At 40.4% G+C, this 288358-nt stretch overlaps 6 protein-coding genes and 2 long non-coding RNA genes across 11 annotated transcripts; 5 read left to right on the top strand and 3 right to left on the bottom strand.

Moving 5' to 3' along the window:
- Window positions 1-13510: 13510 nt before the first annotated feature.
- On the bottom strand, window positions 13511-70539 carry ppox (protoporphyrinogen oxidase). Its single transcript, XM_078287367.1, has 13 exons — window positions 70440-70539; window positions 68721-68809; window positions 64078-64212; window positions 58360-58475; window positions 57206-57338; window positions 42019-42163; window positions 34603-34796; window positions 34422-34482; window positions 33853-33971; window positions 23650-23763; window positions 23126-23275; window positions 14558-14600; window positions 13511-14429 (listed from the first exon to the last, which is right to left on the bottom strand). The coding sequence occupies exons 2-13, from the start codon at window positions 68802-68804 to the stop codon at window positions 14293-14295; spliced, it is 1431 nt and encodes a 476-aa protein (XP_078143493.1). The 5' UTR covers window positions 68805-68809; window positions 70440-70539; the 3' UTR covers window positions 13511-14292.
- Window positions 70540-78821: 8282 nt separating this feature from the next.
- Window positions 78822-127318, top strand: adnp2a (ADNP homeobox 2a). The gene is made up of 18 exons (XM_071897213.2): window positions 78822-78973; window positions 80220-80329; window positions 82935-83027; window positions 89023-89277; window positions 89837-90047; window positions 93954-94028; window positions 102210-102361; window positions 103732-104007; window positions 106172-106336; window positions 108037-108126; window positions 108772-108957; window positions 109980-110066; window positions 113220-113453; window positions 115891-116220; window positions 116397-116734; window positions 119202-119379; window positions 123418-123592; window positions 125309-127318. The coding sequence occupies exons 2-18, from the start codon at window positions 80222-80224 to the stop codon at window positions 125473-125475; spliced, it is 3120 nt and encodes a 1039-aa protein (XP_071753314.1). The 5' UTR covers window positions 78822-78973; window positions 80220-80221; the 3' UTR covers window positions 125476-127318.
- Window positions 127319-139187: 11869 nt separating this feature from the next.
- On the top strand, window positions 139188-141689 carry LOC139910023 (zinc finger BED domain-containing protein 5-like). The gene is made up of 2 exons (XM_071897214.2): window positions 139188-139336; window positions 140306-141689. The coding sequence occupies exons 1-2, from the start codon at window positions 139188-139190 to the stop codon at window positions 141687-141689; spliced, it is 1533 nt and encodes a 510-aa protein (XP_071753315.2).
- An 8212-nt stretch (window positions 141690-149901) lies between these two features.
- On the bottom strand, window positions 149902-226878 carry phf20l1 (PHD finger protein 20 like 1). 4 transcript variants are annotated; one of them, XM_071897210.2, is made up of 22 exons: window positions 226808-226878; window positions 223963-224083; window positions 223385-223556; window positions 218743-218827; window positions 213887-213975; window positions 210204-210410; window positions 207638-207809; window positions 205571-205687; window positions 193024-193182; window positions 191135-191197; window positions 185443-185733; window positions 184658-184876; window positions 180190-180243; window positions 179926-180015; window positions 178235-178393; window positions 170773-170942; window positions 167730-167829; window positions 164529-164724; window positions 156741-157089; window positions 155390-155517; window positions 151907-152010; window positions 149902-151042 (listed from the first exon to the last, which is right to left on the bottom strand). In XM_071897210.2, exons 2-22 carry the CDS (start codon window positions 224043-224045, stop codon window positions 150900-150902), a joined length of 3150 nt encoding a protein of 1049 aa, XP_071753311.1. In that variant the 5' UTR covers window positions 224046-224083; window positions 226808-226878; the 3' UTR covers window positions 149902-150899. The 4 variants fall into 4 exon arrangements, with proteins under 4 accessions (XP_071753311.1, XP_071753312.1, XP_071753313.1 ...); XM_071897211.2 differs by having other exon boundaries at window positions 155390-155511; XM_071897212.2 differs by having other exon boundaries at window positions 207638-207758.
- A 6931-nt stretch (window positions 226879-233809) lies between these two features.
- Window positions 233810-267895, top strand: LOC139924539 (aldehyde dehydrogenase, mitochondrial-like). Its single transcript, XM_078287091.1, has 13 exons — window positions 233810-234011; window positions 240243-240347; window positions 240626-240766; window positions 241270-241349; window positions 257083-257194; window positions 258969-259097; window positions 259959-260072; window positions 261297-261399; window positions 262127-262311; window positions 262832-262996; window positions 263778-263935; window positions 265313-265427; window positions 267430-267895. The coding sequence occupies exons 1-13, from the start codon at window positions 233895-233897 to the stop codon at window positions 267460-267462; spliced, it is 1557 nt and encodes a 518-aa protein (XP_078143217.1). The 5' UTR covers window positions 233810-233894; the 3' UTR covers window positions 267463-267895.
- On the top strand, window positions 237896-238989 carry LOC144541957 (E3 SUMO-protein ligase ZBED1-like). Its single transcript, XM_078287429.1, has 2 exons — window positions 237896-238431; window positions 238545-238989. The coding sequence occupies exons 1-2, from the start codon at window positions 237925-237927 to the stop codon at window positions 238776-238778; spliced, it is 741 nt and encodes a 246-aa protein (XP_078143555.1). The 5' UTR covers window positions 237896-237924; the 3' UTR covers window positions 238779-238989.
- Window positions 267896-274483: 6588 nt separating the features above from the next.
- LOC144541951 (uncharacterized) lies at window positions 274484-277428 on the top strand. Its single transcript, XR_013506940.1, has 5 exons — window positions 274484-274656; window positions 274996-275135; window positions 275771-275984; window positions 276822-276892; window positions 277008-277428. It is a non-coding gene; the product is annotated as an uncharacterized LOC144541951 (long non-coding RNA).
- A 395-nt stretch (window positions 277429-277823) lies between these two features.
- LOC144541908 (uncharacterized) lies at window positions 277824-278546 on the bottom strand. Its single transcript, XR_013506889.1, has 4 exons — window positions 278419-278546; window positions 278197-278318; window positions 278040-278088; window positions 277824-277939 (listed from the first exon to the last, which is right to left on the bottom strand). It is a non-coding gene; the product is annotated as an uncharacterized LOC144541908 (long non-coding RNA).
- Between the last annotated feature and the right edge of the window lie 9812 nt (window positions 278547-288358).

The raw sequence follows: 288358 nt of genomic DNA, 5'->3' as shown, positions 1-288358 counted from the left end.
TTAAAAGCTTTGGATTCTGTTTATCATGCAGCACTCAGATTTGTAACAAATGCAAAACCATTAAAGCATCACTGCGATCTCTACAGTGCTGTTAACTGGACATCTTTATCCTCTCGCAAGCTGAAACATTGGCACATCCTTATATACAAGGCCATTATTGGTAAAATGCCTGTTTATTTGGCTTCACTTTTAACATACCAAGAAAGCAGATATAATCTCCGTTCTCAGTCCATTCTACTTTTCTCACTACCAAAGGTCCGGACCGAACAAGCAAAAAAGGTCATTTAGCTATCATGCTCCCTGGTTGTGGAATTTTCTTCAAGAGAGTCTGAAACTGCAGGTTCCTGTCACTCTCTCAGATTTTAAATCCATGATAGCTGATTACATTCCAAATCAATGTGTCTGCTTTGCAAACAAAACATAAATTGTGTCGCTATGTGACAATCCTCTGGCTGGAAAACCTTTTAGGGCAGTTTCATGGGTGGGGGTCTGGTCAAGTGGTGGACTAAAATTCCACTCTGAATGGAGTTCTCTGTTTGGGGTGTGGTTTTTGATCCAGGCCTGGGCTTGATCCCTGCCCTGATTCCGTTATATTTTAATGTGATTATGTATATTTGTATATAATTTTGTATGTATTATATTGTGGCATGTAACATTGCTGCTAGCACTGCCATTTCTTGGACCAGGTCTCTCTTGAAAAAGAGACTGCATCTCAGTGAGACAACCTGGTAAAATAAAGGTAAAATAAAAATAAAATAAACTGCAAGGTGGATGTTTTGAGAGCCCAAGTCCACAGAGGGCAGCTGTAATATGTAAGTACATTTAAGTAAGATTCAGCAAAAGCAAGGGGAACAAAATCTATGGTAGGTGTAACAGAAGAGTATCATCAAAAAGATCACAAACAACAAAAAGTGAAAATAAGCAAAAAACATGCATATAAAACTTGATGGGCCAAAAGTAAGATAAAAAAAGATGGGGATGCTTATATATACAGTATATGAGCATAGTTTGAATAATATGGCAAAATATGGCCTATACAGCCCCTTATAGAATTCACAAAAAACGTCTAGTTCACTACACGCACACACACACACACACACACAGAAGAAACCATGTCAAAATCAGTGGGGTAGAGTCATACTAGAAGACAGTAGAGTGTCAGAGTGTCAAAACTGAAAACTATATGATAATTTTCAACAAACTACATTGGAACTGAGGCCAAAAGAGAGATAACGGTCCCGCCGACCTGCCTGGGAGAACCCACCGGATCATTAAGACGGACTGAAACACACATCAATCACTCGAGAGTGATTCTCAAGTAAGAGGCTTTGGTTCTGGGCAGAGACTAGAATAGGTGTGTTAAATAAGCTTGACTGATCAGAAGCTATAATTGTGCTTATTGGGAAGCGCATCGGACCGCTGCCTCCATATTATGCTGTGTGAAAATACCTCAATCATTATGCTTGCTGCTTGATTTGATTGTGTTAACGTAAAGCTGATTGTGTTCAATTGAATGCCGCTGAGCTTGCATCTGTGTTAATAGCCACCGTATAGAGCCAATATACTGCATTTTACCAGTTCAAAGACCAGTAACCCGGTGTACTATTTTCAAGTCGTACCCCGAGTTTCTGCGTGGTAAAAAGCTATTGTTGTGTCTCTAGACGGTGAGTAGAATCTCTAGGTTTACCCTGAGTGCTTCCCCCCTATTCTCCCTCTCTCCCTCTTACTAACCCACACACATACACACACCCACATCTCTTTACACATTCATTGCTACCTAAGAATTAGATGGTGTTGGTTTAGCTGCCTAACTCCAACCCCATCTTGGTTCCAAAGCCCTGTGTACGAATTCACCCTTCACTGTTCACTCATAAATGTACAGTGGTACTTAAACACTGTCATTTGGGGGTGAACAGCCATTATGAGACTACATTAAAGGTTCGGTTATTGGTCCCTGATTCCAGGGTGGTGCCCCGTTAATATTGACTCCCGTCAATAATTTTATGAATATTAATAATTTCACGATGATTCATTATTGATTGCTAATAACCAAACCTGCCCCTATCAAAGCCCAACACCACACAGGCAGGCCAGCTATATTGCTGTTTTCACCTCTTTTCTAAATCTAGTAGCTTCCCAATTTTTTTCATCTAGCTTGGCACCTCCTTCGCTGTTTATTTTATTTATATAGTTTATTTGATAGGGACAATGCAAATTAATAGTGCCACTTCAACTGATTACAAATAAGTTGATGCAACTGATGTTCTGCATACAAAGATTATAGCTATTGCTAGTTTCCAGCTCCTGTCCCTTGTTAGGCCTTTCTTAAGAGAAAAAAGGAAAAAGGAAGAAAATATCAAGGTTACATACAATTATGAAGCATAATTTAAAGAAGGAACAATCAAGTCTTTATTGATGAGATGATTAAAAATGCATACAGCTCTGATTTTGCTTCAGGTTTTTTATTAAAAACCTTATGTGCTGGGTTAATTTTATTTAAGTTGGTAGTGTATTCCACATTCGAGAGCCCTTTATAGAAAAAGCTGAATGCCCAAAGGAGGTCTTACGGCATGCGATTTTACAGAGCACCCCTGGTGATCCCACTACTGTTTTGCCTGCTGATAAACTTGCATAGAATATCTGGTGCTAAGTTTTGTGAACATTTAAAAACCAGTCTGAGGTATGAAAACTGAATGAAACTATCAAAACTGAGAACATTATACTGCTGCAATATGTGAAAATGATGCCATCTCATTGGTTTTTTATCCATTATTTTTAAAGCTTGGTTATACAAGGATGCAATAGGCTTAATTGTAGACAGGGATACACAATAAGACAAATGTGAAAAAAACATTGTGTGCATGTGTAGTTGGACTGCTTTGATTGGTAAATGGTGTCTAATTAGTTTAAAGCAATTGAAATTATTTTTTACTGTCTTTGAAATCTTTTTGACATGTTTGTCAAATTTGAGTTTGGAGTCTAACACTATACCTAAAAATTTAAATTAATTTACCATCTCAATTTCTTCTCCCTGTATTGTACTCTGAGTTTTTCTGATTGTAATGTGTTTTTTTGATGGAAAAGCACATACAGACTTGAACAGACTGTTCAAAGTGAGCTTATTTTGGCGAAGCCACTGACATGATAATATCCCAGCTGCCTCACGTGACGTCTTAGCAGATGCGTATATGACTGTGTTGTCTGCAAAGAGCAGACAACCAGCCCCTGGACATCTTTCAGGCACGTCATTAATATAAAGACTGAAGATCAACGGGCCCAGGATTGAGCCTTGAGGAATGCCCATTTTGTTTTGTCGAAGGGCAGACTTTTTTAAGTCGATCTTCACATGTTGCTCTTGATTGTAGGTATGAAGTCAACCAACTGGAAACTTGCTTGGAGAAATAAAATTTAGACAAGTTAGAAGGATGTCATGGTTGACAGTGTCAAATGCCTTCTTCAGGTCAAGAAACACTGCCCCTACAACATTACCCTGGTCCATAGAACACTTAACATTTTTAATGAAAAAGCAATTTGCTGTTTCTGTGGAGTGTTTCGTTCTAAAGCCAAACTGCTGAGAGTGTAAAAATTGGTTTCGTTCGAAAAGATCAACCAATTGTTCTGCCACAACTTTTTCCTTTTAAAAGCAGCCCTCACTCCCTCCCATTCCTGAAAATGTTCTTATAGTGGCGGAATTGATGAAGCGAGGGAGTAAACTTCCTACCTACCTCTTCACTTGTCATTGTGGGACACATAACCTTCAGTGGGAGAAAGGCCTGACAAAGCGAGACCGGCAACTGGCGAGACTTCTCTGCAGGTACGTTTAGCTTAGCTATTAGCATTTATGCTTTGCAATGTTTGTCCTTGGTAGGCCACCGTAGTGCGGTAGCTTTGTTATGTGTTAGGAAGCACTGGTGGTTCCTACCGTGAAGCATGGGGGAGGAGGTGTGACGGTGTGGGGATGCTTTCATCTCTTCTTTCATCTCTTCAGGTTACACCTGGACCCCACTTGAAGTAACCTATCTATCATGTGCCGTTTGTCTTCCTCTTCTGCTGTTCAATACGGAACCCTAAACATCGTTTTAACATGGGGAATAGTGACCCACTATCTACATTAAAGAAAATTAAAGAATAAAGATCCCTGGCAGGGTAGTTTTTAGCCCAGTGGCAGCTTTTAATTAGGGAAACACAGTTATCAATTTCTCTAAAGACTACCTCATTGACTTTTGAATTTCTGTTTATTTGTTTCTCACCAGTGGTTCTGCTGAAGGCTGATGAACTGAGTGTTAAATGCATCTGGTTTTAAATGTATGTAAAAATATGTTTTTTTTTCTCATATAACTCAATCTGGTTTTAAATGCATGTAAAAAGGTAATTGACTTCAAAGGTCCTACTACAAGGAGATTTATTTGGCATCCACTTTGGATATAAAATGAATTGATAGTTATGACCTACAACTCATTAGCACAGCAGAAAGTTCCCCAATTATAGAAAGAATCTATTGTGGTACCAGTGGCTAAAGTTAAGTCACCTAGGGCACTTAACGACTATTGCCCTGTGGCCCTCACTTCCCTTGTCATGAAAACCTTTGAAAGGATTGTCAAACATGAGATTATTGCACTGACACAGGATATGTTAGACCCTCTCCAGTTTGCCTATCGGACGGGGAGGGGGGTGGAAGACGCTATGGCTAACCTGCTAAATCTTGTTCTGGGGCATTTAGAGGGTAATATGAATCATGCACATTTGCTTTTTATTGATTTTTCTTCAGCATTTAACTGTATCCAGCCCCACATCCTTGCACATAGACTCTTATCTAATTTAAAATTAGATTTTAGCATTGTCTGCTGGCTCGTTGATTTTTTTAACAAATAGGCCACAAAGAGTCCGTGTGAACAGCTCACTGTCCAATGAACTCATGTGTTCCACTGGATCCCCCCAGGGTTGTGTTTTGTCCCCGCTTATGTTTGTCCTCTACACAAATGACTGTCAGAGGAATCATAACTCTAGGCATGTGCTTAAATTTGCTGATGACTCTGTCATTGTGAGTCTCCTGCATGAGGATGAACTTAACCATGGCCCAGTCGTAGATGAGTTTGTCAGCTGGTGCGATCAGTCCTTCCTACAACTTAAAGGATAACGCTGGTGTTTTTTAATGCATTTCTTACCGTCAACAAATCCTATGAAAATAACTAAATCAGCAATGAATTTGTTTTGCTGTCTCGTCCATGTAGCCAATGCCCAATAAAGCCATGTCTCAGTAGCCATAGAACTCCATTATATTAAAAAAACTATTAAAAACACATCAAAGAGCCATGCCGTTGCTCTGGGCAACATATTTCATCATTGCGAAGCACCGGGCCAGCCGACTTTTTCCTTAAACAACTTAATAAGCAGACCGTAAACACGTTTTCGATCTCAGGAAAGTAGTTCCGTAGCACCGAAAATAGTCCTAATAGTAATAATTTGTTCCCATTTGAATTTGATTTGGTAATAACTACAATAGCCTGGCTTTTCATGGTAACAGTTAGCGACTTTTAAAATCGAAACTGTCTTTGTGAGCTGTATTTAAAGGTTTTTAGTAGAGCTGCAACGATTAATCGATTAGTTGTCAACTATTAAATTAATCGCCAACTATTTTGATAATCGATTAATCGGTTTGAGTAATTTTTTAAGAAAAATAAGTCAAAATTCTCTGATTCCAGCTTCTTAAATGTGAATATTTTCTGGTTTCTTTACTCCTCTATGACAGTAAACTGAATATCTTTGGGTTGTGGACAAAACAAGACATTTGAGGACGTCATCTTGGGCTTTGGGAAACACTGATCGACATTTTTCACCATTTTCTGACATTTTATAGACCAAACAACTAATCGATTAATCGAGAAAATAATAAGACAGATTAATCGACAATGAAAATAATCGTTAGTTGCAGCCCTAGATTTTAGCTTACAATTGGAGTCAATGACTTCTGGTTTGAAGGCTAAAAAGGGAACGTGGGAAGTCGGAAAGTAATGAGAGTAGAGCAAACGGATTGTTGATTTTGTTATTTTCATAGGATTTGTTGACGGTAAGAAATGCATTAAAAAACACCAGCGTTATCCCTTAACGTGTCCAAGACAAAGGAGATGTTTATTGACTTTCATAGGAATCCCCCATCCCCTTTGCCAACCATAATTAAAGGTGAGCCAGTGGAGGCAGTACAGCAGTACAAGTACTTGGGGACCGTCATTGATGACAAATTCACTTTTAATGCCAACACTGATTTTATCTGTAAAAAGGCAAATCAAAGGCTGGTCTTCTTAAGGAAGCTGAGAAGTTTTAATGTTGATAAGTCGCTTCTTAAAATGTTTTATTCTTCTTATATCGAATCAGTTTTAACCATTGCAATGATCTGTTGGTTTGGCAACCTCAGCATGGCGAACAAATGTAGACTGGGGAGAATTATAAAATCTTGTCAGAAGATTACTGGTGTCAATCTGAACGACCTTGGTCATCTTTTTCAAGTCAGAGCCACTCAGAAGGCTAAGGCTATCTCACTGGACCCCCAGCATCCTCTGTATAGGGAGTTTCAGCTTCTTCCAGCGGAGGTTCAGTTTCCCCAGAGGGGCCAACACCAACAGATATACTAGATCCTTTGTTCCATCAGCCATTGTTTTTTTAAATAAGCTTTAGCTGAATATTTCTTTTTATTGCTGCTTACTTACTTAGACTTATTTATTTCATTTCTCTATTTATTTTGTCTCATTATGTCCTAATGGTATGATGACATTATCATTGCTGCTATGGTGCTGTTTCTTTCTTATGCCATGTGTGACTGTGATTGTATGGCTTTTATGTGACCACTGTTCTGCAAAACGAATTGCCTCTCGGGGACAATAAAGACTTACTTACTTACAAATGTTTTGGGCTGTGGTTTGATGGGAAAGATAAGGATGAAACTTGGTTTGTGATGTTTGGCTTGGTGGACAGAAAGAAACTAGTTGCTGTCATTGCATGAACGTGTACATTTTTTATTTGTGTATATCTGCATTGCAGGGGTCTGTGATGGAGTTCCCTCACATCCCTCACATCATGTGGTGTGTTGTGTGTTTTATTAATGGTTTAGTCCATTAATGGTTTAGTCCACTGATTAAGGCACCTAGGTAGTAGGGTCTATAAGGGGTGTCTGTGGCCCAATTCCAAACCAGCCCGTACATTCCAATTTTATGAGAGGCAAGGATAACAGGTTGCAACTGTCACTGTAAACACAACATCCAAAACCATGAGAATGACATGTGAAGTAAATTTGACTTTTTTTATGTATGCATGCATATAGGCATTTATGGGTTTGCTACAAGTCAAGCAACCTTAGGGACAAAGTGATATTCTCCTTTTTTATTTTTAATCTTCACCACACACCCCATGATTTTGTTTTAGAGGCTGTAAAGTCAGCGTGAGAAAAACAAAGGTGTGTGTGCATGATCAAAAATACTACAAAGTAGAAAGATGGAACTTAACATTTGTATGGTGTTTCCTCCATTCTCCTGTTGCAGGTGCGCTTCCTGCCAGCAGACGATCGTAAATCTGCATCGATGCAGACTCGCTGTCGGAGGGTTTTACAGTCCACTTACACTCCCTGCTAATTGGTTTGGGATGGCCCTTAATATGGCGAACCCTCCACGTGAACATGCAAATGGAGGGGGAGTGGATAGGGCTAGAGGTTAGGGGCTGGTTTGGGATTGGGCCTCTGTGTGGGGATTGTAAGGCTGCTTGGGAATGCTGCTTGGCTGGTAGTAGCACCTGTAAAACGTTCGGTGCACAGTCTGAATAAAAGTGCCCCACCACGGGCTTAAAATGAGCTTTGACCTGCCTCCTCACTGAATCTCCAGTTTAGGCCAAATTTACAGGGTCTCATGAAAAGTAACTTATTTTTGTACTGGTGGTGTGTTATGCATGGGTCACCTTATTCTACGTCCACAGTTGTAGGTGCACTATTCCAAGTCTTCTCTTACCTGCCATCTTACCTCTCCTTACCCATTCATTACTATGACATTCATCATTCTTACAATGGTTATGCAGGTTATGCTACAGTTGTAACTGCAGTGTTCAGTTATTGTGCTATTTATTATTGTCAGTCTTGTGTATTTATTGTGTAATTTCTGTGCTATTTATGTTTTACATGTTTATATGCTGTTCTCATTGCCTTGTGAAGTTGCTGCTGCCTCTTAACCAGGACCTCTTTAAAAGGAGATTTCTATCTCCATTGGACTCACCTGATGAATGATACAAAATGTCTATCACTTATTGTTTAACATGTTTGTAATTCCTGCTACATTTTCCCAATAACCATATTGCATATTCTGTTTTGTGATGATAAAACCGTCCTGCACCAATAAGAACCAATTTTGTAATTGACATGGTTGTGAACGTGGTAGATTAAAAAATATTTTTAATCAAGGGCAGAGGTTGAAACCTGTATAGGGTCTCCTATACTCAAGGACCCACATCCTGCCTGATGTGGGTCACAGCACACGGCGGGTTGAGCACCATGAGGTGAGGGCCCAAGTAAGTAAAGTTTATTTATATAGCACCTTTCACAGAACAAAGTCACAAAGTGCTTCACAGGAGTAAAATAGTTAAAATAAGACCATCAAATAGTAAGAAACACACAGAAATACAGACACAAGAGGCTAGACAAAGGCCAGTCTGAACAGATGAGTCTTCAGCTGCTTTTTAAAAGTGTCAACAGAGACCGCAGATCTTAAGTCCAGTGGAAGAGCGTTCCATAGTTTAGGTGCTACAATTTCAAAGGCTCGATCACCTTTTGTTTTGAGTCTGGAGCGAGGGACGACCAGTAAGCCCTGGTCAGAAGACCTAAGTGACCTGCTGGTAATGTAGGGATGGAGTAGGTCGCAGATGTACACAGGTGCCTGACCATGCAGGGCTCTATATGTGATTACAAGAACCTTAAATTGAATCCTAAACTTGATGGGAAGCCAATGTAGGGAAGCTAAGATGGGAGTGATGCGAGACGTCCTGCTGGACCTGGTCAACAGCCTTGCAGCAGCGTTCTGGACCATTTGTAGACGATCCAGGGATGACTTGCTGAGGCAGGTGAAAAGGGAATTACAGTAGTCCAAGCGGGATGATATAAAGGCATGAATAATCATCTCCAACTCAGCTTGTGACACAACAGACTTGAGTTTGGCAATGTTTCTAAGATGGAAAAAACATGTACGGGACAATGACTTAATATGTTGATCAAAGTACATAGCCTGATCAAAAATAACACCAAGATTTCTAAGGTTAGACCGTACAGTTGAGGAAAGGGACCCAATACACTGAGCAACCTTGGAAACGATACTGTCTGAAGCAATAATAAGAACCTCAGTCTTGTCTGCGTTAAGCTGTAGAAAGTTGTTGGCCATCCAGTCCTTAATGGCACTCAGACAATCGTGCAAAACAGACAGTTTGTCAGTCTTATCTGGCTTAAAAGAGATGTATAGCTGAATATCATCAGCGTAGCAGTGATAGGAAACACCTTTAAATTTGCTAATAATCAGTCCTAGGGGAAGCATATATAAAGCAAATAAGATAGGACCCAAAACAGAACCCTGGGGCACACCGCAGGACAGGGCAGCAGTTGCAGACATGTAGGGACCAACCGACACAGAAAAACTCCTATCCAAGAGATAGGAGGAGAACCAGTCCAGGGCGCTCCCAGAGACACCCACCCACTGCCTAAGCCTTTCGATTAGAATGCAGTGATCTACAGTATCGAAAGCTGCGCTAAGATCCAGCAGCACCAAAACGGAGCATTCACCCACATCAGAAGACATCATGATGTCACTGGAGACTCTGAGAAGAGCTGTTTCAGTGGAATGCTTCTGACGGAAACCAGACTGGAACTTGTCAAGAATGTTGTGTGCATTCAGAACAGCAGCGAGCTGTTTGGCAACAACTTTTTCTAAAATTTTTGAAATAAAAGGCAACTTGGATATAGGCCTATAGTTTTTGGGCAGGGATGGATCAAGGTTAGTTTTTTTTTAGGAGAGGCTGAACAACTGCATGTTTAAAATAAGATGGGACACAACCAGATTGCAGGGAGCTATTAATAATAGATACCAGGCACGGACCAATAGACCTAAGTACATTTTTAAACATAGACGTTGGTAAGATATCTAAGGGGCTTGAAGACGTTTTCATACTGCCCACCAGATCAATGAGGTCTTGCAGGGAAATGGGAGAGAAGCAGTTCAAAATTGACGGCCGAGTTGGGCAGATGGAAAGGGGAGTGGAAGAGGGGATGATGCTTGCCCTAACATCTCTAACCTTATCCACAAAGAAGGAGAGAAAGTTACTGCAATCCTCATTTGAAAATACAGGCACATCAGGGGGTGCAGGAGTGACAATGTTGTTGATGGTGTCAAATAGGACTTTAGGATTTCGTTTACTGGAGGATATTAGGTTAGCAAAGTAAGAAGCCCTCGCATCCTTAACCATATTGTTAAATTCAGTTAAAAGGTCTTTACAATAGATACGGTGAACTTGGAGCTTGGTGGATTTCCACAGTCGCTCCACCCTCCGACATTTACGCCTGAAACAACGAATAGTGTCGTTTAACCAGGGGGATGAACTGACGGAGGGAACAAGTCGAGTTTTACGAGGAGCCACTTCATCCAAAATGGAAGAGCAATGCACATTAAAGGAGTGGACCAGACAATCAACGTCAGCGTGAGAAGATCGCACTGCGCTTGGGTCAAAAGCTGCAGAAAATTTCTCTGCTGAGAGGCGATTTAAGATGCGAGAGCAATTTACTCGTTTACAGGGCAGATAATCTAAATTAAAAGACAGGTTGAACAAAACACATTCATGATCAGTAACATGCAGCTCCTCAGAGGAAATAGAATCAATATTTAAACCAAGCGTAAAAACAAGGTCCAAGGTATGACCCCTAATGTGCGTGGGACCAGACACATGTTGAATAAAATTTAAAGACTCAGTGACATTAAGAAAATCAGCAGCAAAACTGCTTGTATTGTCATCAACGTGAATATTAAAATCACCAACCATAATAACTCTGTCCAGCCTAATAAAAAAAAAAAATCACTGAATTCAGACATAAAAGAACTATTTGAGCCAGGGGGGCGGTAAATTAAAATACAATAAAACGGATTTGAACGACCAACTTTGGTCATCTGCAGTTCAAACGAGGAGAAAGACCCAGTGCTCACCGTCCGACTTGCAAAGCAGCTCCTAAACACCACAGCGAGTCCTCCACCCCGGCCCGAGGTCCTGGGAGTGCTGATAAAAGTACAATCCGGCGGGCACAGTTCGAATAGGGGGCCGTAATTCTCGCTCCTCTGCCAAGTCTCTGTCAGAAACAGGAAATCCAAGTCTTTTGAGATGAATAAATCGTTCAGTATGAAAGATTTATTCGCGATGGAGCGGGCATTTACCAGCGCCATCCTGAAAGGCACAGATCCACCACCAGCAGCAGTAGAGGCCCGAGCCAAGGGGCGCAAGCACCAAGAGTCCCTGCACCGTGCTCCAAGGAACGTCTCACCGGGGGGAAAGCAGTCAGCCGACAGGGAGTGTCCGGAAACACAGGTCGGAGGCAGGAGAATCTGACGCCAAGATCCACTGATGGAGCAGAACAAGCCGAGGGCAGGCCCATATACAGCAATCGGCCTGGATTAACAGCAACTCCTTGCTTCCAGAGCCTCCGCAGCTTCACCTGTACTCTGGCCCTTTTCCCCCGCTTCCTCCGGCGTCTGCGGGAGCTTCGGTGTGGAAGGCCTCCATACGGCTGACAAGGGAGTGGCAGGAAGGACGGAGACAACGGGGGTTGGAAGACACCATCCCACGGAAACGTGCCATAGAAATCCACCATAGATGATCGAATATCAAGAAGGGTCTGGCGGTCATACACCCAAGCAGCGGACACATCAGGAACAAACAGGTGCGCTAGCAACACAACGACACATAGGACAGGTAGGACCACACTGGATGGGCGGGCAGCGGCAAAGCCAAACACAGGCGCCATCATGCCGGAAGCCAGCATGATGGCAGTATCCCCAGCACCACCGCACAAAGTTTTGGTAGGCAAGGTGTCCGTAGCAACTGTGAAGGACAGTTAAGTTCATGATCAGCCTTTTTTTAATCAGTGCTTTGGCCAAAATGTGATTACATTTCTGTACTCCAAAACAAGGCTCATTTTCAGGATGGAAAGAATGATGGCTTATGTGAAATGTGCTTTTTCATTTAATACTTGCTGACATTAGTGATACTAAATGTTACATAATGCATTAAAAACACTATAAATACTATTCAGTGTATAAACTGACTTTGATTTCCTAAAACTGACCTATTGGCCACTGATCTTCCATCTCCCCAGAGCTGCAAGTATGTCCCATAAACAGCCTGCAGCACATCCCCCAATCTGTTCACACCTATGCATCACCTGCATGCTTATTATTTTAGTGCTGGTGTGCTTTTGTGGTGGTGTCATGCATGGATAAATGATCACAAGAGGTGGAAGTACGGGGAAAACAGTAACGCTAATTACTTCCCGATATTTCACGTTTATGAATGAGAAAACAGCACCTGTTAAAACATTCAAACATTGATATAGAAGATATTGATAGCTTCTTGGTGTACTGTTACATTCGCCACCACCTTACAACACACATTCTCTTTAGGAGAGAGCTTATTCCAGTGACCACATATTACATGGCACATGGCTACCATGTAATATGTGTATGGTAAAGTGCAAAATCAGGGCTGTGTTTATAGTACTGACTGAAAGGTCAAATCTCAAGAAGGAAGAAAAAAAATTAATTTGTTCTGTTACACCAATAATCACAACTACAAACTAAAACAGAAACGAGTGGGAGTTGTGTGGGTCCACAAATGAATCAGAAATGCACCAGAAATGAATCAGAAATGCACCATGTGGCACAGTTTATATTTGTAGTGACAGTTTAACACAACTTAACTTTTGCATAGCTTATCCATATTCACAGTTATTTCACCAAAAACATGCAGGTCAGGTGAATTGGAGACACTAAATTGCCCATAGGCATGAAGGTGTTTGATATAGTATGGTATATGATGTAGTATATGTATATGATGTATATGTTTTATGTATATGGTATATGCCATGGTATATGGTATGTAAAGCCCTTCGAGACATCATTGTGATAAATATATATATATACATGAATATACGTATATATATATATACATACGTATATATGTGTGTGTGTGTGTGTGTGTGTATAGATATATATATATATATATATACATATATATATATATATATATATACAAATAAAAAAATAAAACTATTCTGCTGCACAATATAATATGTGCAGCCTTTAGTTAAAAAAAATGGTGTAGATTATATTCAGGTAATTTTCAACATTATTATGACATCAAATCAATCTGAGCTTTCTCTTGAGTTTTTTTCATGAATACAAAAATGAAATTAAGATTAATCTTTTATTTTATATTTTATTTTTAAGGCTGATCACCCAAAGCTGAAGTGTTGATGCATCAAGCATTTGTGGATTTCTTGGCGATTTACAGAAACCTCATTGAGGAGCTGGAGGAAATTCCTGGGGAGGTGTGGCCTGCTCTGCTGCCCTGTTGCTACTGTGACTCTGACCTGGATAAGTGGTAAATTAAAAAATAAAATTTGGTAAATTACTCTGTTTGGCAGAGGTTGATGTAGTGTTAAAAGGCAGATACCACAGTAGGTGGCTGATGGGTACTGCAGTCACTAGCACTGTGCCAACATAGGCAACAGGATCTCAAGGTGACACACAAGCCATATCTTGAGGCAATAAAGAATTGATTTATAAACAGCAGTATTTTTTGTGACACTGTTATTTATTATAGCACACTGTATTATCAACATTGATTTTGTCCAACTTTCCAGTTCTTCTTTTTTTCACGGCAATGCAACATTTCACATTTACACAAACTTAAGAAATTGCAGCCTGTCCAGGACACCTACGCCTGAAATGTTCTCATCTTTCTAACAGGCAACAGTAACAAAAGCAGCCAAGGATGGACTGCTGAACCAAGGCTGATCAGAGTTGAGCCAGGCTGAGTTGGATATATCAGGGGTGTAGTCATTTTATATAGCCATTGAGTCTATACACAAAATGACCACAGCAAAATGGCAACACAGAGCCACATCAACAGATTCACATGGTTTAGTTTTGTTTTGCTCCGAGTCACTGCTGTGCTGAGGTAGGCCACATCGTTTGTCAGTCACAAGCTCAGCTCTCTGATTGGTCAGCTCCATCACACTCCATTTCCCAGCAGCCCCTTTACAGCAGTACGTCCACTAAAGATGACATCATTCACAGATACACCGTCATAGGAGGAGCCAACCAGAGACAGGGGGAGGAGATTCTTTCTTACGTAGCTGCATATGGACTCTAGACACACACACACACATGTTAAAACAATATTTAACTTGAGCATTTAATAAAACATAGGCATATTACAAGAAACTATCATAACTTTATGACTGTAAGTTGTAGTGTAAATGTTAAAACTAACTCACCTAGTCTTTGCCAGTGTCCCAGATGGTACTGAGGTATACAGTCCTGGCAAAAGAAAAGAGGATTCACTTCTCTGATCCAACACATTTACATATAGACTTAGAATATTAGTTTGCAGCCTTTGGACAAAAAAAAAAAAATGATATGATAAATTTTTTTACGTTTTACTCCACCTGGATCTCAGTGTAGCTTTTGACACTGTCGACCACATTTTACTACTTAAGCGTCTGCAAGACTGGGTGGTAGGGCTGCACGATTAATCGTATTAATATTGTGATCTCTTGATTTATACCTCTATGCAATCTCATTCCTAAATGACAACAATTCTGCAGCATGTTCATTAGGGATATCCCTTGCATCAAACCAAGCACTCCTAATTTCTCCCCAAGTTGCATCAACAAATGACAACAGTGCGTTACACCACGTGACGAAATGTGCGCATGCAGAATGGGCAGAAAGGAAAACAAATCCAGGGAGAGACATAACGGAGAACAGCAGACACACAAGGGAAAACTGTTGTTCAAAGGTTGTGTTCTAAATAAGAGAAGACGAGACGTAAGTTGAGCTTCCATTTCAAGTAAAATTTCTGTCACCTTTGTATTTACACAAAACAAATCTAGTTAACATGACACATTTTAATCCAGTTGATTACAAAACACTAGATGAAGTTGTGTTGCATCTAAAGTCTTCTACCTGCTGCCTTGATAGTCTACCGACAAGCCTTTTTAAGAATGTTTTTGACTGTATTGCATCAGATTTACTGCAGATAGTCAACAGTTCTCTCTTATCAGGTGATTTCCCTAAGGCCTTGAACACTGCAGTTATTAAGCCTCTTCTGAAAAAGAATAATCTTATCCAATCCAATATCGAACCTACCGTTTTTAAGTAAAATAATTGAAAACGTTGTCTTCTTACAACTTAACAGTCTCCTGACCTCTAATAATACTCTCAATATTTCAATCCCACCACAGCACTGAGACTGTTCTAGTAGAGGTTTTAAATGACATTTGTTTTAGTACTGACTGTGGAAAAATCTCAGTTCTAGTTTTATTGGACCTTAGTGCTGCATTTGATACAGTAGACCATGACATACTGGCAGGCAGACTGGAAAAATGGGTAGGGTTGTCTGATACAGTCCTACACTGGCTTAAATCTTACTTACAAGACAGAGACTACTTTGTGTCTATTGGTAACGTGGTATTGTGCATCTGAGCGAACAAAAATGACGTGGAGTTCCCCAGGGGTCGATTCTTGGGCCTCTTCTGTTCAATCTTTATATGCTCCCAGTAGCTCAAATTATGCAAAACAGTATTTCCTATCATAATTACGTGGACGACACTCAAATCTACATAGCTTTATAAACAGATGTCTAATGGTCCAATCGATTCACTAAACAGGTGAATTTTGGATGTGCCACAATTTTCTGCAACTAAATAAAGATTAAACTGAAATAATTGTTTTTGGTGACAAAGAGGAAAGACTTAAAGTCAGTGCTCACCTTGAATCCCTCTCACTGAAGACTAAAAACAATTTAGTTGCATGTTTTGTCCTAAATGGTTTAGGACCAAAATCCGTCAGTGTTACGAACGCGCCAGACCCCTCAGGTCTTCAGGTACTGGTCTGCTTACTGTTCCCAGGGTCAGAACAAAGCATGTAGAAGCAGCTTTTAGTTTTTATGCTCCTCATGCCTGGAACAAACTTCCAGAAAATCTGAGGTCTTCCTCCACTTTAGAATCTTTTAAAGTACATCTGAAATTTTGCACACTTCATGTTTGCACAACGGCCCACCATTTCCTGACAGGATGTAGTCATACTCCAAGAACCATGGTCACCATCAGCCAATCAGCTTTCAGCATCAATTAGACAAGGTTAGCAATGGCACAACATTTGATGGGTATGTGCAACTACTGACCTTGAATGTGGACTTTGCATATTCTCCCTGTGTTTGCAGTAGACAGATGCAAATGAGTGAGCAGAAAATTACAATTGCAGGCTAGTTTTTTGACTGCCTCATTTGTTAAGGCAGATTCCATGATAACAGCAGCAAAAGATATTCTTGGACATTAAGACCATCACAGATCTCTAAAATGCATCAGATTGAGAAACGCAACAGTGGTGTCACTCTGTTGTGAGTTCAAATCCCAGGTGGTGCAACAAAAATACTGATGTTGTTCACTTCCATTGTACCTTGAGGTGCAATGGAGAGTCACTTTGTGAACATGCAATGCTTGAGATCTTACATCCAAATTAGTTCTAATGTATGTCATTATAGTGCTAATGAGCATGAAAAGGTGCCTATATTCCCATAAAATGAACTTCTGCCTTATTGCCAAGGATAGGAGACCTAACAAGTCTCAAGACATTTGGTCACATGAGGGCACTATTCTCTGCAAGCTCACAATAATATCATTAATAGTATGTTCAACTAATCATAATGTCTTTGATTTCTCATCTTTGGAAAAATTAGCATATTGTGCTTGGACCCCGTTAATTGCTGCATGCGGCTATATTTAGGGGTCCAATCACCACAGGTGCTGGAGCCCTATTGTTTTTGTTTGGATTATTATTATGCTGCTTCTTCTTCTTCTTCACTAAAAGTATCTGGATCTCAGAAACCGTAAGAGCTACAGCAACCAAAATTGGCAGATAGGTCCAAAGTCTCAGCCACTACTCAGGCAACAAAAACCATGTCAATTGCCCACCCATTTCAGTCTACAAGATTTTCCGCCATTTCAAATTTTTTCCAAAACTGTTTTTTCGCTACTCCTACAGATTTTGTCCAATCTTCACCAATTTTGGCACACAGCATATCTGTAATGGCCTACACAAACGTTATCAAGCAGTATTTTTGATGTTCAAAATTTGAATGAAACTTCATTAAAATTTCAAAATGCTCATTATGCCACAGGGATCACACTTGCACATTGGTCCACATCACATATTTACCCCAGAGGTCATCAGGTGCTTGGACCCGGCAAATTGCTGCTTGCAGCTATATTTACTATTACTACTATGACCACTACTATTACTGCTGCTGCCTTTACAACTACTATTACTACCATTGCTACTTCTACTCTTACAACTTTTAAATAAGTAAGTAAGTAAGTAAAAATGTATTTATATAGCACATTTCATACACAGGGAAATTCTATGTGCTTCACATAAAAGCAGAAATTTTACATGGAAAACAGAAATAACATATATACATATGTACAGTCACACATTGGAAGAAGGAAGGACAACAACAACTACTCATACGCTTTAGAGAACAGGAAGGTTTTGAGTCGCCTTTTAAAAATGTGTATGGTGGGGGCACATCTCAGGTCATCTGGGAGTCTGTTCCAGCAACTGGGAGCAAAATGACCAAAAGCAGCTTCACCAGATTTTGATTTTGTCCTTGGAACAGCTAGGAGATTTGTGCCAGATGACCTGAGAGGCCTAGATGGCTCATAACCAATAAGTAACTCAGAAATATATTTTGTGAAATGCAGGGCCATTTAGTCCTTTATATACCAGAGGCAGAATTTTAAATTAAATCCTATAGCATACAGGAAGCCAATGCAATGACCTAAGAATGGGTGTGATGTGTTCCATTTTCCTGGTCCTGGTCAAAACTCTAGCTGCAGCATTTTGAATAAGCTGCAGTCGCCCCACATTCTTTTTAGAAAGACCGGAGAAGAGGGCGTTACAATAATCTAGCCTACTTGTTATAAAGGCATGTACAAGTTTTTCGGAGTCTGACTGCGATAAAAAGCCTCTTACGTTGGAAATGTTTTTTAGGTGGTAAAAAGCAGTTCTAGTGATATTGTTGATATGGCATTGGAAGTTCAGATCTGCATCCATAATGACACCAAGATTTCTGACATGGTCACTTTAATGAGAGAGAGTCTAGATAAGCAGTGATTTCCTGTCCATGTGCTTTTGCACCCAACACAAGTATCTCTGTCTTATGTTTGTTTAATTGAAGAAACTTTTGGGACATCCAGTGGTTAATGTCCTCTATGCATTTGATTAGTGATTATTGGGGGACAAGGAGATGTAGAGTTGTGTATCATCTGCATAATTGTGATAACATATATTATGGTGTTGAATTACAGATCCAAGAGGGAGCACGTACAGATTAAATAACAGTGGTCCAAGAACTGACCCTTGAGGGACTCCACACACTATGTCTACTTTTTTAGACTTAAAATTTCCAAGGGAGACAGAGAAATTTTGATCTCTCAGATAAGAGGCAAACCAATTTAGAACTGGGCCAGATAGGCCGACCCAGCTTTCCAGTCTTTGGATTAATATATTGTGATCCACCGTATCAAAAGCCGCACTCAGGTCCAACAGTACTAGAACTGAGAGCCTGTTAGCATCTGCATTGACGCTAAGGTCATTAACCACCTTTAGAAGCACAGTTTTAGTACTGTGGTTAGCACGGAACCGGACTGGAATATGTCATGGAGATTATTTTGAGTTAGAGAGTCATGTAATTGTTTATAGACAACCTTTTTGATAATTTTACTGAGCAGAGGAAGATTGGATATTGGCCTGTAATTGCTAACTATGGAGTGATCTAGACTGCTCTTCTTAAGGAGTGGTTTGATTATAGCAGTATTGAGAGAACCAGGAAAAATGCCAGTTTGCAATGAGGTGTTAACAATTGACAGAACAACATCAGATAGGCAGTAAAAAACACATTTAAAAAAGCTAGTTGGGAGTGGGTCAAGGGAGCACATGGAGGGCTTTAGCTGCCATACAATCTCTTCAAGATCTCTACAGTTAATGATGGAGAAATGTGACATACTGCTCTCAGGGGTACACTTTTGTGGTGCTAAGGAAGGATCGATTTTTTTATCAGGGCATGATTTAACTATATTATACCTGATGTGTGCTATTTTGTTGTTAAAAAAGGTAGCAAATTCGTCACACTTTGCGGCTGAGAGAAGGTCATTTGGGATTGAGAGTGGAGGGTTTAACAGGTAGTCAATTGTGGAGAAAAGAATATGAGCATTGTTCTTGTTGTCATCTATAATTTTTGAGAAACAGTAAAATACAACAATTTCCTTGTTGTATTTGTGGAGTCTGTCCTTATATATGTCACAGTGAATTTGAAGATTGGTCTTTCGCCATTTGCGCTTAGCCGACACTCCCTTCTTAGTTTCCTCACAAGTTCTTCATTTCTCCATGGGGCTTTTTGTTTTCCAGATACTACTTTGGTTTTTATAGGAGCAATGAAGTCCATAATAGTCATTACACTACTGTTAAAATTGTTTACAAGGTCATCACAGGATGTGACTGTAGGCCATAGCCTGGGGAAGTGATGAGCAAACATATCAGCTGCATTGGGATGGAGATAGCGTCTCTTAACGGTTCTTATGTTATTGATGCATTCCGGAAACAATATTGCATCAAAAAACACACAGAAGTGGTCTGAGATTGCAGCATCAAGAATGGCGGTTACTGTGAGTAGTCAAGGCCTCTAGAAATGACAAGATCTAAAGTATGACCCCGTTTTGTGAGTAGGCCCAGAGACATGCTGCGAGAGATCAAAGGAGTCTAATAAACTGATGAACTGTTTTGTTTTGGAATTAGTAGAATTGTCAATGTGAATATTGAAGTCACCAGAGATTATAACATGGTCAAATTCTATAGTGGCAAATTCATCCAAGAAACCGCCCTTATGCTTAGGTGGGTGATAAACAGTCATAAGTAGCACATGAGATTGACATTTTAAAATGACAGCTAAATATTCAAAAGATGAAAAGTCCCTAAAAGAGATTGTCTTACAGGCAAAAATGTTTGAGCAAAGAACAGCTACCCCCCCTCCTTTCTTATTATGCCTAGTCGTGTGGAAGAAGTTAAAATTAGGGGGTGAGGTTTCAGTAAGTTCTTTATTACCTGTTTGGTCTAACCAGGTTTCTGTAAGCAGCATGCAGTCCAATTTCTGTTTGCATATGACATCGCTGACCATAAAAGTCTTGTTGGCTAAGGATCTGACATTGAGCAGTGCTAGCTTTAATGACTGAGAGGCAGTATTAGTGTGAATGGACGTCACTGTTGGCTTCATAAGAATAAGATTATTTCTGTTCACTGCATCACCATCTCTGAACCTTACACACTTCCTGTCACTCATCCTGACAGGGATGAAACTAGGCAGAAGACTTGTTTTAATTGTGTCATCTGTGTTAACTGGGCACTGATTTGACAGTTATGTGGGTCTGTTGCATGTTCTAACTGAGATGAACGCCTGAGTTCCAGACCAGTGGAGGGAGCCGGTGAAAGTGACGGTGGGTGGGCGTTGCAGTGAAGAAGAAGAATTTTATACGTTGACTGGTATTCTGTCCAGACTTGTGGAGGGAGAAGATAGTCACTTGCGTGGGGCTGAATTAACTGTATGAAAAATGTTTGCTTTTCTCCATTTACATGCTACCTCTTGGCGAAATTTTCCACAGCCATGGTATTAAATTTCACTGTTACGTGGACGACACTCAAATTTACATACCCATTAGACCTAATGACCGTTCACAACTTGCAAACCTAGAATTATGCCTATTCTCTGTCAAAAATTGGCACATAACTTCTTGCGACTAAATCCCAACAAAACTGAGATGCTAGTTGTTGGCTACCTCTTGTTGCAGACGTTACTTTAAATGGGGACTGCTTAATTACCCAGAGTCCCACAATTAAAAATCTTGGCGTTACTTTCGACCCAACTCTCTCATTTGACTCTCACATGAAGGATATCACAAAGATAGCATTTTTCCACCTTCACAACATCTCAAAAATTTGCTCCCTGCTAAATATGGCGGATGCCGAAACCCTAATAGACGCTTTTGTTTAATCAAAACTCAATTACTGTAACGTCTTATTTTCTGGCCTACCTAACTGTAGTATTCAAAACCTGCAACTTGTGCAAAATGCTGCCTCCAGAATATTAACCAGAACTAGAAAATTTGATGACATTACTGCCATCCTGACTCCAGCCTTCATTGGCTCCCAATTCAGGCCAGGTCTTTAAGGTGCTTCTGTTAGCATATAAATCGTTACATGGGCTTGCACCGTCATATTTATCCGACCTCATCATTCCTCATGTTCCCCCTCGTGCCCTCCGATCGCAGGACGCTGGTTACCTTACTGTCCCTAGAATCAAGAAAAAATCAGCAGGCAGTAGAGTGTTCTCTTACCGAGCTCCCTATCTCTGAAGCCAGCTACCTCTTACAATCAGGATAGCTAATTCTGTTGAAATCTTCAAATCCAAACTCAAAACCTATTTATTCTCACAATCATACAACTTACCATAGCACTGTTTAGCTTGGGATCGACACAGTCCATTCTATTACCTTAGCTCAGACAGTATTTACATAGGAATCTGCCATTGGGAACATAGCATAGGGCTGCCTCTTGGTTACAGCATGTCTACTCACTTTCTATTTGCTGTTTGTATGAGTCTGTCTGTGGCCGAATATGTCTGAGTATATGTGTTGTGTTTGCACAGCTGTGAGTATGTGTATACGGCTGCTTTTCTCTCCTCTCTCTCAGGCTCCGGTGCCGTGTTTCTACCTGGCAGTGGACGGGTGCTGCCCTGGCTCTTACGGTTGTCGGACATGAATTACGACTGCTGCCCTTGTTTTTGTGGATTCAGCGCTTGTCTTGGCCCCTTCATCGCCGCATGCTGCCTCTCTCTGTCCTTTCTGTTTTTTTTCTGTTTTCTCTTGTCATTGTTATTGCCCATGATCCATTGTTAATGCCCATGGTCACTGTTTTGCCCAGCTGGGATCCCCCAGCTGTCCTGGTGGGGTATCCCTCCTTGCCTCGGCCCGCCCAAGGTTTCTTCCATTTTTTCTCCTACCAAGATTTTTTCTTGGGAGTTTTCCTTGTGTGCAATGAGGGTCTAAGGCTGGTGGTGCCAGGAAGTTTGGCTATGCAGAATAGGTAGGCTGTTTGTCTAGCTAAAATCTGCTCTTCGCTGTCCTTTAGCATTTTGTTCACAACTGATTTTTGATCAGTTAGATCTAGTTAGGCTCATTCTCTGTCCTCTGACCTCAGTCTTCTGAGACATGCTTGTGATAAAGGACTATATAAATAAACAAACTTGAACTTCTATGGTTGATTGTTGATCAGTTAGATCTAGTTAGGCCCATTCTCTGTAAAATCCTTTGAGACATTCATGTGAACTTAAGCTCTAAAACATCTAATTGTTAAGACACTTAAACTCTTTGTAATGAATTCAACTTCAAGTGAGGAGAGAGAGAATAGCAGTAAACTTTGAAAAGAACAGAGCTGTGTGGAGCAACTGTAAGAAAATATAATAAAATGTCTCTGTAAAGGGGTGGAAAATGTAATAAAAACTGTTAATGTTAAAATTTGCTAGATGATGTAATAACATCTTCCAAATTAAATTTTAAAAAGTTACACCTCCTTGTAATGTACCAGTTGCTTACAGGTGCATTTACATTAATCTATATGGACTGGCAAAAATAACTCCAAAAGTAATATTTTTGTCAAGACTTTGCAAATAGAGTTAAACTTGGTAGTTACACACACACACACACACACACACACACAAAATCATATCATACCATTTGCAGAGCCACCCTGCTCCAGCTCGGTGCCATGGTAACTCCCAGGTGGCAGCGGACCGCCTCAGTAGCTGTTGCTAAGAGACATTCCTCAGTTATTTCCTCTGGGGCCCCAAACACTTCCTGGAACCAGGCTCCACCCATCATCACCTAGGAGACAAGAGTGAGGTTGGACTACTACATTTCACATTTTGAGTTAAATCATAAAGAAATTGGAAAAAAAAAAAGCATGTGCTAGAGAAATGGTATCAAAATCTCTCCTTTCAGTCCAACTTAAAGATCTTGACTTGGTCATCACAGACAAAGCCTCTAAATGGGAGTGATGTTCGTAACTCATCTTAAGACTTTTGCTTTAAAATAGTTATGCTTTTGACAATAAAATTAATTTCATGCAACAACATTTTTTTCCAAAATGGATGCATAGCATTTTGGAATGAAACGCTTCATATACCATAGTCTAGTGGTCTGGTCATTAGGAAATTTAGTGTCATTTCAGGGAAGTGTGTGTGTGTGTTTGTGTGTACCGTCAGTCTAGTAGACTCTCCATTAGGACTGTTGTGTTGAGGGAAGGGGACAGAGTCATAGACCACCCCTAGTAAACCTCGATCCTCTGATGATGGGACCAGGTGACCAAAACCCTAGGAACACCAACATACGAACACACACAGATGCACGCGCACACACACACGCACACACACACATTGTAATAACATTATTATTGTAACTTTAACAGAAAAGATACAAGGTCACAATATTATCAGGATAGTCACTATTGTCACATCATTCTAAAATACTTCAAAGTGTATTCTAAGTAAATTACATGATCCTATACAATATATGTGCAGTCATAAAACCAGAACACTACACAGTTCAGACCAAGCAGTGACCCTGCTGAGTGCCCCTAGTTAACAGCCACTAGGTGCAGATAGGCTAAAAGTGATTGGGTGAATTAATGACTGAGTGAATTAATGATGAGAGTGAGTTGCTTTTTGAATCCATGATGTGCTTCTCATCTAATAAAAAAACAAAGCTGCCTAAATTGAACAAATGTAGGATAGGTCAGTTGTTTCTTCCTTGATATGAGAGTAAATGGGTAAGGACAATGTCTTGTTACTGTAGTATGGAATGATGATAGTGATCGATGAATTTTGTTACATTGTCATATCTGATTATTGATATCTCATCACACAATACATTTTCAGCTCCACAATGATACAAACTGTGACTTCCGTGTTATCAGGGCAGTTGTCGTACAAAGATTTAAGGATCAGTTCAATTGGAGGTTAACACCTTTTGTGTCAACATATTCATCCCGCTGGAGGCTTTATTTTTTGGATTGACGACTTATTCACTTTTAATTTTGGTATCTGAAAGTTGTGAAGGGATTACTGTCCATCAGTAAGCACTGCCCTTCAGGAAACTAAATGCTTATATCCACTCATAATTGGAGATTCAATTAGGGCAATCAGGCCTTGACTCAGGCCCTGTCCACACGTATACGGATATTTTTGAAAACTTAGTATTTTCTCTGCGTTTTAGCCTCCTGTCCACACGAAAACGGTGTTTTAGGTCACTGAAAACTGAGCTTGTGGAAAACGTCTTCCAGGGTGGAGATTTTTCAAAACTCTGTTTTCGTGTATTCATGTGGACCAGTGAAACGGAGCTTTTGTAAAACGCTGACGTACTGACCTCAACTTGTTTTATTTGTATTAAGCAGCGTCAGGAATGTACGAGCGATGGCGGACCACAAGTTTTTTTACGTGTAGTCAGTACTGTTAGGTTTGATTACGTGTTTACAAGTCAACCTTGCTGTACTTCTCTTACTTTACTCGTCTGCTTGAAATCTGATCCGCGATCCGCCTCGCTTTTGAAAAAAGTGGCAGAAACAAAGCGGAGCACTCAGTTTGTTGCCAGGCAACCAAAGTAGTGCTGAGTTGTCCTCTTGTGAGAAGAGAGCACGGGTCTTATCCGCTCAAGTTGAACTATTTTCCACTCTTTGTGCGACCAACTGCAGCGAAAAAATCTGCAATGCGCAGCCGTCGGCGAGTGCAGAATCCGCACTCCCTTCCATAGGAAATAATGGCAGCGGAAACCGCTCCGCAACGTGAACACTGCGGAGGCGTTTTAAATCGTTGTTGCATTCGTGTGGATGGAGAGATTTTCTAAAACATCGATGATGTGGACAGGATTTTTTTGAAAATGGAGGAAAAAATGCGTTTTCAGAAATATCCATATACGTGTGGAAACGGCCTCAGACACAGTAACACAAACTTCTTAAAGTGAGAGTGGTAACACTTTATATTAAGTGTTTATTAGCTAGTGTTAACTAGTGCATTTACTAACATGAATTAAGCATGAACAGTGACATTAAAATATCAAAGACATATCAAAGATGAGTTCATATTAAATGCACAATAAACAACTGCATTAAGTAATGTTGTCATACATGTTTGTTTATGCCAATGTATTGTCTAAATGGAAACCCTAACTCTTCATGTATTACTTAAACATATGCGTATGAGCATAACGTATGAGTTTACACTTTACAACAGGTATACCAAATTACATGAATAACACACTATTCATGTTAGGTCATGCTTGTTGTGACTTAATCACTTTAGTTAATGCCAGAATATGTTTAAGTAATACATGAAGAGTTTACACTTTACAATAGGTATACCAAATTACATGAATAGCACACTATTCACATTAGGTAATGCTTGTTGTCACATAATCACTTTAGTTAATTTTTTTTTTAAATTATTTTATTTAACCTTTATTTATCCAGGTTAGCCTCATTGAGATTAAGAATCTCTTTTTCAAGAGGGACCTGGCCAAGGAAAGCAGCACAAAGTTACAGACGCTACAACAAACATTACAATTACATAACATTACAGCATTACACATGATTAACAAACATTCAGTGTTTCATTATAAAAGCAATTTAAACTATGGGAAAAAACAATTACAATTTTCACTTTCCTCCCTACCTTTAACCATTGCTTTAAAATCATTCAATGAGACAAGCTCCTGTAATTTCAGGTCCTTCTGGAGCTTGTTCCACGCCACAGGGGCTGAGAACTGAAACGCCTTTTTACCAAACTCTGTACGAGCCATTTTTACATTCAGTAAAAGCAAGTTTTGTGAGTGTAGTTGGTCATTTTTGCTTGTCTGCTGGACAATATGTACATAAATAAAATGGGAGTTGTGTAAGTATAGCTTTATAAATAAAAATATACCAGTGACCTACGTAATGCCAGGGATGGCCAACCCATTTTCCAATAGAGAATACAGTGATGAGTTAAAGATTTACAGTTTGTAATGAACCTCAGGGCCCCACGGTACACAGTGTCCAGCAGACTATTTTGAAAATATTTTTCACATGGCATGTCACGGCATGTCTTACCATGGCGGCCTGCCACAGTAGAATATATATAGGGGAAACACTAGGTTTACGTGACAAGCTCAACAAAGCCAAAAAACGAGCTGCAAAAACCAAGGCGAGTGAAGCCGCAGGGGGAGAGGAGAGCTACAGCTGCCGAAGTTGTAGGTGGAGCTGCTTGTTTGACGGACCGCATGCAAGCAGCTTGAGCATCTCCTACATATCGTAATGTTCCAAAAAAAACATGAAGTTTCAGGGTTTTCAGAACTTAATTTTGGGCGGTTGTCAGAAGCACTTCCGATGAAGCATATCCAAGCCTTTACACCTAGCCTGATACAGATGCAAACAGGAAGTAAATAACCGCACCAAACGAGCTGATTCAGCCCCACGAATGGGAGACACACTGCTGAGAAGAAACGCTGGAATACTTCTACTTTGTTTGGACTAGATTACAGACATTTTGGTAAGCTTTTATAAAATGTAAAGTAATGTATGTAAAGTAATGGTGCTATAATACTCCTGTTTCTGCTTTACTGACGTTGGCTTACGTTGCACTTAAAGCCCATCTCTTGATACCGCTACTTTGTTGATTGTAAGTGACAGTTTTATATTTAATCCCCTACCAGCTTTATGTTTACGTCTCATGCGAATGTGAGGCTGCATTCAAGAGCACAGAATCGCAGACGGAGATTCTGCAGCTTCTAAAATTCTTGCGGTAAGAAAGCCGTGGCATTTTAAAGTGCGGCTAATAGTGACATTGGTTAAACACTGCATCCCTACTCTCGCACCGGTGCCCCCCTTTTTTTTTATTTTTATTTTTTATTTTTTTTTATTGGGTGAGTAAGGGTCTGAATACAATACATTCAATCTTCAACATGTTACATAATCTCTTTTTTCTTCAAAAAAAAAAAAAAAAAGGAAGACAAATTTCATGATTTGACCCTGTTTAAGTTGCTCATCCACAAATATCATACAGTCACCTATGGTTGTCATCACAGGTAATATAGCATCCCCACCCGCACATACATATACACACTTATCACACATACACACACACACGCAAACACACACGTACATACACACACACACATACACCCACGCAAACACACACACACACACAGCTACACACACACACACAACATGCAACAAAACAAAACAAAATAAAAACGAAAACAGGGTTCCTTAAATTTTATGGATGCTGGGTGATTGTGATTTTGCGGCTCTACTATCTACAGAGCTTCATAAATTGAGCTCCATATCTTGTGAAATTGTTTCTCTTTGTTGCTGTCCTCCGACATTGTCCTTTCAATACTCAAGTAATATTTCATTAATGTTTTCCATTTCTGAAGTGTAGGTGCTTCTTTATTTTTCCAATTTTGCAATATTAGCTTCTTAAACTAATGACGAAAGAAGAATTTGCCATCCAGTTGGGTATCTTATTTTCCCAACATTTTGAAAGAGACAAATCATTGGTGAAAATGCTACTTTACAATTACAAGTTCTTGAAATCCATCTTTCAATGTTCTCCCAAGTCTTTCTAATTTTCTCACAATACCAAAAGGCATGTATGAGGGAGTCACTCTGCGTGCCACATTTTAAACATCTATCAGAGGAGCTGGGGTCAAACTTATGAATTTTGTCTCTACTATAGTATATTCTTGTCATTAATTTATACTGTATTAGACGTAAATTTTCATTAGTGGTAATTTCATATGTAAGTTGTAAACATTCCTTCCATTTCTTTTTTGCATCTACCATACCAAGGTCTTTATTCCATTTGTTATATATATTCTGTAGCAGTTCTTCATTGCCCTCAGCTTTGATAAGAATATTGTATACAGCACCTACTAATCGTCTCTTTTTATCCCTTTTATTTAGAATTTCCCCTATCTCAGTTGAAATTCTATTTCTGAGGTCAAAGTTATCTGTTATCCAGTTTTTCAATTGCAAATACTTAAAAAATTCTATGTCTTTTAGTTTATATTTCTTCTTTAGTTCCTGAGATGAGAGTATGGAGTTATGGTTTATAATATCCGATAATTTCTGAATTCCACAGTTTATCCACGTCTCCCAGTGTAGTTGGACGTTTTGAATAGTTATTGATGGGTTATTCCAAATTTGTATATGTTTGGGGATTTCTATTTCTTGACCTAGTGTTTTTTTTATTTTTTTCCAAGCATTTAATGTACTATTAATTAAAAAAATTACTGTTTGGATTTTTTGCTTGGAGAAAAGAGCTAGAAGAAAACTATTAGGCTGTAACTGATGATTTTCAATATCTATCCACGGTTCCTCATTTGTATTGTTAATTATATGGTCGATATAAAACATTTGAGCTGCGTTATGATAAAGCTCCAAATTAGGAAGGTTTAGGCCTCCCTCCTCTCGAGGATAATGCAATAATTTTCTCCTTAATCTGTGAGCTTTATTAGACCAAATAAACGAAGAAATAAGTGAGTTCACTTCTTTAAAAAAAGATTTTGGTGGGGTAATAGAAATAGTCTGAAATATGTATAAAAATCTTGGCAGCCAAATCATCTTGAACAGGTTTATTCTACCTATTAAATTAATCTTCAAATCAGACCACTTTTCAATGTCTTGCTTAAGGTCTTTAATTAATGGGAGAAAATTGTCTTTATACAGCTGTAACTTATCTGCACTAATATAGCAACCGAGGTATTTAATATTCTTTGTTTGCACTTTAAATTGTTTTAAATTTTCCAAATTATTTATACTTTTGTCAATTACCATTAATTCTGTTTTTCCTTCATTAATTTTATAACCTGATAGCTGCGAAAATTCTGTCATAATTTCAATTGCATATGGAATGGAAGTGTTTACATTACTTAAATAGGGTAATAAGTCATCAGCAAATAAACTAAGTTTGTATTCCTTCTTACCAATTGTAATGCCACTTATTTTTTCTGTCTGTCTAATTTTTTGAGCCAATGGTTCGATTGCTAATGCAAACAGGGAGGGCGATAAAGGGCATCCTTGAGCTGTGCCTCTACTTAAGGGAAAGGGTTCAGAAAGAATTCCATTTGTATATACTTGTGCCTTTGGTGATTTGTAGATTGTTTTTACCATATTAATAAATTTCACTGGAAAGTCATAAACCTCTAGCACTTTATACAGATAAGACCATTCAACTCGGTCGAAAGCTTTTTCTGCATCAACCGCCATTAATGTTAAATCCTTCTTATACTTCTTTGCATACTGTATTAAAGATAGACATGTTCTAGTATTGGTTTTTAAATCTCTGTTTTGTATAAATCCGGTTTGATTATGATGAATAATATTTGGTAAGATTTGTGCTAGTCTGTTATTTATGACTTTAGTAATAATTTTTTTAATCACAGTTGATTAAACTAATAGGTCTGAAATCAGAGGGCCTATCACAATCTCTGCCTGGTTTCGGTATTACAGAAATAGTTGCGAGGTACATTGTTTGTGGGAGCGTGTGATTTTTTTGAGCAGAGTTTACTACTTCTATAAAAAGAGGATTTATGCTTGACCAAAATTGTGAATAAAATTCTATTGGGAGGCCATCCATTCCTGGAGCTTTTTTTAAAGGAAAATTATTAATAGCAGATTTAATTTCTGTACAGGTAAGGTCCTTATTAAGTTCTTCTTTTTGCTCCACTGATAAGCGTTTCAAATTAAGTGATTTAAGAAAGGGAAGAGGGTCATGTTCTTTTATTTCTGATGTATATAGGTTCTCATAAAACGATTTAAATTCTTCATTAATGATCTGATTATTTCTATAGACCAAATCTAATGTTTTATTTTTTAGAAATATGGGTTGTCTCTTTGAAATCTTTTTGACTAATGAGGTTAGATGTTTACCCGATTTATTAGCAGAAATATAATTAAGTTTGTTGGAGTTATGTCTGAAGTCATTAGCTTTTTTGAGTAATAAGCTGTCCAGTTTTAATTTCAATTCCTGTAATTCGGTTAACGTTCTACTATTGACTTGTATCTTATGTTTTTTCTGTAAGATATTTATGTGTTCCCTCAGTTTATTTATTTCATTATCCAGGTCTGCTTTCCTTTTTGCTGCAAACCCTAACATTATTCCTCTTATGTATGCTTTGAATGCATCCCAAATTATACCAATTTCTGGTCTGTCTTGAGGGTCCCCCCCATCTACATTGGTTTGGATAAATAAATCAATATGTCTTTTAATATGCTTCAAAAATTCAGTATCCATTAAATATTTCCTATTCATTCTCCATATCCTATGAGACAATGTATTTTGTTTCGGGGACATAATGCATGTGACTGGCATGATCCGATATTATAATGTCGTTAATTTTACTCGATAGTACCCTGTCCAGGCCTGTCTTAGATATAAATAAATAATCTATTCGACTATAACTATTTTGAGGGTGAGAAAAATATGTGTGGTTTAATTTTCCTGTTTTTGGTTGAGCTATCATAAGAACTAAATATATTGTTCAGATCTCCCCCTATTATGATCACTCCTGTTGGTGAACTGTCTAACACAGTTTGAATTTTACTTAAAAAAGACATATCTGAGGTGGGAGGATTGTAGACATTAATAAGAGTGTAAAGTTCTCCAAACATTTCACATTTAACTATTAGGAATCTACCATAGATATCTGCATGTTGGGAGACCAACTTAAATGGTATCCTCTTGTTAATTAATATTCCCACACCTCTACTCCTAGAAGTGAATGCAGCTTCAAAGGCCTCCCCCACCCATTGCCTCTTAAGGTATTCTATTTGCCCTGCTTTGAAGTGAAGTTCCTGTACAAAAACAATGTCAGAGGACAGTTTCCCCAAATGATATAAGACTTTATGTTTTTTTATGCCTTGCTGTAATCCGTTCACATTCCAGGTTGTGACTTGGAAAGTAATCGGAAGAGTTTGTACAGGATTTTTATAAGCCATATTCTATATCAGAGTCAAGAGTAATAGCTTTAGAGATAGAGCTGCAAAGATCACACCAGCTGGAAACAAGGGAACCTACCACAAACTCATAAGGAAACACCTTAGAACTTAAAAACACCCACATATACACAAACATGTAGACACATATTACAAACACAAAACACCACAACCCCAAACATATCCCCCCCCATATCTATCTTTTAGGAACATGCTTTATTAGAGCTATAACCCCTACTCTATCTTGGCGTGCAAAGCAATGGTCTAGATACATGCTCACACCCACACACACACACCCACACAATCCAAACTACAGGTACACACATACATACGTACAAGCACACCTGTCTCTCCTCATTCTCCTCATTCATACAGAATAAACTTAAATTGTAGCCCTACATATTACAGAATTAACCGAAAATTTACCATGACTAATTTAAGACACTACTGGTCTGATACTACTGGTCTTATAGGGACAATCAAGACATTAATACAAAAATAAAAATAAAAAAAAAAACACAGAGAGAAAAAAAAAACAAAAAACAAAAACGGAGGTCCCTCTAAAGGGGTTACGTCTGTTTATCTTAAGACAATAAAAAAGGAAATCTATTTACTTCTCAACTATTCTTGTTTGACATTTGAGAGATTTAATTTAGTAGCCCACTCTTCCAGCAGAAGCAGGACAAAAAAAAAATTAAAAAGTAAATGACTAAGTAAATAAATAAACAAACTACAATTTCAATGTAGGCTAATGTTCTGAGTCAATGTATTTATTAAGCATTCAACAAATCCTTGTTTCTAGTTATCCATTTCACCTATAAATGGATAAATGGATAACTAGTGAGAATATAGATTTCTTAGTGGGGTCTAAAAGCAAAAATGAGAAAGTGGGAGAACAAGAGAGACAGAGAAAGAGAGAAGGGAGAGAGGGAGAGAGAGAAAGAAGAGACAGAGAACGGGATGACGAGAGGAGGAAGCCCCAACCCGTCTATTCCCGTCAGATTGACCACCCTCCAATACCATACGAATCCTCCTGCCCCTAAATTCAACCTCTCATTTGCATTTTTTAAAAAGAAGGAGCAAATGCGAGCATTTTGCTCACACTGTAGAACCCTGATGTTCCACAATCCACTCAGCCTTTTCAGGTCATGTTGTTACCCGGAGGCAGAAGATGCCTGATGGGACCTGGGTCAGAAGAAACATCCTCTCTCCCAACCCAATCACAGAATACAACAAACACATGGGGGTGTCGACCTTTTGGATCAGTATCTGCAGAGCTTCAAAACAAGCGGAAAACATAGAAGTGGTACAAAACCTTCTTCTTTCATTTCATTGACATGTCCGTGGTCAACAGCTTCATCCTTTACAAGGAATACTGTAAAAGAATGGGACTGATTCCAAAGTCTCATTTTGACTTCAGAAAGCAGCTGGTGAAGGAGCTTGTGGGCACACTTGAGCAGCCCCGTCCAGGAGTGCACATTAGTGCACATTTGCAAGTCACCATCAAAGTGGTAGACAATGTGACTTTGAAGGCAACAGAAGGGACGAAAAGATGCAAGCTGTGCATTGTGGCTGGGAAGGAGTAGAGACCTCCATGGGAGTGTAAGGCATGCCATGTGGCACTTGTCATTGTAGACAAGTTTGTTTTGAGATGTGGCACCAGTAGTGGCCCTTATAGTCAGATGGACAGAGTCAGATGGGGAAAACAAACATGTGGGGTAAAATAACTTCTTTTTTTTTCATAATTTTGTCCTGTTGGACATTAACATTTTTATTGCACTTTTTTGTGTTGGACAATGAGATTGTTATGCCATTTTTTGTGTTGGACAATAAATATGTTGTTCAAACTCATATCTGTTTATGTTTCCTATCTTTAAAGTCTGTATATATCTAATATCCCTGTAACTTTGAAGGTGTGAGCAGCATACTGAATTCCTGGTTGACCCATGTGAACTCAGAAAGGTCAGAGACAGGCTTTGACTTGGCTAAAAGTGAATGGGTGATAACACTGTGGTTATTACAGTTTATCTTATCAATTTTCACCTGCTATATAGTGGATACATAACTGTTGAGTCATATAATTGTTGTAAATTACATCATCAACTTCACATGCCTCACTGACTGCATTCTGTAATAAGCTATCATACTTGACGTATATAGAATACTCATAAATGCATTTTCTAACAGGTTGTTGCAAGGCTGTACTAAAATTTAACAGTGATTTTACCCATAGTAAATCTTAAACGCAACTATTTACAGCAAATGTCAAACTTCATTTTTAGGGAGCCCTGGTCCTGTCCTGAAAAATAAGAGGTGCACCACATCCACATTGGAGAATGATAAGGGAATTTTAAAATCAGCTGGGACTCAACCCCATACAGAATTCAAACACAGACAGCGTTTTTTGTTTTGTGTGTCCTACTGTAGTTCTCACCGTTACAGGCAGGATGGAACCCTCATACTCCAGGTTGACCACAGCAACCGTTACCGTGGAAATGTCCTGTAGCTGTTGGATGAGGGGCTGAAAGGACGAGGGCAGGGCTGAGGAGAGTGCTGGGGGGTAGACACACAGAATGTATTTCATATAATACACCTCTGTTTTCATTTGGCAGAGATCGATCTTCAATGGCCAGAAAAAGTATTCACCCCCCCTTCAACTTTTCCTTGTACACGTTCTTGTGCTACAAATTACATTTATTTGGTATTTTTGGTGTATGATGTACACAAATTACTTTTAACTAATTCTGTAGCACAAAGTGTATAAAAGGTCAAGGGGCAGAAAACATTTTATTTTACTGTAAGTTCAGATGAAAGATAGGAGGTTTATCTTTCCAGCATTACCAAATACATACATATTGGAGGATTGTAAGGATCCTGTGCAGCTCAAATCAATTCAGGTGCTGCTGCCTATTACTGCACACATAACTGACCTGGGGGCTGGATTTAAGTGATACACTAGGGGTGGATGTGGTCCTAGTTATTTAGCTTCAGTCCAGTATTTACCTTTAGCTGGCAGGGCAGAGATGATGTGGTCGGCTGATATGACTCCATCCTCCAAGTGGATCTACAAACACAGAACCACACACACACACACACACACACACACACATCAGGAGTCGCGCTCAAATTCTCCAGGCCAGATAAGAAAAAAAGTGTAGTGTGTGTTTAGTGTCTACTCACTAACCTCCCAGCCTGAGGCACAGGGACGGAGCTGTCTGACGGTGGCATGTCTATGAAGTTGCACCCTCCCACTCTGTGCTAGGCAATCAGTGATGGCCTCCGGGAGGGACTCCAGTCCCCTGCGTAGAGACCACTGAGCCCAGGACTCTGTACTGGATCTCTGGGCCAGACGACTGGGGAGGACCACAGGACTAGGACCTGCAGGATTTCACACATACAACTATGGACCCATAACAGCAGTAACACACAATGATAAAGTCCGTACATGTTCCTAGTAGCAGGTGTGTAAAGAGTACCAAAATATCCTTCTCAAGTAGAGGTATTGTAGTGAGTGTCTCTCTGTCTCTGTGCATATGTATGGATTGCTTTCTTATCTTCCCCCCCCGCCCCCCAAACGCTAATGGCTAAAATAAACGTACCTACGGAGAAATATCGCCGTTACCAGTCTCGCTTTGCCAGATTTTTCTCCCGCTGAAGGTTACATGTCCCACAATGACAAGTGAACCCTCATTTGAACCCTCATAGAAATGTGTGTGTGAAATATCTCTGAATACAATATAATGATAATTTCAGTCAGACAACTCACATAAATTTATTATTGATTATTGAGAAGGCAAATATAGATACAGAGTTAAGTATGGCGTCTAGGCTCTGATCTTGTCACTCCCTGTGAGCATACACCTAAGCTAGCCAAATGAGAGAGCAGGGAGTGATGAATTGACCTACCAAAGCCGCATCAGATACAGAGCTGGACACCAGCTATTGTAATTTCCGGTGGAGCACTCACCATGTGGCCTCGCTGATATCCCAAATGCAAGCCATGCATCTTAGGATCAAACAAGGTCATTCTAACATTATATGGAACCTTCTATGTGAGGGCCAGGCACTAGCCGCCGTGTGGCCATTCCCCTACTAGACATCTCGGACCATCGAGAGGAATATACTAACTAGTACATACCCAAAAATACATGATACAAAGAACATTTAGGCCTAGCTTTATTTTGAAACATTTTTACTGATCCTTAGTTAACATTTTACTGACCTGACAGGATATGAGGGGTACAATATTTATTTATGTCTCTCAGGATGAGAGCTAGGCTCAGTCAATCATAATGAGAGGCTGATGTAGCTGTTTGAAATTTTCAACCAGCAGGTCTATTCTGGGCTCAGTTTTTGAAAGTGGAACCCTGAGGTCATGCTCAGCATTTTGGCTGTTCCTGTATTTGTTTTTCCAAGTATGCCAGAGTAGATAACCAGATTCACATAGGTATGTAGTACCAAACCGAATCAACACATCTACAGCTTTCCCAGCCAAGCAGGAAAACTTGGTCTGCTGCAGATGTGCAACCCAAAACTTTGAGTGTGGTTGTCTCAAAAAGCATCTTACTGCCATTGCTGACTTGCAGTGTAACCAATGCCTCCCATTCTGTCTGACTTAGACCCAGCTCTGATGATGGCACAGCTCGAAAGGGATACCTCATCCACTGAAGGTTTTGAGATCCCTCTGAGTCAGGGAAGTACCGCTGAAAGTTCTCCTGTAGGCCAGCCATATGCTCAGCTATGTTCTGCTTCACTGAGTCAGACAGGGGAATATCTATCTTCTCCTGGTAGGCAGAGAGGACAGGAAACATGGCCAGTGCTCTTGCATCCAACTGGGACTGCCACAGACCCAGGCGTGCTGGGAATCGTCAAACTCCATCTTCTAGCTCCAGAATGTTGTTCTCCTTCCCTTGAAGGCTTGTGTTCAGTGTGTTGAGCTTAGTGAATATGTCCCCAAGGTAGGCAAGTCACTCTTGCCAGTCACTGCTCGTCTTGGAAATGCTTGGCAAGGTCAGGGTCATCATTCTGGAGATAGGCCAGGACCTCCTCTCTCAGCTCCCACATCCTCTCCAGAACTTTCCCCCTGGACAGCCACCTAACCTCACAGTGAAAGAGCAGGTGCTCATGCTCTGCCCCCATCTCCCTGCACAGCTCTCTGAAGAGCCTTGTTTGTAGAGGTCCCTTTTTAAATCAGATTCACTACTCTGACAACTATATCAAAAACCTCTCCTAGGTCATGTTGCAATGGTTTGCTGGCCAAAGCATTGCGTATGTGTATATGTAACAGAAAACGGCTACAGAGTGTCGTGAACACGAACTCAAAAATTATTGGGCACCCCCTGAGATCTCTGTCTTCTGTCTGTGGTCAGCAAATCATGCAGACAGCGAATCGGATTATACATGACCCCACCCACACTCTGTCCGCAGCATTCAAGTGGCTGCCATCAGGCCGGCGCCTACGCTGCCCTGGATGCAGGACTCAGAGGAGGAGGGCAACCTTTGTACCAGAGGCTATCCGCCTTCTGAACTCTGACTCCTCCTTAGCCCGTCCCCACTTTTACTTGAGGTTTGATTCACAAAACTTCTCTCATGAGTGTGACAATATGTTGCAGTCTCTGCCAGACACTGATGCCACCTGCTGGCTGGAAGTGGACCCACCTAGTGTTCAGCGTCTTTTCAGTAGGGTGTGCACTAATAAGTCCACAGGCCCAGACGGACTGCCAGCTTTCAAATGTCAATTTTCCTATAAGCATGAGCGCAGCACTGAAGACGCCATCCTCAGCATTTCGCACTTTATTTCCAAGCACCTTGAGAACACAAAAGCCTACGCTCGAATTTTATTTATTAATTTTAGTTCAGCATTTAATACTGTGCAACCCTATGGAGCTTTTTTCCTATCTTTATTCAAGAGCCTGGTCTTTCAATTTGAGAGCATGACTTATTGATTTCACGTTCAGATTTTGTAATGCTTTCCCTCAAACCCTGCCCTCGCACTCAAATAGCTCCTGCTTGCGCTTAGATTTGCTCTGCTTCTGCTCAAACTGTATGCTTGCACTCAGATATAATGTTGCTTGCACAGATTTCCTGCGCTCCAGCTTCAGCCCTTCTCCTGGCACCGCTGCTTCTGTGCACTTGTGAAACGTCTGCTCTCAGATTTCTGCTCTGCTCGCGGATTTTTTGTGCAACAACCCTGTCAAAATTCCCCAACCAATAGAATGCCAGGTGTAGTGTTGACCAATGAAATGATCCCTGCCTCGTTGCGGGCGCGTTCGCTTTACTTCTTAGAGCGTCCCGTACGGGCGGTTACTGTTTAACCGGGTTCATCCACTCCCGCCCTCCGGGGCTTTATTAAATACGACTTTTGGAATGAAAGGACAGTTAATGTATATACCAGCACCTGTACTTTTTCTTTTACTATAATAGCTACATAAAATAGTAGCCGTATAGCACACCAGCCTCCCGTCGGTGTGCTAGAAGAGAAAACGACGTCACCTTCATGACTCAGGAGCGGGACCGCCAAAGTCAAGGACCTCAAGTAAGTTTTTTATTTTAATGGTGCTATTACTTCCTTCAAATTGAATTGGCTAAGATATCCTTCTCTTCAAATGATGTCAAAGTCTGCTCTATCAGTAAACACGTCCCCACTTGCAGGTATCATATCTGTAACATTTCTACAATTAAATCAGTTACATTGCCTATTAATGACTTCTAAATGATTTTCAAAGCATTAGTAAATGATTTATTAACAATTAATGAAGCCATTAATTAATGCTTATAAACCCAGTCAAACCCAGAGAAATTATGAGTAGCTAAATGTGTATCTCAATCTCCAGTAATCACGCTGTAGCATTAACTGAGATTGGAATGAATTGGAATAATATCTGTGACACAACTTAAGGATTTCCTCAGCTTTAACAGTAACGGACCCCTCGTTGTTCAACTGGAAAGCTAGTGCTTAATGTCTGCAATGTAACTGATCTAATTGCCACACGCAGTTAGAGTGAAATTATTAGCGTCTTCAGAGAGTTGGTGGTAATTGAAGCGCATTTATAAGGGGTGTCACGCCCAGATTTTCCAGTGATGATGGCAGCAGTGATTGTAGCCAGGCGAAGGCATCGTAATGCCAGGCGTGCTTGTGAGCGGATATTTCGAAGGAGAATATGATCACTTGTTGATTTAACTGAGAATTGAATTGACCTTGCAAATGTCTTTGCAACAAGTCCACCTTTGTGTGACCTAAAAAATAAAATTGTCTGTAAATACAGTCTGTAAATAATATTTTGACATCATCATTATTATTATTATTACTATAGAATTTTAACACAAATTGCTTCACAAACAAAAGCAAATAAATCAGTACAACCAAACAATCAATACAACTCAATTTCTCACTCTGAAAATATTTTCACTTATCTCACTAGTCAGCACAGTGGGCCTTATTTTGGCCTAAAGATCCAGCACCATGGACAGCCCCGCTCAAACTCATTTATTAGACTACCTCCGCCAAGGAGGTTATGTTTTCGGTGCCGTTTGTTTGTGTGTTTGTTTGTCTGTCTGTCAGCAGGATTACGGAAAAACTACTGGCCCGATTTTCATGAAACTTCGTGGAAGGGTGTAGCATGGGCCAAGGAAGAACCCATTAAATTTTGGAGCGGATCCATATATTGGTTGCACTTGCACATTTGCATATCATAGAAGACTGGATTGGCCATGGCGGAGGTCTGCGCTCTCCGAGTGCCCTTCTAGTTTATTTTGGGATGCAGTGAAATGCAATGACAAACAAAGGATGCAGTGACAGGATGCAATTGTGTCATGAAAAATAAATGAATAAAGCTCCCTTACATTCTCCTTTGTTCTCCGCTTCAAATCACGCCATCTTCTTTTGCAGTCTGAAGGTGTGCGTTTGGAAACACCAACAGCACTGACAGACTGGGATATTAAATCCCAAATATGGTTTCTCGCAGTCCCGGTTAAATTTCTTGCCTGAAGTTTTGAGGAATGCCTCTGCACCTCGTCTGTCAGGACTTGCAGCTCGCGGTCTAAAAATTTCATTTTTTTCTTTCTCTCTGCCATTGTCCTGCCTACTGTGTTCTTGGCGCAAAGGCAACATTTATACTTTGCCACATTGATAATTGCAAACGCAAAACAGGGGCAAATTGCCCTCAGGTCAGGTCCTCGTTGATGTTCACTCCGAGGAACCTGAAGCTGCGGACTCTCTCCACTGCAGCCCCATCAATGTGGATAGGGGCGTGTCCTCCCCCCAGCTGCTTCCTGTAGTCCACTATCAGCTCCTTAGTCTTGCTGACGTAGAGGTGGAGGTTGTTTTCCTGACACCATGCTGTCAGGGCTCCCGCCTCGTCTCTGTAGGCTGTCTCGTTGTTATCAGAGATCAGGCCTATGATGGCGGTGTCGTCAGCAAACTTGACTATGATGTTGGAGCTGTGTGTGGCCACGCAGTCGTGCGTGAACAGGGAGTACAGGAGAGGGCTGAGCACGCAGCCTTGAGGGGCTCCAATGCTGAGAGTCAGAGTGGAGCAGGTGGTGGCGTCCATCCGCACCACCTGGGGTCTGCTAGTCAGGAAGTCCAGTATCCAGCTGCACAGTGTGGAGTTGAGACCTAGATCCCTGAGCTTTGTGACCAGTTTGGAGGGCACAATGGTATTGAATGCTGAACTGAAGTCGATGAACAGCAGTCTCACATATGTGTTCCTCTGGTGCAGGTGGGAGAGGGCAGTGTGGAGGGTGAGGGCAATGGCGTCATCAGTAGATCTGTTTGGCCTGTAGGCAAACTGCAGTTGGTCCAGGGTGTCGAGCAGGGATGAGGTGATGGAGGCTTTGACTAGCTGCTCGAAGCACTTCATGATGATCGGTGTAAGTGCTACAGGGCAGTAGTCATGTAGGCAGGTTACTTGGGATCTCTTGGGGACGATGGTGGTCTTTTTAAAACGTGGGGACTGTGGTCTGACGCAGGGAGAGATTGAAAATGTCTGTGAAAACATTAGCTAGCTGGTCTGCACATACATTGAGGGCACAGCCGGCCTGGTTCTTGTTACATCTCACACCTGTGACAAATACTCTTATTAAACTCTTATGAAAGAGTAACTAAACCCCCAACCCAAGTTTGTGGTGAAGCCTGTTGTACTCTATAGAAGGTGACATCACCTGGCACCAAAGACCAGCCAATAGCAGAAGGCCAGTTCAGTACCCTACTTTTCACCATTAGGGGCCCTATTTAAACGATCCATGGCGCATGGTCTAAAGCGCATGGCGCAAGTGCATTTGCTAGTTAAACGACGCACAATGCGGGCGCAAAGTAAGGCGCAAGGCTTAGGGGTTGTACTAAGTCCCTTAATTAATCATAGGTGTGTTTTGGGCGTAACATGAACTCAACCAATCAGAGTGTCATCTCCCATTAAGAGCCAGGTGCGCTTGCACCTTGGCGCATTGCTATTTAAATGGCGGATTCGGCAAGTTGGAGAAACAAACGGTTTTCTCCCGAGGAAACGGATCTGCTCGTGCACGATGGCGATGTGTGTGTGCGTTGGGTAGGCCTATGTTGTGCATTGGGTGAAGGTAAGATGCCTTTGCAGTTTATGATTTTCATGACTTTTTGTTGGGCTGTGCTTTTTACATATTTACTGTGTTGTTTTTCTTGGTTGTAGGTTGCGTATTTAGCAATTCGCAATGTGTGATGATGGTTAACAGGACATGTACGTTGCGCATTTGGCACTGCGTTATGGTGAAAGCATATGGCAATTTGGCAACAAAATACATGTCAGTAACGAAGTAAAGTGCAAATTTTCAGAGTAGATGATCCTATTTTTCTATTTTGCATGGTAACGTTGTGTGTGTGTGTGTGTGTGTTTGAGAGAGAGAGCGAGAGAGAGAGAGAGAGAGAGAGAGAGAGAGAGAGAGAGACGCATCTTACTATCTGAATAATGCGGCCTTTAAATAGCAGGAAAATACTGCGCCAGACTTTAGACCAGGTTTTTGTTTGCCTAGCGCATTGCTATCTTGTTGCCTCAAGATAGCAATGTGCCAACAATGCGCCTGACCACACTTCATTTTAAGACCAACACGCCCATGGGCGCAAAGATGGGCGCAAGTACATTTGCTATTTAAACAACGTGGGAGCTGGGCGTGAAAATGACAACTGTGTCGGTCGGAAACTAGCAATGACACTTGCGCAGCGCTTTGTGCCGGGTGTAAGATAGGGCCCTAGATGTCAGGCTTCACCACATATTTGGGTTGGGGGTTTAGTTACTCTTTAAGAAATCTTGTAAGCCATTGTTTTACTGCTTAATTTTTTCTTGAACATAAGAAAATAGAGATGAGTAGCCAACCAGTTTAAAAGAACATCACGCGGTGGGTGGTTTTCCTCTTGTCCTCCCCAATTTTTTGAGTCACCAGCCGCCACAGGTATACATTTGTTTTCATAAAACATTGACCGAGGCGGCGGGTGTGCCGTTTTGAATTTAATGGAAATAATGGTAGCAGTAGTAGCTGTGTCCAGCAGCATGACCAGCACCAGGGAACCTTTAGATTTGATCAGTTCCTTCAGTATTTATTAAGAACAGTAGCAGTAATAGCTGGTGTTTACCTGAGCCCAGCAGCATGCCCAGCACCAGGGAACCTCTGTGCTGCTCTGCGTTGTAGAGAGGAGGAAAACAAGAGCGCACGCTCAACTTCCTGCAGTCCCCCGCAAACACACCACGACACAAACTGTCTATGGCTATGTCTGCTAGCTAGACAGAGAGAGAGAGAGAGAGAGAGAGAGAGAGAAATAAATAAATAAAACACACCAAACAATATATTTATGGTGAATGAAACAAAAGCCCAAGGCACTCTTCTTTGAGAAATTTAAAAAGCCTTTATTTCATGAGCTCATCTAGGGACATCAAAAATACTTACAAAACTCCAAAGCGTTTCAGCATTGGCCTTCATCAGGGAGCTCCAAACTATTCATGTTCAAAATGCCTGCCGTCAACCACAGAGTGGAATATAAAGGTATGGTCAAACAATCATTGGTTGAATACACCACTTCCTGTCACCTGGCTCACAGTACCAACAACAATGTATTGCAATAAAGCCATATGCAATACATATGGCTTTAAAATACCAACTATATCAGCAAAAATGAAAAAATTAAGTCCAAATCTTCATTTAAACCTGGATACCTGCAAGCTCCGAGTTTGAAGATCCAGTAGCTTTCTCTGGTTCGCTACTGAATCATCAGTTTTTTTCATCTGTGTATTGACCTTGACTTGATTGATTTATAATACATGCTGGTGACCACCATTTTTGGTATTGCAATTCTGTTTGCTTGTTGCATCCCAGCTGATGTATTTTTGCTGATATAGTTGGTATTTTTTCATATGTTTTCATATGTATTGCATATGGCTTTATATACAGTATATTGTTGGTACTGTGAGCCAGGTGACAGAAAGTGGTGTATTCAACCAATGATTGTTTGACCACACCTTTATATTCCACTCTGTGGTTGACAGCAGCCATTATGAACATGAATTGGAGTTTGGAGCTCCCTGATGAAGGCCAATGCCGAAACGCGTTGGAGTTTTGTAAGTGTTTTTAAAGAGTAACTAAACCCCCAACCCAAATTTGTGGTGAAGCCTGACATCTAATGGTGAAAAGTAGGGTACTGAACTGGCCTTCTGCTATTGGCTGGTCTTTGGTGCCAGCTGATGTCACCTTCTATAGAGTACAACAGGTGGTGACATCACCTGGCACCAAAGACCAGCCAATAAAAGAAGGCCAGTTTAGTAAGACTTGGACAATGACAAAAGTACGGCAATATTATTAACAAGACCAGAGGCCTGTCTCATAAAGCGAGATTAGTGGGTTAGCGAGCTAACTTTGGGTTTAACACTGGCTTTTCGGTCTCACGAAGGTGTCTCACTTTTAACCGGAGTAGATCACCATGGTAACCTATGCTTCACAGCTAACTTGCTCCGGAGCAGGTTAAGTGCAGGCTATCAGATCAAAACGTATGAAAGGCCCGCCTCCTGACCAATCAGCTCTCTGGAAACAGGGAGTCAGCATTCCTATAGGAGCCCGATATGGACAAAAATACTGCATTCAAATGAAAATGACAAGTAAAGAAGAAAACTGTTAGGCTAGTATTGAATTAACAGACAGTAAGAGGGGCTGTTCGCAGGGCGACGTGTTTACAGACCACTATAATCACTTTGCTTTCCATGATAACTTATTATATCGGAGATATAGCGGTTGCTTAATTGGCCATATTATCCATGAATGAAAGTTACTGTTTTATATTAATAGCGCTGATTTTTTTTATTGGATTCCCAACAATGTTTGGTTCAATGTAGGCTATTGCATTCATATTCCATTACCACAACCCTGAAGAACATATGAGGCCGACTTTATGAATAGACACTCTTTTTACAGCCTGAATGTGTCCACAAAATATTTTATCAATGGAAAATATGCCCACTGTGTCCTAATGACGGGGCAGTTTCTAAGAGTTTGTTCTTCTTGAGAGAGTAATCCATTTCTTTCCAATTCCCACTTTTATAGTCTAGGCTACTTAAAGTGTTGAAAATGTCAGCATAGGGTTTATATAATCCTATAATCAGGCCTATTTATTGTCTATGGCCTTTATTTTTTGATTATTTTATTATTTTCTACTATTTCTATTGCTTCTTGTTATATTCTAGTTGTGTGTTTAGACCTATATTCTATATCCTTTCCGCCGTTGAATCACACTCTGCTTTTCCCACTGCAACGACGTAATTTCCCCATGGGGATCAATACATTTCATTTTATCTTATCATAAATCATCTGATCTGGATTCTTTCATGTGAACGCGCTCATAGCTGGATAGGTAAATCCTGGGTTGACAGAGCCAGTTGAAAACCAGCTACGTGAGACCGGTTATCCAGGATTAGCCAGCTAAGGCAAAGATAGCCTATGTTGAACTCGCTTCGTGAGACAGGCCTCAGATGGAGTGTTCCTAAAGGAGGTAAAAGCAGGGCTGTCGCAATAACCGCAATATTGCAATACCGTGCTATAGACAAGCCAACTGCGGTGGATGGCAAGCAACCGTGCTATGTTCACGTTTTTTCTTTTTTTCATGAGGCTAGGCACTTCTTGTTTTACACTTCAATGCATGTGTATTGAATGTTAAATAAATTCATAATGAAAACACTAAGAGTGTATTCTTTCCCGCCAACAGTGTTGCCAACTTGGCGACTTTGTCACTAGATTTAGCGACTTTTCAGAACCCCCTGGCGACTTTATTTCTGAAAAGCGACTAGCGACAAATCTGGCGACTTTTTCTGACCATGGGGAACAATGTTAAAGTGTTGAATCCCAAAGCATTTGCCAATAAATTGGTACGGCTGATGCCGCTTTGCTCTACTTGCTCGTCATCCAGAGAGGTCTAATGATCACAGCGCTTCCCACACACAGCGTAGCCCCCCTTCCTCCGCTGCGAGCTCAAGAATGTCGACTACTTCTCTGCCACAACTGATATGTTGTCAAGTGTCAATATGACTCCTTATATGAGTCTAACGGTGCATTATCTGACCATGGACTGGGCTCTTAAATCACGTTGCCTCGAAACAGTGTTTATGCCCCAGAACCACACGTCCGACAATATTTCGGAAGCTCTCCGCCACGCATTTGATGAGTGGTGTCTGTATCACGATGAGTGACTGTATCACTACGGACAACGAGGCAAACATCATAGCAGCAGTAAACAAGTTGAACTGGCCGTGGCTGAACTGCTTTGGTCACAATTTACATTTGGCAGTGACAAACGCAATGGCAAGTGTTAAGGACTGCACAGCCCGAGCAATGGGCCTGTGCCACACCTTGGCCAGTACGTTCTCTCAGAGCTGGTTGAAGAGAAGAGATCTGGCGAAAGCACAAGTGGAGCTCCAAATCCCCCAGCATGGCCTCATACTGGTAAGCTACGAAAATTAGACTATTAGGTTTATTACAGGCAAGTTTATTAATGACCAAATTGCATAGAGTTCACACTCAATAAAATACTTGTCATTTAGGCTACATTAAAATTCATCAACATAGTCCTGCTAAAACATTTAATGACAGTTAAATTATTATTCGTTTCAATATATTTTTATTAAATGAAAAAATACATTTAAATCATCCCAGCAAGCCAGCAACAGAATATAGGCATATAGCTTACAGGCTGCAATGCAATATGGCTCCCCGCAGCAGGCTCAGCACCTCGGACAGCGCCGCGGCGCACTGTCCTGACCGTTATCGCATACACTGCATACCGTGCTGTTGAGCCACCCTAAATCACCGCAGGGGAAATTCCTTCACCGTGACGGCCCTAGGTAAAAGACTGTGCGTATGAGGCATATTCTCATTTTGATTGCATATTGGACTATATTATTGACTTTGAACAGAGATATAATCGGTTGAAAAACACAACTGAACCAAGGATATGTAGGCTAGCAGGAGGGACCCTAAAATTTTGAGATACCCCTACCGGAGGTAGAACAAAACACAACAATGTTTTCAGGTCTCCCCTAAATGAAACGGATTATTGTATAAAAATATTTTACTGCAAAAATGGTTAAATTGGTCCAGATTTTGATACACCCCACCAACAAAAAAAGTTGCAAAATAAAGCAAATCCGTATGGGACTGCTTCCACATAAACTCATGTAGATTCATATCAGAAGGTCAGAGATCTCTCAAACTTGCCATAATTGTAGTCGTAGATGTGTCTCCACAGACAAAATAAAGTAGATGTGAATAGCTTCATGTATGTTGGATATATAGATTCATAAACACAGAGTTAGTAGGCAAAGACAGAAAAAATGTGGTTTTATGACAAATGTATTCACACTTTTTAACATCTCTTCCATAATTTGTCAAAGAAAGACGACGGCTTGTGTGGATAGGTGTGATTGTACTGAATCTGGCAATACCACTTGTAGCATGCATCGTCAGTGAAAATCATCAAAAAATGCATGAGGTGTCCTAATCGGCTGTAGTCTGTGCCATTCATTATATGGGTTGGCAAGAAAAAAATGCAACATATTTAGAGGCATTGCTGCTGAAAATAAATATGAACACATTTATGGTATGGAATACATAGGCCTAATGCAATCATGGATCTGCAATTGAAGTAGTTTGAAACATCAGTGAGTACCTTTATTAAAATAATGATATCCACTTTTTTTTATTTTCGCCAAATGATAATCAAGGCAGAGAACAATGGAACAATTGTTCAGAGGCTCAGAGGCTTTACATGAGTAATACAAACTATGATCCCAGTAATTTTTTGCATTTATAGCTGTTGACTCACCATTATCATTGTGGCCTGCAGTAAGATGTCAAACATCACCATCACTTATCATTACTACAGTCTTCAGTGTCAATACAAGAAACATTTGGACAGTCAGAGAAATGACTGAGCAAAACTCAGTGCAAGTCAAGCCCACTGCAGCTCTCATCTTTGCAGTACAGGTGACTGATGTCTTGAACCTCCTTTGGTGCAGATTCTTTCTTGGACATTACAGGCTCCATAGACCCACCCTCTTGTACCCTAGCCTGCCTAGCCAAAAATCAGGAAAAAACGCCTAAAATGGCATACCCAAAATGAATCAGGAATAGCTCCTCCACTATAAGGCCTATATGCATGGTTCTGCATATAGAACCATGCATTTGATAGGTAAGAAGCTAGGGAATATGAATCCATTGTAAGTAAACCTATATCTATTACCATTCCAGAGTAAATGGAGGTGGAATAAAGGAAAAAAATATTTCCATCCTCGCCTAGTATATAATCTAAATTTCAAAGGCAATATCACCATTATAACCAAGATCCCATGGCTAATGGTGCAACTGAATGTGTTCTCCTACTCCTTGACTACAACTGTAACTGTAAATTTGATGAAAACACCATACAACAATTTATGATACAATTTATAAAGATATACTCAGGCACTCTCCATGCTTTAGCCATTTGGATATCCACCCAAAGTGTGCCAAATGGGGTTTCTGCCTGTTTACTGGGAATTTTACTTCAAAATACTATTTATTTCCATTACTGGAGGCTATCTGAACACAATACAACATATAAATTGCGCATTTTTGCCTCCAAATGGAGAATTTTAAATAGAAAAGCTAAAAAGAACTTTTAGCCATGTTACAAATAACAAGGAATATTGATCGAGTCTGTGCGTCATGTGCACTCGTGCGTAATGACGTTGAATCAGGAGATAGAGAATGGAAGGGTCTATCGTGACATGTGACACATAGGGCAAAAACATCGATTTTTGTCAGTGTGACTGTAAAACATAAGGTTTGACTGCTAAGTTTCCCTGGGGCTAGCGGGAGTTGTGTTGCTCGCATTGTGATGTGTTTGGTGGTGTTGGAAAGATGGGAATCTCTAGTTTCGTTTGATACGTTGTTGTAGAGTGAAGAGAAAATTATCCCAGCGTCTTTGAACGCAACTGGCCCTTGTATTTACACATCTTGTATTTTCACAACACTATCATTCAAACTCTTTCTAATCAGACACAGTTTGGACAAAATACATTTGGTTTACAGATTCTGAAAGCCCAAGTCCCCCTGTTTTCAAAACCGTATAACACTCATGTAATCAATAAAAAAAATAATCTACTTTTCTCAGCAACTTGTGTAAAGCATGAGAACATACTTTCTTGCCACGGGTAAGGCTTCCTCAATGCAACCTGATAATCCAAAAGTGGACATTTCCTTGAGGTCATCAAAATGGGTCCTCAGCTTTGAGAAAGCAGTGGCCAACTCTGTGTAGGCTGATGGTGGTGTCACAGCATGTGAGTGCATGGCATGCAGGTAAGCACTCACAAAAAGTTGCTCAGAGCTTTTTTGCAATGACGCATATAGGGATAAATCTGTCTTTCAGGCCATGGCCAGCGTGCATCAACACTGTTAAGGATACAAAAATTCCTTTGCTTGTATAGTGCACAAGCAAAACCAGCACATCAGTGTGAGTATGACCCTGAGAGGTGTATTGCATGCAACACCAATCTTGTGTCAGGCTCCTCCTGGTCACTATAAAAGGTCCATCATACTGCTCACCCTCGATTTGCTGACCATATTGACCTCCTCACCATCAGAGATGGGCAGTATTTAAATTACATGTATTTGAAATACGTATTTTAATTACTTTTGAGTATTTTGTAATTTGTATCTGACCCAGGTGAAAAAAACAAAATGTCATTTGTAGCACAACATTTTGGCATAGAATTTTTGTATTTAAAATACTTAAATTACTTTTTTAGAATATGTAAGACTAAATGAAATGGGGAGTTCCAATAGATTTCCATAAGTTTTGAGATGCAGCCCTGTTTTGACTGTTCCTGTGGACATGTATTACATGACCTGCTTAATACATGTGCCAGCTGGGAGTGACCACATGAGTCAAAATTAGTTGTACTCAAAAGCAACTAAAAAGAAATGGAAAGAGAGTAAACAGTAATTTGCTAACTGTTGATATCTAAGGAAAAGTAGTTGTACAACCTAAATTAGACAGCAAATAACACTATAACCACCTATATTAATAATAACATGATAGCAATGATCCAATGCACAGAGATGCCACTAAATCCATTCAGCAATTCCTTGACTACAACTGCACCAAAGTAGATAGCAATACAAGAAAGCACATAAATTCTACAAAGGTTTTAGTGAGGATAGGTCCAGGCAGCCTCTCCATTTTGGCCACACAAAGCGTGCCAAACAGGGTTTTTTTTTAACCTCTTGGAAGGGAATCTGGCTACAAAATACTACTGATTTCCACTACAATGCAGCCTTTGGCCATGATATTTACCTGTGCATCATCAGATTCCACCTTTGTGCACAGTATAAAATGAAAATCAATAAAAACTTAATTGCATCATTTTGTCTCCAAATGGAGTAGTTTTATCAGAATAATCCATACATCCATACATGAAAAGTAAAAATTAGATATATAAAATAAAAAAAAGATAAAAATGTATAATTGCCAATAAGAAAACACAAATAATATTGTAATAATAGTAGTATAGTATGATATATAGGCCTACTACACAATCAGCTGACTCAGGCTATTTACATGGTCAACCATTGCATGTTGTGGGGGGGTTTGGCAACTGAGAGGCCTTGTAAACAAAGGTTATGTTGAGCTGGTGAAACTTACAAATATGAAATGAAAATGAAATCGGTTTGGTAATCAAATTGCAACAAACAAACACAATTTACTTATTTGACCAAAACCAATGCTATGGCATTGTGGGCCAGCCCCATGTATGCAATGTAAACAATAGGTTTCGGCTTTGCCATGTGAGCAGTGAAGAAAATAACAAAATAAAATCTGAAATCTCACGTTGAGCTATAATCAAATGTGTGTGCATATATATGGGGAGGTGCACGTCTAGGCTACGCCATGCAGCCAAAGTTTTCAGGCTACGCCATAAAAGTAATAGAACCACTAACATAAAATAACGAAAAAGAAGTAAAGAAGTAAAATATCACATTCGGTAATGAAATGCCAACAAAACATACCCAGAACTACAAACAAACAATGTGCATGCGTCAGCTAGCTTGTCCTTTTACACAAACAGATGATAGGGTGGGGGGGCAGTCGACTTAAACAATAAGCGTTGTTGTAGCTTAGCTTTGCCATGTTGGTCAAACTAACAAAAATGTACTACAGGGTTGTTCAAAATACAAAAAAACAGAAGTACTTACTCATAAACTAGACGTATATTCATCAAAACAATATTCCTAGTCAGATTAATCATCTGTACTGGTAGAATCCTCGACATCCATCTCCTCCAATGACCTTTGTTTTCTGCCGTTTCTTCGACACTGTAAATGTGAAAAACACGCGAAACAATACAAAAGTCGAAAAAGGCAGCGTGTAATGGTAAAATCAAAAAACAGAGTGAGAATTCCTTGTGTTTACGCATAGGTCTAACTCTTCAATGCTGAGGTCTATGGTGATGCATGACATCTCGTTGGAAAGATCGCGAGGAGTGCAAAAAGATGGGACTGAGATTGAAATCTGTAGTACTACTAAACAGCCACTGGTTCATGATCTTTTTCCAGACACACTCACCAAGGTCATTAAATGTCTTAAAGGTTGAGTCATGAAGTCCCTGCCAGAAGAGCCATCACATCAATGATATATGCTGTTATTCCAGTTATGTTGGACATTTGTTGCGTCTCCTCAACTACAGATTCCCGTTTCTTGGCGAGGTTAGCTTTTGTTGTCTTCCTCATGCTCCCATCATCATAAACCAAAGATGGAGGGACGGCTGCAAGCTCATGAGACACAGTAAGTGGCAAGTGGTCAAGTTGCATCTGAAAAGGTTGCAAAAGCTTCCTTCAAGATGGTGCAAAACAAAATGCTGTGTTTATTGTGCAGCGCATGGCAAAATCTAGCGGAACAAAGAGCTTCGGGAGCCTGAAAACAGAAAACATTGTGCAACATTCACACACATGAAAACTTCCATTGGTGCACATGGATTCAGATGTGATCTTTCGAAGATTACTTGCTGTATCTAAGCAAAGACGGGTATCTGTGGAGACTGTGGCTGCAGTCGAATAGTCAAAAAAATACGTCCTAACTCCTATTCCTAACCACTTTTCCTTTACCTCATTGGAAAACGTCATGAGGCCAAGGAAAGCTGTGAAGGAGAATTCATAAAGGCTTAGGAAAAGACAACCGCGGTGCTAAAATAATCCGACTGCACTTTACACTAGGCTACGTAATTATGCGACAGCGGATGTTATTGACGTGGGTCTGCCGTGGTGACACAACAATGTTCCGATGATGGACTACTAAAAGCACATCTTAGATACTTCGCCCCGTGCGTTGTTATCATGTTGTTTCATGCAGGCTATATAAACGTGGACAACCCGGTGAAAAATATTGCTTCATCACCAAGCTTGGAATTTAAATAAAAAAGGAATATAGGCTACCAGTCACAAAAGTGAAACGAAATGGTTGTCACATTGAGAATGGTTGCTCACGCTCACCCTCCTGTCCACTCATATTTATCGACATGAATCCCAATTAGTATGATTGTATGAAAATAATTGTTAAATTCATGCAAGATAGGCATAACATGTTAGGCCTACAAATCTACTACTGTACATATCATCATTCTTAAGTTTCAAACGTTGAATTAAAAACATCATCTGGCTAAAAACGTCTCATATCCCTTTTTCTTGAAAGACAGACTTCTGTGTTATGGTTAATATGCTGATCATGATCTGATTATAAGCCTATGCATATAATAGCTTAAGAACCACCACACAACTCAGTAAACACCTTGAAATGTGATTGTCAAGTCAAAGTCGAGTCAAATTTATTTATAAAGCACATTTAAAAACAACTCACGTTGACCAAAGTGCTGTACAAACCAGAGCAGGCAGTAAAATCACAAAAAAGACTAAAAACAAAAACACCCACATAAGCGTCAATACACACAGCGCATGGGTACAAATCGACAAATCGATTTATTGGCATAGGCACATATCAAACCACATCAGGAGGATCCAAACGCTAAAGAATAAAAGTATGTTTTGAGCCTGGACTTGAAGGAATCAATGGAGGGGGCAGATCTGATAGAGAGGGGGATGCTATTCCACAGTCTAGGGGCTGCAACAGCAAAGGCGCGGTCACCCCTGAGCTTAAGTTTAGAACGCGGGACAGCCAGGAGCCCCAAGTCAGACGATCTGAGGGACCTGGAGGTGGAATAAGGGGTTAAGAGGTCTGTGATATAAGATGGAGCCTGCCCATTCAGGGCTTTAAAGACAAACAGGAGAACCTTGAAATCAATTCTGAACCGCACTGGAAGCCAGTGGAGAGAGGCCAGAATAGGGCTAATATGGTCTCTCTTCCGGGTACCCGTCAGGAGCCTGGCAGCGGCGTTCTGGACCAGTTGCAGGCGGGACAGGGACGACTGACTAATCCCAGTATACAGGGAATTGCAATAGTCTAAGCGGGAGGATACAAAGGCATGGATGACCTTTGAATGAGAGAAAAGACTTGATTTTGGCAATAGTGCGAAGCTGGAAGAAACTGGCTTTTACTACTGCATTGACCTGCTTGTCAAACTTAAAGGCGGAGTCAAATATCACACCAAGGTTTTTGACATAGGGTTTAACAAGAGTGGACAGGTTGCCTAGGCTGTTGACGATCAATTTGATGGAGTCAGGGGGGCCGAACAGGACAACTTCAGACTGTCCATGAGACTGTTTAGATTGCACCGGTCATTTGGTTTCAGGGGGAGATAGAGCTGTGTGTCATCTGCATAGCAATGGAAGGAAATGTTGTACTTTTGAATGATTTGACCAAGGGGAAGTATGTAAATAGAGAACAGAATGGGACCTAGGATGGAACCCTGTGGGACCCCGCAGGAGAGACTAGCTGGGGGAGAGGAAAAATTGCCTATGTTGACGGAGAAACTTCTATTGCTGAGGTAGGATGTGATCCAGGTCAAGGCAGTGCCACCAACACCAACCCCGTACTGGAGACAGTCAATTAAAATGTCATGATCCACTGTATCGAACGCTGCGCTGAGGTCAAGAAGAATCAGGACAGCACAGTCACCGGAGTTGATAGAGAGGAGCAGGTCATTGGACACTTTCAACAAGGTAGACTCTGTGCTATGGTAAGCCCTAAAACCTGAAATCTTTCCAAGATGTTGTTTTGGTGTAAGTAGGGCAGCAATTCACAGATAATGACCTTTTCAAGAACCTTTGACAGGAATGGAAGTTTAGAGATTGGTCTGAAGTTACTAGGCAAAGTGGGGTCTAAGTTGGGTTTTTTCAGGAGGGGCTGGACCACTGCGTGCTTGAAGCAGGTTGGAATGGTACCAGTGGCTGATACAGGCCTTTATTAAGGCAAGGGTTTCAGCATCTGTGACTGAAGTAAAATTAATTAATGATATTCCTAAAGGCTGGCAATACAACAACGCTCAGAATGAAGAAATAACTAATGCAAACTGAGCATAGGTTACGCTACAACATTAACTTCACTTTGATCATTTTACAACAGCAGCGTAACATTCATAGTTCGCCTATGGGTTTAACATATTGTTGAAAGTTCAAAACATATAAGCATATTAGCAAGTTATGGCATAAGATGGAAAATGCTTAATAAGCAACGGTAACTTGCATGATGATCTGCGTCCCTTGTCGGTCATGATCGTTTGTTTTCGTGAACGGCCGAATGGTGCTTCGCTTTAAATGTTGCTGCCGCAAGGAATTGTGGGACGGCATTATCTCCTTTCCTTTCGTAAAGGATGGTCCAGTCTATCCTATGCTAAAGGAGCTAAGTAAGGAAGCACTGAAGCACCTTTCCTTAGCATTTAGATAATTCGAACAGCTCTTATCATGGCTGCCACTTAGGTACTTTCGGGTCATTTCACTCAGTTAGGAACCTTCCTAAGCAAAGAAGACTATTCGACCGCAGCCTCTGATGTCTCATGAGCTTGCAGCAATCCCTCCATTTTGTTTTATGATGAAAGAGAAAGGGGTGGAGCAATTCCAAAGCAACAGGGTGTAAATGTAGAGAGTGACCGTTTGTGGCCAATTAGGGTGCTGGGCTAGGAATTGCCCCCATAGCGATTAAAAGCCTGTCCCTACTGCTCATTTCACTGTGAATAGCCCCTTTCAGAAGAGAAGAACAATAGAGGAGCCAGCAGGTATATCAATAGAGAAGTGCAATGAATGTGTTTTGCATTTTACAGGATTTAAGGAGGAACCAACACTAAACTTGGATGTTGATGGTAATTCTGTTCTGTTTTTTTAGTGGATACAGGAGCAACACTTTCATCTGTAAGTCCTACAGATGTGCCCTTACAGTCTTCAGATCAAGATGTGCTACCTGTAGGAATATCTGGAGTGCCACAGCACACTCCACTATCTGCTTCTGCAACAATAGCATCAACAATACATCCATTTACCACTAAGTATTCTTTGCTATTAACTTCAACATCTCCAATTAATTTGTTGGGTAGAGACTTACTACTTACTACTTACTTACTAAAATAAAATAAAGTATGCTATAAAGAAAAGACAAAAGGCCTATAACAAATGGGGAAAAACAGCAAAATGGAGGAAAATTAGGAACTCAGTCCAGAGACTCATACATGATGCAAAGAAAAAGTACTACAAAAATGGAATACAGGATCTAAAGAAAAAAAAAAAAAACAATGGTGGGATTTCATTAATAAGGGCCTGAGACAAGCTAAATCATCGGATGGGAAAATACGCATTGAAGGAGTTGAGGACAATAAAGTTGCCAGTACCCTGAACAGTTTATTTGCAGAAGCATGGACTAAAACTACACCCCTCTCTACTTTTCCTTTACCTCAACCCGCTGTACAGAACGATCTCTGCAACATAGGCCAAGTGAAACTGCCTCTGATTAGTCTCAGTACCTGAAAAGCAAGTGGGCCTGATGACATTTCAACCTGGGTGCTTAAACAGCATGCAGATATTAATGTTTGATGTCCATTTTAGTCTCTGTTCTGTATGTATTCTGCACAGTGTAATACATGCAGCGTTTATAGTTAAAAATGGCACATTTTATGGCATTTTTCATTATTATTATGACATCAAACATTAATATGGGTGCTCACTTATTGAATTTGACAATTAAATAGAAAATAATTGGTTTAAAACGAGATTTTAAAATAGGTAGAAATACTCTACCTATTTTAAAATCTCGCACTTTTATTTTGAAGGCTAAACAGCCAAACCGGAAGTCGTTTCTGGTAATTCAACCCATTGAGGCCGGTTGCGCGCAAATGTGACGTTTTTTGCAATCAACAGCTAGAGTGGTGATTTCAGCTAAATAATGGTGTAAATGTCGGTCTTTTCAAGTCACTTTGGGATCTTTTGTCTTATGCTGTAAGAGCTGCATGGAGCCATTTTATGGTTATTTTATGTTTTTTTTTTTTTTAACTCTGAAGACAGGTCTCCAGCAGCTTCAGTTGTTTTGGAGAACGCTGCAATGTACTTCTTCCGGGGATCTCCAGGACTGTTGTATGGACTAACAAACTTTACCCGATTTTCTACTGGCATGGGGGTGAGTAAATAATGACTGAATTTTCATTTTTGGGTGAACTATTCCTTTAACAAAGACCCAAGACAAGAATCCAAATATGGAGGACATCGCAATAACTTCTATCTCAATCATGGTTAACAAGACCAACTGCTACGTCTGTGGACTGATCCTTCACTCCACCACAGGTCTCCCTATGATGGCTTTACCGATCACTCCCTGTCATTTACTATCTATAGCTCACACCACCACCATCCCAATGGTCTCACTGAAAAACAAAATGGATTATTGTTTGTAAAAAAATTTCTCTGCCACCTCGTAGTCAGTATGATAAGAGGCCCCTTCCTATTGCTATCTCTCAGAGTTAGGTTAGTATACCTTGGTGCATTTCAGGAGGTGGTGCAAGTCCTTTTGTTGGAGAAATAGCTAATTGTACAGTTATTTGGAACAAAGACACTGATTATGAACATTATTACTGTGCCTACGACCGTATGCCAATGTATCAATATCACCCAGTTATCTATGGAGTCATGTCTGCTATGGACCAGATTACTGATCTATCTGTCCTAGTTGAAGAATTGGCCAATACTACCTCTGAAGAGATATCTGTAATAAACGTTGAATTAGCCTCCATTAGAATGATGACTCTTCAGAATAAAGCTGCGTTAGATTATTTATTGGCTAGTCAAGGTGGAACATGTGCTGTAATTAGTTCAGAGTGTTGTACATATATTCCAGACTACAGTAATGTCACAATACCTCATATCATTGATCATCTTAATGACATTTCCAAAAAAACTCCACTCACCAAAACCCTACTCAATTTTTGATTGGTTTTCAGATAAGTTTGGTGCTTTTGGTACAGAGTTATTTCATTATATTCTCTATGCTGTACTGATGTTTTTAGTAATGATTTACTGTTTGAAAACTGTAATCTTTTTTTGTTGCACTCAGACCTCTGCAACCCTCATGGTAAATATATATGGCCAATCTATTATCAAAGAGAATGACTCCACCCTTTTCACTTTTTATTGTCTCATTTTACTTTTATGAAAACTATACTTCCACATATTAGAATGAAAGTTTTAAGCTACAGGGAGGATGGTATCTTACTCTGTATAAATATGAATGTATTAAGTTGATCTATATGACCAAAAAGGGGGGAATGTGGAGGAATTGTAAATATAAGCTGTGCGCTGCTAGGCCTGCAGGTGTCACTACAGGCTGGTTGTATGTACGTTTCCACTACTTCCTCCGTTAGCTCCTCCCAGAGCAAAGTACATATACCAACTGGTACCAAGTGTCTGGGGAGGACCATTTCACTGCTAGAGTGATGACTTTCTTCCCGTGCACATAAATAAAAGAACAATCAACAGCAGTCAACTGAGCTTGCTAATTGAAGAAATTACACGACATAATGCAGCATCATGTCTATTCTGACCCATGTAACAGTGGTACTGCAAGTACTACAGCTGATGAGCAAAAACAATGTATTATGATTTACTCTATCTAGTTGGTGTTAATCTACTAAAATTGACTATTAAAATGAATGGTGTCATTGTTTATCAGTCTATTACAGGGATGTAACAATACAACGGTTTGTTTCGATACATGATACTGGGTTCACAGTTTGATATCACGATAATTTGAGAAAAATCTGAATGAAGACAATTATGACTCAGAAAATGTTATGAGACAATATTTACTCTCCTCCTCTCACCTCCTTCCCCAGCCTCCTGGAGATGAACGAGTGGACTGACTCGTCCTCCTTATCACCTTTCTTCACCAGCATCTCCATGGCAACACTCAGCAGGAGGGGACGAGAGAAGGGAGGGAGTGTCCGGAAAAGTCCACTGGAGAAAAAGAGAGAGAATAAGAGAGGGACAGACAGAGAGCGTGACTCTCAGAGATTACTATTAGCCAAATACTAAGGCTGGGGATCACACAGGAGAATTATTGGGCTGATAAACACCATATTTGGACATCCCAACAATCAGAAGGGAAAAAAACATTAGGGGGAAAAATTGGCCTTTTAGGCTAACTACCATTTCCTTTTTTTAATGGTGAAGCCTATTCTCCTCCAGGTCTATTGAAAAGTGTACAGAGAACGTTGACAGGGTATCTCAAGATAAGGCTTCGTTAAAATGATTTTTTTTGTTTTTTCTTTGCTTTTTTCAGTGCATATTAACTCACATTGTATAGGGCAAATTCAAGAGATTAGAGGTCCTGATGCCAGTGACATTTCAGGAGTCAGCAGGATAATCTCAGTTTTATTGTTAAGTGTAATTTACCCTGTCTTGTCTAAACATAGTCTAGTGTCCGCAGCCTAACGAGTGATTCAAGTAGAGTTGGTTATTTAGCTTTCGGCATCCTGTCCATCAACACAGAAGCATATTAGTTTACTGGTTATTTTCCACCAGCACTTAGGGTAACTTGTGTACAACAAATCACTGTTATACTTAGATTAGACTTGTTAGTTACAAAAACTACCAACAAGCCATCCTATGAAGAGAACCACTATATAATTGGATGACTACATAAAAATACAATCCATTTGACCACCACAATTTTCGGGTATAGTCCTATATGTTCCTATAGAGTTTGATTTGAAGAAGGAAGGAGAAGCTTTTTGGAACTTTCTGAAGCCATCACGAATGCACAGCACTTATATTTACAAACTTTTTATAGCCTCAAAATCCATATAACTAATGTAAAGTCATGTTTAGTCACATACTGGCAATCCTACTATTTTCCAAGTCAAACTAAAAAAAATTGTTCACTGTGTCCAAAATTTAGATGTCAAACATATTTAAGGTTGTGTCTTCGGCTTATATTTGGCCAGCTATTACTCAGTGTTGTCCAGTATCGTCTTACCTTATTCCTGAAGGCATCTTGTGAAGTTGTCCATTAACATACAAATATCTGTTCTTGGAAGCTACATGACTGTAGGTGATTGGTAGAACTTCACTCTCAAGACCCAGGTCATACACCTGGACAGAGACAGTCAAACAGAGATATTAGAGGATAGACAGCCAAGTTTTGAGTGGTAGGGACTGGTGGAGCAAGGAGGGCCGAATAGAAGGATCTTGGATTTGGAATCATTGGGCCTCATTCACAAAACTTTAACATTTTTCTTACTTTTGTTCTTAAGAAACATGTCTATGAAAAACCAATGTGGGATTCATGAAACATGCTCAGTCTCGATTTTTGCATATCCCAGGTGTATCTGATGATAAATGCCAATTGTTCCTACATTGTATGGCCGTGCCTGTTGATGCTGATTAGCATAGGTAGACGCCCTGGCTACCCCATAAAAGGCCTGCTGACTGAAGGGCCGTGCACAAATGGAAAGCACTATTGGAACGGTGGTGAATGGCAAAGAGACCCAAGAAGAAAAACTCAAACTCTGAAACAGAAATGTTGTCAGGAGTGAGAGAAAAAAAACTTTTTAAAAGTGTAAGCAGTGGAGTGACAGCAACCGAGAAAAAAAACATGGCAAGAAATTGCTGATGCTGTCAATGCTGCAGAAACACACACCTTGAATGAAATTAAAAAGAAACGGTTTAACTAACAGAATCTAAAAAGCTTAGGCCATTGTCTAACTCGAAATAGATGCAGTTTATTAGTTCCAGGTGGAGGGCAGGGTGCTGTCAAAAGGATTGGGGGAATAATATGGAGAGACTTTTGGCTATATAATAATACTGTTGGTTTTGACTGTAGCTGTTGACAGGAGCTTTCTTCCCGCAGTGTCCAAGCACCTCCATCCGCCTTCCAGCACAGTATGGTGTGCTCTGTGGCGGAGCGAGTGCGCATATAATTATATGATCGGTGCAGAGGGGTCTGAAGGTTTATCAGATGTGTCATTAGCCACGTGGTAAAGGCATAACCTCTATCAAGTAGAGACAAACTAGTTAGTCTTACGACTCTGGTTAATTTAAAGCTACACAAAGCGATTTTTTTCTGACCACTAGAGGGTGACAGAAACCGCAACACATTTGTAAACACACAGCAACGCTACTAGGCGACAGAAGCCCTTCAGGACAAACTGTGCATAAAGGCTAATGGCTAAAATAAACATACCTGAGAAGTGTCGCCGGGTAACAGTCTTGCTTTGCCATATTTTTCTCCCGGTGAAGGTTACATGTCCCACAATGACAAGTGAAGAGGTATGTAGCAAGTTTACTAGTTTAACAAGGTCACTCGCTTCATCGATTCCGCCATGACGAGAATTTTTTTTAAGGATTTGGAGGGGATAGAGCACTGCTTTCAAACAGCGAGGGAGGAGACGATCTACTGAATGGGCCGGGAGGAGCGTGTGTGGCTATTTGTTTACATTATAACGTCTCACGAAAATCTCCACATAGCACATGGTAGTTTCAGTATTAGTTATAGGGTCTGAAATCGCTTATTGCAGGTTTAATTGAATGTTTACGGAGTGGTACGGTTTGCAATTTAAATAGGGGAAATGCGTTTGGAGCGGGGTTTTTTTTTATATTCAACAATAACAACATATACAACATAACATTCAAAATAAAGAACATAAAACATACAACATACCATAAACAAACACCATAAAACAGGAACAAAAAATAATAATAAAATAAACTGATAATAATAATAATAATAAGACCCGCTACATTACAATAGAATAATAATAATAATAAGACCCGCTACATTACAATAGAAAAAGAAAAAATAATCATCATTCTGATAAACTTGGACTTAAACTAATCCATTTTCTATCATATTCTTTAACTGTTCCCTGCCTATTTGCAATGATACCTTCTAATATAAAGTAATGCTTTAAAAAAGAAAGAAAACTAGGCAGTGTCAAACTTTCTTTTCCTTTCAATTCAAAAATATTTCTTTTACCCAGTAATATAACAGTGTTTAAAATACCAGGACATACATTTCTTAAGTCACCAAGTATTATTGTTTGAGGGCACATGGTTAATACAACTGAATGTACCACTAACCATCCTTTTCTATATCCCAAATAAAAAGCATTTTTCTTGTTGGGAGTATTTTGTATAGAATTTTTAATTGAAAATATTGTGTCTTAGTATCTATAATAGAGTTATAAATCAAACTATACACCTGTCTCCAGGGTAACAGTAAAATTTGCCTGCCTTACATTTATATCATAAGCCTTCAAGAAAAAATTATACATATAAAAATGTATCTTTTTTCTTTTAAGCCAGAGATAATTTTTCACTGATGGTCTATACCAACAGTTTTCTTCCAGCATTTTTCACGTCTTTATTCCAGGCCAAAAGCTGAACAAATGGAAAAAGCTTATACTTAAATAGTGAATGAGTGTCACAGAGGGATCTTGAAGAGCTCCAATCTGAATTCCAATATGTTTTCTGTGACCACGATGCTTTTAAAGACAGATTTAGCGCCTCAAGATTGATTAACTTCACTCCTCCTTCATCCCAACAGTTATATAAATATTTCCTCTTAATTTTTTCAGGTTTGTTATTCCATATAAAATTAAAGACCACTTGATTATATTTTTTAAAGAATATTTTTGATGAGAGAGACATTAACAAATATGTAAACTGAGAGGCCATCATTGAGTCTGAGTCAAATTCAAATTCAACCGAATATGGCAAGCAAAACCACTTTTTTTTCCTTTTCCATTTTCCTTGAGGAATACTTGAGGAATTCTATGACTTCCTTAAAGCAGGGAGATTAAAGGGCCATGGTATGACAATATTCAAGTAGGCCTGTGGTAGAACAGGGACAGCTGTCCCAGCCATTACTTATAGATTAAATATTCCTTGCTAAGGTCTATACCACATGACATACATGGGTGATAGTAGATCTAGGTGTTGTCCCTAAGTTGGCATTGATTTGTCATAACATGTAACACTTTATCCTATAAGCCTAGACTGGGTATGTAAATTTTGTGGCACCTTACCAGCAGACTCGCACGTAGTACCACTAAGTCTATTATGTCCACAATTGAAAAAGACCAACTTTTTACACGGGCCAAATAATAGAAACATTCCAACGTAATGTCTATGAAATTGTCCTTGTTGATAATCTAACTGGAATCAAACAGCCATGGAGTGATCTCCTTATCCTTGAAGATTCTGCCGTTTATGCATAGTTTATCTACAACAAGTCTTACCATATCTTTCTTTTCACGATGCTGTTTCATTATAGGGATCAGCAGGGCCGGGCTGGGAAAATCATTCAGGCTGGGAAATATAGCGCGAAATATAGCCCCAGTCAGGCCACTTTTTAAGCGGGGGTCTGGGGGTCCCCCACCAGGAACATTTTAGTTACAAAGACTTCATTTCCTGCATTCTGGTGAATTTTAGTGCATGTGAATCACAAACTAATGAGCCAACAACTGCTTAGTACAATGTACTGTTATGAACCTCAAATAAAACCAAAAGGTACATATAAATTATGAGCTCACTGACTGAAATTTTCAACAAAACGCATGAATTGTCAAATAATATTGATCACATTAACTAGACTAGATATGCCAATTATGCCACCAATGTTTTTGAGGAAATTAGAAAGGGGAACAACCACTTTTATTATTGATTGTCCAGTTTCTTGGCAGCTTTAACACTGGGCTTTTGACAGGGGACGATGATGATGCATCGGTAACGTTAGCTACGTTAGCTAGCTAGCATGTTTATTTTTATCACTGACTAACCTGGTGGTCCCGTGCATGAAAACATTTTGTCGATTTTGCCGCATTTAGCGGCATCTCCTGCAAGGGCCTTTCTTCTTTTCTCTCTCTCCCTCTCTGCTCCACCCTTCCTCTTTTTTCCACCGTCCACCTTCAAGCACCAGTTATGCTTGAGTAGAGCTTGAGTAGAGCCAAAACAGAACAGCTTTTAGCCTTCCGTGCCTGGCTGGCTGCCTCGTTTCTATTGGCCACGTGGGCATTCGTCACAGCGCGCAGCGTTCACAACACTTCCAAACGAGGTGGGGGGGGAGAGGCAACCGCGCCCACTTAGGAGACAGGAAGTGTATTTCATACCATTGGCGCAGCTTGTGTATAGAGCATCTTTGCTATCGCGCCGCCGCAACTAGAAACACTGGCCTGGACAAAAAAAAATGTATTTATTTTTTTTAATCTGCGGGCCATTTAGCAGGCCAGGCCACCGGGAAAACTCCCGGTGCTCCCGATGGCCAGTCCGGGCCTGGGGATCAGTTTTCTCCTTGTTGCTACAATTTCTGTGGGGAATTGGTCATTCAATCCATATGACTTTCCTGCCAGGCGATTGCTGAAACTTTTAACGAGAGCTTTATCCTTAAAATGCTCAAACTTCGCCACCAGCAAACAGGGCTTTCCTTGACTTTCACGGCTGTGTTGAATTCTGTGCGCGCGGTCAAACTGGAATTTTCACAATCTCTGCATCCATCTGTAACTCCTTGCTGAAAAACTGCCTCAGTATTGTCTCCACATCCTCACCTGGAATTTCTGCTATTCCTGAGAAGACCAAATTCTCCCACATGGCGCTAGAGGTAAGCTCCTTCATCTGGCCGTTAACGGCTTTCATCTCCTTCACCATTGCCTCTAGAGCGGTGACCATGGTTTCCAGGGTATCAGTCTTCTTTTTGTAGTCATCTAGTGATGCCCATATGAACTCAGATTAGATAGTTTTAGTTCTTGCACATCTTGCCGCAACTCATCTAATATGTCCAGCTTTTGGAGCCTTGCTTCAATAGACGCCAGCAGGTGGTTTTTAACTTCTATAGGCGGATAACTGTCAGGCGAGCTTGGGTTAGCTAACCCTAACCCTAACCCGTTTATCGGAGGTAGTTTGACAGAGATTGGGCCTGCTGGACGTCTCAGTCGCCAGATCAGGATCAGCCATCGTAGGCGATCTGGTCTCCCGATCAGCCAATGTGGGCGATATTTGTTCCAGCTTAGTAATAAGTTGAAGTCGTAGTGTCCCACTTTAGTTTTCAAATCAAAATCATGAAAACATTTGAACTTTATATCAAGTTATTTGACGATGCATGCCAAACATTAAACGCCTCCACACCCCAGTGTTGTGTTACTCGCGCATGCTCAGACGCCCCCAGGAGACGGTGCTTTGATGCGCACAGGCTATTGCTCCTGTGATGTTTGGCAGGCCAGCAATAGCACAGAAGCCTCTTTTTATTTGAGTCTGCTATACCGCAGAATATTGGAATTTAACATACAGTTTTATGGTCCTCAAGGCCGCTCCAGTAACAGCAAATGCACGATAATGGGTCTTTTTTATCATAATTAATCACTTTAATCAATCAGCTAAACACATTTCCAATTGAATAGAATTCCCTATGAATTTGTTCATACAGGCCTAGCTTTGTTAATATGGTTATTATCAATAGGCTTACAAATGGACTGAAACACACTTTGTTGTTAATATGAGGTCTGTAATTACTTAAAATGACTTTGCATAAAGAATAAAACTTTGTAAGTAGAAACCTCCTCGGCATATCTTTCCTCACACATTTCCAAACACACATAGATTTTGATCACCATGACTCTGCTATAACCCACGGTTACTCTGGTATAACCCATCATTACTCCGCTGTTCTGGTATTATTCACCATGACTCTGGTATAACCCACCATATTCAGTGTGTTGCATCCTACTGCCCCAGCAGGTCGGATTGCTCGGGGTCCATGTTCAAACACTGCCCCATCTGACCTCCTGGTGGACCACAACCAACCTCCATACCGACCACTGGACTCCAATAGAATAACCTAGAGAGAAAAGGAGGGGGGGCAGACTCTAGCATTTCAATTAAGAATATATATACATGCATACATACATACATACATACACACAATATGTACAATATATACAATATTCTGTAGATGTATATATTTTATTTTAAATGTAATAATTTTTCTTCATTTTTATTTTCATATGTTGTATATTTCTCTTTACTCGTTTTGTTAGGGGCTGGGTAGCTCTCTGTTTTTGTACTTAAAAAAATAATATTTATTATTATTATTATTATTATTATTATTATTATTATTATTATTATTATTATTATTAATAATAATAATAATAATAATGATATTGTTCTATTTATAATCAATGCTAATCATATAATGACAGCATAATAAAATACATTTTTGTATTATTATTATTATTATTATTATTATTATTATTATTATTATTATTATTGCTTTTATTATTGTAATTGCTATTATTATTGTTATTATTGTTATAATAATTATGATACTCATAGGCCAGGCAACCTATTGTTTTCAACATTTCCCATACATAGGCTTATTTATATTAGCACACGCTGCCACAAAATCAAAACTTGGTCAATATGTAGAAACTGATCTAAAGCGATCTCTAGCGCTGCGCATTCCGTTATGTTCTCCACCACCAGAGAGTAATCTTGCTAATCATGCTACTCACCACACACACGCCATTCTTCCCCACCCGCTTCTGTGAGAAAGACCAGTAGACCTGTAGCTGTACTGTCTAAAATGGAGTGAACATGCACAGGCTAGCATAGCAGCCAGACCCTGGACAGAACCAGAGCCCTACACCAGAAAGCCTATTCTCTCTTCCGTGCAGCGCAAACAGCAGATGTGAAAGTTCAAAGTTCAAAGCTTTTTTTGTTCAACCTTTTTCTACGTGCGCAACGTTTATACATGAAGCCAGTGTCTTTCCTGTAGAGACTGAAGAATATGAGCCCGGACACGACACAAACCCATGTGGGTATTATGGCTGTCCACCGGGAGCTATCTCCGTACTGCTGATGAGTCGGACGTGAGGTCCAATGAGGTTAAGGTAGGGGTGGGAGATACCAAGTTTAGTGAGTCCTGTCACCATACAGCGGTAAAACACGTATTTTGAAAAGAAAAAACGTATTTAAAATAAATACAAAATACAACCATTTAAAGTTGTATGTCCCTCCCTTAAAGCCAAAATAAAAAGCATAAGTCCCTCCCCAGTGCTTAAAAAATTATTTGACGTGCCTCCCCCGTTTTGCACCACCCCCTCCCCTCTCATAAATAACGAACAGTCCCTAAGGCTGTAACAATTGAGCATACAGAATAGCAACAGCATTAGAAAAATAACATATGTTCAATTAAGTGAACATATATACGAAGCTGATGCTGGCCTCACGGCTGAACTCAGTAAGCTCACGGACAATGACCCTGAATCAATCAGGGGATGAGTCCATTACCCTTGGTTCTGAAGAGGACAAGGATGATGACGTCAAAACTTTTTTTCTGCCATCACAAGCTGCAAAGATTCTGGGGGTGAATGCAGCGGTGCCATCAAACCCAACCACTAGCGTGGACATGCATGATGTCTCCCAAAGAGCCACTGAAAAGCTTGGACTGGCCTAACATCCTCAAGGAGACCAACACATCTCGCTACGAGGGCCTAATGCTTGGCCAGACAGCTACTGCCGTGTTTCCCGAATGCCTGGAGGAGGATACCCGGTCATGGAGCAATCCATTCTCCGCTAAGAACCCCATCCAGGGAGGGTCTGCTTTGGGCTGGGCCAACATGGAAAGCAGTGGATTCTCTCAACTGCCACCTTTGGAACCCCTCCTGGAATCCCACCTCCACCCTATGCAGAAATCGACCATGACTTTGGTGGGCCCCATTCTGCCCCTCCAAAGCAGACTGCTTTCAGTCTTCTATGACTGAAAAAGGCTGTAAAGTGGTGGCCATGTCTGTTAGGGCCCTGAATGCATCCTCACTGCTTTTGGCCTACCAGGTTGAACTGGAGGAAGGCATGGCGACCTCACCCACACCAGTACTGTGGGAAGAACTGTGTGTGGTCACGGACCTCTGCTTGCGTGTCCCTAAAAAGGAGAAGACCCAGATCCTGGACGTGCCTGTGGTGGCTACTAAAACAAGCACAGATCCTGTACAGACCCACGGCATGTGTGTTCAGTTCAATTCAATTCAATTCAATGCACTGAAGCACTGCGACACATAATTCCACTGACGTTAGTTAAATACCACAAGGTGGGCTATTCATAGTATTCCTATGTCACATGGATTTCCTACCAAGATGGCGCTTTACAACACACACAGCTAATTGGCTGTGTTTGTCATTTGACTGTAATCATCTGTTAATTTATTACAATCACCTAACCCTCCTACCAAGATGGCTGTGTGGTGATGTAACAGAATACTATGAATATGTTACCTACCGTTAATGTTTGAAGGGCAGCAGAAGACGTGTTATCGGGTTATCGTTTACAAATACCGTTACTAACATAGGCGAGTTCAGCAAATGGTGGAATGTTAAGTTTCACTGTTGTTTTCACACCGGCAGACTCTGTGGATTGAGTTCAATGCTGCTGGTCTGCTGTCTGTGTATCTCCAAATGACAAACATGATGTGATGTGACATCAGGCGCATTAGAGATTGATTTAGATCAATTTCTCTACATTGACCAACTTTTGATTTTGCTTCTGTATGGGAAACACTGCATCTCTTCGCCACAGACGCCCTCTAGAGGCCATCTCACGAAGCGACATCTCACTAAAGCGTTACCTGACTGACTGACCACCTGACCTGAATTTGCCTCGCGATGCCCTCGGCTGCGCCGTGGGAAAAAGAGGGAAGGTGAATCACTTCAGTTGCATCTCCCCAGGAAAGTGCAACCCCCCGCCCCTCCAACACCATGACCGACGCACAGGCCATAGCCCCAACCACCAGTCTACCAGATCCCCAAACGTCAGCCCCAGCCCCAGGCCGCCGACCAGGGTCAGAGAAAACCACCGAAGCTCAAGGATGCGAGAGATAAGAAGCCATTTGTGCTCCATGCAGTGCAGTGAGGTCAACCTACACCTCCTCGCACGCAGGTGGTAAAGAAAAAGGCGCGCTACCTAGTGTGCTGTGCCAGGGCTGGAGAGGTTCTGTTCACAAGGGCATGTTCCTGGCCCTACAGGAGGCATGCAGAGGCCACGTTGGTGATCGTAGTTCACAGCCCCATGAAAAGGGGGAGAGTCAGACACACGGACAGCTTTGTGGAGCTCCAGTTGCGTCACACAAGCACACCCCAGTGTTCAAGCAAACACCAGTGTTCAAGCACACACTAGTGCCCCCCTCTCAATAGAAACATGAATAAAAAAATATTAAAAATAATATGAATAGCTGTCTTGTACAGCTGAATGTAAGGAATATGAAGAAAGAACAATTTTAAAGCTAGGACAAATGGTTCAAGAGTTATTGACGGATATGTTAAGATATCCATAGTGCCACCATCTGGCCAACATGGGTGGCTGACATTGCCTGAGTAGTGGGTCACCATAGGTGTCATGTTACACTTAATTTTCTAGGGTTGTGCACCACCTATTGGCCATTTTCTAGTACAGCAAAGAAGGTTAATTGTCATTAAGTAAGGTCACTTTAAGAGATAGCCTCTTCCTTGTTTCTCATTGCTTGAGTTTCAACCTTGACTCAGGTCATAGTTTGTTTCGCCATTTTATCAGTATCATACATGGTGTAAACCGCTGTAAAGCATTGTTTATATCTGTCTGCTAAATCTACCATCTGCTCATGTAAACCCTAACCCTTTGCTTATGAGTTGTATTATTCATATTATTTAGCTACGTATGTATGTATATTTAGTGACATTTTGTAATGCTGTGTAACATAAGCAGCTCATCATTGTTTCTTCATGTCATTTTGCTAGCTCAGTTGTTAGCACTGTTGTGTAGCCTGCAGTTCATGTATAGCATAAAAGCAAGTCATGTTCATAGCAGTCTATTTACATCATTTACAATATTTACATTTTATATAGTCTTTAAGCAGCACTATACTGTAACCTTGTCCTGTATAGTGTATTATTTATTTACATGCATAAGTCTAAAGTCTTATTTGTGTTTTGTCATTTTATACTGAACAAAAATATAAACGCGACACTTTTGTTTTTGCTCCCATTTTTCATGAGTTGAAATAAAAGATCTAAGACATTTTCTATGCACACAAAAGGCTTATTTCTGTCAAATTTTGTTCACAAATTTGTTCAAATCCGTGTTAGTGAGCACTTCTCCTTTGCCAAGATAATCCATCCACCTGACAGGTGTGGCATATCAAGATGCTGATTAAACAGCATGATTATTGCACAGGTGTGCCTTGGGCTGGTCACAATAAAAGGCCACTCTAATGAGAAGAATAATCCAAATAAAAACAATAGGGTTCCAACACCTGCAGTACCTGGACTAACAAGTGGTGTGTGTGTATGTGTGTGTGTGTGTGTGTGTGTGTGTGTTACCTTGGTAACCTGGGAGCTCTTTGAGAGGTAATAAGATGCTGCCAGACCCCCAATCCCTCCTCCTAGAACCGCTACTGTCTTCATTCACTCTGTGCATACAAACACAGACACACACACACACATACAGACACACAAAGCAAATACTGCTTTAATAGAGCATAATGAAAGATAAGAATATAGTAGAGGATAGAATATGTAGCTGCTGTGATGTGTCAGGGTGGGTCTGCTGTGTGAGGCCTGCTGATAATGATAAGGGACAACAGTTTGTTTATCACACTGTCTCGTTGTAGCAACCTGCAGCAGAGAAAGCCAACTCTCTGCTTTCAGTGGGCTTCTGCACTTTGCTTTCATCCAGCCCCATTAATTTCTTGTTTTCATTTTCACTCGTATTTGCTTATTAGACGCCTGACCAACCAAATTAAAGTGGTGAATATGATTGACTGACATATAATGTTGGACCAGGCAGTACTGGCCCCGTCAACCGTTCCACTGAAAGGCTTTAGTTTTGTCAACAAACTAGAGCTGCATAATAACCACACAAAAAACATTTTTTTGCAATTTATTTATTGCAATGATGTTTCTTAATACTCTTTGTAATATGAATTGTATTGCATGCCATTCACATTGCTTTTTCTAAGCAATTTCTTCTCTAGAGTTTAAAAACGTTTTAAAAATTGTTGGTGGGTTGGCAGGTGGGGGATGTGATGCCAATGCTTAGGATTTGCTCATTTTGAATAAAATTCATGTTGTATTCTACTTGTAATTTCATTTCTTGGCCGGGGATTCTGCACGTCAACGACGTCAAAGCATAATCGCTCCCCACCTCTTCCTCCTTAACCTTCGGGCGCGCCCCGCTCCCCTTCATCTTGTCCAACTCACGGCAGCTAGGCAACCCCAACTCGACAAGCCAGCTAGCCGCCAAACTCAAGCTAATGGCTAACGCAGGGTGACGAATAGCCCGTCAAGTTTTTCTTCTGACACCAAATGTAGCGTCCCGTCAAGGCCCAATACGTTGAATAATCAGGAGAAATGATTATCTTGCAATTCAGTGCATTTATTTGGCTATACTTTGGTTACTGTCGGCCGCAACCACGCCGTACAAAAGCTCTCCCAGACAACCTAGCTTTTTCCAGCTGCAGAGAGACGGAACAACAACAAGACCCCAAAACCTACTTCCTTGACCCGCCTCCCCCTGCCTCTAACCAACAACAGGTATACTCAACACCCTAACACAGGTGATTGGCAGACAGCAGGTGAGAGGTACAAACTCGCTAATAAACATCTCCCATAACTGGCATAACTGACAGTAAACATAATCACATATTTAAACAGGGTTGCTACAGTACGTTATGTGTTCACCTGTATTGCAAGGAAGGCACATAACCAGTTATGCACATTTAGGCTACTGATTAGCAACATTACATTTTTGAATGGTGTATGGCTTAACATTCTCTCCGTACAGGAGAGAACGGGTAGACTGTAGTTTTAAGGCAGAGATGCTCTGATAAAGTGTCAGCGGTTCGGCAATCTTCACAGCCAGCTGAAGAGACCTACCTACTATACAGGCTACTTTCAGTTTAGGCTACATATAAAATCGTCATAGTCTGTGTTCCGACAGACTATGAAGATAAATAACATGGGGAACGTTACGCACATCGATACCAAAATAGCCTTTAACAGTTTTAAACGGGAAGGAATGCAGAAACTGTCAGCTGTTACCTTTCTAGATGAATCAACTCTGGAGACTGGACGACCACCTTCTTCGAGCGCCTGTGTAGTTTGTTGTACAACTTCCTCTCTCTCTCTTCTTGCGGCATCTTCTTCTTCTTCTTCTTCTTCTTCTTCTTCTTCTTGTTTTTTAAGGGCAGCTGGCAACCAGCATCATAAGTGCATTACCGCCACCTTCTGCTTCGGAGTGTGGACTAAAGACTTTGACAAATAAAATCAAAGAAAATTCTGCAACACGTGCGACTTGATAAATTCATTATTGTTTTCATTGTAAAATCCTGAATTATATTTCTGAATCCTTATTTGTTCTCTTTCCTGTTCATATTCTCCACACTGCATAATTACATGTTCGGACAGGATGATAAAAAACTCCAGCATCCTCAGTCTCAAAAAATATAGATTATTTGGTAATTCTTTCCTCGGCCAAGCAAACTATTCAATGAAAAAAAGAAACCCATATATTTGATAGTTCTTTAAAAAGTTGTTTCCTTTCTTCCTGGTATTTTTCCACACAAAGTAAAACATGAGAGACTGTCTCTGGACTACCACATTCACACAGACCATCAGGGTGTTTACCCATAAACTTAAAAAAACAACAACTATTAAACCCGCAATGACCTAAACTTAATCTAGTGATTTTAACTGCATGTGTGGCGGACTCTATAGACATTATTCACCATAATCTGTGGTTTGGGTATGTTTAACACACACAGTTATATTGTGTGCTTCTCAGGGTTAAGGAGACACGGTCCCTTTAAGAAAGTCTGGTTTTCTGAGTCTGACGTCTGCTCGACATATGTTGTGTTTTGAGCGCGAAGTAAATTGTCTTGCTCTGTGGTTAAAATAAATGACACACGAGTTGGTGTAGTCAACTAGAGAAGTTGTCCGTCTCAACTTTCCTGCCACTTCTACACATGTCTCTTATATTCCTCCATGAATATACTTCTTCTTTTAACTGATTTTTGGATTTTTAAATAATGCCTTCCTGTTTTACCCCATACCCATTGCTCCTGACATTTCTTTTCAAGCTCTTCTACTCTGACCTTCCCAGGGGAAATTAATTCCTCTGCCTCTCTTTTTGATGTAGACTTTTTATCCGCTTTGTCATTTCCTTCCACTCCAGCATGACCAGGGACCCAGACAAATCTTACCTCACAACCCAAGCTTATAAGTAAACAGAAAAGTAGGCTATTTCATGAATTAAATCAGGATGATTATCTGAACACCTGTTTAAAGCCATCAAGGCAGCTGCAGAGTCTGAGCAGATGACGACATACTTCGGAGTTACTGTCTCTATCCATCATAAAGTCAAAATTATTGCCAACAGTTCTGACACATTATTTATTGCTTGCAAACCTTGGCTGATTTCAAAATTGTCTACATAAAAACCTAGGCCAGTTTTCTTGCTCTCTTGATCCCTTGAGCCATCTGTATGGAAGCCCATTCCCACCACTCAATAAAATAAAAAACGACTCAATTCTGACTTTATATCTCAGAATTCTAACTTTTTTTTCTCAGAATTCTGACTTTATATCTCACAATTCTTATTTTATTGAGTGGCGGGAATGGGCTTGCATACATCTGTATAAACCTTTAGGTATGACCCCCAAATGTGTTCTAATAACGTTTTACATACAGATCAGACACTGCAACATCTTTATCACTGAGTTTTAAAAGGAGGGTTAAATCCACACCTGGCTCTGGCAAAAGCCACAAAGACACAGTTAGCCAAAGCACCATTTACCTTAAATTCTACTAGTATTTTAGTTTTCCAGCCTGTTCTTCAATACTATGCAATAAGTTAACTCTCTTTCCCTTTTGCAGAAGACTCCATGACTGATTAAGGAGACATTTGGCAGAGAAACTGTGATCATAGCCTCTCAACTTAATCAAATATTGAAGCCCCAACTTCAAGCGCCTTATGTGTAGTGGACTGTCTCCCATCTCAACCTGCAAAGCTGATAGGGGAGATGATCTAATAGCACCACAACAGATTCTTAATGCTTCACACCACACTGAATTACATCCAGTTTTTGCAGGATAGGCGAAGCAGCAGAACCACACCAGTACTGATCTGATCAACTTTTAGCCAGCACCATACCTCCTGCATCACATCGCTAGCTTGTCTGAGAAGCTAAGCAGGTCTGGCTGTGGTTAGCCCTTGGATGGGAGACCACCTGGTGCTGGAAGTGGTGTTGGAGAACCAGTAGGAGGTGCTCCCTCTGGTCTCATGAATAATATCCCTAATGCCCCAGGGCAGAGACAGGGACTCTGTCCTTTGAGTGAGCACCGTCCTTCGGATGAGATGTTAAACTGAGGTCCTGACTCTGTGGTCAGTAAAGATCCCATCGGCACTCATCGCAAGAGTAGGGGTGCAATCTCGGAACCTGTCGTCTATCGGTCTGACGACGATTAGACTCTGGGGGCGACGGCCAATATATCGGGGTTTCCGGTGTAGCCAGCGGACGTTGGAGTTGAGAGACGACGTCTCATATGCAGATATCTGTTTATAGATATTAGCTGAAATGTCAAGTTGCTAATCGGACTGTAAACAATGACCGGCGCATGGAGAGGAAGTCTTGGACCGGATGTCCGCTGGCTACACTGGAAACCCCGAAATATTGGCCGTCGCCCCCAGAGTCATCCAGTCATCAGACCGATAGACGATGGGTTCCAAGATTGGTAGGGGTGTAACCCCAGTGCCCTGGCAAAATTCCCAAAACAGGCCTTCCTTCCATCATGGCCACCTAATCATCCCTCATTACCTAATTGGCTCTTTCAGTACTCTACTTTCCACTGACATAGCTGATGTGTGGTGAGCGTTCTGGCGCAAACTGGCTGCCATGCACCACCCAGGTGGGTGCTACACACCGGTGGTGGATGAGTTGGGTCAGCTCTACCCCAGACAGATTTCTCCTTAAACCAAAAATCATCAACTTTGTCCTAGAGGATGAGATTTTAAACCCCCATCTGCCCACTACTCAACTTGGAGAAGAGTCTTCTGTACCTGCCTAATTAGATATTCTACATTCCCCCTTGTTGTACAACTTGTGTTCTTCTATTCTTCTTCTTCTTCTTCTTCTTCTTCTTCTTCTTCTAGATTTTGGAGCTTGGACATTTCCATGCATTTTACTGCCATCCACCGGTCAAAATAAATTATTATTATTGCTCAGTAGCTTGTGTTCCACCTTGGTTGTGTTCCACCAGCCAGAACAAAAATAAGACTTTTATTTTCCAGAATAAAAGCGTTATTTCCACAAATCCGCAACACTCAAATATTGGCTAAAAAAATATATATATTTTTGCACCAAAAAAAATGAACAAAAACCAAACAAATATTTAAGCAACAAAATGCAACTATACAATCTGTACAATGTTTTTCTATAATAATAATTGTTCTAATCATGTAGTTGAAAGATCCCCAATTATAAACAGAGATTTGTCATTTCTGGACTACATAGTCTGCACAGATTAAATATTACACAGGTCACCTTTCATTGTGGTAAAAATACGCATGAACATTTAAGACCAGCGGTTTAAAAAGAAATCATGGCAGGATGTCAAAATCAGCCACAGGGGTTGGTTGGCACACAGCTATTTTCTGGAAGGTTACAGACACAAAAATGTAACATCAAAATGTTTGCTTTCTTGACCTGCACTCATCTATTATGGTAAAGCATCTGAAAAGTCACTCACTTTTTATTGAGGGCAACATTTCAGTTTTGTAGTAGGCCTATCAGAAGTAAAAAAATTTAAAAAAAAGGTCCCCACACTAAACGTATTATAAAACTGTGTTAGATAGAGATATTGGATTATTAAAGGCATACTGAGCAGGATTTTCCCCCTTGAAATAACATAAATTCATCCAAAGATTATTTTACTCAATCATTACTTAAGGCCCATTGGTAGTGTATGATAGTGTGTGTGTCTGCAGAGAACCTGCATTCTGCTTCTACATTATCCAGTCTACTGTAAACAGGAAATGAATGAAAAAGAGCATTTGAAATTCAAGTAAAGATTTCAGAAAAACTTTATAGCGTAGCTTTAACGTTACTTATTCACAGAGATGGGCAAAAATAGTACAGTAAAATGTATCTAGATAAAAAATACAAATACATGACCATTAAATGTATCAAAATTAATTACAAGTTACTGGTGTGAGCAAATGTATTTAATTAAAATGCATGTAATTTGTGTTTTCAAATACAAAAATACATACACTGAAACATGAACATCTGATCCATACGTTATCATTGGCATTTCCCTTTAGGTGTCCATTTGACAACAAGTAATAAATGAAGCATGAAGTCCCAAACAGGTGCCTTGCATAAAAGAAAAAGGAGAAAAATTAACATGTTTAATGAACATATTTTTTAACAAGTCACCCTTTACTGTTTTGTTTGGGGGGTTTTTTGTTTCTTTTTTGCTGATTTTAAGTACAAGTTGTACAGCTACTTTTCCTTAGATTTCAACAGTTACAAAATTACTGTTTACTCTCTTTCTGTTTCTTTTTAGTTGCTTTTGAGTACAACAAATTTTGACTCATGTAGTCACTCCCAGCTGGCACATGTATCAAGCAAGTCATGTGACACATGTCCATAGGAACAGTCAAAACAGGGCTGCATTGCAAAACTTATGGAAATCTAACTATTGGAACTTCCCATTTCATATAGTCTTACATATTCTAAAAAAGTAATTTAAGTATTTTAAATACAAAAAATCTATGCCCAAAAGTATCTTGTTACAATTTTTTTTTTCCCCCACAAATTACAAAATATTCAATTTAAATATGTATTTCAGATACATGTAATTTAAATACTGGCCATCTCTGCTTATTCAAAGCTATGGGCTGACAGGTTTAATTGCTCGTCTCTGCCACGCTCTATTTGGGCTAGTAAAAAAGATTTGAATCACCATTTAACAACATTCTAAAAGCAAAAAGGAAAAATGCAAATCGCTCTTTACTTTCTATGGTGTCAAATCAAATGTAAAAAGCAAAAGGCAGCAAAATGGCTTTTTTATTTCTATATTAATGTCATTGTTAATGTGTGAATATGTGTGTGTGTTTACCAGAGGCCATCCCTTGCTATCTCTCTCCCTAACGTCATCGTTCAGTACGGAGGATAGTAGCCAATGCCCTCACTGTGCTGGCTGGAGCTCCACCCCCTGATGAGGTCACAGCCTGAATTTCTGACCCAGCCACCAATCAGCCACTGCAATGACTGTACCTTACTGTACTGAACACACACACAAACTAATACCATCCAACTGCAACGGCGCAACACCGCACAATTGAGACCACAGGCTGTAAAAAAAAGATGTGTGACGTCACCCATAGGTTTCTGAAGAGCCTTTTTGAAGCCAAAAGATTGGGTTTACAATCACCGCCATGTTGACATTTTTTGGAGCCAGTGCAGCCAGAGCGAGGCTGAGGGTCGTCCACAGAGCTGCAGCTCCGCCTGCTATTGGCTTGTAATTGCCGATCTGTCGATCACTGGACAGACGACCTGTCAATCACTAGGAAAACAACCCTGTTATATCCCGTTAATGACACAAATATTTTGAAAATCGCACATAAGGACACACATTAGAGGAAGTGAAATTAGCTACTGAGACCATAAGCTCTTGTCGAAAAAATGTATCGACTTTATATTTTGAGTGAGAAGTTGGGTTGTGGTCCCATTGACTTGCATAGAGTTGGGCCGGGTTTTTGGAGCCAGTGCCTGCGGACATTAGAGGAATTGCCACCTGCCACCACTTCATTATTGGCTTCAAAATTCACCTGTGTTTTTGGCAAGGAGGTTCTATATTAAGGTTTTTGGCCGCTTGATTGAGACGAGCGCCCAGTTTCAGAGCACGCATGCGCCAGGCATCTTGGCGCGACGTCGCCATCTAGTGACTAAAAAAAGTCATGACCATCATCGTTTTAGGGAAGGAGTACAATTTTGTACGTGTATTAAAGGATAACGCTGGTGTTTTTTAATGCATTTCTTACCGTCAACAAATCCTATGAAAATAACAAAATCAGCAATGATTTTGTTTTGCCAACAAGTCTCGTCCATGTAGCTGGTGGCCAATGAAGCCATGTCCCAGCAGCCATAGAACTCCATTGCATTAAAAAAAAATATTAAAAACACGTCAAAGAGCCATGCTGCTGCTCTGGCAGCATATTTCATCATCGCGATGCACCGGGCTGGCTGACTTTTTCCTCAAACAACTTAATAAGCCGACTGTAAACACGTTTGCGATCTCAGGAAAGTAGTTCCATAGCACTGAAAATAGTCCCCGGCGTAATGAAGAATTTGTTCCCATTTGAATTTGATTTGGTAATAACTACAACAGCCTGAATTTTCATGGTAACAGCGATTTTTAAAACCAATTACTTCCGGGTTGAAGGCTAAAAAGGGAACATGGGAAGTCGGAAAGTAATGGGAGTAGAGCAAACGCATTGTTGATTTTGTTATTTTCATAGGATTTGTTGATGATAAGAAATGCATTAAAAAAACACCAGCGTTATCCTTTAAACTAGGAGTTTGACCAATTCCAGTCCTTTTCCACATTGGAATTGGCAATGCATTCTGATATGCACAAGGATAGTCACTAATGTGAATAGCCAAGTTATTCAACACCATAAAACTGAGAACAATTGGTGTTTATTACAAACTGTTTATGTGTGAACAACACTTATAACCAGTTTCTCAATTCATTGCCAGAACTGTGGGAAAGCTGTAAATATACAAATTGTTGTGCTCAAATCTATTGGTGAATTATATTTTTACATTATGTTTCTTGTATTAGCCTGCTATACAAAGTTATTAGGCTGTTTAGAATACCCTGTTACCATACATAGTTGGTTTCATTTGAGTGCTGTGTTAAATTCTATTCATCTGAACATCAGAGTGTCAGCAATTATGTGCATGTCAGTTCAGCATAAAAGAGAAAAGAAAATATTTGAGAATACATTTATTTGGGAAGATATTTCATAGAACATTATACACAGACCCTTCAAAGATTATTTTTATTGCGGATCTACACTGATCTCAAAAATGACCTCTTGAATGCATCTGATGGAAATCTGACATAAAACTTTGACCCCTGTGCTCTCCTCTACACATATTTCTCATTATTCATCTAATATAGTTTGGTTGCAAACTATGTAGGCAATGCAATATTCTCCTATTATATTGCTCTTCTTGCCTTTATATGTATGAATTTTCACCAAAGCAATATTTTGCGTGGAAATTGTGTGGGCTATGTAGAAGCCCATGTAAAGCCCATGGAAGCCCATTCCCACCACTCAATAAAATAAAAAACGACTAAATTCTGACTTTATTTCTCAGAATTCTAACTTTTTTTCTCAGAATTCTGAATTTATATCTCGGAATTCTGACTTTTTTTTAATGATTCTGAGTTTATATCTTGGAATTCTGAAAAAAAGAATAAAGTCAGAATTGTGAGAAACAAAGTCAGAAGTGAAAGAAATAAAGTCAGAATTCAGAGAAATAAAGTCAGAATTGTGAGAAATAAAGTCAGAATTGTGAGAAATAAAGTCAGAATTGTGAGATAAAAAGTCAGAATTGAGTCGTATTTTATTTTAATGAATGGATGGATGGATGAAGAATGAGACAGATGAAGAATGAATGAAGGAATGATGCATAGATAGATAGATAGATAGATAGATAGAATAGGAATAGATTGGAGTGAAAGGTCAACCTCTTCCTCCACCTCCTCCTGTTCCACCTCCTCCACACCTCCTGTCTCACTCCTCTCTTTGCTTGTTCTCTCCACTCTCCTCTTCCTCTCCTCCTTTTACGTCTCCCGTCATCTTCTCACTTTCACCTGTTTCTTCACCTCCCTCTCCTCCTCTTCTTTCTTCTCTCTCTTACAGCCATATATCTTTCCACTTTTCATCTCCCCCTCCTTCCTCCCATCATTTTCTCTCTGTCACTGTCACACCATTTATCCTCCATCTCTTAATTCCTCTCCATCCCTTTCCTCTCAACATTATGCCATCACCCCCTGTCCTTCATTTCTCTTTCTTTCTAATCTCTCTTTCTCACCCACCCTCTTCTCCATATGTGTGTGTTCATTCAACAGGTGAGCTGCCTCCATCCCACCTGGTGATTCCAAATTACCCTCACATCAGCCATGTCAATCTTCCTCTGTAACCACAGCAACTGGCCTCTGATTGGCCAGTCCTAACCATGCCTTATGTTCATGATTCTGACGTCACTTCCCCACTTCCTGTCCGCCATGTTGGCCTGAAAGAGAGAGTTGTGTTAATGCTGTGAACAAACCAAATCAACAGACAAAGTGTGTGTGTGTTTGTTTGTTTGTGTGTGTGTGTGTGTGTGTAGGTCAATAGGTCGTCAGTAACTGCCCACCGGACTCGCGATCTAACTGGAACATTTTTCATGCGCGCGCCTCGGTGACGCGGGAGTCGTTCTGCTCGCACCGGATTGGTGAAAGAGGACGCACGAGCACGCAGACAGAACGCTGCTCTCTCTACACACAAACACAGCCAGGTGGGAGAGCGTACACACACACACACACACACACACACACACACACACACACACACACACACACACACACACACACACACACACACACACACACACACACAGAGGGCAGTACTGCCAAATGTGACAATAGTAGCTTAGCGAGCTGGTTGACTATATTGCTACGCCGCTAGCTGTAAGGCTAGCTAAGCTTATAGCAACTAGTTAGCCAGTGTGCTCACCTATATCTAACCATTAGTACAGTATTCTATTGTTAAATGTCTGGCGGCCAGTTAGCTAGTTATAGCCTAGCCGCGTCACAGTGGTAGCTGAGACTGTCACCGTGCAGCTGTAATGGTAACGTTAACCGTTACCTGTTACATGGACAACTTTCAGGCAGGCAGTAATTTCCTCAGCAGGGATTGGGGTGTAATCAGTGATACTGTAGTAAATAAAAAGGAGGGTAGCCTATACTATGACTTCCAGTCAGTGACCAGCAAACAACAGACAACTGACATTTACGTGAGGGACATAATGTCAGTGTGAGTGTCTGTTAATCTGTGTTGTGACCTGATGTGTGTGTAGCCCTGTAGTTGTGACCCTGTCCATGGTGTCTCAGTGCATGCTAGGATACGCTCTAGCCCCCCACCACCCTGAAAAGGAATAAGTGGGTAAAGACAGTGAATGAATGAATGAGTGTTCTGCTACCACTGGTGGGAATGGTGAAGAAAGAACTTGACTGAGTGGATCGACTTGGTGTCATCAGCAGAGTTTGTGTTCCTGAAAGAACACAAACTATGAAGTCCACCTCTGTGTGGATCTGACCCTCTATCAATAAGTCTCTCAATGAGCCTCTGTCAAAGGAGTTAGTATTATACAATACATTCATTATACCATTTAGATGCTATTATTTCAATCACATACCATCTCTGAGAGACAGTGTGGATGGAATCGTTGGCCATACGGACAATGTTCTATCTGGGATTCAGTGCTTGGAGTAACATGATGCAAGAGTGCACACGGTCTTGTAGAGCTATAAGCCAACAGGACAAATATGATATTAGGAGATAACTTGATCCTGCTGGTATTCTGGATTGTATGTTGCTTTGACAGTACATGGTGATGACATCTGACCCTGTTGACCTTTATCCCTGTAAATATGCCAGGTTGATCTCTTACCTATGTCCCTGTAGAGATTTTGATCTTTGACCTCTGACCTTGTAGAGAAGGGACCAGTTTGACCTCTAATTTTTAACTTTTAACCCTGTAGATATGTACCAGGTTCCGGTCCAGAAGCTGGAGAGGATCAGAACCTCCAGGAAGAGAGTCAAAGAGATTTTGACTGACATAGGACTCGACTCCTGCCGGGACCTACTGAAGGTAATATTACTATAGTTAATTAAAGTTAACTATAGTAGTTAATGTCAGCAGTGTTTGGGTTAGTTGTAGGGGTAGTAGTTGGTTTATGGTAAGAATCAGAACTGCCAGGAATAGCATGAAAGAAATGCTGATATAGGAATGGACTCTTATCAGGATTTATTGAAGTTACTGGTACTAATTTTAATAATATTAATGCTGTCAATGTTAAGGGCTAATATTAGGTTGTACGGTAGGGTTAGTGAACTGACAGTCCAAGGGCTTAATCTGGCCCTTTAATTGGGCCTTAGATTGATTTTGAGCAATTACAAAAAACAGCCAACATTTCATATTTTAGCCAGAATGAGCTTTGAGAAAATTTCCAGTTTGAACACTATCAGCCAATCAGGGTAAAGCCTTGTTTATGCTTCGTCAGAAGTGCTTCTGACAACTGCCTGAAACAAACTTCTAAAAAGCCCTGAACCTTCATGGTTTTCAGAACATTATGATATGTAGGTGTAGCTCTCCTCCTGTGGCGCCACTCTTCTTGTCTTTTGCAGCTTGTTTTTTTTTTGGCTTTGTTGAGCTTGTCACCCAGCGTTTCCCCTATATACTGTGTATCTACTGTGGGGGGCCACCACAGTAAGATCACGACATGCCATGCTAAAAATATTTTCTAAATAGTAATTTTATTTTGGCCGAAATGGTCTCACTTGGTAGGCTACGCTGCTGTTAGAACCAGTGTTTCTAGGCGGTACTGCTGAAAATGCGCACATTTTTTTAATCAAACATAGCCTATTTCTGCCGAGACACACCTTCATGACCAAAGTCACAAATAGCAACGTGTGGTCGTGGACAGAGTGAGAGAAGTACACAGACACACCTGTAGTGTTTCTATAATCATTCAGTCAATTCTTATAGTAACTGCTGCCTGTATCTATAATCATTCAGTCATTTCAACTTCTGAAAGCCCTGAACCTCCATGGTTTTTCAGAACATTAAGATATGTAGGAGGTGCTTAAGCGGCTTGCAGGCTGTCCATCAAACAAGCAGCTCCACCTACAACTTTCAGCAGCTGTAGCTCTCCTCTCCCCCTGCGGCTTCTCTCGCCTTGGCTTTTGCAGCTCGTTGTTTTGCCTTTGTTGAGCTTGTCACGTAGCATAAACCCAGTGTTTTCTCATATATATTCTACTGTGGCCGGCTGCTACGGTAAGATCATGACATGCCGTGCTAAAAATATTTTCAAAACAATTTTATTTTTGGCCAAAATTGTCTCATTTGGTAGGCTAAACTGCTAGGCTAGGACTGTTTGAACCAGTGTTTCTAGGCGCCACTGTTGAAAATGTGCCAAAATAAAAAATAAAAAAAATCAAATGTAGCCTATTTTTGCTGAGAGAACCTTCATGATCAAAGTGACAAATAGCAATGTGTGGTTGCGGACAGAGCGGGAGAAGCACAACTGCTTCTGCTGCCTATAGTGTTTCTATAATCATTCAGTCATTTCCTATATTAACTGCTGCGTATGGTGTTTCAGTAGTCATTCAGTCATTTCTATGGTAACTGCTGCCTATAGTGTTTCTATAATCACTCAGTCATTTCCTATAGTAACTGCTGTGTACAGTGTTTCTCCCCTGGACCATGCTGCCACTGTAAGAAAGAATTCTAGGGGAAACACTGGATAAACGCTGCACCCCAGCCTCTGCTATCTCCCTCCAGGTCTACACAGTATCTTACCGGATGTTGTTCTGAAGAGAAGGTACCGGGAGAAATTTGTGGCTCCGTCCGATTCCCAGCCCCCTTCATACCCCATAACATCTGGCCAGTCGCTGCGACATTGTGTCTATGTGGATGTCATTGTGACGGTGTTTTAATTGGAAGATCTCTGCAGATAGAGACTATAACATTCTGTAACAGATAATCAAGAGTAAAAGAAAATCTACCTAGGCGTATACATTACTGTTTAAACAACTTGGTATTTCGTGGTTTCTCCTATTGACCTTGGCTTGCTAAGTTGTGGTTTCCACTCAGTTACTTGCCATGTCATCCTCATGTCATCCTCCAGAAAAGTGAAAATTAAAATGGATACTATTCACATTAGGCAATGCTTGTTGTGACTCACTTTAGTTAATGTCAGGATATGTTTAAGTAATACATGAAGAATTAGGGTTTCAATTTAGACAATACATTGGCATTAACAACATGTATAACAACATTACTTAATGCAGTTTATTGTGCATTTAATATGAACTCATATGTTTGTCACTGTTCGTGCTTAATACATGTTAGTAAGCACATTAGTTAACATTATTTACAAACATGTATAACAACATTAATTAATGCAGTTATTCATGTGCATTTAACATTTATCTTTGTTAATGTTGTTATTCATGTTTACTTCATGTTAGTAAATGCATTAACATTAGTTAATGAACACTTAATGTGAAGTGTTACCAAAGTGCTCACAGAGAAGCAGGTCTTGGGCCAGTCACAATAGTTAAAACCAGGCAATAGAGAGCCTTCCCAACACTGAGTAATCTCCAGCAAACGTTTTTTCATCCAAAACAATCAGTCCATCTAATTCTCTGTCCATCCCTCCTTCTCTCTCTCTGTCTATCTCTCTGTCTGTTAGGAGCTGAAGGGGTTTGATGCTGGTCAGCACTGGTTTGACAGCACAGACTGGGAAGACTTAACAGACTGTAACAAGTCCAAGAGGAGGAAGAAGGTAACTACACTGTAGGGTTGGGGATTGGGAGGATCTTATCATTTCTGTGTGTACTAGTGATGTGCGAGTCAATCCGAAACCCGCGGGGTCCTACAGGTTTATCCGCGGGTGGGGTGGGTTAGGGTTGACTAAAGATGATATTGAGAATGGGTCAGACGGGTGCGGGTCAAATGGGCTACACACACACTACACACACAATGTAATTATAGACTAAATTTCAATGAAATTTAGATTTAATTAATGGAATAAACTTCTCCAATCTCCAGCTGGTTTATCCCGCCATCCATACATTATATTCTGCGCACACTGCACAGTGCAGCATTAAGTATAGCCTTAGTTACGAGTCTTTGGAAAATAACCTGGCTTCCTGAATATTTCTTTTTTTCAGGTTGCCGATCAGTTTCAGCTTGTTTTATGTGTATGAAAATGGGTTGGGCTGGTGCGGATATGTGTATGTGTCGGATTGGGCACTAAGGGTGCTCCGATCAGGATTTTTGGGGCCAATCACCGATCACCGATCGCTGGAAGCAGTATCGGCCGATACCGATCACTGATCACGGGGCTATTTGAAGCCTTCTTTTCATCGTGTAGCATTATTTATTTATTTAACTATTCTTAACAACATTGTATATTAAGTATTAAAATTAAGAGATGAGAAAGTATCATGAATTGACAACTGTTTATTGGCAGGCAACATGTGCAACATACTCCACTCTCTCTCTTAGAGACACAACTTAAACCATAGCAGCCTACGCTTGGTTATTGGGAGCAGCTTAGAGCTTAACAAATATAGCTTTCCTGTGGAATAAAATAAATAAAATTTTATAAAATAAAAATTAGAATAAAAGCTAAATGTGCACAACACACCAAGTTAGAACAATAAATTATATATAGGCCTACTGAGGCAACAAAAATCAATTCCAATAGACGGAAAACACAGGGCCTTTATCAATTTACTCCAACTTTAGAGACTATAAAAACTGCAACATAACAAAATATTTTTCAATATTAATCTGGATTGAGGGAGCAAACATTCAGATTCAGAGTTAAAAAGTAAATATTAACGTTTTCAGTCCACTCAGTGGATACTGACTAGCACCTACAGTAGCCTATATACCAGTCCCTCCAGGAACTTGCGATTTTGCGATCGCAATAATTAACGCAAATTCAAGAAATCTCCGCAATATTTGCGAGAGCTTGCACTTTTGCAAAATTGCCGCAACTTTTCCGCATGAAATGGCCAAATCAACAGACCGCTTGTGATTTGGACCAATTGTCGCATTCGGTGTCGTGGTAACTTACGTCATCGCAGTGCGCATTCAGGTGGAAGATGAACAAAGCTGACCTGCCAACAAAAATTACTGCCATAGACTGTGCAAAACAAAACAAAAGCAGCAAGAATCGAGGTGAGTGCAAAATTCAAGCTCTTGGAAGAGTTAATAGCTTAAACAGAGAGTGGGAGAGAATAGGGGGAGGCTGTGTGTGTGTGTGTGTGTGTGTGTGAGTGAGAGAGAGAGAGAGAGAGAGAGAAATTATTTTTTTTTCCTTTGCTTGCAATTTGTCCCAATTCCCGCAATTTTACCGCAAAAAGAGCACATAACACCTCGCAAATTGTATCGCAATTTTTGAGAAAAGCCGCAGCAAAATCAAGCATTTTTAGCCGCAATAATCACAAAAAAACTCCACAAAATTCTGGTGGGACTGATATACAGCTAATCTGCTAGTCTCGGAAACCCAGCTGTATTCCAAATAACGTTAATAACCCTTAGTTCTTCTTTTTGGGAATTCAGCTGGTCGTCTTCTTGGCATGGAAAAAAAAATATCCCTCACGTCCGCATGTGCAATGGGAGGCAAACAGACAGGTCCGGCGAGAGAGAGAGTGAGACAGAGAGCGAGACAGAGAGCGAGAGAGAAAGAGTGAGCGAGCGAGACAGAGCGAGAGAGAGAGAGCGAGAGAGAGAGAGTGAGAGAGAGCGTGACACACACACACACACACACACACACAGAGAGAGAGAGAGAGAGAGAGAGCGACAGACCGCACAAAGAGACTACTTCTGTTTGGATCTCTTCCCAACTTGTCTCTCCCTAACATTTTTGCAAATTTATTGTCTTTTTCAGACACCTGGTAGAACTGCCAGACCGGTGAAGCCATTTTAGCGGTGCGTAGAGAAATTGTCTCGCGTGTTTTGCGTCATCTGATCGGTGGTCTGGTTATATGGTCTGGTTGTTTAGATTGCCAAAAAGGAAATAGGTGTGAGGAACAGGTCTTGCAGCGTAATAAAAAGTGTTTTGTAACCAAATGATTGCACTGTACCTAAATTAGGTAGAGGAAACAATAAATTATTTTTTATTGTGGAAACCGAAACACGGAAATGGACTTACTATGTTTACAATTCGCCAGCCTATAGAGAGCTTGTTATGCTAGCACACTCCACACACAACCACATCTATTGGCCTATTGGCTCTCTGTTAGAAATGTAACCTATGCTGACGTTACCACCCAAATGGAACTGGAAGACAGTATGGAACAACTTCAAAATGTCAGGCAGACAAAGCACTTCACTTTCAGTACTTGGTACATACACTTTGACATGTGACAGAACAAAAGCTGACCCGACCTCTTCATGGTACAAAGTTGGCATGTCTAATGCAAGAATAATATTACTGGCTTGAATTCTGCTAAAATATGATTACTAATGCCCAGAAAAGTTGATTGACTCATTGTGGCTTCAATTAGTCAGGTGAAGACAATTCCAGGGTTTCATAATCTGTCAGACTGCAATTGGTGTTCTGTCTGGTTTCAACAACCAAGGCTGTAGAAAAACTAATGGAATAGTGGAGGTCAAGGCAAGATGTGGAAGACCAAGAAAAATCTCTCATAGACTTTGACGAAAACTGTCCAGATCTGCACGACAGAACCCACGGATCACTGCAGGGGCCAGCAGAGCAGTGTACCTGGGATACTGCGTACCTTACACATTAATGATCTGCATAGCAGAATTGTCAGAAGGAAACCTTTTCTATGACCTCATCACAAAAGTCAGTGTCTAAAGTATGCAAAAGGAAATCTTGATAAGCCTGAATCTTGTTTGAAACAATGTGCTTTGGACTGATCAAACAAAAATGTAACTGTTTGGCCACAACCAAAGAAGCATTTGAAGAAAAGAACAAGTCTGTGGGGAGATCTCAAATGTGCTGTGCATGCAAGGAGACCTAAGAATATGTTGGAGCTAGGGGAATCTTGCATTGAAAAGTGAGGAAAAATTCCAGATTCAAGAATACAAAGACTCTTAGCTGACTATAGAAAATATCAGGAAGCTGTCATATCTGCCAAAGGAGGTGTTAAAGGGTGCCCGAACTTTTGCACTTGCCATGCTCACTTTTGTTTATTATTCTGAATCTGTAGTAAATGCAAATAGTAATCATGCATTATAATTTGCAGAAAGTTATCATGTTTAACTTATCATCTTACCATGTAGAGGTCGGGTCAGCTTCTGTTCACTTAATAATTTTTTGTAACAGGGCCCAAACATTTGCATACAGCTGTAACTATGAGTTAATTTCAATATACCTTGGCCTATAGGGCTGTACGATCATAGTAAAAATGATCATTCCGATTATGTTTTACTGAATATCGTCATCATCATTATTAATCACAATTATTTGTGATTCTGGTTCTTATTTACAAAATTCTAATAATAAATCAAACTAAATAACAAATGTAACTGAAAATATACAATACAATCAGCCCAACGTGGAGCACTAAATACTATGCATAGTATTTAGTGCTCCACGTTGGGCTGATCCAGTCTTTTCCACTTTACTCATTGCTCGTCGTTTTCCCAAAGATGGGCTATGTAAGGTTTATCTGCCTGCTTCTCCATCTTTGAAAGAGCTTAATATACCACACCAGGACATTCAGGGGAATTAAAGATGTAACAAACACTTCGATATCCCCGATTTAGATGATTATTAATTGTGGAAACATAAAACCATGATACAGGATCATTTACAATTAATTGTGCAGCCTGTCATGGGTTATCAGTGATAACCCATGACAGGAATGGGTTATCATTCCTTATAGTTATATGGTGATAACTTATCACCAATTGTCACTACAGTGTGTTGCAATATGTGAGTCCTTGTGGCATTGCACTCATGTTCACCTGACATCCAAGCATTGGGCAATTTTACACATCTGATAACTGAGTAGTACACACCATTACACAAATAGAATCAGAAGTTTCACTGGTGTGGAGATATGTTGGTCTGTCTCATAGCATTACTATGGCGATTAGATTCAGGGGATTTGCCTGCGTTGTTAAAATGACCATTAAAAAAGTAGCAGGTTGTAAGGGATTCAGTAACATGACACTTTCAGCAAATGTGGGGTCTTTTGCGGGTTTTGGATTTATTTAAGGTACATTTTCAAATAGGTCATGGAAAAGAATTTTACAGTGGGAACCCTGACTCCAGAGCACTATGGCAGAGAAAAATCAACACAAAATGGCTTCCAAATATCTCATGTTTGTCATGATTGTGTCTGAAAAGTTTCTGAGCAGTAGCCTGAGAGTAACTTCCATCTAGGTAAGAATGGCACACGACCCACTTGTCAAAAACACTGCTATGCTCCAAGGTACTCAAGAGTCACTAATGTCAGTGTTGTTAAAGGGTGATGAAACAGTCAGAAAATGCCTGTCTCCTCCCACTCCCCAGTTTTGAAAAATACATAGTTGTGGCTGGCGAGTTAGTGGAGAACTGTTTCACAGTTTTACAATTATTATACAGTAATTTACTTTTACAGTACTAAGGGTGAGGCAAAAATAACACAAGCAACCAATAATAAGTAACCAATAGTAAGCAACAGTAAGCAGTGCACAGGTCAGGGCCACAGTGCCCTGATATTATTCCTGTGACCATAGAATGATCATGTTGGGAAGAATAGCTGGGGAAAATAGCGAAAGGAGAAAAGAGCTAAGGAGCGAAATGGACGTTTTTTTTAGAGCAATTACAATTACATGGCCTGGAGGTATGGGTGAGTAATTGTCATGATGTCAAAAACTAGGAAAATGAGGCCCAGGATGAAAATAACCGAAATTATTTGTTAAGGATGAGAGGAATCATAAATGCTCACACTGCCTTAGATACCTATTCCGTAGCTGTGGCAACACTTCGACGCAGAACCATAAATCAGCCTTTAGTATTTGTTGGAGAAATTATATATATATCACTTTTTAATCAATTATATACATATATGTATTATTTTTATTATAACCTCAGGTTGAATCCTAGTCTAATAGTATTTTTTTCAAGTAACCAAATGATTGCCTCACTACCCTGGCACACACTGACACAGGCTGGTACTGGAAACTGAAGCTACACTTACCTAGCCAGTATTTTTCCAGAACCTGGCCGCCGCCTTATACCTCATGTGATATATGATTTGTTACATATTCTAAAAGTTTTTGCACTTCTTTGTCTCCCTGGAGAATACAGGGGGGTCACACTCGATGAACCGCATTCCCCTCGTGCACGAATAAAGCAACTCAACTACAAGAGACTGGAACTCAGCCTGTTTATTGATAACCCTGGGTGATTTCCTTGATCCAAATCTACAACAGAATATTTTTCTGCAACACTAGTCAATAGTGATGGAGAGGTGTTGTTGACAGGAGGATTTTCCATCGAAAAAGAAGAGTTTGAGGTGGTGGGCAGGCATGCAACTGGAGGTCACCATCTGGAGACACAAAAAAATCTCACTGGTTAAGAGTATGCTTTTTGACAGACAGGACATGCAGGATATTGTACAGCAGGCGCTCCAAAAGGGAGAGTATTTTTATGAAAATCCATATTTTCTTGAACCTGAGGATTGTAAGGCCAAGAGGGAAGACCTTGTGGGACCTGACGGTTTACCACTACCTCCTCACACTGCTGATATGCTTGTACTGATAGTAATGTAACTTTATCATATTGTTATCCCCCTCTCTTGCGGTAGTGGTGCTACCGTAGCCAGAGCCTCTGCTGCTCCCTCTGCTGGTTCTCCACTCGCTCCTGGTTCACATTCAGGAGCCATGTCCAGCGCTGCCATGAGGAGGAGCAGGACCTGGCCTCCCTGTCTCCCTGCTCCCGCTGCTCCTACATCTCCAGACCTGCCCTCCTACATAGACACACCAAGCTGTTCCACTCCCAGACACAGGGGGGCGCTAACAACAACATCAGCCACAGCAAAACTCCAGTGTCCTCCTCCCAGGTTGGTTGATTAGTTAAATAGTTAGCCAGGCTCCTAGATAGCCATATGGCTGTGTATTTGGTCAGTTAGTTATTTCTTTCTTGCAAATAGGTTGGTTATTTAGATAGTTGGTTAGTTAGTCATGCAGTCAGTGAGATGGCGAGCTAGGCAGTCTGTTAATTAGTTTGTTGCTTACATATTTAGTTGATAAAATGACATCTGTTGTGTTGATGAAATTAATTGAATTAACATCAGTGATGCATTTTGTTTTGCTTTTAAATTTGTCACCAAACAGATGGCATGATAATCACATAGTCACAAGTGTATGCCCTTTGCCTGTTCCATTGCCATTATGTCTGTAAAATGTCTGATTACTTAAAAAGCACATTGAAAAAAAAGTCACTTGTGTTCACTTCACTTGTATTCACTTCTCATTCAGCTGTGTTATATGCCTCATATTCAAAGAGACAATGACAAAATAATTCATATTGCCTGCGGATTAATATTCTCTACTGTAGGTACCATGGATTGAACCTCAGTTTAAGCTTGTATACTAATGGGGATTTGTTTCTTCTCTCAGGTGGGAGTTCGTGTGTCCAAGCCAGGAGTCGGTGGAGACAAGTTCTCATGTGCTCGCTGTGGTTTCCATGACAGCCTGCTTTATGTGATAAGGAAACATGTTCTGGTCAGCCACTGTGAGACGCTGCTGCAGCGTTACTATGGGCGACGCTCAGCATCCAGCCACCAGATGCCTGACAACACTATAGCGTCTAACAGTATCCATAACCCAGGTAATTACAATGAGACTGACACTGACATTGGTTGTTCTGTGTCTCATAAACAGTCCCCCAGGATTTGTGGAGGTTTTGTTGATTATGCTTGATTTTGCCAGAGCTTCACAGCTTGTCAAGGTATGACACGATTTACAGACTTTTAGGGGTTTATTTTGCAGAAAATTGGTAAAAATTGCAAGTCAAGGAAATATGGTAATAAAGTGGCACTAAAGAGATACCAAAAATGGGATTTTTATAACTACCTCCCTTTGTGAAACATATAATCACTTCCTGTGATAATAAGCATACTGTGCATTACAGAAACTCCTGGAAATATTTTATGGCTCATTGGGCCTCATTCACAAAACTTTTCTTAATTTTTTCTTACATTTGTTCTTAAGAAACATGCTTACAAAAACACAAATGTAGGATTTATGAAACATACAGACTCTCGATTTTTGCGTATACCAGGTGTATCTGATGCTGAATTGCTGCTTGTTCGTAAATTGGATGCAAAAGTGTAAGAAGTGGAGTGACGGCAACCAAGAAAAAAAAACATGGCAAGAAATTATTGATGTTGTCAATGCTGCAACTTGACAGACACACACCTTGGATGAAATGAAAAACAAATGTTTTGACTCAAACTTGGAATCTAAAAAGTGTAGGCTATAGCCTAACTCAAAATTGGCGCAGTTCATTAGCTACAGGTGAAGTAGAACACTGGTTTAATTCAAGCAGCATCTCCATCAGATGTTAAGCTCAGACCTATGGGCTATATAATAATGTTACAATGCGCATTGTGGTTACATTTTTTTCTTCAATCTCGGAAAAAATAAATACAGAGCAGTACCGGTAGTTGTGCAATGTTTTTGGGCGTGCAAACAACTGGTTTGGTTCATTTTTAGCCCCACGGCAGCAGGGGCTCTATGGATCGCGGTCAGTTGCACTGTCGGTCGCTCTGTTTACCACTTTATGGGTCACACGGGTGAAAGTGTGCCGCGGGGAGTTAGACTGCAGACTCACCATCGGGAGACTGATTGACCGAGTTCGATTCCTGGCAGGAACGAAAATTCAACGTCGTGGGGCTGTTAGACCCCTCATCTTGTTTACACCAAACTTTGCTAGCTTGGTGGTATTTGGACCTTCAGGCCAATCATAGTACTTAACAACAAACTCCACCGAACTGGGAAGCCGGGCCACATTAAACAAACACACAGTCAAATGACAAGTGCAGACAGTTTAATCTGAGCCGCGGAGTTGCCAAGTGGTGTTGTGAAAATGTTGGGAAAGAAGAAACTAGAAAGAGTAGTAGTAGTAGTAGATGCAAAAGTACTATTTATTCAGCTAAGCTTTCGTTTAATGGCCCTTCATCAGAGCATGGAAAAGAAGTAAGTAGCCTACATTCTGTCTTCTTTTTCAACCAATTTAACTTGTAGACAGACAGACATGTCATTGCCATTTTCACATTATCCGTTATCCATTATCCGCACCACTCCAGACAGTCAGAATCAAGTATTCATCCAGGCTATTGTATAATAAATATTTTTGGATGATATTATGAGAGCTGACTTGTCATCTCATGTTTCCTCTAGCACGAGGAAGTTGAGCCAGGTTTGAGGGAAATGGCTGAAAATGGTGATACTCAGGTACGATGGCCTTACGATCACCAATAGGGAAATGCTAGTAAAATATGAAACGAGTGAATTGTATTTTTTAAAGGTAATGTTGTCCATTCTATCAATATCATAGGAAAGACAGCATGAGATTCGGGGAGTCAGGTCAAGAAGACAGTAGAGAGCAGCCAAACCCCAAATCCATAATGGTGCAGAAGCTGTCAGACAGGACACTGCATGACCGATGGCTTCGCTATAACCTTTTTTGTGTTTATTTTATTTATGCAGCTGTTTGTACTCAAGTGTTCCATCAAATTATAATAATTGTGTAAAAGAATTCCATTCAAATAGTAGTAATAGTACAGAGGTATGTTATAAGATCTTTGATTTGATCAATTTAAGATTCAAGTTAAGAGTATAATGATATGTGCAGTGTTTCTGTGAAAAGCCCTGTTTAGGGGTAATAAAGTCAACTCTCAAATAATCACAATACCTGCCAAGCTATCACAGTACTTGTCAAGTTCAAGTTAAAGTCCATTTATTTATATAGCCCTTTATCACAAGCATGTCTCAAAGGACTTTACAGAGAATGAGCCTACCTACGTACATCCAACTGATCAACAATCAGTCGTAGAACAGAATGATGTAACACAAACACAAGGCAGAACAAAGTACAAGACACATAATAGCAAATTTTAGCCTACCTATTCTACATAGCCTAACTTACTTGGCAACACCACCCTTAGACCCTGGAAGCATAGAAGGAAGAACTCCCAGGAAAACCTTACTAGGAAAGAAATGGAAGGAACCTTGGGCGGGCCAAGTCAAAGAGGGCTCCCCCACCAGAGTGTGGGGGAGCCAGAGTGTGGGGGAGTGCGGACTATTTGAGTCCGCACTACTGCGGAATATGGAAACTTTACATATTATGGTCCTCAAGGCCGCTCCAGTAACAGCAAATGTGCCATTGACGGGGGTTGGCTGCGAGCTTGTGGGTCTTTATATCATAATTAATGACATGTTTCCAATTGAATATAATTCCCTATGAATTTGTTCATATAGGCCCAGCTTTGTTAATATGTTTATTATTATTATTATTATTATTAGGCTTACAAATGGATTGAAACACATTTTGTTGTTAATATGAGGTCTGTAATTACTTAAAGTGAGATTGCATAAAGAACTTTCTAAGGAGAAACCTCTTAAGCTTGTCTCCCTCGAAGACAAGCTGAAAGGTCTTCGAAATTAAGGTAAGGAAAAAAAAAAAAAAAAAATGTTCATGGAAATGTTTCTAAGTACACTTTAAGATCAAATCTGATTGTACGCACGTTTTCTGAATGAGGCCCATTCTTTTTATGTTACGAGCAGAAAATGCATGGGCTCAAAGTTATGAAAATATATAATATCAAAGCAATATACTGTGCTTGGATTCCAGTCTTATTAAAATAAACCTTTAACTTAACCTTCAACTTAACATCAGCACTGTAAAGACCAAACAAAGCCAGTCCATTTGAATGTTTCATGATTATAAAACTGTATTGCCTCATTTAGAAACTGCCCATTTATTTTTGAGGTACACTTTGTGTTCTTCTGACTAACTATATGAAAACCAAACACTCAGGATAAATGCCCCTCCACTGACTATAATAATACAGGTTAAATTAATTCCTCCACCTTTAGGGTGAATAAAAGTACAAGTCATAATATTTACTATTATTATTATTATTATTATGCCACCTGTAGGGTGAATAAACCTCCAACTCATTGTGGTCCGAATCATTCTCCATTTCTTCCCTCTGTACAGAGTTTGTTGAGTAGATTGGAACATGTTATGCAAAAAGTGTGATAATTGGCCACAATTATAACAGTGCTGTTATTTTGCAAAATTCTGGCAAATATTAAAGGGGTTGGTTGAATTTGCATTAATTATTACGATCACAAAATCACTAATTCCTGGAGGGACTGTCATGATACTGAATTTAATGCTGAAGGTGTCCTCTACATTGGATTATAATCACAGTCAGAATGAATAGTTACTGAGCCTGACAGGTTCAAATTCTAAATCTAAATCTGTGCTAAATATTGGCTAGGTGAGGGTCAAATAGTTGAACTATTTCATGACTGTTCAGTTAGCTGAGCTGCTTTAAAAATTCTACCGCCATGTTGACTTGATTTCTCAACTACTTGCATGCATTTCCAGTGGTCACTTCCCAGATCAGATGGTCCTACTGGTCTCATGAATTTGCTTTGAAATAACACCTGAAATCATTTGTTCTTGTGACACTGCGTGACCCCTTCTATTTTCTGCTCCTAGATGCTAACCCACCAGCTAACGGTGTTTCTCTCATGAAAACACCTGATACTGCTACTGTGGCTGCTACCAACCAAGGTAATTAGATGTATGACAATAGCTATGTATTCCATAATTTATTTGGTGATGCTCTTTGACCCCTCCTAATAATTGCCATTGCTGTTTTCAGTGGCAGTCATGTTAGGTCCACCATCATGCTCTGTTATCATTTCTATCTCACTGGTAATATTATGGAAGGCGTTGACACCACATCACACTGCAAGCAACACAATCAACTAGTCAAGTCCATTCTTTTTCTATAGAGCTGAGCGTCCAGGGAAACTTGGCATTTGTGGACATTCAACAAGCTTGTCGGCCGAGATAATTTGGCCATGGCTGAACCTTTCGTGGTTGTCGCCTGTCAACAGCCAATCAGATTTCTGCATTTCCTTATTTCACCCATTTCTTTTCATTTCATGAACAACAGCCTGGCAAGTGCAAAATTGATGAGAAGTTGATAACAGCCATTCAAATATTCCCAGTTTGAAAGACTAACAATCACAGATGCTGTACAGGCCCATGGCACGTTCCTTTCAATTCCATTCAATTCAATGCATTGCAAAATGGTTAAATTACCTAATTCCACTAATGTTACTTAAATACCTATTGAGCCAGAAGTATTGTATTAGTATTAGTATTTGGCATTAAAAACAGGACATTGGCATTGAAAAAAAAAAAAAGAACTGAAAAAAAAAAACATTGGCATTAAAAACTTTCATTGAAAATAATATTTATTGGGATTGAAAAAAGAAAAATCTTGGCATTGAAAAAAAATGTATTGAAAAATAAAACATTGGACTTCCGGCTACGACATGGCCAAGGCAGCCGCGTGAATACCCAGCTCCGCCAGACCCGTAACTAAAATAGCCTAAAACAGAGATAAAACCGACGAATGAACACTAGATTGCACAGCAAACTTTCTACTACAATGAGTGGGACTCAGAAAACGAACAAGAAGGACGCTAAAACAGGAAAACACGACGAAATAAAGACAGGCCAGAAGCAGCTAACGCTAGCAGCAATGACGCCACTTATGGCTAGCAGTGAATCAAGCGGTGAATCGGAGATGCTAGCGGAGTTGAGGCCCTCGCCCCGAAACCGAAGGAGGCGACAGCACCACCGAGATCCGTAATTGTACGATTTCTGGATTTCAGTGTGAAACAAACAGTACTGCAGCAGGCATGGAAACAGCAAGAAATCCAGTTCCAGGGCCAGAGGGTGTACTTCGACCAGGACTACTCACCCGACGTGCAAAGAAAAAGGAAGCGAGTACGGGAGGTGATAAAAAAACTGAAGGAGAAGAACATCAAAGCCCAATCACCATAACCGGCCCAACTTAAGCTTTTCTTGGAAACGGAAGTAAGAGTGTTCCCCTCGCTGCTGGAGGCTCAGCCAACACTGAAAGAGTTTGGGATTGATGCAGAAATGGAGGATCGGGACATACTGGAGAGAGAGAGTTGATACAAGACAAGTGGACAACCCGGGAGAATCGGAGATGGAACTGGCAGCTGAATCCCGCGGATGTCAGAGCCATCATTCACAGGGACAACGGAGCAGCATAAGTTAACTGAAGGGATGTGAGTAAAGTTATAACTCTCGATTACAAGGACTGCAAGGTGTCGACCGAGTGGACAATTGCGCTATATGATAATCATTTGTCGGACAATGTGAAATTTATATGCAGACTGTGAAGACTGGCTAGGACTATATTATAAGCGATTTAGTTTATATTTTTGGGTCTTAGTGGGGAAGGGGATGCATATGAATGCCGCATACTCTGGTGAGAGTATTGCAGACAAGGCGACGAGATTTCCAACCTAGGGCAACCTGGTGGGCCGTTGCATTTGCACTTTGTGTGTTTCTCCCGGAGAGTCTCAGCTCTCTGCCCAATTTAGATCGGGGGTGGAATGCTCTTGGAATTTTAATTTGTAAGGAAAAGATTGATCTTTCTTTGTTTTTGAGGCAATCTACCGGACAATTGGAAGTTCAGTATTGTTTACTGCAATGTTTAATAATGTTCTATCATTTATTTGTTCTTAATGTTCGGCGTTTTTCGGCAAACATGTTTATACAGAGGAAAAACACTTGGATTTTAATTTATGCTTGGCAAAACTGTAAGGCATGGTACAAACCAAAACATAAGAAATATTGCAGGATTGATTTCTAATTTAATTTAACGGTATCAAACTATGAATACATTGAACTTGATTAGTTATAATAATAACTAATAATAACTAATTATAATTAGTTATAATAGTCAATCATCCCATAAAGAGGAAGAAAATTATTAATCAGTTGAAAAGACTGAACTGCTCAGTAGCATTACTGCAGGAGACCCATTTGAATGACAAGGAACACAAGAAGTTGAGTAGGGGATGGGTGGGGCAGGTTTTTAGTGCGACATGTGAAAATGGAAAGAAAAGAGGGGTAGCAATTTTGTGTCATAGATCATTATGTCTTGTTCCAGAAAAAGTACATGAAGACAAAAAGGGACGCCATGTCATGGTTGTAGGTACAATTGGGAACATAAATATAACTATTTTGAATTTATATGTGCCAAATGAAGAAGATCCAGGCTTCTTTAAAGAAATTGCAGCACTTTTAGCAGAACATGCAAAGGGAATAATTATAGTGGGAGGGGATTTCAATTGCGTTGTGAATCAAAAAATAGACAAATGCCCATTTGAACAAGGACCTCAAACGCAAAAAGGTAAAGCACTATACAGTATGATAGAGGAGCTTGGGCTCGCAGACATATGGCGCTTAAAACATCCTAGGGGGAGGGACTTCACATTTTTTTCAAAAGTGCATAATAGCTACTCCCGAATTGACCTTTTCTGTGTTTCAAAACAAGATGCCCACAAAGTCACTGATTGTCACATTGAACCCATGACCATTCAATGTGGTATTACCAGTGGTAATGTCAATTAATTTGGAAAAAGAAAAGCATTTTCAACACTGGAGGTTGAATATTTCGCTATTAAATGATCCCAATGTGGTACAAAACATAAGAGAGGAATTGAATAGTTATTTGGAACAGAATGAGAATGGAGAAGTTTCATTATCTACTTTATGGGAAGCAGCAAAAGCAGTGCTTAGGGGGAAAATAATAGCACTCTCCTCTAGATTGAAAAAAGAACGTGAGAAGAAACAATTAGATTTACTGCATACAGAAATTGGAACAAGAACACAAAAGGACGAATAATGAAACCACTCTGAAATCCCTTGGCCAATACAGACGGGAATTAAATGACCTACTGACATACAAAGCTGAAGGCGCGCTACGATTTTCTAATCAGCGGTATTATGAATCAGGAAACAGAGCCAGCCGGCTACTGGCATTTCAGTTACGAAAAGCACAAGCAAGCCGGGTGGTTCTGAAAATTGTGAGTCCCTCCTCCAAAAAAACAGTGTCTCACCCTAAAGACATAGCGAAGCCTTCTCTGTTTATTAGAAGGCACTCTATAATTCGCCAGTGACAGATGATAAAGCAGGAAAAATTAGAACTTTACTTGGAAGAGTTAATCTATCTAAATTAAATGAAAAAGAATCGAAAGCAATGACAGAGCCAATCACAAAGGGGGAAATTGAAGAAGTTATAAAAAATTGGAAAAATAACAAATCACCGGGGATAGACGGGTATTCTATAAATGTTTTAAGGAGGAGGTCACACCCCTTCTGCAAAGAGTATTTAATTATGCTCTCAATGAGAAACATCCTCCTAAAACGTGGTCAGAAGCAATAATCTCCGTGATTCACAAGGAAGGGAAGGACCCTACAAATTGTGCTTCATACAGACCCGTAAGTTTGCTCTGCAGTGATGTAAAGATACTGAGTACAATAATAGCTAAAAGAATCCAGACATGTATTAATAAAATAATCAAGCCAGATCAGACAGGTTTCATACCTGGAAGACAGGGAACGAATAACATTAGACGAACCCTGAATATAATCTCAGTGGCACGTAAAATTAAACGACCTTCAATGCTTCTCAGCTTAGATGCTGAGAAAGCATTTGATAGGATAGATTGGCTATATTTGGAACATACACCTGAAAAAATGGGATTTCATTCAGATTTTATTAATTGGGTTAAAGTACTGTATTCCGGACCACTGTCAAGGGTTCGAGTCAATGGGTATACGTCTGAACAATTTAAATTGAAAAGGGGGACCAGACAAGGGTGCCCCCTGTCCCCATTATTGTTTGCGATTAGTATAGAGCCGCTAGCAGAAATGATAAGGGAGGATCCTAGAATATATGGAATATCAGATGGAGGAGGATCACATAAAATATCGCTATACGCGGATGATGTCATTCTGTATATTACTGACCCTCTAACCTCTATCCCAACACTTTGGAAATGTTTGAAGGATTTTGGGACAGTGTCAGGTTATAAAGTTAATGAATCCAAATCAGAGGCTATGATGTTGGTGGATAAATGGCCGTCTCAGTTGGATAAGGAGGTTTCATTTAATTGGTCAGCACAAGGATTTAGGTATCTAGGCATTATGATCACTCCAGAAACATCACAGTTGTACAAAGCAAATTATGGTAGATTAATTGCTCAAATAAAATCAGATTTGGCACGATGGGAGATTCTCCCACTCTCATTATTTGGTAGAATTGAAACGGTTAGGATGAATATACTCCCTAGGCTATTATATCTTTTTCAGTCATTACCCATCTGGATACCGGTATCGGTCTTTAAAATGCTAGACAAGTTGATTTCCACATTTATATGGCAGAAGAGGAAACCTAGGATTAAACTGAAACTTAAAAAGCTTACCCAAAAAATCAAGGAGGCCTTAATCTTCCCGATTTGAAATTATATTACTGGGCAGCTTTGTGGAATGGCTGAGTGGTTAATGCAAGATGAGGAGACGAATTGGCTGGGATTAGAAAAAAATTCATGTCCACTAGTGCCTCTTGAGCCGCTGCCATTTCTGGAGCAAAAAAGCTGGAGAAAACTTCAGATAAAAATTGAATGGATTAACTGCACCCAGAAAGTCTGGTCACTGGTTAGAAAAAAGGTGGAAGCACCTTTAACGATATCAAGAGCAATGAGGATTGCAAAGAATGTGGATTTTCTGCCAGGTAAATTAGATGCTGGGTTTAGGGAGTGGACGGAGAAAGGACTTATTACAATAGACCAAATGTTTGAAGGGGAAATTTTAAAATCATTTAAACAATTACAAGATAAATTTGGTTTATGCTCCAAAGATTTTTATAGATACCTACAACTGAGAAGCTATTTCATGTCACATAGGGAATGGAACACCCTTAACATGGGAAGACGTGTGTGAAGAGGGACATAAAATAACTAGTAGCCCACTATGGAAAGAATTCAACTGGAAATTAAAAATGAGGTATTTTAGAACTCCTTTCATTGTAGCAAAATATGATAGAAGTAAAACAAATTTGTGCTGGAGGGATTGTAAACAGGTTGGAGATCACACACACATTTTTTGGGACTGTCCAAAATTGAAGTCATACTGGGAAGGGATTCATACAGAAATACTTGCCATTTTGAACATTGATTTACCATTAGACCCATTGTATTATATTATAGGAGCAATCCCTGATGGAGCTATGGAAAAGAGAAAGGCTTACTTGCTGCATATCCTTTTATTGGTGGCAAAAAAAAAGGATAACTTTATCTTGGCTCAAACCACTGCCACCCAACTTACATCAATGGCAAGATAGGTTAATGAAAGTGTACTCAATGGAAAAAATAACAGCAAAACTCCATGTAAAGACAGGCATGTTTTCAAACTGATGGGCTCCTGTAATTGCGTATTTTAGATTACCAATGTGATAAGGAGCTGTACTGATTTAAATGTGAATTTGGCCAAGATTAACATCTGTTTCTTTTAAGGTACTTTTCTTTCATTTATTTATATATTTACTTATTTTATTTTTTTTATTTGGAGACTCCTCTCTATGTGGATGCACATGATGCCATGATTTATAATTTTTATGTATGTTTGCCGAACTGTGAATAGTTCCCCTTAAAAATGTTTTGTATTTCATGTTGTTTTTGTTTAAATTTCCTGACAAAGCAGCTGTGTACAATTCAAATGTGCATAAGTAGAAATAAACACTTTGTTCAAAAAAAAAAGCATTGGCATAAAAAAATAAAAACTTGGCATAAAAAATGAACTGAAAATGAACTGACTTTGGCGTCAAGGGGAGGGGTTTACAGTAGAGAGGAGGAGGGGCGTGATTTGCATCTAATCTGCATATTTTGAGAAGAATGCTGGCTACCGGAAACTGATGAGAAGAAGAAGAATGCTGCCGTTCATGTTTGGAGAAGTTGACCGAGAAACAAGATTGCCCCGTGACTGTTGACGACCTTGAGCCTAACGAGAGAGCGGAGAGAGCGGGCTGCTCTCACTTCTCCACAGGTGGAGAGAGGCTTCAGGGAGACAGCTAGCCAACTGCTAATGTTTGCTAGGTGACTAGCAAACAGATGGTAAACTGAGAAACAAGCCTGGCCAGCGGTTACTTGTCAGCGAGCTCCGCTCTTAGCTGGGCCGGTTGGCAGATACATCGGAGTTTGAGCCCGTCCCGGTGGGGGGCAGTAACAGATGTTGGTTGGTCACCAACTACTAGTGTTAATATGAGTGTTCTTCAGGACTGTAAGCACGTACAGCACATACGTACGTACAGTTCCAATAGCCTACCTAACAGTGTTATATAGTTTAAAATAATAGGAAATAAACAGTATTAATAACATTTGCGAAATGTCAAGTATTTATACATATACAATGAGCTCTGTCCATTAAATCCATTTGGGAACATGCTTTTACGCAGGCACTCGTCTCTCTCCTCCTCTTATTCCTCCGACTGAGAGTCAACACTCAGTCACTGGATTTCTCTTTAAAGGCCTGCATTTGCCTGCATTTGCTGAATTCTAAAAAACGAAGATTGTAAATACATTTTGTGCAGTTTTCACCCTGCAACATACCCCCAGCTAACTCCAGTACAACGGGCTGCAGGCCGTTGTTAGACAGGTGTGAGAGTCACTCCCTCTACTTCTCCTTCTTTTTTCCATTGACCATTTTTCATTCAAACCATGACAAGAAACCGATTCAGAACAAGACTAATGGTGCATTCAGACTACGCACTACAAAGCAACAGGAAGTCATTCGTTTTCAATGGAAGCCGGCAACACAAAGCTACAAACGCCACAGCGTAAAATGTAGCAGCGTGTCGGGCGAGCACAGCTTCAAACTGAAGTTCAGCTGGCTTCAACTTTTTTCCACGCTCTGATGACGCGGTGAAGCGCGAACAAATCAAGGTAGTGGAGGGTAGTTATATTTATGTTATTGTTGTTTACTTAATGAATTACAAGAATGAGTATTTGCCAAATAAAATAAAAACGAGACAAATGCAACGCTATGACAGTGTGACATTATCAGTTGGTGCACCCAGCGTGACGACGACATGAACCGTCAGTGAACGAGTGCGTGCGTAAAAGCACATTCCCAAAGTGGCTGCTCCGTGGGAAAAATAAACATAATAAATGCCTCAAAAATTATGCTTGGAAAACAGTTTTATTGATTTTCTTTTTTCTGTTCATTTTCAATTATTGTGAACTAAATAGCGGTTGCTGGATAGCTATCAAAGCAATGTAACGCTATGAAAGCCAATACCAAAGCAGCAAAAATACATGATTTGCTTGTTCAACACTTTGCAGCTGCAGACTACCACATAGATGCAATCAGAGCCTCTCGCACTGCCCACAATCATCACGATAGAGCAACCCATTCACGTTCACGTCAAAGTTGTTCGCAGTGTGATTATGGGGTTTGTCTTCCAGCCAGTGCTTCATAGTTGTAGAAAAGAGGCGCCAGCATGATGTCCATTGTACAACCTGACCAGGGATGTAACGGAATATAAATCCACCTTGGTGGATTACATGGTAACAATTCATGTATGCAACATTAAAATAATGTCTTCTGAAGAAAATGCTATTGTATTTTGAATTTTTGTTTGTATTTGGGTTGTTTGCCTTGTGGGGACCAATAACTGGAGTTGATAGTTTCTCACCTGTCTGAGGTTTGGTCCTTGTTTTCTGATCCTAGAGGTCTGACCTCTCTTTGTTCATTGCTCCTCTTTGTTTTTTGCTCCTAGATGTCTGACTCATCATTGTGTTTTTGCTCGTAGAGGTCTAACCCCTTCTTGTGTTTTGCTCCTGGGGCTCTGACCCCAATCAGGGTTCTATTGTTGTGTGTGCGGGATGCCAGCGGAGACATCAGAGCACCTGCTGTACCACCTGCTGAGTTCAGACAAACATCGTGAACTCAACTGTCACATTAACCCTCTACTGGTGGAGCATTGTAACAGCAACACCAAAAACAACACCACGGTAAATAGTCACCTAAAAACAAAAATGAGTTTGAATACATATCAAGATATTTCTAAACTTTTATTTATAAATACATTATGAAATAATATAGTGTAACCTAATTGTCTGTATTTTATTGTTTTTCATTGTATTGCTTTCATTTTATTTTCTTGCACCAACTCTTGTGATACAAGCCTTTTAATCACTTACTAACAGCACACTATGCTTTGCCTACTTAGAATTTTAGCAAATAAAATGTGTCACAAAGTTTAACACCCAAAAAAAACAGCACTGTAAGTTTACTTTTTAAAATCAGGCTATGATTAAAAAGAAAATCTCTAGTTTCATCACCTTTTAAATTACCTAGTGATTTAAAAATGTTAATGTATTTTTATATATAGCCCTCCCTTTAGCCTTTAATAAATGTAATAAATTAATTTCATTGTTTAATAATATTGCTTTTATTAACCTATGTTAGGCTTTAGCAGTGATAGCTTTCTTAATACCATGGTATGGCAGTAGTGTGGTTAGTGCTATATTGAAACAAACCTTTTGTAGGTTTTAGTGTGTTTACAGTATATTCAAATATTCAAAACCTTCAAAAACAATGGTTAGTGGAGTTAATTATTTATGCCAAATTATTTTGCATTTGTCAATGGAAAAATAATGGTGTTATCAAAAATTAGGCCTACTTTTCTTTTCAGAATGTCTCTGGTGGCCTGCAGTGATTCCATCTGAAGCCTCCTTTAGTCAATAATCAATCTCTCTCTAGTTACTGCAAGAAAGATGCTAAAACTAATAATGAATGATGTAATTAACAGCAATGGCACAACATATATTGTAGGAATAATAATAATAATAATATCTGATTCCAACTGAGCTTAGAAGATTTCATAATAACTTGCTGTTATTAAAATCTCCTTATCTGTATCATAATTTTGGCAGCTAGAGACATGGGCTGAGAATGAGCGTGTCTTGAACCAATGATGATGATATTGATGATGATTATGATTATTATTGTTATTATTAATATCATCATTACCCCCATTTGGGACATTGCTAAGTGTCCCAGCTCATGAGGTTGCCATAGGAACAGCATGGCACTTCTTGGTGAAGGGTGATGTTATCAAGCTGGAAACTAGATTTGTTGAAAAGTGAATTAAGCAATATAAATATTCTATTTTAATTGTAGGATATGAAAATCTATATCATTTTCTGATGATCTTGGTCTGTTTTGACTACAGATTTCCATTATTTTTGTGATTTTTTTTTCTTTTTCCTTCTGTTGCCATCTCATTGGGCTCCCCTATGCTTAACAAAGTAAAAAGTGATTGTTGAGTCATGGGATGTTTTCTAGCTCTAGTATTAATGATTAAAACATCTCTTTCCAGAGTGCTCAGCTGCCCCAGCTGGCCCCTCGCACCCTACAGCAGGTGGTGTCTCTGGTTTCTAAAGCAAAGGTCAGTAGAAAGCCTCTGCCCTCTCAGGGGGCAGTCCTGTTAGCGCGCCCGCCTCAGACTACAGCCCTGGTCTGTTCTGCTACTGGAGGAAGGCAGATCCTCTTGGCCAATCAGAACGCAGCTGCTGTGGCAACACGGCCCATCACTTCACCTTCCCCGGCCACGCCGATCAGCCTGCTGCTGCCGTCTGGAGTGCAGAGCAAACAGGTGAGCACACACATACACACTCTCTCTCACAAACACACACACACACAGACATACACACACACACACACACCTCTGACTAGATTATTTGTTTTATTGGGCACAGCACCCCACTCCCTACAGACTCCCTACAGAATCTGAGTCACTTGGCTGTCATTTGTTATAGAGAACAGGCAGAGTAGGATTCAGGTCAGCTGAATGAGCCAAATGGACAAAACCTACTTTGAGTTTGGTATAATCATCTGTGTTAGTCATGTTGACTTCTATATCTTCCAAAAATCACCCTTTGTGCTTTTCAGGCAGGACAGTATATAAGTATAGTTTACTGAAATAACACCATGAACAAAATCATGGTTGATTAGGGGTCAAATAGCAAGAATTGTGCTGGCTAATAGGCCGGCCACAAACAGCAAGTTACTTCTGTACAACAGTGATGTGCAGAAAGGAAACCACAACTCAGGCATTGGTATGAACAGGTTATGGCAGCAGACGACTGAGTCAGCATACATATTGATGGGAGGTTTATCATGACGTTAGGGGCAGATACTGTCACGGTAGGGTGTTTTCTTATTCATAAACGTGAAATACCGGGACGTCATTAGCGTTACCATTTTCCCCGTACTTCCATCCCTTTTGATCATTTACATATTGTTAGTGATTCATAAAAGCACACCATCCCGCAAAAAGTACCACCTGCTCTAGTTAGACGGTACATTGTAGAAATTTATGAAAACAAATTTTAATTATTAAAAAATAAATAGAGTTCCAGGGCATTAATTATCATTGGACACATGAAAATGTTAAATGGATATGACTCACATACTGGCTTTGCAATTCTTAATTACCACTATAATTGTGGTTATAATACGGTAAAACTTCAATTAATAGCCCGGGCTTTTATTTGCTTCAAACACTGAACTCAACCGGCCTATATTTGGGACAGGCGTCTATATGGGACAGGCCTTTAATTCCTAAAACTCTTGCTCAGCAAAGATGGGAAATACTATCAAATTGTTTATTTACTGGTAAACCAGTATGAATATTACTTGTATAAAAATTAGGCTATCGAATAACATATCAATTACGAATCATTCATTTGATCTCGCTCCGAGAGACAGCACATCTAGGCCAACCTCATGCACTGAGAGAGAGAGAGAGAGAGAGAGAGACGTATCAAAATACCGGTAGCCTACCTTAGAAAGCCCTTTTACCGTCTTCCTCGGACAGACGTTGAAGTTCAACTTTATTTTTTCGCCATTCTCTCACTCTCTTGGGATCAACGGAGAAATGTCTTGCTGGTGCATCTCCTGAGTTTTCTTCAGCAAATTTGACAACTGACAGCTTGAATTTCAGGTCGTACTTTTTTCTCTGTGCCGCCATGGCGATCAGCAAATGTGACTGACGTTTGAATGGAAGTAAAAAAAAAAATAAACTGGCAACCGGCTTCTAATTGAGACCGGCCTTTATTTGTCAAAACGTGTAACCACACCCGGCCAGTAAAAGGGACCGGCGTCTAATTGGGACTCGGCTTTTAATTGAAGTTTTACGGTATATTTCAGTTTATCATGACACAAAAGTGAAGATGACCATACGCACATCCCATAAACTTTTTAGCAGCTGCTCCAGTGTAGTAGAGCTAGTAGGCCTATTTAAGAAAGAAAACGTTGCACTCTGCTGCCAATGCTCCCATATATTTATTTATCTGCCGACGCATCAGTGCTGGCCGTTGCACTGACACACAGGTGTGGACAAGTTGTTAAATATGTAAAGCTTAATTAACATGTTGGTTTTGATTGGCTGTCACCTGGGCTACAGCTGAGGATAACACAGCGGTAACGTGGCTTCGTCACCGTATTAACGGCTGTGGTAAATTTATGAATCAGGTAAAATCACCGGGTCACAGATTTTGTGCGCTGCTATTCTGTTACCGCATAGTTTTATGAATGAGCCCCAATATGTATTACAGTGCACACTATCATCAGCATACCCATCACATTTTCACAATTTGAAAAGGGGTTATTTTATTTTAGGGTTGGGGCTTACGGTAAGAGTTAGGGATAAGCATTTATTGCTGAATAATAAGGTTACCATTAGTGGTTAGGGAATTAATGTACAGTAAGTTGATGGAATGTCCTAAAAGGTATAGTACTACAAACATGTCCTGTAGCTCCCTCTAACAGTGACGGTACCAGGCCCTGGTCAGCCCCAGCCTCAGCAGGTCCTCCTGCCCCCCGGAGTCACCCTCAATCTGGCAGGGAAAATAGGAGCGATGGGGAGGTCTGGACAACCTCTGTTCCTGACACAGGGACAGGGAGGCAAGATAGGAGTAAAGGTGAGTAAAGTTCTTTTCTTTTTTAAATGGCGGGGCCCATAGGTCAGGTAGCCTATTGTTTTTGTATGTGTTCTTTATATCTTTGTCTCTCTTTTTTCTGTTTTTTTCTTTCTTTCTTTTGACAAAAATTGCCTTCCCATGAACTGAATTGCACAAAACTTTGCAGAGTAGTTCGGTCCCGTCCAAAACGTCACATACTGTAATATGGGGCCAATTCTCTCGATGGTGGCACTATAGTAACTGTCCAAAGTTGAAAACCTTAAAAACTTAAAATCAGCCATATGAGCTACAGGTGTGCAATTTTCTGAGGATCTAGGCCCATGTGAGACAAATCTTTTGTACACTGCTACCTAGTGGAAATTATGAAGTTCATCAATTATTTTTTTTAATAAACTGGAAAACGAATTAAGTTGAACTGGTCCCACACTGTAAGTCAAATGACACTAAACAAGCCTCCAAATAATCTGCAGACCCACTGTAAAAGTCACATAAGGTTTTAAATAAGTTTTTTGAATAAGGTTTTTAAAAAGTTTTCCAAATTGAGTCAGTGACTATAATTGTCTGACTATAAATTGTACTGTACACAGGCATTTTAACTTTTTGTCCAATATTTGACAAATCTCAATGAAAATAAACCACAAAATTGTTATCACCACCTGGGTGAGGTGTGAATGTTTCAGAATTTTATCTGCAAAAATTTTGGTCAAGTCTCAAAATAATTTACAAATCATGCCAAAACCTAAGGCTCTTGAAAGACTGAACAGATTTTATTTATCTACACCAATATCTGATCTCCAAGGCCTTTTCGATCAATTCATCATTCAGAGTAAAAAAAAAAAAAAGAATTCAGCAATAAAATCATACATCCAACCAAATTATCATTAAGAACATGATCCAGGTTATCTATGATAAATTTGCAGAAGTTTTTGATGAAACTATACAGAAGATATATGCAAGTGAATGTGCTGAGACTTATGTACCAGGATACCATTTTGCCAAAATAAGTTCAGTCAACTTAAAGTCACACTGTGAAAAAACACGTGGAATCACTTCCGAGCTGGCTCAATAAATTTGTGACCTGCCTGTAGTGAGAAAAGTTGTTCTTAGTTCAGATTATCTAGTCCCACAGTGCTGTATAGATCTAATTAATGATCAGTGTATTAATTCATGGTCAGTTTATTAATTCATGATTAGTTTATTTGAATGTGATCTCCGTTCATTGGGTCCCTATTTGATCATCTGCCTACCTATCATCACTGATGTGAAAGGTTTCAAGGGAAATGTTAAAATTTGACATTATTCAAACAATGGTTTTCTTACCCTCAAATTAGCTAGTTGACCTATTTTGTCATGATGCAGTGAGGGTGCATGGTTGTTGGTAGCCATAGCAGATTCCAAAGTTTCCAGTTAAAATTTGTTTTACACATGAATTGAGTGTACTGAGTTTTTTTTAGTTATATTACTATTATTACAAGGCAATTTTCTACCTTTTCCTAAAGAATAGGGATCTTATTTCGAGGAATATTAGCAGAAAGGATCAGTTGGCTTATTAAAGGAATAGTTCAACTAAAAATGAAAACTATCTGACTTGCCCTGGGTTAAAGTTAAGAGTTGGCCCATTGTAGAATGCTGCAGTGTAAAACAGAGTAAACCAATAGTTATCCCAGGCGTAAGAAGGTATGCTTGGTGTCGGTTAGCAGGTGAGCCCCAGCCAGCCGGTGGTGCTAACCCAGGGTCAGGGGGGCAGCAGTGCTGGCCACCCAAACCACACCCTGATAGTAGGAGGAAAGGTGAGATCTTTTGTTTAAATCCATTTTGTTAAATTTGAATATTTAATATAATTTTGAATAGGATTTAAGGCAAGGTACCACAGGTGAATAGGGAAAAAAAATCCTTTCATCCTATAACAATGTTCATAAAACATAAACACCTTTTGGTATAATGACTTTTCCTTATTTTGCCGTTAACATATTCAAATTACTTAGTATTTCATTCATTTCATTAATTTGTATATCAGATCACTTCTTTCTCAGTGTATAAAGTCAGAGTGCTTTTTCCCGTTTCATTCTGAATAATAGCTAAATAGTAATTTACAGTGGGATTTGTGAACTTGTCATGTTTTCATTAATTATTTATAAAATATGTATATGATGATATTATGTATATGGTTTTTCACAAATTTTGTGCTTGGTGTACTTGACGCAGCTGTGTTAAAAACATAAAGTAACAGTTGTTTTTGCTGACTGTTTTGTATATTTTATGAAACTACAGCAGTTACAGAAGCAAAATATTATATCTCAAAACTGCAGCCAAAAATTGCATTTTTGTTGTGCCTCACTTTGACATTTTACTTTAAAAACATGCTGTATAGTATATTTTTATATTTTGATTATAAAAGCCATCAGGTTTCTATTAAACGGTGACTGTTATAACAGGTAAACCCCAGCCAGCCTGTAGTCCTAACCCAGGGACAGAGTGGGGGGAGTACACTGACGGGCCCAGCTCAGACCCTGCTGGTTGGGGGAAAGCTTGGGGGGAGCCAGCCTGTGGTCCTGACCCAGGGAAAGACTCCCTCTGTAGGGGCAGTGGGGCCTAGCCAGCCTTTGGTTGTTGGGACAAAGGTGAGTGAAAAATCCAATGCTGTTTTAGTTTTATTTAGCCATATTGGATGATTGTGTGTTTCAAAGAGCCATAAGCCAAGTGAAATTTTCATTTTGCTTGTATATATTAATGGACAGTCACGTTTAGAATTTTCAGTACAAAATAAATTTGGAAATATGTAGGTATCCCTTTAACTTCCAGTTTCTTATATGTACTACCACTTAGTTGTGGCTGTTGTCAATAAGAATATGGTAGCGTGTGCACAATACTTCTGAGTGCTGCGGTCAAATTCAGGAAAACACTTTCCCCCAAAAAGTAGGTTGTTCGAACACTTAGTCACTTGTAGATCTATTTTTTATGTATTCTTTTGTTTAGAAGTGCCTTCTAGTGTTAAAACATGACTGACTGTATTACTACTGTGTTAAACCTGCAATAAGCGATATCAGACCTTATAACCAATCCTGAAACTAACGTGTGCTATGTGGAGATTTCACTGAGACATATTGATACAAACCAATATCCACACACGCGGGCTAGCTGTGTTGCTGTTTTCACCTCTTTACTAAAGCTTGCTGTCAAATAATGCTCTGGGATGAAGCACCTCCTGGGCCATTCAGTAGCTTTTCATTTTTTTAAAACTAGCGTGGCACCTCCCTTGCTGTTTAAAAGCAGCGCTCACCCCCTCCCATGCCTGATTTTTTTTTTTTTTTAATGGTGCAATGGATGAAGCGTAAAGCGAGTAAACTTGTTAAACTAGTAAACTTGCTACCTACCTCTTCACTTGTCATTGTGGGACATGTAACCTTCAGCGGGAGAAAGATATGTCAAAGCAAGACTGGCAACCGGTGACATACACAGTGCTTTGCTAGGTTTGTCCTTAGTAGGCCTCCATTATGCAGTAGCTTTGCTGTGCTTTATTTACAAATGTGTTGCTGTTTCTGTCACCCTCTAGTGGTCAGAAAATGTCACTATTCGCAGCTTTAAGTTACTCTAGTTGCATCCTTACTTCTATTAAAAGATAGTATTACTTTTCTGTTTGCAGGTCAGCTCCAGTCAGACTATGATAATGAATCAAGGATTGCCTCTGCAGTCTCAGTCTACTGTAAGGCTGGTACCTACTGGGAACAAGGTAAAACTAAAGCCCAAACTAAACTGAACCTCTGCATTGTCAGACATGACAACCATTGTTGTCTTCTCAGTCTGCTGTAAGGCTGCTCTTTATTGGGAATAAGGTACTAAACTATACTGTTACCAAAACTCAACGCAGGAATTAGTGGTTCAACCCCCTGAAACCCTTTTATTTTTGTGCTGGTTTATTTATTTTTATAACAATTATTTATTTATCAAATAACAATGAAATCTGCCAATATAGGTTAGGGGTTACATTGGGAAAAACACTGGTGGGACAAATAAGCAACAGAAAAAATAACTGATTCGATAAATAATACACAACATAATGCGTAGCAAAAACAAACATATAAGTGAATAATATAGAACATAACATTAACACACACTTGCACCCTCAGCCGTCTACACATACACACACACACACACGTACGCTAAGAACCAAGTGTGTACCTACTGTACTTTCCCATATCTACAAACTTACATATAAGTACATGTACATAAATACCCATATCGGTCTAGATGCATATAGATACACATGTATGCCTATGGACCCACAATAACCCATGCAAGCAAATACTGTACATGTGTATATACATGCATGCAACATACATACATGTAGGCCTGTATATATGCAGGTAATAAGTATACCCATAAAATGAAATATTTTAATAATAATAATAATATATAAACCTGCATGGCAGCGATGCGCCGGGACAAAACAGAAAGGTTAGACTTATATGGGTTTCTGAGGGACTATACCAACACAGTCCCAACAATTCCATGAAATGAGCACAAACTCTGAAAAACAGATGTGTTTTTCACATGAATGTTGTGTAGATTACGTTCCTGATTTTGAGTGGATAGACTTGAACATTGGCGAATTATTTTGTTGTCTAAAAGTTATATCTGAAACAGTTTACCACAATTTAAAATGAAAAAAGCAGGACCCTATAGTTCTGTCCAACATGTAAAAATCCAGCTGTCTGTAACAAAGAAGAATTCTGGTGTCGGGTTTAGGCAGCCGATATCAACGTCATCCCCACATAATAATTAAGACAAAAAGTGATATATTATTCCTTGGCCTGATTTCGGTGAAATTCAATCAATAGAACTTATGATGAAAAGTATTAACGTTTACCACACCCAGCATCCTTTAGATAGCAATGCTCAACTTCCTAGTGTGGAATGTTCCAAATAACTAGCAGGGAACTTTACATGCAAAGCTAACATGTAGTAGCCTGGTTTCAGACTCCTGAATCGCATCCCGCCCACTCTTCAGATTTTGTCGAGCGATTCAGAGAGTCTGGTGTTGCCCTAGTCAACGGCTTGCTCTCGCACAGAGAAACAGTTATGGTCTGTTTTTCATGTAAGATATCTTCTAGGTGAGATTGAGAAGTGCAGGTGTTGCATATTTCCATCGATAAGCAGTCTGTTTGCTTGGGCAGAGATCCATAGCATTTGTACTCATGCAAACAATGGTGAAACAGAAGTGCAGTGTGAGATGTTAACAGGGGTCTTTGATTTAACACAAGAATTTATATGAAACCTGCCTTGAACCTGGGATCTCTGGCGTGGCAAACCTATGCTTTACCAACCAAGCTAAACCCAAAGTGATGCAGCACTGAGGCTCATACAGTCTTTATAGCTGTGTCCTGCAGTGGCACATGTGCAGTATTTTTTGATTTTTTGTTTTGACAGACCGGCCGACTGACCGAGTAACTTGTACTAGCTGCTGGTTGCAACTAAAGAATTTAAAGCCAAATTGGAGGCCCCACTTTATGAGATGTTTCAAGAATTATATGAAAATTGTTCTCTCCCTACCTCGCCCCCAAACTCAGACACAAAGTCTTCCTGGCATAGTGAGGAGGGATCAAATGGGTGTATACAGGGAAGGAAAGGTTTCTATAATGTCAGAAGGGTATTACAAAATTATTGAGATTTTCAGAAATAGATTGCTGTATTGGGTGGGGACATCCTTGTTAGGTCCGTATATATTTATCCAATTTAATTTTTCAGACAGAAGGAAACCGTGAACAATTATGTATCTGCCAGCTGGGACTTGAAACACATCCTGCATCCACATTGGAATAGATTTGTGAATCGATGTCATTACTCCTCTAGCATTGGAAGAATAAGATACTGACATATACACACTTTCATGTTAACGGTAAAATGCAATTTTGTCGATTATGTTGACTGATCATTGCAGCCTTAAAGTAGCATATAAAAATCGTAAGTAGTGTACAAAAATAGAAATAGAAATTTAGAAAATACGTCTCTTTTCTGTACAGTATTCATATGGTTCTCTGTTGGAGCCTGACTGATTACACTGGTGGCTTCAAGCCAGTAATAAGAAAAAAGATACAAAAAAAAATATATAAACCAAAGATATGCAGATCTAGAGAATATTGCACTTGGTTCTGAGTGGTTTCAACAGCACAACTGTAGTATATCTCATGTTCTATCTAGGTCTGAATATTACAGTGTGTGTCAAATTATTATTCAACACTGTTTTTAGATATTTTGCAATAATGACACAAGCACTGGAATTCTGTTGACCCCAAAGTATTGTGTAATATTAATATTTGTTATGAGATGGACTTTTTTGAGATGCTGACTTCCACAAATGTTAAAAGTTATACAAGTTTTTGTAGTTTGCCACTTCATTACATGGGCGTAGGAAGCAGTTGCCCATTGGGGGGAACATTTTTCAAAGAACAGCTCATTTCTAGTAAATAATAACCTCCCATAGATGAACATTTTGTCATACAAAGCAAGATGCCACGTCAAACAGTCGCTTTTTACAGCCACCAATATCATCTTTTATCATATCATTTTTTAATCCTATAGGATGTTTTACGACTCAGGTGCTAAACAAATGAGAGATCTGATCTGAGATAGTGTGGCAGATAGCGTGAGGGTGCACTACACTGGAAATAGCACGAATGTTAGGCCATATTTGTGCTATTTCCAGTGTAGTGCACCCTTCACTAAGGTAGTTTCAGGGTGTAAGGCTGGCAATCATCTGCCCTCTGTTGGAAGCCAAGCCAATCATATGTCGCTTTGTGTTTTTATTACCAGGCCCACGTACATTCTGGCTTTTTCTACCACATTACATCTAAACTAAACTATCTTACATGGTTTTTTTTGGCAGGTAAACGGTGTACCAACCTACACTCTGGCCACTGTACAGCTGGCTGTTCCAGTTCAACCTGACGTTGCCATGACCACCCTGAACAAACCATCAATCCTGGTCGCTGTTCCACAACAAACAAGCCAAACACAGTCTGTTGCCGGACAGAACAAAGCAGCATTGACCAAACAAAACTCGGGTTCAGTCTCAGGGACAGGGCATGCTAAGGAATTGGTGACCAAGAGCCAGTACCTGGTGAGCATCTAGAAACATTAATGTCAAAGAGGGTACAAAAGGCAGAGAATTTACAGGAATTAGGAGCAATTCTCGGACAATCTCTGACTCAAGAATTTGAAATTCTTGAATTCACAAATAATCGTTGGATTTTATTCACTAATAGAATACTCAGTTCAGAAGATAAACTTGCTTCTCCCACATTATTGTCTTCTTGAAAATATATGTAGTGTCCCTTCTTGGTTATCAAGTGTGCTTTCCAAGTTTTGCCAGCTGATTAAAAGACTCCAGCAGGATTTTTCAGAGATTTGGTAGTAGTTCCTTGCTTGCATCACACAGGTTTTCAGTGCATGCGAAGGATTATACAGGCTCAAAACACTGATAATGGACTGTGATGTTTGAGAGTGAATGAAGCCGGAAGCGCTGTGTAACGCAGTTACCACTGAGTTTTATAAATACAAGCCATAATGCTGTGACTAGATGGTGAAAACCAGAAAAGAAAGCAATAAGATGTTTCCATGTCACAGTAACCTGTTTAACATGGATTTAAGCCAGGTATCATAACCAGGTTTCTCATAATTGGAATATGAGCTTACTGGGTTATTCTAACCCAGTTATGACATAAACTATTTGCCATGCATGTAGGAAACGTAGCCCCATGAAAGTTAAAGATGAAAATGGGACAATTCTCAGGGGAGAATTCACAAAGAATGGATTGCGGCCGCTAATAGCACCATGAATTGCGTATCATTTGCAACCGCTATTTGCTCCGTCTCAAGGACCGATTTGCAAAAGATATTACGCTAATGATATGCCAGCGCAAACACGCCCATAACCTGTTGCAACTGAGTGCAATTTGCCCCTGTTTTGCGTCTGATTGCAATTATCAATGTGGCAAAGTATAAATGTTGCCTTTGCGCCAAGAACACAGTAGGCAGGACAATGGCAGAGAGAAAGAGAAAAATGAAATTTTTAGACCGCGAGCTGCAAGTCCTGACGGACGAGATGCAGAGGCATTCCTCAAAACTTCAGGCAAGAAATCTAACCGGGACTGCGAGAAACCATATTTGGGATTTAATATCCCAGTCTGTCAGTGCTGTTGGTGTTTCCAAACGCACACCTTCAGACTGCAAAAGAAGATGGCATGATTTGAAGCGGAGAACAAAGGAGAATGTAAGGGAGCTTTATTCATTTATTTTTCATGACACAATTGCATCCTGTCACTGCATCCTTTGTTTGTCATTGCATCTCACTGCATCCCAAAATAAACTAGAAGGGCACTCGGAGAGCGCAGACCTCTGCCAAGGCCAATCCAGTCTTCTATGATATGCAAATGTGCAAGCGCAACCAATATACGGATCCGCTCCAAAATTTAATGGGTTCTTCCTTGGCCCATGCTACACCCTTCCACGAAGTTTCATGAAAATCGGGCCAGTAGTTTTTCTGTAATCCTGCTGACAGACAGACAAACAAACACAAACGGCACCGAAAACATAACCTCCTAAGAGGAGGTAACAAATGAGTTTGAGCGGGGCTGTCCATGGTGCTGAATCTTTAGGCCAAAATAAGGCCCACTGTGCTGACTAGTGAGATAAGTGAAAATATTTTCAGAGTGAGAAATTGAGTTGTATTGATTGTTTGGTTGTACTGATTTATTTGCTTTTGTTTGTGAAGCAATCTATGTTAAAGTTCTATAGTAATAATAATAATAATAATGTCAAAATATTATTTACAGACTGTATTTACAGACAATTTTATTTTTTAGGTCACACAAAGGTGGAATTGTTGCAGAGACATTTGCAAGGTCAATTCAATTCAATTCTCACTTAAATCAACAAGTGATATTCTCCTTCGAAATATCCGCTCACGAGCACGCCTGGCATTACGACGCCTTCGCCTGGCTACAATCACTGCTGCCATGATCACTGGAAAGTCTGGGCGTGACACCCCTTATAAATGCGCTTCAATTACCACCAACTCTCTGAAGACGCTAATAATTTCACTCTAACTGCGTGTGGCAATTAGCGCCGATGAATGTGTGTGATGTGAATTGGACTGTTTTTGCAATGCGGCTCATTTGCATAGAAAGGGGCCAATTTTGCGCCAAATGTATGCATATTACCTAATTTAAATACGTGCAAATAGCACAGGAGCACCGAGACGCTATTTGCGTGGCAGCGCAGTTAGCGGTGCATTTCACCCTTTGCGAGTGCTTTGTGAATTACACGGTTTCTTTTTGTCTTATTTGCACAGGTTTAGCGTCAGCAAAAGCCGCGCAATCCTTTTGTGAATTCGCCCCTCAGTCTCTCTTTGTTCTTAGTTAACCTTGCTCATCTTTCTTTTGAGGCAGGCTTTGGCCTATTTGTTTTCTATTAAGTAAATTAAATATAAAGTACTAACCCTTGGAACACAACTATATTGTAAAAGATATTGAGCATTAATTGGTTTGTGCTCCTAGGTGAGGACCACTTCAGGAACAGTCCGCTGCTCATGCTGTAAGGTCCTGCTGTCAGACAAAGGGATTTTCCAACATTTGCTCCACGGGCTGCAGTGTCTCTTCTGTCCTCTGATATTCTATTCCCTTAAACAACTGTTGGCTCACAATGAAGCTGAACACAGCCTGGCGGAGGCTGGCAACAGAGAGCGAGCCAAGACAGAACACCAATTGGCCACAACAGAAGATGGAAGAATAGTGGTACCAGCATTCAACATGAAAACTACAGTTCCCAGAGATCTGTTGGGCTGTAAAGAGCTACAACTGGCTGTTGTCACTGGCAGAGGGAAGGAGGTGAGTGGAGGGGTAAGGTGTCTAGGTGTGTTTGTGTAGGTGTGTGTGTGTGTGTATATGCATGTCAAAAAATGTTGCGTACATGGCAATGCTGCATACCCTAATGATTCTTTCCTCTCCTCTCTCCTGTCTTATCTCTTCTCTCATTCTGTTTTTCTTCTCATCCCTTTCCTCAGGTCCTCTACCTCCATCTTAGTGAGGAGCCCAGTAAGGCTCCAACGCCATCCATCCCTTCCTCTGGTTGTCCCTTTTGCCCCGAGCAACCCGTAAACCCAGCAATGTATGAACAGCACCTTCGACAACATCATCACATCCTGCCCACAATCCATGCCATTCTGAAGACGCCAGCATTTAAGTGTGTGTACTGTCTGGGAGTTTATACAGACAGATCAACAGCCAAGACCATTTCTATCCATGTTCAGAGATGTCGCTGTGCCCCAAGAAGTGCTAAAGAGGCAGAGAGGCTATTGAATCCCGATACACACTGTCTGAATGGAGAGGCAGGTGGAGCAAGGTTACTTTCACTATTATTATTATTATTAGTAGTAGTAGTAGTAGTAGTTGTTGTTGTAGAATTAAGGGTTGAGAGGGGTCATTTCTTATGTTACTTGTTATATGGCTTTTTGTTAGTCTCCAAAACTCTGCAATTGCATCCTTTCTTATTTTCAAAAGTCAGGTGAGCTGGGTGTCCTTGTGGCACGTACCATGTAAACGTGTCCTGGGTGTGTCCTGGGTTCAAACCATAGACTGAAAAAAAAGATCAACGTAATGAGTGTGACATCACCCATACGTTTCTGAAGGGCCGTTTTGAAGCCAAAAGGTTGGGTTTACAATCCCGGTCATGCTGACATTTTTTGGAGCCAGTGCAGCCAGACCGAAGCCAGGGGTTGTCCGCAAAGCTGCAGCTCCGCCTGCTATTGGCCTATAAACAGCGACCTGTCGATCACTGGACAGACGACCTGTCAATCACTAGGAAAACAACCCTGTTATATCCCGTTAATGACACAATTATTTAAAAAATCGCCATATGGACACACATTAGAAAAAGTGAAATTAGCTAAGCTCTTGTCGAAAAAATGTATCGACTTTATATTTTGAGTGAGAAGTTGAGTTGTGGTCCCATTGACTTGCATGGAGTTGGGCCAGGTTTGAAGTCTTTTTGGAGCTAGCGCCTGCAGACGTTAGAGGAATTGCCGCTTTCCGCCACTTACGCTCTATTGGAGGGATTCTTCAGACTGGCTTTGTATTTATTGCCAATTACCTTGTACTCTAAAGGGTTCAGTGGACCTAAAACATGCCAGGAAAATGCAGCCCTTACCATAGCAGACCTTCCAGACCCTTCAACGTGGGAAACAAGCTCCGGGGCCTGTTGACTGTTTTTTGGTGGTCACCACATGTATTAGTCCACTTGTTGAGAACATTGTGAATGATCACTCATCTGACCATCTCTCTCTTTTTTTCTACTGCTCACTAGAACACTGCCTGTGGTCCCACTTCCCTTGCAAAAGTGCATTATCCTACTATAAATGAGGAAATCACTGTCCGTCCGCATCCATTTTGCTCCTCAACGGGTTGGCCAATCAATCTGAAACTGCACATGGCCATTGAGCATTGGCATAGGCAGGGACTGACGGAGCTCATTTTTCCATTTTCACAAATTTATGCTGTTTATGCGCCTTTTTGGCAAGTCTGCACGGAGTTGTGGCGCGCGCATCCCCGGAAGTCTGCACGTAGTTGTGGCGCGCGCATCCCCGGGTAGGGACTAGTTAGGTGTAATAAGGGGTTTATGTAGCGAAACCCCACCATAGTACAGTATCCCTCTGTGTGAAGTTTTTGATGGACTGCTCTTGATGAAACTGTCTGTTCAGGTCTTATATTGATATTTTGAGTCACCTGATTCAGTCTTGCTTGCCTGTTTTTTTCTTGCGTCTTGAACAGACATTATGGTTGAGGAGGATGCACGTCATCCACACTTCTAGTTGCTGCTAGTTGGTGAAGTCTTTCTCACAGACATCCATGCCACCATGACCTTAGTTCCTTATGAAACATCAGCAAGTTGAGCAGTCTTCATCACTGAAGCTCCAACAGCCAGCCCTCTCTCAAAGTCACTGACATCTCTTTTCAAAATGGATCGCATTGTCAGTCGTTCAGTCGGTCGCTCTGTTCATCTTCTTGTCTTGTTCAGACGTGGCAGCCAAGATAAATGGCAACTGGATCTGCACATTTTTCTACATGACCCTAAGCTCGATTTTTATACATAATCTTAAGCGTGATGGAATGTTAACTGCTTAATTAACTTAGGGTCCACACCTGTGTGGACTTAAGTGTTTCCTTTCTTTCTTCAGTTACCTGTATATATTAATAAATTCCTTAATATTATCCACCAGATGCGCAAAATCAGAAAAAAAAGCTGTTTTCATTCTTTTCTGATTGTGGCTCTGTTATAAATTGCCTTACATGTCTCAAAAGCTTAGAATCCTTTTTATTTGGTATATAGTATGTAACTGTAGGATTCATATTTAATGTGTGAAACATGAAATATAGTCGTCAGAAAATGTTTTAACAAGATGTGACATTCATTTTCTTTGCCCCTGAGCTACAGGGCGCCCAACAAATGAAACAACATTTTTTTCTGCTTGCAAATTTATTTAGAAATTTCTGTGATGTTTTATACATGTAAATACTTGGAAAAACTATGATTTAGGTAGTGGGAATTTCTCTGAAAGTTTCCGGAAGTGTGTAAAGGTGTTACGCATAGATCTTAGAATGTTTTAATGCTCAATTTTGACCATGAGGAGGTAGCCCCATTTATCAGCGAGGGAGGGATATGATTTGAACAATTTGACATGTAGCATAATGAAATGCCACACATAGCTAGTAGTGACGATTGTTCCTGGAAAATGTGTTTAGAAGTAGATGACCTATTGATGTTAGTTTGTATAACATGAAAGAAATAATTCACATAAACCTTTTCCCACTAGGGAAGGAGGGGCTTTATCCAGTTGGGGGAAGGGTCGCCCTGGGACCTCTCGTGACCCATGTGTAACCTTTGCCCTGGAGCCCCCCGCTGGCTTAGAGCTGAGGCCCCCAGAGGAGAGGAAGTATTTCCTGGGTCAATACTTCAACAAGAAACCCTACCCCAGCCGCAAGGAAACAGAGGTACAGTATGTGTTGCATTTTGGGTTAGGAACTGAAAAATGGGTCTTAGGGCGCTTTCACACCTGATAGTCCACTTCCTTGGTGCAGAACTAATACGAGAATGATACGTTGTTTCCTTTTTCAGTTGGTCCGGTTTGCTTTCACAAAGCCCAAAATCAATCCAGAGCTTGTAAACAAAGTGGTTGGAAATGTTGTTTGATTATAGGTCAGACAGTTAGCGGGTAAAAATACAACAAAACCCTCACAACTTCTGCCTATACTATATCTGACATCACGGAGCAGCGTCAAGTTCTGTTTATGTCGGTCTTGATTTGGAGGTAGATCAGCAGACTGTAGAGCACCGTGCATATGAACGCCTGTCAAGAATGCGGGTATTAAATAATTCAATAATACAGCATTTCGAGGAAGACGCTCTGCAATCACATCATTTTATTGCACTCATAATGTCCTTTCATCTTTTTAATACATGGGCAGTCAGTATGCACAAACAATGGATGCGTTTCAGCTATCAGCCATCATCAGCGTTATGTTACATATGGCGGAAGTGACATGTAAATACACAGATGCAAACATTCAATCAATTATTCAATCAGTATGGGAAGTTCATGATGAAGTTGTTACTGCAAAAGAGAAATCAACATACAATCTTCCCCCAGTCACTAAGGTCTAATATCAGAAGTACATAATATACAGCATAATCATAAATCTATAAAAAAAAAAAAAAAGGAAAAATTAGTATCAAGAAAAACCCTACAAAGAAAATAAAAAAGGAGACTAAACTTCCCCTGTATGCAGGTGGAAGATAACTAGCTTTATAGAACTTATAGAACTGCACATAAAAGGAGAAGGACTGAAGTGAGTGCACCACATATCAAACCACAAACAAGAAAAACTTCAAGTATACATTCCAAAAATACATATCTGTTCAGAAGGTGCATATTTAAACACATTCAAATAAAACACCCTAATAATAATTCTTTGTTCAAACCTTTTGGGTACTCGGTTTGTAAAGTATGTATCCAAAACGCCTCTCTCTCTCTCCGCAGAAGTGTCTTATCTCTATCACCCCCTCTTTTCAAAGGTCTGACTATTTCTATACCTTGGAGAAAATGCAGAGTAAATGGTTCGCTTCTTGCAATTGGTTCGAATGGCGTTAGTTTAGCCAAGTCAGTAACTTAAACTACCATCAAGTACATTTAGCAACTAGCAAATTTGAGAGGTAATGCTATGTTATGGCAATAATAACTGAGCAGGCTATCTTTACTATTATTATGTATGTAATGGTTCTGCAGTTGTGTCAGAATCACGTCGTCAAGGAGATCCACTGGACATCTGTAAATTGGCCATTGGTAAATAGTCAAGTCAAATCAAGTCATACTTTATTTGTATAGCACATTTCATTCACAGGAAAACTCAATGTGCTTTACATGCAGAAAAAGTTATCTCTTGTTAAAGAGATAACAAGAAATATATATAAAATGTGCTAAAAACACATTTAAAATATTTAAAATTTAAAATATAAAATTTAAATTGTGTATATACTGTATACATGTATATATATATATACACACACACATACATACATCCACATACACACATATAGCCCTATATACATGCACACAAGGTTAGTCAAAAGCTTGGGAAAAAAGGAACGTTTTTAGCCCACTTTTAAAAGAGCTTAGAGTTTTGGCACATCTAAGGAAATCTGGCAGGCTATTCCAGTGGCTGGGGGCGTAGTGACTAAAAGCAGCTTCACCGGATTTTGATTTTACTCTAGGAACAGCTAAAAGGCCAGTGCCAGATGACCTTAGAGGCCTGAGTGGTTCATAGGTTAAAAGCAGGTATGAAATATATTTGAGAGCCAGGCCATTTAGTGCCTTATAGACAAGCAATAGGATCTTAATAATAATGTCTAAATATATAACAACTGAACTAAAAATAAAAGATGTGGTTCTAGATTCATACAGTAACATTCAAGCTAAAAGTGGGTAGTCTGATAAGGTAGATTGTTTTTTCCAAATGTAGGTTACAGTGACACAGTAGACTGTCTTGTCTCTAGCCCTTGTCTCTACTCCTCTAAAAGTGACCAAATCCAGACACCCACTCTTTGATGCAGTTTCCAGTCTTTTTAGATGTGAAGAAACTCATGGACCTATAAAGTAACTCACTCACTCACTCACTCACTCATGGTTAGCCTATCTGACTCCTAGTGGCCATTCGGAGGCATGGCAGTGCCTACAGACAACACACTGAACCAGTAGTTCTGTTCATGAATCCAAAAACCATATTCGGCAAAGCACAAATAATATGTTTGACCCAAATATTTTTTATTCCCGAATTTTTTAAATATTATTCAGATGTTTTAATAGTATGCCTATAATCACAGAGAAAACATATTCAATTGAATGTAATTTGACTGGTTTCTCTTATTGAACTCTAAGGAGGCAGAGTTTGTTTCTGTTCCCCGGTCAGTCTGCCGGTGCCTGCTATATAGGCCTTTTTAGCCCTTCCCATAATGCTTTGCTTTACCAGTTGTTCCGGTCAATACACTGCCAGCTGACTCCCGTTTAGTCGTACTGAAGAGAATGTAATACTGTTTCTGTAACTTAATAAAGTGCCTATAAACTACTAAATCAGTGTTAATGTTACTTGCATCGGACATTTCCAACTCAGTGGAACACCAAGTACTGTTAATTAAGATGATCAACCAGGACAGGCTTATTTCGGATTACTTGAGATATTTGGTCACAGTTAGCTAGGTAGCTAGCCAACGTTAGTTAGCTCCGGTTTCATATAATTCATGCTACAGTGCATCTTATACTGATATAATTGGCCGTACAACCGTACAATGGGTTATCTTATAACGTTATTGATTCTGATTTGGCCCAAAGTTGTTAACCGACTAATACATCGGTAATCGTATCTGAGAAGAACTGATTTTGTCAAGTTGATGGTCACTGGACACCTCCAGCGACTTTTATTGCGCTTAATAGCTTCTGTGAGAACAAAATCAAACCGGTTTGATTTTGTCAAACCCATTTGATTTTGTCAGCAGTCATTGGGGCAGGCTCTCGTGACCACAACAGTCAACAGCCAATGAGATCTCAACTCGACTGGCTCAATCACAAAATGTATCTAGCGATAGGATGTGCGTACATTAAAAAATATTTCTCTCTCACCTCTAATTCCCGCTGAAGAGTAGTCTGCCCATAATTTCCAAATGTGACCTGCTCCACGTTTTCCGTCTAATCTTCTTCCTTCTATTATCTGTGCAAATTAGGGCGCACACTGCAGCCAGGAAGTCATTAAATTTGATATGGTCTTCAACTAGAAATTGTGTAATGTGTACCTGACAACTACGTACGACTAATAAATTGCAGGAGGGACTCTGATTATTATTACTACAGCGTTGTACGCTTAACTCAGCTGCTCCTTCCCCTCTCCTTCGCTCTGCGTTTATCTCATTCATCTACCAATTTCATCTACCGTGTGCTCCAGCACCAATAGAGGAGGTTTGGGGTGGTGTGCTGGAGCCTGCAGGAGACAAGGAGCTTGTGGCATGCAGTGATGTTGTGAGAGGCACTAGAGCGAAATGGAGTGGGACATAGCGGCAATGTTTTAAACTTTTCCATATGCACTTGGGTATGGGTATGGGTATGGGTCCCTTAAAATGTTCTGAGGAAAATGGTTACTAAGGACCTTCTAGCAACGCATAAGGGAATACTTAAGTAGCTAAGGGCAAACACTCAGAGATCAAAGGGTTTTCCCTTACAACATCCTAAGGAAATCCTTATGGTGATTTTATGCAACTCATTTTTTTCTAAGGCATCCTTAGATGAAAATTTAAGGGCAACCTTAGCCTAAGTGGTTTTATGCAACCGGGCACAGATCCTCAGATTAATATATGCCCTGTCTGCTCAACTCCTACTCTAACTCCTACTCCTACTCCGGCTCTGCTCACACGCTCTGGTAAGTATGTGTGAACCCCTTCAACCTTTTTCCTGAATCCTTTTTTTTTTTTCTCTTTGTTTTTCTAAGCTTCTGGCCGGGCGACTGAAGCTGAGCAGGACTGAGGTGTTGTCACTGTTTGGGTCCAAACAGAAACGCTGTCTGTTGGACTGTCAGACCCGCCAGCTTCAAGTTCTTCTGGGTTTTGATACCAGCCAACTCAGATCTCTCAAACACAACCTGGATCTGCCTGGAATGGAGGAAGGTATTGTCCATGTCTGAATACTCCACTAATGTAGTGTTGTCCCACTATACTGAGAACCGCAATATACCGTGTTGTGCCTGCTGTCTACCAAATAAAATGAAAATACATTTTTTAAGTACTTTTTACAAAATATGTTTGACACCAATTAAATATAGCGAAACCTCTGATCTTTTTCATCATAGCTTACTTAATTTTTGTCATACCTGTTTTATTCAGTTAACATTTCACAAAAGCTCATCAGGTTGAGAGTAGAGATGTAATGAGTAATTTAGTAACTGAGTACTCTTTCTCTAACCAAATCGTATTCGATTACTCTTTTTTCCGGTGTCTGAGGGTCTAGTCTAAGTAAATGAGAGCACCAATGGCTGAGATGACAGCTCCATGTTAGCGATGGTAGGATGCTTGCTTTTAGGTGGTTACGCATACTACTTCTTCCACCCATCTATTTTAAAACAATAATGCATAATTTGCATTATTTGATGACGGAACGTTGGAAATTCCGACATCCTATTAGGCAAAATGCAATCAAACGGCAAGATTTCTCAATCCCAAGGTTTTCAAAATGCAAATATCTGACATCACATCAACACGGCAGCATAAACTGTAAACAGGCTGCCAATTATACTGTGACTTTCAGGGGGGTCTCTTATTTTTCAGTGAAAGCCCACAGACACAGTGATCCACCTCATGATATACATGTGCGTGCTTCAGTGAGCTGAAGACTGGCAGTAAATTATTTAGGTCTAAACACCAAAAACTTTCAGACTGTAAATAAGTTTGTTCATCTATTTTGTAAGAGCATGATGCCAGTTGTGCAAGATTTAATGTAGGCACCCACATTGGATGAGGCATGCGCAATTGCGTAGTGCGCATACCATGTAATGGCGAGGTCCTGGGTTGAATCTGGCCTAGGACCATTGTTGCATGTCACCCCCCTCTCACCCAGTCTTTCCTGTCTCTCTCCACTTTCAAATATCTAATAAAGGTAAAAAGTGCCAAAAAAAAAGAAAATGCGCACCACATCCTTCAAATTATAGGCTGCAGATGGAATTCACATATCTGTCCTGCTGCCTTTAGATGGCTATAGGGATTTCGTCATCTGAAAGAGATGGCCCTCATACATCCGACAAGCAGTTGGTGGCAGATGTTGGTAAGAATCACCCCATAATCTTACCCAGTACAGATTCGGCCTCTCTTGTATTATTGCCTTAATGGCAATAATTGCATTTTTGATGTGCATTTAAATGTGTCTACTGATTAAAGAATTTATATCAAAGTAAAACAAGCAAGCATGCTGTACATAAAAGGGGTTTATGTGATTTTGGAGAGGTCTATGTGGGTGTGCCTTCAACAACTAAAGCCACGAAAATAGTACAGAAAGCCAGAAATGCTGAATTTCGGAGGCCAAAAAATTTTGAGTAGGCACCAAAGTTGTAGTTACGACACGACCTACCAGCTGTGAATTTCCAACTTCTGACTTGGAACACAGCATTGGTGGGACTCTGACTCTAGACCACAGACTGTCATGTGAAGCCCACAATTAAACCCTTCTCAATAAATAAATAAAAACAGCTCATGTGGAACACTGAAACTTGAACCTTGCTGTTCTGCTCCTATCAGTCTGACCCCTCCCTGCTGTTCTGCTCCTATCAGTCTGACCCTTCCCTGCTGTTCTGCTCCTATCAGTCTGACCCCTCCCTGTTGTTCTGATCCTAGGTCTAGAGTCAGACTCGGAGGAGGCGACCCGGACCAAACCCCACAGTGACCACCTCTATGCTGGAAGACCTAGCCCAGACAGTCCACCCACGAGACAAGTCAACAAGGACAGGAGGAACTACTCCAAGATTCAAAACAGTCTAAACCAAACCATCAAAACCAGTTAGATCAGACCCACCCAGTTCAAGGGAGTCAGGGCAAGATCTCTGTGGAAATCTATTGAAACCCAGCGGAGCAGCAGAACATCTGAGACCAGAAGAGACAAACCTGAAATACCTTGTATCTGTGTCAGAACTGGATCTAGACAAGGACACCAGTATGTTACAGTATGTTTTAATGAGCTTAGGACCCAGTGTGAGAAACCACTTTTCCACAGCATGGGTGCTGGACTGGCAAGGGATTGGGGAGAATACAGAACTGGTGTGGTTTGTGTTTTCTTTGAGTTCAGATTGAGATGAATTAGATAGGGCATATAGGCAGACACACAGATGAACATACATACTTAGAAATTGCCATTTTCAACTCATCCGTATGTCTAGTGTTGCTTTCTAATACGAAATGCATTAGTGGCAACATGTTAAACTAGACATAGATGAGTTGATTTTTTTTTTTTATTTAACCTTTAACCAAGTAAATTCCACTGAGATTAAAAACATATTTTTCAAGGGAGACATGGCCAAGGCGGCAGCAGCACAAAGTTACAGACAGGACAGCATATAATGATAATATATAACAAATTAAAAAAAGTATAAAGTACAATACAGTTTAAAACAGTAAACAATGGAGTACAATTAGTGGTGGAGTACAAATGACATAGTTTTGTAAGAATACAGACAGGCAGTGTTGGGCTTCTTACTCAAAAAAGTACTGCATTCCTTTCTACTCTTTACTAATTTCAGAAGCTTCCAAAAAGTAGTAATTTGTTATATTACTTGTAACCTTGTGAGCCACTGTCCACTCCTACAATGTCAGCAGAGGATATCGCTGCCTTGCATTATGCTAAATAATCAAAACAATCACTGTGCCAGCTGTGTGTGAATACTAGCTGCAATTATGAAAATAAGTCCAAATTGTAAGATAGAACTTGTTTATGTACTGATGTTGCAGTATTTTCCAGCTTCTCAGTCAAAGATTCTTGCCTCCTTTTTAAAGCTGCACTATGCAAGATTTTCATGTGAAAATCTTTAGTCTTATCAGTCTAAATCACAAACTGGGGCTGCGACAGAGAAGATCATCCCATCCTCCCTTTGTTAACTGCAAGCAGCCCTGGTGGGTCAGTGATGCTTTATACCAGACATCACCTTACAGGATTTCTGAGTATTGAAGTTCAAATTTACTTCTCGCTGCCATTTGGAGTCACCAACACACAAAGTTGCCTAGTGCAGCTTTAAGGAGAATTTCCGCAGTCATTTTGCTCTTCTTCTAATGCACCACACCATACACCCTTCTGTTTTATCAGTAACATATTCTACGGCTGTACTGACACGTATTGTCATGATTCTGTTAGGTGACTGCAGCAGTTGTTGCAGAGATAGCAAGATCAGTTTAAATGTTGATAGGTCTGGAAGGGTTTACTTTGAGTCCCCCCCAATATTCTCATGTGTCTCACGCCGTAGTCAGCTTGCAGGCTTCATCTAGCTCATGATGCTACAAAAATGTGGCATTTTGTCCAAAATTCAGCAGAATGTGGAGTAAGATTACTCTAACCAATAAAATCTAAAGCTTCTCAAACTATCAATCTGTTGTCGATGTCAGTATGCCAATATAATAATGTGTAATTATTATTATTATTATTTATTATTATTTATTTATTTTTTTTTCAGATTCTGAATTGATTCTCCAAATCTTTATAACTATGACACTTTGCAGCTGTACAGCAAGGGGCTGTCATTTTTCACTTCAAATTTACATATTGATCTGACAAGACACCACTCATCTTGGATGTCCAACACTGTAGACAACAGCCTGCTGATAAACGTGACCTGCATTCAATAAGGAATAAACAATACTACATACAGCACTATGGGTAAATTACTGTCATTTAATATATTGCATTAGCACTGTGTCATTGTAAAGGTAGTGGCAGAAAATATTCATTAAATTTTGCTTAACTACATATTAATACTGTTAAAGGAAATTTCCCTGTAGTTTTTAGAACACACTTCTGTTAGTCAAAGATCAAGGGCATAATGTTTCCATTTAATGCTATTACAAGTGTATTTGGTATGTATGTATATATATATATGTGTGTGTGTGTATGTATGTATATATATATATATATATATATATACACACTGTATATAGCACATGAATATGTGCACAGACATTAGCACATTGTAATTACATGTTTACTTTACTTATTACGAGATCTATGCACTACAGCACACAACTTGTTACATTGTCTACATTTAACCTCCCCTTACATAAGAAAAAGAAGTCTTGAAAAAGAAATCCATGCTCAAGCAAGAAAAAGGAGAGGTGCAACCTTAAACAGTGTGCTGGGAGAGAAAGGCGCAGCACTTTTGTAGTAGAAATTACTTTGCTATAAAAACCTCACGTTTCAGTCTTTCAACCTTCATCAGACGAATAAAAGCAGCAAAAGACAAACCTATATACACAAACCAGGGGGTGGGGAGATGGACTATCCCACAGGAGATCACAATGAACATGATTGCTGATAGATCTGTATCTGATAGATGCTCATAGGACCACTGTGCATTCCACAGCACAATCATTCCTATTCAAATCAACGTTCCTGGATGGTCTGAGTGGCGGCCATTTTTATGTGTACCATTGGGCTAGCTTCCGTATGAACCAATTTACAGCAAGTCGCTTATGTGAGAGGTTTTGCAGCAAGGACCAGAGTAGTGGAAAACTGGCAGAGGCTACTTGCAGCTGAATTAAGTTGTCACTCATGCCACCACTAGGTGGAACTCTTTTACAAGTTGCTGCTGTCTTTTTAACCGGGTCAACAGTTTTGGCATCGGTGCACAGTAGAAGTGGTTATAGTTGAGTTAATCTCAGTTTCAGCCGATGTCCGTAGCTGTTCTTCACTAAAGGTAGGCTAAGCTAAACAGGTATCTTAAAAGTGATATAAACCCTTAAATGCTATAAAGTTTATAGCATTTATTACTTTTAAGATACCTGTTTGATTATGCTTACCAGCGAGGTTTGCTAATATGCTGATTTTGACAAGAAGAGGCACAGTCTTTGATAATGATGTTAACCTTGTCGCCAAGTTTTCAGTTGAGTTTTGACAGTTTGCTAAGCACTCGAGCAACAGACACATCTGCACAGTTCTCAAGCAAGTGTGACACACTTTACGCCTTGATGCTCAGACTTGCATTGTCACCATAGCAACTAACCATTAAAATTCCACTGTCGCTATTTTATGGTATAAAATGGCCAAATTACCATAGCAAACAGTGGAAAGACCGCTCTATCCATTCACGTTCTGTGGTGTAGTCTTTCTCTTGGTTTAATCTATTTGGGCAAAGGGTAGTCTGTGTATCAGATACAGTTCTCTTTTTAGCCGGTGTATGTTCTTGTCAACCATGAGGGTCGCCTCCCAGACTGATTTTTTCTATGCCAAAACAGAAAAACTCTGAACTGTTGTGTCCTCTCTGGAGGAAGTGATCTGCCACAGGGTTGGAATGGTCGCTTCTGTGTATAGCATTGCGATGTTGGCAGATAGATGTCCATAGTTCCCGAGATGTGTCGCCTATATACAGTATAACATACCACAAGCACAGGCATGGTTCCTGATGATACAATGAACCCAGAGCAGAATCAGATGGAACAGTGTGCCAATGTTTCGTAATTATGGACAGGACCTCCAAACCTTGAGTTGCGTATGTTGTAAGGAACTGAACACGTGTTTGGGTTTTGACCTTCTCTTTTTCTTTTGGTAATTCAGATTATTGACTGATTTCAGCTTGTTGTCAAGCCAATTGTCTCCGTACCCCTTCTCACAAATCGGTCCATGATATCCCTCTTCCTACAAAGGTATATATTGTCATCACAGCAAATTCTTTTAATACTGTAGTGGAGCTGGCTTACCGGAAAGCTGTTTTTGAGAGTTGGAGAAAGAGCTCTCGCTGCACTGCATGGTGAACTTCAGATGTCCTGTGATGGAATTCAAGAAGTTACGAAAGAGTTTCACAGAGGTCCTATCACCACGGTTCAGTAAAAACAGGTCATTTATGGTCATCTTTACACAGAGCACCTAACCCATGGAAAAGGCAGAGCAGACCCAGCGTCAATGTTTGTGTAAATATGTCAAGCTGGAGAAAAGGTGGATTAAAATAACCCAGACCAGGGGCCTCATTTATAAAACATTACGTGCACACAAAACCGGCCTGAAAATTGCGTGCGCCACTTTTCACGCAGATTTTCGGATTTATAAAAACAAACTTGGCATCTCATCTTCCTCTCTAACGTTATGTCAGTGTCACACTGTTTTTTTGGCACAATGCCACTAAATACGGTTTCCCCCGTTATCAAGGTGTAACGTTCAAGGGGAGAGAGCTCCAGTGTCTCCTCGCCCCGCCAGTGGAGCTGATACAACTGTCGCTGTGCAGCAAAGCGCTTCTTGGCATCAACCTTTATATCGGACAATTTCTTTTTTATTTTTAGTTTTATAAAGGGTCCGGCTCTCGGAGCTGGCAGCATTAACTGCTGCTGTGACATTTTGCCACTCAACAAACTTTTTCTGGTTGGTGATGCCCGAACTGAGGCCACCGGGAACATTTCTCTTTTCCGTCTGGCTCCCAGCTTTGCCATTTTCTCACACGGGAGAATGCAACATTTCAAGTTGGATTGTGATTTATAAAGGGGAAATTGCGTGCAGGTGTGCATACACACAGTTTTATAAATCTGATTATTTTTGTACGTACGTACTTTGCCTCTTTTGTGCGCACGTAACCTTTTAGTGTGGAATCCACGCACAGTTCTATAAATGAGGCCCCTGATCCAGTATCATGGGCAGAGTTTGCGGGGTGGCCAGGAGGGCATGGCCCACCCTAGTGGCTGAAAGATGACACTACAACAGCACTTGAATAAAGCTCATTTGCACCTCTGCACAAATGAATCTGTATCGATGTGTTATTATATGCACCACCACTGTAAATCTCCAGGTCACTGGCTGAATCTGATCATTAAAAATCTCATTTTAGCTAAAGCCCTGATGGTTGAGACAGTATATAAGCGGTTCCAAAAGACAGCTTGGCACTGTAATGGCGACAGGTGGTTTTGGCTGTGTGTTGTGTGCGAGTGCGAGTACTGTGTTTGTATTTGTGTTTAGCTACTAACAATCTGATCTAGTCTGAAATCAAGTTGCTGGACTAATACTGGATTAATACTATATTTTCCACCCTGGATAAAGATGCAAGGCTGTAGCTTGTATTACATACTGGTACTCTACCTACTGTGGGCAACTCGCTTGGGTGTGGCTACACCGTGGGATTCGAATTGGGATGGAATTATCCGGTATTCACGGGAGTATCTGCTATCCTTGCAATATCGCAATCATGCTCCACCATACCAGACTGGACTTTTATCCAACCCATGGAGATCAGACGATCAGAGCCAAAATCAGCGAGGAAAACTAAACAGGAAGCATGGAAGAAGGGGAGGAGTGAGACAGAGGCTCAAGAGACACGCTGGTAAACGGGTATGCCCTCCGCTCCCCTCTATTATGTTGGCGAATGTCTGTGTCGCGGATGGAGGCGATGTGATTTATAAGACTATGGGTATTCTCCTGGGTTCTGGGAACGGGACTGTTTTAGCCAGAGCTAGAATATGGTGTGTATTGTGTCCATTGGGTGCACTGTTCTGTTTTCAAACTTGACTCCTAGGTGACCCCCCCTCTGACCCAGAAGAGGGGTGGCGACATGGCTATAAAAGGAGATGCTACCAGATTATCAAGGAGCTCAGGGGGACTAGACAGCCGTGAGATCGGGAGCGGGGCAACCACACTCAACGCTCGCCATTCTGCGTAACAGGGATGGTCGATTCCTACTCAGATGGTGTGAGTGTCGTTACGTGTGTGTGGGTGCGTGTCCTTACTGTTTGCCTGCTCTGTGTCTTCCCAGCCTGCTGCTGCTACCACTGTGAGTCTCCTTATCTGCCTGCACCATCTGCTGTTCACCGGACAACTAATAATAATGTTATATCCAAACTATAATGTATATATATAGATAATAATATCCAAACTCATGTTGCTGTCTTGACAATTTAGGACCCTAGTACCTTTTTGCTCGTTCGGTTGATTTATCAGTTATTTGTTTTTGTATAAGAATATTTTAATAATAAAGATTGTATTTATGTACTTATAGCTGCTGTGGTGGTCACTGGGGGTCCAGAGAGCCATTAGGCCTAGCCATCTATGGTGACATCCACTCATTACGTAATAAACTTGACGAGTTACAAGCAAACTGCAAATTACAGTGGGCATATAGAGAGGCCAGTTTAATCTGTATTACTGAGACATGGCTTGATCACACTATAGCTGACTGAATTATTCCTGGAGGAATTTGGGGTGCACGGATGCTTTACAGGACTGCTTTGAGTGTACAGATTGTATGTGGAGGACCGTAACTGCCAAAATCAAAAATAAATAAAGAAATAAATAAATGACTCAATAAATAAATAAATATGCCATTAAATGCACCAAAAATAATATTCAAAATAAATGTAGGCATTAATTAATTGATAAAATGTATTAATTCCCCTATTTATTTATATTTCTGTTTTAATTTGCTTCTGTATTTATTTACCTTTGTATTAATTCCCCTATTTATTTATATTTCTGTTTTAATTTGCTTCTGTATTTACCTTTGTATTAATTCCCCTATTTATTTACTTTCCCATTTAATTTTCCATTTTATTTATTAATTCTTTTCATTTTATTTATTTCTGTATTTATGTCTGTATTATATTTTCCCTTTGCATTTTCCCCGTATTTATTTCCCCAAACGTATTTATTTCTGTGTTCTATTTTTACATTTACATTTCTTTATGCGTTTCTGCTTCATTATGCAAATGAGGGGGCTGTGTCTCATGGGGTCAACTTTTCGCCTATTGGTTGATCGACATCAGAGTGCCTAGATCGACTATACATGCCTTGCTCCCACACCGGTGGCCAGCAGGTGGCCAGGCTAGGAAGGAGACGTGTTAACCAACATGGCAGCTCCTTGTAGAAGAAAACTCTGTGACAGAACATGTAAAACCGTACATTTTTGAGGCAGAATCTGTCAACCGAACAAGAGGAGGCAACTGCCGAAGTTTTACAGACAAGGTTACAGCAGGATGTCTCTGAAGGGTAGGTTGAAATTTCAGTGTGTTGTTCGTACTTTCTCACCGTGCGTGTGTATGTGGTTGCGTCAGCTATGTGGTATTTCTGGATAGCCATGGTGGACAAATTTGTATCCCATAAAAACGATATCTAACATTACCTGCCGGAGTGTCTCGCACGGTAACTGTACATATGGTTTGTTTGATTCATTTTTAGCCTGACGTTCACCGGTGCCGGCGGTTTGAGGCTGTCTAGTCAACACAATAGGTGTCGGTAGCTTTTCGCTGGCTAACTTTACTTTGATAGCTGCTGTAATGTTATTCCATGAAGTGTCTTACAATTGCCGTTGTACTGGCTAGCGATACACACCAGACATTATGTAGTTATTACGTTCAAATACATCAAATTGATGTGTGATGTGTGCGAAAGAAGAACTCCTCTTCAGGGGATACAAATATAGTCACGACACCGGCAAACATATGGTTATGCCCCATGCTGTCTACCATTTGGACATATGACTGTCGTAATTTATGCCAGTGTTATTCAGCTATAACGCTAGCTCAACAGTTTTAGAACTATAGCTGAAATATTCAAACATTGCATCTCATGGAGGCCTGCTGGTCATTCCCCCTGTACATAACATCTTACCTCTTTTAGAGTTGACACCTTTGTTTGTCCTGTACATTAGTTTGTACAGTACTCACATCTACTCTAAATTGTCTGTGCTAAATAATAAACATATAATATAGATAAACGTAATTATCAGTGTAATGTTCCTATAAAGCTTGCAAAATTCAATAAGTTACCCTTTCTCATTCCCTAGGTTACCAGAAGAATGAATCAGCTTCAGGATCCACCTACATACATGTTGGATCATCCTGGTCTGCAGCCTGTATGTTTGAATGTGTTCTCACTACAGAATGCAATGGACATTTATAAAACAGACTATGGGCCCTTACAGCTTAGAGGTATAGAGCAGTAAGTTTCTTTTATGCATTCTGTGCATGAATTGATTTGAACATGTGACTTTGGATAATACTTTACATGACAATAAATTTGAGTAAAATAACTGTGTTGTTATACTTTATTACACATCCATGTAGAAAAAACTTCAGCACACTTAAAAGTCTTTTAGTGACAGGGGCATAGGACAAAAGTTACTGAATAAGTAATATAATCCCACACACTGTCTACACTTGCATGGTGCTTTATTACATTTCAGTCATTGAAATGTAATAAAGCACCATATAAGTGTAGACAGTGTGTGTGGGATTATATACGTTTTTCCCTTTACACACCCATGTAAAGTAAATGTGAAACCAATAAGTAACCACAACACTGACTGTTCATACAGAATACAATTATTTTATTTTAGAAAAGGCATAAAAAAGGCACATGTAGAAACATAACACTGCTGCAGGACCATAATGGGGTGCTGTTATGTTACAAAATCTACATCTGTGAGTTTACACAGGGGAGTGTTCCACTGTAGCAGTTACTGCAGTGTAGTAAAGTAGTGCAGTATCAATCACCAAAATGATTTATAATTTGATGTTTTTAGTTATCTGTTATGTATTCGTGGAAAACACCCAACTACAACCTGACCTCATGCCAGATAACCAAAACAAGAGACTAAGTATTCAAATGAAATATATTGACAGTATGTGTACCCTCTTCTCAGTGTCTAGCCTACAGATCCTTTGTCAGCTAGTGCTGGGGCTTTCTAGGTCGCAGGATCAGAGTAGTGATACCAGTGTGTGTGGTGCTGTGCATATGCTGTGAGCTCCCTGATGCTGCCAGCTACGTCGGGTTCAGACTGCCTCTTGATTGAACCGAGGCACGTGGCTGCAATGACGGCCTGTCAGACTGGGCGCACGGGTCTTCTGGGATGGGGATCTTCAAAACCTGGCTCACATAAGATGCAGGGTCCTGGAAGACTTGATCAAAGATGAGGTCCATCAACTCATCGATGTAATCTGTGGAGTAACAGAAACACAGAAGTCATCAGTTGTTCCATTACAAAAGAATATACATTGGTAAGTAGCAAAATGTGCAATTCTGATTCATAAATTATTTTATACTATAGTTTATACTTTGTTATAACATTTGTATATTTATTTAATGACTGTCTGAGATGTGCTGGCCTCATAGCAGGGAATAGCAATGTTTAATGCAACCAATTATCTCAAATATTTTTTAGGATATTGCATCATGAGTAATACCTACGCCTTACAATATAACGTTACTGCAATCCAATAACATTACCACAGACTACAGCCTCAATAATTACTATGTAGTTGATTCTAAACACAGTCTCAAGAAAAAATAGGACATTACAACCTCGAGAAAGGTAGCGTTTATTGTAGTCTCGTTGTTCAGGTTTTCTATTTATTTTTTGCCACAAACCAGCTGATTACAAGACTAGAGTTACCAGACTAGGTGCAAAGACAGAACATGAAATATTACATCTCATCAGCCAGTAACTCCCTTCCATTCATTTGGCGTTAGAAGTGAAATGTTTGCGGTGACCAGAGTCCCCGATAAACAAAGTACTGTTGGAGTTTTGCCACGTTAGAGATGTGTCCGCAAAGTGAGCCAGAGGAGCTAACCTTAGCTAACGCTAACGCTAACGCTAACGCTAACGCTAGATTAGCATGCCACTAACGGCACTAACTTAGCCCCTAACCTCGATCATAGTAGGTTTGTCCTTTCGGGACCTGGTTAACTAGACGATTGCTAACTGTTGTCGTTTTGGCCAACAGGCTTCCTCGTATTCACAGGCCCGCATCAAACACTTTCTCATCGGGACTGGAGCTAAATCGCTAACGTTACCCGATGCTAATCGGACTGAAATACCATAAACTACTGTATCCATTTCTCATTCTCATGCTGTTAGCGGACACGTTTTGACAGCACACAGATTTCAGTTTAACACCAGTTGCTATAATTTTAAATTCTTACAGACAAATACATAAAATCCTGTAACTTACCGCAACAGCAATCCACCCCGAGACCTCACATGCACACCTCATGCCATACTCTGCCATCCGACGGTGAATTGTTCTTTCACCAACCCCAAAAAGCCTTGCAGTGTCACCGATAGACAAACCCGCAAGCAAAAAACTTTCCTTTCTCTAGCGATCTCCTGACTGGAAGTAGCCATTTCTGTAGTGAGTGAGCCTGGCCACCGGTGTGGGAGCAAGGCATGTATAGTCGATCTAGGCACTCTGATGTCGATCAACCAATAGGCGAAAAGTTGACCCCATGAGACACAGCCCCCTCATTTGCATAATGAAGCAGAAACGCATAAAGAAATGTAAATGTAAAAATAGAACACAGAAATAAATACGTTTGGGGACATAAATAGGGGGAAAATGCAAAGGGAAAATATAATACAGACATAAATACAGAAATAAATAAAATGAAAAGAATTAATAAATTAAATGGAAAATTAAATGGGAAAGTAAATAAATAGGGGAATTATTAATAATTAATACAAAGGTAAATAAATACAGAAGCAAATTAAAACAAATATAAATAAATAGGGGAATTAATACAAAGGTAAATAAATACAGAAGCAAATTAAAACAGAAATATAAATAAATAGGGGAATTAATACATTTTATCAATTAATTAATGCCTACATTTATTTTGAATATTATTTTTGGTGCATTTAATGGCATATTTATTTATTTATTGAGTCATTTATTTATTTATTTTTGATTTTGGCAGTTACGGTCCTCCACAATTGGCAGGTTCTCACTCAAGATGCTAGTCTGGAGGAAGCCACAGATGTAGTGACAGAATACATCAAATTCTGTGAAGAGACCGTTGTACCCTCAAGGACAGTAAAGATATTCTCTAACAATAAACCTTGGATTACAAAAGAACTTAAAACAACACTTAATGAAAAGAAAATTGCATTTAATTCGGGAAACAAAATAGAATCAAAACTGATCCAGGCAAAACTCAACAAACAAATGAAGGCAGCCAAAAGAGTCTATAAGGAAAAGGTGGAGAAGCTCTTCCGGAATGGTAATGCCAGGGAAGCATGGAAGGGTGTTAAGACACTGGTCGGCCTCTCAACCAACCCAAATACACACTGTCCCACAGCACAAAGCCCACTTGACTTTGCTGAAAATCTCAATCAGTTCTACTGCAGATTTGAGCAGAGGGACTTTACTACAGAGATGAATGCACTTAAAACTGAACTCTCAGACAGGTCACTATTGGCAGCAGCGGTTGTAATACAGACTGAGGATGTTGAGAAAGTCTTCAAAGCATGTCCACATTCACCTGGAGAAACCAAAGAACTACGCCAGGCTGGTGTTCATTGACTTCTCCAGTGCATTTAACACCGTGCAGCCTCACCTTATGGGCCACAACTCCAGCAATTGGGTGTCAGCTTGCACCTGATTCTGTGGGTCACATAGCTTCTGATCCCACTCACAACCTCAACAACCAGTATAACCTGTTACCCTCAGGGAGGAGATTTCGTTCCCTGCCCCTAAACTCCAAACGAGCCATGTCCACCTTTGTGTCAACATCCATCAGACTGTTGAACAGACACTAAGTTGCAAACTCTGTAGGCCCCCACCCTCCAGGCTCCCACCTATTTGCCTTTCCCCCCACTAGTCAGACAGTTGTTGTGACTAAAACATTTGTCAGCAAAAAAACAAACAAAAAAAAAGCACACTATGTCCTCCCTGCCCACCCACCTACCCATCTACCCCTACCCACGTGGCTTTTTAAGCATTTATTGTTTTGATGTATTTATTGCTGACTATTTATTGCTGAATGTATGATGTATGACCTGCCTGACCACAAATGAAGTTCCCTCACGGGAAAAATAGAGTTATTTGAATTTGAATTGAATTGAAGTACTTTGATACAAGACTACTTGTAGTATGGTGAAATGTGATGGTGAATATTCTTCATTAATAAAAAGAGACGTTTACTGCTGCATTAGGTAAGACAGCTATATTTGTGTGTGTTCAGTTGTATGTATCTCGAGGTATTGCACAATATGGTTATAATTTTGTCATGTGCTGTCCTCTGGTCTACTGGCAAGTGATCTATTTTCGCACTACTTATTTAGGCTACTTTGCGCTGTACAGTATTGAATTATGCAAGCCTGGGTTTGGATGTGTGCATCAGTTGTTGTCTATTTTTTGCTGGACTGCAGAGCGGAGTCGGTGTTCCGTGCAGGACTGTCCCACTGTACATGAGTGTCCCCGCAGCGTAAACACACATGCGTAAAATCCTCCCTCCCAGAACTCGTGAAGAGTGAAACTTGTATCGTATAATCTATGCATGTTAAAAAATATTTTTTTCAGCGAATCTCTTAGTTACTCTAACATTGTTCTTGTGAAGCAGCTATTTCTATTTGGCCAAAGGAGATGAGACTACTGTAAACCACAAAGGCTTACAATACATAAATTACCTAATTTCACTAAAGTCCTGGATATGCTTCCTCAGAACTGCTTCTGAGAACCTCCCAAAACGAACTTCTAGAAGCCCTGAACCTTCATGGTTCTTCAGAACAATAGGGTTTGTAGGAGGAGCTGCAGGCTGTCCGTCAAACAAGGGGGAGGGGTGGTAAACAGGAACTAGTCATAGGTCAGAGGTGAAAGCCTGTGTTCCCTGTTGTCTGTTCAAAGAAATGGCGGCAGGCTTGTTTCCCATGTCACAGGTTTATTTGTCTGTAAGAGCCACAAAATCAAATGTTGGTCAGTAGGATATAGAAATTCATCTAATCTGTAACGCTGCGCATCACGTTATGTTATCTGGCACCAGAGACTGATCTCACCTGTGCTCACAGCTGCTGCTTGTAAACTCACCACACACACACACACACACACACACACACACACACACACCTTTCTTCCCTCTGTATCTCTCCTCCTGCGGCTCCACTCACATAAACCCAGTGTTTCCCATGTATATATTCTATGCTAAAAATATTTTCAAAATAATTTATTTTTGGCCATGCTGCTGTGCATTGAGGACTGTAGAACCAGTGTTTCTAGGGTCCACTGCTGAAAATGCGCCAGATTTAAAAAAAAAAAAAAAAGTTTTTAAATCAAATGTATTTCTGTCATGATCAAAGTGAAAATAGCAAGTGTGGTCGCAGACAGAGAGAGAAGCACACAGACACACTGCTGCCTCATTCAATCATTCCTGTAACTGCACCGTAACATTTCTATGATCATTCAATCATTTCTATAATAACTGCACCATAATGTTTCTATGATCATTCGATCATTTCTATAATAACTGCACCATAACGTTTCTATGATCATTCAATAATTTCTATAATAATACATTAGACTTGTATAGCGCTTTTCTAGGTACTCAAAGACGCTTCACATACAGGGTAAAATCATTTAATAGGTACATTTATAATAATAAAAAATAATATGATAAGACAAGATAATAATAAGACAAGAATAAAAGTAGGTAGTTAAAAACTAGAGGAATCATGAGATGGAGGGAAGGGAGAGGAGGTTAACAGGTGAAAGCAAGCTTGAAGAGGTGAGTTTTGAGGGTTTGAAAGATGGTAGGGTCTTAGCCTGTCGGATGTGGATGGGGAGGGCGTTCCAGAGGGAGGGTGCAGCAACTGAAAAGGCCCTGTCACCCCAGGTCCGGAGCTTGGTCCTGGTGGTCTTTAGAGTGGTTGCGTCTGCGGACCTGAGGCATCGGGTAGGGGTGTGGCGGGGGATGAGGTCGGAGAGGTATGGAGGGGCCAGGTTGTGTATGGCTTTGTAGGTGGTGAGTAGTATTTTAAAGTCAATCCTGTGTTTAACCGGGAGCCAGTGGAGGTTGTGAAGGACAGAGGTGATGTGATCTCGGCGGCGGGTGGAGGTGAGCAGGCGGGCAGCGGAGTTCTGGATGTATTGAAGTGTATTAAGGGTTTTGTTAGGTAAGCCGTAGAGCAGGGGTCATCAACTACATTTGTCAAAGGGCCAGAATTTTTCCAAGCAGACACTGTGGGGGGTGGACTTTCAAATAAAAAATAAAAAAATTAATTTAGGCCTAATTAGCATATTATTGTTTAATATTTTCACTTTCTTACAAAATTAATGTTATTTTTATTAGCCTATATCAGTGTGAACAGACTCCTAACACATATACTGCAGCCAGCCACCAGGGGGCGATCGAGATATTTTGGCTTCACTTTTGGGGAGCTGTCATGTTGTCCATCAATGGCAAGCAAAAATGTCACTCTCAAAGAGCCTAAAGCGGAAAGTTGACGTGGAAAACCGCAGCTTTAATGAAGAATGGACTGATAAGTACGCATTCATCCTACCAACTTTCAGTAATGCTAAACCTGTATGCCTCATTTGCAATGAAACGATCGCTGTTGCAAAAGAATACAATCTTAGGCGTCACCATTACACAAGGCATGCAACTTTCAAAGAGTCATACCCTGAGCAGTCAGAGGCCCGTCGCAGAAAAATTGCCACCTTGAAAGCTGGATATTCCCATGCCAGCGGAATTATTAACCGAACTTTAACTGAACAAGAGAGGGCAACAAGTGCATCTCTTCAGGCTGTCTGGGTTCTCTCCAAACATAACAAACCATTTATCGATGCTGAGGTTTTTAAGGAGTGCATGGTCACTGTTTTGGAGGAACTTGCCACCGACAAATCTATGGACAGGATAATTGCCTCTGTTAAGCAAATACCTCTGTCTGCTTCAAGTACCGCCCGCCGTGTCCACGTCTTGGCAGAGGACGTCCAGCGACTTGTACTTGATGGGGTCAAGGAAGCTCAACACATATCCCTGGCTATTGACGAGTCCACTGACAACACTGACATTTCCCAGTTGTGCGTTTTTGTCAGATATTTTGATGGGAAAGATTTTAAAGAAGAGCTGTTGGCTTTGATTCCGCTGGAAGATAATACCACTGGTGACATTGTCTTTGGAAAATTGGAGGAGCTATTTAAAAAGCATGGCTTGTCATTAGAAAAAGTCAACCTAGTCGTCACAGATGGTGCTCCTGCCATGGTCGGCAAAAACAGGGGTCTGGTGAGCAGAATTAAGAATGTCGCTCCCAAAACTAATGCACTTCACTGTCTCATTCACCAAAGCGTGCTGTGCGCCACACTAAGTGGGGATCTGAAAGCGGTTATGGACAAAACACTGAAGATAATTAACTTCATCAGAGGGAATTCAAGTACGCAGCATCGCCTGTTCCGCAAATTTGTGCTGGAATCTCAAGCTACTCACGATGACCTCTTACTCCACAATGACGTGCACTGGCTGAGTAAGGGCAAAGCCTTGGAGCGCTTCATTGAACTCAGGGATCAAGTTGTGGATTTTTTGAAGCAAAGTAAATCAAAAGGAGCAGCTGACCACCTGCACATCATGCAAGACAGAGAATACATGTGCAACGTTGCATTTTTAGCAGACATATTTTCCCATTTGAATGCACTAAATCTGCAACTACAGGGGAAAGAAAAATCCGTGGTGGATATGGTGGAAAAGCTTGATGCCTTTGGGAACAAACTTGATCTATTCCACGCAGATTTGTTATCAGGGAGGCTGCTGCACTTCAACACACTGAAGACAGTGGGTGTGAGCAACATCACAGAGAATATGAAGAAATTCATCACACAGCTGAGGGAGAATTTCTCTGCCAGATTTGATGACTTTGCCATTTCCAGGGATGTCATTGAATTTGTGCGTGACCCATTCACCATCAGCCCAGGCGGAGAATTCTCCGCTAATGTGAAGAAGGTGATGCTGTTGGACGAAGCGGCGATTCAAAGTGAACTAGTTGACATCCAGGGCTCCAGCGAAATGAAAGCTGCTCTCCGTGGTGCTGAAAGCTTGAGCACTTTTTGGGTGGCTTGTCCCCAAGACTATGGCACACTGAAGACGTTGGCTATGTATGTGCTCACCATGTTTGGGTCAACCTATACATGCAAATCTGCATTCTCAAAGATGAACAGTATCAAGACGCATGAGAGGAACCGACTGTCAAACCAATCTTTGGAGGACTGCTTGCGAATAAGCCTAACAGCTGTCAAGCCTGATGTTAAGAAGTTGGTGTCAGAGGGGAAATGTAATTTCTCCCATTAACCAAATGTGAGTATTTCAGCTTTAGGATTTTATTCATGGGATTCATTGTTAAATGACATGGTCTACTTAAGGTTCCGTTCGACTGACTCTTGAAAGCAACATTTCTGGCAACTAAGGCCTGTCAGTTTTATTTATTTACTATCCATTTTCTGTTGTCACACAAGGCTGGCATTTGCCATGCTCTTTTGTTTTTTAAGCGATGTTAATTAAACCAATTTTCTTCTTTTTCTTTTTTTGACTGAGACGTTATTATGAGTCACCGTTATTGTGCATGTGAAAAAAAATAAAACGAAATGTTAAATGAGAGCTATGAGTTTGTCCCCATTCTTGCATGAAGATACAGCACAAGCCGCATTCCATTCATAAAAGACAGGAATTCGTTTCAGCTTCACCTATCCTAGGCTACTGCTATTCAGTGCACAACCAGCGAAGCAAGCACAGCTTTGTGAGTGAGGTAGGCCTGACTCCTGCATCGGGTTGTGTAGGCTACTCGCTAATAATAAGCTGACAGATGGATTTATAACGTCTTTAGAACCCGCGGGTCGAACGCACATATTTGGGGTCGGTAAATAATTCCTAATAAAATTATTTCCATCTCAATTGTTTTTGAGGTTGCTTCAATATTGGAAGAAAAAAAAATGCTAGATATTCTAAATACCGGAACACATTTTTTTCCTCCTCACATTTTCTGAATTCATTAATATTCTGCGGGCCTGATGGGAAGCTTTGGCCTGATGGGAAGCTTTGGCGGGCTGGATGTGGCCCGCGGGCCGCCAGTTGACAATCCATGCCGTAGAGGATGCTATTGCAGTAATCGAGTCTGGAAGTTATGAGGGCATGGATGAGTGTTTCGGCAGCGGCAAAGGACAGGGAGGGCCGGAGGCGGGCAATGTTCCTGAGGTGGAAGAAGGCAGTTTTTGTGACCTGGTTGACATGAGGTAGAAATGAGAGGGTGGGGTCAAGGATGATTCCGAGGTTGCGGACCTGGGTGGAAGGGGTGACAATGGAGCCATCAATGTCAGTGAGAAGGTCTGGGTGGAGCGGGTGAGGGAGTTTGGGCCGATGATGAGGATTTCGGATTTATTGCAGTTGAGTTTGAGAAAGTTCCGTTGCATCCATGATTTTATGTCTGCAAGGCAGGTGGTGAGGGTGGAGTGGGTGGTTGAGGTGATGGTTTTGGAGGAGAGGTAAAGTTGAGTGTCATCGGCGTAGCAGTGGAAATGGAGGCCATGTCGGCGGAGGATCTGTCCAAGAGGAAGGATGTACAGGATGAAGAGGAGGGGACCAAGCACTGAACCCTGGGGGACACCATGGGTGACTGGGGCGGTGGAGGATTTGCAGTTGTTTATGGAGATGTATTGATGTCTGTCAGAGAGATATGAGGTAAGCCAGGAGAGGGCGGTGCCGGTTATGCCGAGGGAGTGTTGAAGGCGTGAGAGGAGGATGGAATGGTTGATGGTATCAAAGGCGGCGCTGAGGTCAAGGAGGATGAGGATGGTGAGGAAGCCAGAGTCAGCAGAGAGAAGTATGTCGTTGGTGATTTTCAGTAGGGCAGTTTCAGTGCTGTGTTTGGAGCGGAAGCCGGATTGGAAAGGTTCGTAGAGGTTATTGGAGTCGAGGTGGGATTTGATTTGATTTGAGCAGCGACAACTCGCTCAAGGATTTTGGACAGAAAGGGGAGGTTGGAGATGGGCCGGTAGTTGTTAGGGATGTCAGGGTCAAGACCAGGTTTTTTCAGTATGGGGGTGACAGCAGCGAGCTTGAGGGGGGGGGGGGGGGACGAGGCCAGTGGACAAGGAGGAGTTAATTATATTGGTGATGAGTGAGGAGAGTGAGGGGAGGCAGGCCTTGACTAGAAAGGAGGGGATAGGGTCGAGGGCACAGGTTGAGGACTTCATGCTAGTGACTATGGAGGATAGGTCGGTTTCAGTGATTTCACTGAAGGATGTAAATGAGTGACTGGAAGTAGTGGGGGGTTGGGTTGAAGGCCAGAGAGGGTGGTGAAGGAGGAGGCAGCCAGCTGGTTGTGTATTGTGTCAATTTTAGTTTGGAAGGATTATAGAAATGAGTTGCATTTGCTGGTGGTGAAGGAGTTAGAGATGGTGTCCATGGGTTTGAGGAGTTTGTTGATGGTGGAGAAAAGCAGTTTGGGGTTGTTGCAGCCAGATTGGATGATGGAGGAGTAGTGAGAGGAGCGTGCACTGTTGAGGGCATCTTTATATTGTCGTTGGTGAAGTTTGTAGGCATCCAAGTGGACAGTGAGACCGGTTCTTTTGGCAAGTCGTTCCAGTTGACGGCCCTTGACTTTGAGATGGTGAAGTTGATCGGTGTACCAGGGGGTGGAGTGTGTGAAGGAGACGGGTTTGGTTTTTATTGGGGCAATTTCATCAAGACAGGAGGAAAGTGCGTCATTGTAGGTATTGACCAGGTCAATGGGGGAGACGTTCGGAGTGAGGGCAGAGTCGGAGATGATGTCGGCCAGGATGGAGGAGAGAGAGGAGGGGTTGATGGACTTGAGGTTCCGGAATGTTATGGAGCGTTTCTGTTTGACAAGAGGGGTGGGGATGTCTATGTCCTGATAGCCAGATGGTCGGAGATGGTGAGGTCAGTGCTGGTTAGGTTGCTGATGGTGATGCTGGAGGTGCAGACCAGGTCCAGTGTGTGTCCTTTCCTGTGGGTGGGGAAATCTATGTGTTGGGTAATATTGAAATAGTGTAGAATGTCCAGGAGTTCCATTGTGGTTTTGCAGTTGGTAGAGTCGACATGGATGTTGAAGTCGCCTAGTAGCAGAACTGATGGTGAAATGGCACAGAGCTGAGTTAGAAATTCAGACAAGTCAGAAGGAAATGCAGGGTTTGGCTTGGGGGGGCGATAAATGACAGCAGTGACCAGAGGTTTAGGACCAGACAGTTTAAAAGCAAGGTGTTCAAATGAGGAGGGGGTGGGAATGGGTATTGCAGTAGTGTTGATGGTTTGTCGATGCAGTGTTGCTATTCCGCCACCACGCCCGTCCTGGCGTGGTTTTTCCATGTAGGTGTATCCAACGGGTGCAGTCTGGTTGAGAGAGAAGTATTCCAGGGGTTTTTGCCAGGTTTCAGTGAGGCAGAGAAAGTCAAGTTTGTTGTCCATAATAAATTCACTGAGGATGAGGCCCTTGCTATTTAGGGATCGGGTGTTGAAAAGTGCAAATTTGAGATGTGATTGTTTCTGAGTGGGCTGGTTTGCTTTGACCAATGTTCGTAGGCAGGCAGAGTGCACGTGTTGTTTGTTGTGGTGACGTAGTGGAGCTGCGGCAGTGCGCCCGCTGGACCACATGGACGGGATGGCATGCTCCGACCCCGAGTAAACAAACTTTCGCCGGGAGCCTCTGGATGTAGCTGGGTCGGCGTAACAGCCCAAGGTTTTTGATGGCTGAGATGCATAGAGGTGGAGTGATGTGGTTGTTGAATTTGAAAAGTTGCGAGGTGGAATATTTCAGCATCGTGTAAGCCGGGGAGGATGATTAGCATGATGCTAGCTGCCTAGCTGCTGGCCAACTGAGAGACGGCGGTCCCAGCCAACAAGGGCTAACCGCACCAGGACAGCTGAGAGGCTGTCCGGGAAAGAACTCTCAGTAGTAGACAGCACTGAGCAGGGACGGAAGGATCCAGAAGTGCCGGTATGAGGCTGGGGAGCGTGTGCTGAGGAGGGTAGCTAAGGTCCCAGCCAGGGCGGGCTAACTGTAGCAGGGACAGCTGAAGAGGCTGCTAGCTGACCAGCTGACTGGAGAGGCAGCGGTCCCAGCCAGCAAGGGCTAACCGCACCGGGGCAGCTGAGGGCTGGCCGGGATAGAGCTCTCTGTAGCAGTGGTAGCGCTGGGCAGAGATGGGAAGATCCAGTAGTGCAAGCTGTCAAGAGAGTCTCCGACAGCGGCGGCAGCAAAGTGGCAACCAGTGAGACGGAGGTTATGTAGTCCAGAGTCGGGACCCACGGGAGAGTCGAGACGGAGCAATCGGGCTGTGCTCGGATGGGACGGGTGAGACAGCAGAGTCCAAACACTTTGCCTGGAGCGGGAGCTGGTGTAGCTGCTACATTAGCTGGTGTAGCAGGCTAGTGCATGCAGGTATGTAACCACGAAATCTGTCAAAGTAGCAATCGGGTGGAGAATGTGTCCAGACACAACATGATAAAAAAGGTACAAAACGGTTGAATCTATGGCAGGATAAAAAGTCAGACAATAAAGCTAGCTAAAACGCAAAACTAATGTAATCTCAGATCTCAGATGGAGAAGCGGCAAACAAACAGCGCCAGCGTCCTCTCACATCTGGGGCATCCGCGTCGAAGAGGTCAAACAACTTATTAATAACTGCATCTACAACGTTTCTATGATCATTCAATCATTGCTATAATAATGCACACCAGTAGGTCTTATTTATGATCTGATGTGCGTCATTCCCACATTACACTGTAACTGTACGATATGGTGACAATATGGAAACCTATTTACTCCACACAAAAAAAGGTGTTAACACACGCATCTATTGCATTTAACTCTGTTGAGACCTAATAAGCTACTATGGTGTGCTGAAAAATAATAATAAAATAAAATGTTGCACAAATTATCTCTTTGATATTATCCTTCTCTTTGCCACAGCTATATCACACTCACCTCAGCTGACTCAGAAAGTGTACATGCTTGCATGGAGGTACACACATTCCCATGTCTCTCTCTCTCTCTCTCTGACGGGGGTGTGGCGTGGCGTGTTCAGACGTTTCTGTTTCTGAGAGTGACTCCCCCCCCAACAGAAGCCCCCTCCGACCTCCAGAACATGTCTGAAACCCTCTCAGAACCGAGTATAAATAACGCTTAACATAAATACCACAAGATTATAAGTAACGTTACCTACTGTTAAAGTTTGTAGGGCAGCAGAAGACGACTTACTGTTTACAAATCACGTTTACTAACACAAATTGGAGCAAAGTGTGGAATGTTTTGTTTTCACACTGGGAGACATACGGGAGACAGATTGAATACAATGCTGCTGGTCTGTACATCTCCAAATGACAAACGTGGTGTGATGCGCGCATCAGAGATCGATTTAGATCACTTTCTATACATTGACTAACTTTTGATTTTCTTCCTCATTGATAATTGTTCAATTACACCTTAAAGACATTTAAAGACATAAGTAACTGCAGTGTGAATGTTATTGTGTTTTAATCGCTTTTTGATTCAACTGTTGGATATTACCACTTGGTCCTGTGTGTTTGTGTGTGTGTGTGTGTGTGTATTGGGACAGAAGTGCTCCTGATGACCTGAAGCTCTAAAGTATTGTAATTTTGAACACAATCAATTGTCATGATGGCAGAAACTAGGAAAAATAAGGTCCAGTTTGAAAATAACCGGAATTATCCTTTATGTTGAGGCAATGTCAGTGTGTTAATGAGAGAGAAATAGCCAATGATGTGAAGAAAAATTTGGGTGGCACCCAGGGTGGCCAATCAAATTCCAAGGGTAGCCACTGTAATGAAAATTCACATCGGGGGGATCAAGGCTGTTTTTCTCCTGGTTCACGTCATTCAGACTGTATTGCTATATTATTTGATGATTTTTCTAATCTTCATTTTCAGGGGATGGCTGATAGATTGCTATGCTCATCTCATCTTTATTGTTTACAATGTGTATAGACCCAATCGCACACCACAGGCAAATATAATTTTTTACTCATTTATGTCTGAAACTTAAGAATAGTCAGGACAAACGCTGTAGGCTGTAGTTGTAGGAGTTGACTTTAATGATGGATCTGATTTGTCAAATTGCCTGCTCAAAAGACAAGGTTCAAGGCTACCTCATTTTTGTGGTAGCTTTTCTGGTTTCAGACTCATGGTAGTTCTTAAAACACTCACTTGGAGTGATGCTAATAGAACCGTTCAGTCCAGGATTGATCTTTGGGTGTCATTACCTGTTCATTTATAGTCTCACATTATTTTCCCCCTTTGTCAGATCATAAACTGATACCCCTTGCTTAATGGTTCGGAAGACAAAAGTAGCAGAATCAGAGGATACTGGAAATTAAATAATCTACTGAAATGAATTTCTGGGGAGATTTTTGGAAATGAAGAAATGGATGATATTCAGAAAGGGGATCTTTCTCAAGTTTAAGGGAAAATGCAATAAAGTGAAGAGATTAGATGCACAAATCAGCTAAGGAAGGAACAAATAATGGAAAAATGTATATTTATATACATGTTTTCACATTTAGGGATGGGTTCTGTTTGGCCCGTGGTTCTGTTGCCCTCTTGGTTGTTTGTAATATGACATAATTAAATATTTCTTTTGTTTACAACTCATCTCCCATTTACTTACACTGTAAATTGTAATGCTTTACATTGTAACAATGAGTAGGGCATTGGTTGCTTCCTCTTACAGTCCAGTTGCAGCTTTCTTACAAAGTAAATTAAAATGTTTTACTTCCTTTGCAGAACATACAGAGTACATGCCGGTCTTAATGGGATGAAAAAAATAACTAATGATAAAGGATATGGTAACAACCTGGTAATACCATGGGAACAAAACACTTTATTGTACAGTGCATTCAAGTTAAATAAACCCTTTCCAAGTGGGAAGAGCCATGAACAATTACTATGTAAGAAAAGCTTAGCGCTGTCCTCTTCATCAGTCATTTCCTTGTCTTTACTGTGCTCTTTCTTCAATATGGGACTCATACTAGGGGTATCAGGTAAAGGAGTAATGGGTTGGGGCATCCTGGTGGCTCAGTGGTCTAGAGCATCCTGGGTTCGAATACGGCCCAGGACCTTTGTCACGTCATCCCCTTCTCTCTCCTAATCTATCTAGTCTATATCTACTGTAAAACTATCATAATAAAGGCAAAAAGCCCCAAAAATAATCTTAAGAAAAAAAGTAACAGTTCTGTACCTATCAAAAAATCCAGACTTTCTCTCCTTACTAGAATACCTTTTTGGCATCCTTGCTTGTTAGCAGTAGCTTACTTGGCTGACTACGTTTCTGGCATACTGGGGTTCATTTTAAGGGTTGAATAAATCATCCAATCTTGTCGTACAAGGTAATTGAGTTCACAAAAGTGCCACTGACTGTGCGACAGTCTTTGAAAACTATGATAAACGTTGTTTTGCAAAACACGACGCTCACAGTATAATCATACTGGCGTCAGTATGTTATCTTGAAAAAAATCTAAACAACCGAGCGTTCTGTCAATAGTTGTGTTCTATTTGGATAGGAACTATTTTTTCTCAAAGACGCACTACCTTCTCAGCCGGTGTAAGCTCCACAGAGCCAGAAGAATCCAAAAATAACTGCTGACAGAAAGCTCTGCTTTTTACATTTTTTTCAAGAGAACATGCTGTTTTGCAAAACGTTTATCATAGTTTTCAAAAACTGTGGTGTATGCCCCTAGGTTTCTATTGCAGTAGGGTGGGAGGGGGCAGCCCGGTGTTACCGGACGGGCGGAGCAGGTGGCTAGCGAAGTTATGGTTTCTACTGATAGGGATCATGACGGAAAACATGTTATTTGGGCCCAGGGTTCAAAATACCGAACTATCCCTTTAAGACCACACTTCTGTTTTCCTTCTGTACAAATTTAACTTCTCTCCTTAATTTCTCACTGTAACTATGCAAACTGACTCTTATTTACAATGTACTCTGGGACCTGCCCGGTTGGCCCAGTGTTAACCCGTTGGCCACAGAGCAGCTCTGGAACCAGCAGCTTTCCCTTTCTCTAGCTATTATGCCACTGGACTGGCAGTCTACTTGTTCTGGGCCAATGCCAGGATAAAGGGCATAGCTGATTAGAATCTGCCTGATTTTAACAGCAGGACCATTTTGACTCCCCACCGGTGTATCTGGACATAAAGAATACCAGAAACAAAGCTGTGCGAGGATTGCAACTGCCTGCATGTCCACCAATGCCAAAGCCCTTATAATTCATAACAACTTCTCAGTGGCCACAGCTAGTTCAGGGTGTGGCATGAATTTCTTTTTGTTACATCATAGTTAGTTATTAAGTCCTGTTAGTCAGTCGGCCACACCGAGTATTCCTATTTTTGTTTCATATCTTTTTCTTGAATAGTTGATTACATCTGGGTGGACAGACAAAACAAATGCAATACATCTCTTATCCTGGATATAAAAAAAAAACCTGTCAAGGCAGAAACTGAATTGAGTCCTCTTGCTTCCCTTCTAGGACTCTGGAGCCACAGAAGACAGGACCAAGGAATTACCCAGAATAGTTTTTATTGGTCTCATGTGCAGGTATGAAATTGCATAAGAATGACCTCTAAATAAAACTATCAATGTACAGCTGTATTTGCAAATCAATGTGCTAATACTTCAAAAACGCAGTCTATACAAGGTGTTAAAATACTAAATTAACAGGTTGCTTTTTCTTCAAATAGATTTTGTCCATGTTTGTTTCCATACTTTCGACTTGCTCTATTTAGAAAACTGTACATACATTTTAATCTACAACCAGTTTGACATCAGACTGCAACCAACTCACACAGGGACTGGTCTGTCTGTCACAAAATACAGCTGTGTGTATGTGTGTGTGTCAGTGTTTCTGTGTGCGAGTGTCTCAGTCAGTGTGTGTATGTCCCTGTGAGAGAGGCGTACAGCAGACCAACTGCGACTCTCCAGCCCCAGCCAAAGCTGAACTGACTTGCTGAGTTTTGGTTACCGAAGGTTCTAATTTTTCATAATTCTTGCATGATCAGATCAGATTTGGTTTATACAGCCTTTGTTGGCAGAGCAACAGTTTGTATTCATAATCATAGGAACGGCACTGTTTCCTCCAAGACTCAAACAGTGGTGTTACAATACAATAACACACTGTCAGAAGTGTTACTCTCATTATCTTGTGTCTTAATAAAATGCTGCGGAGGTGTGGGTTGGAACTGGGCTCAGGCTGGACCTACTTGGCCTCATGTCTGGCCTCTAATCTGAATACATGTAACAATACTTGAAAAAAACATTGCAAAGCACTTACTTTACCATATCTTGAAAAAGATATTTGAATTTTAATTGGTCTGAGTGTCTGCTAAAACAAGCCAGTTCTGCCTCTAGCTGTCCAGGAACAGAGGAGGGTCAAGGCCTTATTTCCATTTCCACTACAGGGCCAAACAGGGCTAGCCTGGTTCCCCAGAGCAGGGCCAAAGACTGTTGTGTGTGTGTGTGTGTGTGTGTGTGTGTGTGTTTCAGATGGCGCAGAGTGTACTAATGTCTTGCAACTTGCTGAGGTCAGCCAGCAGCTGCTTGATTGAGAGCTTGAGCTGTGGGAGGCAGGCCAAGGTGTCTGGATGTTCCAGACCTCCTGACAGGTCCAACCAGGACTCCAGGACTGGACAAATAGGAGAACACACAGAGGGTGACATGATAACAAAATTATTACTACAGTATAGGCTTGGGCGATATCCAAAATTTTAGATCACGATAATGTCCTGTCAAAATATTGTGATATATGATATTATCGCGCGCGCGGGGAGGGGGGGGGGGTTTACATTTTTAAACTTTTTTTTTACATTTTTTTCTCATGTTTTTTTGGGGGGGTAATTTATTTTATTTCTTCCAAATTACATCCAATTTCTAGGGTGTTAATAATTATTATTATTATTACCATCAGCCTAGAAATTTTATCTTACTATTCCAGCATTGAAGGAAACAACGGCCATTAGGAGTAATTTGTAGATTAGTAGATTATAGGTTTATAAATTTAAAAGCTTGCACAATTGTAATCTAAGCACATGGTGCCATGGCCGGGAGGGGTGGGTATGGTTTTTTTTTTGTTTTTTTTTGTTATATTCAGTATTCAATATGGCGATATTCTATATCGCGGGAATATCACGATATGCACGAAATATCGCGATACTCGATAATATTGGATATCGGCCCAAGCCTACTACAATGCCAATATAAAGTAACTGAAATAAAATTTTAAATAAAGTAACAATGCTGCATCTCAGTTTCAATTAAAAACAAAATATCACTGGGGAAAAAATTAAAAATGAAAAAATTTCAAAGTAATAAAATAACGTCATGAATATCTTAATATATTACTTAGAATACAATTACTTGAATAGCAACAATTGCTAAAACAAACTTTTAGATTGTTTCCACCAAAAAAGCCTGAACACATTGAAGCGTCTTCTGAAAGGAGTTCAGTTAAACTACAATAATGGTTGCATGGTAAGTTCTGACTCCTTACCATCTAGTTCCTTCTCTATGAAGTCCATCCTGGAGGCCAACTGGTTCTGCACATCCTCAATATGGGTTAGCAAGTTCATCTGCCACTGAACACAGGTCCTGGTCCTGTTTGGTTAATTGGGTTTATTAGTTTCAGTTTTCACTTTTCGCGGCTCCTTAACAACTATGTTATGCATGATTTCGTAATACCAAAACACAAATTATACAGGCATTTTTATAAAACTAGGGATGCAGTGATACCACTCTTTCATTGCTGATACTGATACTTACAGAAGCGCATTGAATTCATCAAAGGAAAAAAAATCAGAGATGGTTTCTCGTAATTATGACTTCCGTATCTCAGTATTACGAGATACTAAGTCATAATTATGAGAAAACTATCTCGTAATTATGAGATCTTTATCTTGTAATTATGAGGTACGAGAAACCATCTCCGATTTCTTTTATGGATGCGTTAAGATAGCTCGAATTACAAGGAAATAAGACTTCCGGTTTGGGCGTTTAGCCTTCAAAATAAAAGCGCAAGATTTTAAACAGGTAGAAATACTGTTTTAAACCAATTACTTTGTATTTAATCGTCAAATTCAATAAGTGAGCACCCATATTAATGTTTGATGTCATAATAATAATGAAAAATGCCATAATATGTGCCATTTTTAACTATAAATGCTGCATATATTACACTTTATGACATTTTCTGACTAAATTGGACACTGTATAGTTTACCTTTCTTTGTAACTGCACAAGTTCTATGTCAAAACACTCCTACAGACCTGTACTTTCACTACACACTAACATTTAGGCCCAATTCATGACAGGCCTTCAAAGTCAGCCATACTGTAATACTGTGTGCTTGTTAACTTTGAAGCTGTGAGCTTTGAGCGTGAGCACAGCAACAATTGCTTTCCCTGGTACCTACCATTCTCTAGTGTGGAAAGACTGTCATGCCAAACTCCATAAAAAAATTGGCCCTCAATGGCACATAGTTGCCCAGCCCTGGTATAGATCCAACAGACCAAGGGTCATCAATTCCGGTCCTCGAGGCCTGGTGTCCTGCAGACTTTTATTCCTCCCTGGTAGATAATGAACACACTGGCCCTCAAGGACCGGAATTAATAACCAAAGCAACAGACCAAGAAGCACTTTCAACTTTTTGAAGTGGTTTGGCTGTTATTTCCGCAATCATCTTCCACCAAAATATACTGCGGAGGGCGGTAGTGAGCAACTAATTCTAAAAGTTTGGATTTTATTGAAATATAGTGCTGCTCAGTAGATTATTTATTTTCCTAATTTGCAAGAAGACCCTAACGATTGATTAAATGTCTTCAGTCATGTTCTACCAGGTCTGTACCTTTGTTAATAAGCAAAAAATATTTTTTTTTCATGGTTTATTTATTGACTTTTTTCATTTGAAACAATTACAAGTGATGGTATAAATGTTTTGGGCACCCCAGTGGCTCAACCGGTAGAGCCTGACCTATCAAATAAAGGCAAAAATGCCAAAAAAAAAAAGATATAAATGTTTAAAAGATGGAGGGGAGGCTTGCTGCCAATTCAATGATATCAGTCTCCTTGCCAGAAGAGTGGTTAAAGTCATACAATCTGACTGTTCTTGGAAAAGTGGAAAAAACTTTTTTTGGGAAACACATCAAAAATAAATAAACCCTGAATGGCATAAACTGAACAAATGTAAACCCTAGACAGTGCCTCAAGCCACTCATCATCAGTTAAGTTGATATTAAGATCTGCTTGTCATGACACTTTCAATGTGTCAAGGGACGCAGGCAATAGAAATCTGCCTGATTTTTGAATGGAGTTTGGCATATCGGGGCTATGCTTGCCCTGGTATTTGTTAAAATTGTCTGTTAGCATTAGCCTTATAAAGCGCAATATGTCTGCCATGTTAATAATCAGGCTTGTTTGATGTTCACTGAATAGAGCGGTGTGTGTTAACATTGTGAAAGAGCAAGAAGAAAGGTGATTGGCAATTTTCTTTGATGGCTAGTGAGAGCAACTTGGGCTGGTGCAAAATGTCAGTAATATTATTTGCAGTTTCTCACTCCTCTCGGGATCTTGAACATGCATTAGGGCTGCACAATTAATTGTATATTAATCGCGATGTCGATATTGGCTTCCACAATTAATTGATTGTGGCCGGGGGCGATTATTCACGCTGGGTTTAGCTTGCTCTGGTGTAGGGCTGCAACGATTAGTCAACGTAATCAAAACTCAAATTACTTATTTGCCGCTGACCTTTCAAAGCGCGTATAAACTCTTCCGTTAGCTTGGATCCAAGTGTAGTATACAATGAAGCACAGGTTACGGGGTAAAATATTTATTTTTTAATCTCCAACCAGAGACGCAGTACACAGGCAAATGTACTACTTCCTTATTTACACTAATTCTCCTGCGGGTCCTTATGGGAAACTTCAAAATAAAAGCCCACAAACACCCAAATAGACTTCTTACAAAATAAGTGTCTTAGAATACAAATGCCCAAAAACTAAGGCTACAGAGGTGATGATCCCGGAAAAAAAAACAACGGACCCGGTGCACCGGAATCACAGGTTCAAAGATTTGTACATTTGAATGTTTTTTTATTTATAGGTTTATAAAATACATTATGAATGTGAAGGCATTTCGGTTAACTTAAAATGCTCAAGTGAAATAAAACAAAATGGATGAATAATCATGATAAATAATCGTGATCACAATATCGAGCAAAATAATCGTGATTATCATTTTAGCCATAATCGTGCAGCCCTAACATGCATGTTATTTTTCATCGGATTAATTAAGATTAGTTGACGAGGGAGCTGGTGATAGGAGCTGGAAATGGGTGTTGCTAAGAATGTGGATGGGACCCTCAACCTACTGAGAAGTAGGGCCACTAACGCAGTTATAACAAACTAGATGAATCGTCAAAAACTGAAAAAATTACACTCCTCGCAAAAGAAAACCATAGCTGGTTATTCTGGAGTGAATTAAAGTCAATGCACTGGATCTTTAACCCCTGCAACATTTTCCCAGCTGATCTGGGGATTTAAAAGCCCACTGAGTTTTACTGGTCCAGAGCTAGCGGGCCATTCTTAGTGTGGACCCTGTGAGTGTGTATGTATCTATCTACCCTTCTGGACTGGATTTTTTTTATGTTGTATTCATTTTTATTTGATGCAACACATGGTCGATCTGGAGGCCTGTTTCCATTGTCCTTCCTTCGAGAGACTGTTGAATTATCACATCCCTATTTGATTAAGATTTTGTCCCAGGAACTCTCATCAAAGGTTTTTGTTATTTGTCTATACAGTACATGGGGTGATAAATGATAAAGATCCAGGGGAGAGTGTAAAACCTCTGATCAGAAAAGCCATTCTTATACATTCTCTCTGAATTTTCTAGAGACTACATGACACCCGCTTAAAGATCTCTGGGTGTCCCCGAGCCCCAATTTGGGAACCTCTGTTGAGAATGTAGAAGAGCCTACCTGGTTCTGGCCTGGTGTTCTGCTTGCTCTGGGCTTTCCGGGCTAATAGGGTTTCTTGAGGAGTCTGAAGGATCTCCAGGTGTTCTACTGGCTTCCAATGGACATGAGATAACTACCACAGGCTGCTCCTGGAGAGAACACACACACACACACACACACACACACACACACACACACACACACACACACACACACACACACACACTTGGAATTTGAATTGACTTGGATTCATTACTTAACTCATGAAGAAATTAAACAAATACATTTAACTGTAAAATGAGCCCTTTTGAAAGTGAGTTGTTAGTCTGATTCAGATATTTCACAAGGGAATAGCACATTTGGTACATTTATACATTTAGTGATCAATATTCATGAAAGCATAATTCTGGTTATTTTTGACCTGGGCCTTATTTTCCTAGTTTATGCAAGTAAAACATGCAAAGAATGCGTTCAAGCTGAAGCAATATAAGTGTGTGAGCAATGCTAAAAAAGTATCAAATGGACTATTTTAACTGAAATGTTGTGATAACTGTTCAATCGTAGCTATTTTAAGATGTATAACTGCAGTGTGAGTGTTATTGTGTTGAAAGGACAGGTTTTATTAATTTTTTGGTGAAGTAAGCCATGAATTTTTGAACACAATTCATCGTACTGATGGCAAACATTAGGAAAACAAGGCCCAGGTTGAAAACAGCCAGAATTATCTTTTAAAGCTGCAGTAGGTACATTTTTTAAGGAAACCAGGAAGATGAATGCATGAGCCCCGCTCTCCCCTCCCTCCACTGGCCAGCACAAATCAGTGACTGACAACTCAGAGCAAAGTACAGCTCTAAAATTTACCTGAATTTGACCATATCAGATCAGAATCAGAATCATAAAAACCTTTTATTGCCATGCAAGAGATGGTTACTAGGAATTTGTCTTGGTGTTAGATAAACAGCAACAACACAGCAACAACAACAATAATAACATCAGCTAAAGCAGAAACAAAACCATGCACATAATGCACATAAAAAACACACAGAATCATACCACACAGCATAAGCCAACAATCAACATACCACATAAAGTGCTAGGTGCCTATACAGTGTGAGTACATACCCAAGCCTCAAAATTTACTTAGAAAGCAAATAGCAGAAAAATGGTGATATCAATTTTGCTGGTATTCTGACATATTATCTTGTTCATTTATGTTCACCCAACATGGAGATTACATACCGAATACCTACTAAAACCTACCTACAATGGCTTTAAGAGATAGCAAAAGTTCAGCAAGAGATAGATGACTCAATGCATCTATGCATCTGTGCATCTTTCACCCACCACCACACATAAATGCATGTTTAGTTACCTTGGCTTGCTGTATGCTGCAGCTGGCAGAGTCTGTAGCTGGACCCTTGTGTAACCTGGGGCTGGAGTGGGGATTGGGGTTACAGCACAGCTCTGTATCAAGGTTATCGCCTGGGTCCACTGGTTTCTGGTAGCTATGCTCGCTGGTGATGTAGGTATCAGAGAGGGGGGGGTCAGAGGGGGAAGAAGCGTAGAGGTGGAGGAGGGAGCTGTGAGGAGGAGAGGCGAGGCAGGAGCTGTGCATGTGATCCAGGAGGTGCAAGCAGTCGGGAAGGCCTCCCATAGGCTGGTGCTCGTCTGAGTTGACCCAGGAGCGAGCCCAGAGCTGCAGGCTGGGGCTGTGTCGGTCCCTGGACACCAAAAATTAACTATTAGCCTCTGGACACAGAAAGACAAACTACTGGTCTCTGGACCCAAACAAACTACCTAACTACCCAGAAATTATGAGCAGCTGGACCTTAAAAAGTAGGGATGCACTGATCAGGTTTTCTGAGGCTGATTCGATTCAATTTTTATTCTATTTTTATTTCGCCAAATAATAAAAAAAAAATCCTTCTGGGCTAATCTAAAGTTAATTATATTAGTATTACTCCAAAACACTCCAAAATGAATGGATATAATCCTCTAGGGATTGTCTCCCCAATAATAAAGGGTATGAACAATTTTTTTAACACTCAATAATAAATTTAACTAATTAAATATAGCCACTAGCGGCGATGGCTGGGTTCATGCCAGTACAGCAGCCAGAGCTGAAACGTGGAAGTTTGCATTAAGATTACTGTCAGTTTTGTCATATTAGGCTGTTGAGCCATCAGGCCGCAAGCTATCAAGTTCTGATACTGAAGAATGTAATAGCAAGTTAAAAGGTGTCAATATCCAACTTTGTACTGGCTTTACTGTGTTTAGCTGTACACTCAAAATGCTGCTGTTGGGCAAAATCTGGTCGGATCTGTATGGAAATTGGTGTGCATGTTCCACATAAAGGTTGGAACATGATTGCCATGTGTCTGTGTCTGTTTGAGTTCTAAGCCAAAATGTCACTAATGACGACCAAACTTCATATTTTGACTAGGACATGGTCCTAGAGCATGTGTACCGAATTTCATGCAATTTAACCTATTGGATTAGGAGATACAGTTTTCTGGCCTTTGTGGCGCCCCCTATTGGTCAATATTTGAATGGCTTTGCACACTTGTTCATTCATTATATGTGAACATGTTGTCCAGGTTTCATAATATGATTGGACCATCTATCACAAAGTTATAACAATTTAGCTTACAGGCCATGCCTCCTTCACAACTTTAAGAGTTAATATCTTCAAAACTACAGTAGATATCAACAATCTATCAACCAAATTTAAAGAGCGTAGGACCATAGATGCTACTGACCGATTTTGGTGGTAATTGGTCAAACGGTGTAGGAGGAGATGTTAAAAATGTGTTTTTCAAATAATTCAAAATAACTCAAAAATTTTCCAGGCAAACATTGAGGGTCCTTATGGCAAATTTGTAGAGTACGGTCAGCTGGACATGTGTACCAAGTTTCTTGTAAATCGGACAAACGGTGTGGGAGATACAGCAATTTTTTACTTTTAATTATAGCGCCACCATCAGGCCAATGGGGGTCATATTTCTTTATTTAATTTAATCAGTTAATTAATCATAGTTATTATAATCATAAACATATCAAAATCAATAGAGTTCTTCCTCTAGGGGTCATCAATGTCCATACCAAATTTGAAAAGATTTTTATAAAAACTGTTCAAGTTATCGTGTTCACACGAAGGATCTGCGGCGGACGAGACGTTGAACATTTGGCATGGTCAAGTCATTGGCCCAATTGAAGCTGGACATTTTGATGTACCGTACGCTCACTTTGTGAGAAATCATTACAATTTTTCACATGTTCACTAATAAAGGTATGAGGAGGGCAATGCTATAGGATCACAATTTGTTTTTACGATAAACAAATCGCCACAGGCGCATCCGCTTCAAAATCGCCTAGGTAGACCGTGTCGGGCAAAACAGCTTGGTGCGCCTGTGGAGCAGGGCTGCGTGACACAACAGAAAACTCCGTGACACAACAAGTAAAACCGTACATGTTTGAGGCGGAATCTGTCAACCAAACAAGAGGAGGCAGCTGCCGATTTTTTACAGACACGGTCACAGCAGGATGTCTCTGAATGGTAGGTTGAAATTTCATTGTTTTCGTACTTTCTCACCATGCGTGTGTATGTGGTTGCGTCGGCTATGTTGTCTTTCTGGATAGCCATAGCGGACAAATTTATATCCATACAAAGGATATCAAACGTTACCTGCCGGAGTGTCTCGCACGGTAACTGTACCGTATGGTTTGTTTGATTCATTTTTAGCCTGACCTTCACCGGTGGTGGTGGTTTGAAGCTGTCTAGTAAGACAGTAGGTGTCAGTAGCTTTTAGCTGGCTACTTGGATAGCTGCTGTAATGTTACTCCATGAAGTGTCTTACAATAGCCGTTGTACTGGCTAGCGATAGGAAACAAATCCACACCAGACATTATGTAGTTATTATGTTCAATTACATCAAATTGTGAAGACGCAAAAGAAGAACCCATCTGCAGTGGATACAAATATTGTCACGACACCAGCAAACATATGGTTATGTCCCATGCTATCTACCATTTGAACATATGACTGTCGTAATTTATGCCAGTGTTATTCAGCTACAGCTCAACAGTTTTAGAACTGTAGCTGAAATATTCAAAAACTGCATCTCTTGAAGGCCTGCTGGTCATTCACCCTGTACATAAGATCATACCTCTTTTAGAGTTGACACCTTTATTGTTTATGTCGTATGTTACATTAGTTTGTACAGTACTCACATTTACTCTGCATTGTCTGTGCTAAATTATAAACATATAATATAAACGTCATTGGCAGTGTAATGTTCTTATAAAGCTAGCAAAATTCAATAAGTTACCCTTTGTCATTCCCTAGGTTACCAGAAGAATGAAGCAGCTTCAGGATCCACCTACATGCATGGTGGATCATCCTGGTCTGGAGCCTGTATGTTTGAATGTGTTCTCACTACAGAATGTAATGAACATTTATAAAGCAGACTATGGGCCCTTACAGCTTAGAGGTGTTGGGCCAGGCCATGTGGTCAAACAAAGGAACGGCCTACATGTAAGATTAAAAGCCTAAAACCGGCCTAGCAAGGGAATCAAAAACCTGAACTCTAGCCCACCCGCTGGGCTGGGACCTTAAACAAAGGAAAGCAGCGCCAAAATTCCAACAGGCCCTGAAGTTCACACCTAGGTGCGAACTGGCTGAAACCCAACCTCTGGCCTCTCATTGGACGAGACTCGGGCGAACCCCGGGATGTCCCCATGACGTCACCAAGAGTATAAATTCCAGAGATACCTTTCCTCATCGCCCCTTATTGCGACCCCGTTGCTAAACAAGGTGGTACCTGAAACGTTCGAACTGTTCTTTTGTTTAGCCGAGGCGCAGTCTTCAACTCGCGGGACGAGACCAGACTGTTTAGTGTTAGCCATAACACTGTTGGATCCAGAAGGATTAGATTAGTTGTTCGAGTATCCGACATTCTAATTCCTTACACACACTGCCGTGTGTAGCAGACCTGCAGAAGTGGACTGGAAGAGAATACAGCTAAGGACACTCCTTCCCTCCAAGAAGACAACGTAAGGATACGTTTCGTCAACCAAGTCGACTCCTGGCTGACATCTTCGCTGCCTACGAGGAAAGCCAGCTGGCCGTTGTTCCGTGCACGGAGAGATAACGGTCCCGCAGATATCCTGGGAAAACCCCTTGGATCGATAAGACGGACTCAACCACACACCGATCACTTGAGAGTGATTTCCAAGTAAGAGGCTTTGGTTCTGGGCGGAGACTAGAATAGGTGTGTTAAATAAGCTTACTGATCAGAAGCTGTAATTGTGCGTATTGGGAAGCGCATCGGACCGCCGCGTCCATATTATGCTGTATGAATAATACCTCAATCATTATGCTTGCTGCTTAATTTGATTGTGTTGATGTAAAGCTGATTTGTGTTCAATTGCATGCCGCTGAGCTTGCATCCGTGTTAGTAGCCACCGTATAGAGCCAATATACTGCATTTTACCAGTTCAAAGACCAGTAACCCGGCGTACTATTTCCAAGTCGTACCCCGAGTTCCTGTGTGGTAAAAGGCTATTGTTGTGTCTCTAGACGGCGAGTAGAACCTCTAGGTTTACCCTGAGTGTTCCCCCCTTACTCTCTCTCTCTCTCTTACTAACCCACACACACACACACCCACATCTCATTACACATTCATTGCTACCTAAGAATTAGATGGTGTTGGTTTAGCTGCCTAACTCCAACTCCATCTTGGTTCCAAAGCCCCTTTGTTCAAACTACTCGGTCACAGCCGCCATCTTGAACTCTCGCGAGACGCCCCACTTACGTGGTCACGTCTGCCGTCTGCCATCTTGCCCTCTCTCTCTCTCTCTCTCTCATCTCTCTCTCACACACACACACACACACACACACACACACACACACACACACACACACGCACGCATCCATACGTGCCATATGCTGTTTGTGCCTTTATGCTTGCTAGTTAGACCTATAGTTATAGTTGTATAATAGTTGTTGATTAACTGCAGTGTTATTGATTATTGATTGATATTGCTAAAGTTAAATAAACTCCATTATACTTTTAAAGAGAAGTTGTCTGTGATTCCTTGTGCATATGTGCTGTAATAACGGCTGGTTGTGAGGGCCTGTGTTCGAATTCACCCTTCACTGTTCACTCATAAATGTACAGTGGTACTTAAACACTGTCATTTGGGGGTGAACAGCCATTCTGAGACTGTATTGAAGGTTCGGTTATTGGTCCCTGATTCCAGGGTGGTGCCCCGTTAATATTGACTCCCGTCAATAATTTTATGAATATTAATAATTTCACGATTATTAATTATTAATTGCTAATAACCAAACCTGCCCCTATCAAAGCCCAACAGAGGTATAGAGCAGTAAGTTTCTTTTATGCATTCTGTGCATGAATTGATTTGCCAAATAATATGGCCAACATGTGACTTTGGATAATACTGTACATGACAATAAATTTGAGTAAAATATCTGTGTGTTGTTCTACTTTATTACACATCCATGTAAAGAAACAACTGTAGCACACCTAACAGTCTTTTAGTGACAGGGGCATCGGACAAAAGTTACTGAAAAAGTAATATAATCCCACACACTGTCTACACTTGCATGTAAGTGTAGACAGTGTGTGTGGGGTTATATATTTTTTTCCCTTTACACACCCATGTAAATTAAACGTGAAACCAAAAAGTAACCACAACACTTGACTGTTCATACAGAATAAAATTATTTTATTATAGAAAAGGCATTAAAAAGGCACATGTAGAAACATAACACTGCTTATGCAGGACCATAATGGGCTGCTGTTATGTTACAAAACCTAAATCTGTGCGTGTACACAGGGGAGTGTTCCACTGTAGCATTATTGCAGTGTAGTAAAGTAGTGCAGTATCAATCACAAAAATGATTTATAATTTGATGTTTTGTTATCTGTTATGTATTCGTGAAACACACCCAACTACAACCTGACCTCATGCCAGATAACCAAAACAAGAGACTAAGTATTCAAATGAAATATATTGACAGTATGTGTACCCTCTTCTCAGTGTCTAGCCTACAGATCCTTTGTCAGCTAGTGCTGGGGCTTTCTAGGTCGCAGGATCAGAGTAGTGATACCAGTGTGTGTGGTGCTGTGCATATGCTGTGAGCTCCCTGATGCTGCCAGCTACGTCAGGTTCAGACTGCCTCTTGATTGAACCGAGACAAGTGGCTGCAATGACGTCCTCCTTGGCTGGCCTGTCAGACTGGGCACACAGGTCTTCTGGGACGGAGATCATGAAAACCTGGCTCACATAAGGTGCAGGGTCCTGGAACAGGTGATCAAAGATGAGGTCCATCAACTCATCGACGTAATCTGTGGAGTAACAGAAACACAGAAATCATCAGTTCCATTACAAGAGTGTACATCACATACTAGTGTGTAGCAAATTTGCAATTTTCATTTATAGATTACTTTATACTATAGTTTATACTTTATGACATTTGGATATTTATTGAATTTTCATATTTACAAAGTTTTGTGTGTGCAATAAAAATGTGTTGGTAAACATACTGAAAGTTGGCTCAGGGGGTCGGCTAAGCAGACCCAGGGTCATCCTCATCCTCTTCCTCCTCCATTAGGTCAAGACGGGTCTCCTGGATGGTCTCTTGGTAGGTGGGGAGGTCAGGCTAGGTTGTGGATTAACAAAGGGGACAGTTATAGAGCCAACTCTGAAATCTCTGCAATCCAAAACTACATTACCACAAACTACAGCCTCAATAATTACTATGTAGTTGATTCTAAATGTCTCCAACACAGTCAAGGAAAATAGGACATTATAACCTCCAGAGAGGTAGTATTTCTTGCAGTGTCGTCGTTCAGGTTTTCTAGGTTTTCTAGGTTGCCACAACCCCAGCTGATTACAAGACTAGACTTACCAGACTAGGTGCAGACAGAGCGTGAAATGTTACATCTCATCAACCAGTAACTCCCTTCCATTCATTTGGTGTTAGAAGTTAAATATTCATGGTGACAAGAGTCCCTGATCGACAAAGTACTTTTCGGTTTTTGCCACGTTACAGTTGCGGTTGTCTCGTGTACGGAGATGTGTCCGCAAAGTGAGCCGGAGCAGCTAACCTTAGCTAGCGCTAGCGCTAATGCGCTAACGCTAATGCGCTAACGCTAATGCGCTAACGCTAGATTAGCTTGCTGCAAGTGACACTAATTTAGCCCCTAAACTTGATTATAGTACATATGTCCTAACAGCACCGGGTTAACGAAACAAGGTGCTCGTTTTGGCCGGCTGAGGTAGCCTACAACTGCACATGTTTTTGCCCCTATTGCTAACTGTTGTCGTTATGGCCAACAGGCTTCCTCGTATTCACAGGCCCGCATCAAACTGTCTCATCAGACTGGAGCTAAATTGCTACCCGATGCTAATCGGACTGAAATAAACTATAAACTAGCCTATCCATTTCTCATTCTCAAGTTACGTTAGCGGACACGTCTCTCCACACAAGGCAGCTGATTTAGCAACAAAGCACCATAGAGTGTAAAATAAACAAGAACACAATGTCGCAAACAAGCAAATGGAACATAACTTTACACACCTAAGCAAACCTCGACATGTTCTCAAGCCCAGCTGACTGTACTAGGAATAAACTGTAAATATAATCACAAAGTTGCGACACTTACCGATTGCATGTTTGCTGTTGGGTCACGTCCAGTTAGGATAGATCCATCTCTCAGGTGCAGTTGATTGTTTTCTGGACATTTTTCCGTGCTACGCTACACTACAGACAACAGGGTTTGGTCTTCCGCATTCAGTTGCCGGGCAATGGCGGACGGTGCTGTAGGCGGGCATATGAAATGAGTGTACCTTTGTGACGTCACAAATTTATGGAAGTCCAAAACGGCTCGTTTAAGGGCATATTTTCCTTACATGGATGGTGTGGATTTAGCTGGGGACCATGTGTTTTGATACTTCCATGATGTTTAGATAGCACATCCAACTCCTTTATAATCAAAGAGACAAGGGAAATCCGGTTTTGCACGTTATGGGACCTTTAAGAGAAATATTTACTTTAAATGTCAGTTCATGCGACATCTGTTTGTGTGTGTGTGTGTGTGTGTGTGTGTGTGTGTGTGTGTGTGTGTCTTACTGAAGTATATCCATCTTTAACATCAGTCCATGCAGGATGTGCTTGAGCGTCAAGAGGTCTGCTAAAAGCTGGTGGGTGGAGACAATTCGCTGGCTGTTCTGCTTTGAGTAGTTCTCTGATAGGATGGACAAGCCAAACATGTGTCCTTTCATTAACCAATCACGGTTGTGAAGATACTTGGCACTCCACCTCTGGCCTATAGAGCAAGGAGACATAAACCAAATAGTTGAAAAATTCCAATAAAGACCAGGTCTCAAATAGCAGAGGAGAGTTGTGTGTGTGCATAAATGCCATTAAAAAGCTAGAAAAAAAATATGTTACATTTCCATAAAAGACTTCATACAATATTGATAGCCTAAATTCTGATTCAATTTACTAAAATATAACAAAATGCATTACCAAAATGAAACATGTTATAAGTAGTGCTGCAAAAGCCTTTAAAGGAATAGTTCACCCAAAAATGAAAATTCAGTCATTATCTTAGATAGTGACTGAATTTTCATTCCTATTATTCCTTTAATTTCATTACCAAACATAACTCTATTGCTTGGATCCTTGCTCCTCTTTGTTAGTAAGTACATGACAGAGAGCTTTTTTTGATCCACATTTGGTGCTTTGGCAGTTTTTGTTTCCGTTTTGATGCATTGATGGTTTGTTTGCAAGACTGATGACCAGTATGGTTTGGTAGCCTACTGGTATGTTACCAATAATCAAATTTTTTGATAAAGTAGTTAATTGTTTTGTGCGATTATTTCAACCAGATATTTATTACTATTATTATTGTTATTATTATTATTATTATAATTATTATTATTAATAATATTATTATCATTATTATTATTGTTGTTAGTAGTAGTAGTAGTAGTAGTAGTAGCAGTAGTATTTGTGGTGGTGGTGGTAGTAGTAGTATCTCACATCACTTTCAGGCTTAAGACCTAAAAAGTCAATTGTATAAATTTGAGCAACACAAACCTTTCCAGAATAGCGGTAAATTCTATCAGTTTTAAACGTAACAGGTGGAGCTGCCAAAACAAATATAGGCCTGTTTCTAATAATAGCCTTTCTCCAATAAAGGCCTGTCTGTAAGAATAGCCTTTCTCTAATAAAGGCCTCTCTTTTGTTGAGGTAAATAAAACCATTATTAGCCATTATTGTTTTTAGCCTTTATTTCTCAGATATAATCTGACATTAAAAGTAATCAGAAAATTTTACTGGGTTTCAATAATATCTTGGATTACGTTTCTGATTACGATTTTGATGAGGTAACTAGTACCTTTTATAGAACACATTGTGAGAATTGCATATAGAAAACACATTTGCATATTAATTTTTGACTCATCAGAACATGTTATAGCCTAAAATAGTAATGACCGAGTAAAACAAAACAACAATAGCAGTCATACTACCAACCTCCTACTTGAGATTGGCTTCTATAATTGCAATTACTCGATTATTCAGTTATTGCAGCAGCCCTACCACTGAACGATCTGAATGATGTGTAATTTTCCACTATTATTTACAAACAGTGGTAACAACCTTGGGTACTCTTAAGAACAATTGTTGACCAAAGGTGTAATCTTTGTCAATTGTATAGTCCAGTATCTAATGCATGGTTGAAATCTAGAAACTGCTGCTATGGCATATCACCCACCACTATGGCCTGCTGTATAAAACAAGATTGAAAAACTAATTTCACTAAAATCACACAAGATAATGGTAGTTACAACTCTGAAAATTAGTGTGATTAGTATGGAAATAAGAAAGGCTATAACTATTGTCTGTTTTACATAAGTGCTCAAGTTGCTGATCTTAGAGATAAGGCTTAGTCTAGAGCATGGGCTGGCATAGCAGTTTGCTTTTTATGAATGAAAGCTCAATATGCTCATACACTGAATCATAAATTGATTCAGAAGTACTTGAATGCCAAAGAAAACACCTACACAATTACCTCACCTTGATCAGAAAGTTGTATAGCCTAATGTTTCTCGACAAACTCAAAATCAATCTATGTGCATCATGTCTCACCGATGAGAGCACCTTTAAAACCTTTTTCCATGCTTGAATAATTTAATTAAATTATTTACTTGCTGCAGTTTGCTACTGAATATTAGTTACAAGCGGACCACATGTGTATGCAGTAGGCTTGTGTTCAGTGTGATCTTGTTCTGTGCAAAAGCAAAACAAATGATTATCTGCTTGTCAGTAGTTGATATATTGAAATTTATGTAATATGCAGCTTAATTTAGTACAATTTTGCATTTTTTATTATTTTACTAAACCACTACAACTTTCTATTTGTTGTCTGTCATAATTACATTCATCAAACACACTGTGAAGAATGTATCTCACCAAGAGCAACAACAGTGAGTTCTGACAGGGGAGACAAGAATGAACCAGGGAGAAGGGTTCACATACTCACTTGGACATCAAATTCAAGGACTTTTCAATGACTTCCAAGGTCCTGTTTGGTGAAATTCAAGGACTCAAAATTGGTATGTTTTGGGGTAAGGTCCTGATCTTCAGTCAAGAAATCATGGTGGCATCATTCATTTTAAAACTGCACATCTCCATCACAGGATCCTCAGGATTGAACGTTGATCCAGAGAGCTGAGGCATACTGATGAATTTGGGTGCTATATTTGAATTAGAAATCAAGCCCATCCATTCATTTTTTCAAATACACAAACTCTCAAGGATTTTCAAGGCCTGAGGGAACCCTGTATTATAAGAAAAATGTGATTTAGCATTATTTCTTAGGGAAAATAATGAATCAAATTTTCAAAGACGTGCCATCACGTTTTCCTCCCCGTTGTCCCCCACGCAATGATCAACAATGACGCAATGGTCTGTGTCTGTCTGTCCATCCGACAAGACACCACTGGTTTGATTTGACAAAACTTGGATGGATGATGCATCTTAGCACTGTGTGCTGGTCTTCACTGTTTGGCCTAATGGGTTTCTATATTTAAAGTTGGTCTGACTTTGCTTTAAATGGATCATAAATGGTCATAATGTTGCACATTCCTGAAAGCAACTGACAGAGAGCTGAAATTGCTTTATCCATGCCAGGCAGTAAAAACGTTCTGTTAGCAAATCTCCATGCTGCAGGTTTTTAGGAGCATCAAACTGACATCAAGCATCAAGCCCCACAGCACAGAAAACTAAAAAGAAGTTGTGTGTGTGTGTGTGTGTGTGTATTACCTGGGGGGTCTCTACAGATGTAACAGATGTACTGGTCGGGGATACTCTCTTCCAGGAGGCCCATGCACACACTGTGCTGCCAGCACATACACTCCTCACACTTCACACACACACACACACACACACACACACACACATAAAGGGAGAGTTAGTATGAAGTAGCCCAATAGTGTTCCCTCTCATTTTTCCTAATAAAATCTAATCAGGACATACAGCAACAATTCATCTTTCTCCTTCATACTTCATCTACAAACTTCAAATTATTTTGCAATACACACTAATGATGGACTATTCACAGCAGGTGATGTCATTAACTGCCATGGAATACTGTCCCTGGTGTGCTGCTCGCATTAAAGCAATAAGCCCCAAGAGGCCGTGGTTTACAGTGATTTTAGAACAGCTAAGGGGCGTTGTTAGGCACGGCACAGGGCTTATTGCTTTTATAAAACGGTTACTACATATACCTGGCAAGGTTTCAGAAAATAAACACACAGCAACAAAAAATGCAATAATTTATTGATAACAAATAATCATTCTTCCGCCAAGCAATGTAGTTCTTCAGCGACATTTAGCAGAATGGTTGGCAAGCAACACACAGACGCAGCAACACAGACACAGTGGAAAGCATGCTTAAAGATTGGGGTGATTATTAACATTTATCTGGGGTGATTATTAACATTTATCTGGATATCGCCATTAATTGTGCAATTGTTGAAGTAGTGTTCAATTATGTTAGCACTCTTCTTTGCTGGTACAGGGGTGTTTGACTCTGGATAGGTGCATTTTAATTGCGCGGTGCCAGAAGCAAGGATATTGCTCCAGCATCTTCTCTCGTTGTAGTTTGGGCGCCAGTAAGATTGCAGGGACGATTCACATTTATGCCCCGTCACTGACATGATTTCTCTTGCCTCTAGGCCAGCATCAGAGAGTTTTTGTACAGTGGTGCTTTGCAAGCAGTGGTTGGTGTAGATTGTCTTGGTGCCGACTGCTTTACAAATCCGTGGCAACATGGAGCCAAGGAAGTTCACCCCCATGGGCTCTCTAGTATACCTAACGTTAAGAGAAAGAAAAAAAAATTTTCCCATCATGTTGCAGTTACATTATAACCACATATGTATCTACCATCGGCAACTAATATGCTCACTTTCCCCTATAGCTGTTGTCACTTGCCAGCCATATCATTTTTGTTGCAGTGTAGAGTATCCAAGCTACACTGTAGCCTAACAAAAAAAAAGTTGCATCGTTAACTTACCATAGATCGACGGTGTAGTTTGTCCGCTTTGGATGGAGATAAAAGGCCGGTGGACTGGGCGGCAGCAACGAGAGGTATTTCTCCAATGAAGCGACAGGACACAGTGGGTTCCCTGGCTGCTCAAACATAAATCTCTTTGTTTCTTTCGCCGGCATCTTTGTGTTTTTTTGTGCATTCGTTGAATGACAGCGTTGCATATTTCTGACTGTTTTCGTCCTGGCGGATGATAAATGATTCAGGCTTCAGTTGGCGGTTGCCCTCTTTAGCTCTGCGTCCCATATGCAGCTGCACATCAAACCAGACTTTGTTGACAAGACCCTCAGGTGTGTTTGGATTCAGTGCCTGAGAGTGCTTGATTTTCTGAAAGTCTGCCTCCGTTAACGCTTGGTGGTGGGATGTTTTGTCGCGTCCTTCTCGGCGAAGTTTTTTCACTACTCCAACAAAAACTTTGTTGCTAGTGATAAACTTGGGATCTTTCAACAGACACCAGGATCGGCTGATCGGTGGATCATTTATGTACCGGTTAAGCCCCGCACGTAGGCCAACATAACTGCCGAAACCATAGGGTTCACCTTTCCCGTTTTTCACAGTGGAATAAAACTGCCGGAGAGCCTGGTTTAGCTCCATTTTGGTGATTGATTTTAAATCAATAGCCAGATCTTTCTCAGCACACCAGGTCTGAAAACAGCGAACGGACCACATAGTCTGTGTAACGGTCCCGGCTTCGTTTCTTGACTTTTCCAGCTCTTCAATGTCTCTCTCATTAATTTCAGTGTGTCTCCTTTCTTTTTTATCTTCCTCCTCCATCCTGTCCATCTCTTTCAACCACTCATCCAGGCTTAGCCCACCCAGTAAATCAAAATTAACAACAAAATCTGACATTTTGAAACAATTTGTTTGGCGTAGTAATACTGATGTGATGCGGTCACAGGTGTGTGTTTATAGAGTATTTTAAAACGGCTTTGAACGCGGCTCAGCCAATCATAATCAAGGACTGGAACTATCCGTTTTATAAATATGTTTTTTCCACTGCACAAGTACTGTCCTGTACCCATGCCTAACCTGGGTATGGTTTGGCACAATATGCCACGGGAACAGTACTCTTTGGTTTTCCACTGCAGTTTTGATCATATGGCACTGTGCTCAGAACACACATGCAGCTATGGCAACAGCAGCTAACCTAGGTTGAGGTAAATGGTGAGCTAATTGTTTTCTTTTCAGCTCCTCCATTTGTTACTCCTCCAAAAAGACCAATCAATATTCTGACATAACCTATGTGACTTGACTTGCTTACCTTGACTTACTTTCAAAAACACTATATAACCCTTTTGTTGTTGTTGATTTGATGTTGTTTGCCATTGTTTATGTTTTGTCTCTTTCCCAATTTTCACTGACTTTCCACTTACGTTCTGTTTACACCCGCTGGGTGTTTTAATCCTGGTTGTAACTGACTGTTGACCCAATGCACTACTTGTGCATCACTAGCATGAGGACACTGGAATGGAATAGTGTTTGACACGTCTAGTATCAAGATGGCGGTTTGGAAAAGCAGTAAGGCAGGTGCTGCAGATCCACATTTCCTAAGACATCTTGGGAACCCGCCACATCTGAAAACTAGCGAGTGAGTCTGTATTTGTATTGAACATTGCAATGTTCTACATTTTCATTTCATCAGCTTATAATATAGCTCCGTCTTTGTGTCTTGTATTTTAAACTATTTTAAGACTACTATAGTTAGTAAATCACTACTAGATGAACTAGTGCCAGTTGCAAGCTCAGGGTTTGGCTCACCTGGATCATGAAGCCATTTTCCTCATCCATCTGACAGATGCAGCGGACAATCTCCTGACTGGCTTCACTCAAGTCCTCCGCTGGCCCATTCTCCTCCAGCTCAAGCTCCTCCCCACTGTAGGGTAGTGACTCTGTCGTGGAGTCTTCTAGATACTCTCCTTCTGAAAGATCTGGACAGATGATAGTATAGGGGGCAGAAGTTAAGGTTGTGATCACTTGAACATAAAGAATCTTCTTGACACCCTCAATCTGACTGATCTGGATAGCTCAGGGGATAGAACAAGGTCAGAGGCCAAAGGTTAGAGGTTAAAGTTACGACCTAGTGTAGCTGCTGTGCTGGCATCTTAAAGAACCTCTCCTGATAAATCTATAGAGAAATATAGCCACAAGCTGCGATTGTAGGGGTCCAAGCAGACTTTGAAAAGACAGACAGAAAAAACATTACAGAAGGCAAACAAGGTAGACAGACAAGTCGCATGAAGATTGGACAGGCAGTTGTACATTTTAACTTTCTTGTCTTTCTCCCTATCTGAAATGTTCTATTATCTGTCTTATTCATTGATATTGTCTGTTATGTGTTTCATATCTCCTTTACTATGTAAAACGTCTTTGAGTATTTAGAAAAGCGCTATACAAATAAAATGTATTATTATTAGTTGATTAGCTATGGCTAATTATGTATTAACCCATGTCTTTTGTCAAGTTTATTATTAAATTGTGGCCATATTGCTCATTGCACATTGTTAAAGTTATTCACAATGGCTGAACTTTCTATTGGAAAATATGTTCCTTGTTCTTGGCAGTTTATGACTTCAAAAAAGACAGGCCTGGATTTGAATCCACAATCTTCACCATGAGAGGCTGATGCTTTACCTACTGAGCCAAACATTTTCTTGAGGTGAAAAGAACTAAAAGGAGTGACTGTTTTCAATGAAACTTGTAGAAATGGGTTAAACCACTTAGATTAACCTATCTACCAAGTTTTATGATAACATGAACAAACTGCCATGAAGTTCTTTCCAAATATGTAGTTAGAATGGATTTTTGGAAATTAATTTGTTAACAGCGGCCAAACTGTTCATGCAATTGTGCTGGTTTATAGAAGGTTGTGTATCTCAGTCCCATGAAGACACAGAAGAAAGAAAGGAAGGAAGGAAGGAAGGAAGGAAGGAAGGAAGGAAGGAAGGAAGGAAGGAAGGAAGAAAAAGAAGAAGGAAGAAGAAGAAGAAGAAGAAATAGTAGATCCATTAGCAATCCATTCCGTATATCATGCCACACCGCCCGTTCTTAAACTGAAATTGGGCAGTATCAGGCAAATATTGTAATATTTTATTATAATATATTTTTTGTGTTGTGTCTTGTTTCTCTGACATTAAGTGCTGGATGTCACAGAACTTTCTCCAGCTAAATGAATCAAAATCTGAGGTCCTTTTATTTGGCAAACAGGTATCATTTGGTATCATCTTTTGAATACCTTGCTTTTACTTTGAAATGTACTCTTCAAGCTTTATTTCTCATTGCATATTGACGACCTAAATGTTCTAACAAGTTCTTTGATGACTTTATTGAACTACTGTTCAAGTGAGGTGAAAGGCGAACTGAGTTTACACACCCTTTACACATGCTCTGAGTCAGGTAGAAATTTCGTTCAGATGTACGAACAATTCAGACGTAATATTGATAAATCCAGCCCTTTTCCCACAGCAAAATCAAAAGTTGGTCAATGTAAAGAAATTTATCTAAATCGATCTCTAATGCGCCTGATGTCACATCAAGTCATGTTTGTCATTTGGAGATGCACAGACAGCAGACCAGCAGCATTGAACTCAATCCACAGAGTCTGCCGGTGTGAAAACAACAGTGAAACTTAACATTTCACCATTTGCTGAACTCGCCTGTGTTAGTAATGGGATTTGTAAACAGTAACCCAATAACACGTCTCCTGCTGCCCTTCAAACATTAACGGTAGGTAAGGTATAGCCCACCTTGTGCTATTTAACTAACATTAGTGGAGTTATTTAAACCTGCAATAAGCGATTTCAGACCCTGTAACCAATCCTGAAACTACTTGCTACGTGGAGATTTCCGTGAGATGTAATGATATAAACAAACAGCCACACACGCGGACCAGCTGTGTTGTTGTTTTCACCTCTTTCCTAAAGCTTGTTGTCAAAGTCGGCCGAGTAATGGCGAATCGATGAAGCGAGCGAGTAAACGTTTTCAACTAGTAAACTTGCTACCTACCTCTTCACTTGTCATTGTGGGACATGTAACCTTCAGCGGGAGGAAAATCTGGCAAAGCGAGACTGGTAACCGGCGATAGTTCTCCGTAGGTACGTTTATTTTAGCCATTAGCCTTTATGCACGGTTTGTCCTTAAGGGCTGCCGTCACCCACTAGCTTTGCTGTGTGTGTTTACAAAATGTGTTGCAGTTTCTGTCACCCTCTAGTGGTCAGAAAAAAATCGCTTAGTGTAGCCTTAATGTCATTTTACTTGACAAATTGTGTACTTTTTGTGTTTTATGTGAAGTACACTGAATTTGCCTTGTGTAGGAAATGTGATAAAGTTTACCTTGCTTGCCTTTGCCTTGCCTTGAAATGAAGCCCAATGTTGATGAGTGTCTGAATATGTTGTTGCTGGTATTATGCATACTTATTAAAAGCGGGTGGTTACTGGGTCTCTCGGTTAGCCATGGTCGCATTTGGGCTGTAGATAGGCACTAGGTAGGTCACTAGATAAATAAGCCACTCGACCAAGTTGCCCAAGGCACTCATAACATAGACACACTCCATTGTTCCATATTGATTATGGTTGCATTATTTTCCTTGCCAAGGAAACGTCATATAATTGCAGCACACATGTTTTGGTGGCTTAGGTCTGCTTTGTTGTTGCTGTTTGGGGGGTTATGTACTCCCCGACTGATGTCTAATGCAAGTGCAGCAACAAGTCATAAAAGCAGATCTATTCCGCCAAAACGATACTTATTGCTATGTCATAATAATTTACAAACTTATTAATATCAATACATGAGTTGTCCTGACAGAACAGAATTTAAGCAACATTCCACTTAGTTTTAACATGGGGGTTTTTCGGCACTTGACCGCCATGAGAGCATAATATAAACTACTCACCAACATCAGATGCAGCTGGACGAGTTTGTAGCGTTCAGATTTTTACTTCCCATTCATTTGAATGAGGCCACGAAAACAGCCTGAAAACATACCTTAAACACGTTCGTGAACATATTCAACAACAGATCCCGATAATGTGATTTTCAATTGACTGTGGGTTCAACACACTTTCTCCGAATAGCATCTTTATTGATAGAAGAGAACAAAGTGGAGGGATACCATTTAGGAGAGGTAGTTCCCGTTTGGGAGACCCAATCTACTATTTTTGTGTAAAGGAAGAATAGAAATGCAAAATGTCGATGGACCCGGGACTACTTTGTTGTTTTAAAAGCGGGATATGTTGTTGAATATGTTCACAAATGTTAAATGTCAGTTTTCTGGCTATTTTCATGGCCTCATTCAATTGAATGGGAAGTAAAAATCTGAACGATGTTGATACTCAACTTACTATCAAGTGACTATAATGCGTCACAACTCACAACAATATGAAAAGATATTCCATGTCTGGGTTAGGTTTAATTAGTAGGCTTAAGTGAGACGAATCTTTCATACATTGGTACCTACCACCGAACTATGATTAGTACACTCTGATTAGTAAACAGACAAAATATTTTTATGCTATCTTGAAAACTGAGTGTACAGTAGATCATAATGTCCAGCTGCAAATAGTTTCATAAATTGACAATGTGACAAATACAAAACTTGATACACATGTTCAGCAAAGACCATCAAGCATGTCTGCAACAGTATTACAAATCTTCTCATAGGGGGCGCGAAAAATCCCATGTTTCATGTGGATGTGCCCTGCAAAATATACCTGAAATTGGTCTAAATTGCTTGAACCATGCAATCGTCGTTTGCTATATTCATTACTGTTTTTCGTTTGCCGTTTCTTAATTTGCCGTGAGATGCAGTGATTGGAAATGCACTGTAAATCCTGATAGTGCTCTACAAATTTGCCAGTTGAACCACCAAAGTCCCTTAGATTTTTGTTTTTGATAATTTGCATAATTTGACATTTTTTTCTCAAAGGCTTATTCAGTTTTTCACCTATCAACATCAAACTTGGTGCATAGCGAGAGGGCCTTGAGATACACTTTGTAACCATTTTCCAGCAATATCCGACAACCACTATGGCCGCCATAAGCGAATAGACCTTGCAATGGGCGTGGCCTAACACACAACTGGCCATAACTGAAACACCATTGGGGCAATCAACACAAAACACAAAAAATCTGGTACAAATAGCTTGTAGATTAAAGTGCATTTGCACAATCAGTTCAGCAAAGATCATCAAGCATGTCTGCAACAGCATTCCAACTCATCTCATAGGTGGCACAAAAAATACATTTGTATCTACTAATCTGAGAAAATAATTTCAAAAAATGTGGTCCACTTGCTCCAGCTGCAAGCATTAGTCAAAATGACAAATTTGGTTGTGGTTGTGGTGTGGGAGTGGCCTATGCAATATACTGTAGCTGAAATTGGTCTTGAACCATAAAATCATTTTATTCTATTTTACTCATTTTATTATTTTTATTCTATTTTATTTTATTATATTTCATTTTATGTAAATTTGTTTTACTTGACAGTTTATCTGAATGACCTTGGTGACTATGGTTTTATGTTTAATCTTCATCCTGCTTTTATTACCTTTTGATTAATCTGTGTGAAGCACATTTGTTTTGAAAAGTACTATACAAATAAAGTATTGTTATTATTATTACAGGGTTCCTACACATTTTCCATTTCAAAATTCCATACTTTTCCAGACTCAAATTTCCAGATTTCTCGGTCGATTTTTCAGACCATATTTGACATCTGAGTACAAATAGCTAGATGTTAATTATGTAAATAAATGTTTTTAAAATCCAACTGTTAACATGTATGTTACACAGTGTTTCCCACAGAATTTGAATGTATTTGTGGTGGTACATCTCTCTGCTGTCAGTCTCACCTGTATCTTTACATCGTTACATTACAGCCTTTGACATTATTATCTACTGTTTTACTGCTCAGCTCCTCTGGTCCAGACTGTCCTGCTCCTCCTCAGGACCAGTCCTTTTCCTTCTTTGAAAATATTTTTCAATATTAATCTGGATTGAGGGAGCAAACATTCAGAGTCAAAAAGTTAATATTAACTCAGAGTTAGAGAGAGAGAGCGAGAGACAGAAAGAGAGAGAGAGATATTGTGTGGAGCAATTAGGGGCTGAGTGAATCAAAGCGCTACATGCAGTTCTATGATTAAATAGTGAAAAAAAAGAAAATTTGTGGCGGTCAGTCCTGATATTGTGGCGGCCCGCCACAAACTTTTCTATGTGTGGGAAACCCTGGAGGGGTAACTTAGAGTGAGGGGAGATTGTCCACTAGTTAATCAATCACGGATGGTGTCGTTCTCTCGGACGGATAAAAAAATAAAAATAAAAAATGCTAAAATGGGTCGCCAAATATACTTTGGCGGCCGTTAATATACCTGGGCGGCCCGCCCAAGTAAAGTCTATGTATGGGAAACACTGTTACATTCTGACTATGTCTGCTATTATGTTGCCAAATAATTGCCAGAAGATTGTAGCTAGGTACTGTAGCTCATACAAATCAATTAATATCAAACCCAGACAAGTTCAATGCACAGCATTTTATTCAATCCGTCTGTTTACTTTTCTGATAACTACATCACTGCATAACTCATAAATGTTCAGACAAGCTTAATATTTGGTTATTTGTGATGCTATGTATATATGCAATTCAAATATATTGCCGCATTTTCTTTCAAACTAATTTGGTCGCGGATGTCCGGATTTGGTACAGTTGTAAGGCACTTGGGGCAGAGCTGTTTTGCAGGCTGTGACATACAGGCGTAGAGGCAGCTCTGCGTAGGAGTGTGCGTTCAGTCGCACGCCATACTTCTTGCCTTGCTTTCGACGACATCAAGCTCGCTCTGGCCCGCGCTCTCTCACACAGGGGTAAACATTTTGGCTGTGCTGGCTGCCTGCTCCAAACGCCATGAAAAACACTCTGCTTGTATGATCAATTTATTTTTAGAAATTCTGAATTTTATATTTTAGAAAACAGAATAGGGGCAATAGTCTGGAAACACAAATATTTTTCCATACTCTCTGGACCTGGAAATTACTAAAATCAAATTCCATACTTTTCCATACTGCGTAGGAACCCTGTTATTATTATTTTTAGATTTGAGGTCAGGTTTATAAATAGGGTCAAGTTAGGGTTAAGGGAAAAATTGAGTCAGGGTTGGGTTTAGGGTTAGGCTAAGGTCAGGGTTAGGGTCACACAGTCTGTAGAGATGCAGCAAATAGGCAAGTGACTTTGTTGAACGTCACGTGATACTTGAGCATCAACATTGGACCAATCAAATAAAGTGTAACCGAGATTTGTGATGAAAATGCAAAGCTTCTATGAGGTAGAATGATTAGGTGGTTAAGAAGTAGAGGGCAAACATTTGATCAGAGCAAGTAGAGCAATGATTCAGTGGTGGAATATTCTAGAAACACTTATTGTGGCAGATCTATGGAAATAATACAAGACTGGCAGAGACCTACTAGCTGATACTAGGCATGCTCATGTTTGTGTAATTATTTTATTATTATTATTTTTTTATTATGTTATTTGTTTCATGGCTCTATTTTGAACAGCTGCAAATCTATCTTGGTGGATGGACAGATAGAAAACACCTATAAAGACAAACAGATACACAAACACAAATACAAAACATTTCCACATGCACTTGATCTTATTACACCAGTTCCTAACATACAGAGTTGTCGTTACCCAATGGCAGAACGGCATGAAAATGGTAAAGTAACCAGTAGTTTCAATAAAGCAAATGCATGTTGGCTTGTCTCTATTTTAGCCAAAAACTGTGGCTGCTGCTGCAAAACTAGACTGGTACTTCCTCTACTTTACTTTTCTATGTATTCCCAAACCTTACAATTAATAAACCTGCAGGCTAGCTAATGTTTTGTCAAGTGGCTGGTAGGATAATTTGTTATTTATTTATGTTAGTTATCAGAACTGATTCATTATTAATTTTTAGAGCATTAGATTGCATTATGGTAAAGAATATACTGTATTTTGACAAAGTATTTCTAATAATGGTTTTGATACTCATTTACATAAAGAATCAGGAAAAAGACAGGAAAAGAGTGCAAAATAAAGTTAAAATAAACACTGAAAGGTGACTGATTCAGGAACATTTTCCAAAGCAATATCGTTGGGTGTTTGCTTGCTTGCAGTATGTTAGGAAGTGGTGTTAAATATGGAACCGCCACCAGTGCTGCTAAACACCATGAACGGTCTAAATGTGCACTTACTCTCCCCAGTGAGGTCAACTTGCAGAATTGCCCGGGGATAGAGGAGGTGTTTGGAGGAAGAGGAAGAGGAGGGGAGGAAGGAGAAGGAGTTGCCATAGTGATGGTGAAGAGAAGTGCGCTCCATGAACGACAGTGACAGGTCACCGTAGTCATGGTAACCTGGACACAGAGAGATTGCATTAATTCATATTTGAATTGTCACTTTCATGTTAATCATTCCATCATCCACACGCTGTTTCAAAAAATGTAAAGAAAAACCAATAATACTAATGTATCATATTATCAGGAAAAAAAATATTAAAATATCCACGTGAGAATGTTACCTGGCTATTTATCACATTAAGAGGTTTTTGTACATTTTACTCCTATTTAGAGGGTTATTTAATTACATTGTGAGCAGTTATTGTTTTAGCAGTTGCACTAGGCTTTAAACATTGAAAAGAAGTCAGAAAGAGGCAGGAGAGCATTTGCCTGATCAGTCCAACTGTACTCATCAGAATTGTGCAGTGAAATGAAAATAAAAATAGTTTTATTTGGACCCTCAGACACATTTGAATTGTTTCATTATGAACTAGGCATGCTGACAGCCAATTTGAAACCAGCTGCCAGAAATTTGAGAGCAATTTTTGATGCTGACTTAAAGGATAATGCTGGTGTTTTTAAATACATTTCTTATCGTCAACAAATCCTATGAAAATAACAAAATCAACAATGCGTTTGCTCTACTCCCGTTACTTTCTGACTTCCCACATTCCCTTTTTAGCCTTCAGTCATTGGCTCCAATTGTAAGCTAAAAACCTTTAAATACAGCTCACAAAGACATAGTTTCCATTTTAAAAATTGCTAACTGTTACCATGAAAAGTCAGGCTATTGTAGTTATTACCAAATCAAATTCAAATGGGAACAAATTACGGCAGGGACTATTTTCTGTGCTACGGAACTACTTTCCTGAGATGGAAAACGTGTTTACGGTCGGCTTATTAAGTTGTTTGAGGAAAAAGTCGGCCGGCCCAGTGCATCGCAATGATGAAATATGCTGCCAGAGCAGCAGCATGGCTCTGTGACGTGTTTTTAATAGTTTTTTAATACAATGGAGTTCTATGGCTACTGGGACATGGCTTTATTGGGCATCGGCTACATGGACGAGACTTGTTAGCAAAACAAATTCATTGCTGATTTTGTTATTTTCATAGGATTTGTTGACGGTAAGAAATGCATTAAAAAACACCAGCCTTATCCTTTAAGCTTTGATAAACAGGTAAAGAGAGTGGTGCAGTCTTTCCTTCAGTTGAAACCATTTCCAAAATTAAGCCTTTTTCTCATTTAGTAATCTGGAAAAAGTCATTCATGCTTTTATCTTCTCACATTTACAATACTGTAACTCTTTTTTTCTGATATCAATCAGAAATTCTCTTTCACATCTCCAGCTTGTTCCAAATGCAGCAGGTAGGATTTTAACTGGTAGTAACAGACCAAATAGCATCACTGACTGGTTATCTGTTAGGTTTAGGACTGATTTTATCATTTTACTGATCACTTTTAATGGTTGGTTAGATGTGGCTCCAAGATATATCATAGACTTTTTTTTTTACCTATGATTTAAGGCCTAAGATCCTTCTGGTGGTTCCAGAATCTCTATATTTTACTTTTATATGACGTCTTTTATCCAGTCTCTCTGTCTTCTACTCACAGTGTTGCTTGGACTTCTTTTTCTTTTTCTTCTTCTTTAGTTTGACCTTGAAGGGGTCACTCTCTCTCTGCTCTCTCCTTTCCCTTCGCCCTGCAGACAGACAGGAAGACATATAGGGAAACAAGCAGAAAGACAGACAGGTAGATAGATAAGCAGGGAGACAGAGATAGACAAATAGGAAAACGTAAAAGCAGCCAGGCAGGTAGACATATAAATGGTACAGTAGACTGAACAACCAAAAACTCAAGCAGCCAACAGTCAGACCTATGCTGATGTGTTTCTCCTCCATTTTGATTCTCTTCTCCATCTTGATGAAGCCTGGAAGAAAGAACAAAATTACTTAATTAATTATTATTATTTAATTATTAATCTTTACAATTCAAAACAAATGAACGCAGAAAACAGTGTGTAATTATTTATCAATGGGAAGTTCAGAATCACACTTTTACACCAGTGACAGTCTAAAAAAGCTGAAGTCAAGTGACCTTTGGACTTTACAGCTGTGTTTAACCTTTCAAAGGGCAACACAACCACACTTCCATGCTATAAAGATAGATGGCATTTGACTAAATGTTTGACTGACTTTCCTATATTTTCCAGCAGGATTTTATTAACTGCTGATGTGGTTTTCACTGTTGGCTTGTTTTTCACTGAGATACACAGTTCCACCCACAGAGCAGAAGCATATAAGATGAGCTCCTAAAAATTATCAAACTTTGAAACAAAAAAAGTTGGACTACGTGAATGAGACTTTTCAAAAGAGGACTCTAAATAAGACACGTGCAGGGACCGCATCTGCTGGTTCCCACAATGTTGCTGGTCCACTCTCTCTGCCCAGCCCCCCAGCAAACCAACTTACTGGTGCCTCCTGAATGCTCTACTGTCACCCGGCCTGTCCTAGCAACATAGCCAACACCCAGCTGAGCCCAGCCCTATCCAGCCTGCCCCAACAACACAGCCTGCACACACCTCTGAACCCATCCTTGTCCAGCCTGCTACCACCCAGCCTGTCCCAGCAACATAGTCTGCACCAAGCTCTGAACCCATCTTTACAAAGCTTCCAGGCTGAGGAGATGGCCCCACAAGTAGTGCTGCTGACTGACTCCAATAGTAAATACTTAGACCCCCAGAGGCTCTTTCCAGGTCAGCAGGTCAGATTAGCACCACCATGCCATGAAGATCCTGAGGAAGGAAACCCTTAGGACCCCTCAATGCCCAAAGAAAGATGGCGGCAAAAGCCAACAAGGAGTTCTTGGACGTGCAAATTGTGACCTCCACCCTACTAGGTCTGACACCCCACCTCATGTGATATATGACACCAACATGGAGCCCAAAACCAAAATTTGGTTTTGGGCTCCAGTGTTGCTTGAACATGCTCACAAAAGCGTTTTGAGTTCTACCACTAGTGGGCGCTACAAATGCAAAAATGTTATATCTCATAATTGACCAAAATTTTGTATACATGCTCTAGGATCATGTCCAAGTTGACTTATTAAATTTGGTCATGACTGATTAAAGTGGGCTTATTACATAATAACCAAATCTCCATAAATATTAAAATCAACACTTCAAAAATTCGTAAAAAAACATACATTTTCAGGACATGTCAGCTGAAGTGAGATAAATCTTTCGCACACTGGTACCTACCCCCCATGCTTAAGTCGCCCCCCCTCTGTTTATAGCAAAAACTGACTGTGATCCCACAGCATTGTCCTCCTAAACTGCAAGTTACATAAACAAACATGATTTTTGTAATCGTCATACCTTCATTAGTATACAGATACATTTTTATCTTGAAAACTGAGCGTACGGTAGATCGCAATGTCTAGCTGCAAATAGTTGATAAATTGATAATGTGACATGGTCAAGGTAGTTTGATCAATCTTTATCAAACTAAAGACAAATGATGTCTGTACTCTCAAGATGATGTTTGTAAAGCCATGTTTAAATTGATTCATGGTGGGCACTAATACAGTTATAATATTCTTTCTGAAATAGATCGTTGCAAAAGAGCTGAGAATTGTATTGCAGGCTACCATTTTGACAAAATGAGTTCAATTTAATTGTAAAGTTTTTTCACTGTGTCCTTTGTTCAAGCAGATTCCATGATATATGATCATATTTATAATTTTCACACACTTTGATTCAATTTGGCTTGAGGGTCTGTCTCACTACTGTCAGAAATGGAAAGCAGAGACCCTGACCAAGTACAGGCTCAGTGACCACCAACTGGCAATTGAAACAGGAAGACATTAGAAATCTTGGCAACCAAATGAAAATAGACTATGTGGTCACTGTTCGACAGGTAAGGTTGAGACAGAGATGCACTTCCTCCTAAAATGCGAGAGAAATTTACTCAAATTGAGCTCCCAAATTCACAACTTCAAAGAGACTAACAGATCCATTAAGGAAACAGTCTTCCTGATAGTCTGAAAACTGCCGTTATCTCTCCAATCTTTAGGGGGGAAGATCGGGCTGAATTAGCCAGCTATAGACCTATCAGTGTACTTCCTATAATATCCAAAGTGATAGAGAAAGTGGTTGCGAATAAACTAATGACCCACTTGAACTCTGGTCACCATCCGCTTCATCCAATGCAGTTTGGTTTTAGGGTGAATCATTCTACTGAGTCAGCAAACGTATTTTTTTTTGGAATGTTTGCATTCTAGATTGTAATTTCATTGTGTCTTTAAGTTGTTTTTGGCATGCGACTGACGATTGCACTACTCCCAAGTTGTGTACTGTTGCCTCCCGCCAAGGGACTACAGATGGAAATTAGCTTACAGCTATATCTGGCACAATATATTTATTGAGCACTGTCCCTGTCAAATAAACAAATAAAAAAAAAAAGAGTTTGATGATGAGTCTACTAGGACTTCTAGGAATTGTCCTAGGACAGGGAAACACAGCAGATCTGGCCACACAATATGTATTAACCTGGAGGAACTGTGAGTGACAAGCACACTAACACACATGTTAATCAAGTTTTTTTTTTCCTTCTTTTATTCCAATCTGAACCTTATTGTTTATTGTTGAACTGTTGTGACTACTAACAGCTCAGCTACACCAGGGACATTTCTGTTCCATCCGTTTCTGTTAGAGGGGTCAGATCAGATTCGCAGGCATTTACTTCACTTACTAGCCGGCTCCATTGGCTGTGGACGCAGCACGTTGGCAGATCTGAAACAGAGCTGCAATTTTGGAGATACGCATGTTGGACTATGTAGTGGTCTATTGTGTATTTGAAGCATAGAAATGTATATAAATGCCAAGAAAAGATGACCATTTATCACCATGTAAATAAAAAAGGATACATTGTCACTGAAATAAATGTTGGACATGAGATTATCTATGGATAGTCCCTGAGAAGCCTTCCATTAGATCTGTCATCGTCCAGCAAGTCAAAAAGTGTTCCTTCTTGCATTCTGTGATCTTGACTTGGTTAAGATTGTGCATCATCACCTCTAGCATTACTGAAGTGGAATTAAATTATTACCTGGAGGAAAGTAAAGATTCAAGCTTTCTGGCACTGAAAAAAATATCCCACAGTGTGGTAGTGTGTGACAGTGTAGTATCTGATGTTTTGAAACCCCTCATTTCTATTATTAGTAATGTATCACCTGTTGAGTTTGTTCACAAATGATCATTTACTTGTATACGGAAGTTAAGCCGACTTAACTCATGCAGCAAGGGTTTATCTGAATTTAAAGCTGCAAAAAGCTACAGCATATACACACATAAGTAAACATACATAACATAAACACAACATACCAGCATACCTTTTGTACTTTTGCAGTCAGAACCCCCCCTTCCCTATGTCTGCCCAACCACCAGATTTACCATTGTCTCTCCATCAGTGATGTTGATGGCATTCTTGTTTTTGTATGTTTTGTATGAGTTTGTATTGTTTTTGTCTTTGACTTCTTTGTACTGTTAACTGCTGTGCACAATAAAATAAAAAAAATAAAAAAATAAAAGCTATATTTTCTAGTCTCGCTTACTGCAGGTTTAAGTCAGTTGAGCTGATAACCATGTAAGACTGAGTGAGATTAGATAACTGCTGAACATGGTAAGTATGTATGTTCATATGTTTTATATTTAAAGGTCCCATATTCTACACTTTCCAGTGTTTTATTTTATGTCTTGAGGTCCATTAAAAGCCGTCTGTGTGGTGTCATGTACCAAAAACACTCAATTCATTTTTACACATGAATTTTCCAGCATCTCTCTGAGCCTTACCAAGAACAGGCTGTTCTTGTTGCTGTGTCTTTAAGGCTCATTAATATTAACGCCCCTCTGTTCTGATTGGCTAACCGTTTCGAGAGTGAAATGTGAGACACCACAGCGCCGGCAGCTCCAGGTAGGGAAAACTCCAGTAAATATGGCAACCGCTCAACTGCTTTGAAAAAAACACTTTGTTAGCCTATTATTTCTTACAAAAATGTGAACCTTTGTGACGCCACAAAGTTATGGAAGTCCAAACGGCTTGTTTAGAGGCTCGCTTTTCTAATATGGATTGTGTGGATTTAGTTGGCGACCGTGCGTTTTGATACCTTCACCATGTTTAGATAGCACATTCAACTCCTTCATAATCAAAGAGGCAAGGGAAATCCCGTTTTCCACAATATGGAACATTTAAAAAAATCCAGCGATCAACTAGAAGGCATGCTGTGATGGGCTGGCAGATTGTTAAACCTCCGATGCCCATCCCAGTTCCAGGATGGAGTCTTACCTGGCTCCAGAGGGCTCCTCAGCAGACTGTGGTAAGGAGTCTCAAGCCTCAACTCCCTGGGGGGAGAAAGGGGAGGCAGCACCAGGGAGGGTTGAGGGATGGGAGTTAGGGAGGACACTTCAGTGCTGTCGGAGCTAACAGAGGCTGAAGAGCGTTTTTTCTTCCCAGACCTGGCTGTTGCTCGCACTGCCTCTACCTGGAAGATCTGGGGGAATAGAGCTACACACACACAGACACGCACACACACACACACACACACAAACATACATGTACATACACATTTTGTAGTCATACAAATTAAGATTAAAGTTTAAAACTGCACTTGGCAAGATGTTCATGTTCAACTGCACTTGGCAAGATGTCCCATCCCCACTAATTGAGATGCCACAGATTCATCCTATTTGACCAAATTAAATTACAGAGTCAATATCGTCACTGGTGGGAAATTTTCTCCACAGAGGGAGTGATGAATCAAAACTTCAGATTGAAATCAAAAAGTGTCTCCTTAACGGCACCAAGTGAGCGCTCAGTCCCATTTAACTCATCAGCATTAGATCTTTTGACTCTCTCATCCCTTTGGTACCCTTGGTATTCTACAGACAGGCCGGGGCTGTGGTAATTTATTGAGGTCACTATACAAGATTTCTGGGTATTGAAGTTCAAAATTTCCAAACAGTGCTGCCATCTGGGAAAATCGATTTCTATATGAACTACTTGACCAACGTGTGTATCTGTGTGTGTGTGTGTGTGTATGTGCTTGCGAGCACTTTCAGGCATGCGCTTACAAGAGCAGGAAGAGACGGTTCGTCTTCTCTTGCCATCTTGGAGCTCTGGAGCAGAGGCGTTGGAAGAGGGGGGAAGGGAGGTGGAGGTGGCCCGGGTCCGACCCACTCTGACAGGGGGGGTAGTGTTCGCCTGGGCCTGGCCTGCAGAGGTGCTGTGATAGTATTTGAGGTGATAGTCCAGCAGCTTGGCCTTGCGAAAGGCCTTGGAGCAGCCAGGCAGGAAGCACTGGAACTGACTGGGCTCTTCACTGGTGGATGAGGGGGGGCCAGGACCATGCAGAGATGACATGACTACAGCAATGTGGAGAGAGAAAGAACAAGGGAAGGAAGTAGAATGAGAAAAAAAAGGCACTGACAAAGAGTGGTGGCTGATGCTACTATTTACTACTCTTTTTTGTTGTTGTTGTGATGTGACCATTGCTGTTAAGTCTGCTCAGCAATGTAAAACAGGTCATATCATGTCAGTAAAGCTCTGAATTCACTTTACTCAAGTGGTGGCCATATTTGATTTAAGTCCTGATTTTCTGGGTCATGCTGGATATATACAACAGTATTTTTGCTCTCTGCAAGTTTTTTCTGTACACCATTTTGATTTTTTTGAGAAATCTATTTTTGCAAACTCCTCTTAGACTGATGATGCAACCTTCCTCAAATATGGTATGCAGCAACTCTGGACTCACATGACTAAAAGTTGTCAAAAGATTGTTGGTATACCAAATTGTTTGGCTGCTATAGGCCAATCAAGAGCAAAAACAGATGACCTATGTGGTCACTCCATCATCCCATTTCAGCATACCAAATTTTGTGAAATTTTTAATCTAGACAGCTACAGTAATCAAATGCTCATGACTCCCAAATGGTTTTCTTCATGAAGTTTATAAACTGGGATTGAGAAAAGTAAGGTTGAATCACAGCGGGGGCAATCATGAAAATGCTCTATTGAAAAGGGAATGTTTTTGGATACATACTTTGAATATGCTATATCCTAGTGGTTAGGGCTTCCATATGAACGTGGTAATGCTTAAACTTAGTGACTATTGGGATGTCCAATTTATGAATGGCTATGTACACTCACCGGCCACTTCATTAGGTACACCTTACTAATACTGGGTAGGTATCAGCTTTCAGCTCAGTGTCAACTGGCTACCAAAGTGACATCTGCCTCAAGGTTCGACGTGTTGCATTCTGAGATGCTTTTCTGCTCACAACAGTTGTAATCTACAGTTGGTTATCTGAGTTACTGTTACCTTTCTATCAGCTCCAACCAGTCTGGCCATTCTCCTCTGACCTCTGCCATCAACAAGGCATTTTCGCCCAGAGAACTGCCGCTCACTGGATATTTTCTCTTTTTCGGACCATTCTCTGTAAACCCTAGAGATGGTTGTGCGTGAAAATCCCAGTAGATCAGCAGTTTCTGAATTACTCAAACCAGCCGTCTGGCACCAACAACCATGCCACGTTCAAAGTCACTTAAATCACCTTTCTTCCCCATTCTGATGCTTGGTTTGAACTTCAGCAGATCGTCTTGACCATGTCTACATGCCTAAATGCATTGAGTTGCTGTGATTGGCTGATTAGATATTTGTGTTAACAAGCAGTTGAACAGATGTACCTAATGAAGTGGCCGGTGAGTGTATGTCTGATGTCTCCAGATGCCCTTATATTTTTTTGTTAGTTTTCTTGATTATCTTTTGATATGTTGTACACATTTTCTTGACAAGTTTTTTCTACATGTCTCGTAGTACGAATGACCCCTGATCCTTGATGTTGGGATTCAATCCTTTAAATCAGGGGTGTCCAAACTTTTTTTCCTGAGGGCCACATACAGAAAAATATACGAAGGGCTGGGCCACTCACTAGACATGAGGTATACTGCCTCACTTCTAATGCACTAACATTGGTAAAATCAATCAAATGCAGGTAAATTACGTTTGATAATTGAACATGTTTGAAGAAAAAAAGCCTCCATCACAGCTCTCCATTAGTAGATTTTCATTTTATTTTTTACAAAAAGGTTGGCAGGTCATTCTCTCAGTGACAGCCTCAGATTGGTTCTTCGGATGCTGATCCTCTTCATTGTCCTGTATGAAGGGAGAGACAAGAAGAGAAATAGGGGATGTGGATATTTCAAGCTTGTTACACAAATAAATAATTGGGCTTGTTAACACATCAACTAATGTTTGTTAAAAAATTGTCATCAACTTTAATTAACTGAATTTATTAAGTAATTGGGCTTATTGACACATGAAAACTGTGTGTATATTTTTAACTCACCTGTAATGGGAAGAATGTTGCGCTCAGTGGGAGCAGTGATGCTGCGCTTTGGTCTTAAGGATAGCTGGCAAGTCAGGAGTAAGTTTTGTGGTTGAGACGCGAAGGACGTCACGGAGATGGCTGTCGGTCATTCTGGTTCTCAATCTGCTTTTGTTCAGCGTTAACAGAGAGAATGTCTGCTCACAGATGTATGTTGAGCCGAACAGACTCATCATTCGTTTTGCGTGGCGTCTCATCAGAGGAAACTTGCCCTTTTCCAAGCTCCGGTAGAAGTCAGGTAGGGAGAGAAGCTGATGTTGATTCTTCAGAGAATCATCACACTGCATTTCGATCAGTTCTAATTGCAGACTCACTTCCACTTCTTCTGCATCCATTGAAAACGGAGCCGCAAACAGTGTGATTTCCTTCTCAATGACAGAAAAATCCTGAAAGCGCTGACTGAATTCTGTAATGAGAGATGTGATCACTCACACATATTCTCCCATTTTAGCAGAGAGCTTGGCATTTGGAAATGCGCATTTGATTTCGGTCAGCATGGGGAAGTGCGCTACATTGAAGTTGCGCAGTTGTGACTCAGCTTCGCACGGAATGCTTTCATGTGCGCATACAGCTGTGGTACAAGCTGCTCTTTGCCTTGTAGTCTCTTGTTCAGGGTGTTGAGATGATCAGTGAGATCAACTAAAAAAGCCAGGTCTGCCAACCATAAAGGGCCATAGAGCATTATATTTTTAGACTTTGATACGGGCCAATTAAAAATGGATGGCGGGCCGCAGTTGGCCCGCGGGCCATAGTTTGGACACCCCTGCTTTAAATGGTATAAGGTATGTTGAAAGTTGTTTCTGCATATATGAAATACTTTGGAGCTTCTTATGTTGTTGATTCTATGTTGTAACAAGATCATGTTACGATGATGAGGTCGCCTGTGTTTTTCCACACCTGTGACAATTAAGTCTCCCTACATATAGAGGAAAATTATTAGTTACTAGTAGACACTGACGAAGGCCGGAGGGCCGAAAACGTTCTGTCCATCATGAAATAAAATAAGTGCTTAGCAAAGTAACTCTCCATCGTGTGCGACCCCATATTTTCAACTCATAAAATTGGATTCCGCACCGAACAGCCTGAGCGCAGCGGGCCACACTACGACTTTCTTTATGAAGTTGAAATTTGGTGTGCTATGTCTTGGGACCTTTAAGGACCTAATAAGAGACCTGTCAGTGGGCAAATGATGTTGGATTCAAAGCCTTCAAAGCCTTCTGATGCTCAAAATTGATTCTGCTACATGCAGAGACCACTGTCCTTGGCATTAACATGCAATATACGGATGGGGAGTGCGTTGTGTTGAGAACAATGGCAGTTTGAGAACTAAATGAACGACATACAGCAGACTACAATTCATCGGTAGTGGATGAGGTTCACACTGATTTAAACCAGGTGTACTCTATCACGACTGACAGCGACGCTAATATGCTGAAAGGTATGAATCGAGACAATGAACTTGAAAAAAAAAAATGTGGGGAGGACTAGTGCCTATGAGGGCTACCATCTGAAGGGGGTTTGATGATCTGATCAATTGATATGTATAGAAAATTATTTGTATATGGTTTATTCTTAGGTTAAATATTCTCATATATTTGGCATTGGTCGAGATAGGCATAGGCATTTATCTTTGTTTGGTATGTACTGTTTACTATGCACTGTTCTTATATGAATAAGAGTTGTTTATGGATGTACTGATTGGTCACTCTGATAACTGAGACACCACCTGTTTGAGATTGTGTATCAGGTGACTCCTCCTATCAATCTCTATTTACATATATGGGTTGGAGGCAATGTGATCTCATAAAATTTAGTGCAAATGACCTTGGAGTCTGAAACGCAGATTACATACTGTGGACACGAATTATGAAGATTACGTTCCTCTACCATGAACTGGATTCTGTGACAACAGCACAAACTTAATACAGCATTTTCACCTGAAGGTTGGTTAGCGATTAAGTTTAGGCAAGTAAAACAACTTTTGTGAAAGTTTAGGTTAAAGGGTAACTTTGGTATTTTTCAACCTGGACCCTATTTTCCCAACTTTTTGTGTCTAAGTAACGAATGGGGACAACAATTTTTGAAATTGGTCCAGTATTGAGCGAGATCACGTCAGCCGGGAGCCGTGAAACGAGCTGCAATGTAATCCGATGGGGCAAATGTGAACCGTCAATGTACATCCACTAAAAGTGCTTGTTTTTGCCACTGACAGGCTCAGATTGTTATTATAAGTGTCTGACAACATTATGGAAAGGACCCTACAGAGAAATGAAACGTTTTTCTTTACCTTTCGCTTGATCCGGTCTGTGTAACTTCCTGTAACAACTCAACTCTCGTGAGACTTGAGCGAGACTTGGTTAGGCACTCCGCTCCGCGTTGTGCCTAACAACGCCCCTTAGCTGTTCTAAAATCACTGTAAACCACGGCCTCTTGGGGCTTATTGCTTTATTTTAAACCGGCTTCAAACGCAGCTCAGCCAATCATAATCAAGGACCGGAACTATCCGTTTTATAAAGACTTTCTAACTCCGGTGTGTGTGTTTGTGTGTGTGCGCACGCGCACACACACAAACATGTCAGCTTGAGCGTGTGTGTGTGTGTACATGTCTGTGACTGGAAATTTAATGTTAGTATGTTATGTTATGTTTGAATGATATCTCTAATATATTTGATTAAATGTCTCAAAATAGACAAACTGTTGCAAACTTTTAGGCCCTTTTTCTCAAAATCATAGTTTGGTAACAGTCAAGACATAAAGGGGCATAAATGCCCCTCTTTCCAACATTGTATTAAACTCAAAATGTCTCCACGGGTCAATGTGGCTGAAAATGATAGAGCAGGTCATGGGCAGAACACGTATTATACTAGGGTGTGAAAGCCAAGAGGAGGCCCGGCTTGCACTAGGTCTACCTAGTCTTGTTAAAAAGGTGGTTTGAACAGTAATCTGGTTATTAAAAGTCTTGTTGAAGAGGTTGCATGGGTGGTATATATAATGTGAATCTGTATTGGCAAGTACTCAAAATAAATGACTTGTACTCTCTGTGGTGCTGCGTTGACAGTCAACTTAGCTGTATCTGCTAGCTAGCGCTAGCATTCGGCAACTTTAGCTGGTTAAAACTGCTAGGTGGTTATTTTTAGAACTAGAACTACTAGAACTAGAACTACAACTTACACAATTCAACCTAGTTGGTTTAGAGCTTTCCTACCCTGAGTATGACTTAAATAATATATGGCCGCCATGTAATAATAGTAATAAAGCGAACTGACCATCAATGAAGTCAGGGCAGCAGAAAAAGGTAACAGTTGGTTTGCTAGTGAAGCACATACTCCCAACAAAATCACAAGTTTCAATCCTGACTCAAGTTAGGGTTTGTACATACTGGGTTCTCTGGCGTGTTTGTTGGATTTAGGAGTCCTGGAAGCAGAGTTCTTCATGCCAACAGCTAGAGAAGAGAATACAGATGTTTAGTCACTAGTATTTTTAATCACTAGTTATACTAGTGAGTGGTAGTGCTTGTGCTGTGGTGGCCTACCTCTGTTGATTTAACCTTCCTAATAGATTTGAGTAAATTTAAGTAAAGCGTTAATTTACAGTCTAGCACACACCATTTCAAACATGTGAGCACTGCAGAGCATACAGTGCTTTCAGAAAGTATTCAACCCCCTTGACTATTTCCACATTTTTGCACAGTATGTCCCATAATGACAAGGTGAAAACAAGTTTTTAGAATTTTTGGCAAATTTATTGAATTGAAATACAGAGGTAGCCTATCTCATTACCTCTATCAACGACGTTAGAAGGTTATGGTTTGGTTATATTTTCACCACTTTCTGTCTGTGTCTTTGTTTGTTAGCAAGATATCAGATTTGGCTAAAATCTGGTGGCCCAAGGACGACTTGATAAGATATTGGTGGTGACCCAGGTCTGGGATTCCTGCCATTAGATGTTTTTTTTGTTTTGTAGCCCTAACTATTATGCTGCGTTCATGTGCTAGTGGGAAAATCCAACATTCAGGACATCCAAGTCGATTGCTAAACAGAGTTGCATTAAAAACTTTGTAGGAAAATCAAACCCAGACAACAAATGATAATCAAACATAAACTGAGAGCCTTCTTGCTTAAAGATCCATTACAATGATTTCAACTCAGTTGGGACAAGTTTGATGTTGATTTCTAACACAATGAGCATATTTTTTGAGGTTTTTGATGGTTAGATGGTACACAGCTTGTTGAGTGAGAGCCTAATCTTCCCTATAATTGTGCAATCCACTGCGTGCCAACATTTATATCTTTGGAGAACAAATATCCAGTGTTGGAGCTTTGGCACCAAGCAACAATGGAGGCATGGAGATTTTGGCTAGTTTGCAGATTTGCTCAAGCTTGATAAGGTTGGATGGGGATTGTTTTATACTCTTCCCAAGATCTATGCCTATTGATCTATTCTAAGAACAGCTCTGACATGCACTGTCATCTGTGGGACCTTATAAGGACATAGTACATGTTTCATGTCAACCTCTCATGAATGTTGAATACTTTCCAAAGGCACTGTATTTTAGAGGTGCAAAATACTTGTGTGCCTGGTTAGTAGACAAGAATCTCCCATTTTGACAAGCACAAACGCTCACATAAACCTTTAGTTCATCTGAGAGAGAGTATACTAAAACATTCACACAATACCTACTAAAATGATACAAACTATGCTAAAAACACTCAGACAATATAAAATAAACTGATACTCAAAGACGATATTAAGTGCTACAGGCATATTATCAACAACCATAGAGACTAAGCTATCAATAAGATAAAAATGTATGACAGACAGGATATAATCTAATCATCAACATTTGAACACTGGCTTTCTGAAACGCATCTTAACAGTTGGAAAGCCAAAGGCCCATGCTACTGGGTGTTGGAGTTTAAAATTTTGTTTCTTCAACATTGTAAACAGAATGTACTCATTTTAACACAACTTTTCCCACATATTGGGAATATATGTGGGACATATATGCTTGCATTTTTAAAATTCTAACAAAATTAATGTGGACAATAATTACAGACATTTGACAATTTTCTTCACACAAAATACCCTCCTTTTAATGATTTTATTTATTTTATAGAATTGATTTGTTTAATCATAAATGTTACTATTATGCCTTGGTTTTATTGCTTTTCAATAAATGTGCTTTGAGTAACATCGTACACTAAGTGTATTACCATTTATTACAACTGAACTCATGCTATTGTTTCACTGCAGCAGATGCGGCGTTACCTGTGGAAAGGGGCGGAGACTTTTCTTCTGGGGCTGTATGATTGGTTGAGGCGTTGTCTGTCAGCGAGTTCCACTCTGCGGTTGGCTGGGCTAGCATCGTGGGCAGGACCCCGGCACAGCAGCTATGGTGAACTGACGTCTCCGTTTCTGCCGCTTCATCTGTGACCACGATAATCTCCAATCAAAACACTGAACACAGAGCTTAAGTTCTGTTTGACACTTAAGTTATTCTCTCAGTTTATCACTGCTCTACTGAACTTTCAATTTTCAAATAGTCAACTTTACAGAGATAGAAGAAAAACTGGTTTACTTCTCTACTGAGGTCCATGTAAATGTATTTGTGACATTTTTTACAATGGTCTGGTCCCAAAATTGTATATAAGGTTTTAGCAGGATAGTAATGATATGACAGACTGATCTAGCCACTTGGTTGGTGCCTCACAATCATTGGTTGATGTGGTCAGTCTGGCTGCAATGTATATACCAAGATAAGATGTTTATTTTCTATGCTAATTTGATGTTTTGGCCAGCTATTGACACATTTGGTTACATTCAGCTATAGTCACCGTAGCTGTGTTTAGTTAAATGCACCTATGCTACGGAGATTGATTTGTAACTTAAGAAGACTGGAATTATGTAAAAATGTATGGTGATGACCTGTAAAGGAAATATTCACAGATTTAGTGTCTTATTGACACATGGTTCTAATACACAATGTTTTGTGCTGCTCAGAAAACATCCAAAAAGACTTCCTGTCTCCTGTGGATTTCTTGAGTCAAGTGTTTAACTCCCTGGATAGCTAGATAGCAGTTACATCTAGTATAACTAGTACAATCAAGGATGGAAGTCTTGAATGCGTCCACTTGAGATGGCCTATGAACACCTCCCAGACTGACATGGTGATGACAACCCACCCCAGGTCCAGCTTTTGGGCAAATGGGGCTTCATTGGTCCCTTGATCTGTTTTCTTACTATACGTACCTGTAAGATATCTCTTCCCAAAACAAGAGTTGTATGTCAGCCTTTGGGCCAAGAGGATCTCATGAACAATGCTTCTGACATGGTCGTGGTGATGTGCTGCACTTGGTGTTGGGATTTCTGACTGGTTGCTTGGGATTTGGTTACACTCCAGAAGTAGAAGACATCTTTCAATCCAATGACTCAATGCCATAGCCAACAGCTCTTCTGCCGGCTGTCTGCTTGAGTCAAGCACATGTTTTGAGTGCGTATGGCTGCGGAACTCCTTCGATGTTGAAGATACCGAAGAATTCAGATTTAGCCAGAGACCAGCGGCTCTGCTCATCCAGTATGGCATACATTTTTAGACTTTTGGATTCTTCAGGATGTCCTTTCGGGAATACGGTGACCAGGCATGTCCTGGAGCATGCTATAGCACTAATGCCCTCACCACACACTGTACACAAATGAGAAGTAATCTCATGGTCATCTGTTTCCACTCTTTCTCCGGCATGGTCTGAAGCAGGAGTGAATGGCTCCTTAGACTTCCAAGTGGCTTGGCTAGGATGAAGTGCTGAGACAAGACGGACACTTTTACATTCACTGTATTCTATTTCCACTTTGCAGTCCTTGGCGAGGTGGTTTGAGGAGGCACGGCAGTGGAAGCATATGGAATATGGAGGAACTGTTTGCGATCCTCATAGCTGTCCTTTCTAAAGGCTCTACATTTCCTTAATGGATAAGGCATTTTCTTGCTCAAATTCACTGGTTTCTTTGGATCTTTTAGGTGTTGAAGACACATATTGGTATCTTTCCATATCAATAGACATTTTGGATCATGATGTTTTGGTCAACAAAGCTGATGCTAGGTGGCCTCAATACATTACAATGGTGATTTGGGATGCAGGATGTAGCCTATTCTGATTCAGAAAATATGACTTGGTTGTAAAAGGGGGCACACTAACCTATACAGCACAGCAATAGCTACATGAGGCCAAACATCCTAACATTTTCACAAGCACATTATGTATATGCTATAACTATATTATATAATGCTATAACATTGATAACACTGCAATCACAGTTGGATGCATATGCCTTGTAGTTTTAATTGTAGAATTTGGCAAAATTCAACTCAAGGTTGCCAATCTGAGCATACCAAAGGCCTAATGTTGTTTTGTAAAGCCTGCATCTGTATACACAAGTTGGTCTGAAAGTTAAAGTGATGATGAACTTTGGTAGTACCTTTGGTAGCTTCAGCGACATGATATAACCCCAGAATTGACGATTATCTGTTGCTCCAGTAGAGACAATTGGAGAATTGTGTTGGGGTTTTTTTCTCTCTCCATTCACTGCCATTGTATGTCAAATCAGGTCTGATAATCACACTTCCAGCACATAAACAAACTCACACAAAACAGATTATGACAATATACAAAAAAACAAGTCATTCTGCTTAATCTTTTTTTAAGTGAATCGCTTTCTTTATGTTATTAAACCTTTCAGTTTGAACAAGTGTAACACCAAAATTCTTCCAACTGGATTTCAGTTTTACACTTATTGGTTTAATAACATAAAGAAAGTGATTCACTTAAAAAAATTTAGCAGAATGACTACTTTTTATATATTGTCAGAATCTACTTTGTTCACGTTTGTTTATGTGCTAGAAGTGTGATGTCAGACCTGTTTTGCCAAACACAACAATAAACTTTTTGTTTTGTTGTGTGTTTTTTTCTACCATCTTTTACACAGAGTGGTAGACCGTCACCTTTTTGGATCTATGCTCTATCTTTTACTCAGTTTGAATCTGTAATGATTGGAGTTGACCCACACCTGTATATGAGAATGTTTTCTTTCTGCCACATATCACCTAGCATGAATCTGTTCAGTTAAAAATAGTCTACTACCCCCGACACTTTGAATATGTATAGTTGGGCAACTTGTGAGCCAAGCTGTCTATCCCCAAAGTTTGACAATGTTTCTGAATCTTTATTGTTCCGCATGACAAGATGATGTCCCATATGAAGGTTTCTTTTCCAGGAAAACTGTTTGAATATACCAGCATAATATGAACCCATGCAACACTCTTCCAGCATGCACTGGTCAAGTTGGCAATTACATGAAGGTAGGGGTTGGGCGATATGATGATCTTAGATCTTAACATTTCTCCACAATCTGCCATTACAAAGAGATTGTAAGAATCGTGCTACATTCTAACACAAACAAAGTATATTTTACAATGCATTCATTCATTATTGTTGCGCTGAACATCAGCAAGAGTTCCTCGGGGCAGTTTTGATTTTTGGTACCAATACGGTTATGCATCGTCTGTTGACAAATCATCTCCTCAGTGAAGCATAATTCAAAGTGGCGGTGAAAAAGGAGCAAACTTTATAACGTGCGCATATAGTGTTATCATAGTGTTATAAAAAGAAGTAAGGGAGAAACTTTATCTATTTATTCGAAGACAGTTTTATTGGGTAAAGTTTGATCCCTCCATGCCAGAGATGTTTTGCTCATTTTGCAGTTGGGACTCAAACAAGGCAGACAAAACAGGGTTGTTCTTTATTGGCATTATAACATCAAGCAGTTTGACGCAAAATTGGTGAAAACACACTTTACGAATAGCACTCGTGTGTTTGTTTATGTAAGCAGAGACACAAGCTTGTGGAAAATGAAAGTAAAACGAGCGCATCTCCTTATCTCTGACCAAACAAAAACAAAGATGAAGAAAATTGTATAAAAATGTACACTACAGTGTGTATACCCAGTTAGGGTTTGAATGTAAACAATGATCAGATTTAGTCCAGTGAAATGACAAAGAGAAGTGTTTAAAGCAAGACGTTTATAATATCTCTTTTACGACTTTTCAAAATCTTATGCAATATACACTGCTGGACAAAATCCCACACCTCATCAGCTCATTGAAATTTAAAGTGGTAACTGATTAGATGTATTGGCTTTTGTGTAAACAGAAGGTTCCTGGCAGTTGAGAAACAAAAGGACTACCTTACTTGCTTAAATCTATTGATTTAAACATTACATGCAAATAAGTAACACCCACTTTACTCGGTTTGGTTTCTCTATATTTAGTAAAATGTTATTCACACCACAGACAAAACATCTAAGCTCGCTGACCTATGCTCCCCTGGTATAGTTCAATGCAGCCTGTTGTTACTTTACATATATTTTTTCCTCTTCTTCTGACTAAAATTGCCTTCCCATGAACGAAAATGCATAACACTTTGCAAGGAAGTCCAGCCTGGATCCAGACAACACATATTCAACTATAGAGAAACTTGACCTGATGGTGGCACTATAGCAACAGTTTAAAGTTCAAATCTTCTGTACACTGCAACCTGGTGTGAATTTTGAATTTTTCTTCACTTTTTTCATAAACTAAAATTAATTAATAGAACTTTTTAACCGTAGGTCCAAATTCCACCATAACTGCCCACAGGCATTCTCATGCAGTATTTCAAAAACAGTCCATAAGGCTTGTCAATATCTGCAAAACTGACTGAGCAGTGCAAGAAAATGTCTTAATGTAAACAATACATGTACACATCTAGTGTAAATTGTCACTTAATGAGCCCAGTCCTTATAAAAAATAAATGACATGTTCAGTTGACATTGTAAATGATCTGTATGCAGTTTTATCATAATATCTAAAAAAAAAAAAAGAAGAAAATTTGGAATTTGCCTGTCATGTACACAATGGAAGTCAGTGGGAAAATGGAGCATTTCAAATGTCTATATTTCCTTAATGGTATGTCTAAGCTTAGTAAAAGTTATTTGCAAAAAAAATGCAACAATTGTGTATGTAAAGTGTGCTGATCTTATGAATTCTATCTACAATATTGAATTCATACAAATTATTTGAACTTTGCCATATTGTCAAGCAAAGCAGACAGGAAAGCCTTAACGGCCTGTAATTTAAAGGGTTACCTTTACATTGTTTGATCAGCATGTCAATGTTGATGGTGTTTATGCATTTTTTCAGGTTAATACAAAATTCAAAGGATTGACTGTAAATGGTACTGTAAATATCCACTGTAAATTCTCATTTAATAAATGTCCAATCTTCATGAAAATAAATTACACAATTTTGTAGTCACGGTGTGACCAATCTTAATAAAAACATTTTTTGAGTATCTACATATATTCCAGATGAACGTATCAGATTTTTAGGGGTCCAAGCACCACAGGTGCTGGAACCCTGTTGTCTTTGCTGGAATTCTTTTTTCTTGTTTTTCTCTTCTAAAAGTATAAGAAACCATAGATTCTATAGCAACCATATTTGGCAAGTGGGCCCCTCTGTTTATAGCAAAAACTGACTGTGATCCCACAGCGCTGTCCTCCTAAACCATTCGTTACAGAAAAAACATATCTTGATATCTTGAAAACTGAGCGTATAGTAGACTGAAATGTCTACATGCAAACAGTTTAATAAACTGGCGTTTAATAAACTGATGTTCAAGACAGTTTGAGCAATCTTTATCAAACTACAGACAAATGATGTCTGTACTCTCAAGATAATATCCGTAAAGCCACCTTTCTGAGGCTGAAGTTGGATTGTCACGAAACTTGTCCCTTTGTTTTGTTTCCCCACTCACACAAGGGGATGGCACACCCAAGTGGCCTAGTGGTTAAGGCACAGGTCTCAAAACACAACATTGTGAGTTCAAATTCCAGACCTACCATCACTAAGTCATGAATATCCAAGTAACAGAAAAGTCAGTACTATCAGAACAAAGTATATCATAATCCATTTTGAAGAGAGTTCAGAAACTGTAAGTCCTACAGCAACCATATCTGGCAGGTGGGCTCCTATGGCCACCCACTACTCAGGCAAGGCAGCCTACACATATTGGCCAGATGGTGGTGCTAGAGTGCACATATTTATGTTTTATTCCATAACCCTCATACCTTAAGTCCAATTGATACCAAACAACTTTGCCATTGGGACTATCAATATCAGCCATTTTGATTTCCTGCCATTTTATACTTTATGTGAAACAGTATTTTCCAATAGGCTCTTTCATCTTTTGTCATATTTGCACCACAATTGGTAGACAGCTTCAGGGGACTGATATACACAAACCTACTAAAAACCAGCCCAATCTCATGAACGATTTGGCCACTGTTAAGAAATGAATTTCCCCAAAATCGTGTCTAACTACATAATCGGCTGAACTGAGAAATCTTTCGCGATCTGCGATTCTGAAGTGGACCCCCTCTGTTTACAGCAAAAACTTACTGTGATCCCACAGCGTTGTCCTCCTAAACCAGTCATCCTCAAAGTCCGGACTCCGGTCCGGATTCGGACCGAACCACAACTGTCTCCGGACTCTGAGCAAATTATACTTTTCATATATATTAGTTGTATTATCTGCAAGACATCGCCGCGATGCAACGAGTCAAAATTCTCCACTTTCTCCACTGCAAGCAGCGCTCCGAATGTCTGACTGCTCCACTGTCTGTGTGAGGATGTCTTCTCTGCTTTGGTTTGGTCCAATCACATTCAGCGTCCCGTCATCTCCATGACAGCGATGGGTCGCAGACGCGACGTCATAGAGCCGCGCTTTTTTTTCAAACTTTATTTATACAAGCGAAGAGAACAAGGACCGGTGGAATCAAGTTGACAGCGCAGCTAGCTGGTCAGAAATGTCAGAGAGTTCTCTGCAGAAGCACAACAAATCTTCCCATGGGCCAGTGCTGCTTCTCTGCAAAGTGAGTTGATTGATGGCACTTCACATTCTCACAATGTTTGGCTCAACCTACAGCTGTGAGTCTGCATTCTCAACAATGAACATGGTGAAGAACAAGTACCGCAGCCGACTCACCAATGAACACTTGCATCAGTGTCTCCGCCTGGCCATCACACCTTTTGTGCCAAAGTTCAAAGTCTTGGCAACAGACCAAAGATGCCGCTTCTCTCATTAAGCAACAGTGTTTGACACAATGTACAATAGTTCTGGACTTATTTGGACTTTGATTCTTGGGATGGTTTGATTCACCTTTGGTGGGTGGGTGTGTGAACCAGTTGGGGGGATGGGGAAAATGGGGAAATGGTGATTTTTTTTTTGCTTGACTGATCTTAATAAACGGACGTTTGTCTTATTGAAAATTTTCTTTGTGGACCTTTAAGATTTGTATTTGAGCACCCCTGTCCTACACCATAAGTTATAGAAAAATAACATGATTTTTGAAATCGTCATACCTTCATTAGTAAACAAACTAAAAGTTGTCACAGTATATCTTGAAAACTAATTGCACGGTAGATTGAAATGACCAGCTGCAAATTGTTTGATAAACTGACAATGTGAATTGTTCAAAATAGTTTGATCAATCTTCATCAAACTAAAGACAAATGATGTCTGCACTCTCAAGATGATGTCTGTAAAGCCATGTTTAAATTGATTAATGGAGGGCACTAAAACAGTTATAATATTCTTTCAACATAGGTGGGACTATCACGAAACTTGTCCCTTTGCTTTATTTCCCTACTCTGGTAAACAGGTATCACTGTCAGGATAATGTGTAAAGGATCATTTTGAAGTTAAATTAAAATCAACACTAAATCACATAGTGCAGAAAACTCACTATGGGTTTAAACTTTCAAGGAATAGAAAGTTTGGCTATTGTGAATAACATGAATAATGTGCAATGCTCGCACGGAATCTGCGCCCGCAGAGCTCCGACGAGAGCTCTGCGGAATTAGAATGCAAACCGCCTCTACTGTTTTCTCTGGTGCTAGAGGAGAACGATGGGGCAGCATATGCGTGACAGCAACACACAGACACACACAGACAGACACACACACACACAGGAGGGAGGGAGACAGCGGTTACAGAGCCATCCTTTGAAAGGTAGGCTACAGACAGCACACTGCTGTCACCGCTGTATGTTGAATTCATGTTTTATGATCCTCCAATTCTTTGCCTTATGTTTCTAGGCAATACTATTTTTTTTGTATTTGTATTTGTATACTTTATTAAATTTGTCCTCTGCATTTGACCCATCCTATACACACACTAGGAGCAGTGGGACCAACTCCAGTTCTTTTGCCAGTGCCTTGGTGAGGGGTAACAGGAATATTAACCCTAACATACATGTCTTTGATGGTGGGAGGAAAGCGGAGCACCCGGCGGAAACCCACACAAACATGGGGAGAACATGCAAACTCCACACAGAAAAGACCTGGATGGACCGGGGTTCAAACCCAGGACCTTCTTGCTGTGAGGCAACAGTGCTAACCACTGAGCCACCGTGCCGTCCGTACTACCATCGTGCTGCTTTTATACTTCGACTTTCGCGCAGACACACAGACACACACATACAGCGAAGGAGACAGAGAGAGGCCGGAAAACAGAGAAAACTAACATAACCAAGTCAAATAAACAAAAAAAGATGTCCAAGATAAGATTTACAGCCGAAGAGCTGAGGAAGAGACATTTGGCAACTAAAATAACAGCCAAGGGCAGGGCCAATGAATTCCCCGGTGAGATGTACGAGGATGGAGGGGTTCTGTTCTGTAAGGTGTGTCAGCACTCTGTGGACTACCTGAGACAGACCGTGTTGGAGCACCTCAGATCTCTGAGACACAAAAAGAGAAAGGCCAGTGGGCTGGGTAAGCAGCACTTTTATTTACATACTTAACTTACTTAGATTTTGTAATTATTTACAACCAACATAAGTTCAGTTGGCAAGATGTTGAATGCTACAGAGACTGAGATACAGTAATGAATTAAGCTAGCTAGCAGAGTGTAAAGTTGGGAGTGAGTGAATAGTGGCTGTATAGTAGGCCTAACTGAAGTAATTTAAATAGTTATTGACATGCTTGAAAGAATTCTGTGTTTGTGTGTGTGTGTGTGTGTGTGTGTGTGTGTGTGTGTGTGTGTGTGTGTGTGCCAGGTCACAGTCACAATTTAAATGCAGTAACATTTAAATTGCTTGTGAGTAAATAAATGTTAGGGCAATCAAATACAATGATAAATTGATTTGTAAATGTAATTTCCTCACAGTGCAATCATTTAATTTGGTAGGTTTTAACACTTCGATATTTAATTTAATTGCATTTTATTTGATGCAACATTTAATATAACATTTTATTCAATCCACCATTGAATTTGATAGCTATTTAATCGATTCAGTGTTTCATTTGTTACTTCCACCCCTCATATCTAAACTGTTGCACTCAAAATATAAATAAATATTTCAAGTTTAACCTTTATTCCTATTCCCATCGTTTCTCTTCATTTCAGTCCAATCTAGGACACAAACCCTGGCCTCATGTCTCTCCAAGATCCCATCTACTGTGGAGAGGAAGAACTTTGTGCTAGACTTGAACCCTTATAGAAGCAGATGTCCCTCTAGAGAAGGCCTCCAAGTTTGCTGGTTTCCTGAAAAGGCACTGTAAGCAGGGAGGGTCCATTCCAGCGGCATTCCATCTCCGCTCAGACTACCTCCCAGAACTCTTCCCACAGTACCAACAGGACATTAAGGAGGCTGTTCAGGGACAGGCAGTCTATGTCATTGTAGATGAGACTACAGACGTGTGTGGGCGGTGTGTCTTGGCCATCCTCCTCCAGCCAGTAGGAAAGCAACCTGTGGCAGCAGACCTGGTCTTTTTAGACACTGTAAACTACAGCAGAGTGTCACAGGCCGTCATCTCCTGCCTTAACAATAATAATGTCACTTTCAGTGACTTTTGGGCATTTGTCACCAACTCAGCCAGTTATATGAAGAAGGCCTAGCACCATCCTACTGGGTCTCTTCCCCAACTCCAGGCATGTCACCTGCCTTGCTCACCTCCTCAACCTGGTGCTGGAGGTCTTTCCAGATGTCTTTGGAGATGTCAACCAGCTGTGTGCTCTGGTGAAGAGGGTTTTCTGCCAGGCACCTCAACGTCACCTTGGGCTAAGAGCCTTCATGAAGCAGCAGGGTCTTTCTCCCGTAATGCCTGTTTTTGCTGTGCAGACCAGGTGGGGCTCCTGGATCAAAGCGATGCAGTATCTGGCAGAGCACATAGATGTTTTATGTGACTTCACTGCCACCTTGCCACTCTCCTTCAAGGCAGTGCAGGACCTGAAGTTGCTGCTGGAGGAGAAGAGAGCCCAACTGAAGACCAAAGCTGTCTTCATCGTGGAGCACAGCACAGAGATTCTGGCCACTCTCACCAGACTGGAGGAGACTTCCACTCCCTCTGCCGCCTCCATCTTCAGCCAGCTGGAGGACCTGCAGATGCTGTTGGAGTATGGGCGCAGTGCAGAGGCTGAAGACTGGCGTCCTGGCACCAGGGAGATGCTGAGCACACTGGAAGAGGAAGGAGCAGCTCTCCTGCTCTGTGCTCTTCCAGGATGCCATGGCCAGCTGCTCCACCAAGATGCAAGCAGTACTGGAGAGTCACCCCAGCATGGACCTCTTCAAAGTACTCTCTAAATTTTCACAAATACTGAAGTATTCCCATCTTGATTTAACACATTTTAAGTTGCCAGAATAACTAATAACTAATCTGTCGGTGTCTTGATGAATTAACTTAAGGCATCCTGAATTATGTTTTCAGCACACCTGGGTCTTTGTGCAGTGCTAACAAATGTTGCAGCATAGGGACTCTCTCTGCCTGTCGCATAGTCACCACCAGTCACTGTTAGCCCATTGTTGTTCAGCTGCCTCTTCCATAGATAGCAGAGCCACCAGTCTTGCTGCCAGAATTTCTAAAACACATTTTTTATGTTACTATATGGCTATTGTACACCTAAGAAGCAAAAAGTTCCACTCCGCAGAATTCCACAGATTTCAAAAAACAATAGGCGCAGAAAACGCAAAAAGAAAGCCACAGATTCCGTTTGGGCTTAGCCATAACTAATCTGTCGGTGTCTTGACGAATTAACTTAAGGCATCCTGAATTATGTTTTCAGCACACCTGGGTCTTTGTGCAGTGCTAACAAATGTTGCAGCATAGGGACTCTCTCCGCCTGTCGCATAGTCACCACCAGTCACTGTTAGCCCATTGTTGTTCAGCTGCCTCTTCCATAGATAGCAGAGCCACCAGTCTTGCTGCCCGACTTGCTGTTTCTCCCTGTGCTTCTTTTTGCTGTAGCTCTTCCTTGGTGAATTCCGGCAAAAATATATAAGATTGTATTTCCGAATCTGCTATATACTCCAGTGGTTAGAGTTATCCATTATCTGCGATTCAGGGATGTCAGAGGCAGTAGCCATTATTTGTTTTTAGAAAATCTGTGTCTTCCTTGGGTTTTACTGGCACTTTCCCCTCTGAAGAAGCCACCCACTTTTCAAACTCACTGTTGCAGAGCAGTTGTGCTCTGTGCTCTTACCCGAGTGACGTCACTTGGTAAATCTGCACTGAGTCAGATTGCTGGTCTGGTCTCACAGGATGCCCTGAGATGCTTCTTTCTAATGCACTACCCGCCCGGTGACAAAAAGACTTATTTTGATGTGTTAAATTGCCAAAGTATCCCTTTAATTGCTCCCTGTAGGGAAATAGTCTTTTCTCTTGCCCCCCTCCACAGGGAGGTCAGAGATCAGGGTCAGCTACAGAACACCACGCCTGGTAGGTTGGTAGGGAATTGGCAGGCTGGTAGGGATTTCAGTGACTTGCTCAAGGACACTTCAGCAGGATCAGCACTTGCCACCATGGGGCTTGATCCCCGGTTCTCCAGCTGAAGGATGTCTCTCTAAACACTAGGTCAGTATCCCACCCCAATATTAATCTACTGTTTGCATTCAATGCACTCTGCATGTCCCTCTGGGTAAGGCTATCAACAAATTACCTGGAGAAGATTATCACTATGGTTAGTCAGAACGGGATGCACAGTACCATTTTGTTACGTCTTGCCCACCAGACACTGTATAAGGTCACTTCAACTCAAGTAGTAGTATAGGGGTGGGCAATATGGCATAAATGTCATATCAATATCAAAATTTCTGAACTGCAACTACAAAGTCCATGCAAAGTTGAAATAATACCAGATTAGATTATATTATTAGACTCACAAATTGAAAATTTACTACTAGGCAAATTGCCCCACTTGACAAACATTCAGACAATAACCACTAGGAAAGGTCTTCTGTTAATTTCCTCTGATTGCAGCTACAGGCTTTGCAATGAGACACATCAGTTTACAACAATTCAGTTTACGAGAACTTTTTCCCTCAGCCAGTCTGTAGCCTACATGAGTGGAAAGGAGCTCTTGTGAAGTCTGCATGGGTGGTTTCAGCAGCTGCAAATTAGGAACAAAATCTGTACCATGGTACCAATTATCCCATGTGACATTTTTACCTTTTTTGGGTTTATGGGTTTATTCTCAGATTTGCAAATAGTGTTGCAGACGGCAGCATGGCAATTCTGGGAGTCTGAGCAGCAGGGTGGCCTAGTAGTTAGACTTCCCTTGACAGTAAGCATTCATCGTGCTGAAGTGTCCTTGAGCAAGACACCGAATCCCTACCAACTCCTTGTGAAGAGGGGTAAAAGAAAAGAGAATTTCCCTCATATGAATGAAAACATTATTCATTATTAGTTTCGGACAGAGCAAAGGAGTTGGGTTCAGTTTTAGCTGTCACTCACCCTGTGGTGGGGAGGGGCTGGGATGGGATGGGCACAGCTCTGGGTTGCTGAGATCAGAGGTCAGGTCAGAGCCGGTTGCAAGACGCTGTGAGCGTCTTCTCTGGCTGCAGGGGTGGGCTGGGAGGTGAGGCATAGCGATTAAGACAGAAACAAACCAAACACAAAAGGGTAAATAAGACAAAAAGACTTCACCAGTGTTTCAACTGACATGAGGGTGAGTAGATAATGACAAAAGTATGATGCCGTCAAATTACGTCATTGTTTGCGACTGATAGCACATCGAAAGGGTCAAAAAAGTTGTTGCGCAGCTACTCAAGAAGCATCCAGCTGTTCAACATTCTTAATGATCGATAAGAGGCATCGTTAGAGCGGTGGCTTATCGATTCCAGTGAATTAAGCAATTTGGAACCGGTTCTCGACACCCAGCCATACTATTGACACCAATATGGGTGAACAGCTGCATACAACCCGGGAAGAAGAAACAGGCTCTTTTAACACTAGAACTACCAAGGCAGTCATTTTGACCGTTTTTAAATTTTGCAATGTAATAACTTTGTTGAAATAAAACCCATGTAACTATAGGACCCTGACTTTTCCTAAATGTGTGTATATTTTATTCTAACATTGTTATTTTATTAAAATTACAAAACACAAAAGAGTTCTGAGTATTTCTACCTTGAATGGCCTTAACGGTCATATTGACCGTATGCATTATAGATGGTGTATCATTTCAGTGTTTGCTACTTTTTCCCTCTTGAAGATCCGTGTCACCGTTGCCTAGCAACTATTTTTTCTAGTTGTTTATTTACGCTATTGCAAAGCTAAAACCTAGCAGGTAGTGTGTGGGAGCTGCACATGGAAGGTGGAGATTACCTGTGTTGACTGTGAGTAATTGATCCACAAGTGTCAGTAAAATTGATGCGTGGCGTTTGCTCCCAAAACAACCCGATGCCTTGTTCAAGTGAGCCCACTTAGAGGAGAATACTTTCATTATAATTTTACAGCATGATATTTTCATTATAATTTTACAGCATGATATTTTTACTCACTAAAATAAATATTGCTTTCTAAATCAGTTCGTTTTCCCGCAGTTTAGCGAATTTTCATATTCTTTTCCTGTGACGGTCAGATTGACTGTTTTGGCCATTTTGGGGTATATGCGTTTCATACGTGTCCATAAAGATTTTTACTATGCATTGAAATGCATATTGGTGATGTTTTTATAAGTTATTGTTCCAAGGATGAATGAATTTGTTTTTATTTTACAAAGAAAATAATAGAATATTGATCGAATTTGTATCTGTAATTACAATAGCAGGTTCTGTGGTTGTCGATTAACTAATACATTTTCACATTCATTAGAATTTAAATTTCGTGTCCTGATGTTTATTATTACCTATCCTAACATTACAGATCCATTTATTCTTAGATTTTATATTGATTATTGAAATTATATGCAAATAATGTATGAACGGTCAGAATGACCACTATGGCCATTCTAGTAGTTATAGAATTCCGGTAGTTCTAGTGTTAAATAGTCGCTTTTTCACTATTCATGTTAAATATCATTGCATTTATAATACCGCCGCTTTTGACATTATTACAGGAGTTCATTGAAGAGGAGGCAGACTTTTTATATGTCTATACCTCTGGAGCAGGATAGCTGTGCAGCCTAATTTACCATGGTGATGTACCCCACTTAAAACTGGGCCACCTTCGTGACACTGGAAACTCCAGGTTAAACCTGAAGTTACCTCGCTAACTCCATAATCTATCTTCATAGTATACATCTTTGTGTTATTGTTTTTGCAATTAATATACTAGGGTTGTTGTTTTTGTGGTTAACATAGCAGTTTTGTTGTTGTAATTAGCATAGTGTTGTCGTTGTTGTAGTTAACATAGCAGTGTTGTTTATGTAGTTAACAGCAGTGTTGTTGAAGTTAACATAGTAACATTTTTGTAGTTAACATAGCAGTGTTGTTTTTGTAGTTAACAGCAGTGTTGTTGTAGTTAACATAGTAACATTTTTGTAGTTAACATAGCAGTGTTGTTTATTTGTTACCATACCAGAATGATTGTTTTTCTTCTCTGTTCCTGCGGAGGGCGAGGTCTCTGAGGCTGACTGAGGCTCCTCCCCTGCTGGACTCACAGCATTCACACTGGGGTCTACTGCTGGACTGCTCTCCTCCTGATAGGGACATGCACACACCATAGGTTGAGGCTTGCAGTAGTCATAGATCTTAATAAGAAATGTCAACAATGCAAAAGGAATGTAATATATGCATATTAACGCAATAAAGAAACACACTATGACAGATGCCTGATGAAGAAAAACAATGACTAAAATTTAAATGTTAAGATGTCTTTAAGAAATGTAGCTGATCTATGCCACAAACAGATCAGGCAGAAGGACTGTTCACCAGGACCCCAACAGCTGCACTGGAGGGTTAGAGGGAAACAATAAAACAAACATTGGACAATGATTATATCACACAGTGGATTTTTATCATTCATGGAGTGTAGGGTGAACCTAGCTCGACCGTGGTTTGTAACGGCAATGGCTAATCTATGCTGACAAAAACGATTTTTGCCGGCAAATGTTTTAGTTACAACTAGACTGAGCTAGCAAAGCTGTGTTTTGTGTAAAGGTTTGGAATTTATTACGTTTGCCCCCACTCTCATGCACATGCACGCGCCTGAGCCTCATTTGGAGGGAGGAGTTACGGGAGGGGGAAGGGAGTAGAGAGGGAGGGAGTGGAAGCTTATTTCCACATCATGTACTCCTGTCCTGGAATATCCAAGAATCATTAACAGTTAAATGGTGCAGCCAGTAACAAAAAAAATATTAAAAATGAAGGCTAGGTACTTTTACTATACTATCTTAAATCACTCACCACGGAAATATTCAAAGGGCACAACAGCCAGCGACTACTGAACATGACCTTTTAGGCTAGCCTACTTCATCGTTATTGAACCACTACTCATTAATAATATTTAGTAATTCAGCATGTTAAAAGTCACACACAAAAATGTTTACGCCCATTTACTGCACTGCACATATACTTTACATTACTTACAAACCATTTTCCGAAGCATACCATACTTTTAGATTTTTGAATATTTACTCAATTCCCCTATTTTCATGGACAATTGAATTTAGTCCTTAAAACAATCTTTTCTTCAGGGACAAATTTATGTCAGAGACGTACATTCTGTTGTGTGGGTGTCTCTGCATGGAAAGCATTTCTGAGTTCGACAGAGTGGAATAATGCATTCATGTGCTATTGGATAAATCGGAACAACCACAGGAAGCCAATTCCATATAATCCTTTTCACAACGTCCATGTTTGCTTATTGTTTGCCTTCTGGTCCCAAATGTTGGAGCTTCCCACCAGCATGTGAACATAACAGAAGATGGGTAAACTTTTCAAATCAATGCGGGCACTAAACTAAATTACCACGCAACGATAAAGTAACTTTGACCGGCGGGATGTCCACTGTGATGTGTTAAGTTTAATGTCTCTGCAAATTGACATTTGTACCATACTGAAATGAATGGAAACAAATGGCTGCCTGGATGGTAGGAAAAATGCATTCAAGCATCTAAAAAAAAAGTATGGTATGCTTTGGAAAATGGTTGGTAGTTTATTTACGTGAATTGTAGTGAATGGGCTAAAACAGGGAATACTGACCTATGTGCACATGTGTATGTTCATAATGATCTACTGGATGAATTTTAATCCTCAATGGTGAATGAATTCACAAGAAATAGAAAATGTGTTTCTAATCTTTTTAAGAGACAAAATTATTTAAACATTACACTGTATAGATGCATTTATAGGAAAGTAATGTCTTAATTACCTGGACGTCTAGAATGTACAAAATTAAACATACTCCCCTCTCCCACCCACCCAACCACAAAAACCCTACACCCCCAACCACCATTTTTTTTTACTTGAATTAGTGTGTTATTGACTGTTTCTAAGGAAAGACAACCAAATTTCCTGGAATGTATGCAGTTGACTGTGTGGCCAACCTACTGTAAGCCTGTGACAACTAAAAGGTACTAATCTGAATTAAAGGGCAAAAGCAGAGATGTAATTACCTTGTAATAAAAAGTTTCTCCACAAATTTCCCTGCGCTAAATATCTAGCATTGTATAAAGAAGGGTTGTCAAGACTTGGATTTTGTGATTTAAATTGCAAATACCTACACTGACTAGCTTGCTAAAGTAAGGTGAAAAGTCACCACCTGTTGTACTCTATAGAAGGTGACATCACCTGGCACAAAGACCAGCCAATAGCAGATGGCCAGTTCAGTACCCTACTTTTCACCATTAGGTGTCAGGCTTCACCACAGATTTGGGTGGGGTTTAGTTACTCTTTAAACTATTACCATTACTTAGCCTGACAGTCAGGTGATAATGTTGGCAATTTGAATAAGCACATTAAAATGTTTTCAGCTAATTGTCAATGAAGTGCCTACAGACAGTAAGTGAAGCAATGCGCAAATACTAAGCACTTAGCCCACTGAACATGTCACCTAGAGTGACTACTGAGCTCACTCTGTGACTTCCTCAAAACCTCAGCCTTCCACATACAAAGACCATGGTCATGTTTGAGGGGTCAGCTACCTGGATCGGACAGGGTTCTTTCTGCTCTTCCTCTCCTCCCTCTCTCTCCTCCTCTTCCTCCCCCTCCTCCTCTGTCTCCTCTTCATCCACCTGCTGCTCCTCTCCCTGGGCCTCACGTCGGCAGCGGCTGCTGTTGTTGCTGGTTCTGGGTTTACTGGAGTTTCCGGACCAGGCTGCTGTGGCTGCCTTCACGAGAGCAACCCAATCCTGTTAGAGTTAGACTGTTATTACAGTTATTATGAACAGTTACAGCTATATTCATACTCTCTATAGTTTAACCGGTGCCTTTGGATGTGGTTGCTTTGGCTGCGTGCACAAGAGCTACTCAGTCATGTAACATTTTTACAGTTTAGGCTAAGCTATGAGCTATACTGTATATACAGTGTATATATAAACTATACAGTGCCATCAGAAAGTATGCAACCTCCAAGAATTGTTCTGCATTTTGTGGTGCTGCAGCCTCAATTCAAATGGATTAAATTGGAATTTGATGTCACTGATCGAAACACAATAACCCATTTTGTCCAAGTGTATTTTTTTATTTACCAATTTGTACAAATTAAAACTGCAACTGTTTGAATTGTTGAAAGCTTGAAGGACTTCATTACTCAGAAATCATGTAACTGGATGTCAGTAAACTACACACACCTCAGACCAACATATCTTTTCTTAATGGGTGGGTGGGGGTGGAGATGGTGAAAAAAGGTAGCTCTCTATGGTTGCAGTCTATGGTCGCTTGTTGCAGTTTAGCAGACAGTTTTGTAATTCACTCTTAACTCTCATTTTATCACTTGCAGTGTACAAAGAAACCAAACTTTAATTTGGCCAAATAAAGCAAAACCACGGTATCTCAATTAGGGGGAATGGGACGGTCTTCTATGCTGCCACACCAATTTGTGATTTAGGCTGATAATATATTTTTAAATAAAAATCTTGTCGCTTTGACTAAAAATAAAATGCTGAAATTTTTTAAGACAGTGTGTATTCAACTGAAATTCCTTTGAATGTCCTTGAGATGTCTCTACAACATGATGGGAGTCCGGTTGTGGCCAATTCAAAAAATTTGATATGATTCAGAAGGAAACACATACAGTGCTTTGCAAAAGTATTCAGTTATGTAAAAATTATTATGACGTAATAATTTGATTATTTATTCTGAATAGAATCCAGCCTATGTCTTAAAATAGTTATGGGACCTGGTCACAGTTTTGCTAGCAAGAGAAGAGTTTGAAAAAGTTTGAAAGGATAATCATGTTCAGAGATACTAAATACAGTCTAAATGACTACTGAGTAACAGATGAGAGATGACAGACGATGTTGAGCCAATTTTTGCTACTGCTGCAATTTATCCCAAACAAAGCAGAGGGGCTGAATACTTATGCAAACTCAATTTCTGTTATTTCAATTTTATACATTCACATTCATTCCTTCAGTTTGGTTTTCTCTTTGACTGAACAGAGCGCTCTGCATAGACCTCAGACTGAAAATCGCAAATATATTCATTTTGAAATAAAAAAAGGTCAAGGGATCTGCATAATTTTGCAAGGCACTATATGCCCATATAAGGTACCAAGCTGATACAGATGTAACTCAGAAGACTGGAAGCTGGAATCGCTGCTCAAGGTGCTTCTACAAAGTACTGACCCAGGGAGTGAATACTTTTTTAAATTAGATATTTCTGTATTTGATTTTCAACAAATATGCAAAAAATTGCAAAAAGGGTACTTTGTATAAATTGTTTACAAAATAACTCAATTTAATCCATTATGAATTGAGGCTGTAACACCACTTAATGCGGAGTAAGTTAATGATTACTAAAAGATGACTATTCGCAACTGCTGATTTACATTTTTGAGGAAACATTTTTTAATGTAAAAACACTCACATTCATACGAACTAAACGTCTCAAAAGAAATTAATTCTCATCTTTGCTACCTACACCTTATTTATGGACATTATTTTTGCTAATCCGTACATTCTGAAATGAACACAACTTTTTTCTATTTCTGAGATGATATTGTTCAATGTATATATAACACTTTCAAATTTCAATAATTTTCCCTTAACAATTTTTAGAAATATGTTTTTCTATCTTTGAAAATAAATTGTTCAGTGTATTATGACACCTTAAAAAATTTAATAGCTTGCTTCTTGTGTGACCTATACCTTGATTCTTGTTGTTGACATCGACGCTAATTTATGGCCGTTACTTCATTACCAACACTTGCATTTTAGTCAGCCAATTATGGTAATTAACATTTCATGGGCGCTGTTGAGCATCCAAGCTGAGTAGTCATGTCCCATCACAACTCCAGCACAGATTTGTTCATTTTCTGCTTTTGCAAACACACTTATTTTTCCCCATAGATGTTGTGCAAAACATTGTTTATTGATTATCCTTTGTCATATCTTTAAAAACAATTAAATGTTTACTCACAAGCATCCCCCTCCTAACAACAATAACAACCTCAGCTACAACAACAACATAACCAGCAACAACAGTAACAACAGTTAGCAGGTAACGGTGTAAAGGAAGGGCAAGTGCGTGATATTAAGTGTATACTGCCAGTGGCAGTTCAGCATACAGATGGAAACTGTTCTTGAAATGTGTGTTTCTCTGATCTGGATGCTGCAGTGCAGCCTGCCTGATGGCAGAGGTGAAAGCAGACTGTATGCAGGGTGGGAGGGGTAACAACAGGGATGCAGCTTTAAAATGTCACAGTTTTCTAACAGTAAGAATTTTAGAAACTACGGCATTCTAAACTCTTTGAAGGCAGCCTTGCGTTTGCACGAGAAGTCAAAACTCCTCACAAGAGCATTTCAGCATCTATTCACTTTTTAAAAAGCTCACAAAAACGGCATGTAATCCCGTCAAAACAGTTACGAGTTATACTAGTCCAGTGTTTCATTTCATCCTTCCAATCGTTGCGAGGTGATCTTCAGTGCATCATTTACCTCCTGTTGCTCCTTCCCATCTGTGTGAACGGTTTCCAAGTATAGGCTAGGTGTAAAAGACTAACTTTCTATGAAATTAAATCAAAACTAGCGTTTGCATTGTAATGAACACACCGTCTTTAGATACCATAAAGCAATTCTGTAAAGACGAGCTGGGCTTTGACATCTTGGATGATACTTGGGAGGCAGCCGGAGACTGCATTCCTTAATCATCAATTTGTGTATGCCATGGTCTCATTCTGTTCAAAATCTTCCATCGCCTGCATTATTGAAAAGCAGCTCTTGCACGGATATACCCAGACAAATATTCCACTTGCAATAGATGCAAATGTACTCCTGCCAACCTCTACCATATGTTTTGGGGTGTAAAAAAACTTGAACCATTGGACTTCATTCTTTGATACGTTCTCCAAAATCTTTGGACGACCTATCTCTCCATGTGCTCTCACTGCCATCTTTGGGATCACTTCTGAGAATATAACTACAAACTCAGTTCAACGGCATTTTCTTCTCTGCTGGCAAGAAGGTTATTATTCTAAAGGAAAATCAGATACATTGTAAATAATACAAAATTATTTCTATAAAGGTGTGGAAACTGTCAACTTTGTGGAACAAACGAATAAACTTCCCCCTGAATAACTTGCACATTCACATAGCCAACGCAAAGTAGTTTTGAGCTTGGTCCCTTATAGCAAAAAAGATCAAGATTAGACAAATCAAACCCTGACCTGTCCTTTGGCATCCTCTGGCATTGACTTGATGTGGATCCTTTTTACACAGCGCACCACGCCGTCATAGAACTGCACCCGATAAGTACCTGCATATGCACGCACACACACACACGCACACACACACACGCACACACACACACACACCACACATACACACACACTTAGATTAGATAGGTCACGTTGGGGTTGTGGATGTAATGTCCACCAACAACATTTACAGTGTGGATGCAGCAGAGCAATGACAGCCAGAGTTTTGTATGTTTGTGGTGTTTTTCTTCAGTGTTTTTTGTTACTTACTTCTGTCAGTGTATGGCTTCAATCAGGAAACTGAACTCTTGGCACAATCGAGAGGCTACATTATATATTCATTCACAGGCAGGAAAAAAGGCTGCCATTTTGGTGCAATAAGTAAGATCATATAGGCTAATATGATAGAATATAATGATGACCCCTAGCTGTTGTTTTCAAAATACGTCACATTTGCGCGCGCCTCTGCCTTGGAAACTAGATAGGTAAGACTAGCTCGAATGACCAGAAACAAGACTTCCGGTTTGGCCGTTCAGCCTTCAAAATAAAAGTGTGAGATTTTAAATAGGTAGAAATACTGTTTTAAACAAATTACTTTGTATTTAATCGTCAAATTCAATAAGTGAGCACCCATATTAAAGTTTGATGTCATAATAATAATGAAAAATGCCATAATATGTGCCATTTTAACTATAAATGCTGCATGTATTACGTTGTGCAGAATTGTTATGGCCCATTGTCATATGTGTTGTATTTCTGTATAATTGCTTTGAGTTGTGTTCCTCTGCTTTGCTTTGTGTTGTGTTCATCTCTCTCCCTCTCTCTCATCTCTATTAGTGTGGGTGTGTCTGATGAGCAACAGGTGGTCTGCTGTGATTGGTTGAAGAGCGTGATCGGTGTAGGTGTGTCCTGGCAGGTGATTGGTTCCCGATGGCTGCTCCCGGATATAAAGCCGCTGCCACCTGTCCAGAGATGTCTCCCTTCTTTGCCAGCTTCCAACACGCCAGCATCTTAGTTCTGTACCTTTGTTCTGATTGATGCTTTTATAGCTTGTAACAGCCCTGGGAGTTGTAGGGGCGGGTGGCCTTTTGTTTGAAAGCCTGTTTTCCTCTGTTTTTTCCTTGGTTAGGAGTTTAGGTAAGTCTCCTGTCATTTTTGTTGTTTAGGCAAGTGTAGGATAATTGTGCTTAGTTTCCTTTTGGTTTATTGTTTTGGCCATGTACCCACCCTGACGTCTTTCTCCCTGAAAACAGTTTGGGGCTGAAATTTCTTGTTTGCTGGTGGTTCTTGGGAGCAGGGAAAGAGGGGAACCACACCTTCGTGTCACGCCAGGGTCCCCCTAGGCCAGGGCATAACGTGAATTGGGGGCTCGTCCGTCCGTTTCTGTTGGTAGCTTGTTCGATAAGTTTGTTTGTGACGGTAACGTATGTTTCTGTAATTTTGCTTCTGGTTGGCAGTTTTTGTGTGTGTGGGGCAGTACGGAGTTTCAGCTAGATGACTTAACTACAACTCCCACTGTGGAGAAATTGGATAGATGTAGGAAGGCCGATCTGCTGATTATTGCTAACTTTTTTGATGTGCAAGTGCCTTTAAATGCAAAGAAGGCTGAACTAATTAGAACTGATCCTTTGTGACCGGTTGGGGGAAGGGGGTTTGCTCTCTGTGCCTCCAATGGCTGTAGGTGGTGAAGTGAAGCACCATAAGGAGGAAGACGTTCCATCACCTCACATTGACCCCCTGAGTTTTCAAAGCATGACTGTTGAGGAGCTCAGGCTGGTGCTTCGTATTAAAGAGACAGAGGTGAGGAACTGAGAGCTGGAAACGGAGACAATGCACCTGCCTGAAATCTGGAAATGTATTGTGTGAGAATGTTTTGCCTGATGAAGCAGAATTGTTAGATGTTGACAGAGCTGAGCTCATTAAAGAGCAACAGAATGACCCCTCCCTGGCCATGTGCATGTCGTCTGCTGTGAAATGGAGTGCTGGTGTTCACCCTCTGTCTACTTTTCAGATAATGGGAATCCCTCCCATTTCAGATGATTTGGGATGGAACTCATTTCAGCAATTGGTTGTGCCAGAAAAATACCGCCCTCATGTTCTTAGTTTAGCTCATGATCATAGTTTTTCAAAAAGATATACCATCAGATCCTGCGTTACTTCTTTTGGCCAGACTTGAAGGATGATGTGACAAAATACTGCCAGTCCTGTCACGTTCTTCCTGCACCCCTGCATCCAATCCCTGCAATTGGTGAACCTTTTGAACATGTCCTCCTGGATTGTGTTTCCCATTCCCCAGAACCAAATCAGGGCGCCAGTATCTCTTGACCCTGATGTGTGTCGCTATCCGCTATCCAGAGGCGATTCCGCTGCACACACTCAAGGCCAAAGTAATAGTGAAAGCCCTTTTAAAACTCTTCTCCACCTCCGGGTTGCCCAAGATTGTCCAAACTGACCAAGGTTCGAATTTTATGTCCAAATTGTTTGCTCAAGTTATGTCAGAACTGTCAGTCAACCATCAAAAGTCCAGCGAGTCCACCCCGAGTCACAAGGTGCGCTTGAACGGTTTCATCAGACTCTGAAATCTGTACTGCAAAAATACTGCCTGGGGGCAGGTAAGGAGTGGGATGAGGGACTTCCACTTTTGTTGTATGCTGTCAGAGAAATTGTACAAGACTGACTGGGTTTTAGCCCAGCGGAATTAGTGTTTGGCCAGTTTGTCCTTGGTTGGCCTCCGTAGTGCAGTAGCTTTGCTCTGTGTTATTTACAAATGTGTTTCGGTTTCTGTCTCCCTCTAGTGGTCAGAAATTTTGCTTATTGCAGCTTTAAGGCATAGTAAAAAACAATGGAGGTAGTGAGTGTGACGTCACCCATATGTTTCTGAAGGGCTGTTTTGAAGCCAAAAGATCGGGTTTACGATCGCTGCCATGTTGACATTTTTTGGAGCCAGCCCAGCCAAAGCGAGCCTGAGGGTTGTCTGCAGATATCCGTTACATCCCATTAATGACACAATTATTTTGAAAATCGCCATAAGGACACACGTTAGAAGAAGTGAAATTAGCCCGTGGTTTTGGCCTTTTGACTTTAAGGCCCTGTTGAAAGTGTGGGGTAAGATACCATTTCAAAAGCTTCCCTATATACCCCTTGCTTTATTGGAATTAAAATATTAATGTATTGCTGAGGATATTCCACAGGCAATCCATTATATCCAGGGACCACATTTATAAAACTGTGCGTAGATTCCACACTGTACGCACAAAAGAGGAAAAGTGCATACGGGAAAAAAAAAAATGTATTTACTAAATCGTGCACACGCTTTGTGTCACACAATTTTCCCTTTATAAATCCTAATCAACTTGGAATTTTCCACATGTGAACAAGCCTCACGTCCCACCCTGTTAACTCCCACAATTAGCCACAAATGGTTAATGAAACTTCCTCATGAATATTGATATGCATGTAAATGTGTTTCTCATTCCATTCTTTGTGTGACAAAATGGCAAATTTGGATGCAAGAGTAAAAATAGATTTCATTTCACAAAGAGTGAACCTAACGATGCATTCAACATTTCACATTTGTTTGATTTTGACTTTTTTATTTAATTGAATTTTTTTCCTCATTTTTCTGGGGTGATCTCTCGGGGTGATGAGGTGGCTGAATAGGATGTCTGTGCACCCGGGCCCAGTGTCTCCAATGCGCCCCATGCATCACACAAGCAGCCATAACGCATAACATCATAGCCATAACATCATTATGCAACATCATCGCAAGCCCTTTCATGACTTTGAGACATTCAGTCTAATTACTTAACACCTTGAATTTGTAGCAATTAATCGGGACACACAATTTATGAGCCCATAATTAAAGTTCATTGCACATAGATTGACGCTTTTTGGGCAAACTATACGGCTAGTTGATAGATAGCTAGATGAGCAGCCAGTGGAGCAGCTGCATTGAAATAAATGGCTGCGTATCTGACCCGACCCTTCCGACACAAACGGATGGAACAGAATTGCACTATTCAGATTAAATTAGATTAAAGCTTTGATCGCAATTACTTGTGTGACAAATTAATATAAAACTCTACTAGCAAGAATCTGCACCCTGACCTGCACCCTGAATCTCTAACTCCCCCTCCATAATAATGACAAGTGCCTCAGATAAAACTCGCTTAACACACACAACACCATCATTCCATTGGTTCCATAAATTTCTTTCAATCCAAACAATCTCATTTTTTTAATTGAAAGTTGCTAGGATTTTCTAGAGTTTGAATGCAGTCCTATAGAATATCCATCTGTTTGTCTCTGCAGTCATTTCTCCTTACTAGCCGTTCAGAGGGCAATATGCATTTCTGCTTCCCCAAAGCCTTTCCTGAATGGCAATCACTGTGGTCTTCAATTCCGTGGTAGTTTCTTTGATGGTCAAAATGTCTGTTCCAAGAACCTGTGTAGCACTCATTTGAGAAATTTCAGCAAACATGCTCTTGAGGTTTGCAGGTCTTTGAGCATTATGATGTGAAACTTGTGCAGTATCCTCACATGGATTGGGGCTCTGTTTTATAGCCATGCAGTTTGGTGTTTTGAAATATTTTAATGTGGTCGATATATACTGGCTTCCAAAATTGGTCACATTTCACATTGCAATTAAACCAAATAAAGAGGAAGAAGAAGAACATTTTTTTTAAAACTGTCTAAGAACATCAACCCCATTAATTTGAAACTTATCATATCATTTAACTTACAATATGTGCCTGATGATCTGATAATAATCCAGAAAATCAGAAATGCTTTTTGATAGCACTATTTGTGGGTATAGTTGTACTCACCCTCTTTGTTAACAGCTTCAATCTTAGCAGGGTAGTAGCGACAGTCTGTCCAGCGAGCCAGAACCTCTTCACCATCCTGCAACTCCTACACACACACAACAAACAAAGACACACAATCACTTACATAAATGGTACTCGTCCAAATGTAAGGTTTTTCGTCTTGCATGGAATGATGATGAGCCTACTGAATTACAAACATATGCTCTTGGCTACCTACTTCTCGGAGCTAATCAATGGCAATAAATACAACCCTAAGTTCCTATTTGACACAGGAACACAAAATCACAAATTGGGCCATATTAGAGACGAAATTATTAGTGTACTAGTTAATGAGGGTATTGATCCATCATTGGAAAGCGCACCTGGTGCCTTGGAGACCACCTGCATACTCTTGCATTCTGAAAGAGTCTCCTCCCAAATAAGTACATACCTCTAAACATATGACCTGCCTACTCTACCTTCTCCCTGCGAGACTTACAGTTGTCCACAGTTAAAAATCTTGGCTATACATTTGGTCCAACTCTCTCATTCGACTCAAATCAAGGGTATCACAAGATAGCATTTTTCCACAACATCGCAAAATGCATCCTTTTAAGCATGGCTGATGCTGAAACCCTTGTACATGCATTTGTTTCATCAAGACTCGATTATTGTAATGTCCTGTTTTCTGGCCTACCAAACTCTAGAACCTTCAACTCATACAAAATGCTGCTGCTAGAATATTAACTACAACTAGAAAACTTGATCACATTACACCCATTTTGATGTCCCTCCTCTGGCTCCCAATTAAAGCCAAATCTGACTTTGAAATGCTTCTGCTAACATATAAATCATTACACGGGTTTGCACCGCCCTATTTATCTGCCCTCATCATTCCTTATGTTCCCCTCGTACCAAGAATGAAGAAAAAAAAATCAACAGGCAGCAGACGTTGATTCTTGATTCTTTGGAAATCTTCAAGTCCAAACTCCTGTTTCCAAACCTGTTTTCACTGTCATATGACCAAACCCAGCCCTGTCTAGTGCGGGACCAGCACAGTCTCTTCTTCTACCTTAGTTTAGATAGCATTAATATAGGAACAGGCCACTGCAAACTCAGTCTTGGAGTGGTGGAAGGAATCCCAGAAGCTCTACCCACGGCTCTCCAACCTGGCAAAGAAATATATGTGCATCCCAGCCACAAGTGCCTCTTCAGAGAGGGTCTTCAGCACAGGTGGAAATACTGTCACCTGCCTGCGCTCATCTCTGAAGCCAGACTATGTAAACAGACTGGCGTTTCTGGCTAAAAACCTTTAAGAGGTTGCATTACCAAAAACATTTAAGAGGTTACATAACAAACAAGAGGTTACATTTCAATATCAACATTACAGTAGTATTTGCCATGTTGGCCTTAAGTTGTGGTTGAACTTTATTTTCTGTTACTTCTGGACTATGAGGGTGGGCCAGTTACTGACTCGAACATGTTGAATATAGTTTACCAATATATTGAATATACTGTATGTTTAGTAGTTTGCAGTAGGTTGTGGCAATGCACTACAACATAGTTGGTGTTATTTATTTTTATTTATTATTTTTACATATCATTTATTTTTGTTTTTATTTATCTAATTGTTTTACTTGTATTTATTTATTTTCATTTATTTCTTTGTTTTTCAGTTCAATTATATTTAAAGTTCAAAGACATCCAGTGTTAAAAAGAAACACCAGTGTTAAAGTTCAATAAATGCATGATGTTCTCAAAGTCAATGAGTAATCGTGTTAAATAATCGTGATCTCAATATCAATAAAAATAATCGTGATTATGATTTTTGCCATAATCAAGCAGCCCTACTATGTTTTCAACTGCAGATATGGCTTGTAGAATCAGTGATTACTTTAAAAAGAGAGAGTGCGTGAGGAGGAGAATCAGGAAAAGGGCAGGTGACAGACAGCACAGGCATCATCTGATCATAACTGCGAGGGTGTTATTATGGCTCAGTTGCCAAGTCCTTAGGAGTGTATTAACACAAAGCTAACTTTTAAGTTTTGAGTGATTTTATATTCTATATTTTATACTAGTGTTATAGTATAGTATAAGTTATAGTGTGAGAGTGATTTTAACATCACTTTTTATTCACATCTCTTCCCAGATCTTCTAACAAACACGGAGCCAGTGGTTTTGACCCTCAATGGCTAAACACATTTACCTGGCTCAGACATAATGAGGAGGGCATGACATGTTATCTATGCCAAAAGCATTGTGGCTCCATACTGCAGCTTGGTGGCTTGCCTAAAGCAAAAGTGGCCCAACCACACCAGCTATGAACCCATTATTCACTAAAGCAAGCGAAAGAGCTGTGCTTATTTTGATGGTTTGAATGTAAGTTTGATTTAATTTAATTATATGATTGTAAATTGAACATCTCCACATAATTACTGTCAAGTACCTAATTACTTTTCTGCCCCTGGGTCAGTGCCAACACCAAATACACAAGCAGCCACATCATTGATGAAATGGTGGAGATCATCGAACAGATTTTGGATGGCCAGATGGTGGCAGAAGTGTCAAAATCCCAGTGTGGGGATTTGATGTCATGGGGTGACAGAGCCCACAGGTGACAGAGCCCACTGACTTCTCTGTCACCAAGCAGCTGGGTCTTGTAGTGAGGTGAGATTACTTTCTACAATTAAATAAAACTGATGTGTATGTTCTGATTAAAATTAATTTGACTGAATATTGTTTCTTTTAAAATAGTTATTTGGAACCTGACCTGACAGGAAGCACTGTATCAAAAACAAACAAAGTGCTGCATTTGGGTGAAGTGTCCACTAGGGATGCAGCAACTTTGTATGACACCATAATGAAAGTCATCAGAGATGACAAGAAGCTACCAACCAACAAGCTGGCCTCCTTTGCCAGTGATGGAGCCTCAGTAATGATTGGTGAGTTGTTGCTTTTGCTTTTACCTTTAGTTTAGTTATTTGATGAGATTGTGACAGTGATAATTTCATTTTCTCTATGGAGAAAAGCTGGAGTTGGAAAGAGACTCCAGGGCTCATTCCCTGGCCCGATAACCGTGCAATGTGTGGCACACCGCCTCAATCTATCAGTGTCTGACTGTATTAAAGGATACGGCTGATGTTTTTAAATACATTTCTTATCGTCAACAAATCCTACGACAATAACAAAATCAACAATGCGTTTATTCTACTCCCATTACTTTCTGACTTCCCACGTTCCCTTTTTAGCCTTCAAACCAGAAGTCATTGGCTCCAATTGTAAGCTAAAAACCTTTAAATGCAGCTCACAAAGACATAGTTTCAATTTTAAAAATCACTAACTGTTACCATCAAAAGTCAGGCTATTGTAGTTATTACCAAATCAAATTCAAATGGGAACAAATTCTTCATTACGACGGGGACTATTTTCGGTGCTACGGAACTACTTTCCTGAGATGGAAAACGTGTTTACGGCCGGCTTATTAAGTTGTCTGAGGGAAAAGTCGGCCGGCCTGGTGCTTCGCAATGATGAAATATGTTGCCCAGAGCAACGGCATGGCTCTGTGACGTGTTTTTAATAGTTTTTTAATATAATGGAGTTCTATGGCTACTGGGACATGGCTTTATTGGGCATCGGCTACATGGACGAGACTTGTTAGCAAAACAAATTCATTGCTGATTTTGTTATTTTCATAGGATTTGTTGACGGTAAGAAATGCATTAAAAAACACCAGCCTTATCCTTTAAGGGGCAGAGGGGAGTACCATACCTCACCAAATATGCCAGGACTGTTGGAACAATTTTCTGGTTCTACCAGGCCTCAAACAATAGGACCAGAAGTCTTAAGGTTCTATCTCCAGAACCCTCTGAGCTCTATCCCAACCTGAGCCTTGCAGCTGCAATCGCCCTCACAGCCCCTGTTCAGACTGCAGATGTGGAGAGGCTATTTTCACCACTCATGATGGTAATGTATGATTGAGAACACTATTACTATTCATTTCTGTATCAGATTAATACAAAGTTTCTTAATGCATTAATTGTTTTTTTTAAAGGTTAAGACACCCCTGCGCAATACACTGTAGGAGAGGCACTTGGATGTGTGTTGCAAGGTGGCCATTAATGAACCGGACCAGGAGTCCTTGGACTGCAAGGAGTGCCTGAAGCAGTTCTATAAAATATATAAAATCTATAAAATGAAAAATAGGAGGCTGAAATGTTCTGCCTCTGGTTGTGAACTGTGTAAATAAAGTGTTCAGCTACGCTGAGCCACTTTTTGCTGGTTGTGAACTATGAAAACAATGGCTTTTATTTTATATTTATGTTAAAAAAAAAAATGTTATTGACTTTATATTTTGAGTGAGAAGTTGGGTTGTGTTGAGCTGGATTTGGAGTGTTTTTGGAGCCAGCATCTAGCATACGTTAGAGGAATTGCAGCTTTCAGCCACTTCCTTATTGGCCTCAAAATTCACCCGTGGTTTTGATCGCTTGGTTTATGAGCGTGTCCGTGGCTCTATATGCTCTGAGTGTGTGGGTCTTTGCTTAGCAATGGCTGCCTGGGGATTTTAGAGCAAAGATGAATTCTCATTGGGATACACTGGAGTGTGTGTGTGTGTGTGTGTGTGTGTGTGTGTGTGTGTGTGTGTGTGTGTGCGTGTGTGTCGTACAGCACTGTGGTCCTCCTCCTGTAGTGGCTCTCTGCAGATGGCAGGTCTGTCCAGTGGTCGAAGTCGGCCGCTGTCCCAGGATATCCACTCATCATAGCGATGACTCCAGCGGTCAAAGTGGACCAGCAGCCTCCCCTCTTCAGGCTCCAGCTGTTCTATACGTGCTGGGTACCTACACAATATACAATAACAACAACTGTAAGCAACTAAGTAACAACTGTAGCTAACTGTAATTAACAGCTAATAACAATTGTAAGCAACTGTAAGTAAATCAATCTATGATAATAATCCATACTCTTACACTTCTCAGTCTTAGTCTATGTGGAAATTATGCGCTGCATATGTTTATATTACCAACTGAATATAGAACACCCCCCCCCCCCGAACACTCTGCACCCAAGTAAACTCAGCCTGTGAGAAATACTGAGATCGATACCAATTGTACCATTCTATTTCTTATGTTGTGATAAGATTGTGACATTGAGATAACATTGTTGCACCATTGCCAAATACCATGTCTGATTATATTGTTATGCTATTTATAATATTGTGATAACATTGCAATAATGTTGCCATACCACTTCTTCAAGTAGTCCTGGGCCTCTACTTTGGCCCCCACTTCAAAGCTGATGCCAGGTCTGGTAGGAGGTTTGTTACTCATCCTGTCTGATTCAGGATTGCCCACATCTCCGAGTGAAGCTAAAACAGAAGAGAATATTTAAAATATTGCTAAAGAGCTGATTTATATGACTGTGAAATGACAGTTTTGGCTAACGGGCTACAATAGTACTTTTTTGAGACTAAATTGTGACCCAAAGTTGAATAATCCCAATATTAAAGCTACAATATGCAATGATTTTACAGGATATATTATACCATGTCAGTCTGTGTCTGTCTGTGACCCTGCATGTTCATGCTTAGATCCAAACATTTGCCTGAAATTGGCTTTTCAATGATGTTGGCGACATTTTTGGGGCATACTATTTGCTGGGGGCGTGTTGCATGGCTAGCTGTGAGATGGTTGTGGCTATCAAGGTGAGGCTAGCGGCCACAGAGCAGATAAAATTACAGGTGTACCGCCCCAGATTCTTGCCCCAGAATGATGGCTTTTGAAATTTGGAACCAAGGGCATACAAACCATATCACTGCACTAAGACTGCTAGGGTTTAGAGTTTATGTCCTAGGTCCATGGTACTGCAAGGCCCTTAGGATATAGGCCTCCACCAAATGGCATGCTATATGACACAATCAATTAGTATATGGACATATATTATGTGGACCAACTGGCAGTGGCCACAACATCAGTTTGGATGCCAAGAAAAATTCATTTGAAAATGTGGGTCTGGGGTTTTGGAATCCGCTGCTCTAAAGGCTCGCGACCTTGGTTGTCCTGACAGGCCAACAGACACTAAAATAAAAGCAGAGAGGCTGTGTACTGCATGGGAAGTGAGATGCAGAGTACCAGAAGGCATAGGAACGCTTCTTAAAATTGTCTGATAACTACAGGCAGAAATAAGCCTGGAATGGTAGCAATTCTGAGTGAATAGGTGGGATTGCAAATAATCTTGATAAATTTGCAATTCCGTGTGATTTCAGAATGGTTGGCAAAAATATCACGTCACCAAAAAAGATAGAATGAAGGATTTAATTTTTGCTTGTGTGGTGCCTGCCTTGACTTCTAAGCCCTTTTCACACATGAAACCCACAAAAAAAAGCACAAATCGCTTATAAGGCATTAAGCAATTTAATGGGTTCGGCTTGTCTTTAAAAGAATGATTTATTAGTCACCTATTCATTTCAAAAGTCATTATTACTTGATTTATTACTCCCAGTAATAAACAGTAATTTGTTACACTATTCCTTACTTTTCCGTTACACCCTCAAAACTGCGTCCTCTCTTTTCCTCAGAAATGACAAAGATAATTATGAAATTATGAAGGGAAATCAAACAGCGCTGGTATATAATGTTCTTGTCGTCCTTTTGCACAATAAGATCTAAGTAGTGGGAATACTTTTCTACCATTTCTCATCAAAGCAGTGGGAATACTTCCACCCATAGAAAGTCAACTTTTATATAATTTCTCATCAGAGTTGTGGGAATACTACCATGAGAACTTTTCAACCATTTCTCATCTTTTTTTTCTTTTTTCTTTTACCGTTTTTGACTAGGTAAGTCCCACTGAGGTTAAAAATCTTTTTTTTCAAACTAAAATCTCTTTTTCAATCTATGCTATCTTCATGTGTAACTGTACCAAATGAGGGGGAAGACAACTAATTCTGATGAAAACAAAGTAGTAAAGAAGTACAGTAAAAAGTAATATTACTCTAACACATTACTGAGTAACATATTACCACCCAGCTCTGGTGGGATTAATAATAAGTCTTTACATTTTGCACTGATGAATGTCAAGGCAGTTTTAAAAGCATGCATCTATTGTTCATTTGTGTAACCTACATAGGCTACTTATCATTGATTCATTTCCTGTCACCTGTGACCTTAAAACGCCTGACCATCTCACCCATCACCCAGTGTATAATGCCCTCTAGTGGTTAAAGGGTGTGAAAGCCTAAATACAGACACAGGACAAATGGCCCCTACATAAACTGTGTTCAGATGTGTTATTACATACAACTGAATAAAAGCGACACTGTGAGTCCATTCGGGTTACCCAACTGTCATAAAGTTCCTGTTTGACAAGAGTAACATCTTTGTCACTGTACACTCTACAGAATAAACTAGCTTGACTGTCCGTCAAGATAGCTGGATACCTAATGTTATAGAGTGCTAACTTTGTTAACTAGCTATGTTAGCTAACATAATTTGCACATTTATAAACATTCATATGTCTTGTCAGTGACTAGTCAGTTACAGTTAATTCAGTGCTGTTTGAATGAGTGATATTATAATCTCATTTCAAGTGATTGTAAACTTTACAGCTGTTTGTTTGCTAGCTAACGTAGGCTACTATATCCAGCTAGTTAGTTTAATGCTCGCACTGAAGGTAATGCCGCAAGCATAGAGACTATTTTAAACCACTGGATACTCAATTAACGTTAGATATAATTATTGCCTTGCAAGCTGAAGTCAATACTCAATATATCAACAGTAGCCAAATTGCCAACGTCTCATAAAGTAGCTAAATGCGCACGGAGAATGACTTTCAGACCCTATGCTGCTGACGCTATTAGTGTTGTAATTATCTGGTCTGGGCAGCTTGCTAGCCTGGTAAAGCTAACTCATCTACTAGACGCTTGCTAGCTACGATGCTAACGTTAGCCAACAAGCTAACGCCGCTAGCTGACTAGTGCTGCTGCAGAAACGAAAAAATCGGACAGCGACTGCGTCCGTTTTTGATTAACAACCATTCACCGTGTCTGCGCCTGGCAATTTTCATCTTTAACATAAAGTGCAAGATGGTTTACCTTTGCGAATACATTTATTTGGTAAATGGGACGGGTTTTGTGTGAAACTCAACCTTCTTTCCGGCCCATTCTCTTGTAAGAAGAATCACAAGTATGGGCAACGTCAGCCTGTCCCATGGACTACACAGCGGTCACATGACAGAGCAGTCCAGCATGGCTGACATGTAAACAGAGAAAGCTTCGTTCTCTGCACACAGCTACAAATATATGGGTTCTCTGGACACTTCTCTGTACGTATAATTCTCATGGGCGTCGGGCTCTCCAATATAGGTTCTTAAAATGTCCCCCTCCAAAACTAAACCACCAAATTGTGTTATTCTGCCTCGATCCGCATTGAAAAATTCACCGCGGGACTTTTATTTTGAAAAGCCGTTGGCTTCGTGGCAGAGCATTGTGGAATGAAGTTGAATGAAGAGTATGTCCATATGATAAAAGTGCGCCAATTAGAAATAGACTTGACAGGGCTTTATTTAATCGGTGACAGTACAGACCATCCATGGTACAGACTGAAGGCATCGCTCCGCTCACATACTGGTACTGCAGCCAAAAACAAAGCTACATAAATCAAGTGAAGAGGTGTCACTCTTGCTCTAAATTAAATATATTTACTTGTTCTGCAATATTAAAATCATTCCGCTGAGGTTTCGGCCCGCAAAGGCCTTCATCAGATTGTAAAGAATGTAATGGCCTTTGTGGCCAAAACGACAATAGAATGATTTTAATAGTGTAAGTAAATACATATAGATCAGCAAGCGTTATGCATCTCATACATCTCATACCCACTCTCCCACCTACTTTTCCTGTGACGCTCTTTTTTTTTTTTTTATCAATCTGTTTATTGATTTCAAAAATAGCAAAATAAAAAGCATCTGAAATGTGTTCAAATGATTGTTGCTGAGGTTGAAAACCTTTAGCTCATCACTGTTTTGATAGTATAAATATTACAAAATTTTGTTGTTTTGAGATTTTTTTTTTTTTTTTTTTTTTGCTTGATGGCATGATTTGATGAACATTTTATTTTAAAATGCTGCAAGGACTAAAATTCAACAAGGAACAAACCCAAAGTTCTGATGCATCCCTGTATGCTATGTGATTTTGAGCCCACAACAATTACGACTATCAAACTTTGCATTTAGAGTTTTGCACTTTGAACCTCTGTTGTGAAAACAGAGTCAAAGCAATTGGACAAAACGAAACACCCTTAGGGGGCGATCACACCGAGAAGCGTCGCTACAGGCGCAGCCGCGTCAAAAATGCCTCGGCAGACTGCATTGGGCAAAACAGCTTGGTGCGCCTGTGGAGCAGGGCTGTGTGTGCGACCGGGTTAAAGACCGTTAATATCAGCTTTTCATCTGTGTTTTCCTCTGTCCCACCGTTCCTACCACATCAAACCGCATCAAAACAGGAAGGAAAGCCCGCCTTCTGCTTGATTTGATTGGCTACCTGGCCCAAATGTGACATTGACGACCGGTGCGACTCCGCGCCTTGCGCTGAAAAGTTGAGAATATTTTAACTTTTATGCGCGCCTAAAAACCGCCAGAAAAACGCGATGCGCGTCGCAAGAGAAGAGCACGCGCCAGGCGCGCCGTACCATAGGAAAACAATGGTTTTGGTGGCGACGCGTTTCTAGCGACGCTTCTCGGTGTGATCGCCCCCTTAGTGTACAATGTTCCTTTCTGTCAAAAGCTCCACTGAGACAATTATCTTAGTCTAGGACTTTGCTTAATCCAGGTCCACGAAACCAGCCCCTGGTCTAAGATACTAATAGCAATATCAGCAAGTTCACAGGTGTCTGTGTATCTATGCTTTGTGTGTGTGTGTGTGTGTGTGTGTGTGTGTGTGTGTGTGTGTGTGTGTGTGTGTGTGTGTGTGTGTCCAGCTAAATATATTGTTGTGAATGACTGTATTTATAGGTTACAAAGGAATGCAGAGAGTTTGCAGAAACAGTGATGGTGATTTGTTGCCACCTAGTGGTTGAATCAGACTCAATGGAGACAGACACCTTTACCTTTACCTTCACTTGACTTACACAATATTACTCTGCAAATGATAATAAAAGACACAGGAAAAAGTTAGTGCAAACAATTTGATTGAAGCACAGATAAACACTCACATTCAGATCTATGGGCAATTTAGAGTCTCCAATCTACCTGCACATTTTTGGAATGTGGGAGGAAACCCACGCAAACATGGGGAGAACATGCAAAACTCTAGGCGACAGTGCTAACCACTGAGTCACCGTGCTGCCCCTATTGCATTCATCTTGAAAAAGAAAATTCTCCAGATTTTCTCGTTATGACGAGATCTTTTGTTGTTGTAACAAGAACTTTTCTCTGTGTTGAGGAAAGGATCACGATCACAAGGTTGAAGTTGGTTTCTAATTAGTAGCTTCTCATCCAGAAGTGAAGAGGAAAAAGGCAATAGGGTATTGGTTCCAGCCTGGCCTGATAAAGTTTTCTATCTCAAATCAGGGGCCTATAATGGTGCTGTGAACAATCTGACAGAGGCTTTTTAAGGGTTAAATGTTTTGGGGTATGGCAAACTGCAATTCTTTGGTGTCAAAAGGGATGTCCGCTTTCCTAGGAGATAGACTTGGGCATAATGCAGATTTCATGCTGTTCTGGAAAATGAATTGGAATGAAAATTTCAATAATTTTTTACATCGTCAATGTTATGCCATATTGTGCTCACAATTGCACCACCAATATGTCAGATGTTCTGTGTTATAAACAAACTGGCCACTTTCTGATGGATCAAGGTATGTCACTGTCCGATCTGTCCAATCCGCACCACACGTCTGCCTGTGCACGGTGGAGATTGGGCAGCCGGACGGATCGCCCTGCCATAGAATTTTTATGTTGTAGTCATGGAAATGCATGTGCCATGGAGTGCCAAGAGTCTGCAGGTTTTCAGTGGGTGATTTAATAAGTGAAATCACCCACTCTAGTCTTTGGTTGGAATGAAAAGCTGTAGACTCTTCGCTCTCCGTGGCACATGCTTGGCTATCCCTGAGCAAAAAGGAGGCCATGGCCATTGACACATGATGTAGCCTGGGTCTCATGCACCAAACCAATGCTATTATCCATAACAACATTATCAAACATTCTGTGGCAGCCATCTTGAGGAGTGCCAGACAATTGACCATTCAAGAGTGCTGATTTGATTAGATATGGCCATTCTAATCATTGCAGTCCTTTGGTTGTATGAGTGGCTGAAATAATGACAAAATCCTGGACTAATAACACTGATAAGATTATAGTGACTGAACAGTGTGAAAGAAAATGTGTACTTGCATGTTTTACAAAGGTAAAAACACATTTAGGTTTTCACTTCAATTTTCCCTTGACTTGCAAATAAGAGGCTATGAATCAGAAACCAGCTTCAACCTTGCAAGCCTTTTCTAAGGGCTTGGTGAAAGCTTTGGCCACAGACGTGAAGAACCTGATGACAGGCTGCAAGTGAAGGTTGTTCCATCAGTCTTGTAGCAATAAGCCATGGGAGAAGTATCCATCTGCAGCTTAGTTGTCAAGGCCTTGACAACAGCATTATCGAAAGCCAGATCCTGAGATGCCATGGAGATGTGTAAAACTGCCTAACACTCGGAGAGTTAGCATGAGTGCAGTGCAAAGACTGGCATGTTGCCCCTGTTTACCATTGGATTCTACTGGACACTGCTGTCACTGTAGGTAAGGCAATTAACCCCCACCAACAACCACCATCATATTAATGTATGTTACAGCAGTATGTTGTTAGTATGTCTGTTTATCATTCACAAGCCTAACTTGAACATGGAAGCTCTGACTATGTGCTTTTATTTTATTAATTACAAAATAACTGTGTTCCCGGTGTGGGGTAATAAAACTGGTGTCAACTCCAAGAACGTATGCCACCGGGAACACCGCCCACCGCAACAACCCTAGTGTCACCCAGCGTTTTTGATACATTGTTAGTTGGCTTAACAACAGCAGACCACCAAGAGAAAAAAATTAACTTTAAATAGTGAAGCCGAATTGGCAGCAGACTCTACAAGACTAGGCTGAGAAACTGGGAACCCTGAACTTCCAGATCCACAGTTATCAGTTGCAGAAAACTGGGAATAATTCCTCAATGAGTGTCAAACTCTCAAAGTCCTCAGAACTGTCCTCCAAACTTGCTGACAAGTTATTATTTATTTAATTGATCAGCATCTTTGAGGACAAATCCTCGATGTCAGTTAAGGCAACAGACATCAAGGAGATCAGTGTCCACGAATCTGATAGGTCCATCCACTCATCAAGAGATAGTAGATGTTATCGGTGAGCTCCTGTGAACATTGCTAAGCTCACCATTGGAGATGACATTCTCCAGCCTTTTGCAGAAAGATGATGCACAGCTGTGTGTTTGTGCTCCCAGCTTTCCATCCTCTGGCTGGAATATATCTCTTCCAAAAGACTGCCAGCATTTGTCAATGATAGCCTGCATGTTGTCATAACTTAAATGACAAGAATGAGCAATGACTATAGTTCTGCTGACAGGAGTCTTGCACATGGGAGACTCAGGTATAGCCCTTGGTAAAAAATTCCATGAACATTCAGAGCTTTGATGGGTTGATACCATGCACTGAGAAGACATGGCAGACAATGGTCTGCGTGACTCACTAGTGGAGGGCGATACAATAGTTGGAGCCTAATTTTATTGGCCACCCTGGGTGCCACCCAAAACTTTCTTGGTCACTGGGAATTTCTCTCTCCTCACCTCAACATAAAAGATAATTTTGGTTATTTGCAACCTGGGCCGTATTTTCCTAGTTTTTGGCCATCATGACTGCTGATTGTGTTCAAAATGACATCACCGCACTGTAGAGCTTTACATACTTTGAGGTCGCCAGGAGCGCTGCTGTCCAATACACACACACAGGGCTAACCGGTCATCTCCAACAGTTGAATCAAAAAGCGATTAAAGCACAATAACACTGTCCAGACAGAGCCAGCTGGTTTGATCTGGCTGAGCTGCTATTGCCACTGCTTCATCCATCTGTCTGAGTTCCTTGTCTGTGTATTCTGGTTCAAATAAATAAGACTAGGCAAAGAACCGTTGTTTCTCTTCTATATCGAAGTCACTGGACATTTTCTTCTTTGTTTGAAAGTCTGATAAGTAAGCCGGAAGCGTTATAAGCCACTCTCAGCAGAGCTATTTCAGTTTGTGTGACGTAGACCTGTATGCGTTAGCTGTGTAAACACACGTGTGGAAGATTCACATGAATGCGCGAGATCTGGGTGCGCATGAATGTTTGTGAAAACAGCAGTTGTGAGGATTTGCACTAAATAATGGTGTAAATATAGGTCTTTCCCACTCACCATGCAGTCGTTTGGCTTCAGAAAACTTGGATTAGGTTGCACGAGCAGTATAATGAGTAATTTTATGGTAATTTTTGTCCTTTTTAGAACTCTAAAGAACCGGACCCCAATGACTTCAGTTGTTTTGGAGAAGGTTCTGGCAACCTCCCTGTGTGTTAAATGGAATAACTCAATAATAGTGAAAAATATTTTTTGATGACATGTCTTGTTATACTTGTTATACGAGCTTTATCTTATATTCCAACTTTCTCTTTGAATGAACACAAGATATGCTTGTGTGTCCATCAGACTAGGTAACAAAATATCAAGGTACATATCACATCAAATAAGTCCCTGGTAGGGGCTTTGAATAAACAGTGACACCTGTAGTCAACATTTGGAACTACATTAGACTATGCAGACTGACTGACAGACAGACAGATTTTAGGGAATAAATGTAGATAAATGTATCTTAAAATGAAGTTATATCAAAACCCATCTTGTCCTTTCTACCAAGAACAATTCAATATTACCCTGTGACCTAAGATTATCATGCATGTATGCATACAGTAAGAAGGTGCTATTCAGACTTTATTTTCAATACATTGTTGATGAGTAGAAACTAACCAATGGCATAACCTGAATTATTACCAATAGCAGTCAGTTAAATTGACTGTAGTTTGCTTTTTTGTCTTCACCATAACCTAAAGATCAACATTGTAAACATTTCTAACCCAATTTAGAGCAGTATGACTCATAAAACAAATTTTAGTCATTTTATTTTTCTGTTTTCCTGCATATTTCTAGGTTATATATCAGATTGTTATTTAGAAACCCAACATTTTCTAGTCACGCCCCTTTATATATCCTACACGTTTTCCAATAAGAAAGCTATGAATTTGCTCAATATTTTCTTTGAAAAATTCTGTTTATTAAAATGTTCATGAAACTAGATGAAACAAAGCCATATTTCTGTCTGTCAGGGATGAATTCATACATGACATCATACATACAATATATAGTCGTCAGAAACCAAGTCTACCTACAACAATGCAAACAAACTCATCCACTCAGCTGTGGTCTAAGGATAGACTTTCAACCCAAGCACAGCAGAGAACAAATATATATTATTTATCTCCCACATTGACCTCACAACCTTTTCCTGTCACCCATCACCGATCCTCTCATACCTTATAGATTTACATATTGTTGAAACAACTTTTTGAATTTACTCATTCTTAAGAGAGTCTGTGTAATCTCTCCAGGGCTGCAAAGTTAAATGAAAAGCTGTGAACATCCCCTCAGATCATGTTTGTTATTTCTAGTGGCATAACAGAATTGATTTTATCCATTGTGCAATAGAATTTATGCAGACATGGGAAGATTTTAGTTGTTGATTTTGTATTGAATTGTAAGTGTCTGCACTGTAGGCTACCTGGGGAGATAATAGTAATTCAAATAGTATTTCTTAGACATTCTCTAATTGGGATAATTTCCATTGAATTATACTGAGATCAAACTATTCCTCACGTGAGGACCCCGGATCACACTTTGAGTACTACTGGTGTAGAGGAAGTGAATTTTTTTCTTGTTTCTTGTATGTCGGTTGGAATGTTTTCTTCAGTACTTCCTTTCCAGTAGGCGATAATCTGCTGAGATTGTGTTGAACGCTCCACTGCGCATGCTTGGGAAAGTCCAGCCTAGCCTCGCTCGGTGTTGCCCGTTGTGCTGCTGGCTGTTTCCCACCGCCTGTCCGTCCTGCTAGAAGCACCATGCTCCGTACCGTGTTTTGTCGGGCTCTTCCCGGGCTGTACCGAGTCCCGGTGTGTCACTACTCTGCGGCCGCCATCCCGGTACCCAGCACCCAGCCCGAGGTTCAATATAATAAGGTATCGTTTGCTAAAAATTACCACACGTTGTTTACGGTGGATATTCGCCACCGTGCCAGCAAGCGGTCAACAAGTGCAAACAACTCGACATTAATGCCCTGCAGAAACGCGAACAAATTGTGATGGTACCTGTGAGGTTATAGTTTGTTATTGTGCTGCTAAATATGCTGACGTTACCGTGTCTGTCTATGTGAAGTCAGGTAAAAGTTACAAAGGTTGCTTTAGCTTGAAAAGACGTGCTAGAGGAGGGCCAAGGTCCAGCCGTAAACTACAGCAGCGGGTCTTAATAACTACTGGCGTTAACTCTCTGGTTTACCGTTAATTTGTGTAATGAGCTGCTGTAGTTGGGTTGGAATGAGAAATTGCTGACACCGTTGGGCCTCTGTGGCACATGGTAGGAGAGAACTTGTTAACCTGTTGAGTAGAAAGGGACAGTGTGGGACAGAAAGTCCGGCCAAACTCCCATTGCAAACAAGGGAGTGTCAGTTTAATTTTGGATTGCTTAACTGGACACAAGCCTACACCTCAGAACAGCATTTCACGTCCCTATGAAATGAGGAATTACTTTTTCCACCCTTTTCCATGTCATAATATACACTATTTAATAATTTTTTTTTAAAAAGTTTTATTTTCTAGTATTTGTCATTGCATTGCATTGTCGTTACAGTCTAGTGGTAAATTTGCCTTACATATAGGCCTACCAGCAGACTTTTTATGGGTCATAACATTGCAACTTGAAAACACACCTTTGCCCCCTAGTGGTCAAATATGGTAGTATTCTCTCTCGCAGAGAAACCAGATAGAATGGCGCCCAATTGCGGATTTCCATAAAAATATGTCTTGTGAGTGATTGAAGGCTCCAATTGCAGATTGAATTTGTTTACATTCATCATACAACCGAGGTAGTATTTCCTGTATATGTAGCATTTTTTTTTTCTTATTTTCATCAAAAGTTTATTTAGATTAATTTTCTCAAAAGTTTATTCTGACTTTTTTTTCTCAAGTTTATTTCGACTTGAATCTCAAAACTTTTGACTTTTTTCCCCCCTCAAGTTTTGACTTTATTCTCAAAACGTCTAATTTATTCTCAGAATATTTGAATCTTCCCCTAATAGGCTAGGCCTTAATAGGCTACTCTTCCATACAGTCAGCAGCATGAGTCTTGATGAAAGTTTAGAGGTTTCAGAATTGATTTAATGAACCTATATGTCACATTATAAATCCAACTCATTGGAAGTACATTTCAGAAAACAAAAACTGCAATTCTCAAAACAACAGAAAATAAAAATCAAGCAAAAATTTTTTTGCTTGATTTGTTTTTCACATTTTCTAGATATATTGATGTGTTGCAATTTGTTTTTCTATAATTGAAATCAACTTAGGCTACTGTAGTGGACATACAGACTAGGAAGTAGGGGTGTAACGTAGGGCTGCAGCTATCGATTATTTTAGTAATCGAGTATTCTACCGATTATTCCATCGATTAATCGAGTAATCGGATAAGAAATACTTTTGCTTTATTAAAGAGCAATAGTAAATATACAAAAGAGAAAAGCTGTCCGCACGAAGCTGTCCATACGACACTGTGATTTACTGAAAACGAGGTGAAATAATAATTATTATTGATATTTATTACTAGGCCTAAATATCATACAAGTTCATAAGACTGGCTAATGTACATTTATTTACTATGTTGAAGGGTTGCCCTACACCTGCTGACCCTACTCACTGCAATCAAACTAAACTGAATATACCTGCTGTATTGGACTGGTGCATTTTAGGCTCCAATTGCTACTTACACCACCTGATATTTTGCTTTCTGGGGTATTTTATGCATCACTGTGAGGGGAGTAGGTGTGTGGGTGTGTGTGTGTGTGTGTGTGTGTGTGTGTGTGTGTGTGTGTATGTGTGTGACTATCATAATAATAACATGAATGAAGCTCAGGCTTTCACAAATTGACTGCAGCATTTTATTTTCTGTGGTTATTTTCTTGAGCAAAACTTAGCTAACTTAGGGACATCATAACTAGCCACCATATTGATTTACGTTCTTAACTAGCCATTACATATAGCCATAATTAACGTGCATTCTTTACTAGCCTTCATCTCATCCCGTTTTAAAATTAAGTGCGGACTCCGCCCACCCGGCCAGTTTCGGCGTACGCCGGTAGCAATTACAAGTGGACCATATCCTACAGTCCCTGCTCTCAGCGGAGGGAGGGAGCTACACTGTGTGGGAAGCGCTGTGACCGTCAGACCTCTCTGGATTAGACAAGCAAGTAGAGAAAACCAGCATCAGCCGAACCAATTTATTGCCAAATGCTTTGGGATTCAACACATTAACATTGCTTCCCATGGTCAGAAAAAGTCGGCAGATTTGTCGCTAGTCGCTTTTGAGAAATAAAGTCGCCAGGGGGGTCTGAAAAGTCGCTAAGTCTAGCGACAAAGTCGCCAAGTTGGCAACACTGGATCCCAAACTTTGGACACTTTCTGTCGTTTTCTCTGGCCTGTCTCTTCTCTTCGCCCCTCGCTATTTTCTCTCTCTTTCTCCAGCGCGTTGTGCAACAGTAATAATCATCCGTGCGAAACACTGAGTGTGTATATAGTTATATGGATTAAACGAAGCTTCGATGCAAAGAATTTGCATCGATGATTTTTAGTAATCGAGTTACTCGAGTTTCTCGAGGAATCGTTTCAGCCCTAGTGTAACGGTACACGTATTCGTACCGGACCGTTTCGGTACAGGACTTTAGGTACGGTGCAGATGTGTACCGAATGCAATCTTAGTGGGCTTGTTTTGCGTGCGGAACATACTTCAAATCCGAGTTCCCACGCGAACATATTAAGTGGCGGACCGGAAGTTTGTTTCGTCTCCGCCTCACATTTTGAGCGCGCTACACCGCACTACACAGACAGCACGCTTAGCCTAGCCTAGCCTAGCCTCTGGCTAGCGAACGTCATGGCCAATGCAAACGATAAGCCAGAGCTTGAAGACCCTCCCTTATCGTTAAGGTCTCCTGTTTGGGAACACTTTGGTTTCCCGGTGAAATACAACAACGGACAAAGACAAGTGGATAAGACGAAAGCTGTGTGCCAACATTGTTCAGTAGTGATCGGGTATGTTTCTGGCAACACGTCAAACTTGATAACTCATTTGAAACGGCACCACGCGAATGTGAATATCACTGCTGCAAGGAAAAAAACGAGCGTAGTGCAAACGCTGCTCCCTTCGTCATTTAAACAGCCTTTCGCTGGTAATTCAGATCGGGCCAAAGCAATAACAAATGCCATTGGTGTTTTTGGTGTGTTTTTAGCAGCGGATCTACGACCATACTCAGTTGTTGAGAACACAGGTTTTAAGCACATGTTGAAGGTGATTGAGCCCCGGTATGAAATTCCTTCTTGTCCGCATTTCAGCCAGAAAGTCATACCAGCCCTTTATGAACAAGCAAAAGCTGCTGTTGTCCACGACTTGTCCAAGGCATCTGCTGTAGCACTCAGGACTGATGGATGGACATCCAGAGCTACAGAAAGCTACTTAACAGTGACTGCCCAGCACATCACCCCTGAGTGGAACATGGTAAGCCATGTTCTGCAAACTCACCCCATTTATGAACAACACACAAGCACAAATCTGGCAGAGGGACTTATGGAGGCAGTGTTGGAGTGGAAGTTGGAGAGGCCAGGAACTACAATTCCTGTCACAACAGACAATGCTAGAAATATTGTCAAGGCAGTCAGTGAAGCTGGACTGGGCCCCCAAATTGGATGTTTTGCACACACAATTAATTTAGCATCACAGAAAGCAACAGGACTCAACCAGGTGTACAGAGTACTAGGTAGAGTCAGAAGGGTTGTGTCTTTTTTTCACCGTAGCCCAACAGCTGCACACATATTGGAGAGCAAACAGGAGATGCTTAATATACCAAAACACACCCTTATTCATGATGTCACCACCCGCTGGAACTCCAGTTATGATATGCTTGAGAGGTACCTTGAACAGCAAGCAGCTGTGTACTCAGCACTAACAGAAAAGGCCCTCAAGAAGAATAAAGACATAACCACATTGTCTGACCAGGATGTGAGAATGGCAGAGGAGGTAATTGAGGTCCTTAAACCACTAAAAACCCTCACAACACTGATGAGCACTCAAGCCACACCTTCAGTATCAATGATCCTGCCCCTCAAAACCACAGTGCTCAACTCTATGGAACCCAATGAGGAAGACAGTCCAACTGTGAGAGAAGTCAAGGCTGCCATCAGAGAAAACCTGGAGGACAGATACTCTGCTTGTCATGACTTCCTCCACAAATGCACAGCTCTTGACCCAAGGTTCAAGGCCCTTTCTCATGTGGATGATGCCTGTCGTGACAGAATCTACAACAGCCTCATCACAGAGATTGTAACCATGGAAGAACAGGTATTGTATTAATTTTCTTGTGCATAAAATGTCGTCATTGCTTAATTTGAAACACTTGCTGCTACAGTCTCAGTAGTACTCATATATTAAACTTTTGTCATTTTATTTTGCAGAGTGAGGAGGCCACAGGGACAACAGCAGTCAGTTCATCCCCAGGGAGAGGACACCCAGAGGCATCTGAATCATCTCCTCCTGTCAAGAAGTCAGCCATGGCTGAACTGTTTGGTGAGCTCTTCAAGACTCAGGTGGGAAACAAGTCTAGTTTGCAGCTGGTGAAGGAAGAGGTTACCTCATACACACTGCATTTCACTGGATTCCAACCCACTTGTATGGTGGAGGACCAATGAGCCCACGTATCCTCATATTGCCAAGTTAGCAAAGCGCTACCTTGCTGTACCTGCTACCTCTGTCCCTAGTGAGAGAGTATTTTCTACAGCTGGAGACTGCCAACAGATCTGCTCTTTCTGCGGACAATGTGGACAAGTTAATTTTTCTGACAAAAAACATGAAAGTTGAATGAAACTGAACAGGGCTACAAGCTGGAACTGTTAATGCTGCACTTTAGACAATATGGAAAAGTTCATTTCCTAACAAAAAAAAAAAGAAAATAAATCTGAGCAGGCCTACAAGCTTGAACTGTTAATGCTGCACTTTAGTCAATGTGGAAAAGTTCATTTCCTAAAAAAAGAAAAGATTATTATAGTTATTTATATTTTTTATTATATTTTATATATTTTTTTATTGTATTGTATTTTATATTTTGTTTAATTTATTTGAGAATATTTTATTTATTTGAGAACTTATTAGTAGCAGTTTGCAGCAGTATTCTATTTTTTATTCTATTTTATTTTAATATATTTTATTTTTTATTATGTTTCATTTAAAATGTTATTAAAAAAAATTATAAACTGTTGATGTTTACAAAAGTTCATAATAAACGACAAGCAATTTTATGTTTTGCATTTTTTTCCCTTACTGTACCGAAAATGAACCGAATCATGACCTCAAAACCGAGGTACGTACCGAACCGTGATTTTTGTGGACCGTTACACCCCTACTAGGATGAATAGGAAAGTATGGAAAATCCACACATTCTATCATCAGTGCAGTTGGCTGGCCCTACATTTCAAGCACTTATCAAGTCCAAATCTTAGGTTATGTAATGTTGGCTGCAAAATCAAAGCATACATGTCTCCAGAATGGGACCATTTCTGGAGATGGTGCGACTAAAATGTGTAACTAGAAGCAGACATACACACACGCGGGGCGGGATTATTTATTTTATTGTTTTTCCCTCCCACAATTTTTCTGCTTCCAGAAGAGAGCAGTGGATTGAGCAGAGAAGTGGATGAACATGAACACATTGATACACTAGAATGCAGGTTCATTGTGGTTATCGGATTAATGATTGTCTAATGCACCGTTAATAATTAGGCTAACCTACCACTAATGCTACACTGCATTGGGAATGCAGTGCCACCTCATACTGGTTCAGAAGATTCTTTGTTAACTGCGAGCACTTACACATTAATTTTAATGTAAAAATGCCCCTTCCTTGCACATTTAAAAGTGATGTTTCAGTTCAAGTCATCACTCCTACACCAGTGTGTCCATCTACTCCCCCATGGCGACATGCTGATGGCAGGGTCATAATGTGGCATACATGATATGAATCCATGGATCCATCCTGCTTGGTGTTGTGGTTATTTTGCATCCCTCTCAGTAAACATTTGGTTTAACCAACTGGGAACAAAATGGTGTGTTTTGGTGTAAATGCAGCCCTTGTAATCGCATATCGTTGTTTTTTTCAGTTGTTCATCAACAACCAATGGCAGGATGCTGTGAGTGGGAAAAGCTTCCCTACGATCAACCCAGCAACCGGTGAGGTCATCTGTCAAGTTGCTGAGGCTGATGAGGTATATACACTCTGACATATACATACTGATTTACAGTTCCATTCAAATATGCTGCAGTGTATGTGGGTGACATTGCAGTTAAACTGTGCAAAGGTGTTTGTGTGCATGTGTGTTGCTTGATGTAGCTTTGCTGTATGCTAATCAGCAAGGTAAAACACAACACAATTGCATTTCTGTTGTTTTGGGAAACCTATGTGGTGAGCTTACTACCACAATACATTGGCTTTAAAAAAAGGCCAACTCATTAAGTTAATTATGTTATGTTCCTATATTCGCAGGCGGATGTGGACAAGGCGGTGAAAGCGGCGCGCGATGCCTTCAGGCTGGGGTCACCGTGGCGACGGATGGACGCCTCTCACCGCGGCCTGCTGCTCAGCCGGCTGGCTGATGCTATTGAGAGGGATGCTGCCTACCTTGCTGTGAGACAATTAGACACATCCTAACTAGACCAGACAGCCTACAAGGCCAAACGGGGCTAGTTTTTTTTTTGTAATTTTCTGGCATACACGCACACAAATCCACATCCAAAAATAAAAGTAATATGGCGGAGTACTCACTTTTCACTACAATGGAAGTGCCTCGGCTCCAACATCCAGTCTAGATTAGGGTCTAGTGATGAAATCCTGGCTACACCACTGCCAAGGATAAAGCCGTTTCACGTTATCAGGGTGAGATCTCCCTCTGGGAATAAAATCCTTTCATCCTCTCATAAATGGAACTTCCATATTCTAATTCAGAAGACGGATGAGGTTGTTAAAATATTGTTACCCAACGCCAATTATGAAGGTAGGAGATACCATAGGAACTGTACTGCCAAATAACAGTCAGACTTGATACATCAATGTTACACTCATTTTACCCTGTAGTTACTTTACTCCTTGGTTCAATAGGGTTAATGGGTGATATTGATATTGTGTCATAGGAACTGGAGACCCTTGACAATGGGAAGCCATATGCTGTTTCCTACAGCGTGGATCTCCCCACTGTGGTTAAATGTTTCAGGTAACACACACACACACACACACACACACACACACACAGGGTTTTACAGCTATATACGTGTGACGAGGGGGAAAGGGAGTGAGAAACGAAGGACATGGTGGATCAGAGAGTTAACTTGCCAAAGAATACATTTTCCCACATCGTCTAATGCTCGTAATAATAGTAATAACTTTATTTTTAGAGCACCATTCACACATATAATGTAACTCAAAGTGCTTTATATAAAATAATTAAAACAGTTACAAGCAAAGAAAAATTTTCAAGCAAAATCAAAAACACATTCAAAAGCAAGACTGAATTTGTCTAGTAAAATGGCATCAAAAAAGAAAGACAGATAAAAAAAAATAGGTAAGTAAGATAATAATAAATAGGTAAGTAAGGATAATAATAAAAATAGAAATATTCTTTTATTGTCTGTCTGCCAGCTGTGATATTCAGCAGTTCATATAAAGGGGGTTCAGGCGACATTGGCTGTGTTTGCATCCAACTGTCAAGAGAATTTTAAGCAAAATTTTGAAATGGCACAAAAAAAAATCAGTTGTGACTTAGGTGTGTTGTTGTCAGTCGGGTTTCTGTGAGTAAATACTTCCAACACATCAAGCAGGAAAATGTGTCTTTCAAGAATTGATTAGCGTTGGCCAAGTTGTTCTTGTCAGCTGATGTTGGTCATATTTCATGAAAACAGAGAAACGACCTTGGTGATATTCTAATGTGCCAACTAATTGTGATAGAACCACAATGGAGACTTAATACAAGTTGGAAAATACACGTATGATATTCTAATGTACTAATAAACTAATGGTCATGCAACCACCATGCCAGGCCAAAGCCGGGTGGTGATGGGAGCATGTGATCATACACTGTTCGTTGTGTCTTATCTTTGTTTTTGTATTATTATTATTATTATAGTTTTTCTATGACTTGTTCTGGCTTTGTTGTTTGTCTTTGTTAAATAGTTGCCTAATCGTACTCCCTCGTACTCAAAAATATTTGATGATGGGACTTCCGGTGAGGCACGAGGCAAAATGGCAGCACGGCACTGAGCGCTGACATAAAACCCTCCTTTTTCGCGTTCATTGGGGCTCATAGACAGTATTAACACAAGTTTGATTCGGAGAAAGATTTAACTAAAGACATGGCCTCAAAAAAAGATCCAAGCTTGACTAAGAAACAAGATTTCAGCAGACGACACCAAGCTAGCGATTTACCCGAGGAAATAGCTATGCTAATCAAGCAAACAATGGCAACAGAGATGGAATCTCTGCAAGAAATGGTAGCCATCATGCTAAAGGATTCGCTTGAAAAACCTCTCGACCCCATAGAGAAGCATATGGCAGAGAATGGCAACATCCTCCGGTCATTAAAAGAACAATCAGACGATCATGCTAAAAAATTCGACACGGTCTTCTTCAACAAGATAGACAGCATTCAGGTTAACTTACGCAAGAACGAGAAAGATACTAGCTCCTGTCTCGCGGAGGTGACTAAGTTACGGAAGAAGCTTAATGATTTGGAGGATAGATCCAGGAGAAACAACGTGCGGCTGGTCAACTTACCGACAGGCGCTGAGGGTGACGATCCGAGAGGTTATCTTCAGAAGATGTTGCCTAAGTGGATCCCATCGCTCAAGAGCTCCCACAGCACTCCGGTGGATATCAATAGAGCACATTGGATTTTTTCTAACAACACTTCGAGACCACGGACCATGGTTTTCAGACTTCTAAGCTATACCGACCGACAGTCTATCCTTGAGGGCGCGAGGAAAGCCAAGCCTACTCTCCCTGACGGCACCCAGCTGCAGTTCTTCGCCGACTACAGCCCCGGGACGACGCAGGAACGGCAGGAATACAAGGGGATCCGCGCTAAGCTTCGACAGAAGGGGATCGACTCGTTTCTTATATATCCGGCAATTTCGAAAGTGAATCACAAGGGCATGAGGATGTCGTTTAACTCGGCAGAGGAGGCGAAAGAAGCCCTGAAATCATCGGTGCTGGAAGGTATGGAAGAAGACCCTGGGCAAAGAGCATAAGTTCTATAGGAGGAGATGGAACTGCATTAAGAACTTTGACCAGCCTGTATTCGCAATCTAACAGACACGGGCAAGTTAACATCCTATGGGTGATGTTTTGTTTATTCTCTCATTGGAAAATCGTTTGATGCACCTTTCTACTTAGTTAAATAAGGGGCCAATTTATTTTTGAGCATTGCAGGCTAGAGTTCTAATGCAATGGCTCAGTTAACTTGTTAGTACAAGAATAACACGGTAATGAGATATAAGTCCGTCCAGAATATATCTTTTATTTCTAAGGTGATATTCAACACACCCAAATGTTATACTTTATCACGAATGAAGCTGGAAAAACAGTAGCTTGTTTTGAATAACTTTAATAGTACATGTTCATTTCGGCTTATGCCTCCAGTAAACTTGTTTACATTCCTGGGCGCGAGATATGACGTCATTGACGTCGTCGTTAAGCGAGAGACTGACTAGCCTATGTGTTATACTATTTTTGAGATGGAAATGGTCTTAATTATATAGATTAATGGGTTTGACCCGGGCCCTGTTCCATAAAGCGAGTTTACCAAATAAGCCAGGCTTCTTTCGGTTAGTCTGACTCATTTGCAGTTGATTCGGTTCCATAAAACAAGTTCAACATAGTTCAAGCTCAGTTACTATGGCAACTTATGCTGGGAAACTAACCTGGTCCGGGGCAGGCTAACTGTCAGGCTAAGCCTGAGTTGTTGCTTAACCAGAGTTCCTGTAACACTGACCCCACGGGAAAGCCATGATTTTACCACTGACTTTCGGGCATATTATTTTACTGTATTAACCACTACCAGTCGAAAAATTAAAGTTCATAGAAAATCAACTTAAATAAATAATAAATAATAAATTAAATAAATTATACAATGATAAGATATAGACCTACGTGTTTAATTATATGGTGATATCAAACGTTTAGGCTTATGTTACATAAAATATGTCTCAATCTAAATTACCCCAATAGAATGACAATAGCTACATAAATAGTTAACAGTACAATTGCAAAAAATTATATTGACCAGAAATGTAGTATCTAAATCCATATGCCTCTATCCTCTATTTTTATTTTCCTCTATATTTAGGAAACCATGTCTAAAAATGTATTGGTTAATGTATTGGTTAATACATTTAAAACAATGTCAAAAAGTAAACGTAGATGTGTTTAGTGGGTGTATGGTTTTTCAATCAATACAGTAAAGGTCTATAAATAAGGACCTCAACCCATGTGTCGTTCTCTATCAGTCATGGCGTGTCCTTTCATTGATGAGTACTAGGTGGCATGTTCCCTCAATGACTGGCCTCCCTCTGTTCAGCTCCAAGGCCAGCTCCTCTGCAGGAGTTAAGTGGTGCCCCTCCCCCCCACCCCCGGTGCCAGCAACATCACTCTTCTTTTTTGCAGCTGCAATTAATAAGCATCATGAGATTGGACAGTTCTAGCATCAAGCTGATTATGCTGAAGTGCTCATATAGACTATAGGCATACTTACCATTCTGAACAATATTTTTATATTTAGTTTTCACCTGCTGCCACGTTCTTTTCTCCCCACTCAAGTTGTTGCTGTTTAAAAGTGCCCCCCCCCCCCCGCCACATTAAAAAAAGTTTCATTTGTTGAAATCATTCATCAAATATACATAATATATACGTATATACAGGGGTTAAAGTAGGATGGGGGGGGGGTATAATTGGTATGGGAGTCAGAAAAAAATAGTAATTTAAAACAAATTTCCTGCATCACCTAACCTCTTGGATTAAGTCAAGAAACAGCAACCCTGTATAATGTTAACCAAAAATGTAAAATTATGTTATATTACTAGATTTCAGCATTGAGGTGCTTACATTCATGATTTTGCATAAGCATACTAACCTAAAAACCTATTACTGGGAATCGCGAGAAAGTTTCAGAGCGACAGACACAAGCTGTGTCCCATTTCCGGGGCTGCCTCCTTCGAAGCCCGCGTTTCGAGGCCGAATACGTCATACTGGGTCATGAAGGCTGTCCCATTCCAAAGGCTCCTGCAAATGCGGCCGAGAAATGCAGCCTTCTTTTGGCCGAATTTGGAGGACAGAACCAGTGTATCCTTTGCGGCCCACGGTATCCCAAAATCCATTGCGCGCCGGTCGCTTGTTCATATTTTTTCTGTGAAAATGGCATCTGGCCCGGCAGGATCGTCCTCGGAGGAATTCACTTTTAAATGTGAGTATTGGTTTCGCTTTCTAACAATTTTAGTTTAAAACTTGCTGCTAAATCTTTAGCTAAGTGTGTAATATTAAAGTAAGTAGTATGTTTTCACAGGCGCCTTAAGTTTCCGTTAGTTAACGTTACATGACTAGCTTACTAACGTTACCAGCCCAGCTAACCATCCAGCTACGTTAGGTAACGTAGCTAACCTAAGTTACTCTTGTTCGCTGTCAGAGGTCCAGTCTCCGTGCTTGTTATCGGCTGGTCCTCTTACAATGTCGAAAATGTCACCTGCTTAAATATTTGCTTCTGTGTTTAGGGAGCAAAGAACAAACAGGCCGTTTCATCCGTCTCAGGGCGGAGAATGACAGCCTCTTCACGGGGGCCAAAAACTCTGCCAGCTACGGCTGGAGGTAACGTTAGGGCAGTACTAATGTAGTTAACGGCAATTGTCTTGGGTAGATGCTTCTATACAATATTGATACCTCGCAACAAATGAAACTTTATAAATATAGGCTACAGTGTGGAATAATCAGCCAGTAATAATGAGTTACCTATACAAAGCACATGATAATTAAGATAGCCAGTAGATGGGGCATAAACCTTTTATTGTTTTTTTTACTTGTTTTCTCTCTGTGTGCTATAGGGTCATCCTGGAGAAAATGGGTCTGCAAGGGAAGGTGACTCCCTTGCAGGCCAAGAAGAAGTGGGACAATCTTAAAAAGAAATATAAAGTATGTAGCCTAGACTGATTCTAAGAAATGGTCAGTTGATGATGCTTAGAAAGTATGTAAGTATGTCAGTAGGTCTGTGTGTTGTAATAGGTGGAGGTGCAGGTACAACCTCAAATCTACTTTAGGAATAGACTAGTAGATTTGTCATGCCTGTGTGACATTAGACAAGTATGATGCATTCCCGCTTCCAAACAGAAAGACTGTGATTTGGGGTCCTGGGTACTGCCAATAAGGTGTATTTGCTTGTGAAGGTATTTAGCCTAGTTTTAGTCTATTCATTTAGTTCAACCCCAAAAATCATCAGTCTTTCAGTAGAGAATGTATCACAACCTCAGTTCATAAAGTAAGTCCAAAAAAGAGAATGACATGGGATTATAACGAGCTGTACAATTAATCGGAACACATACCAACTGGAAAACTTATTTTGCCAAAATTTGTAGTGCCTAAAAAAATAAAAATGGTTGTTAAACTAAAACACCATTTTCTCATTTTGCAGATTGTATAGTAACTTGAAAGCAATAATAATTGTTACAATCATGGAAGTTAATAAAGACATTATTGTAAATGTGCCTTGAAGTTGTGACATTGTTTGTTTTTGACTGTCATGTTATTAAGATTATCCTCTATTTTAGGATTGCAAGTATCCAGGGTCAGGAGAGGGAATCAGCGGTGGAAAACCCACTGCTGCTACTTGGCCCTGGTTTGTCCCCATGGATGAGGTGCTGGGACAGAGGCACTCCATTTCCCCCCCTGTTCTCATTGCCTCTATCCAAGAGGACAAACCAGGGCCAAGTGCAGCAGTGGAGGAGCAGGAGGAGGAAGGAGAGGCAGGAGCATCTGAGCCAGGGCCACCAAAGCGAGCTAGGAGGGCAGACGACGAGTTGCTGGAGCTCATTAGGGAAGATATGAAGTTCCAGAGGGAGGCAGAGGAAAAGCGTGCAGAGGAGAGTAGGGCGAGAGCAGATCGCTTGTTTTCCATTTTGGAAAAATTAATTTAAAAAAAATGAACAAAAAAACAAAAAGTATGAATTCTGTTGTTAAATAAATATTTTATTTAAAATAAATTGTTTATTTTATTTACACAGCACAACATGCAATTGATGCAAATTGGAATGTCAAAAGGCACAGTGAACATAAAACTAAGGCCATATGTATAGATTGGCAAATAGGAATAATGAACGTTGAACTAAGGCCATATGTATAGATTGGTAAATAGGAATAATGAACGTTGAACTAAGGCCATATGTATAGATTGGTAAATAGCAATAATGAACGTTGAACTAAGGCCATATGTATAGATTGGTAAATAGGAATAATGAACCTTGAACTAAGGCCATATGTATAGATTGGTAAATAGGAATAATGAACGTTGAACTAAGGCCATATGTATAGATTGGCAAATAGGAATAATGAACGTTGAACTAAGGCCATATGTATAGATTGGCAAATAGGAATAATGAACGTTGAACTAAGGCCATATGTATAGATTGGTAAATAGGAATAATGAACGTTGAACTAAGGCCATATGTATAGATTGGCAAATAGGAACAGTGAACTAATAAAAATGTGTAATAAAAACACTGAACAATTAACAAACTGGTAACAAAATGGCCTGGAAAGAACTGATTTTAGAACTGGCAACAAAATGGCCTGGAAAGAACTGATTTTAGAACTGGCAACAAAATGGCCTGGAAAGAACTGATTCTAGAAATGTTTCAAAAAATGAACAACACAAAATTTTTCCGTGGTCAGCTGAGCAGGGAGCCTGCTGGTGCTGCTTGACTAATAACCAGCGGCGGCGACATGGATGGGCTGCCACAACAGTTTCCCTGGTGTTTCTCCCTCTGTCAGCGGGACATCATTTGGGGTGGTCTCCAGAAGAGTTTGGGATGCCTCTGGGCTGTCCACCGCATCGTCCAAGGAGTGAGATGGGTTTGCAGGGCTGGCATGCTGCAATCGACGGCTGCCATGTCTCCAAGATGTTTCTGAAAGGGACAAGAATAAGAGACGACACTCAGTGCTATACAAAATACAACCTTAACTGCCATGTAAGAATATGTCATATATTGTGCTGCTGTTCAGCTTTATAGTCCTTCAAATACACAAACAAACAAACAGTGACCTCATGACCCTCCCTAAATTACCAAGCTTCCTTAAAATACTGCATCTCAGAAAGTGATATGATTATCTCCACCAATCATATTGTAGTCAAAATGAGGTCTAGGTGTTAAACAGGGGAATCAGGGCAGGGATGTCTGTCCCAATTGGCAAAATACAGTTACTACTCAATTGGTAGAATACAATTACTACAAGGCTTTGTAAGTAAATCATTGGTGTACAGGGCAAAGTAGGAATAACAACTGAGTTCTGCTAATTTAGATAAGACATAGCTGTGCATCCCCGCCCTGATTCCCCTGTTGGACACCTAGACCTCATTGTGACTGGAATTGTGATGGGTGGAGATAATCATATATCACACTCTGAGATAGTGTTTTCAGGAAGCTTAGTGATTTAAAAGGGGATCATGAGGTCACTGGAGGATGGAATATAACAGTGCTTTAACTTGCCTACTGAAAATAATTATGGTCAGGGGGCACCTCCTCCAGGGTGGACACCTCCGCACACAGCTGGTTGCGCCAGGGAGCACCACTTGCTGCCTCCAACTCCTCACTCTCATCCTCATCCATGTCCTCCTCAGGCTCATCCTCTGGTGCCATGACATCGCCAGCCCCGAGGCAGATGTTATGGAGGACGGCACATGCTGTTATCACCTGAAACAAATTGTTAGACAACAAAAAGATACACTACTGTTAGATTTGTTTATCTAGACAGATTTATTCATGTAATTATAGAAAAAAAAACCCATCATGGAGTAATTACTTACCTGAGGTACAAAGGTGGGCTTGACCTCCAGCGATTGCAGGAAGATGGCCCGGAACCTGGTCTTCATCATTCCAAAGGCACGTTCTATAATAGAACGTGCCCTGGAGTGGTGTGAATTAAAGCGCTGGGCTGCCACACCTTGTACAGGCCTCTTGTAGGGGGTGATGAGGGGGAGTGGGTGTTGGAGGCAAGGGTACCCCCCATCTGCAAGGAGGAAGTTCCCTGGAGGAGGATAGACAGCCCTCTGGTACAGTGGGCTGTGGCGGAGCACCCTGGAGTCATGAACTGACCCAGGCCAGCCCACATAGGTGTCGATGAAGCGGCCCCGATGGTCACACACAGCTTGGAGGATGATTGAGGGAAACAGTTTCCTGTTTCTGTAGCACTGACCATCGGGGCCGCCCGGTGGCTTGATACGGACATGGTAGCCGTCGATTGCTCCCACAGCCCTCCGGAATGCCTGGTGTCTTGCCAGCCCTGCAAACCCATGAGACACAGCTTCAAGGTCTTCCGGAGTCTGCGAGAAGTGGATGACCCTGTGCCTGATCGCCACCACCTCTTCTGTCACTCTGTGGACGATGCGGTGGACAGTGGAACGGGGCATCCCAAACACTCTGGAGACCACCCGATATGATGACCCACTTGACAGCCAGAAAAGGAACACCAAGGTTTCAATTGTGGCACCCCATCCATGACGCCGATCTTGGCTGAGCAGGTCAATCAGGACTGCCAGGGCCTCCTGACTCAGCCGGAAATCCGGACGGGTGTCGTGGTTTTCAAAAAACCTCTCCAGCACAGGCACTGACAGGTTTATCCTACAGTACTGGGGTCTCTGCATTGGAAGAAAAGTATCAAAGTTATCAAATAAATCATGTTAAATTGTGGAGAGTTCATATAAAATTAGTGTTACCCATCTTGACAGTTGTGTCAATGACTAGAATGTATGTACATTCTAGTCATTAATCAAATAGTCTACAGTAGTAGTCCTATTGAATAACAGAACAGCAGCCCAAATACTGGTTGTCACAATCATAATCAAGTCTGTGTCACCACATCAAATACATATATATATATATATATATATATATATATATATATATATATAATGTCTGTCTCCAATATATAGATATATACAGTATATACTGTATACATATACAGTATACTGTATATACACAATATTAAAATCATCTTTTATGTCTGTGTCATCACATCAAATATACAGTATATGTACAGACACATATTTGATGACAGACATAAAAGACTACCTCAGTGATTTTCTGATTGCGACAACCAGTATTTGGGCTACTGTGCTATTGTTCAATAGGTCTACTACTGTATTTGATTAATGACTAGAATTATTACTTGAATGTTACTAAACCATGACTAGAACTAAACTAAAACATTTTCTAGTGTAACATTACATTGTTGCCTAGGTTTAGTGGAAACTGCCACACAGCAGCTAGCTAAAAGTTAGCTGTTATGCATAAAGCTTTAAATAACACTTGATTTATCTGGCCTCCTTACCTGACCACGATCTCCTGCAGAGCTCATCCTCAGGTACACCAAGCGATGGCGAGCCTGGCGGTTCTCAGCCAGTCTCTCCATTTCCTCCACTATCAGGTAAATTAAATAAATAACCAAAACACTCGTGAGGTCGCTCAACTCCATTTTTCCGCGCTTTTGTTTGTTGCTTTTGACCGGTATTTACTGCTGTTTATCGTCTGGAGCGTAGGGGCGGGAACTCGCTATGACGTAGAAGGGAATCCTCTGTAGACCGTCCCATTTTGGGCAGTTGGCGCAGGTCCAGCCTAGCCTTCGCTCCTCCGTAGGCCACACCTACGTGGACCGCGTCCTTCGAAGGAGGCGGCCCCAGAAATGGGACATAGCTACAGAGCGTTCCCGTAACCATAGCAACTCACTCTCACTCCTGCCTGCGTGCGCACCGCGAGAGGAGAGAGAGACATGTATACATTTGCAGCCTTGAGGTTTAATATCTATGTATTCTTGTATAAGATATTTTAATAACCTACAGGTTTTCTGTTCTTACTAACTGTTTGAATGCATTGTGCCCAAGATTTAATTTGGTTGTATCAAAATATTTTATTACATTTTAACTTAGTTGCTACTTACGCATTCAATTGATCAGCAATTTCTTGCCAGGCTTTCTCTCTTGTTTTGTTTATGGCAGCTGTATTACCTTTTTTGGTTATTATATGTTTCATTTCTTCATATATTTCTACTAATAAGCGCCGCTCAGTGGCCGTGAACATCTCCGCTCTCTCTTTACCGTTGCTTTTTGCCATGGTGTATCGATTTGATCCATGATCGACCTCTCGGGCTGCTTAAGAATGGCGTGCACACGCAATTATCTTGACTACTTGAACCTGTCTTGAATTAGTCTGATTGTGTGAACTTGAATTGAGCTTTATGGAACCGCTTTAGCCCCGACTGATTTGTTAGGTTCATTCAAGTCAGGTTTTGGATTTTAATCCCCACTTTTCTTAGCGCGCTTTATGGAACGGGGCCCAGGTGTTGTTTGTTTGTTTGTTTGTTTGTTTTTGTTTTTTTGATATGACTGTCTATGGGAACCGCTTTGCCTTTCTAATTTTTTGATGCTAGAGGGGGGGCAGTCAGTGTTTAGTGTTTGACATTGCTAAGTGACACTACGATGTTACAAGGTAAGGGGTTGAATGGGAGGGGGGATGGGGGGGGTTGTAACTCAGGGCTCCACCACCAACTCACAACAACAGATCCAGGGGAATATTAGCAACACAGATAAATTGGAAAGTTTCAATATTGTATCATTTAATGTTAGAGGAGTAAACTCTCCCTACAAGCGTTAAAAGGTTTTAGATTTCTTACGCAGAAAGAAGATAGATATTGCGCTATTGCAGGAAACACATCTTAAACCTAGTGACATTTCCAGGGTTCAAAGCCGTTTTTATAAACCTGTTGTGGCATCAGCCGATGGTACTTGTACAAAAGGAGTTATGATATTAATGAGACGTAGCATAAATGTATCAATTGAAAAGATTGGCTCCGACAATGAAGGACGTCTGGCTTTTTGCTGTACATCCACTCAGGGCAAAAAAGTTGCATTCGTTAGCCTATATGCCCCAACTATATTCGAGGCCGAATTTTTTCCCTCAATTACTTCACAATTATTGAAGCTAAGTGACTACCAACTATATGTTGGTTCAGATATGAATGCTTTTGTAAACAATAACCTCGATAAATCTTCTTCAACTCTAGCAAGCTCTCAAGAATCTGCGTCCAAAGCACTTAATCCCTTTATAACGGACTTAAACTTAACTGATGTGTGGAGGGTGCATAATCCATCTGCTAAAGACTATACCTTCTTCTCCACAAGACATAAAACTTTCTCTCGAATAGATTACATTCTTATATCCTCTGGTTTGCTGCCTTCGGTACACTCAATAGAATTTTTGCCCAGACATCTATCTGATCACAACCCAGTCATATCTACTTTTAATTATGGGAATATCAAAAATAAGGCTTCTAGATGGAGGTTTAACTCCACCCTTCTAAAAAACGACGAATTTCTAATACAATTGAGAACAAAACTGATGGAATTTATAACTTTAAACAAAAATAGTGTCGCAGATATGACAGTAGTTTGGGCCTCCATCAAGGGTTTCATACGAAATAACGCCATATGGTTCAGTTCCCACCTACATAAAAGCCGTCTTCAAAAGATTTCCACCCTAGAAGAACAATGTAATGTTTTGGAGAATGATCTTAAAAGGAGATACACCATAACAAAAGAAAATGAGCTCAAAACAAAACAAGCAGAATTGAATGATTTACTAAGACGCAGGGCAGAATATATGATCCATATAACCAAACATAAATATTATGCAGAAGGCAGCAGACCGAGCCATCTTTTGGCACTAACTCTCAAGCAACAAGAAGCTAAAAGGTCCATACCAGCGATCAGATGTGCTAAACGTGGAGTAGTATCTTCAACAGAGGAAATAAACGAGACGTTCAAGAATTACTTTAAAGAACTGTATACAAGTGGCTCAGTTCCTTCTGATGATGATGATGACTTTACCAATTTTTTTGGTGGATTGAACCTCCCAAGTTGTCATTAGAGGACACCAAAACTCTAGACTCTCCTATTACACTGGATGAGCTACTTAAAGCAGTCAAAGCTGCAAACAAGGGCCGTACGCCAGGTATAGATGGCATACCAGTGGAACTCTACCTAGCACTTTGGGATATTCTTGGACCAGTATGGTTAGAAACACTAAACTATGCTATTGAAAATGGCATTTTCCATAGAGATCTAAATACAGTCCTGACCACTGTTATACCCAAACCCGGTAAGGACCCCTTGGAATGTGCTAATCATCGTCCAATCTCATTGATAAATGCCGACCTCAAGATGTTTTCCAAAGTCTTAGCCAGTAGACTTGAGACAGTGGTTGAGAAAATAATTAGAAGAAAGAAAAGCCAGCACTCTTAATGTCCTTTTGTCATATATTTGAATGGGCAGCTATAGAGCACAAACGACAGACGCGATTCAGCAATAAGCCATCATCAGCATTATCCGTTAACGCTGATGATGGCTTATTGCTGAATCGCGTCTGTCGTTTGTGCTCTATAGCTGCCCATTCAAATATATGACAAAAGGACATTAAGAGTGCTGGCTTTTCTTTCTTAATGTATTAATCTTTGGCCGTGCACCTAAGGAGGATTTTCTTGATCGAGTTGTGCTTGCATTTGGTGGAGTTTGGACATTGAGAAAATAATTAGCCCAGATCAAACGGGCTTTATTAAGGGACGTCTCGCCTCTGATAATATTCGTCGGCTCCTACACATACTGAGTGCAACACATAAAATCCCACCTGCCTGTGGCCTGCTATTTCTGGATGCTGAAAAGGCGTTCGATCGTCTTGAATGGCCATATCTTTGGAGGGTTCCAAAAGAATGGAGATAAATTTATCAATATGATTCAAATACTGTATGTTAATCCTTCAGCCTGGGTATGTGTGGGAGGAGGCTTCTCAAATTTATTTGACATAAAACGGGGCACACGGCAAGGGGACCCTCTGTCTCCTTTAATCTTTAATATATCCATCGAACCGCTTGCACAACTAATTAAAAACTGTCTTTAGATTTCCCCTACTACAATAGGGGCACCATCACACTCAATATCACTCTATCCGGACAACACATTAGTTTATATGGTAGATGTTCAACAAACTCTCCCCTTTGTTTTAAAAACACTGGAGCACTTTGGATATCTTTCAGGATACAAGGTTAATCTGTCAAAATCAGCATTGATGCTGATTAATACAGACAAAAGTAAGGTGTCCCTCCCTCCCCAGATTAATGTTACAAATGAGGTCCTTTACTTGGGTATTAGAGTTAGTACTTCTCTATCATCTATAGCTAAAACAAATTACTCTTTAATTTTGAAAAAAATAGAAGAAGATATTAAAAGATGGAGACACCTCCCAGCATCAGTCCCAGCCCGTTTATAGGTCATCAAAATGAACATCTTACCCCGCATTAATTTTATCAGCTCAATGATCCCACTTGCACCTCCAACAGGATATTAGCAAAAACTGGACTCCTTACTACGATGCTATGTTTGGAATGGTAAACGACATAAAGTGGTCAGCTCTTCAATTCACAAAGTCAGATGGGGGATGGGCATGTCCAAATTTTAAACTATATCACTGGGCATTTGTATTAAGAAGTCTCAACTATTGGATGGAGGAAGATAAAGTTTCATCTTGGAAAAATATGGAACAAGAGTTAATAGCACCAATAAGATTGAAGGATTTTTTCCTTATAGGTATGTCTACCAAAAAATGTGGTTTATATTATGGTCCAATTTTAACTCATATGCTACAAGTGTTTAGAGCAGCAGAAAAATTCCTAAAGTTAAAAGCGTATGGTGCAGGTCATCTCCGATATGGAACAATAGTCACCTTCTATCTGGGGGGAAACCATTCACTTACAAAACTTGGGAGGATAAAGGTATTAAAACTCTTCAAGATATTAATGGGGCAAATAATATCCTTAACTTTCAAGAACTTGTCTCTCAATACAATATTGATTAACACTCTCTTTTCTTCTACTTCAGAGTAAGGTCAGCCTGTAAAGCCTACGGGGTTCCCTGGGGGTCAGATTTAAAAGACCATCCTATTTTAAGTTGGATACAGAGTGCTCCAAAACGGATAGTGTCATATATCTATGATAATTTAAACTCCCAGAAATATATGCCTACATCAGGAATGAAAGCATGGGATAGGGATATATCTGAATTGGGACAAGACTTAGACTGGGATGCAATTTGGGATAATGTTACTGGTGCTTCGAAAAACCCAAATCATCAGTATATTGTTACGCCCGGCCTAGGGGAAAACCGGGCATAGCACAAAAGTGACTCCCCTCTTTCCCCACTCCCAAGGATGACCAGTGCCACAACAGGTGCAGTCCAAACAGAATTGATTTATTTAACAATTCTTCAGTATGGCAGCCAAAGCGTCGGGGGGAGCGCAGCCAAAATAACAAACATAACGATCTATAATGAAAGATAACTAACTTACCTAACTTAAGCAAAAGAAAACAAAAGTACAAGCAGCTTACCTGCCTCCCTAACATAAACAGGAGAAAAGAAAAAAAAGAAAAAGGCTTCTCACCCCTACGACTACCGGGACTGCTCTTTCAGAAGTTATTTACATAATTACAACAAAATCAATCTACAACACTAGGTCAATACAGCATTCATGTGGCAAAACACAGCACGGTCTGGTTGGGAGCCAGGAAGGAGAAGGAGTGAGCCGGCATCGGACAGACGCCCTTTTTAAAGTAGGCGCCATCAGTCTCCCGTCCAATCACCAGCCGCCACCTGCAACTCAACATACCGGGGAGAACACACAAACGGGGTGAACACCACCACCTTCAGGCAGGGAGGGAGAAACAACACAAATACACACTCAAATACAAATTATGACCCAGGGTCATAACAATATATATTTGAAATTTTGTCATAGAGCATATCTAACGCAGAGAATTAGACATCGAATGGGATTGGTACCTGACCCATATTGCTCATTTTGCTCCCAGGGAACCGTTGGCTCTTTTCTACATGTTGTATGGGAGTGTCCAGGGGTTTTTGATTTTTGGGGGAAGGTTGTTAGTACCCTTGCAGAACTAACGGGGGTACAATTGCCAATGGACCCTGCTGTACATCTTCTAAATGATGATTCCCACCTTTCCCTTACGGAAAAAACACGCAAAGTCTGGCTGGCAGGCCTGACTGCAGCTAAGAAGATTGTAGTCCAGCGCTGGAAACCTCCTCATGATATTTCAAGTACTCACTGGCTTCGTAGCTTTTTGGACATTTCTTACCTGGAACTATCATCAGCAAGAGTCAATGATGCACGACCAAACACAATTTTAATGTGGACAAATTTGATATCTAACTTAAAAGATCTCCTGGCTAAATAAGGATGCTATGTCTGTGTGGTATTATTATCCTGTTGGTTGGTGGAGGGGAGGGGCGTGGAGAGAGCGGTGGGGGATAGGGATGGTTGGGTTAAACAATCAAAATGTAACCTGTTATATTGTTATATTGTTGTATTGTCTGTAACTTGACGGTGTTACAATAAAAAATAAATGATAAAAAAAAAATATTTGATGACAAAAAACCTCACCAATGAGACTTATACATGTTAGAAACAACATGTATCCTATTCTAATGAACCAACTAATGGTCATACAACCACATTGAGTAGATTTTATTGAATTTTGCTGTTTCCATGTATTTTTTGTAATCTAATACATCATAATTTACAAAAAATGGATATGTATGGAACACAGCTATTGTTATGAAAATGTCTGTGTGTGTGTAGGTACTACGCAGGCTGGGCTGACAAATGGGAGGGAAAGACCATTCCCATCGATGGAGATTATTTCTGCTACACCAGACATGAGCCCATTGGAGTCTGTGGACAGATTATACCGGTAAGGAGGGGATTTGGACAGATCGCACTAGTGTGGGTGTGTAGAATAGATGTTGGTCTTTATCTCGGAGCAGAAAGCTCATTTAAAGGCACTTGGTCATGTGGACAATGGCAAGGATGGAGTAGGGCTCAGATTTGTCTTAAAAAGTGCATTTTGTGTATTTTCCTGTTCACAAAATGCCACCCAACTTGAATAATCGTCGAACAGTTCTACAAATAATTGCTGCCCAACTCGAATAAATTACAAGTTGGAAGTTTATTTTTCCAAAGTTATATATTACTATAAAAAAATGCATTTTAAGTGCTTCATGTGCTTATTTTTTTGTTGTTGTTTTTTTGCATTTATTTACAGGTTGTCGAATCTGCATTTACAAATCACCTGACGAGTGGATTTAGTTGCATTTGTTTTCAGATTTTTCAGACGATCCTGGCAGAGATTCAGTCTTCTGATCCACAAATGTGTGTTGCATTTGCGTGCTGGTGGGCAGGGCCGACATCCGGCACTTCCAAGTCAGCTGTTCAGGGTGTTCATGGGAAATTTCCAAGTAGACCTCAACTTTATGCAAATGTGGAACAGCCAACATGACGTACTGCCTCTGGAAACCCGGCCGCTTGCATAGAAAATGAATGGGAAGCGTGGAAATCTGTGAACCTGTGAAAACATACCATTGGAGAGGGAGCTCAGAGCGGCTAACAGACCGCTAATGTCTCTCTCTCAGGCAGAGAGGAGTCAGAGAGCAGGCAAGCATCAGAGCAGGACGCCACCTGGGCAGAGACAGACGTCGGGCAGCAGGACGCCTTCCCACCAGCACATGAACGCAACACACATTTGTGGATTGGAGGACTGAATTTCTGAAAAATACCAAAACAAATGCAACCAAATCCACACGTCGGGTGATTTGTAAATGCAGATTTGGCAACCTGCAAATAAACTGAAAAAAAACTTTGGGAAAAATAAACTTCCAACTTGGAAATATGTGCGAAATTGTTTCACATTTATTCAAGCCATTCCTGTCATCCACCTGCTGCTGGCAGGTTCCTGTGGTCTTTCAAATAAAAGTTGTGGAAAACTTGGAACCTTTGAATGGCTGTAATCAACTTCTCACACATCAGTAGGGAAACAAGGAAGCATAGAAATGTGACTGTTGACGGCTGGTGACTGCGAAATGTTCAGCCATGACCAACTTTTCTCAGCTGACAAGCATGTTGACCGTCAACACATCAGCCGAGTTTCCTTGGTCGCTCAGCTTAATAGTGTGAACGCACAGTTGGCAGGTGAATTAACACAAAAAGGCAAAGTACTGACCTATGCGGTGCAGCTCCTTTTGTCATATGCTTAAGAACATTTCAACTCGGCTGGTTTTCGCTGCTTGATGCAGAATGGGTAGGCGAACTCCATCCACCGCCTGACTGGGACACGTTAAATGAGTGCACACACAGAGAAGAAAAAAGGAATGGTTGAGAGGAGGGAGGGAGAACCATGGGTCATTGTAAGGCCATGTATTCTAAAGCAGAGTGTCTTGGAAAACTAACTCAAAGCTCTGTCCAATAGTGCTTGTGTGTGTATGTGTTGTGGGGCGGTGGGGGCAAGGGAAAAGAACAGAGATATTTGCAACAGAAACATCTTATCTATTGAATGACTGAGCTGCTGGCTGCTGCATGCTATCAAATCTGACTTGTAGAAACCTCTCTAACCAGTTGTGCAACATACCTCTCTCTCTCTGTCTCTCTCTCTCTCTCTCTCTCTCTCTCTCTCTTCCTCTCTCTCCCTCCAGTGGAACTTCCCTCTGTTGATGCAAGCCTGGAAACTTGGCCCTGCCCTCGCAACCGGTAATACAGTGGTGATGAAAGTTGCGGAGCAGACGCCACTCACGGCACTCTATGTGGCCAGCCTTATCAAAGAGGTACATGCTGTGTGCTCGGGTGAATGTAGGCAAATGGTTAATCTATAAATATCCCATTAAATGTATACATTTACTAACGTGGTGGAAGATCTACTTGTTAGAGTTCTGTTAGCTGTTACTACATTTTAAATCCCTATTATTTTGGTATGTTGCATTTTGTGCTGGTTTATTCTTGTTTAATGGTTAATTCTGGTGTCTTTTTCCTTGTCACATTTGCTGAATTTCCTGTCAGTGTTGACACATGATAGCAACTTGTCATTTGGCAAAGTGATAGGTAACAGTGGGTGTCAGATACCCACCAAACCCTCCTGACCTTATGGGGGTGGTTATTTATAAGTAAAGGTCAAATATGAAAAGAAATGTCACAAACCATATATCCAATTGACATGATGCAACATTTTTCCACCATACTGAATTGTTCCGCCGTTTTGAATCTTTTTTTTTTTTAATTGCCTGTTTTTATTTACCTATTCATTTATTAATTTATCTTTGACCCATTTACACAAACTTTTGGTGCACAGCTTCAGTGGACTAATGATCATTAAACCTGCCCAATCAGAATATGGTCGCCATTTACAAATGATTTAAAGAAACGGCATGGCCCAGCACCAAACTGGCCAGATCATGATGAAAAATCTCCTTTTTTTGGTTTGTTTTCAATGTATACTATTGTATACTAACGTGTACTAATATTATGGCTGATATTAGCACTTCTACAATGTGTGAAATTGTTTTTAGCTAGCTAGCTGTAGCTTGCAAAACCATGAATGTAATGGGACTGTGCAGAGTCTGTAGTTGCTTTGAATTACATTCTTGTATGTAATGTGCTTCTGGAGTAAACCATGACGTGTGTATTTCTAGGTGGGTTTTCCAGAAGGTGTTGTGAATATCCTGCCTGGCATGGGGCCGTCAGCAGGCGCTGCCATTGCTAGGCACATGGATGTTGACAAGTTGGCATTCACTGGATCCACAGAGGTAGGATTACTTACTATCTATTTAAAGTTTTAAAAAAGATCTTGGTAGAAAGTTGGGTAGGCTTTGAAAGAGGTGTAAAAAAAATCTAGGAAGTGAGACCATTTTGATTGCATTTACAGTATGCGGCCTACCAGTCCTTGCTTGTGTTGTATTAAAATCTCATGTGTAAGTCGCTTTGGATAAAAGCGTCTGCCAAATGGGAAATTGTAAATTGTACCATGGAGAAAGGAAGGGTCCTCCATTTCTCAATGTCCGCCTTCAATTTTTCAACCATTTCAAGAAAATTCAGCTTAAAAATAAAGTATGACTAGGTTGATTTGGTAAGATATTTACGTTTGTCAGTAATTTTGTAGGTGAGGTTCTGTATGAAATTGGAGTCAAGGTCCTTACTCAGTGACATAAATTGAAAAATTGGGAAAATAATTGCACTTTTGTCACATTTAGCACAGTGATATGTGCTAAATGCTTGATTTAGTACGTTAGGTAGGTAACACCAGATTTATGCCTGATGCATCCAATGAAAGAGATGTTAAGCTTTCTAGAAATATGATGTTCCATACTAGAGGGCACAAAATCCAGGTAGTGAAAGAATAGATTTATAGGTTTTTAGATGGTGAAAGACAAAATTTATGGTCCAGGTCATGAAAAGTATAGCCCCAAAGGGACGGCATTCATTTTTACGTGCCATTACTAGCATCCCAAACACTTCTATACAAAACGACCTACTAAGCCCTTCATTTTTGTGTGTGGTTTCCAAACGGCTGTTCCGTCAAACTCCTAGGAGGAAGGGTGAAAGTTCCAGTAAAGCCTTTCTGTTTTCCCAAAAACACAGCTTTCTGGAGCTGGGAGCTAAAGCTAATGCTAGCTTGCCGATGTTGATTCTACGCTGCTGCATGCACAGTTAGCGTAGCCCTTCAGAATAAAAGTCCTTCGGCATTATACCAAAAGCTGTGAGAGAGAGTGCATATGATACTTTGCAGGTTAAGAAACAAGTCAAATGTAAACATTACTGTCATTCAGAACTCACTTCTTAGTTCCACATTAGTAGGATATTTTATTTTGGTGCTCTTTCCACCTCCTTCCAGTCCAAAAGACAACCCAAATACTGTACTGGGCATAAAAAGCTGGTTAAAGGAGGTACGGCTGAAACAGTTTCAAAACCACTGAATTAGTCTTTGTAGTCACTTTAGTGTATATTTGTCTCTCCCTGTCTGTCTACATCAGGTCGGTCATCTAATTCAGCAGGCTTCAGGCAGCAGTAACCTGAAGAAAGTCACTCTCGAGCTGGGAGGAAAGAGTCCTAATATCATCCTGTCTGATGCAAATAGTATGTATACTGTGTGTATGTGTGTAATTGGGAGAGACGAGTACTAACAGCTAACAGTATGTAGACACATCAGACACTTATGTCTGATGAAAGTAGTGCATTATGTGTGTATTTAACTAGAGTACACACACACAGGATTGTATTGCATATAATCACACGTAAAAGGCCCACACCACAATTGAATTCTAACGTTAATAGTGGTCCCAGAACAGACTCATGGCTTTGTATCTGTTATTTCACTGAACTGCAGACGGTGTTTCTCTCTCAAAATCATTGAGCTTCTGATGTAAAGACTGACTTTTTGTGTTGGCGGTTTACATTTGTAAACATTGAAGGAAACTGCATCTTTATTTTAAAGGAACCCAACTGTAAAACAATAACACTTTAAAAAAAAAAAGAAAATTGCTACTGGCAACGTACCTTGCATTTCTGGGATCATTTTGCTGTTTGGTCTATTTTTCTTATTCCCGTGGATAAATGGCCAAACAGACTATGACAACACATCAAGACATATCCAGCACAGCTGTAATTATTGGAGTATTATCGCAGACAATATTTCAGCTATCTAAAACATTAACAGTAAACGTCAGAACCAAAGAGCAAGGGCTTCTTTCCAGAGCCCTCATTTTGTACTGACGTTCAACAGTTGTTTTTTTTCCTTAAAGATTATTTTCCATGCCAATGTTAAAATTAACTTTTTCTTTCTCTTTTGCCCTTTACCACCCAGTGGAGGATGCCGTGGAGCAGGCCCACTTTGCTTTGTTTTTCAACCAAGGCCAGTGTTGCTGTGCTGGTTCTCGAACTTATGTCCAGGCAGACATCTACGATCAGTTTGTAGAGCGCAGCGTTGTGCGGGCTAACAGACGCGTGGTGGGAAACCCCTTTGACCTGAACACCGAGCAGGGACCTCAGGTAATACACGCACATACACACAAACACACACACACACCGGGACAATGGTACTCTATGGGTCATAGCCTGTGTTCTCTTACCAAAATGTATTTTTCAGCCCTGATAACAATACATACACATCCTAAAAAAGCTCTGTCCCAAAGCATTCAATAGCACACACCCTAACCGTGAGTGATAAAAAATAAATAATTTTGGTTTATTTCAAGATTCTGTTTTACTCTTATCTGGAGTCATACCCATTGATTGTGATTCATATCTTTTTTTTTTTTACACTTATTTTGTATTGGAAAATTCATTCCTATCTTGAAGCAGGATTGAGCTTGAGCGCCAGGCTTTGGATAGCTTCTCTAGGCTCCAGTACATTCAACAAGGAAATTGCAACAGTGAGAGAAAACATTGCGAAAGCACCCAAAACCTTTCTGTGTGTGAAACTGAGACACTGAAACTTGATGGACAGCCTTAACATAAACTACACCGCACGCACCTAGTTGACCTCTTCCCTCTGCCTTGACTTCTCCAGGTGGATCAGGAGCAGTTTAACAAGATTCTGGGCTACATCAGCAGTGGGAAGAGAGAGGGAGCCAAATTGATGTGTGGAGGAGGCGTGGCTGCTGACAGAGGATACTTTATACAGCCAACCGTCTTTGGAGATGTCCAGGACAACATGACCATTGCCAGAGAGGAGGTAGGTTAGCAGAAATATGGCACAGGAGAGTGCTGAGAAACTAATACACGCTTTTGTCACTAGTACACTTGATTACTGTACTGGCCTACTCTCTGGTCTCCCAATATCCACTATCAATCACTTACAGTTGGTCCAAAACTCTGCCTGCTGCCTGTCTTTTACCTAGAACTAGAAGGACACATAACTCCTGTTTTGAAAGCATTACACTGGCTGCCTGTTCATTTTAGGGTTGGTTTTAAAATTCTTCTCTTAGTTTTTAAGGCCTTGCACCCCCTTATTTATCTGATTTGCTTTTAAGGTATACACCCTCAGATCCTTTGGCAGCAACCTACTGACTATCCGTAGACACAGAACTAAGACCTTTGGCTGGGCATTCTCCATTGTATATGGGCCTAGGCTTTGGAATGGTCTGCCAACATTGGATTGTTTTAAGAGGGAACTTAAAACATACCTTTTTAGCATTGCTTTTACTTGAATTTAATGCTTGCATGTTTTTATTTATCCTACTCTTTTGTTCTCTGACTGCATTTCCTTGTTTTATTTCATCTTATTGTTTTATTTAATCTCATTTCTTTTATTATTGATCTGTTTTTATTGTCTGTAAAGCGCTTTGGGGGTGGGAGATGTGTGGCCTCAGATCCTCGCTGTCTAACATTGGTTTACACTCCATATCCCAAAAATAAAACCATTATATTTCCCTCTCTGTTCTTGTTTTCACCCCCCTCCTCCTTTCTCTTTTCTTTCTCTTCCATCATGTTTTCTCCTCTCCTGCTCTCTCCAGATCTTTGGCCCAGTGATGCAAATCCTGAAGTTTAAAACATTGGAGGAGGTAATGGACAGAGCTAATGATACTAAATATGGTCTCGCAGCAGCTGTCTTCACTAAAGACATTGACAAGGCCAACTATGTCTCTAACGGGCTCCGCGCTGGCACAGTCTGGTAGGATTATTATTATTATTTCTACAATTATTATGTGATTGTTGTTTCATGGCTAACCCCCAGACTGCTATATCACTGTAAGGCTCATATTCAGAGTTGAGATAAGCACATGTAGTGGGGATTTATCCACAAAATTGTGCGGGTCGGCATTCATACTTCAGCCATGTCCATGTACCAAAGCTCTCGCTAGGCGCCTCTTAAGTTCCAAGTTAATTTATTAATCATCACAAAGCATGTCTCATAGGACTTTACAGAGAATGAGCCTGCTTAGATCGAACTGATCAACAATCAGTCATCTAACAGAATGATGGAACACAAACACAAGGAAGCAAAACACACCACAAGACACTCAATGGCAAACCACCGTATGTTTTTGATGAGGCTTGCATTCGATACTCACTGTAATACTGTAATCTTCATTTTATTGATGTAACTGATATAGTATTTAATATAAGCAATGTCTTAGGCCTCAAGCCATTTACAAATTGTAGCACTTGATATTGAAATCAAATTAAATAAAAACACAGATTAGCCTATTATAGGCCTAATGATTGAAGGATGCAATGATGCAAGTCCATATAATATGCTAATTAGAGGATCATTCTGCTTATTTTCAACCTGGGCTTTTTGGGTTCAACCGTTGGCCCTGTATTTGTGTATTGGACAGCAGCGCTCCCGGCGAACTAAAGCTACGTCAAGCTCTACAGTGAAATAAGTGATGAAAGTTTGAACACAATCAATCATCATGATAGTAAAAAACTAGGAAAGGTTGAAAATACCCAGGTTGAAAATACCTGTAATTATCCTTTAATAAAGGGCTATCAAAATATAGCAAATACTGTATAGCACAACTTTTAGGCCTGTTTAATCTACGCCATGTTTCTCTATAGACCTATAGAACTTTCACTTTCTCAAAATTAAAGGCAAGTGCTTCTCTTAAAGTGAATGTGACTGGCCCAATGAGAGTGCCAGTCAGTGCCATGTGAGAAACCCGGCTACACAGTGGGCAGGTGCGATAGAGGGGTCATTTAAATATTCTCCCCTGCACCTCCTCAGCTCAGAGCTACACACCAGTCACAATATGCGGGTCTGATCTCACGTAGGCTTTTTTGTCTTGGCTGAAGAACGTGCGGCAACTCTGAATTAGAGCCTTGGTGCAGTAAACACTACTGTTGCTCCATCTGAAAATTTCAAATTTTGTTTTCTCCACACTCATAAGGCACGGTCCAGTAAACTAGTGTTCAGGTTGCCATAAGTTAGTTTTATCAGATACAAAGTACATTATAACGACCCTTCTCTATAACATAATTTGAGTTTGCATATATTCTAAATTTTGTGTTTGTGTGTGTGTGTGTGTGTGTGTGTGTCCATCTGCAGGATTAACTGCTATGATGTGTTTGGGGCCCAGGCTCCATTTGGAGGTTACAAGGCTTCAGGAAACGGCAGGGAGCTGGGAGAGTATGGTCTGGACAACTACACAGAGGTCAAAACGGTAAATATTAATAAAACACCCATATACTAAAGTACTTATTGATCTGGAAGACTACAGCTTGTACAACCACAGCAAAGTGGGTTGGGAGGTGTGGGGGGCGACTGCCCCTGCCCTTTTTGCTGTGAGTGCCCTTTTGTATTCTTTCTTTTTTTAAGCTATATACCTTTATTTAAACCAGGGTAGGTCCATGCCCTAATCAGCACTTCCATGCTTAATTTTTATTTATTTTATTTTTTTTGCCATTTTTGCCTTTATTGACAGGGCAGTAGAGATTGTCAGCAAAGACGGAGTAGAGAGGGGGATGATATGCCGCAGAGGGCACGGGCCGGATTCCAACCTGTGCCGCTGCGATTAGGACTTGGTACACACTCTACCAGTTGCCACCGGATGCCTCTTCCATGCTTTATTTTTGCCATAATGTCACACCAGAGAGGGCACTTGTGCGGCTCAAATACCCATGTGTGACCTTAGGGCAAAGATTAAGCATGTTTTTTTCTACTGTAGGGGCAGCCTAGTAGAATATGAGACCCTCACTTTTTTCATCCAAAGGGGGATTCTAATGGGATGCTTCCATGCTTCATTTTTGACCTAAGGTCACAAGAAAACTTGTTTTTTTTCTAACATAGGGGCCTAATAGCTTGGTTGATGCACTGACTCGCTGTTTACCATGTTGGTCTGTGTGTCAGCCAGGCAAGCACCTAGACTGACTCTTGCTTAGTGTGTTTGTGTGTTTGCATTTGTGAGTGTTTGCATGCGTGTGTGTGCATGTGTTGTCTATTTACATGTGTCTTCGTATGAAGTGTAGGTTGATTAGATAGTGCCCTTTTAAAAGGTATCTTAATAATTGTTTTCATTTAGCAGACCTCTAGGCCTACAGTATGTCATTCTGTTCACAAATTATGTTGGTGTTAGGTCAGTCAAGAAAGGCCATGTGCCACCTACTGGTCTAGATAAACTGCATCCTGCAACATCCAGGCAGCATCTGTATACAGTGAAAGTACTGTGCTGTCTTGACACTGTAAATAAGAAAACAAATAATAAAGTACATATTTGCCAGCTAGCTCTGTGTTATTTTCTCTAGCTAGCTTACAATCAATCAAGTATTTTATTGATGGTTTTGGTAAGCTATTGATAGATAACTTTGAAGTTTAAATGAGGCATCTAGCTCGACTTGAAGGTAATTTTACTGTGGCAAATAAGTGTCAGCTGGCTAGTAGCTATAGGCCTATAATTTCTCTTGAGCTAGCTATCAATAATATATCTATGTATATACCTGATGATACCTTTGTGAACCAATCTCATTAGTATTGTTCTCAATCTCAATAGTATTGTTTTTGGCTAGTGTGAATCCTACTGTCCATTGAGAGGGACATCAGCATTGACCACACAGAAGTCATTAACATTTTCAAAAACATAGTCAATAGGTTTCTGCTGTGAATCCAGTCTGATGCAGGAAAGTAGAATACATTTTTTTAGATGTTTTTTCCCCAAATTCAAACCCGTGGAATGTATCTACATAAATGGTACACAGCATTGTCTTATTATTCCTGATGACAATTTATTTCAATGCGAGTTCAGAATCATAAATAAAAGATCAATCCTAGTATAAGAGTTGGTATCCAAGTTCTGATTTGATTAGTCATCCCTGTTATTTTAATCTATTCACTGGTGTTTATGTGATGTGTTAGGGTTAACCTGGAAAGGGTTTGGTTCGAAACTCCAAAGAAATACATTTGTCTTTGTGTTGTTTTATTAGAGTATATAAATAGGTGAGGCCGGCCCTATGACTAACAACATTAGCAAAGAAAAAATGAAAAAGTGCCTTCGCAGAAAGTGTCCAGGTGGTGCCCCTTTTTCATTTTTTGCCCCTGCCCCTTAGAGAGTCTGTGCACGCCACTGTGCAGTAGACACTCTACTCTATGTACAAGTGTCTGGTCAGGTTTTCAATATTAACATCTTCAAATCCTGAAAATGATCTTTTTTTCTTCTTATTTCCTGTAAGGTGACCATCAAGGTGCCTCAGAAGAACTCCTAGACTTCTGCTGTGACGCCTGTCAAAGGTCGACTGTTGTAAACCCAGCAAGCAGTGAGAGCAGAACTAAGCTTCAGATACTGCTACTGTCATTTCCACTTGTAGTGCTACTGCTGTCTTTATACACATCTTTGCAGAAGATCTGATTGTTTTGTACCGCAAATCTGATTTTCGCATTGGCCGTCTAAACTGGGAGAAATCCCACGGAATTAGATTTTCCCTGAGTGGACAGCTTTGAGAAGTATGGATTTAAAACTAGATTTTCTGTTGCTGTGGATATGCAGCCCTTTAAATCTCGCTCTACATCTAGAATGAATGAGATGGAGTGAGCAGAGTTGTTACCATCAGTCAGACTTGGGTGTTTGATACATAATCAGTGGCGTTTTCAAATATTCACCAGATTATGGAATACTCTCATTGTTCATGACCATACTTTCCACTCCCTTGTTTTTGCTGTCTAGTTCATGAATTTAAATCAGAACCTTGCATTTGCAAAGGTATTTGCACTTGATTTCTGTGATTTGTCTCTGTCCCAGATATGCATATGTATATATGTAATCACATCTGGTCTAATGTAGAAAAAATGAAAAAGTCTGGGTCTATATTTGTACTCTGATCTGTGAGCTTTGGGAGTTAAAATATAATTTTGTGTAATAAATTCATGCAAGGCAGTGACGCTCCACAGCTTCGTCTGTTCTGTAGTCCTCTATTCATCTCTGACCATTTAGGAAATGAATGAATGAATTAAGGGAGAATGGAGTTGAACTTGATGTCACCATCTACTTAACAGAGGTTCCCCCTTTCTATTTCTGCTTCATCTACAAGCCATCTTCATACAGATTTCCTTTAGTATCATTCATTTTGTGCAGACAAATGCATATTAAATTCATAGTATGAATAATGTATAAATGATTATACACAGGTAATATACACAGTAGGCTTGTTAACAGAACACCTGATGGGGAAAATATTGAAGACATTTTATAAGGTGATATTAAGAAGTAGCTATAAAGTAGTAGCTGTAAAATAAATGCTGAATGAGAAATTCAGTCACGGGTAGTGGAATGCCTTTTAGAGTAACATTTATGTACAAGATATAGGGATAGATTATTTTTTTTAATTATAGATTCACAACACAGGCAACTGAAGATCACTGATATACAGGAAGGTAGATGGAAACACTTAACAATATGACTTAAGTATCTAATAAGGAGTAGGGACACCCTTCAGTCCTCATACTGCATCCTCAACTGTGAAGTGGATAATTGGACCTTTCTTCAAGAAAGAAAGCCTCCATTTCTTTGAGGGATGAAGGAGGTTGAAATCTACTTCACATAAAGGTTCAATGATGTTTAGATCTGCTGACTGGGGAGGCCATGGAAGGAGTTTGACTTCATCCTGGAGCTCATGTAATCTTGGAATATGCGAACATCATGAGGGAAGTGTTTGCATCCTAGGGTGCTCCTGGTTCTGTAAAATGGACTCATTACTTAGCCGTTCTACAACCATGCAAAGCGATCATCAGACCCAATGATGCCCAGTAGATGCTGCCACACTATTACAAATCCACCACCACGTTTAACAGTTAAACAGATGTTGGCTGAAGGCTGTTCTGCTTTAACCATTTTAAATAATTTTGCAGTTTTTGTGAGCGATGCTCTGACTATTTGGCCACTTTGGATCTGTTAGTTGCCTAGCTGCTTTGAAAACTCAACATATAAAAACAATAAAGTAGTGATTGTCAGAGCTCTTTTAAAGCTGACACATACTAATTGGCATTCAATTTAATATGACTGCCTTTATAGCTGTGATTTAGCCGTTTATTTACCCTTAATCACAGTTAATGTCTGAAAGGGTTTGCATCCAACAGGTGTTGAGTAAAAGAAGCATGATCCAGACACCTTAACCTTTAACTCATGAGTATATTTCATTACATACTGCAAGGAGAGATGTACAGTCGAGAAGAGAAAGCAATGTTTCAGTGAATAATTATTTTGTACTAAATATATAGAGGCACTTTGTCCACAACTCATTCCATTCATCATGCATCATAACTTTATCTCTTATGAAGAGTGAGGTGGAAATGGTTATGTTCAAGAAGGGATAAACAGTGAGATCTCTCTTATCTGAACTCAGTTAATAGCACTGCAAAACATATTATGAACAAGGGGCCTCTTACAGAAGTGCTGCAGCAGAGAGTAGGAAAAATAGGAGGTGTGTGTGGGGGTGGGTGTCATGGTCTGCCCCTGTCTGCCATGATTTTGCCCCTTTCAGCTCTAGTGTCTGCCCTCTTGGCCCTAGCCCTTGTATCTGCCATGGTCTGCCTCTGTGTCCTGGTCACCACCCCTTTCACTCCCCAGTCCTGCCATCCTCCTGCCAGCCACTAGATGCCCTTGGTCTTTCCTCCCTTCTCTGCTCCTTCCCTCCACACCTGCCTGTAATCAGCTCATCACCGGTCTCCTCACCTGCTTCCTATCAGCCACAGTATTTATCCCCAGTTTGCCATCCACTCTCCGCTGGATCATACATGCTGTTCATGCAAAGACTCAGCTACCATTCTGCCTGCCAGCCAGACTCCAGCCTCTGTCTCCAGTCCTCCTGCCTCGTCTGCTTCCCTCATCGGATCAGTTCAGCTCCCTGCTCTTTGGAACCTGCTCTGCCTGGCTCTCCTCAGCACTTTCCCTGTCCTGCCTTGGCCCAGCTTCGCGCCTTATCCTCAGCTCCAGGGCTCCGACTGCCTGCCCGGGTCCTTGCTCCAGCTTCCAGCTACCAGCTACCAGTACAGTAAATAAACTGTCTTTTGAACTGTGCTCCAGCCCCTTGTGTCTGTGTCTGCATTTTGGGTCCTCACCACACCTCACCGTAACAGTGGGGGGGGGGGGGGGGGGGTACTGAGTCAGGTGGTCTTTGTTTGGATTAACAGCACCAAAACACTGTATAGAATTAGCTATGTGCATCATTTGACTATCTGGAATAAATGAATGCATTTCCATCATTTCTAGTCCCTATAATCTGGGTCTGGGCCTTGGCAATGTAAGTCTAATTTGACCCAAAAAGGAAAAATACAGTAGAAAAATGACTTGTGTCAAGACAGTAATATAAGGGTTAACCAAGCTACAAGAGTTTGTTATCTGTTCCTGTCTGTGTATCCTCACTCCCTGTCCCTGGGTCTGTGCCCAGCTTGTATCAACATTTCCCTGGCCTAAAAATAACCTTGCTTGCAGTATGAAGGAAAAAAGTTTGGAGAGTGTGTTTGTGTGAACCGAAGCCAGGCAGCTGTGGATATATGTCTGAAGACATTTACCATTGACTAGTACATCTGTCCAAAAAAACTCTACTTGACTCATTGTAGTGAATGTATAGAAGTAAAAGGTTATAAAAAGGCCTTACGATAAAAGTATGTTTTAAGAAGAAATTTAAAAGATGATGCTGCCTGCCAGTCTGAGGTTCTCAGGCAGGCCGTTCCAAAGCCTATACCTGCACAGTTGAACTTTCCAAGTGCATTTTTTTTTTTCTCACATCTCCATCAACAGCGGCATTTCATGTCCAAATACTGTAGGGGAAGTCATGGAAGGACAACAGCATTAGCCTGCATTTGCAGTAGGGGAAGAATCATTTTATTTCAAAACATCAATGCCCAGTGGCCTCAGCCATTGAAAATACAGGTGCTGTTTGGATTGTCCAGGCTGTCAACAGGCTGCTTGGAATCCTCAACGTACCTGCAGAGCTCACAATGCGCGTCAGCCAGCACACAAGCCCTTATTGGCTGCGTTGCAGCCCCACGTTCCACACGCTACTGCTTTGTAAACACCTGTTCGCAGTGCGCTCGGCGCTGTGCACTGTGGGCACTGACACATAAGCTCCAAAACTTTATTTTGGTATAACACATGTAGTTTCTTTAGATCAGATATCTCAGTTTAAAAACTAGGTGTCAAGTACACACACACATACACACACACATTTTAGACATTTTTGATATCTGTGACACCCCCTATGGATTGATTCAAAAATGCTGTTGTTGCCTCACTTGACATTCACTTGACATATGGAGTTTGATGATACATTACAGTAATTGTTTGCCAAGAAACAGAAAATTCATCCAACAGGAATTTAGTCCTGAGAGGCCAATTTTTGTTTTGTCAGATGTTTTCAAAGCAGCCACTGTGTGGTGTTGTTGCTTTGAATAAATATTCAGCAACAACATTTCTTAACACCAGCTTTTACCTCACTACTTATCTCACAGATTATCGCTGGCAGGTTTTGAACCAGGAATCTGCTAGACATTGGTCAGCTTCTCTTTCCCCAAGGCCACTGTCACATCTAATGACTGCACAAACTTCTCCTGGTCTAGGAGAAGTTGTTTGAAATTAGTTTTTCAATAAATTCAATTCCAAATTGCAAAAATCTTTCATGTGGACAACGATGTTCGAAGGGCCATCATGGTCAGAGAAGTTTCAGGTGTATTGGACCAACTGTTACAGAGTTCTAGTCTTTTGAAACTTTTATTTTTGACTTGTAGTTATAGTGCCACCATTAGATAGATAGAACAGTATTATCATTTACGAAATTGACTCAAATAGAGTTAAAATAAACTGAATGAATTAATTTACAAGTATGCCATTTGTGCTTGAAATGCCAATGCATTTCAAAAGAGCTGATGTGCATCTAAATCATCTGTTTCAGTCTAGGTGATATTAAACAAAACAAATTTGTGTTGGTTTATTTGGGTAAAATCAACCTAAGATCAATGTTGATTTGAGTGTCCGGTCATACATGTGGGATGCAATACTCTGAAACAGCCACAAGGAGGCAACATTGAGCTGCATAATGTGGTGGGCTTTCTGCTGCAACCGGGCTGCAATGTGTTAGTCACACTCTGTTACAGCTTATTTTGTTACAGTTTTTCACAATTGCTTACACACATTTTCTGAAACTAAGGCTCATTTTCTCAAAACTCTAAACACAACACACAAAAACACTAACACAAAATACAAAACTCCGCAAATCTCTTGCAAAATCAAACACTCTCTTTTCAAAATGTAATTTTGCATCAAAATGACACACACAACCATCATATGAATACATCTTTCTAACAACCAACTACACACCGATGTGCTCAACGGAAAACACTACTATGAATATCTCATCAGTAGGCTTATGCCTTTTGCATGTTCAGTTACATTTATGCAAAGTAGCCTGTTGTAATATACTGTTACAGTAATGTATATATACACAAATATAGTAACACACAAATACTTTATTTCAATCACAAAGACTTTATTTCAACACTTGGATATGTGTTGGATATGTGAAGTGTTCTACATACAAAACACAATGCAGTAGGAGAAAAACAGAAAAAAAAATGCATACAGTAATCTTACTTATCAATTCAATCATTTATGCTCGCTGTTATTTATATAGGCTATGTATTTTCTGATTTCTATGCATTTCATATTTTAACATTTATTTATTTATGTACTCATTAATAGATTTATTTATTATTTAATTATTTGTAAATATGGCCAGTCCTGTATGGAATCAAATAATGGCCATTAATATTTTGAGCTTGTGAAATGGTTTGTGAATGTGTAATAAAGTTTTGCAGCTGTAGAAATATTTTGTGCATGTGTGAAAAAGTTTTGTGCACACAGATATAATTTGCACATGTGTAAAAATGTTTTGTAGCTGTAGAAATATTTTGTGTATTTGTGAAAAAGTTTTGTGCACACCAGTGCCTGAATTGGACCAAAAAAGGTGGCATTACCCTAATTCAGCAGTTGCATGACATGAGCATCGCATGTGTCTTGGAGATATTTATATTTATATGCATATCTTGGTAATATATCCCACTTCAAATGTATTTTTGTATGCATTTCATTACATACAAATATAATATTGCATATATGCTACAATAAAACCAACTGAAAATGAAACAAGACTGCAGTCAGTTTAGCTGCAAAACAACTAGTCCAACCTACCTTGCCATTTAAAAAAATCAACACAGAAAAATGTGCTGGGTTAGTGCTGTAATAATATCAGAGAAAGATTACATCAGCAAAAGATTACATACTTACAAGCATACAGAAGACTGATGCAAATAGACAGAGGCCAATATTGTCTTTATATAACTGACGGACAGAGCTGTCTGTGCTTTTTGGAGGTAGTGGCAACAAAGCAATATTGACCTTTTGTTGTTGACAGTCATGATATAAGAAAACTAGCATTATGTAACTTTTTACATACATTTATTCCTCCTTGGCGCAATAACATAGCTTTCATTTGTGCTTGCACATCCTCTATTTTCTTTTCTCTCTCTATTGGCACCTGACCAGTAGTGTTGATTGGACATATTGGCGTTTGATTACCATGAATTTCTTCATGATTGACACTTTAACGGCCCTGTGCTCCACTGATTGCTCTGCTCCATCAGATCAAGTGAAGAGGCATCACTCTGCTCACAATATAAATGTATTTATTTTTTCTACACAATTAATATCATTCCATTGTCGTTTTGCCCACAAAGTCCTGCATCAGAATGTAAGCCATTGTATTCTTTACAATCTGCCTTTGCGGGCAAAACGTCAGTAGAATGGTTTTAATATTTCAGAACACGTAATTACAAGAGGCTATTTAATTTAGGGCCAGAGTGACACCTCTTCACTTGATCTATGCAGCTTTGTTTTCGGCTGCAGTTTGACTCACCGTGTGTAAGCGAAGCGCTGCCTTCAGTCTGTAGGATGCTGTCTGCTTAAATGAAGCCCTATCAAGTCTATGGTGCACTTTTTTCATACTTCATTCAACTAAGGCGTACCAGGAGGTGGCGGTACGGAATAAGAAGTAAGGGTACTCATGTGGACAAAAATCAGAAGTGCCGGTACGCTATAAGAAGTAAGGGTACTCGTGGACAAAAATCAGGAAGTGCCTTTGTGTGTGACAGTGAAGTTACATGAGAGACGGACCCACAAATTTCCTACCTTTGTGTGCGACAGTGAAGTTACAAGCTACAAGCTTCAAGTTACGAGTACGGATTTTGGCCCTATTTTGACGCCTGAGCTGACTAGCCAATCAGCACGTTGCCCACTGACTAGCCAATCAGCACGCTGCCCACTGACCATAGCGCGTTCTGGTTACTTCGTCCATCTGGTGCATGCTAGAGTCAACATGGAGGAGTCCGAGGCGAACTCTTCTGGGACACAGGTTAATTACACTGTTAGCACGGAACATGCCAGTAAAGTTTTACATCGTAATTAACTAGATATATCAAGGCAGTTGTGCGTGCATCCCGGAGTTACTTAATTTGCATATTTAGTTTATGTGGTCGTTGCTAATGTCTTAGCTAGCTACAGTCTGTTGGCTAACATTTGTTGTTGTGCCGTTTGAACAAGTAACGTAAATGTTAAGGAAAGTAAGGCTAATCTTTAACAGGTGCTTCCCGACATAATGCCGCGGGCACTTAATATGGGAAGGAAGCAAGGTAGTTAGCTAAAGGTCGAGAAGGTTCTGTTTCCAATCTGACTTATAATATGTCTCCCACAGGAGCAGAACTCCTTAATAGAGAGAGCTGTTCGCAGCTTTGTGGACATCTTGTCAAATGCACAGCCAAAAATTCAAGTTTCAAGTGTGCCACTAGCTCACCAGCAGTCAGCCATAACAGCAACCCGAGGAGACATGCAAAGGTATGATATGACAGGCATGAGTATAATTTATTTGTTGCTCATTATTGTTACTCAATATAACTTTGAACCGGTACAAGGCAGGAACGCATACCAAGATTAGTGAGGTGCCGACTCCAGAGGATCGTGTACAAACAAGTGACAGAATGGGGGTCGCACACTCCAGCTCTGATGCAAAGTCATCATGCTGATGAAGATCTAATTCGAAACGTTGGCATTATAATCAATAAAACATTGACTTTGCATCGGAGCTGGAGTGTGCGACCTGTTCTGTCATTTGTTTGCACTCAATATAACTTTATCGTAACCTAAGTAATATTTATGCTCCAGCCACCAGCCCAACAGCAAGCAGCCTCAAGTGTACAGAGGGAAATGCAAAGTATGATAGTCATACGTACAGTGTATCCATTGCTCATTACTGTTAGTAATGTTTATGGATGTGCACACCTTTGTGTTATTTATGCTCCAGACCCTCATATGAACTAAGACATAAGCTATCACTGTAATTAGACTTGTTTATTAAGAAAACTGAATTTCTCTCCCTTTTATAGTTTTCAACCTTATATTTTTAGGATGATTTTGGTATTTGTTAGGACGATTATATTATTTTATACAGCCCATTTTAATTTGTTTGATAGGTCATTTCCAGCATTCTACCAGGGGAGGAAGAATCGAGGAAAGAGGCCTTTTCCAAGCGCCAGTCTCATAATTCCTGCTGGCAAACAGCTTGAGTTCAATTTTTGTCTGATGCCCGAGAGCACTAATAAAACTCCGAAAAATGAGACAAGGCTTCTGCAGGCAGGACTTGGAAGGCATACACTCAGCATTAATGATAATGCTGATCATGAAGAGGTATTACATTTGTCTGTATTTCAGCTCAAACATTTATTAATGGAATGCCATGGTACATCGTTCAGGAGCTGTTAACATAGGAATTAGTACATTGGCCAGAGCCCAAAATTTCACTGTCTGTACCAGTCAAGGTGGTAAAACTTACTTATAATTTTTGAAAAGTTAACATGTTACAAGGTACAAGGGTACCTATACTATATGAAGACCTTATGTGAGAGATTTCTGCCAAAGTCATTCTTCTAATTTAAGGCCCACAATCACCTCTCACAATGGAATAGTATGGGTATATTATACATTTCCTGAATCCTAAGATCCCTGTGAGTATTCCAGTTTTTGAGTTTTGTGTCTGTGATGTTCCTAGATGCCACAGAGTTAAAAGAAATTATATAGTTTAGGCAAAAATTGTGAAAAAAAAACAATTTCAAAATAACTAATAATAAAAAAAAAACTGGGCTTGAATGAAAGCTAAGAAGGTACCCTTTAAAATGATATCAAACACAATATTATAAAACACTGACAACGGTCCTGACTATGAGCCTAAACCAGGATATGCACCAGCGTCTAAAATGCAACTTTTTGTAGGGGGTGGTTAACTTCATGAGCTGATTACTGTGACAAAGCTGCCACTCAGGAATGCTTATCATACCAAAATATCATCTACAGACATGTATCTTTTCATCTTTTCAACAAATTATAAGTAAGTTTTGCCACCTTGTCTGGTACCGGAATCTGGTCTAACCCATGGACTAAATTAGGTATGTCCAAAATCAGGAGAAAAGGAGGGAGAGGGTGCATGAAAAAGAATACTTATAATTTTCATGTCATATCTGAATCTAGATTAGTCCTCACTGAAGAATACCCCAAAATGAAGGACCTAACAGGAGGTTGGCTGCTATATAAAGTGGCAGGTATGGAGTATTGCTGTATTAATGGTTTATTAATGTATTTATAAAGAACCTTATGTCTGTGAGGGAAAAAGATTTACAGCACGTAACCTCTATAATAAGCATTGTACTATTTCAGGGGGTCCATGTTCCAGACGTGGAAATTACAGATATGGAACAAATTGGAGTACAGGTTCCTGAACTGGCATCACCCCTAGGCATCGAAGAACTGGAAGGACTTAATCAACTTTTTAATCCTACTACGCCTTCATTGTGTTTTGCGGCAGACATGTATAGTGCTGTAGTCCACTACGTAGAGAGTGTCCTTGAAGTAAGACAGTAAGCGTAAGGCACAATGCATACTAACTGAAAGTCCCCCTCCGGTCAAAAATGTTTTTCTTCTTGTTCATACAGTTGAATAGAAAGAAATTAATGAAAAATGTGTCCAAATTACTCTTTTTCAGATCATTTCCAATGTTTCAAACTCACACAGCAAAATTATGTTCTGCAAAATGTAGAGGACTGCTCTGACTTGAATAAAAGGTGGTCTGACCATAAAACAGTTATTGTTTTTATAAATTAATTTATTTTTACTTAACCTGGAAAGCCTCATTGAGATGACACTGGCAATCTTTTTCAGCAGTGTCCTGGCCCAGAGTGACAATGATCATTACTATTAACTAATGATCAATATTATCCATTATTAGGTTCTCTTCTTTTCATACATACATTTTATTAACTTTGTCATTTTTGATAAACATTATATAGTCTGTGTAAAGATCACTGAATGTTATTCACACAACTAATCAAGGCAGACAATAGATTCAAGACATTTATTGGGCTTATAATTCAATACATTTGATGAAATCATACATAACACAGCCAATATGATTGGCTTATGCACATATGATGATGTTGATGAATACACAAAGTAAATACAGACATGGCAAACAAAAAGTCTGGCTGATTGTAGTCCTGTCAGAGCTGGGGGCTGAGGCTGCAGTCTGACCAGAGGAGGGATGTATGGAGGTCTGAGGTGAAGGAGGACGACCAGAAGAGTCTGGACAGATGCTGCAGGGACAGAAGTCAGTACGACTGAATGTGATATAATGAACATAAACTGTCTGTTTATGTTTTATTTACCAGCAGCAGTAAAAGTTTCATTCCTCACCATGTTGCACTGATGCGCTGAAGGAGGAGACACAGGAGCTTTTACCAGGCTAAATTAAAAAAACACAGACAAGCAAAATAAACATTATTTAACTAAAGACAACTTTAAAGACACTAAATAACATTGCACTATGAAATAAACACAAGTGCATATTTACTTGACAAGCAGCATGAGGTCCATTGATCCAGAGCTCCTGATGATGTCACAGAGTTATAGACGTATCCATTCGCTGTGATCACAGAAAACCTTTCGGTTCAGATCAGGCTGGGTCTCTGGTGACTGTAAAGAAAATATGCACAACCCAGTGAGATCACAGGCACTCATCAGTACAGATCAGCTGTGGAAAAAGCATGATGCTGAACTGAAACTATGTACTCACCCAGTGTGCTATCCTCATCCAGGAGCCATCAGACCTGGAGGATTAGAGGCCTGAGTGAAGGCCACTGCTGTGGGTCAGAGGTGATGATGAGAAGGCTGAGTAGGTATCTGCTGTTTCTGTAGCTCCAGCTGCAGCTACTTCATCCTGCTGTCTGTGACTCTGCTTTTACCAAGAAAAAATATAAGCACAGATATAAAATACATTAATACATACACAAACATGTCAATCAGTCCTGCTGCTCCACATGCTGCCTCATAGTTCTTCAGCAGCTGAATGGACCTGAACTGCACTGATTCCAGAGAAAGGCAGAACTAAAGAAATCTGGATTTACTGAACCTGCAGCCTATTATCAGAACACAGGAGACAGACAAGATTAGGGGTAGGGTGTAAGCATGAGAGAAATGAAATTAAAATAACACATTTCAGTGTGTGAGGTTTGCCCGAGCGGTCAAGAAGGCAAATGAAGAGAGCATCAAACCAGGTTTGGCGTTCCAACAAGAAACATTTATTTTTCTTGCACCGTGAATAACACACTTGCCCAACACCTGCCAGCATACACCTTCCAGCCCTCCAGACACATACAGACTGCCTCCCTTATAAAGGGTGTTGGCTCTACTACTGAGCTGGCACATACCATTCACAGGGATATCTAAATCCACATAAATAGCTACACACATGAATGACAATAAATATTTACATAAACTATTACCACCCATATTTACATTTATAATAAATATTTATATACCCAAAAATAGATACGAAAAATACAGATAAATAACCTACATCAATAAATACATTCAAACAGTACAACAAACTCCCCTCTACCCTTTCCCCGCTTGCTGTAACCCTCCCGGAACTAATAATAGGTGCGTGGGTCCCCGGGGAATTCTTTTGCCCAAACACCCTGGGAGAAGGAGAACAGGCAGAGGTAAGTTTGTGCATGACCATACATTTCATTGTACTATTTAGCATTGCATGAGTCACATTATACTCCTCAAATATCTTGCTACAATTGAATTGTAAATCAGTGTGCCTTATTTTACGTTCACAGGCGAACGACGAGGCGGAACAGCCCAGCGTCCCTGCTGTGAAACACGCGACTCATGCAAGCTGCAATACACAAACAATCAATAAATAAGTACATTTATTACCATACCACGTGTGTTTATTTAACCTGTGTTCCAATATTGCAAATCTGTGCATCAATTAACGTATTTAATCTAGCAATAGCATTTACTATTCACTCGGGGAACCAGTAACGGCGACCCGTCGTTACACAGTGTAAAAGGTCAATAACTTCGTTAAATCTGTGTGCACGTGTATTCCAAAAAAGGAAAAACAAACTAACTCTACTGTCTTGTGTCAATATCAGTCTGGAAAGATTCCAGATCAGTTTCTGGCAGCTCAGACAACAAGGTGCAGAATTCCCACACAAGTCATTTATATAACTCACACTTCAAATATTATTGAGTTATCATTATCATTTATTTACTGAGTCACATCGTGCACACCCGTGTCTACTGTTTATCTGACAAAGCCTGGCATGGCTTTGTTTATCTGAATCAGTTTATCTGACTACATCAGAGACAATAATGCTACAGTGGTTTACTGTCAGTCACAAATACAGGAGACAGAGCAGTACGTTCATTTGTTATGTGTATTTGTCATATGTTGTATAGCCTTACTGGAAGAGGCTGTTAATGTAGTCTTCTAATTGCCGTACTGTATGGCCTACTCAACACAAATGCCAAAGTACTCGCATGAATGAAAGCCTGCATGCTGGATCCTTCTTATTGTCTATAATCATCACATGGCGCATAATTTAGGGTGTGTTTTATGTAAATAAATGTAAATGACATATGTATGTATATGATATAAATTAGGGCATGTCATATGTAGATCGAATGTTAATGAGGGACAGGCTTGTTACGCCCAGGTTTCACAGCTGGCGTTGATCTATCAATATGCGATCAGATCGCTGCTCATTTTGCGGAGGTGCGACTGTTTGATAAATCGCACGTGGAAGAGTTCTTACATGTTTCCTGATGCTCAAATCTGCACTCCTTTCTTGCAGTTTTGATAAATGAGGCCCATTGTGTGTAATAAGTTTCTCCTCTTACATACTGATTCTGCAGCACAGATATTGCACACAACAACGTAAGAGTAGCAATTCAACATTAAATGTAATTATGACTGCAGAGTTTAAAATGAGAATATTGATTAATATAACACCCTCTGAAAACGTGGAGTACTACTGTTATTACAATGTTACACCAACATTTTTCGGTCTGCAGTTGTAGAGTGATTAAAGTTAGGGGTGGCAACATTTAGGTAAAAAAAATTAAAACACAGTTATGTTTAAGTACAAGGAAAGATGGTTACGGAATAGCGGAGCTTTCAAATGGTCAGAATAAGAATCTTGACTTCTGCCTTCTAATTAAACATACTCTTCCTTTGGAATGCGCACTTGATTGTCTGAAAATGCAGCTTTAAAAGTTTTGTGTCCGTGTCAGCGATGTTATTGAAATATCAAGCCACATGGAACAAAGACCATTTAACCTACCTCCTGTGGGAAGTTAATGCGAGCAGAGAGTGAGCTGATTAGAGTCATTTCACTCATGCAGATGAACTCCACATAGTCTAGGTCCAAGGGCTGTCGCTGACAGGCCTGCTCCAATCTAGACTGCATCATCTGACAAAGAGGTCAGGAAATGTGCTTTTATATAAAAGTACTGACATCAGGCTTTGTTGGAAAATGTGTGGAATACAGATTAACATTTCAAGATGCTAGCAGATGCTAAAAAACACAGAAACTGCAGCAACCTAACCTAACAAGCAAAACTTGTTATGTTTGAAATTCAGAATGATTTTTAATACAAATGCACAAGTGCCAATGTGAAGTGAAATCACAAACCCAAGTCACAGCTTGAGGTGGTAGGACATCAACATTAACAGAGAAATAAAGCAACCCGCTTTCCTGTACAGCATAGAGAGAAGGTGGTTGTGCTGCACAGCTGATACTGATATTGTTGATAGAAATAACTAAATCTTTATGATAACCCACCTGAGACTCAGCAGAAGTGCCTGGGTGATCCATGGTCGAGGGAAGCACAGACACAATGGCTACATCTCCATTGTCCTAGTGAAGCAAAAATCACTTCATTATTGGATATTGCAAATACAAGTCTCAACTAGGTTTAATATAAGGAGGTAAGATAATGTTACATCAGTCAGATGGCAAAGAGAGCAGAGCTACCCCAAGGATAACCAGCAACAAACTTACCAACAGAAAACCACTTTGTCAGTTATATCAAGTATTTAACCATTTAATTTGAAATATTAAAAAACTACATATAACTACATAAAGCAAACTACATATAACTTAGAGTTACCATTTTATTGTCACATAATTAGTGGGGTCTACGCCCATTATGTCATTAAAAAAAATACTAGGAACGCAGTAACAAGTAGTAAGGTGCAGAGGATTAGCCCAACTTGTGCCGTTGACTCTATATGTATCATAGGACTGTCTCAACTCTCCTTTCTCTCCATGAGGAGAGACAGACAGAGCGGAGTAAACGGGGGAGAGTGAGGAATAATATGTAGACTATTTTAATATGCAAGAGGAACAAACAAATAACAGGCGATGCTAACAAACAAATAACAGGCGATGCTAATCAAACTAGTATAAAATATTAGAGTGTAGAAGTGGCAGGAAAGTTGAGACGGACAACTTCTCTCATTGACTACACCAACTCGTGTGTCATTTATTTTTTACCCAAAAGAGCAAGACAATTTACTTGCGTTCAAAAACACAACATATGTCGAGCTGACGTCAGACTCAGGAAACCAGACTTTCTTAAAGGGACCGTGTCTCCTTAACCTTGAGAAGCACACAATATAACTGTGTGTTAAACATACCCAAACCACAGATTATGGTGAATAATGTCCATAGAGTCCGCCACATACGTCCCCCCAGAATTCACCATAACAGAGAAAGTCAACGTGGAGGGGGACGGATGCCCCGGCCACAATGGCTCTGCAGAACAGGAGCGGGGGCCGGGACGCCCGCAGGAGGAGCCTTGGGGACCCTGCGGCGGCGTGGGGGCGAGTGGGGGGTGGAGTCAGGGCAGGGGGGCGCCCCCGCCGCGGGGTAAGACCAGGCCAACGGGTTGGTCCAAGTCCAGGTGAGCTGGTTTGAGGCGGTCCACAGAAACGTGCTCCGGCTTGCCGCCGACGTCCACCACGAAGTGCTTGTCCCCAGTCTCCAGGACACGGAACGGGCCGTCGTAGGGAGGTTGCAGGGGCCCACGGTGGGCGTCGGGGCGGATGAAAACGTACCTTGCCGACTGCAGACTTGTGGGGACGTGAGACCGTGGGAGGCCGTGATGCGAAGTGGGGACCGGTGCAAAAACACTGGCGTTGTCCCGGAGCGTGGCCCATTGGTGGGCTGCAGACCAGGGAGTCGTGGTGTTAGGGAGCCAGGAAAAATTTATCAGCCTCCTCGGCCAGAGCATGGCAGTCAGTGATGGCGGTGTTGGCCAGGGCAACCCGTACCTGGGAAGGCAGCTGTCGCAGGAACAGGTGGACGAAGAGGAAATCGGGTTTGTGCCCACCCAGGAGATTCAGCATCCTGTCCATGAGCTCAGACGGCTTGCTGTCGCCGAGGCCTTGCAGAGAGAAGAGCCGGCTAGCCCGCTCGGCGTCGGAAAGTTCAAAAGCTCTCAACAGATGGGCTTTGAGTGTCTCATATTTATCCTGCAGCGGGGGAGTTTTGAGGAGGTTCACCACTCGGGATGCAGTTGAACTCCCGAGGGCCGACACCACGTAAAAGTATCTTGTGGCGTCCGCAGTGATCTCCCGAAGCGCGAACTGCGCTTCCGTCTGGGCGAACCAGGCCGAGGCCGACGCTTCCCAGAACTCCGGTAGTTTGAGGGACACTGCGTTAGTCGCCATGTTCGTGAAGAGCTGTCACTGGAAACGTCCAGCAGACAAACGTCGGGGTCACCAGTGTAGAAGTGGCAGGAAAGTTGAGACGGACAACTTCTCTCGTTGACTACACCAACTCCTGAATAATGTCTATAGAGTCCGCCACAAGATTATTTATTTTAACACCGAAGCATATCTAAAATTATTTTCTTCTCGGAAACGCCAGTGAGAGAAACCAGAGTTGTCACTTTATCGACAAGCAAGAAAGCCAGACTTTATAACAATTTGCAACTAAGAAACTGGTTACTGTGACTGTGAATAATAAAATGGACTTCAATGTGGACGGATCGCCCAAAAAAGGGCATGCCATGTCCTTGACAGCTGTCTCCCAAGTATAATGCTGCAGGCTGACAGGTTTTCTGACCAAAAACTGGAGGTTAGTTCAAGTGAAGCTGCTTCCGAGCAGGTTAGCTTCAGAGCGTCAGTTACCATGGTAACTGACCTGGAGTTCATCTAATCTCGCTTCTTGGAACCGAAAATCCCAGGTTTCCCTTAACTCTGGGTTAACAAAATCGGTTTAGTCAGTAAACCTGCTTTCTGGAATACCCTCTCCTGTGGGAGACATATTATAACATATATATCAAACCCTAAAGAAATTTAGCAGCTCATGAAAGAGGTGTATGGCAGATGAAACAAATGTTCTCCCATCATAAAAACAGACAGATTTTGTTTGGAAAGGCAAGATTGAAGTTTGCCAGGGTTGATGGTAGCCGTGGTCACACTAGGATAAATGAGAAGCTGCGTTTCATTAGTTGTTTCATTTCCCCTCGTTGACTTCCCCTCAGCCCTTGGTAATACGTAACAACATATGATGTGATATTTCGCCGTGACTTCAATTCATTTCAGATAACAGCAATCAGTGGAGCGGACAGTTCGCAGCAGGCAGCTAAATGAATTCGCGCTGCAGCTTTGCCTAGAGTTGAATTTGGTGAACTCTGACCCACGAATTCATGCCGATGACCAATAGTACTCTGTTTACCTCTGAGGGGCGGGGCAGAATCAAGCATGGAAGAGGCTATCATTTTATCTGTGTCCCGTCACCCAGTTCTGTATAATACTTCCCGCGCAAATTCTAAACTCCAAAGATAGATAGCTTTCTTCTGTATCCATCTTAAAATGCATCGCTATCAGTGTTTCCCCTACATGTACACGTAATTACAACTAGAAATTTGAATTTTTTTTTTATCAGACAACAGAAGTAGTCATCTGGAAAATGGCGGCCGTTGAACATAAATAAATCCAAATCCAATGCTACTATTATCATGCATGTTTTTGAACCCACAAACACCACGTATCATAAGACTGAGCATATTTTGCTGCATTGACAGTTCACTACTGTTCCCTTTTAGATTTGAAGGATTGTATTGTTAGCCTACTTTACCATTACTTTCCTGTTCACTTGCTTTATTTTCCAGCTGACGTGAACACTTACAAGTCGGATTGGAAACAGAACCTTCTCGACCTTTAGCTAACTACCTTGCTTCCTTCCCATATTAAGTGCCCGCGGCATTATGTCGGGAAGCACCTGTTAAAGATTAGCCTTACTTTCCTTAACATTTACGTTACTTGTTCAAACGGCACAACAACAAATGTTAGCCAACAGACTGTAGCTAGCTAAGACATTAGCAACGACCACATAAACTAAATATGCAAATTTACGCACAGCTGCCTTGATATATCTAGTTAATTATGATGTAAAACTTTACTGGCATGTTCCGTGCTAACAGTGTAATTAACCTGTGTCCCAGAAGAGTTCGCCTCGGACTCCTCCATGTTGACTCCAGCATGCACCAGATGGACGAAGTAACCAGAACGCGCTATGGTCAGTGGGCAGCGTGCTGATTGGCTAGTCAGTGGGCAGCGTGCTGATTGGCTAGTCAGCTCAGGCGTCAAAATAGGGCCAAAATCCGTACTCGTAACTTGAAGCTTGTAGCTTGTAACTTCACTGTCGCACACAAAGGTAGGAAATTTGTGGGTCTGTCTCTCAGACTTTGTGAAACCTCACTGTTGAAAATATTCCTGCACAAATTTTAATTACACATACACAAAATATTTCTACAGCTACAAAAACCTTTTACACATGTGCAAATGATATCTGTGTGCACAAAACTTTTTCACAAATGCACAAAATATTTCTATAGCTACAAAACATTTTTACACATGTGCAAATTATATCTGTGCACAAAACTTTTTCACACATGCACAAAATATTTCTACAGCTGCAAAACTTTATTACACATTCACAAACCATTTCACAAGCTCAAAATATTAATGACCATTATTTGATTCCACAGAATTGAAATTGTAACCATAGACCCTGGCTGGTGTGTGAAATTAGACAGGGATAGACCCTGGATGTTTTTTGGATGGGAGACCCAGGTACATAGTGGTGTAGTAGTGTAGGAGAACCGACAGAGGACATTTATTCACCTGACCTTTGTTGACTTGAACTTTTCCCATCACAAATACATGATTTATGCGAAGACCATGGTGGCATAACTAATCTTACCTCATCATAGCACTGACTTTGATCACAGTTTGTCTTGAATGTCGCATAACAGTATGTCATCTTACATTTTACTGTTTGTATTGTATTGTTATTACTGTAAACTGGATTAAAATATTTGATGGCATCGGCATGAGTGTGCGGTTATCTTCCTCCTTTGGCTTCAGCATATTTTTATAGCCAGCACCTCCCTCATTGGTGTGCGTTTTTTGTGTTACAGTAACTGCGGTTGCAGATTTTTGCATTCTCAGTTTCATTTGTTTTCAGGTTAATTTGTTTACAGCCACAGGTGCAGTTTGGATGGGAATCCCCAGTAATGTTAGGATAAATGCCACTTATGTGCTCAATTTCATTTCAGTGTGCCCAGTTGCCTAGTTAAGCCTAAAATTGTGCAAAGTGCAAACTTTGTGTGCGCTGCTTGTCTGTTATGCTTGATGTATAATGGGCTAGGCCCACTATGTTTTTCCCACGGCGCAGCCGAGGGCATCACGAGACAAATTCACATCAGGCATTCAGTCAGTCAGTCAGTCAGGTAACGCTTAGTGAGATGTCGCTTTGTGAGATGGCCTCTAGAAGGCGTCTTTGACTAAGAGATGGCCTCTTGCCTATGGGCTAAATGTCACATTGACTCCCATACAATACACTGAATGCCATATTGAATCAGATCGCCCTCAATTTACAGACATCCACATCTTCTGCTGTCCTGCAAACCTTAACGGTAGGTCACGTTATTACCTGTGGTCTGTGACGTTGGTGGAATAGGTCATTTAACCGATAAAAACGTGTTGCGCTAGCCGAGCATTGCTCCCACACTGAGCCCCACTCTCTGCCGTTAATTTACATATATCCACGTCTTCCGTTGTCCTATAAACTTTAACGCTAGGTAACGTTATTATGTAATTAACGTTGTGGTATTCAAGAGATGTTCGTGGAATGATTTAACCAATAACCGTGTCGTAATGCTTCAGTGCAGTGAATTGCATTGAACACACGCGCCGTGGGTCTATACGGGATCTGTGTTTGTTTTTTCTACAGAGATGTACAGTAGATGTTAAGAGTACATATATAAGTCAACCTAAAGGCAAGTGCCCAGTGCCATACTTTTAAAAGGTTTACCTGGCAACCCTTCATCATGCTACACATCTTGGCTTCCCTTGCCTGCCTTAGTAAGTTTGTTTGTTGTATTACGACTGCTGCCCTCTTTTCTCTGAATTTTTAGCGCTGACCTCAGCCCCTTCTCATCGCCATGTGCTGCCTCTCTTTCTTTTTGTCTCTCTCTGTTTTCTCCTGTCATTGTTGTTGCCCATGATTCTGTCAATGTTTTGCCCGGCACCTATTGCACGCTAAGCTGTCCCGGGGGGGGGATCCCTATTTGCCTCAGCCCGCCCAAGGTTTCTTCCAAGTTTTTCCTACTAAGGTTTTTCTTTGTGTGCATTAGGGTCTAAGGCTGGGGGTGCCGGGTATGTTAGGCTGTAGAATAGGTAGATTGTTTGTCTTGCTACAATCTGCTCTGGTCTACCTTGTGTTTTTCGCTATGCTTGCCCTATATCGTTTTGTTCACCACTGATTGTGTTTAGTTAGATCTACCTGGGCACATTCTCTGTAAAGTCCTCTGAGACATGCTTGTGATAAAGAGCTATATAAATAAACAAACTTGAACTTGAACTTGAAACCCCAAACTAAAAGTTCAAGCTGCGCCTATGCTTGCAGCTGTTCTGTGTGTTCCTAGTTTTGTATTTGGTCTGCAGGCAGGGGATACAAATGATCCTGATTGCCAAATTAATCTAAGATGTTGGTTTTCGCCTCAATTGCATCATTAGTGTGCTTGCTTCAGCAAGTCACACTTTTACACTCCGATTTACTTCTATTTTATTATTCTTCCGGCAAATTTTTGCAATGTGTCTACCTTTGAATCATTCGAGCTATCGATGCCGAAAATCTTCAGCATATTCGGGAATAGTGTGCGTGTATTTTTCTAAGTGATACGATTTATAGTTTTTCCACAATTTATGTTTATAAGTGATTTTTTGGCCCCGTAGAGATGGCTGGCAGAATGTTCAGCTCTGCTAGAGTGGATGGTGACATCACATATTCTAGCCACTCTACAGACTTTAGAGGCTGTTTTACTAAATATACACATTTATTAAACTGTTATAATTCCCGCAACTTTAACACTACATACACATATTACACATTAAAATGTTCAGCTACTTCTTCTTCCACTCACAATGTAAATATCTAAGTAATAGGATTTGTAGTTTTTGAGTTATTAACGTTTGTTTAACACTAATGCTACACTGTTTGACAGTAGTTCCGCCTGTCTAATCAACAGCTTTGTCTTTTTACACATTTTTAAACTGTAACAACTCCCACAATTTTAACACTACATACACATATCACACATTAAAATGTTGAGCTTTTCCTGCCTTCACTCATGTTTAAATA

The sequence above is a fragment of the Centroberyx gerrardi genome, chromosome 12 (genome assembly GCF_048128805.1).
Source record: "Centroberyx gerrardi isolate f3 chromosome 12, fCenGer3.hap1.cur.20231027, whole genome shotgun sequence".
NCBI lineage: Eukaryota > Metazoa > Chordata > Actinopteri > Beryciformes > Berycidae > Centroberyx > Centroberyx gerrardi.
This window is presented reverse-complemented; position numbering and strand designations above follow the sequence as displayed.

Coding starts and splice junctions, on each gene's coding strand:
- ppox (XM_078287367.1), bottom strand. CDS start 68,804: ATGAAGACAGTAGCGGTTCTAGGAGGAGGGATTGGGGGTCTGGCAGCA. Junction 33,972..34,421: donor CTCTGCCCTGCCAGCTAAAG/GTAAATACTGGA, acceptor TCTACCCCCCAG/CACTCTCCTCAGCCCTGCCC. Junction 23,764..33,852: donor GTTCCATCCTGCCTGTAACG/GTGAGAACTACA, acceptor TGGTGTTCCTAG/GGTTTTGGTCACCTGGTCCC.
- adnp2a (XM_071897213.2), top strand. CDS start 80,222: ATGTACCAGGTTCCGGTCCAGAAGCTGGAGAGGATCAGAACCTCCAGG. Junction 113,454..115,890: donor TGACCAAGAGCCAGTACCTG/GTGAGCATCTAG, acceptor TTGTGCTCCTAG/GTGAGGACCACTTCAGGAAC. Junction 116,735..119,201: donor GGAGAGGCAGGTGGAGCAAG/GTTACTTTCACT, acceptor TTTTCCCACTAG/GGAAGGAGGGGCTTTATCCA.
- LOC139910023 (XM_071897214.2), top strand. CDS start 139,188: ATGGGGAGGGCGTTCCAGAGGGAGGGTGCAGCAACTGAAAAGGCCCTG. Junction 139,337..140,305: donor CGGGGGATGAGGTCGGAGAG/GTATGGAGGGGC, acceptor GTCTGCTTCAAG/TACCGCCCGCCGTGTCCACG.
- phf20l1 (XM_071897210.2), bottom strand. CDS start 224,045: ATGAGTAACAAACCTCCTACCAGACCTGGCATCAGCTTTGAAGTGGGG. Junction 184,877..185,442: donor AACCGTCTCTTCCTGCTCTT/GTAAGCGCATGC, acceptor GTGTGTGTGTAG/CTCTATTCCCCCAGATCTTC. Junction 178,394..179,925: donor AAAGAAGTCCAAGCAACACT/GTGAGTAGAAGA, acceptor CTCTGTGTCCAG/GTTACCATGACTACGGTGAC.
- LOC139924539 (XM_078287091.1), top strand. CDS start 233,895: ATGCTCCGTACCGTGTTTTGTCGGGCTCTTCCCGGGCTGTACCGAGTC. Junction 240,348..240,625: donor AAGTTGCTGAGGCTGATGAG/GTATATACACTC, acceptor CTATATTCGCAG/GCGGATGTGGACAAGGCGGT. Junction 260,073..261,296: donor CATTCACTGGATCCACAGAG/GTAGGATTACTT, acceptor TGTCTACATCAG/GTCGGTCATCTAATTCAGCA.
- LOC144541957 (XM_078287429.1), top strand. CDS start 237,925: ATGCTTAATATACCAAAACACACCCTTATTCATGATGTCACCACCCGC. Junction 238,432..238,544: donor TTGTAACCATGGAAGAACAG/GTATTGTATTAA, acceptor TTTATTTTGCAG/AGTGAGGAGGCCACAGGGAC.